This window comes from Lagenorhynchus albirostris, chromosome 17, assembly GCF_949774975.1.
Source record: "Lagenorhynchus albirostris chromosome 17, mLagAlb1.1, whole genome shotgun sequence".
NCBI classification, from domain to species: domain Eukaryota; kingdom Metazoa; phylum Chordata; class Mammalia; order Artiodactyla; family Delphinidae; genus Lagenorhynchus; species Lagenorhynchus albirostris.
Genome location: NC_083111.1, coordinates 40,844,188 through 41,132,545, shown reverse-complemented (window position 1 = coordinate 41,132,545; position 288,358 = coordinate 40,844,188). Strand labels below are relative to the sequence as shown.

The following is a 288,358-nucleotide window of genomic DNA, read 5'->3' as shown; positions in this document are numbered from 1 at the left end:
GAATGGGAGGAAAAGACTGGCCTTTCTGCTCAGTATCTTAGAATATAACGCTGGCACTTTATAGACTGGATTATTTGGGGCATCAAAGCCGACAAGAATAGTATATCTTAAAATAAATCTCTTATGATCTTCCAAGTAGTCCTAACTAGGTCACGTCAAATGGCGCTGAACCTTAAAACCTGAGGAATCTCAAGCATGAAGTAAAACGGCAGATTTACCAGAACATTTTGCTCGGAGGGTTGTTATCTGCCTTATGGAGGAAAGATTTCATACCCAAACCATGTTTTGCTGTTACACGGGTGTCCCAAGTGCTCTGAAAGGCTCTGTTCGAATGGCAGATAGGTTGAGGGCCTGGAAAGGTTCAGGGAGGGTGCCTGGTCAGTGATGTATTCCAAAACAAACTCACAGTCTGTGGCCTTCATTCAGAGACTATACTCAAGATCGCTCCCACCCACTAAAATAAAACCCATGGCCACGTTAATTAGCTCAAAGTCCAGCTAGTCCGTGATGCATGTTAGTGGAAGGTTTCCTATGGTAATAAAGTATTTGCAGGATGCTGGTACTGACTTAGTTCCCTTAGTACCTGTCAAGGGAACAGGTGAATTGTGGTTCGTGCTGTCATCCAAAAGGCCTCTTTTGGGATTGTCCAGCCTCCAACTCTACTAACTAGACCACTGTATATATCTTCTATTTCCTGTTTGCCAAATATAAACAAAAGCCCAGGCAGCTCCTTAATTTGTTAACTTTACCGGAGTTTGCTGCACTCTCAAGTCTCAATATTGTAGATGATCTTGAATGAGGATAAACATACACTTGTACCAAATTGAAAAACAATTTGCTTATATCGTTAACCCAGGCTTTATACTGGGTAAGATCTTTGATGGGAAATGTTACTTTAACTGGCACTGTATTCCACACTATAAATTTATCAAGAGGTTAATGTTTCAGGCATTCCAACAAAAGTTTAAAATATAATTTTTTGGAAGTGGTATTGATTTAATTGCTTTACAGTTGATGCAAATTAATTTCTTCAGTTCTTAGAAATTTTTTCCACCCTGATTTTGATCTCATCTTTGAGGAATTCCACTTGAGAATTTACCGTGATTAATAGCCCCTTTAAATTAGTAACATTTGTATATTTACGTTTCAGTATTTTGTTTTAATTGTGTGTGTATACATATATGTATTCAGCAGCTTTGTGGACAACTTATTATAGAAGCAGTACATAGGCACTACAGAAAATTAGAAAATGCAAAAAAATTTTAAATGACGTTCTCACTACCAAGAGATGAATACTGTTAAGACTCTAGGTCATATCCTTCCAGATTGTTTTTTCTGAATGTGCCCATGCACAGGTACATACACCATTTTAACCTAAGTGGCATCAAGCTGTATGTACTATTTTATAATCTGCTTCCTTAGGCAATGATCTCTACCTTTTTTTCCAGTAAAATTTTACTCCGTCAACTACACAGACCATTCTCAGATTTGCCCGCTAGAGTCCAGAATATTTCATCTAGTTTGTCCAAACCAGCATCCAGTTCAGGACCTTGCACTGCATCTGGTTATGTGTTTGCAGTTTTGATGCAGTGAGAATGTTCATTTTTTTATATCTTGTTTGTTACTGTATCTTGTTATATGTTTTGATATAATGTTGATATAACACATAGGGTAGTTAAACATAAAGGATCAAATGAACACAATTTTATATGAATTCTTTTTTTTTTTCAAAGTGTAAAGGGTTTTTTTTTATTATGTGTAACACAGACAAAGTTATTTAAGTCAATAAATTTTTAAGGAATTCCACACGTTCTGATTCTTTCCACTGCCAATCACCTTAGTTCCTCCAAACTCATAAATCTTCAAGATAAAATAGCCCTTTCAAAAAGAAGTTATCATATGAGTCAGCCCACAGTTCTTTTAGTTAGGCTTCTTTGATCTCCAATGAAATATGGACACACTTCAAAATTCCCCACCTGTAATCTTTGGGATCCAATTTCCTCAAGTGATTTACTTTAGGACCATGTTTAGGGTCAGGAGATGGAGCTGCCTGGTTCTGAATGTGACATCCTAGAAAAATAGTATTAGTTACTACTGAAGACTGTCAAACTGAACAGTATGAGGAACTATAGGAATACTGTATCAGTAGAAATACCAGGTCTAACATGCACAAAGCCAAGAAAACCAACGATGCCAAATACTGAATTTATATGAATTCTTTTTGAACATAAGAAAGTACTGCAAATTATTATAGTTTTATAATAATTAAAATTTTTTTAACATCTTTATATTTGGATTTGAAATTCTTATAAGAAAGGCCCACTAAATCAAGATAGAGATAAGATGTCACCAAAATTAGGAGGATGGCTCTGTGGTAAATATTTGTATTTTCTGAGCAAGAAATAAATCATATATCTTTCAAAAGTTAGATTGTTTCCATCCTGTCTATCCTTGAAGAGATTACCATAAAGCACATAAAAGTAAGGTGCTTCATAATTAAAGATGGGCTTCAGAGTATGTACTTCATTGCATTTTAGCCTTTATAAATATTGTTTGTGAAGGTTTATGTGCTATCATAATCTTGAATTAAGTAATACATGTGCCTTTAATGACCCATAGTAAACCAGTTATAATAAAGAAAAGTTGACCACATACTAATAGTAAAATTAAATAGCATTTTAAACCTTACTAGTGATTTAATAGTTCACCATTTAACATTTGTAGGGCCAGGAAAAGCTGCTTATAAGACTCACTGACACAGAGTAAGTATATTCCCTTTGAGACTGTGTGATATGTGTATCAGTCTGAGCAGGGAGGCGAAGGACTCGAGGCACCCACCTTTTAGAAACCACTGTCTTTATTTTCACTGCTCTCTATTAGTTTCTTAATGTGACCTGCTTTAATTCTACCATTTAATAAAAACAATATATTAAAAGATCATTGTGTTTTCCTCTAGTGGTTATAGGCAGAATATATAACTGCCTTTCCTGTGTAAAATAACCCTTAAAAATCTTGAAGTTCTTCATTATGTGTAAATATAGTTTAGATCTATTGATTAGCTTTTAATATAGAAAAATATAATAATTATGTGGTTTGTAGCCATATTTTAAGATTGTGTTCTCCCTAAGGGTTTTTATAACATTGCTATGCAAATGCCATTACAAAATGTGCCCAGTTGTGATATAAATTTAAAACTTAGAATTGTTTTCTGTAATAAGCAGGTAGCTTCTTACTGAGAATTTTAAATGAGTAGAATTTCCTTATGCATGTTTCTAGTAAATACAGATTTAAAGCTTGTTACCTAGAACATTTTACTTATAGACAGAAAACATCTGTGAAGGTGCTATTGGCGCAGTGCATCAGTATCAACCCTGCCTCATAACCATGGTCTTTGGAATGTGACCTATGTTGGAATATTGGTTGAGTCAGTTAGTAATTGTGACCTTAACGTCTCTGAGCCTGAGTTTTTTGATCAGTAAAATCTGGGAGTTAATACAGTTTCCTTTTAAGGTTGTAGTGAGAATTAAAACACATGTTAGTTCCCCTCCTAGGAAGCTTATATAAATGTGTTTGTGTATAACTGAAATTCACTCAAAGCGTAAAGCATTTTTTAAAAAATACAGCCCACTTAATTAACCACCTGTGGGTTCTATGGCGTATTTCGATTGAAAGTTGGCTTCTCCTTTCTACCATTATCAGTCAGTGTGGTCACTGACTGATATAAGCTTGTCTGTCAGCCATGAGACACTAAGCTCTCATTCAACCGTAAACAAATTAGTGTCACAAATTGAGTTGCCAGGTAGCTTTTGCAGTCTCATTAATAACATACTCTGTTGCTTAATACATCCCCATTTTTTTCTGTTTCAGAGTGGAAGCTCAGAATGAAATGGGGCAGCACATTCATTGCTATGTTGCAGCTCTCGCTGCTCATACAGCTTTTCTGGAGCAACCCAAGAGCTTTCGCCCTTCCCAGTGGATAAAAGAACACAGTGAAAGACAGTCTCTGAACAGAAATAGCCTTCGTCGCCAAAATCTTACCAGGGATTGCCACTCTCGGCAAATCAAGCACAATGGCTGGGCTGTCCATCAGCCCTGCCCACGTCAGTACAATTACTAAGAATTTCAAGTGTGTTTGGTTGCTTTCTCTTGGCTTGTGCATATGTGTGTGCATGTGTGTGTATGGACGATGAATATGCTGTCTCTTTACAGACAACTGATGACCAATCACACAGTGTTATCGGTATGTTTAGACACTATCTTGAAGACCAGATTTACATGCTGTGTATCACGTAATGCCTTGCTCTTAACATTTACTTTTTTGTAAATCTTTTCAGAATATTTTTGGAAACATATCAATACAGTTACAGTGTTTAGTGTTTGGGAATGTCTTTAAATCTATTACGGTGTACACAAGTTAGCAATTTAAAGAGATTTCTTCCCAAGTACGAGAATAGGCACCTTTCAATTTCATTTTATTTGGTATTAATCAATCTTTTGAGTAAGCAGAAATTTATTCTCAGGGTCAGCCGTACACTTTATTGACCAGTACTTGATAATCTTTTCTGTATATAGCGAATACATTTTTACACACTAACACGAGCATTAACAAGTGATGTGGTTGCCGCAGATACAATGGAATTATGGCTGAACTTTCTTTTGGAAGAAAACTTGATATATTTCCGTGTGTATGGGTTTTTTATTTCCCAGATTAGCCATACAGTTCATTTTGGAATTCAGGTACATTAAGTGTTAGCGAACAGTACATTCAGTGATTCCGATGTGACTGTGTGACATGGTACAGACATTACAGGCATCGTGGGACAACAGCACTCGTCTCACATGCAGAGGGATTAAATTAGACCTGTGAAATTATATTTGAAAAAATGTGTGTCCATAACTAACCCATTGGTCTACTGTTTAAGTTGTTTGGATTCTTTCCTGCCAGCTCTGGCTACTCGCCACCTCACATCAGCTGTAAATTCAGAAGTACTTGTCCTAGCACTTGAGTGACTTCCTATTTATATGTGCCCAAGGGAAGAGAGAGGCTTTATATTTCTGATGCAGTGATAGATCCTCTGCCACGGAGACTGTCCTGCCGAGTGGCAAGCAAGGGTGAAGGGGATCCCTGGTGACATCTCTTCATAGCATCTAAATGAAGGGTGACAGGTTGGCTTCCTTGAGTTTTCATATTTTTGTTTTAACTCGGGCTTCGGGCAAAATCTTTAACCACTTTGGCCTCTGTTTCCTCCACCAGTGGGGGAGCAGTGGTACGTTCCGCCCTCACAGTTGTTGGGAGGACTGTTGGGAGGACTGTATACTGACTTGAAGTGGGACTGCCGAGAACTGATCCTTGCGTGAAATTCCAGGGGCCTCTCTGCCGAGACTGGTGATGGGGGTGGGGCTGCGGCAACTCCTCTGCCACAGCTGCTCCTCAGAGGCGATGCTAATGAAGCCGGGGCGGGGCTTCTTTCACACAGAGGCCAGTTCACTCAGCGCAGAGGAAATCGATTTCCTTACCTCTAGCCACTCACTTTTATTTTTTAGCAGCTGTAATGGGTTTCGCTGAGCCATCTGCACTCTTCACCAGCTCCCTCTGAAATTAAGTTCAACGTATTTACAATCCAAAGCACATTCTACATAGAGCAGTACAATCACCTTCATAATCAAATAGCTTATTTTTCCATCTCCTCTGCAACCCTAATTAAATAAGTACACCGCTATACAGTGTTGTCAAGGGCAAAAGCAGCATATAGTTATATGAAGTATTAGTATATTCTTCAGTAACCCTGTAGCAGTTGGATGCAGGGAACCATGGGAGATTTTTTTTGAGCGAAGAGCTGTGCTCTTTTCTGACTAGACTGGGGTATGTGGAGTCGGGAGAGGTTCAAATAGCTTAGTTAGATGGTGGTGGTAGGTTGTTCGTCCACTGGCTGTGCTGAAGGGCCAGGAATGTCTCTTTAGAACAAGAGTCTAGATCCCCCTTCCCTCCTTAGTCCCCTTCCATTTCAGCTACCCCTTTATTTATTTGTTTTCTAATAAGAGGCCAAGTCTGTAAACTTTTGTCAAACTGAGCTAGAAGTTATTTTGTTACTACTTGTGTTTACCAGAGTTGGGAGATAAGGTAGAGTTTTCATGGAGGTGTGTATGTTTTCTACCGTGACTGTTAAAGGGCCGTATGTTGCTAACTTGAGCATAGATGTAAGCCTCTAAATACATGGGGGTCTCTTTTTTCATATATTAAATGCAAGTTGTTAGTACCTCACGAGTTAAAGAAGTTCAGCCATGAGAATTTGTTTGGCAGCATGAACAGATTTGTATATAAAACTGCAATAGTCTTTTTTTTACTATTATTTTTTCAGATTTCCTAATACCTTAAATACATTTACATCTCTATCAGTTACTGACTTTTTGTTTGCCTTATTTGGGCCAAATTTTTTTATGCTTTGTACCTGGAAAACAAATGATTTCAGTCTTTGCGATGTTTTTTCAGTGTAAGGGTTACCACACACCATCCGTGATATCATACTGTCGTTTCTGTATCAGTATCTAAGGTTTCTGTCTAAAATTGGCACATGTAAGCATTAAAGAAAGTGGTTATATAATGCAGTTGAAGTTCTTGGTCATTAGATGTTTGTTAGGGATCTACTATGTGCGAGACATTAAGACCAATAATAACAGAGAGTGATGTTGACTGTTTTCTTTGAAACATGGCTGAAATGCAGCTTATTATAAGTTTATTATTTTTGCTATTGTAAATATTAGTGGTTTACAATGTGCTTTAGTGCATATTCCTTAAACATTTAAGCAGTGAGAAATAAGACCCCTTTGAATTTAGTGCTCTGTTTCTAAACTGATAATATAGAATGTTACTTGGAAAAAGTCTGGAATATGTGGTGCACACAGCAGTGTTTCATGAACGAGTTTCTTAGTTTTTATAATGCACCATGTTTCTCAAAGTTTGTGTTTTTTGTTAATAAAACATTTTATAATGTATATCCTATGCTTATTACTTTTCCTTCTTCACTTAGTTTGATTACGTACTGCACCGTAAGTTGAAGATTAACCACCCGTTATTTATCTTCTGTGGCAATTTATAATATATGTTTGGGTGGGTGGGGAATTTTTGGCAGAAGGTGCAAAGTGATTGGATTTTTTACTTACTGTTCCAGGGAGCTTTTTTAACATTCATTTCCTGTGCATGTTTTCAGTTCCCATGCAAACTGCTCCTGTTTACATACCTTCCATGTTGTATCAGTACTTTGATTCTAGTGAGATGACAGTTTACTTAAAACTTGAGAGGGCCATTCAGCATTGCCTAATGTTTTTACTTCTCAGATCTGTGTAGTACACTGGTTTGTAATCTCTATGTCTTCCTTGAATCTGGGTGTCTTTGCTATTTCTCTTCCTCCTCAAGGAAATATATTGTCTTATATACTCTTTAAGAAAAGAGAGCAAAGAAGCGTATCTTTCTTATTCTCATTTTCTTTGAGTTGGAAACAAACAAACAAAAAAATTGAAGGACTCCAACTAGAAGATAGACATTTAAATTTAAATAGCTTAGTGGAGAAAGTTTAAGAGTTTCCAAGTATTAGTTTTTGTTTTTAGAATCAGTTAAGAGACTGCTCCTTGTACTGGAGATACTAGCATATGTTTGTAATGTTACCTTAAAATTATCTTTTTATTTTATAAGTCCCATACATACTGGTTAAATTCTTTAAAAAGTTGGGCTACTATCATGGATACGTTCACTGCCATCGGCCCTGTTGATTATTATAAATGGCATCCTTATCTACTTAATGCTTAAAGTTTTATATAAAATGCTTTATTTAGAAAACATATTGTGGTGTCAGCCTTGCCATGTACCAATTTCACTTGAAATGTGACACCAATTAGTGGTTTGGGGTGGAGAAAGAGGTCCTGGAAAGCATACAGATAAGGATATCTTTTCCTATTTGCAACAGTATCCTTTATGTGGGAGGAGAAGTTACTATTCCAAGGAAGGCAGCTTAAGTGGATATTCTTTTGTGTGTCACTGAGAATTTTCCTTAAAACATTGTTTTAAATTGTATCATTGTTAAATGCCCAATTTTGCTCAGTATTTGCCTGAAGTTTTAGTATTTGTTTTCTAGGAGGGCTTCTAAAAACCAAACCAGTACTTGGGGAGGTTGGATATGTGTGTTTCCAGGCTTGCTGTGTATGAGTGGTTTTGCTTGCTTTTTGGTTGTGTTTTCCTCCAGAGGTGTGGAACCTTAATCAGTAATTGTGTGTGTGTGTGTTTTTAAGTGGCTTTGGTTTTTTGTTTTTGATTGTTTGTTTTTTTCTCAAGTAAAATTGTGAACACATTTGCTTTTCAAGGGCAGGGCATCAGTTCTAGAGACTGAAGAGTATTTGTAGGTTGTACTATGTGCCTTCTTGATGTGTTTCTGGACACACTTTTTTTTCGACAACTTGAAAACTCAAAAGGGACATTTGATTAGGTTATATACTGTACATCAATCTATGCACAAATGGCAGCTTGTTTTCTTGAGCCACTGTCTAAATATCTTTTTTCTGTTTTTATAGAAGGTTTTTATACTGATTAGTTCATAGATTGTCAGTTTTCTACACAGACTAAACAATACAGCACTTTGCCAAAAATAAGTGTAGCATTGCTTAAACATTGTGTATTAACACCAGTTCTTTGTAATTGGGTTCAGTGGTGTATTTTGCACTACCTGGAGTTATGGATTTTAATCTGTCAGTAAATAAAATGTGCTTTAACTTCACATTTGTCAGATTCTCTTATTTTTGTCTTTATGGTCATTAGTCTTAAAACTACATACAACTTACTTAAACTACTTGCTTTTTAGTTTTACTTGTCCAAAAGATATATTTAATATGCACTTTAAATACTTTTTTTAAACTAATTTTTATTGGAGTATATTTGATTTACAATGTTGTGTTAGTTCCTGCTGTACAGCACTTAAAATATTTTTTTAACTTGCATAAATTAGCATATTAACATTTTTCATCTAAAATGAATAATCATTTACGTGAACATGAATTTGAGGATGACCCGCAGCCAGAACCTTTTCCCTCCAGCCAATCTGTATTAAAAAACAAATATAGAGGGGCTTCCCTGGTGGCGCAGTGGTTGAGAGTCTGCCTGCCGGTGCAGGGGACACGGGTTCGTGCCCCGGTCCGGGAAGATCCCATGTGCTGCGGAGCGGCTGGGCCCGTGAGCCATGGCCGCTGAGCCTGCGTGTCCGGAGCCTGTGCTCCGCAACGGGAGAGGCCGCAGCAGTGAGAGGCCCGCGTACCGCAAAAAAAAAAAAAAAAAAAAAAATATATATATATATATAGAATTTAATACACTGGTTCTTAGCCTTTTTAAAGCAAGCTTGGTGAATTCTTAATAGCTCCTCTCTCCTCTTCCAGATAAACGCAGACACAATCTTACATAAACATTTCAGGACAATATGGACATCCCTGAGGTCCACTGATACCCCCTATTGTGGCACTGTAGTGTTTTTTGGTTTTTTTGTTTGTTTGATTGTTTTTGCCACACCACTTGGCTTGTGGGATCTTAGTTCCTCGACTAGGGATTGAGCCTGGGCCGGGACAGTGAAAGCGCCGAGTCCTAACCACTGGACAGCCAGGGAATTCCTGTGGCACTGTAGTTTAAATAGGCCAGTAAACATTCAGAATACTTGAATAGGAAGCACAAAGAATAACTCCTATATTAATGGATCCTTGGGAAGATAAGCATTCTAGAACTATAGCTTATTATTTCAAGACATTTTTATCATCTCTTGAGACTCTCAGCTGAGATGAAAAGATTGGGGGCAGGGGTGAAGAAGAGGGGTCACTCCAAAGATGAAAATAAGGTCATGAAAGTTGTCTTGGGAAGGAGCAGCTTGAAATGAAAGAGCCTAACCTGGAGTGTCAGGTGAATGGTTGTTGCTGAGAAGAGTGTTTAAAAAGGTCCACTTACAAGGTGGCTGGAATGTCAGAGGAATCTATTAGCAGCTCCATCACATCTCAAGGGCAATAACTGCGTGGAATCTAACGTAGATGAGTCAGAAGCAACGGTGGCTTGTGGGGGATGGGTATGTCGGGGTTTCACAGTTTGACCTCTGGCCTAAGATTATCTGCTCCTTTGTTTGAATCTGTACTGACCAGAAGAATATTCACTGTCTGTACAATGTAAAATATTAGGAACCACCAAATGTTTACACACAGGAGAATAGTTGAAAATACTGTGGTTCATTGCACAATGGAGGTCAATGCACATCAATTAAAAAAAAAAAAAAAAGAACAAGATCTGTGAACTGATTTGGAGTGATTTCTGAGGCTCTGAAGTGTAAAAAAGCAAAGTGCAAATGAGTATCTAGAGTAAGATACCCTCCATGCAAGAAAGAAGAGGTAAGAAAACACGCATGTATCTGCTCATTTGTACAAAACATAGGAAGAATAAACCAGAAATGAAATCTTCAGAGGGCAGGTAAAACAGGTTCATGGGGGTGAGGAAGGAGGAATACTTGAGTATCACTTTTGTATAGCTTTGGCTTTTAGAACCATAGTAATGCTTCCAACACCTCCCAAAATAAAAAATGAAAATCAACCAGGGTGTGTGTGGGTGAAGGAGGAACCCCAAATAGGAACCAATTACAACTGGACCTATTACAAATGATAACATAACCACACTAAAGGGAACTGGGACGAAAAGAATTAAGTAACTGGAAATTAGTATTTTGACTGGGTACCATAAGGCTAAGATGAACTGTGCACAAATAATCTAGTAGTAATCTGTTGCTCACAGAGGTATGAGTTAATAATTCTGTCATTTTGTATAATGTCATTGTGTATATTAGGACTGAACACACCCCATGAGGCAGACACACCCTAAAGTGACCCCTAGTGAGTCACAGCTTCTGTAATGCCTTTTCCTTCAGTGAAGGCTGAACCAGTGCAGTGGTTGCTTCTAACCAGTAGAATATGGCAAAGGTGAAGGGACTTTGCAGATGTAATTACAGTCCCTAATCAGCTGATTTGAAGATGAAAATAGTCTCCTGGATGGGACTGACCAATCAGGCAAGCCCTTTGAAAGAGAGTCTAGAGGTCATGGACTTGAAGCTCTCTTTCCATTGCTGGGTTTGAAAAAGCAAGCTGCTAGGAATTCTATAGCCACAAAGAAATGAATCTGCCAGCAACCCAGGGGAGCATGGAGACAGATCCCTCCTCAGTCAAGCCTCCAGACGAGAAGGCAGCAGAGAACCTAGTACGCTGTGCCAGACTTCTGACCTACAGAAACTGAAATAATAAGCGGATGTTGTTCTTAGCCACTAACTTTGTGGTAACTTATTATGAAGCACAGAAAATGCATTAAACTGTTGGAGAAAGAAGTTACAACTAAGGAAATGGGGACGACTAGAATGGGCTTTAATGGTGTTAGAATGGAATGGAAGGTGTCAGGGTGAACTGATTTTTCATAGATGTACAGATAAATATAGAAATAAACACAGATGTGTATGTGTGCTCATGTACACACACACACACACACACGCACACACAAACACTTCCTTGAGAGGGCCCCTGAGAGTAGCTATGATAACACCTAGCACCCAGAACTTGGTTCCTATACTCTTTCTCCAATAAGAGAAATCAGAGCTCCTTGAAGAAGTGATTCATTCCAGGGCTGCACAAGGAATATTAAAGATGATCTTGGGGAGCCAGAAAATAAATCCTTGTAAAAGGATGAGGGTATGTAAAGAAGAATGGAGGAGCCAACTGAGGCAGCTCCTAATGGTGAAAAGCTGGAACAATTTGAACAAAAATGTTTTAATATTTAATTATTACTCATAGAATGAAATAAGTATCCATGACTCTATATTGATAAAAATAAATGGGGGAGAAGAGTGAGCTCTTCTATATGGAAGAATTCCAGTTCACAAACAGAGTAAGCAAAATACAAAATCATCTTTAGGCAAACACCGCAGTAATAACTGTCACAGGCAAATTACTGTGGGCAGAGATTTGAAGATTTGAAATGTGGCATCATAGTCTCAAAGTATCTCCCCCATTATATTTATCAATCATTGTACAAAGGTAAAAATAGTAACTCAATAGTGGAGATACCCAGTAGACAACACTTAGCCAAGTGATCAAGGTTAACATCACCAGTAATAGGACATATTAACATCAGGTACCCCCTTAATGTGATACACTGAGAAGGACACATCACTTCCATGGCAGTCTTGTCAAAAAGACCTAATCCTGATCCATGAGAAAACATCAGACAAACCCAAACTGAGAGACATTCTACAAAACACCTGACCAGTACTCATCTCAAGTGTCAAGGACATGAAAAATAAGGAAAGAATGAGGAACTGTCACAGATTGTCAGAGGATTAAGTAGACCCAACAACTAAATGCAATGTGGGGTCCTGGAATAGAAAAAGGACATTAAGTGAAATTCAAATAAAGTTGTAATCTTATTTAATACGATATTAGCATTTATGTCCTGATCATGATCATTGTACTGTGATTATATGTTTTTAACATTACGGGAAGCTAGATGAAGCGTATTATTTTTGCAGCTTTTCTGTAAGTCTGAAATTACTTCAAAATAAGAAATGCTCCAATGAGTGAAGAGAAAAGCCACAAAGTGGGAGAAGATTTTCAGAACACATAATCAACAAACAAATACATAAAGAAATCTGACAAAACAGTAAAAAACAAAAAAGTTCAAAAATGTAATAGAAGACTTCCCTGGTGGTCCAGTGGGTAAGGCTCCACGCTCCCAATGCAGGGGGCCCGTGTTCGATCCCTGGTGGGGGAACTAGATCCTGCATGCCGCAACTAAGAGCCCGCATGCCGCAGCAAAGATCCCGCGTGCTGCAACTAAGACCCGGAGCAGCCTAAATAAATAAAAGTAATTTCTTCTCGGAGTGTACTAGGTATAAAACTTAGTTTAAAACAATGTAATAGAAAAATGGTTAAAAGCCTTGAACAGGCACTTCAAAACAGAGGAAACTCAAATGGCCAACTAATATTTGAAAAGATGCTAATTAATTATGATGGGAATGCAAACTAAAAGCATAATGAAATACCATTATATATTCATTTGATTGGCAAAAATTCAACACTGACAATACCAAGTGTAGATGGTCTACTGTTGATATGCATACCCTGTGTCCTGGCAATTCCATTCCAGGTGTAGACCATACAGCAATGTGTGCTTCTGTGCATCAGGACTCATGTACCAGAACTTTCATTTCGGCATTTTTTTTTCCAACAGCCAGAAGCTTGAAACAACCCAAATGTCCACCAGTGGTGGACTGGATAAACTGTGGTGCACTCGTGCAATAGACTACTATATACTATATATATAAAAAACAGTGAAAGCAAACAACCTGTAGCCGTACACATCAGTATGGATGATTCTTAAAATGTGTGAAGAAGAAAATCACAGAAGAATGTCTGCAGTATGATTTCAACAATATAAAATACAAGAGTTAGGCTGAGCTAACAACACATCATTTGGGAGAGCATTCACAGCTGCACAGATATGAAGAGCAAGTGAATGATTACTACCCATATTAGGATGGTGGGAGTCACTTGGGAGGTGTGTGTCACTTGGGAGACCTTATTAAGAATGCAGATTCTGATCCAGTAGGTCTAGGGTGAGGCCAGACATTCTGCATTTCTAACAAGCTCACCTTAGAGAAGTTTGTAAAGCTGAAAAATGGATTAGTAGTTAAAGAGCTGACCAGGCTTTGTCTATGATAAACGAAGCCTCTAAAGTAACAGCGACAGAGTCTCAAGTGGTGGCTTCCCTGGACAGCTTTTTTCTCAACCAGCCTCCCAGGACCCACCCTGTCACTATTACCTCTGAAACCATGGGAGGCCCCGGCCAAGGTTCCCTGCTTCAAACCAAGCCTGGGCCGCAGGAGAGAGGAAGAGCACCCGGCTTTGTCTCCCTGATGAGCCCAGACTGTGTCAGTGGCACTGCCCAGGAAGGGAGTCAAACTGGTTAGTACATTGCACTTAGAAGTTCCTGAGTTTTACAAGTAGGCAGTAGTTTTTCTGGGGAAAAAAAAAATTACAAATATCTATCCAGAAATCCAGAGCAAGTTAGAAAGTCTTGGAACTAAGGAACAGCTTACAGTTGTTCCTTAGTTGATCAGCAAAAACAGTTTTGCTGATCCAAAAATATGTTGCATTTGGCAACACGGGCTGGAGGATGAATTTGCAGCCCCAGAGTTCTGCAGAAGTACCTGAGGGACTATTAGCATAACAAAACTTCCGTTAATACTCTTGCTCTTAAAAAGCAAACCTGACGAGACTTCCCTGGTGGCGCAGTGGTTAAGAATCCACCTGCCAGTGCAGGGGACACAGGTTTGAGCCCTGGTCTGGGAAGATCCCACATGCCGCGGAGCAACTAAGCCTGTGCGCCACAACTACTGAGCCTGCGCTGTAGAGCCCGTGAGCCACAACTACTAAGCCTGCGCCTAGAGCCCCTGCTCCACAACAAAGAGAAGCTTCAGCAAGGAGAAGCCACCGCAATGAGGAGTCCGCACACTGCAACGAAGAGTAGACCCCGCTCTCTGCAACTAGAGAAAGCCTGCGCACAGCAACAGAGACCCAACACAGCCCCCCAAAAATAAAATAAAATAAATAAATAAAATAAAATAAAAAGCAAACATGGAGAAATTGCCATATTTTATATTCTTAAAGCAATGTGAATAAACTTAAGAATGCTTCCTTGTATATCCTGTCATAAAATTGGATTGGTAAAACATTAATGCATGAGGCCATAACATTTAGGGGAGGACTTGACAAAGTGAGATGACATTAGTTTTAGGTTCCAACTAAAATTTTTGCCCCCCCCCTTTTTTTAATAGACTCTGTATACTTATTGACATCTTCTAAAATCTCTGTAGTGTTGTAGTTTTACAACCAGTTTTGGGGGGTGCCATTGCCATACATTTATTGGTAATTCAAATACCCGGTTATTACATAAAAATAACCCATTTCAGACCCAAAGTTTTACTGTCAATTTTGGCAGAACTTACTTTCACTTCTATCTTCCAATTGTTATATTGGGAGGAAATATCCTAGTCATACACTGGGAAACGTGGGTTCTGGTTGTATCGCACAGCAACACCTGTGTTGTAGTTGAAATTCCAGTAAGTATGTGAAACTACCACAAGGATGTAAGGCTAATTTGAAGATGTTAGTAAGTGCCTCCGTAGCTGTCACATGAGGATCCTTGGGAACAGGTAGAAACCAGAGGACTGCGATCCTTAGGTTACTGTAGTTTTTTGTTTTTTAAAAAAAATTTTTTTGTCTGCGCTTCACATCTCACAGGATCTTAGTTCCCCAACCAGGGATGAACCCATGCCCCCTGCAGTGGAAGCACAGAGTCCTAACGACTGGACCACCAGGGAAGTCCTGATTGTAGTATTTTTATTATAAGAACTTGTACACTGATACCACCCTTTTCAGTGGTTTGTCTTCTGTCTTTTGTGGCTGTTTGTTTTGTTTTGTTTTGAATAAGTAAAGTAAGCTAAAATTGGGCCTACTCTGTAGTAATTCCTTTACATGTAAATACTAAATACACTTAAGTGGCTGATAGGATGACAATGACGGCTGGGATGTAAAAGGAACCGGGCCATTGATGAGGTGTTAAAGGCAGAGCACTGGTCTTTCCCCCTCAGATGGATGGACCAGTGGACAGTGGCTCTATTAAGGAAGTTTCTTGCTGTTGCGTGGTACTGAACCCACAGGACAAGGATCTGGCTGGTCTCTGCATTACTTGCTGTGTTGATTCAGTGTTGAACCGCTATTGAGAAACAACAGAGGGAAAAGTATTGCATCAGGCTCTAAGAACTTGCACAAGGCTTTATTTCTTCTCTTTTCTACGCCATCTTGCTACTTCCCCAGCTACTCAATGACCTTCAAACTCACCACACGTTCGTGTCTCACTCCCTAAGTTGTATACACCATTTCTGCTTATGTGCCACTGGCTAAAATTCAGTCAGTGGCCTCTCCTAGCTGCAAGGGAGAATAGGAAGTTTAGCCTTTCCTTCAGCCAAATAAGATCTACTACTGATGAAGAGGGAGGGCACAGATATCAGGGTGGGGGATGTCTAGAAATCTCTCCCACTCATCCACTAAAGTCCACTCATTCTACAAAGTCGAGGATAGGCAACACTTAGCTCTGTTAGGTCTTCCTATTTCTTCCCTAACCTCCCGAGGCAGACTCCTAGTCACTCATTCCTCTGAAGTCCCACTTCTACTTGTGCTTGCTTTTTCACCTTGAGTACAAGATCTGTGAAACTTCCCAGCGCTCATTCTAAATTGTAAGTCCTGAGCCATGGAAACCTACGGCTCAGCTTCACATGGGGGGCTCCATGTTACTCACTTTGTACTTCTAAGAACTGTACGTTTACTTTTGTGTGCAGAACCTGGGACATATGTGGCAGTTAGCAGCCTGAGACCCTTGGACTTCGAAACTATGCTGTTTTCAACATATATTTAAACTACAATATATATTAAGCTAATAAATTTTACGCATAGCCTGAATTATTATACAAGTCAAAATATTTGTTGTTTCTATAAATGACATTTCAGTTTGGTTAAGCTGGTTATCCATACTGATCAGAACCTGTGTTTGGCAGTTGTATATATAGAGCTCCAAGGCTAATGGGGTCTCTGGTTAAAAACAAAAAAACTGGGAGTCAGGGCTTCCCTGGTGGCGCAGTGGTTGGGAGTCCGCCTGCCGATGCAGGGGACATGGGTTCGTGCCCCGGTCCGGGAAGATCCCACATGCCACGGAGCGGCTGGGCCCGTGAGCCATGGCCGCTGAGCCTGCGCGCCCGGAGCCTGTGCTCCGCAACGGGAGAGGCCACAACAGTGAGAGGCCCGCGTACCGCAAAAAAAAAAAAACTGGGAGTCACTGTCCTAGGTGCTCAGGAAACATTTTTTAATGAATGTATGAGGAAACTGTTATTTCTTTCACTACATAAAAAAATTTCGTCCAAAAACTTAGGCCCGTATTCCTTATTGGCAATTCTGAAGTCTGAAAGCTCTTAAAACCAAAAGTTGTTCCATAAGTTTGGCACAAAACTTATTTTGCAGCAAAACCTGGCTTGAACTGACCTAAGACTCAGTTGTGTCATAACATTCCTCCCAAAATACCTGCTGAGCGCTGGTGTTTTGTTGCTTTTTTTTTGTTCTTTGTAACCATGAAAACGTCAAACAGTCAAAGATACCCCTGTTGTAACAGTGAGAAGATAAACAGAAGAAAAGAAGCGTCTCTCATTAACAACAGCACAGACAGTGAAGTTATTACAGAAGCTTGATCCTGGTGTCTGTGAGGCATTTTACTGAAGATTATGGAGTAGAATAATTGTTAAATATGACTTAAAGAAACAGAAGTTGTTTAAGGTATATAGTGCTAATTAACAAAAATTAATAAAAACAAGAAAATGCTGCATAGGACAAAAATGTAAGATCTTGACCATGTTTTGGTTGAGTGGATTCCACAAAAGGGAACATATATCTAGACTATAGCTAGACTGTGCCATGAAGAAAAGAACCTGAAGGTATGTGTGAACATTTATTAGAATTGGCTACAGATATTAAAGAAGCATCATTGTGTAAAATAATCTGAAAATCAAGTGGAACAAGCTTCTAATGATCAGAAAACATCAGAAAATTATGTGGGTAAATTTGATAAAATCATACCTGGTAAAAACCTTATTCTTGAGCAAACTGAGAATGCTGATGAAACAGCTCTTTCCTGGAGATACATTCCTGGAAAGACATCAACAACTCTGAAGAGGGAGATCCACAGGTCTTGGGTGTGCCACAGCTGCTGCCCACGCTAGACAAAACTGGCAGTGACTGGAAAGAGCAGCCTCCAAGATGTCCAAAAGGTGTACATGCCTTACCTGGGCTGCACTATGCAACCAAAACATAGGTAGCCAGAGAAATACAGTAAGTACCCTACATGTGAACCTTCAAGTTTCGAACTTTCAAACCACGTTGTTAGTTCATGTGTCTGGCGTACATTGTCACGTGTGTGCATCCTCTACCTGTGGCTGTGCTTTTGTGTACTTTACTGTACAGTACTGTATAGAATACAGTAGTACAGTATCTATATTTCAAGCCCCGGATGTCCGGAAGCAAGTGTAAAAGCAGTGGTGATGTAGCTGGTACAGCTAAGAAGCGCCAAGTGATAACAATGGAAGCAAGAGTGAAAATAACTGAGAGAGTGGAGCGAGGCGAAAAGATGGTAGACATCGCTTGTTCTTATAACATGAATTGTTCAACCATCGGCACGATTCGAAAGAACACAGACAAGATCATGGAACCTGTGAAGTCTGCTGTGCCGATGATGTCAACAATAATATCGAAGCATGGAAAAGTGATGGAGGAGATGGAGAAACTTCTCGGTGTGGATACAGGATCAGCATCCGTGGTCGAGTCCCGCTTACCTTAATGCTGATTCAAGAGAAAGCTAAAAGCCTTTATGAAGACTTGAAGAAGAAACACAGTGAAGAATCAAAGGGCGCATCTTTTAATGCCAACCATGGCTAGTTTCACCTGTTCAAGGCTACAGCCAAACTTCACAATGTAAAAGTAAGTGGTGAGGCAGTAAGTGCAGATACGGTAGCTGCCCGGGAGTCTCCTGCAACACTTCTAGAAATTCTTGATGAAGGCATGTATTTACCCAAGCAGGTTTTTAATGTGGATGAGACAGGACTGTACTGGAAGAGGATGCCAGACCGAAGTTACATCAGGAAGGAGAAAATGTTGATGTCAGGGTATAACTCAGCAAAGGATAGGCTAACTCTGTTGTTTGGTGGCAATGCTTCTGGCAATATGAAGCTGAAGCCTCTCTTAGTTTATCATTCAGAGAACCCAAGAGCCCTAAAAGACATAGCCAAGGGCTCGCTTCCTGTTGTGTGGAAGAGTAACCCCAAAGCCTGGGTTACACAGGCCATTTTCCAGGACTGGTTTTTCCACCACTTTATCCCGGAGGTAGAGGAATATTGCTTGAAGAAGGACATCCTATTCAAATTCTTTTGCTGCTCGACAATGCTCTGGGCCACCCCCCATTCATGGATGACTTTCATCCCAATGTCAAAGTACTGCATCTACCACCGAATACTACGTCGCTCATCCAACCTATGGACCAAGGAGTTATAGAGGCTTTCAAGAAATATGATTCACATCACACTTTTCATCAGGCAGTAAAGGCAAGTGATGAATCAGGAACAACCTTGTGACAATTTTGGAAGGACTATAACATCTACAAGGCCATAAAAAACATTGACTTTGCTTGGCGTGAGTTTACAGCAGTCACCATGAATGAGGTTTGGAAGAAACTTTGCCTGCAGTTTGTTCACGATTTTTGTAGATTTGAGAAGGTGGATGAGGAGTCCAAAGAGGTCTTCAGCAACTGAGTGACCCTCAGCGAGAAGCTGGAACTAGATCAGCAAGAGGACAACTTCACTGAACGCCCTGCTGTGCAAGACGAGGAGCTTACTAATGAAGACCTGATGCAATTGGAGGCCCAGAGAAAGGATGAAGAGACAAGAGGAGAAGTAACTAAAGAACCAAAGAGATTCACAGCACAGGAAATGGCAAGGGGATTTTCCTTGAGGAGGTACTGTTAGTTTCTGAGGCACAGGACCCAAACGTAGAATGGTACACAAAGGTTGCAGCAGCCATTCAGTATGTAATCCAGTGCTACTGGGTCATTTGTGACGAGAAAAAAAGAGCTACCACCCAGACATCACTGTATCGTTTTTTGAAAAGGGTAGGTAGAATTGAATCCAGCAAGGAACCAGAACCTGTGCCATAATGTCAGGTGTGAGTGACATTGCAGCTTGCCCTCCGTCTCCTATTGCTGAGGAGCTCTACCATCTCCCACCTCCTCTCCCTCCTCCAGTCAGTAACTCTTCTTGCCTGTTCATTTGATGCCAGCCCCTGTATACCAGCTGTTGTACTGTACTACTGTACTTTTCAAGGTACCATACTGTAAGATTAAAAATGTTTCATTTTTTCCGTTTTTTACGTATTATTTGTGTGAAAAATATTATAAAACTATTACAGTACAGTACTATATAGCCAACTGTGTTAGTTGGGTACCTAGGCTAACTTTGCTGGACTTACAAATTGGACTTACGAATGGTGCTCTCTGAACGGAGACTTCGTAAGTAGGGGACTTACTGTACTGTGACGGGTCAAGAAGGATTTTACCATGGCAGTGGGCGTTCACTGCAGGCAGCCTGCTCAGGGAGGACTGTGAGGTTTTACTCTTCCTAAAGAAGTGCTCCACATGCCTACCCTGAACCTCCTGTGATGCCAATGTGAAATTTTACCCTCCGGGAAGAACAAGTAAAATCACTTAAGAAATAAGACAAAAATTGCCCTAGGTGCTTGCTTGCAGCAGTTAACGGGGGCCTCAGCATCAAAGACTTCCTGGAAAAGTTCAGTCCTCAGGATGCCATTAATACAGGTGCTAAGGCTTGGAATTACGGTGATAAATCAATATTAAAAGTGCTTGTCATTGATATGATACATAACCACACACTAATCATGAGAAAAATCAGACAAACTCAAATCGAGTGACATTTTACAAAATACCTGACCAGCACACCACAACAGTTCCAAGGTTATAAAAAGGAGTGACTGAGAAACTGCCACAGACTCAAGGAGACCAAGGAGACATGATGATTAAATGCAACGGGGTAACCTGGATTGGATCCTAGAACAGAAAAAAGGTCATTAATGGGAAAACTGGTGAAATCTGATAAAGTGTGGGCATTAAGGAATAGTATGATACCATTGTTAATTTCTTAGTTTTGGCAAATGTGCCATGGTTACTTAACATTAGGGGAAGATGGGTGCAGAGTATATGGGAACTCTGTAGTATCTTTGCAACTTTTCTGAAAATCTAAGATTATTTCAAAATTAAAAGTCTGTGCTTGGACTTTGGTTTACAGTAGTGTTTGAAGCTAAATCCACAGATGAATACTTTGAAGGATTTCCTATCACTAAGGAGAAGACCACCTTTTGCTAAAAGTTTATCAGCTAAAAGTATAAATTAAGTTGACATCAATGAAACATTCCACATTGACAATGATGCTTCCATTATACATGTCTTGAGTGGGGAAATTGCTGAAGTGTTTTTTTTTTTTTTAAGATTTTGTGTGGATGTATTTTTTTTTCTTGTGGTAAAATACACATCATAAAATTTCCCATCTTAACCATTTTTAAGTGTACAGTTCAGTGGTATTAAAATACAGTCACATTGTTGTACAACCATTGCCATCATCCATCCCCAAAACTCTTTTCATCCTGTGAAACTTAAACTCTTTTCCTTATATAAACAACTCCCCAGCCTGCCCCCGCCTCAGCCCCTGGCAACCACGATCGCAATTTCTGTCTTTATGATTTGGGCTATTCTAAGTACCTCAAATAAGTGGAATCATATAGTATTTGTCTTTTTTGTGACTGGCTTATTTCACTTAGCATAGTGTCCTCAAGGTTCACCCATCCTGTAGCATATTGAAGAATTTCCTTTTTTTTAAGGCTGTATATACTACATTTTGCTTATCCATTCATCAGTGACGGACACTTGAGTTGCTTCCATGTTTTAGCTAATGTGAATAGTGCTGCCATGAAAATGGATGTGCAAATTTCCCTTCGAGACCCAGTTTTAAATTCTTTTGAGTACTTAGCCAGTAGTGGAATTACTGAATTATCTAGTAATTCTATTTTTAACTTTTTGAGGAACTGCCACGTTCTTTTCCACAATGACTGTATCATTTTACATTCCCACCAACAGTGCACAAGTCTTCCAGTTTCTCTACATCCTTTCCAACACTTGATGTTTGGGCTTTTTTTTTTTTTAATCAATTTTATACACATCAGTGTATACATGTCAATCCCCATCGCCCAATTCATCACACTACCACCACCACCACCACCGCCGCTTTCCCCCCTTGGTGTCCATACGTTTGTTCTCTACATCTGTGTCTCAATTTCTGCCCTGCAAACCGGTTCATCTGTACCATTTTTCTAGGTTCCACATATATGCGTTAATATTCAATAGTTGTTTTTCTCTTTCTGACTTACTTCACTCTGTACGACAGTCTCTAGATCCATCCACATCTCAACAAATGACCCAATTTCGTTCCTTTTTATGGCTGAGTAATATTGCATTGTATATATGTACCACATCTTCTTTGTCCATTCGTCTGACGATGGGCATTTAGGTTGCTTCCATGACCTGGCTATTATAAACAGTGCTGCAATGAACATTGGGGTGCATGTGTCTTTTTGAATTATGGTTTTCTCTGGGTATATGCCCAGTAGTGGGATTGCTGGACCATATGGTAATTCTATTTTTAGTTCTCTAAGGAAGCTCCATACTGTCCTCCATATTGGCTGCATCAATTTACACTCCCACCAACAGTGCAAGAGGGTTCCCTTTTCTCCACACCCTCTCCAGCATTTGTTGTTTGTAGATTTTCTGATGATGCCCATTCTAACTGGTGTGAGGTGATACCTTATTGTAGTTTTGATTTGCATCTCTCTAATAATTAGTGATGTTCAGCAGCTTTTCATGTGCTTCTTGGCCATCTGTATGTCCTCTTTGGAGAAATGTCTATTTAGGTCTTCTGCCCATTTTTGGATTGGGTTGTTTGTTTTTTTAATATTGAGCTGCATGAGCTGTTTATAAATTTTGGAGATTAATCCTTTGTCCATTGATTCGTTTGTAAATATTTTCTCCCATTCTGAGGGCTGTCTTTTCATCTTGTTTATGGTTTCCTTTGCTGTGCAAAAGCTTTGAAGTTTCATTAGGTCTCATTTGCTTATTTTTCCTTTTATTTCCATTGCTCTAGGAGGTGAATCAAAAAAGATCTTGCTGAGATTTATGTCAAAGAGTGTTCTTCCTATGTTTTCCTCTAAGAGTTTTATAGTGTCCAGTCTTACATTTATGTCTCTAATCCATTTTAAGTTTATTTTTGTGTATGGTGTTAGGGAGCATTCTAATTTCGTTCTTTTACATGTAGCTGTCCAGTTTTCCCAGCACCACTTATTGAAGAGACCATCTTTTCTCCATTGTATATCCTTGAATCCTTTGTCATAGATTAGTTGACAATAGGTGTGTGGGTTTATCTATGGGCTTTCTATCTTGTTCCATTGACCTATGTTTCTGTTTTTGTGCCAGTAGTATATTGTCTTGATTACTGTAGCTTTGTAGTATAGTCTGAAGTCAGGGAGTCTGATTCCTCCAGCTCCGTTTTTTTCCCTCAAGACTGCTTTGGCTATTCGGGGTCTTTTGTGTCTCCATACAAATTTTAAGATTTTTTGTTCTAGTTCTGTAAAAAATGCCATTGGTAATTTGATAGGGATTGCACTGAATCTGTAGATTGCTTTGGGTAGTACAGTCATTTTCACAATATTGATTCTTCCAATCCAAGAACATGGTATATCTCTCCATCTGTTGGTATCATCTTTAATTTCTTTCATCAGTGTCTTACCGTTTTCTGCATACAGGTCTTTTGTCTCCCTAGGTAGGTTTATTCCTAGGTATTTTACTCTTTTTGTTGCAATGGTAAATGGGAGTGTTTCCTTAATTTCTCTTTCAGATTTTTCATCATTAGTGTGTAGGAATGCAAGAGATTTCTGTGCATTAATTTTGTAACCTGCAACTTTAGCAAATTCATTGATTAGCTCTAGTAGTTTTCTGGTGGCATCTTTAGGATTCTCTATGTATAGTGTCATGTCATCTGCAAACAGTGACAGTTTTACTTCTTCTTTTCCAGTTTGTATTCCTTTTATTTCTTTTTCTTCTCTGATTGCCGTGGCTAGGACTTGCAAAACTATGTTGAATAATAGTGGTGAGAGTGAGCAACCTTGTCTTGTTCCTGATCTTAGAGGAAATGCTTTCAATTTTTCACCATTGAGAATGATGTTTGCTGTGGGTTTGTCATATATGGCCTTTATTATGTTGAGGTAGGTTCCCTCTATGCCCACTTTCTGGAGAGTTTTTATCATAAATCGGTGTTGAATTTTGTCAAAAGCTTTTTCTGCATCTATTGAGAGGATCATATGGTTTTTATTCTTCAATTTGTTAATATGGTGTATCACATTGATTGATTTGCGTATATTGAAGAATCCTTGCATCCCTGGGATAAATCCCACTTGATCGTGGTGTATGATTCTTTTAATGTGTTGTTGGATTCTGTTTGCTAGTATTTTGTTGAGGATTTTTGCATCTATATTCATCAGTAATAGTGTTCTGTAATTTTCTTTTTTTGTAGTATCTTTGTCTGGTTTTGGTATCAGGGTGATGGTTGCCTCATAGAATGAGTCTGGGAGTGTTCCTTCCTCTGCAATATTTTGGAGTTTGAGAAGGATAGGTGTTAGCTCTTCTCTAAATGTTTGATAGAATTCACCTGTGAAGCCATCTGGTCCTGGACTTTTGTTTGTTGGAAGATTTTTAATCACAGTCTCAATTTCAGTGCTTGTGACTGGTCTGTTTATATTTTCTATTTCTTCCTGGTTCAGTCTCGGAAGGTTATACCTTTCTAAGAATTTGTCCATTTCTTCCAGGTTGTCCATTTTATTGGCATACAGCTGCTTGTAGTAGTCTCTTAGGATGCTTTGTATTTCTGCAGTGTCTGCTGTAACTTCTCCTTTTTCATTTCTAATTTTATTGATTTGAGTCCTCTCCCTCTTTTTCTTGATGAGTCTGGCTAATGGTTTATCAATTTTATTTACCTTCTCAAAGAATCAGCTTTTAGTTTTATTGATCTTTGCTATTGTTTTCTTTATTTCTATTTCATTTATTTCTGCTCTGATCTTTATGATTTCTTTCCTTCTGCTAACCTTGGGTTTTGTTTGTTCTTCTTTCTCTAGGTCCTTTAGGTGTAAGGTTAGATTGTTTATTTGAGATTTTTCTTGTTTCTTGACGTAGGCTTGTATAGCTATAAACTTCCCTCTTAGAACTGCTTTTGCTGCATCCCATAGGTTTTTTATTGTCACGTTTTCATTGTCATTTGTCTCTAGATATTTTTTAATTTCCTCTTTGATTTCTTCACCAATCTCTTGGTTATTTAGTAATGTATTGTTTAGCCTCCATGTGTTTGTGTTTACGTTTTCTTCCCCTGTTATCCATTTCTAATCTCACAGTGTTGTGGTCAGAAAAGATGCCTGATATGATTTCAATTTTCTTAAATTTACTGAGGCTTGATTTGTGACCCAAGATGTGATCTATCCTGGAGAATGTTCCATGCGCACTTGAGAAGAAAGTGTAATCTGCTGTTTTTGGATGGAATGTCCTGTAAATATCAATTAAATCTATCTGGTCTGTTGTGTCATTTAAAGCTTCTGTTTCCTTATTTATTTTCATTTTGTATGATCTGTCCATTGGTGTAAGTGAGGTGTTAAAGTCCCCCACTATTATTGTGTTACTGTCGATTTCCTGTTTTAAAGCTATTAGCAGTTGCCTTATGTATTGAGGTGTTCCTATGTTGGGTGCATATATATTTACAGTTGTTATATCTTCTTCTTGGATTGATCCCTTGATCATTATGTAGTGTCCTTCCTTGTCTCTTGTAACATTCTTTAATTTAAAGTCTATGCTTTCTGATATGAGTATTGCTACTCCAGCTTTTTGATTTCCATTTGCATGGAATATGTTTTTCCATCCCCTCACTTTCAGTCTGTATGTGCCCCTAGGTCTGAAGTGGGTCTCTTGTAGACAGCATATAGATGGGTCTTGTTTTTGTATCCATTCAGCAAGCCTGTGTCTTTTGGTTGGAGCATTTAATCCATTCATGTTTAAGGTAATTATCAATACGTATGTTCCTATGACCATTTTCTTAATTGTTTTGGGTTTGTCTTTGTAGGTCCTTTTCTTCTCTTGTGTTTCCCACTTAGAGAAGTTCCTTTAGCATTTGTTGTAAAGCTGGTTTGGTGGTGCTGAATTCTCTTAGCTTTTGCTTGTCTGCAAAGCTTTTGATTTCTCCATCGAATCTGAATAAGACCCTTGCTGGGTAGAGTAATCTTGGTTGTAGATTCTTCCCTTTCATCACTTCAAGTATATCATGCCACTCCCTTCTGGCTTGTAGAGTTTCTACTGAGAAATCAGCTGTTAAACTTATGGGAGTTCCCTTGTATGTTATCTGTCATTTTTCCCTTGCTGCTTTCAATAATTTTTCTTTGTCTTTAATTTTTGCCAGTTTGATTACTATGTGTCTCGGCGTGTTTCTCCTTGGGTTTATCCTGTATGGGACTCTCTGCACTTCCTGGACTTGTGTGGCTATTTCCTTTCCCATGTTAGGGAAGTGTTCGATTATAATCTCTTCAAATATTTTCTCTGGTCCTTCCTCTCTCTCTTCTCCTTCTGGGACCCCTATAATGTGAATGTTGTTGTGTTTAATGTTGTCCCAGAGGTCTCTTAGGCTGTCTTCATTTCTTTTCATTCTTTTTTCTTTATTCTGTTCTGCAGCAGTGAATTACACCATTCTGTCTTCCAGGTCACTTATCTGTTCTTCTGCCTCAGTTATTCTGCTATTGATTCATTCTAGTGTAGTTTTCATTTCAGTTATTGTATTGTTCATCTCTGTTTGTTCTTTAATTCTTCTAAGTCTTTGTTAAACATTTCTTGCATCTTCTCGATCTTTGCTTCCATTCTTTTTCCGAGGTCCTGGATCATCTTCACTATCATTATTCTGAATTCTTTTTCTGGAAGGTTGCCTATCTCCACTTCATCTAGTTGTTTTTCTGGGGTTTCATCTTGCTCCTTCATCTGGTACATAGCCCTCTGCCTTTTCATCTTGTCTATCGTTCTGTGCATGTCGTTGTTTGGGGGTTTTTTGATAGTAGTTATCCTAATGGGTGTGTGAAATGGTTTTAAATATAGTTAATCATGAGGATAACAGTGATGATGGAGACGCATTTGTAAACACAGGTGGTAAAAAAAAGTCCCTACGTGAGATGGTGAAAATGTGTGATCAGTCAGTGGCTAGCTTTGAACCATGAACATTTATCAATGAACATGAGCTTATGGTGGTTTTCATAATTTAAGAGGGACTGCTTAAATGGAAACCTAAATTAATGAAGCACTTGACCTGGGAAAAAGTGCTTAAAATGGTCCTTAGGGGCTGCCCTGGTGGCGCAGTGGTTGAGAGTCCACCTGCCGATGCAGGGGACACGGGTTCGTGCCCTGGTCCGGGAAGATCCCACGTGCCGCATAGTGGCTAGGCCTGTGAGCCATGGCCGCTGAGCCTGTGCATCCAGAGCCTGTGCTCCACAATGGGAGAGGCCACAACAGTGAGAAGCCCGCGTACCGCAAAAAAAAAAAAAAAAAAAAATGGCCCTTAGTCCTGCTCCTGCAATCAGAGGTGCCACTCCAGCTGCTGCTGGTGACAGGCACTGAGGTTCCTCTAAGATGCTCAAGCAACCAGAGGAGATGGATGTTCATGGTTTGTGTATGCACCAGCACATTTAGCTGAAATCGAACCTGCATACATTTAAAGATTTATAAAATGTTTTCTTAGAAATAAGGTTACTAGAGTATTTATATTCTATATTTATCCCACTATTTCATTTAGTGGTTTGTTATTTAAATAAACTATACACTATTTGTCCTAATAAATATTTCACTACAGAAATATTAATATGTTTGACTATCATGTGCTGCCTCAGATCCTGTTAGGGCTACTACATTACATTACATACTACTTCTCAAGAAATCTGAAAAATTCTGAATTCCAAAACTCACCAGGCCCCAGGGATTCTGGATTATAGATTGTGGACCTTCTTTTAGTCAAAAAGCAAATAACGCACTTGTGAGACATCATTCCACTGTTCCAGTTTAAAATCCTTTTTGAACAATTTCTAACATCTGCCACACTTGGCTGTCCAGATTTCTAACTATAGGCATCTACTCTATCTTTCCCTCATAGGATAAAGACCTCTGTTATATTCTGGCACTAATACAAAAACAAAACTTACTTTTTACACAATGAAACTGAAAAGTTTAATCATCTTTGGTGGTAATACTTCTAGACTGTATCATACTCTAATTAGGGGCCTTTATAAGATTATATGAAGCATGAATTAATTTCTCCCTAATAATCCAGCATCATCATTATGAAGATCAGTTATTAATTGTGAAAACAGGGCCTGGCCCCAGACCATCTGGCTTCCTGAGTACTGGTGTTTGCATTTTAGTCTTCCATGCACCCACGGGCTCAGACCCTCCTGGCTGCTCTCTGGGTAACTGCCATAGCATCATCACTGGAAAAGCTTGTTTGGGTTACCTAAAATAAGAATAAATGATCCAGCAGGAGCTTGAACTTCAGACATCTGTTTTGGCTATTCAGAGGCCCTCTTCCCTCCTCCCTACTTTGCAGCTGGATTACTAATAACTGAGGTACCATGTAAATAACGCTGGAGGGCCAAGGCACCATTGTACATTATTCTTCGTCTCTATAAGGATTAAGGGGGCAAATAGAGTCACTAAATCACCCCTTTGGTAGGCCAATGCCACACTTTGCACATCAGGATAACACACACTGGTAGCACAGCGAACACGTTTTGCATGTGTTTTAATATTCTACTCCAAATTGCCTGTGTAGAGGGGAAAAGAAACTAACATTTATAGATGGATTACAGTGTGCTACATGCTTTGTATACTTTACTTCCTTTAATCAAACACAGTGATAGAGATATTATTCCCCTTTTACAGATGAGGACTGAGGTTAAGTACTTTACCAAACCTCTCACAACTATTAAGTGACAGAAAATAGATTATAACCCATCTATGTCTCAAACCCTCCAAATTTTTTCACTTTATTAAAATTTTTTTTAATTTTAAAAATTTTTTTAAATTTGCAAATTTTTTCACTTTATTTAAAAAAAATCACAAAATCAATGCATGCTCGTTATAACAAGACAATCAACACAGATATGCTGATGTCTGTTTCCCAAACCTAATTCTACCCTCGAGGCATACATTTTATTAGCTGTGACCAGGGATCAAACCTGGGCCTCCACAGTGAAAGTGCTGAATCCCTAACCATTAGGCCACTAGGGAACTCCCCGACTCACTATTTTTTTTTTTTTTTTTTTGTGGTACGCTGGCCTCTCACTGCTGTGGCCTCTCCCGTTGCGGAGCACAGGCCCCGGACGCACAGGCTCAGCGGCCATGGCTCACGGGCCCAGCCGCTCCGCGGTACGTGGGATCTTCCCGGACCGGGACACGAACCCGTATCCCCTGCATCGGCAGGCGGACTCTCAACCACTGCGCCACCAGGGAAGCCCCCGACTCACTATTTTTTGACTTTACTATAGTTCAAAAGTGACACGCAGTCAGTGAAACTGTACTCGAATTTTGAATGTTGATCTCTTCCCAGGTTAGCAATATGTGGTCTGATACTCTCGAGATGCTGGGCAGTGGCAGCAAACCGCAGCTGCCAGTCAGCCACACCATCACAAGGGGAAACAGCCAATATTCTGACAACCATTCTGTACCCTGACAACTATTCTGATGCTCACTTTCAATAAAGTATTCAATAAATGACATGAGATATTCAACATTTTATTATAAAATAGGCTTTGTGTTCAAAGATTTTGCCCAACTCTAGGCTAATAGAGTGTTCCGAGCACGTTTAAGGTAGGCAAGGCTAAGCTATGAAGTTCGGAAGGTTAGGTGTATTAAATGCATTTTCAACTTACAATGGGTTTATTGGGATGTAACCCCATCATAAGTCCAGGAAGATCTGTAATCACGTATACACACATATGAAGATTTTCTTGCTTTTTCTAAAAGTAAGGTAATTCCATGAATGTTACTCTGTGACTTTATGACTATATGATATACTCTGTATTACAGATAAACCATAATTTATACAACATTTCCTGACAGAAATTCAAGGGGTTTTTAGGTTTTTGCAATTACAAACAGAGCTTTAATAAACTTTCTTGAACATATAACCTTACAAACTGGAACCTTGACTTCCACAGGCTAAATGAACAAAAATGACAGTACTGAATGTAATCTCTGTATTTTTTAATAGATAGCTGGCCTCATTCCCAAAAGGTACAGCAATTCATATTTACAGCAGCAACATACGAGCGCTCATTTTCTCACCCTCTTGCCAGCACAAAATATCAATCTCTCTACTTTTTGCCTATTTGATAGTCGAAAGGGTATTTCATTGCATTTCCTTGATTACTGGTAAAATTTAGATTTGTGCTCTTCTGTTGTCAGATTTGACTCATAAAAAAAAGTGTGACGTGCAAAGCCAAACAATGGAATCTATCTTCTCTAAGCCCTGGTAGTTATTCTTACAAGACAGGGGCAAGATTCTGTTGGATTCTGTGCAAAGTACACCCTCAGTTAGCCAGCAGGGTCTACACCCAGGGCATCATAGAAAGAAAGGAAAACAAAACTGGACTCTGAGGTGTAGACAGTTCAGAAACAATAAATAAATGAAGAGGTCAGTGGCATTATTTTTTATTAACTTTCAAACTTGGAAACCTTTATCAAAACCAGGTCTTACAGGGGAGGGAGTAGGGAACCTTGAAGACTGGATGGCTCTTTTACAACCCTCGCCCCTCACCTGCTAGGTAAATAAGAAAGAGGAAAAAGAAATGACCAAAAGGGGGAGAGAGAAGAACCCTGTTTCCTTCAGCGAGGGCCAGGCTCCTGTCAGAAAGGGCCGGGTGCCCGGGGCCTCTGATGCAGGAAAGCAGAGGGGAGCTTGGTCTCCCACAAGCTCAGTCCACAATCTCCAACTGAGAGTGAGATCTGAGGACAAGCCAGAAGCAGTCAGTGGAAGAGCCAGCTTCGGTGTAATGACTTCTCAAACCGGAGGTGTGCCTTTAGACACGTCATAGAAATTCTCCAAACCTTCTTTTCCTATTTTGAAAAATGAGAGAGGGGTTTGGAACTTGTGATGTGTAAGGCCACTTCCACCTCTAAGATTCTGTAATTCCAATGATACAATGTTGACAGTGTTCTAATAATTCCACCTCATCTTCAATTGGTATCCATGAAAAAGTTGAAAGATCATACAATTTGGAGTCAAGTCTAGGGTTCAAGTCCCAATCTGCCAACTATGTAACATTAGACAAGCCCTGTAATTCCTCTGAGCCTTTTTCCTCATCTATAAAACTGACAAAATAAATCTCATAGGGTTGTGGTAAGATTCAAGTGAGGGGATATTTGTGAGGGTACTTATAAACTGTAGAGGTTAGAACAAACATAGCAGAACATTCTTACTAAGTCTGATCCCCTTCTGCACTACCCAGACAGGGGTCCGTCCATACGGCGTTGTTCTGGATTCCCATTGTAACTTAAAGGGAAACTTTCACAATGTCCGGAGCCCTTGACTTCCTGCAAATGAAGGAGGAGGATGTACTCAAATTTCTTGCAGCAGGAACCCAGTTAGGTGGCACCAACCTAGACTTCCAAATGGAACAGTACATCCGCGTCTACAACATAAATCTGAAGAGAACCTGCGAGAAGCTTCTGCTGGCAGCTTGTGCCATTGTTGCCATTGAAAACCCAGCAGATGTCAGTGTCGTATCCTCTAGAAATACTGGCCAGCGAGTTGTGCTGAAGTTTGCTGCTGTCACTGGAGCCCCTCCTATTGCTGGCTGCTTCTCTCCTGGAATCTTCACTAACCAGATCCAGGAAGCCTTCCGGGAGCCAAGACTTCCAGTGGTTACTGATCCCAGGGCTGACCACTAGCCTCTCACAGAGGCCTCTTACGCTCACCTGCCTACCATTGCTCTGTGTAACACAGACTCTCGTCTGTGTTATGTGGACACTGCCATCCCATGCAACAACAAGGGAACTCACTCGGGGGGTCTGATGTAGTGGATGCTCGTCCGGGAAGTTCTGTGCATGCGTGGCACCATCTCCCGCGAACACCCATGGGAGGTCACACCTGATCTCTGCTTCTACAGAGATCCTGAAGAGATTGAAAAGGAAGAGCAGGCGGCAGCTGAGAAGGCTGTGACCATGGAGGAATTTCAGGGTGAATGGACCGCTCCAGCTCCTGAGTTCACTGCCCCTCAGCCTGAGGTGGTGGACTGGTCTGAAGGTGTGCAGGTGCCCTCTGTGCCTGTTCAGCAGTTCCCCACTGAAGACTGGTCAGTAGCTCCCACCGCTCAGGCCACTGAATGGGTAGGAACAACCACTGAGTGGTCTTAAGCTGTTCTTCCGCAAACTCGTAAAATGGAAGTAGGTTGACGGAAAATAAACAGTTTCCAAAAAAAACCCCCAAAAAGTCAGTTTCCAAAAAAAAAACCCCAAAAGTCTGAGCCAATCATTTCCATTTTTTAGCTCAATTTAAAATTCACTAATCAAATACTTAAATCATTCATTCCATAAGTACTGACAGAATGTCCCCTGTTTTAGGCACTAGAGATACTTTAGTGAATAAGACACTGGAGGTCATTGATATCATGGAACTTGAAGATGTTCTTTTAACATCTGCATCAGAAAAGGAAATCTGGACATATAAATAGTTTAGCAAGATACATAAAAGGTAAACAAGCTGTGTCCGGTATTGTAGAGATATGAATTCAACAAATATGTATGGAGCTCTTACTATGGTCCCAGACATAAGGACTAGGCACTGTTCTAGGTGTTGGGAGACTCAGCATTGAACAAGACAGACCAAGTCCCTGGCCTTTTGGAGCTTACATTCCACCAGAAGAACTGAATCAATCAGACTGTCACTAATTATATATGGAAGACACAGCCAAAAACAAGTATGAGGCCGATGTGAGAGGTACGAACATAGTTCTGGAGCCAGAGCTTCAGGCTTCTTGTCCTAGCCACACTCAGTTTCCCCTTATCGAAACGGAAGGCACAATAAACTCTAACTTGCCCTCCTCATGCCTCATTTCTCCTTCCAACTATTCACCTTGGACAAGTTAACAGCCTTTACCAAGTAATGAGACGTTTGGGCGTAGAAAATAACCACGACTATTTTTCAGCTGTGCTCAGTTGTTATGGCTTAATTAGGTTTTCAAACAGCATTCATGCACTCTGCAAATGTGTGATTCAGCTCGATCCTTTCCAGGTTCCTTTGAACCTACCCGTGACTCACTTAACGTAAGGACTCCCACAGCCAATAACAGACTACCAGTTTCCATTTAACCTCTAAAGTGTTGACCATTGTGCTGTATATTCAGCTGTATATTCAACAACTGTGGATTCTTTTATATGAGGCACTGTACTAGGTCCTTGCTTCTGGCATTTACAATCATATTTGAAAACTTACGTTAGTTATAAGTCATTTGCATTTCTCTTTTAAGACAGTATGAGTAGATGCCATTTGATTAAATGAGATATAGGAGCTCCCACGAGGGAGACATCACTTCTGACTCAAGCAACTAGGGACGAGGAGGTTGCAGCTCTGATGAGAGCCTGCTTTATCCTGGACATTTTATGTAGATTCTTCAACTTGATGTGGAATGCTTCACAAAGAACTTGGAATCTAAGACCTTGAGTGATGGGAAGAATTAGGAAAGGCAGAAATGAAGTTTCAACTGAATACTAAATGACGGCCCAGTGCTGGCCAGGCACAATGCAAGGTACCAGGAACCCAATGGTGAACAGTGTGGACCTTGTGGTAAAGGGCTTTCAGTGGGGGATACAAACAAATAAACAGGCAACTACAATCACTATATGGTGTGATGTGTGTTACACTAGGTAAAAACACCAAGCTGATGGGAGAACACAGTAAGGTGTATTTGTTAGGAGTCTTTCAGTTGCACTTAATCTAAACTGTGATCGACTGGCTTATGTCACCAGGAACCTCATGGTGGATCCAGGACTTAAACAAGGAAACTCTCTCTCTCTCTCTCTCTGTATCACCATATCCTTTAATTTTGCAGATGGTGTGTTCTTCCAGATGAATATTCTTTGACACAGTGACACCAGAGGCAAGAGGCAGGCTTCCCAGCTAGCTTTAGTGGAAGGAAGTCAGGGAGGGACTCTGGCCCTACTTGGACCATTCAGCTTTCCCTGAAACTGTTGCCCAGGGAAGGGGCACCATGATTAATAAGCTGGGTTTATGCATCTAACCCTGTTGATGGGTGGTAGAGAAAGGGAGAAATACATGCTGGGTCACCAAAAACAATGGCTACCATAAAGAAGCCCCTGAAGGGAACACTGCAATTGTGGAAAACAGCTAGAACACAGAGGAAGGAACGTGCATGGTGAGTTCCTGGGATGGTGGGAGATTAGTCTGGCTGGAGCCGTGGTCACACCTAAGAGCAGGGAGAAAAACCAAGGTCAGCCTGTGGAAGGCTTCGAATGCCTGGCTAAGGACTCTAGGTCAGCCTGATGGATACGTGGTGACAGCTTTGTTCAGAATCTTTCCAATTTTCCTGAAAATCACTCAGAGCAATGAGAACAAAGGTATGAAACGCCTACATGCTTACATCTTCAGTAAAACAAGGAAGTGAGAAATTTCACAAACTTCATAGGGTGTGTAGCATCACCCTCCCTCCCCGAAGCAGCACAGGAAACCATACGTGCGGTTTAGCAGGTGCCTCAGGGAAGACCAGAAATGGCACAAGAGTCCAGAGGGTGGAGGTACAGCGATTCTCAGCAAAAATTCAACTCAGGAGAGTGCTCAGTCTGGGTGGGAATAGATGTGAGCAGGATTAAGAAGGAAGAGGGCAGGAATACTGGGAGAGGAAGGAATTAATCCGTAAGTGCCTGGAGGACCCACGGGTGCAGCTTAGGAAAAAGAGGAGAGCAGGCTGGCAGGAAGGGGCAGAATGCCTGGAAACCAGTGGCTGGGGGAGCAACCAGGGGAGCTCCAGACTAGTTGTAGGAGCTCAGCTGAGCCAGGTTAGAATCCTAAACTGAGAGGAGGTCCCGTTACAGGTAGGTGCTATAAAGTAAAGTACACACCCCCATACCGACAGAAGGAAGCCTTGAGCTGAGAAATGAGGAAAGCTCCCTTGTTCCTATCATGGGATTCTCTTGCCAATAGTTGTTTTAGAAAAATCCAACTCATTCCAAAATGATAAAAACTTATAACTCGGGCTTCCCTGGTGGCGCAGTGGTCGAGAGTCTGCCTGACGATGGAGGGGACACGGGTTCGTGCCCCGGTCCGGGAAGATCCCACATGCCGCGAAGCGGCTGGGCCCGTGAGCCAAGCCCGCTGAGCCTGCGCGTCCGCAGCCTGTGCTCCGCAATGGGAGAGGCCACAACAGCGAGAGGCCCGCGTACAGCAAAAACAAAAACAAAAACAAAAACAAAAACAAAAACAAAAACTTATAACTCAACATCCAATCAAAGGTATTGTAAGAAAAACATCCATACAAATGTACCGTCAGAAGAAAATCTGAAAAGGGGTAACAAAACCTCCCTGCAGACTAAGAAAACTCATCAGAGAAATGTGGCCATAAAGCAGAAGAAAATTTTAACCCAACATCCTATTATGAATTTCGAAAATGTAACGAGGCAGTGGCAGCTATGCAGGGAGCTAACAAAGCAGAAATAACTCAAGGAAGGGACAGTCAGGTCAAGGAACGGAAGGTGACAGACAAGAAGAGGACAGGGAACAGAAATGGGTAGATTGACTAAATAAGGGTAAGAAAAATAAATACAAAACATTTCAGATACAAAAACCAAATTACAAGAAACACAAGAGAGAGGAGACACCACTCTAAGGGACACCATGGAAGATAAAAAGAATAGAAATAAAAGTGAAGAAGAAAAAATGGGAATGAATAAAAGTCATTAGAGAGGGAGTGATAGGGAAGACAGGCAAAGGAAATAACACAAATGTAAAGTCAGAGCTCCTGAAGAAAAAACCCCAAAACAATGGAACAGAACAGATATTTTAAAATAAACTCAATTTTAAGTAGGGTTTGGAACTGGGATTGGAGGGAGAGCTAGGTCCAGGTCACAGACCTAAATTTAGGAGCGAGGTGGGGAAGGCAGGTCTGGAAGTCATGTGCAAGGCTGCGGTAACCGGGAGCAGGTCAGGGTGCTGTCTGCCTGGCCGTCCTACCTGGGGTCTCTCGGGAGCTTCCCCTGAACCGTGGCAGCCGCGTGAGTGAGACAGAGTGGGAGTGAGCAGCTCTGCTCCCACAACCGGGCTCAGCCCAGTCTCCACCACCTGCAGAAGCAGAGGGCAGGGGCAGCACCTTAGATAAGGTGAACCAAAAACTACAGAGATTAATATAAGGAACATGTATCTAGCACCCAACTTTACAAAATCTTAACCTTTTACCATATTTCCTTCAGATGTTGTTTGTTTTTTTTTGCTTCAGATGTTTTTAAGGAAATACAACTTGACAGATATAGTTGAAGCCAATCATGAACCCCTCTGATCCCATTCATCTCTCCAACCCCCACCTGAGATACCACTATCCTGAAATTGATTATTTTTGCAAAGCTTGCTTTTATGCTTACTGCATAAGTATCCATAACTATATATAATATTTCTTTCACAAGCTTTCAAATTTTATATAAAGGTATCATACTGAATGTTTTGATCTAAAATAAGCCCCCCCAAAAAATTATGTTTTTGAAATTTATCCATGTTGATACATGTAGCTCTACTTGATTTTAACCATAGCACAGCATTCCATAATACGAATACACCACAATGTATTTATGCATTCTTTTGTTGATGGGCCTTTGGAAAAGGTCTGACAGTTATCTTATAAAACTAAAGCATATACCTACCCTAATGACCCAGCAATTCCTCTCTTAGGTATTAACCAAAAGAAATGAATATTCTTGTCCACAAAAAAGAAAGAAGCCAGACACAAAAGAGTGTATATGTGAGATTCCATTTATCCATATATATTTATATATATGTATATTTATAAATATTCCCTAGTACAGAACTAGTAAAACCAATCTATGGTGGAAAAAATCAGAATAGTGGCTGCCTCTAGGAAGATGGAAATGGGAATTAACAGGGAAAGGAAACTTTCTGGAAGTGACAGTAATGTTCTATAATTTGTCAGGAGTTTGGGTTACACAAGTATATCTGTTAAGAATGTATACTTAGTGAGAGGGAGGGAGACGCAAGAGGGAAGAGATATGGGAACATATGTATACATATAACTGATTCATTTTGTTGTAAAGCAGAAACTAACACACCATTGTAAAGCAATTATACTCCAATAAAGATGTTAAAAAAAAAGAATGTATACTTAATATTTGTACTTTTCATTGAAATTTTACCTCAAAGGAAAAAAAAACTAAACAAATACTGAACAATAGAGAAAAGACAGTCTCTTCAATAAATGGTGCTGGGAAAACTGAACAGCCACATGTAAAAGAATGAAATTAGAACATTTTCTCACACTGTATACAAAAATAAACTCAAAATGGACTAAAGACCTAAATGTAAGACCTGAAACCGTAAAACTCCTAGAACAGAACATAGGCAGAACACTCTTTAACAATAAACTGCAGCATTTTTTTTTTGACCTCTCTCTTAAGGCAAAAAAAAAAAAGCAAAAATATACAAAAGAGACCTAATTAAGCTTAAAAGCTTTTGCACAGCAAAGGAAACCATCAACAAAATGAAAAGACAACCTACTGAATGGGAGAAAATATTTGCAAATGATGTGACCGATAAGCAGTTAATATCCAAAATATATAAATAGCTCTTGCAACTCAATATCAAAAAAAAAATTTTAAAAATGGGCAGAAGACTGAAAAGACACTTTTCCAAAGAAGATAGGCAGATGGCCAACAGGCACATGAAAAGATGTTCAACATCGCTAATCATCAGAGAAATGCAAATCAAAATCACAATGAGATATCAACTCACACCTGTCAGAATAGCTGTCATCAAAAAGTCTACAAATAACAAATGTTGGTGAGGATGTGGAGAAAAGGGAACCCTCCTACACTGTTGGTGGGAATGTAAACTGGTGCAGCCACTATGGAAAACAGCGTGGAGTTTCCTTAAAAAACTGAAAATAGAACTACCATATGATCTGGCAATTCCACTGCTGGGTACATACCCAAAGAAAAAGAAAACACTAATTCAAAAAGGTACATGCAACCCAACGTTCATAGCAGCGTTATTTACAATAGCCAAGATATGGAAGCAACCTAAGTGCCCATCAACAGATGAATGGATGAAGAAGATGTGTATATATATATATACACAATGGAATACTACTCAGCCATAAAAATGAATGAAGTTGTGCCATTTGCAACAATGTGGATAGACCTAGAGAGTATTATGCTTAGTGAAATAAGTCAGAGAAAGACAAATACTGTATTTTATCATTTATATGTGGAATCTAAAAAATAAAACAATGAATATAACAAGATAGAAATGGACTCACAGATACAGAGAACAAATGAGTAGTTACCTGTGGGGAGAGGGAAGAGGAGAGGAAACTACTATGTATGAAATAAATAAATACAGGGATATATTTTACAGTACAGGGAATATAACCAAGACTTTATAATAACTTTAAATAAGCTATACAGATATTGAATCACTATGTTGTATACCTGAAACTAATATTAGAAATCAACTCTACTTCAATTAAAAAAAAACAAAACAAATATTGAAGTCTGTTAATGGGTAAGTGTATTGATAACCCCAACTTTTTTTTTTTTTGGAAATGCATCAAAAAATAAAATGGAATGATGGCTAGAAGAGGGATGGATAGATGGAGAGATCAAGCATAGCAAAATGTTGATGAAATTCAGGTAGTGAGTATATGGGTGCCCATGATAAAACCCTTTCAATTTTGCTGAACATTTAAAATTTTTATAATAAAAATTTCCCCCTACATTTTTACATTTAACTTGTCAAAAACCAACTCTTGACTTCATCCTGCCCTAAAGCCACTTTTCCCTTCATGTTCCCCGTTCCAATAAGTGACAAACGTTCATCTAGGTGCTCACCTTTGGGTTGTCTCCATCCCACACATCTAATCTATCACTACATCCTTTCAGCTCTACCTTCAACATATGTCCTGAATGCAACCCTGCAACCACGCCCTGTTCCAAGCTACCACAGTCTTCCACCTGGACCGACTGGTCTACTAAGTGGTCTCCGTGCTTCTACCATCCCCGTTAGAATTTATTCTCCGTACAGCAGTCACGCTGATCATTTTAAAACGCTTTCTCCTGCTACCTCTTCTCCCACTCTGTCCCTTGCACACTCCATTCCAGCCATCCTGACCTCCTTGTTGTCCATTAACTATGCCAAGCTTCCCCTGCTTGGAATGTTCTTCCTCCGCATCCGCACGGCTTGTTTTCTCACTGCACAGCCTCTCTGCTCAGCTGTCACACCAGAGAGGTCCCTGAACATCTATCTAATATAGTACTCCGCATCACTTCCCTTACGCTGCCTGTATTTTTCCTCTGAGTTCTTATTACTATCTGACATGTTTGTTTTCTATGCCCCGCCCCCCCATACTAGAATTAAGCTCCGAAGGGACAGGAATTTTTGTTTACCTTATTACATATTATGTCCTAGTGTTTGCTGAATTAATGAATGCACCAGGTAAAATAGCACCTCCTCTTCGAGTCCATCCCATATCCCTCCCTACCCCCTACAGCTTAAGTAGTCCCCTCTCTCCTGTTAGAATATTTTACCTTTTCCATAGTGCTCATTGATAGTTATTTGTTACACATCTGTTCTCCGTCCCCCACACCAACAGAATGTAAGCTCTTGTGGACTGTCCACGCCCTGCAGTTAACGACAACAGCGCCTGGCCCAGAGCAGGCCGAGCCAACCAGCGCCCCCCCTGCCTGTTTCAACCTCCACCCGGAGCTTCTGGATTTCCAACGCTGCCGTTTATCCCTGTTCTTTCTTCGCACGGTGGCCTGCCATGAACCCTGTGGGGGGGGCTGGACCAATCGTCTTTAGGGTGCCCTCTAGCTCTCACACCCTACGATGCCTTCCTTCTCAAGGGCCTCCCTCTGAGATGGCGGTCAAGGGCAGCTGCCGCAGAGCCAGCGCTCTCGGCCTAGTCTCCGTGGTGCTTCTGCAGCCTCCGAGGCCGGGAACAGTTCCGCCTCTAGAGGGCAGAGCTCAGCCGCGGCCCTGCTGGCCCGCCAAGGTGCCAACTGCAAAGCTCTTTCAAGGGAGCGGTTACTGGAGTCTAGTTAGGAGGGCCGCCCCCAGCGAGCACACCTCTACTGCCCCCGCCACTCATCCCACAAAGGGCGCTGTGGTCAGCCAGGCCCCAGGCCCGGCGTGCGGGCCCAGCGACGGAGGCGGCCCCCGCCCCCAGGAGCTCCCAGCAGCCTGGGAAGGGCAGTGGTGGCGGCAAGAACGAGAGGAGCGCGTTGGAAAGGGTGTAGAGAAGAGCCCTCCCTCGTGCAGGGCAGGACAGCTTCTACAGAAGGCATATTTGCGTATTAACAGATACCTGGGAGGTAGCTAGGGAAGACAGTGGAGGTGGGGAGGAGAGGTACAGGGGCAAAGGCCAGAAGTGAGAAGGCAGGGATGTGCAGAACAGCACCCAGGTGGACTTCCCGGGTTCGAGAGGCTCTGGGTGTCAAGTTAGGGTCTTTGGCCTTTAACCCAAAGTGATCCACAACAGGCCGGTGGCTGCGTGGGCAGATCTGTGCTTTAGAAAGAGAGCTTGGGAGATACACTGTAAGGCAGAACTGAAGGGGCAACACACGTCAGGAAAACCAGTTAGGAGATTACTGCACTAGTGGAGAGAACGGAGTCCTGAACTAAGGCAGAGGAAAAAAAGAGAATTTGGGAATGATGTGATGGTAACTGGGGGCAGCACAGCGAGGGGGGGGTGGGGGGCTGGAGCCAGACTCTACTATGGGACTCGGGCAAATTACGTTTGTGCCTTGGCTTCCTCATCTGTAGAGTGGGAGTGACAGTAACAGTACCTGGCTCACAGTGGTGGAGGATTACAGGAGTCAGTACAATGTAAAAGCTCAGAGTAGAGCTTCACAGCATCTTACTCAGGAAGTGCTAACTGCAGTTACGGAGCTCAGAAAAAAGAAGAAAGGAATGCCCAAGATGATTCCCAGCACTCTGGTTTGGAAACTAGGTCTGCAGTTCTCAAAGTGTGTTCCATGGATGTCTGGGGGTCTCAAAGACCCTTTCAGGGGGATCAAAAGGTCACAACTATTTTCACAATAAAATTAAGACATTTGTGTTTTTCACTGTGTTAATGTTTGCTCTGATGACGAAAGTGCAATGGTATTTAAAACTGTTGGTGCCCTAGCACAGATCAAGGCAGCGGCACCAAACTACACTGGGAGTCATTGTACCACCACTTGCCATGTAAATCATGAAGCCAGTTTACTGAAGAATGTCCTTGATGAGGCAATAAAAGGAACAGTCTGATGGGCAATCCAGTATTAAAATTTGGAAGGATTTTTCTCCTATAGCTGTGTTTTGGCTAATAGGGATAATAAGCAAGTCTAATCAAATGGGGGGGAAAGTTTTATTCCTCTCTTATTACGTGAGAAATGCTGATTATCATTTAGCCACGTTCATTTTTAACTTCAAATCAGCCCTATAACAACAAACAGGTATTACCCTGACCAAAGGTAGAACAACTTGAGCAACAAGATGAAGATATAAATAAATCATTGAATGACTTAATAAACGGGGGAGAAGAGACAAATCTCACACACAGAAGAATTCCAAATAAATTATGTAGATGTTTCACCCTAAAGGAGGGGGAGCATAACATTCCACTCATTAGGAGTGGGCTGCACACAGTGACTTCCTTCCAAAGAGTAGGTATAGTATGGAAAGGGTAGGGGATGGGGGGCAACTTTACAATGGAGAAACCTGACAAACACTACCAGGTGATCAAGGTCAACGTCAGCAGCCATAAACCATGATGATCGCATGGACTTTTGATATGATGTGATGCAAATGACACTTTACCTCTGTGATCTTCTTCCTCCAAACCCATAACCATCTAACCATGAGAAATACTTCGGATAAATTCCCCTAGAAAGGTATCCTACAAAATATTAATATTTGACCAGTACTCCTCAAAACCGTCAATATCATCAAAAACAAGGAGAGTCTGAGTGAGAAACTGTCACAGCCAAGAGGAACCTTAAGGAGACATGACTTCTAAATGTGGTATTGTATCCTGCCGCAGTAAAAAGACATTAGGGTAACACTAAGGAAATCTGAATGATATATGGACTTTAATAATTATTATTAGCTTTGCATTATAATAATAATATAATGCATCGACATTGGTTCATATGGTAACAAATGCACCCCACTGTCAATAATGGGGGAACTGTGCTCTGTTCTACCTGCTCAATTTTTCTGTAAACCTAAAACTTTTCTAAAAAACAGTTTATTAATTTAAAAAATCCTAACATTAATTGGGAATAATTTTCATCCATCACTCTAACCTTACAGAATTAAAGTTCTATAATGGGATATCCTATCCATAATTCAATTCAGTATTTACCAAGGTCCTATTATGTATGCATGCCTCTGAACTGGTGGGTACTGGCTATAAAAAAAAAATGAACAAAACAAGGTCCAAGGCCTAGTTGGAGATAAAACACATTTTATTTGGTAATTATTGTCCTGGGAGGTGAGCATGACTGAAAAGCACAGAGAAAGAGGTCTGGGAAGGCTTCACAGAGAAGGTATGGCACAGAAAAGGTGCAGAGACAAGAAATAACTGGGCTGGGCCTGATTTATTTTTTAAAAATCTGTCCTTCTAAGAATCTTTTTTTTTTTCTTTTTCCTGAAAATGAGAGCACTGTAGAGGCCAATACTTTATTTACCACGGTGTTTTAACTTTGCATCTTCAATGGAGAAAGTATACTTTAGAAAATGCCAAAGTTTCTAAAATTATTACAAGTATAAAGGGATTTCAAAGTAAGTGAATTTTAAAACTGGGATGAGTAGAAGAAGAGGGAGCTAAAAATGAACATATACAAATATGAAACAAAGACAACATATTGAAAGATGATACCTAAAATAGGTACCCAGAAGGACAACTACAAGAACAAAACTCTGGGAAACAGCAATTTCATAATTCAGCTTCCTGTTTTATTCAGGATCCTTAAAACTACTTCTTAATCTCTATGGGTATAAATTAATAAGGGGGGTGGATAAGAGAGTGAAGATAGCACTTGGCATCTGCTCTATGACAGGTACACATGCAAGAGAGGGTCTCTATACACACTATAAAATTTAATCTTTGAAACAACCTTTGAAACGAGTGTCTTATCTTTTCTAGAGGAAACGCATGCTCTGAGGGATCCAATAACTTACAGCCAGAGCAAGATGGGAAGTTCCCTCCATCTGAAAGGTAAGCACATGTTCTTTTTAGTCCCAGTTGACCAGTGACCAGGTACCTGTAATACGGCAGAATTCACTCTGTCCGTTTCCACACAAAGCAGTCTTAGAATTGTTTTTAATTTCTCCTTTACTAGGATTGCACCCTGTTCATTTCATAGTCAATGGCATTCTCCAAAGAACACTTCTAATCACGGTGTCTCAGTTACAAGTAATCTACTAGTCGGCCCAGTGATGGGCATCAACACTGTAAGCTTGGTTTTCGGTTTGACTACCAAATTCATTCATGGAGGCCACCAGTTTTGCTTATGTTCAGGTCACCCGCGCTTGCTGGAAAGCCTCCCATTTCTTATTATCACGGTGTTAGCTCTCTAAGTTTTACACCGGAACAGCACGGCGTTTTGAGGTGACTACAAAAAAGAGCCAATTCACCCCTCCGAGAAAGCCGTCAAAGCATCATAAATAGTATGACGTTTCTTGGGACTGACAAGATTCTGGGTCTTTTCTGATTCCATGTCACCTTGAGCAAGACTCTTATTTCCTCATGCGCAAATTTGGGAGAAAATTACTTTGCCGGTGCCTCGAGACTGTGGAGGGAAAATCTTGAAAGAGGACTTTGCCCAAAGAGCACTCGTTATTTCTAGGCTCTGAGCCCCGCACGGGCGGCGCGACACAAAAGCGCAGGGCGGGGACCCCGGGACGGTCCCCCCGCCGCCTCCTGGTGCATCTCGGGAAGGGCTCCCGCCTGGGCCGCAACGCCAGGTCGGCGCAGGCGGCCCGGTTTCCCCGGCCTCTCCCAGCGGCTCACTCGAGTCAGGGCAGAGAGACAAACACGGCCTGCCCGCTTCCGGCCCGAGCTGCCGCGGGTTCAAGGAAGCCTTCGCAAGGCTCCTCCGCCCCGGGGGTCTTTGTTCCCGCCGACGTCCCCCAGCCCCACTGCTCCCGCCGCAAACCCAGTTTGCGGAGTATCAACAGCATGGAGATGTCCAACCTTGGTGCGCACTGGAGCGGGGCGTTAGTAAAGACAGCGAGGGAACCCAAATTTTGGATACGGGGGAAGAGGAGGGAAACGCGTCGGACCGCCTCCTCCCATTACAGCTCGGAGGCGGTCGGCTCCCTCCCGCGCTGACGGCTCGCGCGGGCTCTGCAGGGCGCGCTGGCGGCGGCGGCGGCGGCGGGGCGGGATCCGAGCCTGCACGTGGTGGGACCGTTCTCTCCGCCCGGCGTGACCTCCGGAGAGCCACTGTTCTCTGGCGGAAGGGGCAGTGCCACCCTCGGCCCCGCTCCGGAGAGGTGTTTACCCTTGGGGGCCCCAGAATTGGAGGTTGAGAGGAGAGGGGGAGCGCGCGGCTTGGCGCGAGCGTTTCCTACGCTGGAACTGCTGAGTGGGAAGCCGCCAGGCAGTGGCAGGGCGGCGGGGTGCGGATGACCCACCCACGGGGAGGGTAACCGGCTCGGCGGAGAAGAGAGCGGGAAAACAGGGTTGATACGTACCTCGGTCGGCGGGATGGAGCAAAGTACACGACAGGCATCCCTGAGCATGGCTGCCCTGGGGTGCCACAGCCGGCTGCCGGTGGTCCCAGGGGACTAGGTGGCGCGCGGGAACACACGTGGCCAGCCGCGCGCTCGGCTGTGTTTACGTTCTGCAGCAGCTCCACGTTGTGCTGCAGTCCTCGCCTCCCATTGGCCAGCTCGCCAGCCAACGCTGCGCTCCTCCCGCAGGGGCGGTGGTCCCCGAGTCTCTTCAGAAAACCCGGGTTCTTGGAGGCCTAGGCGGGACAGCCAGGGTGCGCCAAGGCATGGCCACTTCCTAGCCACGCTATGCTCGCCCGAGCCGCCTCCACCTGGTCGTACGCCGGGGCCGGGCCGCGGCCTGACACCCCCGGCGTCCGAGAGTTGAAAGAGGGAGGGGACAGAAACGTACTGGCGGGAGATGAAGCCGAGCGGCGGGGAGCCGGGCTGCGGAGGAGGAGCCTCTGAGAGACTCCCTCCCGCCGCACAGGCAGGTGAAGTTCAGGTGACCGCGGACCGAGGGCTTAGGCGAGCCGGCTGTGCGGCCCCTCGAGGTGGGCGGATGCGGACTCACGGCAGGGCGCGCCGCGCGGGCCTGCGGACTGGCGCGCGGGGGAGGGGAGCGCACTGTCCGGAGGTGTCAGTCTGAGGCGCATGCGTGCGGGGCGGGCCTGGCCCGGCCTATATATTGGGTTGGCGCCGGCGCCAGCTGAGAGCCGAGCGGTAGCGGGTCTGGCGGTGAGGAGGTGCTTGGGCGTAGGGCGGGATGCGGGAGGAGAGAAAGCCCACCCCCCCCTCAGGGCCGATCCGTCCCGCGGGCGGGAGCCTAGGGGAGGAAAAGTGGGAGGGCTGAGAACTAGGCATCTGGGGGCGATGGGTCCCCGCGATCCGTCCCTGTCAGGACCCTTGGCAGGGGGCCTGGGAGGCGGCGGTGGATGGAGGGCTGCCCCTAAGTGGGAGGCCACGGAAAAGCCCCTCATTCTAGGGGCTTCTCTCTGCCATCCCCATTTGGGGAGCTATCCCGCAGGAGAGAGGATGGGGGTCTGGGTCTCCTTCACGGGGAGGAAAGTTCCCCCACAAGACCAGTTTTCCCCTTTATTAATTGAACTCCCTTTCCATCACTCCCATCCCCCATCTGTAGTCGGGGTCCCGGTGCCCCTCCAAGCGATGGGCAGGGTCCGGTGGGGCTGGGAAGGAGGGAAAGCAGACTGAAGGACGTGACACAAGTTCCCTCCGCCCCCTGCTTCCCCGCCACCGCCGCTCTCCAAATTGGCGCGGAACCGGCTTCTCCACAGTGTTTCGCCTCCACAACCCCCTCTCCCCGCGGCTCGGGCAGGATGGGAGGGGGTAAGTAGGGGCGCTGTCCGAGCCCCACTCGGGCTGTCCGGGGGAGAGACTGCAGGACGCAGAAGAGACCCATCTGCCTCCCTGCGCTTTCCGGGCGCTGAGGGTGGTTTGCAAATTTCTGAAGACGCTCTCATCCGGGCTGTTCATTTCGTTGAGGAAATGCAGGCATGTGTCCAAAAGCATGAGTCCGAAATCATGCACTAATATACTGCATAAGTCATCGTGGTAAGACGGCTCAGGTCATCTCCTGAGGGACTTAGTTATAACCTCTGAATGGCACTTGGAGAGTATGGATGACAATGTATTTGACTCTGGTTTTTCCTCTCGCCTCCAGAGGTTTCATACACCTGAAAGAAGAGAATGTCAAGACGCAGGTAACGTTATTTGTCTTGGAAATATGTTTCAGAGTTGGCTGCTGCCTTTGAAATGCGTCACTTACTAATTAAACTTCCTTTTTAAAAACTCTATAGTAGCCGTTTACAAGCTAAACAGCAGCCCCAGCCCAGTCAGACGGATTCCCCACAAGAAACCCAGATAATTCAGGCCAAGAAGAGAAAAACGGCCCAGGTGAGTTAAGGGGGGGAAGAGAGAGAGGAGAAAGAGAAAATTCCTTGCAGGGACTTTAGTTTAACAATGGCCTTTTCTATTTTCCAGGATGTCAAAAAAAGAAAAGAGGAGGTCATCAAGAAACATCAGTATGAGATTAGGGTAATGCAGAACTGGGCTAGGTTTGGGGGAAACAAATGTAGGACAAAAAAGAATAGAATTGTGTTATTGCTTTGTGATAGGAAGGTTCCTCTGACACTTTTAATGCCCCTCGAGGTCAGCAGGAAGGCGCTTGTCTTTGGGTGGTTTTTATGTTCCTGAATCCTACTACAGCTACAGAGTAAGCCTTGACGCAGCTGGTTCCTCTTTGTAAATCCCTCCCTCTAGGAGCTGCCTGGTGCACCAGGGCCCGCCTAATCTGTCCAATGGACTGCTCTTTGTTCCCTCTCTGACTATAGTGGAGAGTCCTGATGGTTGCTCCTAGGGCATAAATAGGATGTGAGGTCACTGACAGACTTGCACCCAGCCCTTTGCCACCTATTCTTCCTATGTGTTGTACAGAAGACACTTTGGAAACAGTGGTTCTCTTTGAAACCAGCATTGACTGGCGAAAGTGTCCTTTAAGTATTTAAGTAATTGTTTCCACTTTTAAGGTCTTGTCTTCCTGTATTTGAAAGTAGTGGAAAAGGCCTTAACGAGTGTGGGGCGGGGGTAGCTGTCTATAAAACAAGGTGCCCTGGCCACTATTGCTAAATACAGGGGAAAATTTTATAATCTTGAAAGCGATTAATATTTGACTACACACGTGTTTTGTTGTTTCTCCTCTCCCTCAGTACCTAACGTCTTGTATTTCCAGAATTGTATTTTGTATAAAACATCCTACCTGTTACTCTTTATGAAGATTGAAATGAGCTATATGGTTTATTTATAAAATATGTATGTCAGCTTAGTCAGCAATGTTAGCTAATGACGGTGTTTGGGGAAAAGTGTAGACTGTTTAGAAGTATTAGCTTTCATTTATAAAAGATCCAAGACAAAAGCTGGTTTGTCTATTTCACAAAGATATTCTTTTTATTTTTTTTAAATGACAGAATTGTTGGCCACCTGTATTATCTGGGGGGATCAGTCCTTGCATTATCATTGAAACACCCCACAAAGAAATAGGAACAAGCGACTTCTCCAGATTTACAAATTACAGATTTAAAAATCTTTTCATTAATCCTTCACCTTTGCCTGATTTAAGGTAAGAAAAATTTCAGTAATTTAATGTCAAAGATTAAAATTTACTGATGTAATATATGGTGCTATTTTGAGGTATTTTTTGCTTTATTAGAAAAACTGTTTTTTTTACTAGTCTTTAAGCATATATTATTTTATCTGACAGTAATGCTATTTGCAAATGACATGGGTATTTAAAACATTGATTCTATAACATTATTTTCACTTGCTTGCTGAAGACTGTAAGCCTTATCAGAAGAACTCAATCACCTTATTTATTTATTATTTATTTATTTATTTATTTTTGGCTGCGTTGGGTCTTCATTGCTGCGCGCGGGCTTTCTCTAGTTGCGGTGAGCGGGGGCTACTCTTCATTGCTGTGCACGGGCTTCTCATTGTGGTGGCTTCTCTTTGTTGCGGAGTATGGGCTCTAGGGCACACAGGCTCAGTAGTTGTGGCTCACGGGCTCTAGAGTGCAGGCTCAGTAATTGTGGCGCAGAGGCTTAGTTGCTCCACAGCATGTGGGATCTTCCCGGACCAGGGATCGAACCCGTGTCCCCTGCATTGGCAGGTGGATTCTTAACCACTGTGCCACCAGGGAAACCCTGAATCACATTTTTAATGGAGTTTAAATAATTTATCTAAATTGTTAACATGGAAGTATTTTAACATGTACAGCATTTTCATTTGATAGATCAGCTATTTTTCTTTCTTACCAAGCCTACTTACTAAGGTCTATACTTTTTCTAGTTAATGAATGACTAAGAGGTACAACTTATATAAAATGTGTAGTGTAATAATTTATATTTGGCTTTAATAAGCAAATTAATGGACTCATACATTTAAACTCACCAGTCTTCCTCTTCTCCATACTGTCCCACCTTAACCCCACTGTAATGTAGTGATGATCTATTTGGAGGTGATTGAGACTGTCTCTGCTGGGATCATGTGCTTTAAATATTTACTTTTTTAGTGTTGCTCTTGAGAAAACATCGTTATCTTAAACAGGTGCCTTTGTAAATTATAAATAGATGGGGACTAGAAAGCACTCTTGAAATCTGTCAGTTTAGATTCTCATAGTCCAAGTTCTTGCTGTATAATTTCATGCTCAAGAAATGGTTTCTAAAAGTAGCAATTTTTCCTGATTTACTTTAAGAGGTTGTCCTTTCAAATTCTAATTCAAAGTTGGATTTCAGTGTTTGAAAGTTGAGTCTACTCTATGTGAAACAGGTAGCTTGTATATTATGTAGGTCACACAATTATTTTGCCCCTTTCCATAGCTGGGGATGTTCACAGGATGTTTGGCTAAACATGTTAAAAAAAGAGACCAGATATGTTCATGACAAACATTTTGAAGTTCTGCATTCTGAATTGGAACCACAGATGAGGTCAATACTTCTCGACTGGCTTTTAGAGGTACGTTCCAACAATACAAATTTCCTTTTTTGTCTGTATGATGGAAAAACATTTAGACATAAATATGCTTTCCATGTGCCTTCATGGTGTATTACCTATTGCCAGGAGCCATTCTGGGGGGCTACTCACTGTAGTTGAGGATACCAAAATGGAAAATGACTGCTTGGTAAGAGTAAAATCATGAGGACACAGCCACTAGGTCCCATACAACCCAAACCCAATTCAGAAATTGTGGTATCTGAGTATCGCTGTGTACTAGGCACTGGGCCTGGTGCCAAGGATACTCAAGATGAACAGAATTTGACAAGGTTTTGAATTTTGCTATGCAATGTAAAGAACCAGGACTAGGCTTCAGGACCCTCAGAAGTCCTTTTCTTCATCACCAAAATGAAATTATGATTTGGAATCCTAATTTCTATATCCTAAATGATAAGGAGGCTTTGAATATCCAGTAGCCCTAAGCCCTCGAGGCTCCACGTAGCTTGCTTTTGTTATCCCTCTATTCCTTTCAGAAATGAGCTGTACCATTAATCTAAAGGAATAATAGTGATCCAGAAGTCCCTAAATGCCTGTGCCCTAAATATCTGTGCCCTCTCTTATTTAGGCCCATTCCCTTTCTCTGGATAATAATTCTGAAAGAATCTCTAAAATTATTGAAATGATTATTTATATTGATAACAAACTAATTTTACCCCAACCCCTGGATATTTGCTCTGTAGTTTCCCTGTCTTTAATATAGACAGAGACAATGAACTCCAAGGGGGAACTACCACAGGCTTTTTGGTGGAGAAACACACGGCAGAATAGATCTCAGAAGCTATCAGAAAAGTTCGTTAAGACTGCAAACTGTTGTCCTTTTGAGTCAGGTCATCTTATTCCTTATTCTGACTAGAAGGGAAGATTATGTTTCAATCGTGTGTACAAGAATGTAGTTGGATTTTGACTTTTCTGAATATCTAATGATCATAGATGCAACTTAAGCACAATTATGTTGATGTTATTTTATTTTGCCTTTTTATGTTACATTGATTTTTATTCAGTGGTTGTCTATCAAATTTATCCCTATTTTCCCTTAAATATATGATTATATATACAAAACCAAATATAATAAATTAAATCCAGCAGAGCATTAAACTCTACTTTGTCTTAGTATTTCTTTCAACCTAGGAATGCAAAAATGGTCCAACATTTGAAAATCTATTAATAGTTTAAGGGAGAAAAATCATAAGGTTATATATCATAGATGTAAAAGATATTCTTTGAAATTCAGTATACATTCCTGATTTTTTAATATGCAATAAACTAGGGATAGATTTCCTTAACACATTAAGTGTTTATTAGAAACTCACGTATGTCTGTCCCTCTGTTTCCTCCCTACTTCATGAAGTTATTTTGAGAATTAAAAGCTTTCCCTATATTAAGTGTGGAAATGACAGATACTACTTATTATTAATAACAATAGTGAAACATTAGGGGAATCCCATTATAGTCAGAAACAAGGAATAAGATAAAAATTTTGTCAATCACCATTGTTATTCATTCAGTTTTCTTCTATAATTCTTAAATGATGTAAGAACATTGAAAGGAACAGAGTTGTCATTTTGTAGTTAAATGTATATCTAGAATGATGAAGAGAATCAGTTGGAACTATTAGAGTATAAACTAAGCATAAAAACTTACCCATTTGGCATCAATAAAAATTAGATGACATATATACACTATTGACACTATGAATAAAATAGATAACTAATGAGAACCTACTGTATAGCCAAGGGAACTCTACTCAGTGCTCTGTGGTGACCTAAATGGGAAGAAAATCCAAAAAAGAGGGGATATATGTATACGTAAAGCTGATTCACTTTGCTGTACAGTAGAAACTAACACAACATTGTAAAGCAACTATACTCCAATAAAAATTAATTTAAAAAACATTAGAAGCTTCATAGGAAAAAAGTACTCAGCCATAGTCAGCAAGTGTAAATGTATCTGGGAATAAACACAGTAAGTCTATGTGAAAAAAACCTATAAAACTAAGAGGACTGTAATAGGTTTATTCTATTAGCACATGTTAATTTTTCCCCCATTTTAGCTTTGGTATCCTAAAAAGCAAGTTGGACTTCAGAAAGTGTTCTGAAATCTGGTATGCTAAGAGGTAACTTTCTAATTTGGAGAAATTAATGGAATAATATTTAAATGGATTCTTCTCTAGGTGTGTGAAGTATACACACTTCATAGGGAAACATTTTATCTTGCGCAAGACTTTTTTGATAGATTTATGTTGACACAAAAGGATATAAATAAAAATATGCTTCAACTCATTGGAATTACCTCACTATTCATTGCTTCCAAACTTGAGGTAAGTTCTCAAAGTTTATCCATGGATATATTTACCGCAAACTTTTTTTGTCTTAACCAATGCATTAATCCCAGAGAATACTATGTACCACTTTTGATATGTTAATCCTTAGGAAAGATGAGTGAGTTTTTTCCAATACATTTTCTGAACACTATGATTTGGGTGGAAGGATAATTATCATGGTTCCCTTCAAAGTATCTGAGCCTATTATAAGTCCCTGGTTTGATTCTAGAACTAGTATCTAGGTAAAATGTTCCATGGCTAACTGTGCCAAACAAAATGACCAACGCTGTCTCTCTATACCTAGTTATAGCACTTGGATTCAATAAAATGGTCTCTGAAACCTAATTAACCAATCAAATGCAATAAATGCTATGTTAGGTTAGAATAATGGTCTATATCCAGCCTAGTATTTTTATATCTGATGATGGTGCTAGGATAGAAGGAAACACCTTTCCTGCCTGAGATTTTCCTTCACACGATCTCAATCTACTTTTCTTAAATTCAACACATAAGGATATCGTTAGTACCTTTATCTGAAATTTTTGAAGCCTGTATTGTTTTGAGGGTAGAAGAGGGACTGTGAATCATGCATTAATTTCCTTAAGTGTATTTTTCTCCTCTTCCACATTTTTCTTTTGAGCCTTAAGGGCTATCCCCAAATTCTGCCAAATTTGACGAATAAGTTTGTATTCAGTATATCCTTACCTGAAATCACATGGTGTGTTTCAGATACCTTTCTAGACTGAAATCTTGATCTTTAGCCTGTTCTCATCTGTGGCAACATTTCTTCTACTCCTCTGGTCATTCTAGTTGTTATTCTCTGAACTGTTAAGACAGACCTGTCATCAACGAAACTGCACAAATTATTGTTTGAATAACCATACTTTTGTACTAGGATAAAGTTAATGTTTTCAATTTCTAGACCTTATTTGTTGAGTATCTTGTTTTAGTCTGATATACTAGGCAATCCTAAAACAAGTTTGGCTTTTCGTTTTAACCAGTCACTGAAATGACTGGTTAAAATAGTCTAATTGTTTATTAACTAAGATTCAAAATCAGTTCTATAAAAATGTTTCAATCAATATAGTTGGCTAATTTAGATACCCAGGTATGAAAAATATCTTTAAAGGTAAGGTTGCTTTGGCTATCGTAGAATTATTTTATTAAGATTTATAATCATTTTGTCCTTTAAAAATGAAGCCTAGATTGGTCTGTATATAATTCTTTTGTTTTAATCTCACTCTCAACTGTGCTTGATACTAATTAAATCTATTTTAAAGGAAATCTACGCTCCTAAGCTGCAAGAGTTTGCTTATGTCACTGATGGTGCTTGCAGTGAAGAGGATATCTTAAGGATGGAACTTATTATATTAAAGGTAATAATATATCTTTATTATTTCTAGTTGCAATTTAATAACTGTAATTTACTAAACTCAAAGACTACAATGTTAAGTAGTCAAAACTGAGATTTTAGTATTAGGAACCAGTTCTAAGATGGGAGGGGAATTTGCTTAACCTGTAAACTCTATTTTTCTGTATCTTTCAGTTCTCCTATATTGAGAATATTATTTCTTAATTTAAAAGTGTTTAACAACACTTTAGAAACTTATACATAGTTAGCATATCATGTGTATATAAATGAATTCCAACAGTGATTCTCAAATCTTAGTTCTGATTTTCCACTTCTTCCAGCAGGTGGAGAATGAGAATTATTTCACTGCCTTTTTTCTTTTCTATATGCATGGGAAAGGCTTTTAATAGAAGGGTAGAGGAAAGAAGCATTAAGATGTTTAATTGGAATTATACTCCAATAAAGATGTTAAAAAACAAACAAAAAAAGAAAGTAAAGAGCTAGTTGAAAAAAAAAAAAGATGTTTAATTGGGCCTTGAATTAGAGATTAAAGGGTGAATGTTAGCTACTAGAAAGTATGTTATGAAATTTGAGCATCCTGGTTTTATAAATAGGACACAAGAAAACACAATCAATATGACTTTCATTTACAAGATTATCTATAAACTATATACATTATAATATAAATTTGTTATGTTTATAAACATTCAGATTGATAGCTCTGTAAGAATGGGATCTTGTTGGCATGCTGATATTGTTCTTTTTAAAAGAAATTTTTTTATTGAAATATACTTGATTTTCAATGTTGTGTTAGTTTTAGGTGTACAGCAAAGTGATTCAGTTTTATATATATATATTTTTTCAGATTCTTTTCCATTATAGGGTATTATAAGACATTGAATATAGTTCTAATATGTTCTAGTAACAAAGTTATCCAGATTCAGACGTGAAGTATAGTATAAGGAAGATATATAATGGGAAGATGGAATCCTCTGGGTGGTCCTATAGGCGTTAAGACTCTGTTCTCTCCTAATTATTTTTGACTTCTTATAAATGGTAAAGTCCCAGGGCTTCATGGAGAGAATCATAAATTAGGATTTGTCTTTTTTTTAGCTTTTACATGTTGAACAGAAGCCATTATAGATCACATAAAGAAAAAGTGTAGAATCAGTTCTTCGGAGATCTGAATGGAATTAGCTGTGGAGTTATTGAATGAAATTAAAAGGGCAGTTTCAATAAAGAATACGTTTGGAAGATGAGGGGCTGCAAGAAATGAGAAAAGTAGGAATGAAAAATAGGTCCAAGGAACTTTGTCAATAAAGATAACTAGAGAATAATAAAGGGGTCTGTATCAATAATAGACTAAAACACAAGCAGCTTTAGATTGTGAGGTATCTATAAGTAGTTATGAAAATAGGAAGAAATATGCCCAAAGCAAAAAGTTTCTTAAATGACTATTTAAGGAAGTACCTATATAATGTGGTATATATACCTACATTTATTAACAGGCATTTTAATTTCATTAACAGGCTTTAAAATGGGAACTTTGTCCTGTAACAGTCATCTCCTGGCTAAATCTCTTCCTCCAAGTTGATGCTCTTAAAGATGCTCCTAAAGTTCTTCTACCTCAGTATTCTCAGGAAAAGTTCATTCAGATAGCTCAGGTATTGATATTTTTATTGAATATTTGCTAATGTTTTTAATTACAGGTTTTGTTTAGGGTATTTATAGTGCTAAATAGGCTACACAACAAAATGACAGCATACTGAATTAAATTCATTCCTTAACTGACTAGAACAAAACTTCTGATGCATAAAATTCTGTCCCCAATATTTACATTGCTTACTGAAAATTCTAGAAAACAAAGTTTTAAAACTTGCATTTAAATATATTTTGAGCACTTTTTACTCTTCAGGAGTATGAGGTAGAGAGTTAAATACCTCTTTTTTTTTTTTTTTTTTTTTTTTGCGGTACGCGGGCCTCTCACTGCTGTGGCCTCTCCCGTTGCGGAGCACAGGCTCCGGATGCGCAGGCTCAGCGGCCATGGCTCACGGGCCCAGCCGCTCCGCAGCACGTGGGATCTTCCCGGACCAGGGCACAAACCCGCGTCCCCTGCATCGGCAGGCGGACTCTCAACCACTGCGCCACCAGGGAAGCCCTAAATACCTCTTTTTGATGTAACATGGGGAAAGGTATTTTTCAGCCAGTTGTTTTAGGTTTTATAATAGTATGAAATTATTCTGTAAAATTATCTTACACTCATATTTGAATACACAGGGAACCTATTTTATGTGTTAAAATTAAAATCACCTTAGTTATTATTTAAAACTTTAAGTTTAAATTAAACTTTCCTAGGCCAGTGTATAACAAATATTCTAAGAAAGTAATTACAGGAGGAGGGTACCATTCTTTCCTGCCTGCTTCTCATAAGTAGGATCTTAAGGCTGCTGTACCTGCCATATATAAGTGAAGAACACCCAGATTCTTATTCTGTGTAGGATGTGAAAATCTTACACATGGAATTGAAGAAACTGTGGTACTCTGGGTGGGTTTAAGTAACCTACGTTGAAATTCAACTTGTGTTTTAGTAAACTCATTATGAACACTAAAACTGGAGAACCAGTAAATATATTAGAATTGGTTCATTTTGTAGAACTTTCTAATGAAGTCATATTAATTTTTTCCCTCAGATTTCCTAGCATCCCAGATTATCCTAGGCAGCTAAACGCTTTTGATAGGGCAAACCTTTGATAAGCTGATAAACAGTGTGGAAAGCTTCTAGAGGTATATACTAGTAATAATTCATTTCCAACTCGTCTACTCCTGTTTCTGTCTTCTGGACCCATGGGGACAAAAATAAGTTTTATTTCACTGGACAGGTATCACCTCAGGCCTCTGAAATCTAACCTTTTTACATAATTTCACTGATCGTTGTTCAGATCCCTTATTGCCTGGATTGTACTACCTCTCAACTCATCTGTTTAGAAACATGTTCCCTTCTTGTGTTTCTGCTTCACCACAGTCTAAGGGATTGTTCTTAAAATGTAATTTCCCTGATTTAAAATCTTCTAGTAACTTCAATAATCAGTCAGAACTTTAAAGTTCTGACTTCTTAAAGACCCTTTATGATCTAACCTAGGCCATGCCTCTCCAGCAACCCCCTTTTTTTAAAATAATGAAGGAAAGATATTCCTTATGTCATATTTTTTACCTTATGTGTTCTGACTTGAGTGCCAAAGAAAAGTAATTCTTTCTCATTTATCTTTGTAAATTCTGTTTCCTATATCTAGAACACTCTCTACCTCCCAGTCTTCCTGGCTACCTTGTATTTTAAGACTCATTTAAGCAGAAGTCTTCCCTGTCTTCCCCACTCTGGATCAGGTGCGCTTCCTAATAGTACACATCATGCTATATCGTAACAATCCTTTACTTGTTTATTAACAAGATTGAACTTCCTGCAGGGTGGCAGCTTATTTCTCTTTGGATCCCTGTAGTTTTAGCAATTCTTGGCATATGGTCCACATCATAAGCAATCTAAAATGTTAGCTGACTGATGTTTAGTAGTGACATGTAGTACTCATCCTTCTCCTAAATTCTTATACTTTTTCCTCTGTTAGCTTTTAGATCTGTGTATTCTTGCCATCGATTCATTAGAGTTCCAGTACAGAATACTCGCTGCTGCTGCCTTGTGCCATTTTACCTCTCGTGAAGTGGTTAAGAAAGCCTCAGGTAAGACAGTATATTTTGTTCTCTTCTTACCCATTCACAAATTTTAAAGGGACTATTTTGAACTTAGCATCCTGCTAAACAAGAATTTAAAATTTTAATGGAAAAAAGCAGTTTAGTGATTATCTTCCCTTCTATTAGAAGTACTTTCTAATCCTCAATATAGATCCACAAACAAAAAATAAGGTCAAATGGAACTTAAATCCAGTTGAAGTTAGTCAATATAATTACAGCTCCGCATTAAAGAGTTCTTTGGGTTTTGACAATTTCAATTTCCTATGTAGCAGGTACTGGCTAAGAAGCTCTAAGTCTTTTTCTCCCTCAAAATAGTCACATTATAAACATATTTGAGAGTGATAGTGTGTTTTGACTTGCTAAACTTGTTTTATTTTAATTTTTTTAAAGTATAGTTGATTTACAACGTTGTGCCAATCTCTGCTGTGCAGCAAAGTGACTCAGTTATACATATAGAGACAAGCTTTTTTTATATTCTTTTCCATTATGGTTTATCACAGGATATTGAATATAGTTCTCTGTGCTATACAGTAGGACCTTGTTTATCCATCCTATATACAGTAGTTTACAGCGCTAATCCCACATAAACTCGTTGATTTTGGTTTATATTATGTGCTTGTTTTGGTTTCCTTTTTTACATGAATTTTAAATTAACTATCTTTAAATTTTGAAGCACAAGCAAATAAGTAGGCATATGTTTCTGATGTAACCTTCACATTTTTCTAACTTTTCTTTATCTAGGTTTGGAATGGGACAACATTTCTGAATGTGTAGACTGGATGGTGCCTTTTGTCAGCATAGTAAAAAGTACTAGCCCAGTGAAGCTGAAGGTTTTTAAGAAGATTTCTATGGAAGACAGACACAATATACAGACACATACAAATTATCTGGCTATGCTGGTATGTTTCTTTCTTGTAGTTTTTTGGTCTTACTATTTGGTAAGTCACTGAAACTGATAGTAAGGATACTACGGAGTAATATTTCAAGCAGTTATATAAGATGGTAAGGGACAGAAAGTTCCAATGGGCACACTGATTTCAAAATGTAGAAAAGGTGGGCTTCCCTGGTGGTGCAGTGGTTGGGAGTCCACCTGCCGATGCAGGGGACACGGGTTCGTGCCCCGGTCCGCGGAGCCGCTGAGCCTGCAGGTCCGGAGCCTGTGCTCCGCAACGGTAGAGGCCACAACAGTGAGAGGCCCACATACCACAAAAAAAAAAAAAAAAGTAGAAAAGCTAATAAAATAACTTTGAAGTCAAAGCAAGATTTATGAAGTGTCTCAAGATTAATGCCAATAGTCCAGGTAAGAGTTTTTAAAAATACAAGTTGCAGGCAGTTGAACCTCTAAAATATGACTAATCACAGTTGCAAACACATAAAGAGAGGATTATATTAGGTCTACGTAGTCTCAAATTAGTACACAGAAGTCTTGTTTGACTTTGTTTTACCATATCAATGCTTTATCTTAGCTGTTAATCTCTGCATGATTTCTTCACATGTACAGGATGAAGTAAATTATATAAACACCTTCAGAAAGGGGGGACAGTTGTCACCAGTTTGCAATGGAGGCATTATGACACCACCGAAGAGCACTGAAAAACCACCAGGAAAACACTAAAGTTAACTGAGCAAACAAGTTGGAAGTGATGAAGTGCTGCGTAGCATTTCATAGAACTTAACTACTTAAGTCTTACAGGAAAATAGTGCTGTGGCTGTCCTGGCTGATTCAGAAGTTTCACTGGCATTCTCTGATTTAAAAAACCACTTAAAATTGGCACTAAGGAGGAAATTTAATTCCTATATTCGCTGTTTAAAGAAACAGCAGGACTTGTTTACAAAGATGACTTCATTCCCAACACTGACTGGATAGAAGCCAGCCATGATTCATGACAAGAATTTCTTTGATACGGTGTTACTATGTTTATCTTGATAAACTAGGAATTTCATCATTGGAGTTTTTGACTAGATAAGTGCTACCTTACAGGGTACATTAAGTGATACAGTACTTTGAATCTAGTTTTTAGATTCTCAAAATTTATAAACTCTTAACTAGTGCAATTTGGTTCTTGAAAATAAATTTTAAACTTGTTTACAAAGGTTTAGTTTTGTAATAAGGTGACTAATTTATCTATAGCTGCTGTAGCAAGCTATTATAAAACTTGAATTTTTAAAAATGGTGAACTTTAATCTGTTTGACTATGTTTATTTGCCTTGCCATAACATTTTTAACCAGTAAATCTTAGATGAACATGGTGTTTAAACTGTGCTCTAAACAGTGGGAATGCCAAAGAAATTATAAACAAGATAAATGCTGTGGCTCCTACGTGGGGCTTTGACGTATAAGTTGCTTTATAATAACTTTTTCGTACATCACAATTTGGGCGAAAAACTTAAGTACCCTTTCAAACTATTTATATGAGAAAGTCACTTTATTACTCTAAAAAAAAAATCTTTAGGGTTATCTCAATTTAGTGTGACTAAGGCTTTATTTATGTTTGCAAAACTGCTAAGGTCCTTTTTAAATTCCTACATTATGAGTTAAGGACAGTGTCAAAGTGATAAAGCTTAACACTTGACCTAAACTTGTATTTTCTTAAGGCAGAAAAGCAGTAAATGTATACGACTCCTAGAAATCTATTTATTTAAAAAAAAAAAACAAAACCTTGACATAAGAACTTGCTGTATATAGCTACTTCTACATAAATATTTTAGTTTTTTAAAAATGAAATTTCAGCCTCAAAAGTGGATTTGATTAGAAAAGTTATACTAGATTACTAGTTTATTCTATTACTGGACATGTGAATCTCTTCTTCCTTTGAAGAAATTATAAATTTAAGCTATTGTTATGGTGTGAAGTCTTCTGTAGAGTTTTTGTTTTTAAACTAATATGTTTCAGTATTTTGTCTGAAAAGAAAACGCCACTAAATATGTAAATATGTATTATATAAACTTAATCTTTTAATACTGTTTATTTTTAGCCCATTGTTTAAAAAATAAAAGTTAAAAAATTTTAACTAACTGCTTAAAAGTAAAGTTTTGCCATTGCTTGAAGAAACTTTTTTTTCCTTCTCTGCGCTGCCAGCTGTAACACTTCTTCTGGGTTGCTCGCGTTCAATTCTGTCTGGCCGATGGCTTTGATCTTCCAAAACAGAAAAGTGATGTTATCAGAGGTCTGGTCAAAAACAAAGTTTTGCTAGTATACAAAATATAAAACTACCTACTTGCTAACAATGATAAACTGAACCTCTAATTGTAGATGCTAAGAGGTGTAGAAGAAATTAACAAAGACTGACTGGAGCCACTCAAGGAAAAGATCAATTACTGAACCATAGTTTGTGGAATTATCTTCAGTAACATCAAGTAAATTCATGTAAATTTATTTGACTAAAAATACCAGTAAAGGGACTTCCCTGGTGGTCCAGTGGCTAAGACTCCATGCTCCCAGTGCAGGGGGCCTGGGTTCGATTCCCTGGTCAGGGAACTAGATCCCACATGCTGCACCTAAGACCTGGTGCAGCCAGATAAATAAATAAAGTATCTTAAAAAAAACAGTAAATAAACTCTACATGTAATCTGACACATTTTTACAATTAAGGCTCCTACAAAATAACCTGAAATATCAAAATTCATGTTTCAGGGCTTCACTTTTTTAATACATAAAATATATCTAGTTTGCTCAGCACTATAATATATAGTGACCCTTCTCTTTCATGATTAGAAATACTTGAGCCTGATAAAAATCCATAATAGTATTCTGCCATGGAGTGTTTTGTGAGAGCATGTTTTAGGACCTTAAAATTACCTTTTGTTTAAAGAAGTTCCTATATATATATATATATATATATATTTTAAACAACAAAAACTATTCTGATAGGTAGCTTGAAGGGAGCTAAGACCATCCAGAAATGATCATCAGTTAGGTTAGTGGGTAGGAGGAATTGCGGATGATGCCATTTCCACATGAAAGAATACATGTGGAAAAACCTAGTAGTGGGGTATAACTAAAGAGTTACTTCAGACAAAGTATCCTGAAGACGACTGGCTATAAAAGTTCAAAGTATAAGACAGAAATTGAAATAGGAGCCAGATATTTGAGAGAAATAACACATCCTAGGTGGGTAGTGGTCAAAACCATGAGGGGATGAGGTTACCTAGGGAGAATGTAGGGCTATCAGAAAATACCCAAGGACTAACTTCTTGGGAAAACCAAGTTTAAGAGGTAGACAAGTTTAAAGGGTAGACAGAGGGAAATACCCACAAAGAAGAAAAGGCAGAAGAGTCAGGGAGAAGAAATGAGTAAAAATGCCGGGGAAGCCAAAGGAATAAAGAATTTCAAGAAGGAAGGAGTGTAAACAACAGGATAAAGACTGAAAAGTATTCACTGGCTTCGGCATTTGGTGACCCTTGAGAACAGTTAGAGTGGGGACGGCAGAAGTCAAATTGTATTGGACCAAAGAGCTTTAAAAAACTAGGCAGAGGGCTTCCCTGGTGGTGCAGTGGTTGAGAGTCTGCCTGCCGATGGAGGGGACGCGGGTTCGTGCCCCGGTCTGGGAAGATCCCACATGCCGCGGAGCGGCTGGGCCCGTGATCCATGGCCGCTGAGCCTGCGCGTCCAGAGCCTGTGCTCCGCAACGGGAGAGGCCACAACAGTGAGAGGCCCGCGTACTGCAAAAAAAAAAAAAACTCGGCAGAGAAGGGGTGAGAGAGAGGTGGAGTACAGTCAAGAGAAGTTTCTATTAAAGATGAAATAGTTTATAGGTATGGGAGTGGTTGACAATATAGGAGAGGAGATAACTAACTGAAAGGGACAATCACTGAAAGGATAGAATCAAAAGCATAAAAACTTGTCTTCATCAAGGAGTAGCATAGCTTTTACTGACTAAAAGCGTGGACTTAACAATGAATACAGTTGTCAATTATTTTGAAGGTGGAAAGCAGGGACCTGAAACAGGAATGTGAAGCTGGCACTCAAGGGGCCACAACTCCCAAGACTATAACTTTCACAAGGACGGAGGCTGATCAGTCTTTTTTTCTGGTCTACTCCAAACAGACAAGGAAGTTACTGAAAATGGAAAAGGGAGAGAGGACAGGGGCTTAATAGGGTGAAAGTCTAAAATATTCCCTAAAAAAGAATGCAGACCACTGACCACTGGCAGGTAAACAAAAGAAATGAGCGGCCAGCTAAGGTTGGAGGCCATGGTTTGGTAGTGGCACAAGTTTATACAGTTGTAGGATTTTTTCCAACAGAACTCAGTGGCTCAGGGGGAAAAAAAGCATAAATTTTTGAACTGATTCAGGGCTGGGACTTTTCCAGATGAAGCAAAAGACAAAAAAGCAAAGATGCTGAAAATATTAATCAGAGTAGTCCCGACAGTCAACCATAGATAGAAGGGGTTCCCAAATCTGGTTTATAATCAGAACTACCTGGGAAAACTTAAAAATTGGATCCCAGGGTCTCATCTCAGATCAAATGAATCAGTATCTCTGAGAGTACACAGGCCAGTATTTGCTGTACTCAAGGTCAGTAGGGAAGGAACAGAAGTTGGAAAAGGGCTGACAGACTGGGGAAAACTTGGTCATGAACTTGAACATCTCACTGATGATGAGGAACATGGGAGCCCGGAAGTAAGAAAGGGATAGATTACTGGCACAGAGATCTTATGTAGAGCAATTCTGACAAAAAGGCCTGGCCATAGGTGGCTGATGAAGAGTAAAGGTGATAATGGAACCTGGAGTGCCAGGGGTGTTGGATAAGTTGATCACATGTCTTTTGATGCATGCACAGGAACATCCAGGTAGTTGTTTAGATGAGCTAGTAAGGAGGTAGGTGTAAGCTTCCAAGGAGAAAAGGCTTAAAAAATGATACAAGTAGAGATAGTCTAGAAATGCCATCAGGGAACTGGGAAATTTTCAGCATTGCCTTCCAGCCCTGGATAAGTTGGAAATGGGAGAATGAGGAGTCTCCAAGTAAGTGGAACTGGCACCATATTCTTTTTCCTCTTTTTTTTTGAAAGATGCTGCTGTTATTCTGTTTCCTCTAAATAATGGCCATACAATTTAGTCCAAGTACAAAGCTTTAAAGGACACTTAATAAACGGCATATACTTTTATTAATGAGTGAAAGAGCAAAGAGAAAACATATGGGTAATAGTGACACAGCAAATGTTAGGCTTGTAAAAATGACCATGAATTTGTAATGTTTTGGTTTATAAGTCAAATTTAAATAAATAATTCATCCATCAAGTAACTACTGAGCATCTATTATTTGCCAGGCACCATTCTAGGTATCAACTGTGACAAAACCAATTCCTACCTCATGGGGAAACAGCCAATAAATAAGTAAATATACAGTATGTCAGTTGTAGATAAGTGCTATGGAGAAAAGTTTTAAAAGGGAAATGAGAATAAGAGTATTGGAGGGAAAGGGGGAGAGACATTGCTATTTTATAAGATGGTCAGGAAAGGACAATTACTTCTTAAGAAGGTGACATTTGAGAAGAGACCTGAGGGAAGTTAAAAGAATGTTCCTGAAAGAGAAAATTTCACAGGCCATTCGGTAGTGAATGTTCTTGGCATGTTCAAAGAACAGTAGGGGTACTGGTGTAGAAGAAGTTGCAAGGGAGAGTCGAATGAATAGCTAGAAGTCAAGTCACATGCGGCCTTGCAGGCCACTGTAAGGATTTTGATGCTGTATGAGACAGGAAATAGTTTAGTATTAGGGAAATTAAGCACATCATTGAAGAATCAAGGCATAAAATAACTTACCGCAATTTGTCTTTTATCTGTTTCTCCTCTTTTGTGATGAAGATCTAAATGAATCAGTTAAGAATAATAAAATTGATACTATTAAATATCACGATATTCTCAACTGTTGTTTTTTATTTAGAAAATACAAAATATTAAATACTTCTTTAATTTACAGAAATGAATTGTTCTAACATCACACACATATGTTGATGAAGGATACAAGTCAAGTATTCCAAAATGGTAACATCCCATATGTAGTCATAGTAGGAGTCCATAGCATCATGACTGAAAAACAGAACTCAGTTACTTCCTCTTTCTTAAGCAGAAAAATTTCAGCTTCATTTTATTTCAAAAACCATTCATACCTGTTTTGTTCCTGCAGTGATTTAAAGGCTGTTTTGTAGTCAATCTCTCTGAGGAACTGACATAAAATTGCCACCTACATAAAAAAAGAATTGAAAATGGTTTCATGTAACTAGTATCAACAATGACTACTGGTTTTGGAGGGGTAATTTTTAATGATTTTCATGTCAAGAGTATATTACTTAATTTAAGAGGCCTCGCAGATCAGGCTGAGTGGATCAGCTGATATGTATGGAATCCATCCACTTTTAATTGTAAAAAACCCTTACACTAGGCTTCCCTGGTGGCACAGTGGTTGAGAGTCCGCCTGCCGATACAGGGGACACGGGTTCGTGCCCCGGTCTGGGAAGATCCCACATGCCATGGAGTGGCTGGGCCCGTGAGCCATGGCCGCTGAGCCTGTGCGTCCAGAGCCTGTGCTCCGCAACGGGAGAGGCCACAGCAGGGAGAGGCCCACGTACCGCAAAAAAAAACCCTTACACAAGTGTCTGTCTGCCCAATATTTTCTTCCCCTGTGACCTAAATCATAAATTTTTAGAGCTTTATCTGAATGAGAAGCTGGCAAAAAGCCAGTTTAGAAAACTGAAGGGAATGGAAAACTGCCAAACAAAAGTGTCAAACATTCAAGGACATATAGAACATCCAATTAAACCTTTCACAGCTGGCAAGTACAGAAGCTCATTTTGGGAAAATGTAGGCCAGTCTGCTTAACATTGAAAACAGATCCATTTCAGTCATGTATGTAGGTCATAATGCTGATCTCTTTTTTAAATATTTAAAGATTTTTAAATTGATTATTATTCACATATCATAATGTAAACCCTTTCAGAGTAAAAAATTCAGTGGTTTTTAGAATATTCAGAAAATTGTACAATCATCACCGCTTTTAAGTCTAAAACATTTCATTACCTGCCTCCCGCAAGAAAACAAAAAGCTCCATACCCATTAGTAGTCAGTCTCTATTCCTCCCCTAGCTCTCTACCCCACAGTCTCTGGCAACCACTGATCTACATTCTGACTCTATAGATTTCCCTATTCTGGACATTCCAAATGAATGAAATCATACAATACAAAGCCTTTTGTATCTGGCTTTTTTTTACTCAACATAAAACTTCCAGGATTCGTCCCTGTTGTAGCATGTATCAGTACTTCACTCCTTTTTATGGCTGACTAATATTCCACTGTGTGTGTATATATACACACACACACACACACACACACACACACACATATATACACACAACACACACACACACCAAATCTCGTTTATCTGTTCATCAGCTGATGAACACTTGGGTTGTTTCCACTTTTTGGCTATTATGAATAATGCTGCTATAAACATTTCACATACAAATTCTTCTGTGGACATACGTTTTCAGTTTTCTTGGTTATATACCCAGGAGTGAAACTGCTGGGTCATACGGTAGGTAACTCAATGTTTAACTTCTTGAGCAAGCACCAAATTGTTTTCCAAAGAGGTTGCCCCATTTCATATTCCTACCAGCAATATATGAGTGTTCTAATTTCTCCACATCTTCACCAATACTTTTTACTATCTTTCAGTTACAGCCTCCTTGTGAGTGTGAAGTGACATCTCATTGTGGTGCTTACATTTCCCTAATGATTAATGTACATATCTACTTTTAAATATAAGAAAACATACTTGAGAATGCTTTTTCCATTTATAAGGTTCAAAGACCAATGCCTTCTAACTCATACTTTCATTTTAGTTAAAATTCTGTAAACTATTTTTAAAAAATTTAAAGAACATGCAAATTCTTAAATACCATAAATTTAAGCAATTATGATACGGAAAATAAAAGCTACTTCCCAGTCCAATGCCTTATATTTATCATAAACTCTAATATTCATGGAAACAGACCAGCATCATAATATAAACTAACCTGTGTGTGGCAATTCAGCAAAGAACAGCACTTTATCATTCGTTTTATTACCTACAAAAACAAAATTCTGGTTATTTTCAAAAACTAGTTAATGTCAATTGTAACAAATGTACCACTCTGATGTGGGATGTCAATCATGAGGTAGGTTGTACATGTATGGGGACAGGAGGTACATGAAAACTCTGTATTTTTCACTCAATTTTGCTATGAATCTAAAACTGCTCCAAAAAATAGAACTTTTAAGTTAAAAAAATCTAGTTACTAAAAAATTTTAAATCTTATTTCAAAGCCATTATTGTAAATATTAAAAAATGCCATTTATTAAATTATGATATTGGTGGCCTAAACCAGAGGAAAGGGTAATGCATATTGAGAGAAAATTAACAAAATTTGAGATTTAGGAGGCAGAATCAATATGCCTTGAAGGCTGAATGGATGTTGGTGGGAGGGTTAGTAAAGAAAAGAGGATGAGAGGATTTATGCTTGGTCAACTCAAAGGGCTAAACAAAGCTGACTGCTATTTCGGTGGGGTCTTCTGTTTTTGTTTTTGTTTTGGTGTGGGAAGGTCATCAGGAGGAGAGACTGGTAGAGTAAGACGCTGAATCAGGGAACTTCCCTGGTGGTCCAGTGGGTAAGACTCTGCGCTCCCAATGCAGGGGGCCCGGGTTTGATCCCTGGTCAGGGAACTAGATCCCACACACATGCTGCCAACTAAGAAGGAGTTCGCATGCCGCAACCAAGAGCCGGAGCAGCCAAAATAAATAAATAAATACTAAAAAAAAAAAAAAAAAAAAAAAAAGTGCTGAATCAGTTTTGGACAGGTTGAGTTTCAGGTGTTTTTGGGAAATCAAAGCAGCAATAGCTGTGGGCACTGGAAATATGGAGAGCAATCTGGTCTAGAGCAATCAATTTGGGAGTTACCACCATATACATGGAAATGAATAAGCTCATGCAAAAAGAGGCCCAGGAAGAACATTTAAAGCCAGACAAGAAGCAAGCAAGCCCGCAAAAACAACCTACCTGGTCTGTATAAACATCTGGGGGCACAGCCTTATTAAAGAAATCAGAACACACCGCTCCTGCCTGGAGGTAATAGTGAAGAGCTGCCGAATACTGATTTGTTGCTTGAAGTAGAAAAGAGAGATAAAGAATTACCTGCCATTAAGTACACAGCTGGAAAAATAGGGCCTCTTTTGTGAAGAGTCAGGTATTATTACTTCATGTTTGACAAAAGCAGATTCAAACCACAGACCTAGGGATAACACTTAGCCAGGCCAACCATGAGAAAAACTGGCTTTATTTTTTCAACCACTTTAAAGTAGTTGTATAATAGAGTCTTTCCTTCTCAAACTGATTAGCCAAATATTCAGCTCAGATTCCTTGTCAAACGTACTGGTACAGAATCTAGTATTTGGAGGTACAGCCAGTATTTTGTAGTGACTATCAATGGAATATAACCTTTAAAAATTGTGAACCACTATGTTGTAAACCTGTAACTTATGTAATACTGCACATCAACTATACTTCAATTTAAAAAATGAAAAAAATAAAAATGATTTAAGGCTGCTTGCAATAAGTCACTTAAAAAAAAAAAGCTGGGTGGCAGACACAGGAGATACATGGGGATTCATTATACTATTCTCTCTACTCTTACATTTTGAACTTTCTCTTTAAAAAAATCAACTCCTAAAAAAGTGACCCAGAAATGACACCAGTCAGAACTGTAATTTGATCTGTATAGTAATAGAAATATTAGAAATTCCCTATCAAGTTGGAAAATCTATCACATACACCGGGGGGAAAAATTAGGAATCTATTTTCAAGAACACAAATAATTATCAAGAGTGCCTGGACATATTTTAGAACATTTAAAGAGCAATTTTGTAAACTAAACTTTAACCTCTTTCCTTAAGAATGTTTTACCAACTTTTTAGATGACCGTTTACTATTAAAAAAAAAACAACACAGAGAAAAAGCAGTCAACATAAAACTAAAAACATCTGAATCAAAGGCTCAGAAAAATGCATACATGTAACAATAATAGTTACTTTCAATTTCATCTAGGAAGAAGAGTTAGAGAATGTCAAAAACAAGACTTAAGTTTAATAAAGTATTGTAATAACAAGTGTAATATATTTATTTTCACTTCTAAAACTGCTACGAAAACAAAACACAAAGCAACCATACATCTCACTTACCAAAATAAATGTCTGCCTGAATAATTAACCAGGAATGGTTGTTTGGGTTTATACTGAGGGAATACCGAACTAGCTCTTTCACTGTGATAGCCACGGCTTCAAAGTCCACGGACTGGAGGCTATATGAAAGACAATAAACATAATCTCTATTTTAAGAGTCAACTTCAAATTCCATACACACATTTATTAAAAACAAAAAGGCTTCGTCAAAATTTAGGTGATCATAAATACAATGCTAAGTATTACTAGGAGTAAATATTTTAAAACTACCAAAACAACTAAATCTGAGGAAGTGTGATCAGCTAACTTTTTATAAGGGGCTGAAGACAATCTGATTTTTGTTTCCTTTATTTTCCCAAAATGCCAAAGAAGGCCACTCTAAAAAGTATCTTTAAATATTCGACAATATAGAGCACAAAAAAGGTCATAGGATAAAACCCTGTCTCCACCTTTTATGCACAATTTACAGGCAACAAAATTACAAAGAGACAGACTCATAAAATTTTTCCAAATGATTTTTAAGTTCTGTTATCTAGAGGAAGCTACAGAAAACAAGGGCTCAAACACTAACAATACTGCTACATGGCCTTAAATTCACCTTGTGGCTTCTTGTAAGGGTTAACTAACTCCTCTGGATTAGATGTTTCACCGGGTTGGGGCGAGCCATGGCAAGGGTATCACTGCAGCTCATTTGCAAGCAATGAAGAATCCAAAAAAGAGTACGGAAGGGGGCCAGCTGCTCTGAGCCTAGTTCAGCCTGGAAGTCCTGAGATGCAGAATTAGGAGGTGGAACTGTGAGGATAAAGCCAAGCAAACGCCCAAGAAACACGCTGACAGCCCCTACAGCGAGACCCAGCGGGGGAGAACAAGCTTCGGCTTCAGAAACACACCGAGGTTCAAGTCCTGGCGCTATCATCTAACAAGGTTGGACAAAGTACTCCTGTTGCCCTGAGGGGTCAGATTTTACCATAACTCACCACTGTTCCCAGTACAGTGGGAAAGTATTGTGGTGCCATTAGTAAATACCCAACTGTTGATTTACAACTAATTTATTTACAATTATTTAAATGAGTTACACTGGTTTATGTTTCCTAGAAATTATAAAATGTTAAGTCTAAGAATTCTATCTACATAACAAACAATCAATTTTAAAATAGTAACACTTAATCCATGCCATCCTCACACTATTCTTGGAGTCAATAAAGACTCCTCTGCTCAAGAGAAATATCTTTTCTGGTCAAACATTTAGTCACATTTTATTTTCTCTGGGTTAATTTACATTAAAGTAATTTTATCATGAAAACAATAGTTAAGCCTACTACGTGGCAGCCCTTATTCTAAACACCTAGCTTAGAAAGTTTATTATTTAATCCTCATAAGGTAGGTACTATTCTCATACCCGTTTTACAGATGAGGAAAATGGCACAGAAAGCAACTAACCCAAGGTCATATACCTGAGAAGTGGAGAGGCTGGGACTCAGTCTCTCTGAGTCTGGCTCAGAACCTCTATAATAAACCATTCTTTTGCCCCATTTATAAACACACACTGAAAAAAATCAATCATTAGTTTACAGTCTAAACTTAGGCCAAAGAAGTAACACCAAAGAGGTATTACAACCATCAATTAAAAAGGCAAAATGACCTCTACCTGATTCTTGGACTGCTATCTGATATACCAAATTTTATGTAAAAATCTGCAGTTATTTGCTTCAGGAAGCATAGTGCTTCTGTGGGAACTAAAGCTCATAAGCGGAGGGAAGGGTCACTCACCCACTTTAGACTCTCCGAATCCCTGTCAGAGACAGAACGGCTTCCAATCTCTAAGACTGAGACGGAAGCAAATTGCTCTCATTCTACTGCCTGCTTACCTACCTACTACAATCTTTTCTTCTTCAAAAATGCCACTAAAAGCAATAAAATAAGGTCTAGACCTGCCCTTCAGGCACAAAGAAGATGGCTGGCGGGGAAGGGAGAAAAGGAAAAGTAACTTTTGTGAGGAAACAAATGGACTCTCCTGAATGAGAAGTTGCTACGTGTGGGAAGAGAAAAATATAAATGGTTTCTTCTTCCAGAAAAGGAACCTTTTCTTCTTCCCCCCCACCAAATTCCCCCATCCTCTTACTGTGATTCTCAGGTGATGAAAGTTAAGAGAGAAGATTTCTTAAATTACTTAAAGAACTTCTTAAGGCAACTAAAAAGGGTTGGGAACCTCCGACAATCACTGTTAGAAAAACCTGATAGAAAGTCATTCTTTAATTAGCCTCAATTTTCTAATTCTACCACTGACAAGGAATCAGGACTACTGAGAGGCTGTCTAGGTTCTACTTAAGGCTACTATACCTTAGCTCTTAACTTAGTTATGCCTTATCCATAATTTTTAGGAAGATTATTACTGTTAATAGAGAAACATGAAGTTGGCTATAGAGTCCTAACAAATTGCAGCCTTTTGATCAAATTATTCAAGGTTATCTATATCAGTCAGGATGGTTTCTAAATATATAAAACAGTTTAATAAAATGTAAGCTGTAATACTTCTTACTTGGGGATGGAGGACGGCCAGATAGAAATGTGTTCAGCTGTAATATCATTCACAATGTCCTCCTTATTTAAAAAAAAAAAAAAAAGCATGATTTAAAAGGAAATTTCTTCCAAAGATTTTTTAGATGAAATTATAAAATACTTACCCGAACATTGTGAAGTTTCACAAAGAGTGATAAAATAATAGTCAAAACCAACGGTTCCTATGAGAAAGAAAACACAGAATCCTTAAATATTATATATATTTTAGTATCTCTCCCATCAACTTCAAGGATACCAAGTATTTTCCTTCAAAAGATTCTTACGGGTTTGAAAATTACCACCTGCTTTAGTTTACAGCACACTAAAGATCAACTTTATTTTTAATCTCATGAAAGAAATGACAACACACAATTTACACAGAAATGACCAAATTTAGGTGTCTGTCCTCACGTCTTTTGAAATTGAGTAAACAGACCTCTTTCCAACTAGTACTTCCAGCTACCTCTAGAAAAAATTGACTTTTTATTCCTTAAAATAATAAAGGATGGAATTTAAAGAGTGGAATCTATGTCCAATAAATAAATATGACGTTAATCCTATCAAGAAAAATTAAAGTTAGGCTTCACCTATCCAGCCCTATTATGAAGAATTCTTTACAGTTTAAAAAACACCTGTTCTATTCACTAAAACATGGTAAGGTAAATGCAAAACAAACTTCTCCATTCAGACTATCCCATCCTCAAAAAAATGATCACTGAAGCTAAAAAGCACATTAACAGATTACTTAAATAATCAGCATTTAAACACTCAATATTTTTTGTCATATTCTACAGGAATCAGCAATAGTAGTTAGATCAATTTTTATAAAGCTTACCCGTAATTTTTTGATAAAAGAAAGCAGTTCACTCCTACAAAAAACACAAATTGTGTATATGCATTTAATATTAGAAATTAAAAATAAAAACAAGAAAGTAAATTATACGTGAAGGTTTATTCCTAACTTTCCAGTCCTGCATGTATAAAAGAGTATAATATTCTACTGTTGTACTAACCTAATAAAATGTCTTTCCTGCTTTAATCACATGTGACATCTTCAGTACCATCCAACCAAAACTGTTGACTTTGAACTCAGGTTTGATTATATTAAATGATTAATAAGTAGTCTCTTAAAGTAACATATAAGCAAGGTATTTCCTAAGGTGGCCATATCAGACAAGTCCACTGGAGATCAGCACCACAGAATTCTTACATTGCCCATCTTTATGATACACAAGGATAATGGTAGGTGTTCTTACAACAGTACAAATAGTATAAATAAATAAAAAAACAAACTGATAGAACATACCGATACATTATACCTAACGTAGACTCCCTCTGCTTTATTAAACTAATTCTGCCATCATTTCCTCGTTTGTGTTGACTGGACACACTACAGATCTGAACAACAACTTCCCAAAGGTCTTTAGCAGTCCGCCTACTTTCTTTAGGGCCTGGAAGTTCTTTGCATGTAGCTGCTAAAAGCTGTCCAAGCTATAACATGAAAAACAGACAGAAAATACACAAAAGATAATCTGTAATGTCATACATGCTATTTCTATTATTGAGGAACATTTGAAGAAAGATAAATAACTGCCCACACATACGAAGCACAGGTATCTTATGCTGTGCCTTCTATCCAACCGCTGAAGAACTGAGAGCTCACTGTCTACCGACAGATCTGAATCCGATCTGGGAAGGGAATCCTCTGGTCCCATCACATTATAAACCTCCTTGTTTCTAAACAATTATAGTCTAATGAGAAGAAAATGAGACAATGCAAAGAGGTATGTGATCTATTCAGTGGGAAAAAACAAAACTGCTAAATACACATAGTATGATCCCACCTTAAAAAAAAAAAAAGCCCAAAATGGAACATATACACTACAATGTTAACTGTAAAAGCCCGGAGATGAGACTAAAATAGGGGTTAAATTTCACTCACACACACAATTTTTTTTTAATTTTAATGGAAAAAATGAGGAAAAAATATGGACATTGAAGTTGGCAGAATAAAGGAACAAGATCTAGAGCAACTTTTCTCTAAGAAAAATGATAGCAACTGGGGATGGACCTACTGCTGATGTGAGGAGGTAGAATTAGGAAGGACAGATTACTGAAAGGGACTGATCTGAATAAAGGCAGCCTTCAGGACCAAAGGTGTAGGAAGGACCCAGAAATAAAGAATGCAAGGGCTGAAAGCAAAAGGCACAGAAATGACAGGCCCAAAATGTAGAGAAAGAAATAGGTTTATGTGCCGAATCCAGTACGTCTTTCCCTCTATAATTTAAGCAAGAGAGAGCCCCTCTATCCTTTGTTTTTAGTAATTCTTATACATCATTTCTCTTTAGAGGGTAAAGTAGCCAAGGATAATTCACGTTCATCAGGAATCCCCAGTTCCCTGATTGGACCTAGAAAAGGTTCATAATGGGGTCCCACTGCTTAAAGAAAGAGGCAGGATTATGACAAAGGTGAAAATAGTGCTTTCCCCCCAAATTTCAAACACAGAAAAGTTGAAAGTACAGTTCAATAAATACCTGAACACTTGACTTAATTTACAAGAATTCTGGTGCTTCCTAAAGCTAGTGAAAATGGTGTTAAAAACCCTAGCTATGCTATGTGAATGGAAATCAAGGGTCCCTGATCCAGGAGAACATTTCATCCTGCGTGCCTACTGCACGTACTCTTCTCTAACAACTAGGATCACAATATACACAAGGTATTTACTGCAGTTCTCAATTTCATTTTCTGTTGTCAGAGATCACATGCTTGGCTGAAGGTTACTATATTAAGCAAGTAAATTCACTTAAAAGTAAGAATTTTCAGAGGTATTAGGCCCCAAGTCAATTGAATTCCACAAACATTCTTGAGCATCTCCTATGTGCTGGGTATCAGGCAAAGCACTGAAAATATGAAAATTAACTGTCCTCAAGAAGCTCACTGTTTTACAGGGAAGACAGGTGAACAAACAATTTACTATACAGTATAAGTGCAACAAAAGAAATATGTCCACAGTACAAGAGTACAGAAGTAACAAGAACAGCAAGTTTGCAAGGAAAAGAATTATGGAAAGCTTCAAAGAAACTACACAAAGCGGCAAAAGTGGGAAGAGCATCTCGGCCAAACGAACACACAGAAGTGCAGAAGTGCGGAAGCCTGAGAAAGCACTGTGTGTACAAGGGCCATGAGCACGCTGGCACCACAGACAGAGCTGGCATGACAGCGAGGGAGAAGGAGAAGCTCCCACACCTTAAAAGGCCTTGCAGGCCACGGCAAAAGCCATGGTCTTTGTCTTATACCATCATGACTGTTAGCGCCAACCTCTCCTCCTCCCACTAGCTAGTCTCTTATAATCCAAGCGCCCATAAATGCTATACATTTTCCAGTATACTACACTACCTCCCATACTGATCCAAGGGAGAGGCTGGACTGTTTTTCTTATTTCTAAAGGTCATATTTAGTCACATGCGTAAGACTTTTCCCTTTCCTTTTTCCATTCCTAAGAGAATGGAAAATAAAATTGATTAAAAATCACTTAAGGGCTTCCCTGGTGGCGCAGTGGTTAAGAGTCCGCCTGCCAATGCAGGGGACACAGGTTCGTGCCCCGGTCCGGGAAGATCCCACATGCCGCGGAGCGGCTGCGCCCGTGAGCCATGGCCGCTGAGCCTGCGCGTCCGGAGCCTGTGCTCCACAACGGGAGAGGCCACAACAGTGAGAGGCCCGCATATCACAGAAAAAAAAAAAAAAAAAAAATCACTTAATATTTCATTACCCAGGGATAATGACTATTAATATCCTTCCAGACTCTTCCTTATGCATCTGTATATATATTCCACATCAAATTCAAAGTTTGAAAGCTGCTCTAAATTGTCTAATTTTTAATACCTGATCCCTTACTCTAGACTTCTTAATCTGATTACTTTCTCCTCTACGTTAACAAGGGAACAAGGGGCCAACTAGGGAAGGAGACACACAAAACCCTAATCCAGATGAGACGATGAGATGCCTCAGTGGTCCTTGCAGCAAGGTCACCTCATACCCTTCCTCCTCTGTGGCCAGATCAAGGGGAAGTGCAGGAAGCAGTGAGCTAACCTAGCCCAAGGTTAGGCAACCTACAACACAATACCCCGTGCCCTTCCACACTGCAGGCCCTCAAACATGCGGCCAGCCTTCCTGGTGCACACAGCTCCACAGAATTCACAGCTAAGAGAAGCAAAGAGAAAAGCCACTGCACTGTCACAATACTAAGCAACAAGCTACCGTTCTAAGTGGAAATGATAATCTTGAAACAAAACGGTCGTCTCATCTGAGAGTTTACTAAAGACAGGAGACTGCTGGGCATAATCAGACAAATACCCTAGATATTAGGAACTCCTATCTCAGAAAGTTCACTAAAAAAACAGATACAATCCAATGTCTGAAATTCCAAAGAGAAGGATGACTTAAGTATGACAATAAATTTTTATGAACGACCATAAAGAAAACAAAAAGGAGGAAAAAACAGAAGAAATCAGTAAGTCTTCAAAGGGTTGAAGTGAAATGAGCTCAGTTTTTTAAAGGCCATACATGAAATAAGGAGGTAGAAACAAATAGGCAAAGGCAAACGTAAAAACTGGTTCAGTGTTGCAAGGTTTCCAGATAACCATCCATTTAAGGGGCTGTGTACTGAAGATGAGATGACGGCAGGTAAGAACAAAAGGTAACACAAGCATTAAGAAAAGAGTAAGGAAATCTGAAGGACCAAACATAGATTAAAAAAGTGGTAAATCATGAAATGTTTTGTTTTTTTTTTAACTACAAGACCAGAAAGGGAGAAAAGTTCACTGCTTATTCAGGGTAAACGTAATATTAACACATGAAAGAAAGAATCTTAGGGAAGACCTCCTGTCTCTCTTTATTTTTGATGTTTTCTCCACCCAGAAGCATTTCCAGTCGTGCAAGGTAGGTGTAATTAAGAAAGGAGAATAAACAAACAACATACCATCAATTCACTGAATGAACAGTTTCATATGGAAATAATCACTAATAACAAACATGTACCCTAATAAGAATCAGGTATCAACTTAGAGAGTTTAATAGGCTTTGAAGAAGGGTAAGGTGCTCAAATGGAAAATGGGTGCAGCTCATCCCTAGCGCCCCCCCCAGTTCAACCCAGCTAGACCCGGGTATTCCAGAGCTGAACCCGGGGTTTGACTATATCAATCAAAGCAAGAAAAGCTGACTAACTTCTCACTACTTTAGGATTATACCAAAATGTTGTCTATTAACGAAATAATTTTTGCTTGCATTCTCGTAACTATAGGGTAGAAGAAAAAAAATATTAGAGAGGGCAAACTCAAGTGCCTGAATTATCAAAAACTATACTTTTACCTACAAACCAACAAGCATTTGTCCAAACTTAGACTGAATCTTAGAAACTGGACAAGCTCCCTAAGTAGTACAGATCTAAAGAAACTGGTCCAATAATCCCACCCTAATAATCCTTTTATTTAGATAAACATGAATTACCTTTACATATGGATTACTCTGAAGCAGAAATGCAGGAACTTGCAGGGTAAGGTATTCATTTTCCCTCCAGTTTAACATAAAAGCAACACACTCCTCGGCAATAACTTGACGAAGAGGAATATCTAAAAAGCAAAGAAGAAAGTAGTTGGAGTTACCATCATAACATTAAAAGAACAAAGCATGGGACTTCCCTGGCAGTCCAGTGGTTATGATGCTGTGCTATCACTGCAGAGGGTGCAGGTTTGATCCCTGGTAAGGGAACTGAGACCCTGCAAGCCGTGCAGCGCGGTGTGGCAATCAATCAATCAATCAATAACAAAGCAAATAGTTGCTCAGATTCCAGCTGAACAAATTAAAAACAAGTTACAGATGAAAAAATAGAAAAACACTAATATTTTATACTTTTCTCTATAAAGTTAAAGGTTTCCCAATAATAGGTTGCCACAGTCCCCACTATTAATCAACAAAATTCTCTACTAAGAACACCTTAAGATGCCTAATACTCTACTGTGGAAGTCTAGGAGTTGGTACCCAGCCTCTACAAATTTATAATTTAAATGAGCAGAGAGGGACTTCCCTGGTGGTCCAGTTGTTAAGAATCCGCCTTCCAATGCAAGGGACGCAGGTTCGATCCCTGGTCAGGGAACTAAGGTCGCACATGCCATGGGGGCAACTAAGCCCACATGCCGCAACTACTACTGAGCACGCAGGCCACAACTAGAGAGCCCGCATGCTGCAACTACAGTGCCCACGAGCTCTGGAGCTCACACGCCACAACTAGAGAGAAGCCTATGGGCTACAACTAAGACCCGACGCAGCCAAAAATAAATAAATAAACAAGCAGAGAAGAACCACACAAACAAAACAAATATATAATGGTATGGTATAAACTTCTAGCTATTTAGAGCACAGAAATAGGTAAACCATGTTTAAAGCTGTAATAAATCCATGTTAATATGTTTTTCATTTTTTAAATAATTTTTCCTGATTAAAACATGATAAATATTCCTAAGAGACAAATCATTCACTCATTCAAAAAATACGTACTATACCTGTAACAATTTTAAATAAAAAGATATGAGGGAAAAAAATCACTCAGAATTGTTTGACCATTATTTCCTTTGAAATAAATAATTATTAAATATACCTTAATATTAAATACATTGCGAATTTTTGTAGCTCAAAGTATATAATACTCAGGTTTTAATGTACTTCAAGAAAGAAGAAAAGAAACCCAATGAATACTAAATAACAATGTTAAAACTTAAAATGGGGAGAGCTATTAAACTTCTTGAGTACCTATATTTTTCAGTCATTCTAAAAAGTCTTTGCCTGTGGCTGTTTATATCTCACTTTATCCCAAAAAGCGACTGGAGACGACAAAAAAGAGGCACAGGAACACACCAAAATTAAGTAAAAATACATTATTTGCATCATCTTCTTAAAGAAGGAGTGAAGATAGAAGTAAATTTAATATCCCAGTGTACAACATGTCACTGTGCACTGTGCACCATACACTTTGCCAAAGGAAGGCCAGACGGCATTTGGCTCCAGGGCGTCCTTTATTCACTGGGCATCTCTCATTAGTGAGTCCACAATGGTTCTTAAAGAAGAATCAGCATCTAGAGAGTGGGGTTCAAACGTTTTCTTTCTTGTTCTTCCTAAGAGTACATCCTTTCCTTCTCATTTCAAACACTGCTTATAACACAAACTATGGGACAAATAGATGAACATTCAGTAAGTTAGGGGAGAGAAGGAAGAATGGAGGGAGGGAGGGAGGGAGGAAAAAGTGAACTTCAAACTACTCAAATGCCAAAAAGGTAGTACAAAGAGACTATAATTACTTGAAGGCATTTCAAAGAGTAAAAGCACAGGCTTAAGTTGGCCTGATGAGTTCAAAACACAGTTCCGTCTCTTACTTCATGACTTCGGCCAAATTCTTTAAACTTAGTTTCTTGATTTACAAAATGGGGATAATTAAATAAGAAGCTACTTCATGAAGCTGCTGCGAGGACTAAATCAGTTATGCACCTAAGCTCTGAGAAGAATGCCTGACATGTAGTTAGCACTCAATAAATGTTAGGGTTTTTTAAATTCTTTTTGCTTTTCATTTTAGAGAACCAATCTTCAACCTTTAAAAAGAAAACACTCTGGGGAATTCCCTGGCAGTCCAATGGTTAGGACTCTGTGCTTTTGCTGCCGAGGGCCTGGGTTCAATCCCTGGTAGGGGAACTAAGATCCCACAAGCCGCGCAGCATGGCCCGAAAAGAAAAAGGAAAAAAAAAGAGCTTTAGAAAACACTCTGTTGACAGTTAGTATATATTAATTAGATCAATTTTTATTGTGATACTGAAGGGCAATGATGCATTAAAACTCAAAGCTATTCTATCTATAGAGTGCTAAAAAGTTGTAATTTTTTCAAGAAATCACAATGTTATAACAATTAAATTAATTCAAAAGACCTCAGAGGGCCAGCAGCCATTTGTTTGGGCACATTATTAGGACCTTGCTTTATACTTCAATTTTACTATTTATAGTATTAAATGTGTACAGTATGATTGAAATGCTCTAAATATTATTAAATCATGTAAAAGTAAGAAACTGCTTTAACTAAGCAAGATTATATGTAACAGATAATTCTTATGATAAAAAAACTTCTTATGATAAGCTTCTTTTCATAATAAGATCTTTACATTTAGAACTGGACAGTCAAAATCTGTTCCTAAAGTGACCACAGTGACTTCCTGACCCACAGGCAATCATGCTGAGGGCTGTCTATGGCAGCTATGAGGAAATAAACCTTCAACATGCAGCTTCAAAGATATTTTGAATCTTTTAACATAATATCTTAAAATTGCAATATGGTTTTTGTAGTGTGTTGAATGCTGTCCCCTTAAAATTCATGTACACCTGAAACCTCAGAAGGTGATCTTACTTGGAAACAGGGTCTTTGCAGATGTGGTTAGTTAAAATGAGGTCATACTGAATTAGGGTAGACCCTAAATCCAATGACTGGTGCCCTTACAAGAGGAGAAGACATGGACACATGGACACACACACACACACACACACACACACACACACACACACACACAGAAGGCCACATGAAACAGGTAAAGACTGGAGTGATGCAGCTGCAAGCCCAGGAACACCAAAGGCTGCTGGGAGCCACCAGAGGCTAGGGAGAAGCAAGGAAGGATCCTTCTCTAGAGCCTTCAAAGGGAGTGCAGGCCTGCAGACCCCTTGATTTCAGACATCTCATCTCCAAAACCATGAAAAAATTAATTTCTGCAGCAATAAAGACCCAAAGCAGCCAAAAATAAATAAATAAATTTTAAATAAACAAATAAATTTCTGTTACTTATTTATGGCAATCCTAGGAAATTAATAATTTCCTACATTTTCCCCAATGTTTTCAAGTGAACTCCACATCTGAATTGTTTTAAAAGACAAATAATTTTTTCATAGATGGTAAAAAGTGCAGTAAATATTCTTTTAGAATATTCCCCACAGTTACTTGAGTACTAAATTTCTGAAATTTGGCTTTGTGAAAAAGTCTTACCAGGAAGCCTCATTTCTAGATATCCTCGCACCCTACTAATAAGATCAGAAGGCGGTCTCTCTCCAGATTGCCCTGTTCCAGCTTCATGTGTATGAATATCCAAAAGCAGCATCTCATTCAGCATGACCTGACGAAGTTTTGGTGAGAATTCTGTCACCAACTCCAAACAAGCAGCAAATAGCTGTTTAGCATGGGTAAAGTCCTATAGAAAGAAACAGCAGAATAGCCTGGATCACCTTTCCTCTGGAGTCAAAAAATACGTCTTTAAAAGTACAGAACAAAGAGAAGAATTAATTTAAATGGTTAACACAGGTTATCTTGGGGAGTGAGGCTAGACTATCATCTTTTTATCATCTCTGCATTGTTGATTTATTCCAATAATTACTTAATTCTTTTGTAAATATTTTTTTTTTTGGCTGCACCACACGGCATGCAGGATCTTAGTTCCTCAACCAGGGATTGAACCCGTGCCCCCTGCAGTGGAAGCTCAGAGTCCTGACCACTGAACCGCCAGGGAATTACCTGTAATTTTTAAAAAACATCCAATAAACAATCAATATAATATACATGCTATATTACTAAACAAGTTTTACATAAATTATAAAATAACAAAACTAGGGGACTTCCTTGGCAATCCAGGGGTTAAGACCCCACGCTTCCACTGCAGGGGGCACAGATTCAATCCCTGGTCTGGGAACTAAGATCCTACATGCCACACAGCGTGGCCAAAAAATAAATAAATAAAATAACAAAACTAAAGTTTTATATAAATATTACATACATATATCATACAGGTATAAAATTCCATGATTAAACACCCTTCTCCCCCTAAGATAGTCAGAATTAGACCTTACCCCCTTCAACAAGGTTCCACATTCTAAAATTTTGCACACAACCCTATTAGCCTATATAACTGACTAATAAATAAATCAAATCAGCTATGATCCAAGCCCTTTCCTACACATCTCTTTCTAATTTTTCCAAAGAGTAGCCTTCGCTTACTCTCTCCACATGATTCTTTCACTCGTACAATGTGGCTTCTATCCCCCATATCATGAAAAAGAAATAGCTCTTACTAAACAAAGATCTTCTAATGGCACAATCTACTCAATACCTTTCAGTTACCTTACTGCACTTAGGGGCTGCAACCCAGTGCTGTCCATTCCCTTTTCTTGACAACCTCTATCCCCTTAGCTATTATGACCCCACAAGTCTGGTCTTCATACCAGACTCTTTCTCACGCCACTCTTTTTGGACCTGTGCTGGATACCCTAGGTTCTGAATATTCTCCCAGGGTGATCTTTGATGATTCCCAAATCTGTATTTCCATCCCAGACTACTTCACAAATAGATCCTTATGTAAAATCTACAAAAGTAATTTTAAGGATTTTTGTTTTTGTTTTCTTTAGCTTGGAATACAATCTTTACTAACTGAACCCTAAATACAAAAGAACTATTCATGCTCTCTAATTTTTTAAAAGACATAGAGTAGTAGCCATATGTCCAAGACCCTTTTCGTATAGCTATGAGAGTAAAAGGAAAAAGAATAAACCAAAATGCCTTTTCAAATATCCTCCTAGGCCTACAACTATGATTTTAAGATCAGGAAAACACAACTGATTCTGATTCCTGGCTTCACGCTAAATTTACAAAGCATATTCTTAACCAGACGTCAATGTATGCTTTTACTCACCTTAACAGTACTGCAGTGTAAACCTTTGGCCATTAGAATGTAAACCAAATCTCTTGTTAAATTGTCTTTGATTCCCAGGATAACACCACTATAGACAGAAGGTATTTCCCACTAGAAGAAATAAAAATCCACAAATACACACACATGAAGCCAAATCTAGATAAGAATCTTTCAGTAACAGTCAACCCCATTTAAAAATCATTCAAAAGTCATTTTTGAAAGAGAAAGGAAAATGACAGCTGTACTGAAATGCTAATCAAAATGAACATAATCACTATAATGAGCTAGTAATAAATAATTAAATGGATTGGAACTTTCTGAAGGATAGACTATAGAAATAAAGAAGGAAAAAAAAATTCTAGGAGTTTAATACGTATTAACTCATATGATCCTCCCAACAGTATTACGTAGGTACTATTATCTCCATTTCACAGATGGGAAAACAGAGACACACAGAAGTCAAATAACTTGCCGAAGACTATACAGCTAGTTAAGTAGAGAGCTGGCATTCAAACGCAGGCAGTTAGTACCAGAACTCCCGCTCTTAACTATTATGCTATATACTTCCTCTCTATATAAATGAACACAAATAACAATGTCAATGCTAAGAAGCCCAACTAAGGTTCAGACCAATTTTTCATTTCACTGCACTTTTACGTTCAAACCCCACAAAATATACAGCAATTTCTTGCTTCTTTTTATTACATATTCAGCAGAGGAGGAGTATGCAGTTAAATTAGAAGCACTACCACAGTACTTTAATTTCTCCTGTATCTGTGGACTGCTTCCCTTGTATTTCAAGCTACATTCAACTGAAATGTTTAAAAAGCTATTTTCATTTGCACTTTCCACACGGGAAAACTTAAATAGACAACTTCAGAAACATTAGCTTGGCATTTTAAAAAGAATATCTAAAGCCAAAAATGTTCTAAAAGAAGTTTTAATGAAGTGGTTCTAAACTGTAGGCTTTAGACTTCAAGAAGATAGGAAAAAACTAAACCAAAAATACTCTGTAAGCACACAGCAAGTATTAGCTCCAGACTGCATAAATATTATACCTTACACACATATTAACAGCTATACTGAAAATGCATGTAGGTGTTATGACAACAAATGAAATATAAACTCATTTTTTGTTGTTACTGATTTAATAGTGTCGATTTAATAACCTTTTTTGGATATTTCAAATTTTCTCTGTCAATGGATGTTCAAAGTGCAATTACTCTCATGTGCAGGTACTTCACATTGTTGATGAATTGTTGACAAATAAAGGGGGTTCTTATTCCCAAAAAGGTCAGGGAACAGCTCTTCTATGAAATTACATCAGAAAACAAGGGTAATTTTCTTATCTGTTCTTTTTTTTTTTCCTGGCTGCATTGGGTCTTCTTGCTGCACGCAGGCTTTCTCTAGTTGTGGTGAGCGAGGGCTACTCTTCGTTGCGGTTTGTGGGCTTCTCATTGTGGTGGTTTCTCTTGTTGCAGAGCACGGGCTCTAGGCACGCAGGCTTCAGTAGTTGTGGCACGCAGGCTCAGTAGTTGTAGCTTGCGGGCTCTAGAGCACAGGCTCAGTAGTTGTGGCGCACGGGCTTAGCTGCTCTGTGGCATGTGGGATCTTCCTGGACCAGGGATCAAACCCATGTCCCCTGAATTGGCGGGTGGATTCTTAACCACTGCACCACCAGGGAAGTCCCTTCTTATCTGCGCTTAGGAGAGGGTCTTCTTACCTTATTAGACACGGTCCAGAATTGGCGCTCTGAAGTCATACCATGTAATTCAATTAAAATCTGTCGAATCCTCCAGGGATCTACTGACAATATCAGCTGATGCTCCAACTGGCCAATGTTGACACTTGCTGAGGCTAAGAAAGGAAGGAGAGGTTTCCATTTAAATAATGATTTGATTCAAAGGTATACATAATCCTATAAATATGAGAATGGTAATTTACTGAGAGAAATTGTGCATGTTTATAAGTATTATAAGTTAAAAGCATCTCTCATCTTGAAAACTTATTTATTCAACTTAATGCAAATTATGTTTTAACTTCACTCTCATATAGAAAGCCTAACACAATTTTTATTACGTCTTCATTTAATAAATGAATGCATTTAACAAAGATAATGAAAATAAAAACATAAAAATCAGTAGCTGGTACATGGAAAGAATTATGTGGGATATATGGAAAAATTTAACTTATATAGACAGTCTCCTACTTTGGAACATACTGTGTTATTTAAAAGCACATATAAAATGTTTTGAGCAATAAACATAAAGAATGTGTTTTCTGAAGGGGAGAATGAGGAGGTGGAGGCACTGCCTTCCCCAGAAAACCAAGAATTGATCATTAAAATCCCTCACTACAACTCGGCTTTCAGATATAGTCTTCAATAATGCATTTCCAGCATTTTATCTGTGTTAATATTATTCTTTCCCTTTACACCTGCACTGTTAACGCAGTTTAAATCTAATGAGGGTCAAAGCAGCTAAAAGTTCGTTCAGCCAGCTGAATTCTGTCTCCCCTATATTAAGTGTTGAAGCTTGTATTTCTTATTAATGAGCAGCACTATATTTTCTAATTATATTTATAAAATAAGAGAAAAAAATGGAAGAAAATCATCAAATAAATAAGGCAAAAATGGCAATGGTGCCAAAGCTGAATGTTTAGCTAGAAGACAGTATCACGATGATATACAGGCTGAAACGCATGCAAGCCTGTACCTTTTATCGTTCTCAACCGCTCCCCTCCCCTCCTGTTTTTTACCTTCAAGAACACAGCAGCAGAGTTACGTGGGTCTACTCCCACAGCTAAAATCTTTTATGTATCTAGGCCTATATCTCCGTGAATCAGAGACTCAGCAGAGTCCCAAGACTTAACTGCTTAGACAGAAATATGACTACAAAAGACAGGTAAATGTCTATTAATTACCAGCATTCGTGTAATCTGAAACAAATTAAGAGGATATCCTAAATATACTGAGGGGCAGAATGTGCCAACATTTTAGCTAGCAGAGCTAACCTGGGATATCATAAAATGAAGTTACTGGTTTAATGCACAGATTTACTCTAGGGGATCTCTTCCTCATCTGATCAACCAGTAGCTTTCGTTCTTCATCTTTCAACAATGTAATGAAAAGCTCATGTGAAGAAATCATGAAAACATACTGCAGGTCTTCCAACCCCAGACACACATTCCTAGATCAGTAAGAAATATTATAAAACAAAAAAGTGTATAATTTTAGTTTGGGGAAAACAATCATATTAACCAATTTTTATTAATAAACTGTTTAAAAAACCACCATTCAATAACTGCACAACAATCATTTGAAACAGCTTTTAAAATTTCTTTTTGGTCCTTATTTAAAGTTTGTGATTTCAATGCTACAATATACAAAAGGAGTAACTGACAGAATCCTAAGTTTTATGTGGTTACACGAATCCAAACCATAACTGTTCTGACAAAATACCAATTATTGCCTGGTTATAAGATAGGCAGGGCAAATCCAAAACGATAAGGAATAAAAGATATTTTTCTCACAGGAATAAGTTCAAAATTAAGAAAAAGAAAAGAAAGGCACTTACTTTAGAAAAGCAGCCATGTTTCCTTTCAAAGAATCTGAAGCTTTTTCTAAATTTATTGATCTTGAACATACCTAGGAATTTGAGTAATTTTTATTTGAATATGGGTACTTTAAAATAATTATACTACAGTCTGAAAAGTTTAGATTTAAAAACAACTGAATTTTCCTTTCAAACATTATCAGTCAGAGATCTGGTTAAGAAATTTAAGAGATGAGACAAAAGAATATGCAGTAAAGAATAATCTATATAGCATACGAAGAAGTCCTGCCGAAATTTACAAAGTACGTTGCCAAATTAAATGGAGTGATAACTTTAAGAATCAGTAGTTCCTGTCAGAAAAGTGAGAAAACGGTCATCTTAGATAGTTGAAAAGAATGATCGATAATAGTTAAAGTATACAGAACCAATGGTTAAGAAGATAACCAAGGTTTAAAAACTAAACAATGAAAATAAAGAGTAACAGAAACCAAGTATGAAAATATTAGTTATCTAAAAATAATATCCTTATAATATTATTCTGAGTTTATTAGGTTTCCTCCCCACATATTATTTACAAGAAGTCAAAAAGAATATATTAGTGTAAAAGCTCCCTAACCTTAAGAAATTGTCAAATATTCTCTAATATGTTGACACAAAAATTAAATTATATAATGTTTATAGCAGCATTATTCGTAAGAGCTAAAAAGTGTGAACAACCCTAAAGCCCATCACCTGATGAATGAACACTCAAAACAGACACTGAAGAGCATATCCAGTCAATGGGATACTATTCAGCTATAAAAAACAATTAAGTACTGATACACACTCCAACATGGATCAGATTGTTCAGGTTTTCAACATTAAGTGAAAGAAGTCAGTTATTTATATGACATGTCCAGAACAGGCAAATCTACAGAGACAAAAACTAGATTAATAGTTGCCTAGGGTTGAAGAGATTGAGGGAAAATGGGAAATGACTGCTAATAGATAAGAAGTTTTGTTGCAGATGGGCAGAGAGGAATGAAATGTTGTCAAGCTGGCTGAGGTGATGGCTGCACAACTCCATGAACATACTAAAAACCACTGAACTGTACATTTTAAATGGGTGAATTGTATGGTGTGCAAATTACATCCCAATGAAGCTATTCAAAGAAAAAAAAGAATAATAGTATTTTTAATTACCATGCTCAGAAACAGTATCTTGAAAGTACTTTGCTCAGATGAACAGGTTACGCTATCAGTGTATAACACATCTGAGCATCTTGGAGTATGTACGATATATTTACATTCTAATAATTTTGCCCCACTGTATGCATAAATTAAGTTTGCTACCATATGTAAGATCTTATGATAAATAATATTTTAGTGTACTTTCATGAGACTGTTTATTCAAATATAGAGACGCATTGTATATGTGTCATCATGTGTTTGGGAATATGTGGTAACTCCTGATAAGCAACGTAACAAAGATGTTATGTGAATTCACCTCAACTTTTTAAAACTGAAAAATATGAAATAGGTGACATCTCTACAGATGCTATAAACACTGAAAAGATAACTAAAAACATTAATATTAATCAACTTAAAAATTTAGATAAAGTGGACAAATTCTTAGAAAAGAACTTCTCAAAACTAATCAAGAAAAAAGAACAGCAGATGAAATCACTGAAATTGAATCAATGCCAAAGATCTTCCCCCCAAAAAAATCTCCAGGCCCAAATACATCATTGGTAAATTTTACCAAACACTGAAAAAAAGCAATGAGTCCATTTTCTTTTCCAGGCAAAAAGAAATGATCCACACCTCAATTTATTTATGAGGCACACATGACCTCAGTAACAAAATCAAAGACAGGACAAGAAAGAAAAAAAACTGATGCATCAATCTCACACACGAATGTAAAAAAATCTTAAAGTATTAGTAAGCCAAATCCAGCAATATATATTAAAAACAATCATAACATGACCTAAAACTAATACAATGTTCCATGTCAATTATATCTCAGTTTAAAAAAAAGATCACAACCTAGTTGGGTTTATCCAGACAAGGTACTTCAACACTTAAAAATTAATATACTTCACTACATTAACCAATTAGAAGAGAAAAATTACGTGCTTATCATAATAGACATAGAAAAAGCATTTAATAAAATCTAAAAATAATTCATGATTTTTTTAAAATAAGAGCCTTCAGTGAATTAAGGATAAACAGAAACTTCCTTAATCAGATACGGAGTAACGATAAGAAAAACCTATAATAAACATCATTCTAAACGGTAAAAGAGTACAAGCTTTTGAGACTAAGAATGAGACCAGGAAGCCCATCAGAGCCCTTTCTACCAAACATTGTACTGGAGATCATTGTCAGCACAGTAAGAACAAGTACACAGAAATAAAAATGAAAAGGCTAGAAAATGAAGAAAACAAAATGCATTATTTACAGATAAAGACTATTTAGAAAAACAAATGAACCTACAGATAAACAGAATTTTTAAGAGTTTAGCAAAGTAGCTGGAAACAAAATCATATACAGAGTTCAACTATACCTCTATACCAATGCATAAACTATTTTCAAGTTCATAAAAAAATAAAATAAAAAGACTTCTATGGAAAAATTATAAAGCTTTAAAGGGCATTAAAGAACGTCTAAATAAATCAAAACCTATACCAGTTCACAGATTAGAACACTCAATATTGTAAAGATACTAATTTTTCACAAATTGACTTTTAAAGGTAACGTAGTTCCAAACAAAAATCCAACAGGCTTATTTGAGAAACTTGACAATGAGTCAACTGTCTACAAGAAAACGCAAAAAGACAAGCATAACCAGCACAACTTTGAAAAACAAGGTATGTACTTCAGATGATATCAAGACAGGGATACTGATGTATGGGTAAACAAACAGAAAAGTGGTACAGAACACAGCCCAGAGACAGGCCCACACACGTATGGATACTTGGCATTCAAGAGAGGTAGCACTGGAGATTGGCAGAAAAAAGATGGAACTTACAATAAATGGTACTGGAACAAGTGAGGAAAAAAATGACATCAGACCCCCTACTTCATGTTAATACACAAAAATCAATCATAGGTGGATTAAAGACCTAAATGTGAAAAGAAGGCTAAGCTCTAGAGCTTTTAGAAGGTAAAATATAGGACAATTTTCACGACTAAAGGATATGAAAAGCTTTCTTGAACAAGACACAGAAATCCACTAATCTTTTCCTTTATGGAAAAGATTGATAAATTTTATTATATTAAAATTAAGAACTTTTAAAATAATAAAAAGTTAAAAGAGAAGTGAAACGCAGAAAAGATACCTGCAGTATTTAAAACTAGTAAAGGACAGAATATATAAAAAATTCCTGCAAAAGAAAAAAAAAAAGACAATTCAACAGAAAAATGAGGCATACCACTTGGAATGGGTACCTCAAAAGACAAAATCTAGGGCTTCCCTGGTGGCGCAGTGGTTGAGAGTCCGCCTGCTGATGCAGGGGACACGGGTTCGTGCCCCAGTCCGGGAAGATCCTACATGCCACAGAGCGGCTGGGCCCGTGAGCCATGGCCACTGAGCCTGGATGTCCGGAGCCTGTGCTCCGCAACGGGAGAGGCCACAACAGTGAGAGGCCCGCGTACCGCAAAAAAAAAAAAAAAAAAAAAAAAAGACAAAATCTATATGTGCAAAAAATAAATGAAAAGCTGCTAAATTCCTCAGTAATAAAGGAAATGGATGTTAAAACCTCAATGAGATACCATTATACCATGAACCTGGCAGGAAATCTGACAATACCAAGTGCTGACAAAGATCCTGACCAACAAGAACCCTCATGCATGCTAGTGGCAAAAACACTTGGAAATTATATAGTAATATTGCAGATAAACCTTCTCCAGGAATGTAACAGATAATCGTATGTGGGTGCACCAGGATATGTATACAGTATTTTCCAAGAAGCACAATAGCCACAAATTGTAAATAACACAAATGTCCATCATCTTAAGAATAAATAAATTGTGACATGGTCATATAATGTTGTAACACCTTACAGCAATGGAAAAAAAAAAACTGTACTTGCATACAACTTGAAAAAACATCTCAAGTATGTTCACTGAGAGACAAAGAATTTATTTTGTATGATTTCATTTATGTAAAGTTCGAAACAGGCAAATTAAAGAATATTCTTTAAGGGTACATACAAAGGTGATACAACTGTAATGAAAAGCAAGGAAATGATTATCACAAAACACAGGACAGTGGTTTCCTCAAGGAGAGGCAGAGAGGGTTTGGTAAGGAGCATAAGAAGGACTTCTAAAGCATTGGCAGTGTTGTATGTTTAGAACTAAAAGGTACTAATTGTACTCTATGTACTCCTCTCAAGGTTTATTACATTAAGACTATTAAAGAAAGAGAAAGATCCAGTAGAAACACAGATTCTGGAGCTCACATGAGAGGCAAGAAGTATGATCCAAGGGTTTTTAGTGAGCAGGTGATTGAGGTTTTGGATGAGAATAAAAAGTGATATGAGAAGTTGAGTGAGCCAAGGACAAAACTTTTGTAAATAAAAACATTAAAGGGAGAGCAAAAGAGAAGTCAATGGAGGACTATGGAAAACCCAGTGATGGAGAACAGGGTTGGAGACCGTGGTCTATCAGTAGAGACAACTATCAGCCAGAGAGGCAAGTCAGACAAAGACAGAAAAGAGGGCACTGGCTTTGGTAGCTAAGAGATCATTGGTAAACTTAAAGCAAAATTATAAATCAAAAGGGGAAAAAACGTCTTACCTCAAGAAGAAAGTCTATTTTCTCTTTATTAGGTCTAAGAAATAGCTGGTTAAATTGAACACCAATCGCTCTACCTTCCAATATATCACGGACTGTGTTACAGGCACAGACTTTAAAACAGATTTCATCTAGAGCTTCATTTCTGTAGAATACAAAAGAAGATACACTAATTTTTTTTTAATAAAAAGGAATATATTGCAAAACTAAAATCACAAGAATAAGCCATTTACTCTTGAGAGGTAAGATCTTATGATATTCCGGCACGTTAGTAAATACCTAAGTCATGGGAAGGTCTTGAATTTGTAAAGGGACAATTTAGCTATAAAGATTAGGTAACAGAATCAAATTCTGCTATGCAAATTTTTTTCCCCAAGCACTTTTAAAATGGATCAGATGAACATTAAAGTGGCTCCTCTGGCCATGTTAACTTCCCATATACTAAAAAAAAGTGAAAGTATTGTGTCAGACATACAGGTAGTTTGGAGGGATGTTTTTGGTAAATCTGAAATGCACTTACCCTTTTATTCAAAAATCAAAAAGTAATTCACTTCCTTACCCCTGTTGAGCTTTCTGAAAGAGCTCTCTTAGGACTGACTGCCGGAACTGCACAGGTAAACTGAAGGTTAAATTGTCTTCAGCGAAAATCTTTGTTACCTCCTAGAACACAGACACAAAATTGCATCCATTTCAAAAATCATGAAAGAATCTTTCCAAAAAAAAATTTTTTTAATAAAATTTTAAAAGTCTTTCTATAATAGAAATTACACAGTGAAGAAAATCATTAAAACATCTTGCTAGGAAAAAAAAAATCTTGCTAGGAAAATCTTCTCTTTCTAAAATTTTAAAATTACGTTACAAATAGCACCCCCATCACCCTTTTTCAAAATTGAAGATCAAAAGTGAGAGGTGAGAGAAGAATCAATGAATAAGAAGTAATTCAGTTATGTTATTAGAGAGAAAGTTTTTAAATTCTTCTCATCCACTTTAAATATGGGTTCAGGGACTTCCCTGGTGGTCCAGCGGTTAAGACTTTGGGCTTCCACTGCAGGGGGACTAAAATCCCACAGGCCGCGCAGTGCAGCCGAAAAAAAAGGGGAGGGGTTCATACAACAAACTTTTTAAAACACTAAAATAATTAATTAAAAATAATTCATCTAAATATAACATGTTAAGAAACTATTCTAATCAATTTAAATGGTTTAAAATATATTATTTAGTGAATTACAGAAACACCCACATTATTAGAGTCTTTTTCTGTTCTTTATCAACTCTTTATCTCGATAGTGTGGGGATTTCTTGAAACAGCTAAAGCTACTCAGCTCTACCACAAAAGCACTGACAAAAATGGCTTCAAAACTATAAAGCAACCACTGTTTCATAGCAAAACACAGGCTACACAGGGGAAAGTAAGCCACTTCCTAAATGTGAGAAGACATATTTGTTACAACTGTTCAATAACTACTTCATCAGCACAAAACAAAAATATATAGTTAATACAAACAGAATCTTATTCCAAAAAAAACACAAAAAGGTAAACATGATTTCTAAGATACTCCTGCATACATAACTGAAGTGATAAATTTCAGAGGTGCAACAAAATTGCTCTTTCCCCTTTCCTAGCTACCCATTACACTACTTTCTGAGTGACACATTTTGGCACTTTGTTGTATTCACGGTAATATGTGCCTATTTATGACTAATATTTCCAAGGTCTTCTTTGCACAGGTCTTACCATTCCAGGGACCGTTTTAAAGATTCTATATCTTATAATTGATCCCCACCCTCCATAAGCCTGTACTAGGAATACGTAACTGAAAGATCTCTAGTGTTTAATAACTTCATCTGTATCTGAAATCTATCTTCAATAAAGTTTAATTTTCTTCCCTAGGGCAAAGCAGAATTTGCAAAAAAGAGGCCAGAGGGAGGGAGAGGAAGTACGTATCCCCTCTCTTTTATTTTCTCTGAAAAAAAATAAACTCTAGTTGAGAAGACTGAACTAAAAACCTAGGCTAAAAGTCCGTTTGGAGACACAAAACTGAAGGTATGCTATAGCTTTGTCATTTCATAATTTCTGTTTTGAATTAAATAACATGAAGGCACTGTTCACTTCCTAGAATGAAGGCTTTCCAAAAAAGATTTTAAAAGTACAAATTCTAATTCCCAGTGATTTTCATTACAAAACTAAAGATATATACACAGAGGGTGCAATAAAAATCTCAACAGACTAATTTAAGCCCTTTTCATGATTAAAACTGAGATGATGACCAGACTCCCTGGCAAAATGGGCTATGTAATACACTACCCAAACCTACCAAAACCACTCTGTTCACTTTCTCCTTCAGTCTTAATGTTTGCAGTGGCTAATAAGGCAGGGTTACAAGGCCATACTTTCAGATCAGACACAAGACTTTAGGCTCCATAAAACTAAAAGTTCTCTACCTGTAATTTTAAAAGTTCTACCTACATAGTTTCTTACAGAATGCACTTAAAATGGGCAAATTCTATACCTTCAAGAAAGGAGAATATCAATGAGTCAACATCTGTCCAGTGCTTTGCCTTAGAGTTTATAAACTATAACTTCTCATTTGATTCTCATAAGAAGCTTAATTATTAAAACTATTTTATAGGCCAATCTGACAGTCTGGCTTGCCCTAAACGGCACAACTGTAAATGGTGTGTCAGGATATGAACTCAGCTGTCTGGATTCCAGTGCTTTTCAATTACACTATTGTATCCCATCACACATCTTACCTGATAGTTGCCAGATCTCAAACAAATATGGACTTGACTATATGGAGTCAATTGCTGAGATGCACTATCAGAAGAAGGTACAAGAACACCACACGCTTGACAATAGCCAGCTAACCGCTTCTCATCTATGGTACAATGAAGAGATAATGAACCTATCTGTAAAGTAAGAGGTATATATCATTATTCATCAGTGTAATAGAAACAATAGTCTAGCACCCATTTAGTACATTTTAACAGTACCAGAAAATGCTAATGGAAAATTCAGGGCTGGAGGAACCATAAAAAATTAAAAGGTTTAGAGCAGGGGTCAGCAAAATATTGCTCACAGGCCAAATCCAGCCCATGGCTTGTTTTTATAGATTTCTTGACCTAAGAACAATTCTTAGGGTTGTAAAGGGGCGGGGGGGGGGGGAACCATAACAACAAATTAGACTATACCACAGAAACTGTATATGGCCCACAAAGCCTAAAATATCTATAATTTAGCCCTTTACAAAAAAGTTTGCTGACTCCTGGTTTAGAGTTTTCAGGCCAACATAAAGGTAGACATTATTATTACTCTATTTAAGTATGAAAATTAAGATACTAACAGAGAGTGAACACTGTTAAAAACGAGCTTAAAATATTTTAAAATACATATACTTGCAGAGATTTAAAGGGGGCAGCAAAGAAAACTCAATCTTCACTCAAGTGGAATAAACAGAAATGCTTCCACCAAAACAGAAAAAAATTTTTAAAAGACACACTTTTTTAAAAAATTAAAGTTTTAAACTACTATACCTGAAATGCCATAAAATTAGAAATCTGATGAGTGCCCCAGGTAAAGTAAAATGGGGATTCCCAATAAAGTAAATCTCTAGTACATTTAATCAATGTCTCTGGTGAAGAAAGGAAAGATTGAAGTGGCAATTTTTCTGGGCACCAGGCATACAAAAACCTAGTTTAAAATTTAGTTTTCTGAATCACAAAAAGAAAAATGCAAACAACAAACACATGAATATGTTTACCCTACTAGGAACCAAGGAAATGCAAATTTTTAAAAGATATTCTAGATCACATCAAATTAGCAGTTTAAAAAAATTCACTGCTGATTGGAGTGCCTTCAGAGAAATGTACCTAGCAAGCAATTTGGCTTTACATATTACATCCTTTAAAAAAATAATGACCATTGACATGGTAATTTTACTTGCAGGAATTTAACTTGAAAGTATCTAAAGTCCAAACAAAAATTTATGCTTGGAGATATAAATTTTGCAACTTTATAATAAATAAAAACAGTAAACAATCCAAATGCCCAAACATTAGGAAAATGAAATCACAGCACAACTATATAACAGAATACATTTAAAATATCTATTCAAATATTTAAGCAAGATACAAAATAGTATATTACAGCATGAGCTTAACTGTATAAAAACATAAAGAATAAAAACTGGAAAAAAATAAGCTAAAACCACAAAAGGGGTATTACAGATTTTTTTTGATGTTTTCACTACTTTTTTGAACTACCAAATTTACAACAATGAACACTTACTGGGTTTTTTTATCATCAGAAAAATTCAAGCCAAAAAACATATAGATGTTTTAAAGGACTGAAAATCATATGCCTGTTATGACTGTATTTACCTCTGCAATTAGTTCTTTGGTTCTAAAAAATTTTTCTCTGGCATTTTCATAGACAGCTGGATTTGTAGAGCCTTGCTGGAAGTATGCTGCACCCAAATCATAACACACCTAAAATGGTAATGAATACCAATTTGCTCAGTAATTTTTCATGAACTTAAGAGCTGACAAAACTCAAAGGCAAAACACAGGTACACATACAGCAAAAAAGAAAAAACCATTTCAATGAGCAGTGAAACAATCAATGTTCTTAGTCACGAGCAGTTCTTAGTCACGAGCAACAGAAGTCAACTCTGACTGAATTAAGCAGAAAACAGATTTCCCCTCAGGATGTCAGGTGGCCTACAGAGTTATTGGGAAAGCCAAAGAATCAGGCTTGGAAAACAAACAGGGGAAGGGAAGCAAGCAGCCAGAACAAGAGCCAAAACTGATGCAGTGAAACACCACTGCAGCCACCTCAACACTAGACTCCACAGATCATGTCACCTGCAGCCACCAGCACTAGACACTGAGAGCAGCAGCTCCACTTCTGCCAGGGCTGCCCCTGGAAACTAGATTCTACTGTCACTGTTGCTCTTGGCCCACCATCACAACGGATTATCTACCCTCTCCACTTCACTGACTTACTAGCTAGCTCCTAATTCAGTCTAAACTAAATGTATTTGTCTGTCACACCTATGTGACACACTTGCCCTGGAGCAGGATAAGGGCTAGAGAACGCTAGTGTCTGGAGTTTTCAGTTTTATTATAGGAAACAGGCTCTGCCTCCCATCAAGTCTCAGAAGCTACGGGGTTCTTCTAACATAGAATAGGGGGACAGCCACCGGGGTGTCTCTCCAAAAGGGACAGAAGGGGCAAATGTCTACTATCACAGAACTGGCCAGAATAAAATATTGAGAAGTTTGAATTAATGACTATAAAACGATAGTGCATTTCCAGTTGTATTTTTCTAATAAAACTTGTATATTTTTCCAAGAACGTTCATAAATTGATACCTAGATTTACTGAATGCAGAACTCAAAGACTGAGTTCAACTTGGCCATTTTATGAACAAGAACACTAAGGCCCAAAAAGTAACATCTCTGCTAAAGAGCATATAACCAAACACTGGCAGAGCCCAGACTTGAAGCCAGATATCTAGGTTCCTAATACTCTATCTCAAATTCACTCTACACAAGGCTGACTGATCTGTCTTCTCAATATGACTTTCTTAAAAAGCCTTCAAATTATTCCCCCAGGTAAGAGAAAGTTCAAACCCCAAGGCCTGATCTTCACGGGCCTCAGAATCTGGAATAATTTCTCTCTCCAAACCTCTCTATTCTCCTCTGTTTCAATCACACCAGTTTTCTCAATTCCCCATTCACATCAGATCTACAAATGAACTTCATTCCACACCCCGTATTTCCATTTACACCAAACCAACCTTAGCCAACAGATACTCATTCCCCCTCTGAACTCCTAAACTGTAATAGTCTCTGGTATTCATGACTGATCTACTCTTTACTGATATGCATTACAGATACTATTCTGCCCTGTTCAACAAATCCAGATTAATTCTTCTCAGCCTCTAGAATACTGCTTTGCACTATTTAATCCACATTTAACGTTGGGCTGATTTTCATTCTAGAGCGCTTCCTTCCATCTAGGGTAAAAGAGTGCTAAAGCAATTTTTAAAAATAGTATGTGTGTGTATACATAATAGAGAAAGATTTAAACACACATAAACACACATACATATGCATACATATTATAGTTACATATAATTTCCCTTTCCAGGCAGAGTACAAGATACCAAAAAGATACTTTCAAGTATAATTATACTGACTAGCCATTGAAACGAGTTTAAATTCTACACTTAAGATGTGGTCAATAGATGAAAACAAAACAAAAAAAAACAAATCTGCTAATGAAGCTGCCCTGAAGGACAGCAATACTTATGGTTTAACTAAGGAAAAACTGAAGATTTTTCTTTTGAGTCAGGTAAATTTTAGTAACGTAAAGACTGCAAATGCACTTTAAACATTAACATGCCAGGAAATGAGTATTAGTACTAATTTGCTATTCAAAAAAACAGAAATTATGGCTCAGCTATATAATTAAAAGAATATTTGATAGGGTTTACCTAGCACATTTATGTAAGAGTTCTGTTTTTTCAGGTCATATCATCCACTACATTGTGAAAATCAGACATGTTACCAAGACTTTTAAACAGACTCAGTGAGTATAAGATATGACAGTACCAGAAACCTCCTCCATGGAAGTTTAATTGACCATTTAAAGTGGTTGGCAACTGACAATGCCTCTTGACTCCTCCTCCTACTGTACAAGACTCCATCTTAACAAGTCTTGAAAAGGGATTATTTTCACCTCCAGAACCAGCTAATCTGAAAAGGTACCTCCCAAACCCTTTAAAGTCAGAGCTATTTCTGCCATTTCAGGATTGGGAAATAGTGATTAAAGAAGTCATGCCAACTCACACAATGAACAATAAAATGTAAAAAGAACACAGAATGTAAAAGGCTAGTGGCCCTCTCTAGGCAATCATCAAATATTTTAAAATTTTTATTATACTCAAGATTATGTGCTGGAAAGTGAGAAAGAGGCAAATATATTAAAAAAAAGAGACCTCAAAGAGTTTACAATCCAGCAGGGAAAAAGAAGACATCAATACAAAAAATATCTAACAACAAACAACAACTGAAAGCAACAAAGGAACTACAGCACAGAGTTACAGAAAGCAGGCAACCTTAAGATCTTTGAAAAACTAGGTGTTTCTCTAGTAGCCCACATTTTTCAAAGTCTAGTACAATACTAGTTTTGTTTTGTTTTTTTGGTATGATTAGATTTCTAATAATATGAATGAACTGTAAATTAGTTACATACTCATGCATTGTCAGTCTCCTAAATACAACTGGGAAACCAGTTGAGAGACAAAAGATCAAATGAAATTTTCCTTGCATTTCTTTTAGAAAAATTTCAAGTGAGGTCTTATAAAATTCACAAATTAAATGCAATGCAAAGTCTTAATAGCATCTGAAGTCAAAATCAAAGGGACAAGGGCAGAAATAAATTCTAATTAAAAATAAGATTTTCCAAAAATTTGCCATGCATTGATTAAATACTGAAATAAATACCTGGCACTGCATCTCCTCGGTTTTGATTTTCAATCCAACAGTGGAACTCTCAGTCTCTCCATTTACCACGCCTGGCTCCATGGCCAATAAATCTAGCGTTCTCATCGTGTGGACATAAAGATCCTTGTTTAATTTAAGGGCTGCCTCTAGTACCAAGATAGAATCAGAAGCTTGTTCTTTTAGCTACAAAAGTTCAATAAACAAATTATTAAAATACAAAAATGGCAGCACTGGACTATATTAACCAAAAAATATTTACAGGATACTTAGTAGCTTAGTGTATTAATCTATTTTAAAAATGTTTCTAACATAGCAGGAGTGCAATTATATTTGTTAAAATTACCTTAAAAAAAAAAAAGAGGGACTTCCCTGGTGGTCCAGTGGCTAAGACTCCACGCTCCCAGTGCAGGGGGCCTGGGTTCGATCCCTGGTCAGGGAACTACATCCCACATGCCGCAACTAAGAGTTTGCAGGCTGCAACTAAAGATCCTGCATGCCACAACTAAAAGATCCTGCACACAGGGGCCATCCCTGGTGGCGCAGTGGTTAGAATCCGCCTGCCAATGCAGGGGACACGGGTTTGAGCCCTGGTCCAGGAAGATCCCACATGCCGCAGAGCAACTAAGCCCATGCGCCACAACTACTGAGCCTGCACCCTAGAGCCCATGAGCCACCACTACTGAAGCCCGTGCGCCTAGAGCCCGTGCTCTGCAACAAAGAGAAGCCACCACAATAAGAAGCCCGCACACCACAATGAAGAGAAGCCGCTGCTCACTGCAACTAGAGAAAGCCCGGGCACAGCAACAAAGACCCAGCACAGCCAAAATTAATTAATTTTTTTTTAATGTACTATTTAGAATATTACCAAACTATGTTCTAACAAGTAAAAATGTAAATGCCACTGCAACCACACCTTGCCAACTCTTATATCCCTAAGATTAGAAGAAGCACCTACACATGCTCTAAATATGTCCCAGAAAGGTTAGAGTATAACTGATGCCAATACTCACCACTTTCAAAATATTTTCTGTTAGCTCTTTCTCCTGTTGCATCTGATTCATACTAAAAGAGAAATGATTGAAGAGTATCAAACATTACCTGAAAGACTGAAAATTCAAAACTTAAATTCTTGAAAGTGAGGTTGAATTTAAATAAAAATGTTTTTAATGCTACTTCTTTTCATGCTTAAAAAACAAACAAAAACTCAATGCTGATGCTCCTTTACCATTATTTCCTCACTTGCTTTGTATTAAAAAAAAACCTCTCAATTTTTTTTTTTTTTTTACTTCTTCATTTATTCATTTCCTCAGTTTTTTGGTGTTTAAAAAGCAACAAAAGATAAGCATCTGCATGGTTATACAGACATGCAAACAAACAAAAATATAACACAAATGCTAAGCATCAAAACATTACCCAGAAAATGATTTTCTAATAATGATATATATATACTTTAATTTATTTTTATTTTTGGCTGCACTGGGTCTTCGTTGCTGCATGTGGGCTTTTCATTGCAGTGGCTTCTCTTGTTGCGGAGCACAGGCTTCTAGGCCCACGGACTTCACTAGTTGTGGCTTGCAGGCTCTAGAGTGCAGCCTCAGTAGTTGCTCAGGCTCAGGCTCAGTAGTGGCGCATGGGTTTAGCTGCTCCACGAGATGTGGGATCTTCCTGGACCAGAGCTCAAACCCATGTCCCCAGCACTGGCAGGCAGATTCTTAACCACTGCGCCACCAGGGTCCCTCTACTCATGATATTTTTAGATGACATTTGTAGGTAGCATTACAAAATAATGTTGCCTGGAAATAATGATTTCTTCCATTTATTCATTTACTTATCAGATATTTCTTAGGCATTTAAACTGTGCTAGGGAGACAGGGGAAAGATGGCAGAGGAGTAAGACCCAGAGATCACCTTCCTCCCCACAGATACACCAGAAATACATCTACACGTGGAACAACTCCTACAGAACACCTACTGAACGCTGGCAGAAGACCTCAGACCTCCCAAAAGGCAAGAAACTCCCCACACACCTGGGTAGGGCAAAAGAAAAAAGGAAAAACAGAGACAAAAGAATAGGGATGGGACCTGCACCAGTGGGAGGGAGCTGTGAAGGAGGAAAGGTTTCCACACACTAGGAAGCCCCTTCGCGGGCGGAGACTGCAGGTGGCGGAGGGGTGAAGCTTCGGAGCAGCGGAGGAGAGCGCAGCCACAGGGGTGCGGAGGGCAAAGCAGAGAGATTCCCGCACAGAGGATCGGTGCCGACCAACACTCACCAGGCCGAGAGGCTTGTCTGCTCACCCGCCGGGGCGGGCGGGGACTGGGAGCTGAGGATGGGGCTTCGGTCGGAGCGCAAGGAGAGGACTGGGGTTGGCGGCGTGAACACAGCCTGAAGGGGGTTAGTGCACCACAGCTAGCCGGGAGGGAGTCGGGGGAAAAGTCTGGACCTGCCGAAGAGGCAAGAGACTTTTTCTTCCCTTTTTGTTTCCTGGTGCACGAGGAGAGGGGATTAAGAGCACTGCTTTAAGGAACTCCAGAGACGGGCGCAATCCGCGGCTAACAGCGCGGACCCCAGAGACGGGCACGAGACGATAAGGTTGCTGCTGCCGCCACCAAGAAGCCCGTGTGCGAGCACAGGTCACTATCCACACCCTGCTTCCGGGGAGCCTGTGCAGCCCGCCACTGCCAGGTTCCCGGGATCCAGGGACAACTTCCCTGGGAGAACACGGCACGCCTCAGGCTGGTGCAACGTCCCGCCGGCCTCTGCCACCGCAGGCTCACCCCGCATCCGCACCCCTCCCTCCCCCCAGCCCGAGTGAGCCAGAGCCCCCGAGTCAGCGGCTCCTTTAACCCCGTCCTGTCTGAGCGAAGAACAGATGCCCTCCGGTGACCTACACGCAGAGGTGGGGCCAAATCCAAAGCTGAGCCCCGGGACCTGTGTGAACAAAGAAGAGAAAGGGATATCTCTCCCAGCAGACTCAGAAGCAGTGGATTAAAGCTCCACAATCAACTTGATGTACCCTGCATCTGTGGAATACATGAATAGACAACAAATCATCCCAAATTGAGGAGGTGGACTTCGAGAGCAAGATTTATGATTTTTTCCCGTTTTCCTCTTTTTGTGTGTATGTGTATGCTTCTGTGTGAGATTTTGTCTGTATAGCTTTGCTTTCACCATTTGTCCTAGGGTTCTATCCGTCCTTTTTGTTTTTTATTTTAATTTTTTTCTTAATAATTATTTTTTATTTTAATTATTTTATCTTACTTCATTTTATCTTATTTTATTCTCTTTCTTTCTTTCTTCCTTTCTACTTTTTCTCCCTTTTATTCTGAGCCATGTGGATGAAAGGCTCTTGGTGCTGCAGCCAGGAGTCAGTGCTGTGCCTCTGAGGTGGGAGAGCCAACTTCAGGACACTGGTCCACAAGAGACCTCCCAGCTCCACGTAATATCAAACAGCGAAAATCTCCCAGAGATCTCCATCTCAACACCAGAACCCAGCTTAACTCAAAAACCAGCAAGCTACAGTGCTGGACACCCTATGCCAAACAATTAGCAAAACAGGAACACAACCCCACCCATTAACAGAGAGGCTGCCTAAAATCATAAGAACTCCACAGACACCCCAAAACACACCACCAGAAAGACAAGATCCAGCCTCATCCACCAGAACACAGGCACTAGTCCCCTCCACCACGAAGCCTACACAACCCACTGAACCAACCTTAGCCACTGGGGAGAGACACCAAAAACAACAGGAACTACGAACCTGCAGCCTGCAAAAAGGAGACCCCAAACACAGTAAGATAAGCAAAATGAGAAGACAGAAAAACACACAGCAGATGAAGGAGCAAGATAAAAACCCACCAGACCTAAAAAATGAAGAGGAAATACGCAGTCTACCTAAAAAAGAATTCAGAATAATGACAGTAAAGATGATCCAAAATCTTGGAAATAGAGAAAATGCAAGAAACATTTAACAAGGACCTAGAAGAACTAAAGATGAAACAAGCAACGATGAACAACACAATAAATGAAATTAAAAATACTCTAGATGGGATCAATAGCAGAATAACTGAGGCAGAAGAACGGATAAGTGACCTGGAAGTAAAATAGTGGAAATAACTACTGCAGAGCAGAATAAAGAAAAAAGAATGAAAAGAGTGGAGGACGGTCTCAGAGACCTCTGGGACAACATTAAACGCACCAACATTCGAATTATAGGGGTTCCAGAAGAAGAGAAAAAGAAAAGGACTGAGAAAATATTTGAAGAGGTTATAGTTGAAAATTTCCCTAATATGGGAAAGGAAATAGTTAATCAAGTCCAGGAAGAACAGAGAGTCCCATACAGGATAAATCCAAGGAGAAACACGCCAAGACACATATTAATCAAACTGTCAAAAATTAAATACAAAGAAAACATATTAAAAGCAGCAAGGGAAACAGAACAAATAACACACAAGGGAATCCCCATAAGGTTAACAGCTGATCCTTCAGCAGAAACTCTGCAAGTCAGGAGGGACTGGCAGGACACATTTAAAGTGATGAAGGAGAAAAGCCTACAACCAAGATTACTCTACCCAGCAAGGATCTCATTCAGATTTGATGGAAAAATTAAAACCTTTACAGACAAGCAAAAGCTGAGAGAGTTCAGCACCACCAAACCAGCTTTACAACAAATGCTAAAGGAACTTCTCTAGGCAAGAAACACAAGAGAAGGAAAAGACCTACAATAACAAACACAAAACAATTAAGAAAATGGGAATAGGAACATACATATCGATAATTACCTTAAATGTAAATGGATTAAATGCTCCCACCAAAAGACACAGACTGGCTGAATGGATACAAAAACAAGACCCATATATATGCTGTCTACAAGAGACCCACTTCAGACCTAGAGACACATACAGACCGAAAGTAAGGCGATGGAAAAAGATATTCCATGCAAATGGAAACCAAAAGAAAGCTGGAGTAGAAATTCTCATATCAGACAAAACAGACTTTAAAATAAAGATTGTTAGAAAAGACAAAGAGGGACACTACATAATGATCAAGGGATCGATCCAAGAAGAAGATATAACAATTGTAAATATTTATGCACCCAACATAGGAGCACCTCAATACATAAGGCAAATACTAACAGTCATAAAAGGGGAAATCGACAGTAACACATTCATCGTAGGGGACTTTAACACCCCACGTTCACCAATGGACAGAAAATGAAAATAAATAAGGAAACACAAGCTTTAAATGATACATTAAACAAGATGGACTTAATTTATATAGGACATTCCATCCAAAAACAACAGAATACACATTTTCCTCAAGTGCTCATGGAACATTCTCCAGGATAGATCATATCTTGGGTCACAAAGCAAGCCTTGGTAAATTTAAGAAAATTGAAATTGTATCAAGTATCTTTTCCGACCACAACGCTATGAGACTACATATCAGTTACAGGAAAAGATCTGTAAAAATTATAAACATGTGGAGGCTAAACAATACACTATTCAATAACGAAGTGATCACTGAAGAAATCAAAGAGGAAATCAAAAAATACCTAGAAACAAATGACAATGGAGACACAACGACCCAAAACCTATGGGATGCAGCAAAAGCAGTTCTAAGAGGGAAGTTTATAGCAATACAATCCCACCTTAAGAAACAGGAAACATCTCGAATAAACAACCTAACCTTGCACCTAAAGCAATTAGAGAAAGAAGAACAAAAAAAACCCAAAGTTAGCAGAAGGAAAGAAATCATAAAAATCAGATCAGAAATAACTGAAAAAGAAATGAAGGAAATGACAGCAAAGATCAATAAAACTAAAAGCTGGTTCTTTGAGAAGATAAACAAAATTGATAAACCATTAGCCAGACTCATCAAGAAAAAAAGGGAGAAGACTCAAATCAATAGAATTAGAAATGAAAAAGGAGAAGTAACAACTGACACTGCAGAAATACAAAAGATCATGAGAGATTACTACAAGCAACTCTATACCAATAAAATGGACAACCTGGAAGAAATGGACAAATTCTTAGAAATGCACAACCTGCCAAGACTGAATCAGGAAGAAATAGAACATATGAACAGACCAATCACAAGCACTGAAATTGAAACTGTGATTAAAAATCTTCCAACAAACAAAAGCCCAGGACCAGATGGCTTCACAGGCAAATTCTATCAAACATTTAGAGAAGAGCTAACACCTATCCTTCTCAAACTCTTCGAGAACATAACAGAGGGAGGAACACTCCCAAACTCATTCTACGAGGCCACCATCACCCTGATACCAAAACCAGACAAGGATGCCACAAAGAAAGAAAATTACAAGCCAATATCACTGATGAACATAGATGCAAAAATCCTCAACAAAATACTAGCAAACAGAATCCAACAGCACATTAAAAGGATCATACACCATGATCAAGTGGGGTTTATTCCGGGAATGCAAGGATTCTTCAATATACGCCAATCAATCAACGTGATACACCATATTAACAAATTGAAAGAGAAAAACCATATGATCATCTCAATAGATGCAGAGAAAGCTTTCAACAGAATTCAACACCCATTTATGATAAAAACCCTTTAGAAAGTAGGCATAGAGGGAACTTTCCTCAACATAATAAAGGCCATATATGACAAACCCACAGCCAACATTGTCCTCAATGGTGAAAAACTGAAAGCTTTTCCACTAAGATCAGTAACAAGACAAGGTTGCCCACTCTCACCACTCTTATTCAACAGTTTTGGAAGATTTAGCCACAGCAATCAGAGAAGAAAAGGAAATAAAAGGAATCCAAATTGGAAAGGAAGAAGTAAAGCTGTCACTGTTTGCAGATGACATGATACTATACACAGAGAATCCTAAAGATGCTACCAGAAAACTACTAGAGCTAATCAATGAATTGGTAAAGTAGCAGGATACAAAATTAATGCACACAAATCTCTGGCATTCCTATACACTAATGATGAAAAATCTGAAAGTGAAATCAAGAAAACATTCCCATTTACCACTGCAACAAAAAGAATAAAATATCTAGGAATAAACCTACCTAAGGAGACAAAAGACCTGTATGCAGAAAATTATAATACACTGACGAAAGAAAGTAAAGATAATACAAATAGATGGAGAGATATACCATGTTCTTGGATTGGAAGAATCAACATTGTGAAAATGACTATACTACCCAAAGCAATCTACAGATTCAATGCAATCCCTATGAAACTACCACTGGCATTTTTCACAGAACTAGAACAAAAAATTTCAGTTTGTATGGAAACACAAAAGACTCCGAATAGCCAACGCAATCCTGAGAACGAAACACGGAGCTGGAGGAATCAGGTTCCCTGACTTCAGACTATACTACAAAGCTACAGTAATCAAGACAGTATGGTACTGGCACAAAAGCAGAAGACAGACCAATGGAACAGGATAGAAAGCCCAGAGATAAACCCACGTACATATGGTCACCTTATCTTTGATAAAGGAGGCAGGAATGTACAGTGGAGAAAGGACAGCCTCTTCAATAAGTGGTGCTGGGAAAACTGGACAGCTACATGTAAAAGAATGAGATTAGAACACTCCCTAACACCATACACAAAAATAAGCTCAAAATGGATTAAAGACCTAAACGGTAAGGCCAGAAACTATCAAACTCTTAGAGGAAAACATAGGCAGAACACTCTATGACATAAATCACAGCAAGATCCTTTTTGACCCACCTCCTAGAGAAATGGAAATAAAAACAAAAATAAACAAATGGGACCTAATGAAAATTCAAAGCTTTTGCACAAAAAAGGAAACCATAAACAAGACAAAAAGACAACCCTCAGAATGAGAGAAAATATTTGCAAATGAAGCAACTGACAAAGGATTAATCTCCAAAATTTATAAGCAGCTCATGCAGCTCAATAACAAAAAAACAAACAACCCAATCCAAACATGGGCAGAAGACCCTAATAGACATTTCTCCAAAGAAGATATACAGATTGCCAACAAACACATGAAAGAATGCTCAACATCATTAATCATTAGAGAAATCAAAACTACAATGAGATATCTCACACTGGTCAGAATGGCCATCATCAAAAAATCTAGAAACAATAAATGCTGGAGAGGGTGTGGAGAAAAGGGAACACTCTTGCACTGCTGGTGGGAATGTGAATTGGTACAGCCACTATGGAGAACAGTATGGAGGTTCCTTAAAAAACTACAAATAGAACTACCAAATGACCCAGCAATCCCACTACTGGGCATATATCCTGAAAAAACCATAATTCAAAGAGTCATGTACCAAAATGTTCATTGCAGCTCTATTTACAATAGCCAGGAGATGGAAACAACTTAAGTGTCCATCATCAGATGAAGGGATAAAGAAGATGTGGCACATATATACAATGGAATATTACTCAGCCATAAAAAGAAACGAAATAGAGTTATTTGTAGTGAGGTGGATGGACCTAGAGTCTGTCATACAGAGTGAAGTAAGTCAGAAAGAGAAAGACAAATACCGTATGCTAACACATATATATGGAATTTAAGAAAAAAAAAAATTGGCCAACTTACACACTTAACTGAGGAGGTCCAGGTTTTGGTTGTTTGACAGGAAAACTACTTTGAACAATTGTCCTAATTGCCCTGTAAAAAAGACCAAAAAAACAAAATTTAACACACTGTAAATATCACTTCAAGTATTTTTTCAAGTGCTCCTTAGAAAACTTAAAAACTCCCTGAAATTCTAATTGATATATAATAAAAACTTTGTAAGTCATCCATATCTTTATCAGAATTCTTTTCAACTATGCAGTCATAAATTTTCTCCACCAACAGATTCACTGTTCCCAAGATCCTCTGAGAGATCCCTAGAGTAGGAGTAACTTAAAAGCATATCCCTGGAAGTCAGAGTGCAATTAAAGAGAGGCTGCCCAACACATTTCAGGTTTATGAAAACATTTACCATCTATTGTAGAGAAGTATAGCCATGGCAGTGGTTGGAGGTAAAGTGGCCAGATCCATGTCTACGTGCTTTGTTCCGGGAGGAACTTTACTGATGCACAGCAGTTCATTTAGTAACATATTCAATACTGGAACAGACAAACTTAAAAAGGAAGAATCAAAAGATATATAAGCTGTGTAACCACAAAATACACAATTCAGTATTTTCACTCAAAGTAATTATACTGTTAAAGGATTAAATCTACAGACCATTTTATTAACCTGTTTCAACAACTTATATGAAAATATACCTATCAAATTCAAAAAGATTTTTTAAGCTTTCATTATGAAAACAATTTAAACATATACAAAAGTAGACAGAATAATATAATATAGCCCAATGTGCCCATCATCCAGCTTCAACAATTATCAACTGATGGCCAATCTTGTTTTATCTCCACTCCACCCACTTCCCTCCTTCCCATATTATTGTGAAGCAAATTCCCAATATTAAATCATTTTTTCCACAGTATTTCAGAATATATCTCCAAAAAATTACCTCCTAACATAATGACAGTATAAATTTCACATCTAAAAAAATTTTAATTGCTTACCATCAAATAGCCAATCAATATCAATGCTCAATTTTCCAAGTGTAACACATACATCATACTTTTTGTACACATTGCTACCTGTTGATATGCCTCAAATCTATTAATGGATTAGTTTCCCCTTAGATTAAAGAATAAAACTTTTTTTTTAATTCTAATTTTAACGCTATAGAAGATATGGTGAAAAAACAATGTTTAAATACTACTAGTGTGAGTATAAACTAATACAGCTCTCTTGGAATGCAATCTGGTAACATGCATAATGTGCTTTAAAAATGTTTATACCACTTGACCAAGCAATTTAACAATCTATACTAAGGCTGTAACTCGAAATTCAGATAAAGTTTACGGACATAGACATTTAACGCTCTGTCATTTATAAAAGTGAAAAACTAGGGCTTCCCTAGTGGCACAGTGGTTGAGAGTTCGCCTGCCGATGCAGGGGACACAGGTTCGTGCCCCAGTCCGGGAAGATCCCACATGCCGCGGAGCGGCTGGGCCCACGAGCCATGGCTGCTGAGCCTGTGCTCCGCAACGGGAGAGGCCACAACAGTGAGAGGCCCGTGTACCGGGGGAAAAAAAAAAAAAGTGAAAAACTAGAGAAAACTGTCAATGGAGGAACAGTTAATAAATTATCTATACAATGGAATAAACTCCAAAAAACAAAATGGGAAAATGTTCATGATATCCTGCTATATGAAATAAAACAAATCAAAACAGTATATAAGATATGTTCACAACTTTGTTTAAAAATAAATCACACAAAAATGTTAAAAATACTTCTCTCCCCTCCTCTATTATTTCCTATTTTCTGAATTTTCCCAAATGTTCTATAAGGTATTTCTTTTTCAATTGTGAGAAGGGAATGAAAACAAATCATTTTATAACTACGCCTTTGAAATTATTTATTTGTAAACAAATAACCACTGATTCTAATAAGACAGCTTAATAGTTTGGGAGACAGTGATTGATTTATGCCCAGTAAAATAAACTGAATTATTCAATAAGGAATCATCCATACATTATGTACCATGCATCATTAATTTTTATTCATTTTCTTCAGATATGTAAAAGAAAACTGAACATTTAAAACTGTTTAGGCGTGGACTTTCCTACTTAGCACATCAAAAAAAAGAACAATAATAAAATGGCTCATTATTGATAACACCAAGTTTATACTTTAAAAGGTTATTTAAATTCATCTAATAGTCGAATATTTTCTTACACCTTTTGAAAACTACTTGCATATTTTACCAAGAATGCAGAGAAAAATAATTTTCATTTTAAGGGCCAATATTATCAAAACACATATTGAAATAAACCAAGATATCTAACAGTACTAAAAATAAATTCATTTAAATCTTGTATACCTTTTCTCTAATATGTCTAAGTCCCACTTCAAATGTGCAGCAACTTTAAGAGCAAGAAGCTTTAAAATACGATTTCTCTTGTTATCAGGTGGAGGTTGAACTTGGTTCTGTTCATTAACTGAAGGTTTAGAAGCCTGTTCCAAAAACTGGACTATAAGTTGAACTGGTGCAGGATCTAGGATTTAAAAGAAAATAATTCTTGAACTTAAGTTCTAATTATGAAGATCCAAAGGATTCACTGTATTAGTTTTTGACCACAAAGGAATCCAAACAGGCCAACAGGCATGTGAAAAGATGCTCCATATCGCCATTAGAGAAATGCAAATCAAAACTACAATGAGGTATCACCGCACACCAGTCAGAATGGCCATCACCAAGATGTCTACAAATAATAAATGCTGGAGAGGGTGTGGAAAGAAGGGAACCCTCCTACATGATTGACGGGAATGTAAACTGGTGCAGCCGCTATGGAAAACAGTATGGAGGTTCCTTAAAAAATTAAAAATAAAGTTACTATATGATCCAGCAATCCCACTCCTGGGCATATATCTGGAAAAGATGAAAACTCTAATTTGAAAAGATTCATGCACCCATAAGTTCACAGCAGCACTATTCACAATAGCCAAGACATGGAAACAACCCAAGTGTCCGCTGACAGATGAATGGATAAAGATGTGGTACATATATACATTGGAATATTACTCAGCCATAAAAAAGAATGAAATTATGCCACTGCAGCAACATGGATGGACCTAGAGATTATCATACTAAGAAAAGTACGTCAGACAGAGAAAGACAAATGTCGTATGACATCATTTTCTGTGAAATCTAAAAGTGATACAAATGAACCTATTTACAAAACAGAAATAGACTCACAAAGAAAACAAATTTATGGTTACCAAATGGGAAAGGGGGGAGGGATAAATTAGGAATTTGGGATTGACAGATACATATAAAATAAACAAGGACCTACCGTATAGCACAGGGAACTACATTCAATATCTTATAATAACCTATAATGGAAAAGTATCTGAAAAGGAATATATATATATATACATATATATATATATATCGTAATCACTTTGCTGTACACCTGAAACATTGTACATCAACTATACTTCAATTAAAAAGAAAGTTAAAAAAAAATCCAAACAGTTGTGTAGGTAGAATAACTAAGGATTATGATTTATAAGAAGTGTGCCTGGGGATTAAAAGGAAAGATCAGGAAGGGTGTAAAGAAGAAAGGATAACAGATTCCTGCAGAAGAAAGCACTTTACAGGGAAGAACATAATGGTTATAGATTTCCAGTTCAGCAAACAACGAATGTCAATTAGAGGAAAGAGATGTCATCTTTAGAATCACTGTTTTAACGCTTAATTAGTGGGGCCTGCATAAAGTTACCTCTGCACCTGTTTGTCATGCAAAATAGAGGATAATGCCACCTACCTCACAGGATTACTATGAAGACTGATTAAATGAGATAACAGATATGAAGCATTAAGCACAGTGACTGGCACGCAGAAAGACTCAACAAACGTTAGTCAAAATCAATTAATTAAGAGAACATAATATAATATAGGTGGTAAAACTGCCCAAGTTAAGTACACTAACTTCTCGCACAGCAGTCTCCATCAGGAGACTAAAGCCAGTCTATTAGACTGAACAAGCCACAACTGGATTCGAACTTTATCAGCAAAATATCATCCAAGGAACTTACTTTTTCATGCCACTACCTCTTTCCAGAAATGCCTGGGGTTTTCCACCTTCCCTGAGAGCACTCATTAACTGGGATATTAATCATGATCATCATTATACAAGAACCATCTTGCAACTGTAGTTTTTTTCTGCTTTCAAAGATTTCATTTTGATTTACAGCTTAACTTCGAAATATATAATTAAGAGTCGGTAAAGTCTCCTCGTTGAGGAATAAAACAGTTAAATAGGAACCTAAGATAGTTAACTAATTAGTGTCAGGATCAGCCCCCGAATCGTTGATTTCTCCCCATCTCCCCAAACTGTGCGGGGTTCTGTCAAGAGGAGGGTTCGAGCCAGCCTCCCCAACCCAAATACTCTCACAAGGCCATCTCGCAGGTGTTAAAATCCCGAACAGTAAAAGGGGGTGGATGCGGAAGCTCCTTTGTTTTGCGCCTTTCTTTGGCCTCCCACAGCAGTGCCCCCGCACTGGTGTATTTAATACTTAGCCGGGGGCCTAGCCAGAGCTCGGCTCCGGTCCCCGCCTCCCGAGCCGCAGGTTCGTGGCCGAGAAGGCGCGGGATGGTGAGAGACGGGAGGGCAGCGCCGGTGACCGGGTCCCGTTCCGCTCGAGCTGCAGGCGCCGCGCTTACCCGGGCAGGGCTTGCGCAGATGTTTCTCCAACAGCGACTCCTCCAGCAGGAACTCGAACCAGCAGGTCTGCGGCGGGGTGCAGGGCCGGCTGGAGGTGGCCGCCTCCCGGTCCGCCGCCTCCGCGCTCATCCTGCCCCCGCCGCCGCTACCCCCTGGGACGTTTCCCGGCTCCAACCTGACACTCGGACGCGGGCCCTGGGCCTGTGATCTGCGAAACCCCCGAGACCTAGGACGCACTCGGAGCGTCCCGGAAACCGACACAGTCCAAAATGGCTGCGCGGCCCAGCCAGAGCTGGGGATCCTGGATCCGCCTCCCGGCGCCACCGCCGCGCCTCCAAGCCAATCGTTATTTGAGTTGGAGAAAGAGGGCGGGACCTATCCTCAGACCACGCCTCCTCCCAGTTGCCTTGGGAGACGGCTTGCGGGTAAGATGGGTCGCAGGTTGGTTTCCCCGGTTCCCTGGGAGTTTCTCAGCGAGCAAATGAAATAGCCTCATCAATAGGCCTCATTGTCTTCGTAAAAGGCAGTGAACGCTACAGGTTCAAACTGTGATCTAGGCAAAGTTTGGTTTCGGTGCTTTAAATTTTCCCACTTCATTTCTGAGATTTCCTACTACCTAGGTCCTCTCGGCTGATGTGCCCTCGTGTCTTGGGCGCCAGCGTCCCCGCCCCCTTTCCGAGACAGCTGACGGCCCACGTGAGACTAGCTTTTCTGCTGCTTCTCAGGACTAGCTCTCAGTGTTTAGCGCCTAATTAACTCTCTTGATATCCCGGCTAGCGTTATTAAGCCCATTTTACATTTACCTTCATTCTGTAATGTTCTGGTGGTTTTTTTTTAACGAAGTTGAAAAAAGTGTATTCATAGATGGTGCACACGATCTATACTGAGTGCAAACTAACCTCTCTGAACCTTAGTTTTCATATTTGTAAATCAGGAATTATAATAGTGCCTAATCTTAGGGTTGATAAGAGAATTAAAGGCAGAACTTGATAATACAGGTAAGCTTTTTAAACAAGGCCTGACATCTAGAAACATGGGCAAATGTTAGCAAATATCATATAGTGCTTTCTTCATATACATGATTCTAGTTTTCTCCTATAAACGACCCTGTTACACATGTTTTAACCAATGAAAACACTGAAGTTTCAGAGTTATCATTTGTCCAAGGTTTCCCAACAATCGAGGGGTGGGGCCAGAGCTTTAGTGAGCTTTCCACTGTACTCAGGCTGCTTCCAACATTCGATAGAGAGGATAAGACTGATGGCTTATGGTCTTTTCCAGAATGAAATGGTAGAGCTTTGAAAAGTTTTAGGAAAAATAAATGGAAGTAGCTCCTCCATACGTGAAAGTAAATCAGTGCTTCAGTGGCAACCATTGCCTTGTTGTCTTCCGGTGCAATCCTCTTTCTGGATTCTGCCATGCCTCTCTCCTGCTCTTTCATTCTGGTCCTTCCTGGGGTCCTGGCCTTAGTCCTCTTCTCACTGTAAAAACCATCCCTGCATCACTCCCCCCACTCCTGAAACTCTATCCTAGGCTCTAAAGAACACAGGTTGGAAATCATGTATTAGAGTAATAAAATCATGCGGACCTAAATTAATAAAATTTAGGTCCTCATAATTTGTGGCTATTGATAGTATTTGTGGCTAATGATAAATTTTGAGTTTTCAAGTAAAAATTAGAATTCTGGACTATAAACTTGACAGTTTTCCAATGCTTACAGACTTTTCTAATGAAATAGGTGGTGATATAATTAGGGTTTTTTTTGATATTAGAATAAAATGTGTCAAATTTTGGGTGGTCATATAATTCAGAAAACCAATATTTTTGTAATGGGTACAAGATCCATTCTTATTACAAGACAGAGCAATGGATTTTAATAGAACAGATTTCGAAAAGTCAACTGATACAATTGCAGATTCCAAATTGCAACTAACCTTTAAAAAACCACCACTGGGCTTCCCTGATGGCGCAGTGGTTAAGAATCCACCTGCCAGTGCAGGGGACACGGGTTCGAGCCCTGGTCCGGGAAGATCCCACGTACCGTGGAACAACTAAGCCCGTGCACCACAACAACTGAGCCTGCACTCTAGAGCCTGCGAGCCACAACTACTGAGCCCGCGTGCTGCAACTACTGAAGCCCACATGCCTAGAGCCCATGCTCCACAACAAGAGAACCACTGCAATGAGAAGCCCGCGCACCACAACGAAAAGTAATCCCCACTCACCACAACTAAAGAAAACCTGCGTGCAGCAACAAAGACCCAACACAGCCAACAAATAAATAAATTCATATATATATATATATATATATATATATTTAAAAAAACACCACTTTCTCGAGTTTTGGTATAGTATCAAAGAAGAAAATCCACAATTATCTGAAAAGGCTCATAAAATTCTCCTTTTTCAACTACATAGCTATATGATCATCTCAATAGATGCACAAAAAGCTTTTGACAAAATTCAACACCCATTTATGATAAAAACTCTCCAGAAAGTGGGCATAGAGGGAAGCTTCCTCAACATAATAAAGGCCATGTATGACAAATCCACAGCAAACATCATTCTTAATGGTGAAAAACTGAAAGCATTTCCTCAAGATCAGGAATAAGACAAGGATGTCCACTCTCACCACTCTTACTCAACATAGTATTGGAAGTCCTAGCCATGGCAATCAGAGAAGAAAAAGAAATAAAAGAAACACAAATTGGAAAAGAAGAAGTAAAACTGTCACTGTTTGCAGATGACATGATGCTATACACAGAAAATCCTAAAGATGCCACCAGAAAACTACTAGAACTAATCAATGAATTTGGTAAGTTTGCAGGATACGAAATTAATGCACAGAAATCTCTTGAATTCCTATACACTAACAATGAAATATCAGGAAGAGAAATTAAGGAAACAGTCCCATTTACCATCACAAAAAAAAGAATAAAATACCTAGGAATAAACCTACCTAAGGAGACAAAAGACCTGTACTCAGAAAACTATAATACACTGATGAAAGAAATCAAAGATGACATAAACAGATGGAAAGATATACCATGCTCCTGGATTGGAAGAATCAATATTGTGAAAATGACTATACTACCCAAAGCAGTCTACAGGTTCAATGCAACCCCTATCAAATTACCAGTGGCATTTTTCACATAATTAGAACAAAAAATTATACAATTTGTATGGAAACACAAAAGACCCTGAAAAGCCAAAGCAATCTTGAGAAAGAAAAACTGAGCTGGAGGAACCAGGCTTCCTGACTCCAGACTATACTACAAAGCTACAGTAATCCAGACACTATGGTACTGGCACAAAAACAGAAATATAGATCAATGGAACAGGATAGAAAGCCCAGAGATAAACCCACGCACATATGGACACCTAATCTATGACAAAGGAGGCAAGAATACAGTGTAGACAAGACAGCCTCTTCAATAAATGGTGCTGGGGAAACTGGACAGCTACATGTAAAAGAATGAAAGTAGAACACTACCTAACACCATACACAAAAATAAACTCAAAATGGATTAAAGACCTAAATGTAAGACTGGACACTATAAAACTCTTAGAGGAAAACATAGGAAAAACACTCTGACATAAATCAAAGCAAGATCTTTTATGACTCACCTCCTAGAATAATGAAAATAAAACCAAAAATAAGTGAATGGAGCCTAATTAAACTTAAAAGCGTTTGCACAGCAAAGGAAACCATAAAAAAAATGAAAAGACAACCCTCAGAATGGGACAAAATATTTGAAAATGAAGAAACAAACAAACGATTAATCTCCAAAATATACAAGCAGCTCATGCAGCTCAATATCAAAATAACAAACAACCCAATCCAAAAATGGGCAGAAGACCTAAATAGACATTTCTCCGAAGAAGATATACAGATTGCCAACAAACACATGACAGGATGCTCAACATCGTTAATCATTAGAGAAATGCAAATCAAAACTACAATGAGGTATTACCTCACACCAGTTACAATGGGCAGCATCAGAAAATCTACAAATAAATGCTGGAGAGAGTGCAGAGAAAAGAGAACTCTCTTGCACTGTTGGTGGGAATGTAAATTAATACAGCCACTATGGAGAACAGTACGGAGGTTCCTTAAAAAACTAAAAATAGAACTACTATATGACCCAGCAATCCAACTACTGGGCATATACCCTACGAAAACCATAATTCAAAAAGACACATGTACCACAATGTTCATTGCAGCACTATTTACAATAGCCAGGACATGGAAACAACCTAAATGTCCATTGACAGATGAAGGGATAAAGATATGGTACATATATATAATGGAATATTATTCAGCCATAAAAAGAAATGAAATTGGGTCATTTGTAGAGATGTGGCTGGACCTAGAGTCTGTCATACAGAGTGAAGTTAAGTCAGAAAGAGAAAAACAAATATCGTATATTAACGCATATATGTGGAATCTAGAAAAATGGTACAGATGAACCTATTTGCAGGGCAGGAATAGAAAGGCAGACGTAGAGAATGGACATTTGGACATGGGGGGAAAGGGGAGGGTGGGATGAACGGGGGGATTAGGTTCAACATAAATATACTGCCATGTGTAAAATAGATAGCTAGTGGGAACCTGCTATATAGCACAGGGTGCTCAGCTTGGTGCTCTGTGATGGCCTAGTTGGGTGGCATGGGGGGAGGGAGGTCCAAGAGGGAGGGGATATATGTATTCATATGGCTGATTCACTTCACTGTGCAGCAGAAACTAACACAACATTGTAAAGCATTTATACTCCAATAAAACAAAACAAAACAAACCAAAAAACCCACCACTTTCTCGAGTTTTGGTATAGTATCAAAGAAGAGAATCTACAACTATCTGAAAATGCTCATAACATTCTCCTTTTTCAACTACATAGCTATATAAGGCTGGTTTTTCATTGAAGATGAAAAGAAATTTTGATATTTCTACCAAAAGAACATATTGTAACAGTTTGAATGCTGAAGCAGATATGAGAATCCATTGTCTTCTATTAGTCATACATGAAAGAGATTTGGAAAAATATAAAACAATGCTGTTCTTCTCACTACATTTTTTAATGAAAATAAAGGGTTTTTGCATAAAAATTATATGTTAACACATAATAGGCCTGTTATTTTTCAATGAATTACATATTTAAGTTTTTCTCAGTTTTAATTTTTAATATGGTAAATATCAATAGCTATAACTTACATAAACAAAGGCTCTTAGGAGTGTTTAATAATTTTTAAGAGTGTAATGGGGTCCTGAGACTAAAAAGTTTGAAAAACTACTTTACTGAGTAAAGTAGTTTTCTCATTCAATCCTTACAACATCCTACAAGGTAGGTATTATGACCCCATCTTACAGCTGAAGAAAGTGAGGATCAGAGAAGTTAAATAACTTTCCCAAAGTCTCCCAGCAAACAATCCTGGTGAAACCAGAATTTGAGCCCTTATTTGGGCTTCAGTATAATGGACCGCCTTCTACCTGATAACTCTGAATGATAATTAGGCCGTATGCTGTATTTAAATTGATTTAAATGTTCCAACTGAAACTTTTCTTGGAAATACTTCACCATGTTAAAAAACAGAAAGAGAAGCAATGTTCTGCAAGTACCAAAAAATGACAGTCTTTCTGTCATGGCTCACTGCCTGATGACATTTTCAGTATCTATATGTGCTGTGTTTTTTGTTTCTAAAGATGAGCTGTTTTACATTAGAATCTTATTCCTCACAAATAAAATTACATGCCAGAGGAATTATACTTAAGCATAAATTCCTTCACTGCAATTCATAAGCACTAATGATAATTTTTAAAAGTGGGCTAAGTCATTGTTCTAGGTTTCTGAAATCATAGTTCATCTTCATGGGCTATTTCTATTTTCTTTCTTAACATCTGTTTAACTAACCTACTCCTTTAAACTTTGACAATTCTACCCATGTAGAATCATTTGCTGCTCCTAAATGTGGCAGAAGGAAATATAACCCATTTCTGCATTAAAAATAATAGTTCATATACACTTGTACACTGGTGGTGAGACTGAAAATTGGGTTTTCCACAGTGGTGGAAAACAGTATGGAGATTTCTCAAAAAATTAAGAATAGAACTACCAAGGACTTCCCTGGTGGTCCAGTGGTTAAGCCTCTGAGCTCCCAATGCAGGGGGCATGGGTTCGATCCCTGGTTGAGGAACTAAGATCCTGCATGTCACACAGCGTGGACCAAAAAAAAAAAAGAGAGTAGAACTACTATATGATCCAGCTACTCTACTTCTGGGTATTTATCCAAAGAACATGAAAATACTAACTCAAAAAGATATATGCACCCTTATGTTCATTGCAGCATTATTTACAATAGCCAAGACATGGAAACAACCTGCAAGTATCCATTGATAAATGAATGGATGAATAAGATTATATATATAATGGAATACTACTCATCCATAAAAAAGAATGAAATCCTACCATTTGCAACAACATGAATGGACTTGCAGGATATTATGCTAAATGAAATAAGTCAGAGATAGACAAATGCCATACACTCAAATGTGAAATCTAAGACAAAATGAACAAACAAAATTAAACAAAAACATAAGTACTGAGAACAGATTAGTGGTTACCAAAGGGGAAGGTGGTTGAGAGGTGGGCAAAATGGGTGAAGGGGGGGAATTCCCTGCTGGCGCAGTGGTTAAGAATCCACCTGCCAATGCAGGGGACACTGGTTCGATCCCTGGTCGGGGAAGATCCCACATGCCGTGAAGCAACCAAGCCCATGCGCCACAACTACTAAGCCTGCGTTGTAGAGCCCACAAGCCACAACTGCTGAGCCTGCGTGCCACAACTACTGAAGCCCGTGAGCTCTAGGGCCTGCATGCTGCAACTACTGAGCCCACACGCTGCAACTACGGAAGCCTGAGCGCCTAAAGCCCGTGCTCCGCAACAAGAGAAGCCACCGCAATGAGAAGCCGCGCACCGCAATGAAGAGTAGCCCACACTCGCAGCAACTAGAGAAAGCCCGCATGCAGCAACGAAGACCCAACGCAGCCCCCCCCCAAAAAAAAGGGTGAAGGGGGTCAACTGTATGGTGATGGATGGTAGCTAGACTTGTGGTGGTGGTCACTCTGTAGTATATACAAATGATGAATAATAATTCTGTACACCTGAAATATATAATAAAAAATAATAGCTAATATAGTATTTATCATTTATGAACAAGGCACTGTGCCAAGTATTTTACATATACCATCTCATTTAAGCCTCATTACAGTCCTACAATAGGTAGGTACTATTAATTGTGCCCATTTTATAGATGAGGAAATTGAGAATCAAAGGAATTAAGTGATTACCCAGTATCACACACCTAGTTAGTAGTAAAATAGGGATTTGAGTCTCCATTTTATTGAATACCAGAAGCCAAACTCACCATTCTACTTCATCAGGAAGATGCCTTGCGGCACTTCCCTGGCAGTCCAGTGGTTAAGGCTCAGCGCTTTCACTGCTGGGGGCTCAGTGTTCAATCCCTGGTCAGGGAACTAAGATCCCACAGCCACACAGCGTGCCCAAAAAGAAGATACTTTGCTGTTTGTTTATTTGTTTGTTTTTTAAATAGTTGTAAACCTGCAGAAAAGTTGCAAGAACTCTCACAACCCTTTCGCCCATATGTCTCAGTTGTTAATATTTTACTACACTTCCTCCATCATCTCTCCACAACATCTTCTCAGACCACCCTGCTTCCTTAGACACCAGTAGGGTGACCAGCTCATCCTGGTTTGGCCAGGACTGTCCCAGCTTTAAAAGTGAAAGTCCTACAACCCAATGACCCTGGCTGCCTTCAGGACAAGCCCTAACGCTAGGCAAGTCGCCGTGCAACAACAACTCCTCACTTTGCCCCAACTGCTTGGATGTTGGGTGCTGACATCTCGCCTTGGAGGAGGAATACAGGAAGGAAAAGGAAGACGGGAAGGGAAGCTTGTAGTAATTATTAATGGCCTGAAGGCTGACACAGGACCTGAAAGGCAATGGAGTGTGTAACTTTAGGTCAAGGAAAACTTCACAAAAGAGATGGTACCAGATTTAGTAATATCATAAGAATAAGTGGAATTCTAGCAAACACTTTTACAATGTTGGTTATGTGTCACGGAGTATCTTGCAAGGTCCATATTCTGTATATGCTCAACAATTATTCAAGTAGGAGTTTCTGTTTTATGCTCATAATAAACAGCAGTAGCTGGTCATAGTCCCCTCATGACGCCTTCATGTTATAAGAAGACTTCATGAGAGTTTAAAATATTTTCTCTTATATCCTCTCAGCATTCTTGTTCTTCCAGTAAGTCATAAATTCTTGCCTTCTGAAATCTGGCCTCCCCCACTGACTACTATAGGAAAATAGTTATAATGAAAAAAAAAATGAATAGAGATATTATTACTATTGTGTACCCTAAAGATTCTTTTCATAAAGGGCCTCTGAGAATCACATAAATATAAATAAATTTAAATGCAGTTCATTTATTTGAATTTTTTTTAAAAAGCCAATGGAATACAATTCAATTATGAATGTGTAAACTATTCAAGTATTTTGCTAATAGTTACACTGCCATCTTGTGGCCTTTTGGGAGTGGTATTCTTACCTAGCTCACCTCTGATACTTTGCAGTGTGGAAGAAGGAATATAACATGAGGCTGGTGATTGGAGGTAATCTAGTCTTTTTTTTTTTAATAAATTTATTTATTTTTGGCTGCATTGGGTCTTCGTTGCCGCATGCAGGCTTTCTCTAGTTGTGGAGAGCGGAGACTACTCTTCGTTGCAGCGCACGGGCTTCTCATTGCGGTGGCTTCTCTTGTCGCGGAGCACGGGCTCTAGGTGCGCGGGCTTCAGTAGTTGTGGCGCGCAGGCTCAATAGTTGTGGCTCACTGGCTCTAGAGCGCAGGCTCAGTAGTTGTGGTGCACGGGCTTAGTTGCTCTGCGGCATGTGGGATCTTCCTGGACCAGGGCTCGAACCCGTGCCCCCTGCATTGGCAGGCGGATTCTTAACCACTGCGCCAGCAGGGAAGTCTCGGAGGTAATCTAGCTTTCCTGCTGCACCTAACTGAATCACATCTTCATAGAGACTTCCAAAAATAGATCTTTGGAGAGATATAATAAGTGAGTCCTATAGCTATCAAACATAAATTCCTTACTCTTACTTTAACTTTCTCTGCAGCCTTCTCTGAGTCCTGTTCCGTGCTGCCACAGCACTGCACATCCACATCCTGGCATTCATCTCACCTCCTTGCAATTGCTTAACAGTCCAATGTCCCTGCTAGACTCTAAGCTCTCAAGGGTAGAGTGGGAAGGAGCAGGTTAGCGGTTGCATTGTTTACCTAGTACAGTTCCTGGTACATAACAGGCACCCAATAGATATTTGCCAACTAAATAAGACATGTTATTGAACATGTAGCACCTACATTTCACATACAGGCAAATGCGTCCCTATAAACCAGAGCTGCGAACCTTTATCTCCTCTCTCTGACCTATAGCATTACTAAACTGCTCCTAAAACTTGTGATTCACTGCTATGTTCTAGGCTTTACAACCAAGCAACGTATTTAAAGCTCTTACAAGGCAGCATTCACATTGCAAACATCTGTCTTTGTATTACCCATAAATAATTCCCAGCTGAATGGGTAACTGAACGTAGATCTTCTTTACCTAATACAAGGAACAGGCACATGCTGATCGCCACGATGGAGTCAAAGCTGCGTCCTCGGGCTTCCCTGGTGGCGCGGTGGTTGGGAGTCCGCCTGCCGATGCAGGGGGCACGGGTTCGTGTCCCGGTCTGGGAAGATCCCACATGCCGCGGAGTGGCTGGGCCCGTGAGCCATGGCCGCTGGGCCTGCGCGTGCGGAGCCTGTGCTCTGCAGCGGGGGAGGCCACAACAGTGAGAGGCCCGCGCACTGCAAAAAAAAAAAAAAAAAAAGCTGCGTCCTCGAGATCTTTCTGCTCCGACCTGGCAGCCTCACCCCACCTTCCTGTATAACCCTGTCTACAGTGTTAGACAACCTTAGTCAGGGTCTGGGCCAGACAGATGCCTCCACTTCTGCATTTCCAGGTTTCACAGGAAAAGGCACAGCCCCCCTGACTAGCTGCTAGTCTGTCACATCCGGTCTATCAGCAGGGCATCTGGAGACAAGAAGTCATGGGAACTTTCATTTTAATCTCCCTTTCTGTTTTTTTTTTTTTTTTTTTTGCGGTACGCGGGCCTCTCACTGTTGTGGCCTCTCCCGTTGCGGAGCACAGGCTCCGGACACGCAGGCTCAGCAGCCATGGGTCACGGGCCTAGCTGCTCTGCGGCATGCGGGATCCTCCCAGACCGGGGCACGAACCCACGTCCCCTGCATCGACAGGCAGACTCTCAACCACTGCGCCACCAGGGAAGCCCTCCCTTTCTGTTTTACTTCCAAGTACTATATACCTCTACACTAAAGGCTTGAAAACATAAACATTTCTCTGCATACAGATAGACAGGACAAAAATTCAAGGTGTGCTTTCAGAATTGGACCCCAGAACTTTACTGACATTCTCAGTAGCTAGAAGAATCTTGTTACATTAACATATCACCCTGGGTACCACAGGCCATATTTACTCTCAATTTCCTCATGCTGTGGAAGAATCATAAGTGACCAAGGCAGATACTCAGCTCTTAGCAAGCTCTTGACTTCATTCAATCTCATGGCATAAGCTAAATTTCCAAAGTGTTATCCAGACAAGCTCAGAATTAGCACAGATGAGAATATGGTGGCCAACGATGTGACTGCTTCAGATCACCTGATTTCAGAACCCATACACACAAAGTCAGAGAACAGCGATGTTGAAAGCGTGGTCCACAGACTGGTGTCAGCCCGCAAACTGCTGGTTACTGGTCCGCGTCGAGCTAAGTACTGGGATTGAAAGTATGAGTTTGGAAATGTTCACAGTAAGTGGACATCATCCTGGCCTTCGAGCACATTCAGCAGAGTTTGGAGGCTGGGGACCTGCATGGCAGCTCAACATGCAGTGTGAACTGGAAAACCACACGTCAGTCCGTAACAGATTGAAACTAAAACACAAAACAAAACTCGTTCTTCACCACGGGTGGTTCGAGAAGCACTGTTCTAGAACATACATGAAAGGAATTCTCAGCCACGTTTCATAAGCCTGAAGTTCACTGTACACAACAAACAACAGAACCCTGGAAGGACCTTTATGAACGAAAAGTAATTCAGTTTGTCATTTAAGCCAAATGAAAACTGACCCCATTCCTTCACGTATTTCTCTGGGAGCCGCACCCCCTTGGTCTGGAGGCAAGGTCAGCAGCGAGACAGGAAAGGAGGATGCTCTGCACACGTGCACTCACGCTTTCCCCACAGGTCCACGCAGCAAGCAGGACTGCCAGGGCTTGGTGTGACAGCCTATGGAGAGGCACCCGGCACAATGCCTGATCCGCCCATGGCCACCGCACACCCCACACTTGTACTGTCCAGAGGTAAAGGTCTTCCGTTCAGCTGCCTGTCACGTATCCAAACTACATTGTGAGAGAACAACACAGGACTTGAGATGAAGAGCCATGACACTGTCACGGGCAACGAGAAACCTAGATGCTGGAATGACTCTGACCCAGCAGCACTGACTGTCACCAAGAGCCACATGCCTTTTGCAAACGTGTGGGGAACTCAGCTCTCGGCTCTAACTAGCTGCAAAGCACTTGCGCTTTTGGTGACCTCAGCTGTGCTGATAATAGAAGCAGGTCATTTCTGATACCCTGCCCTGCTCTACTCTGACAGTTCAGGTGGTGCTGCCTCCCATGAGCTCCTGGGAGAGCCAGGGACAGTCACTTACCCAAAGGCAGGCAGCCCCCTGGCTGGTCAGCAGTCTGTGACCTCTGCCACATGCCTTCGACGGATGAACTAAGGGGCCCAGAGACTAACGCTGCCTGTGGCAGGCTCTGGACCTGGACAATCACGAGGCCTAGGAGCTGGAAGCAGTCGTTCGTAAGCAGAGCAGGCGGGTCTACAAAGGGATGAGAATGGAGCAGACATACAAGGAGAAGCAGAGATGCGAAACCAGGTTTAGCTCCAAGGAGAGAGGGAGTAACTAAACGCCTAAAGATTTTTTTAGTATCCATTTCAGGCCAGTTGCTGCAGATAGAATTAAAGAGACTTTAAGCAGTATTGCGTGTTCCCTGAGTTTCCTGTCCTCAGATTCCTTGAGATTTGTTTCTTTCCATGACCATGATGGTGTCTGTTCTTTGTAATCCCTAAAATCTCAGTATACCTCGTCGTTGCCAGTTCCCAGTTTGGGACACTGCATCACGTGAATGATTTGTCCCTGCGATATCTTAATGATCCATTGTCACGAGGCAACCGTTGTACGATGCTGCATTTCACAGCGCACCCCTGGACAAGGTGTCTCGACCAATAGAATGGCGTTGCCTCTAAGCACTCGCTCTTAAGAAGAGTCTGCTTTCTTACTGAAGGTAAGACTCATTGCCACAACATGATTTCAGCTTCTAAATGCTGATACAATGAACGCAGCGAGCTGGTGTTAGCAACTCCAACGATGAAATTCCCATAGAAATGTCCTAGAACAAAGAATTAGAGTGCTTAACTTTGGACCAAGAAAAATTCACAGTAGAATTTGTAATTCTACCATAGATAGAGAAAGATGTCTTTCCTTGTTGGTCCGTGAAGGTGTCCATGGCCAAGGCTGATGTGTGTCTCATAATCTGTCTCTCAAAAGAAATTACGGGATTTTAAAGTGTGTTACCTAGGGTGTGCAGTATGATCCAGTGGGATTGCCCAGTGGGTGCTTGAGTGTCACCAATATACCAGCAGTGATCACCTTCTCCCCCAAATCCACAAGGCGAAAAAGACTGGCTCTCTAGACCATGCCTTCTCTAAGGGAGCGATATTAGGCCCAAAGAGGAGAAAACTCGTTCTTGGAGGAGTGAAAAATTCTCTTTTTATGGATAAAGCACAACATACATTCAGGTACATAAACAGATATATACAGTATGTCTGTGGCATTAAATTTTCATGGGGGAAACCATTGCAAAAAGAATACCTGAAAAGGCTCCCTGGGAGGCCATAAGAAAAAAGAAGAAATTGAGAAACATTTGTCTAGACTCACGCTAAATCCTGCGATTTCCACATGGAATGGTATAGAGTAGAGAACATCAGACAGAAGCCAGAAATTCAATTCTGGATTCAGTTCTGGTACAGCTGTGGGAACTTGGGGAAATCAATCCCTCTGAACCCGTTTTGTCTCTTCTAAAATGAGGATAACAATGACCCTTATAGCGTTGTCATCAGGCTCAAATAAAATGATGGATATGACTGTGTCCTGCCCTCATTCTTAAGCCCTTATCTCTACTTTTCTGACTCTTCAGGTCAAGTCCCCCTTTTTGTTTCCTGCTGCAATTTTATGTAACATGTCGCTGCTGTCAAGACCCATAGCATGGACAGTAGCTACTAAGGTATTAGGACCAGCACCTTCTGAGAGAAATATTTTAAACCAAAGTACAGAAAAATGTTCGAATACCATCATGAGTTTTGTTACGAGGACAGGAATCATTCAATCTTAACCATGAAACAAGCTAACTTACTATTTGTTAAGGGTAGATTCCTTGGGGCCTTTGTGATTTTTGGAAAAATTATTCTGGCTGGAATTTTACAATTTTATAAAAACGTAATCATCTTGTTTGATTACAGATGCATACAGTTTCCAATGTCCATTCATTCTTTCCTCCACTTTGTTCTTAAAAGGATTTCAGGTGGCCTTATTCTCCAATGTATATCACATAAGGGCTGCTCATTAAGTATCCTCTCGTTCATGGGTTACTCAGAGTACTAATCCTTTCCACGTATTTGTGGATAAGATTCTATACCACCCAAGGATTTCTTGGGCTTGGAGAGGGGCATTCACTACTATTTGGACTTCGTTTATTGCTCACATAGTTAAATCCAATAAACACATTTTTGAGAACCAATGTTTCTTAAATATTTAAATATTAATTAAAATTTAATCTCTCAAACAATGGAACTACAATGAACAAATTTAGCCTGGCTGATTCTGATTCAAATACTTTAAAAAGCAGTCAAAACCTAAAACAGTTACAAAATGTATTACTCTTTATACCTAAATCTATTCTAAAGTATTAACACTGTTGGTCTAATTAAATTATGGTGAATCCAATAATTACTGCTGCTGCTGTTAGAACACTTTAGGTAGTAACTAAACTGCATAATCAGTTCTCATTGATTTTCCAATTAAAATATTAGGTTGCTGATTCTACTTTTCTTAGAGAATGAGATTTAATCAATCATGAAATGTTTTCATTATTACTGATAATATTTAACCACAAGAGATCTGTGTTAGTTCCTCAGAGCTTCCCCCAACCCCCGCCAAAAAAAGACATAATGGACACTTTCAAATAGTTATATCTGCACAAAACTGTGTCGTTTTTATTCTTCTAAAATTTTTATAATTTTTTGCCACTTTTTAAATTACAAGATCAATACATGTTTATGGAATTAGAACTAGAAAATACAGATAAGCAAAAGGAAGAAATTAAAAATTGCCAATAATCCTATCACCATACCATTATCAACATTTTGATATATAGGCAGTCCTTGCTTTGCACAGTAGGGCTGAACCATAAAAATGACCATGCAAGCTGAAATGATGCAAAAATGATTTCAATAATCAATGGAAAACATTGCTATTGTTTCATAACCTTTAAAAAGTTTTGTCAGAACATTAAAAGCTCTCTGATGGTTATAAATGAACAGGGAATTGAAAAAATAGAAAAACTAATGTTTATGTAGTACAATGTAATTTAAACATTAGAATATTAGAAATTAAAATATTTTATTGCCTCATAAAAAATTTATTAGAAGTAGTGTCAACAGAGCTTGCCTTCTTCTCATAATATAACTCATGAGCTGGAGTGAGCATCTTTTCCACACCTTGGCAAATTCCCATACTTTTTTCTAAATTTGGATCAGCTTCCAAAATTTTATCTTTTGTGCTTTCAATGTCACGAAATATCTCTGAGAGGTCCTTTAATGTTAAGTTTTTTTTGCTGACGTGACTTCCTCTGGGACATCTTCGTCTTTCTTCATTTATAGCAATACATTCACGAAATTCCTCTGGCCGCATATCTAGTCTCTGAACAGTGACAACACTGATATACCCATGGTCAGGTATTTATTCCACAACTCCACTTACATTTGGTTCCAGTTTCATTCAAACATTATCACTTGTTCTTTCTTTCTTCCCTGTAGTTTTATTTTGGTTGGTCAACTCCCTCTTTCAATGATCCATTTCTGTAAAATGTCACTTGGGGTTCTCTCTGGGAGTCAAGGAATCAACAAGCTTTGCTGTCTGTGTGTGAACTGACTAAGAGATGTGCAGTTACCAATCACAGACTTTGAAAGAAGTGACCTAATGGGTCATCGATCATGACTCATCATGTATCTGTTATTTCCATAGTGACTCAGACTGAAGGCCTGGCAGCGAAGTTTATACTTCATTTGATTCCTTACAGTTAATAGACCATGGTAACTGAAATTTGAACTGTATTGTTGAGGGACTGGTGTTTTTTAACTAAACCAAGGAAAATGACATCAGTGTATACTGGAACCATGCAAAGCAAGGAAAGCCCATATACCCTTCCCAGTCCTTTTCCTACTCATCTGTATGCACAATTCTTTTTAAAAATTGCATCATCCTTGTGGCATATATGATAAACTGGCTCAGCATCACTCATCCCAATGACCCTCTAGTGGCTTCTTTTCTGTAAGGAAAGCTAAAAATCAACATTTCCCAGAATCCCATCCAGAGCTCTGCATGTGACCTAAGGTCCAAGCAGAGGCGGTAGGGATTGTTCTAGAGCAGTTCCATGGTGTGGTTGTTGTTTCTTCTGCCTATCAGTCTTCCTGAAAATTCCTTAAGGCTATAAAGCTACAGTAATCAAGACGGTTTGGTGCTGATGAAATAATAGACAAATAGATCAATGGGACAGAATAGAGACCTACATAAATAGAGTCAACTGGTCTTCTACAAAGGAGCAAATACAGTTCAGTGGAACAAAGACAGTCTCTTCAACAAATGATGCTGGAACAATTGGACATCCATATGCAAAAAAAAAAAAAAAAAAGAATCTAGACACAAGCTTTACATTCTTCACAAAAATTAGCCCAAAATGGATCATAGGCCTAAAATGAAAAATTATAAAATGTCTAGAAGATAACACAAAGAATCTCTACATGACTTTGGGTATGGTGATGACTTTTTAGATAAAATACCAAAGGGCATAATCCATGAAAGAAATAGTTGATAAGCTAGACTACTAAAATTAAAAACTTCAGCTCTGTGTAAGGCAATGTCAAGAGAATGAGAAGACAAGCCACAAACTGGGAGGAAATATTTGCAAAAGATATATCTGATAAAGGACTGTTATCCAGAATTGTACAAAGAACTTTGCCCTCAGGAAAAACTATTTAACCACAGCTTAACAGCTGGGGCTTTATCAGAGCCTACGTGTCCTGGGAGAAGGGAAATACCCAACCCCAGACCACTCTAGCCATCCTTTCCCACCTAAGTGGGGGAAAGTGAGAAGCACTTGTGAAGTTCACATTCCAGAGGCACAGACTCACTAAAAGACCAAGACCTAATCATAGGACTAGAGACTGCTTCCCCTTCCTCTGCGCCTTCCCCCACATATGCTAAAGGCATAAGTACTGCACTTCCTTTTACCCAGTAGATTATGCCTACTTATCAAGAAAAAATTACAAGAGACACTAAAAGGCAAGCAGCATAGTTTGAAGAGACATAGCAGGCATCGGAACCAGACATAGCAGGGATGTTGGAATTATCTGACCAGGAATTTAAAAAAACTGTGATGAATATGCTAAGGGCTCTAATGAATAAAGTAGACAGCAAGCAACAACAGATGGAAAATGTAAGCTGAGTGGTGAAAATCCTACGAAAGAACCAAAAAGAATGCTAGAGATCAAAAGCGCTGTAATAGAAATGAAGGGTGACTTTGAGTGCTTATTAGTGGACTGGATGTGGCTAAGGAAGGAATCTCTGAGCTTGAGAATATATTAATAGAAAACCCCAAAATATACAAAGAACTCTTAAAACTCAGCAGTAAGAAAACAACCTCGTTGTTCTTACAAAATGGGCCAAAGACCTTAACAGATACTTCACCAAGAAGATATACAGGTGGCAAATATATGCTCCATATCACATGTCATCGGGGAAATGCAAATGAAAACAGTGACATACCACTACATACCTATCAGAAAGGCCAAAATCTGAAACACAGACAACACCAGATTTTGGGAGGATGTGGAGCAATAAGAACTCTCATTCATCGCTGGTGGGAATGCAAAATAGGACGGCCACTTTGGAGGACAGCTTGGTAGTTTCTTACAAAACAAAATCTACTTTTACCAGGCAATCCAGCAGTTGTGCTCCTTGGCATTTACCCAAGGAGCTGAAAACTTACAAAAACCTGCACATGGATGTTTACAGCAGCTTGATTCATAACTGTCAAAACTTGGAAGCAACCAAGCTGTCCTTCAGTAAGTGAGTGGATGGAATATTATTCAGTGTTATAAAGAAATGAGCTGTCAAGCCATGAAAAGACATGGAGGAACCTTAAGTGCATATTACTAAGTGCAACAAGCCCATCTGAAAAAGCTACATACTGAATGATTCCAACTATATGACATCCTGGAAAAGGCAAAATTATGGAGACAGTAAAAAAATCAGTGGTTGCCATGTCTTTGGGGTAAGGAAGGGAGGTGGATGAATACGCAGAGCACAGAGGATTTTTAGGGCAGTGAAACTACTCTGTATGATACTATAATGATGGATACATGTCATTATACAATTGTCCAAACACACAGAACGTTGATTTCTTCTCCAAAATCCTCAATCCACTTAAATTTTTGCACCTTTTCTTCATGGGTATCTCAATTTTCCTAATTTTTTTTACACTGAACATGGATTGCTTTCAGTCTATACTATCTAATTACAGAGAGAACTAGAAGACAGAGGCAGCTCCGCCATTAGGTGATGTAGGTAATCAACCAGGGCCTCCCAAAGGCCAGTGCGTTGCTAAGCCACAGACTTCAGACTTCAACCAGGGCATTCTAGCCTAACAAGAAAATGTGAAATAATCTACCTGTTCTTGCTTCTCATCAATATTTTCCTGCTTCTCCCATAAAGTGAACCTTGTATAAAGCATACAATATAAAAGTCTCCTAATTTTCAACTATTTACGAAGGAGAGACATAGAATCTTGGAGCAGTTCATTGGCACAATTTGTTGAACTACACACTGTCAAGTATTCCCTAGAATAAATAAAACTATCATTTAAATATATATAGAAGATAAAAGATTACATTACACTTCGTTGCAAGTGCAATTATTCCAACAGTATTCTCGGTGACCTGGGTTAGGATTAAGGGAACGTCAAGTCATTCAACCCACCAAACTCAACAATAACCATCGCGAGCTGGTCAGGGAATCATTTACAACAGCTGTCAGGGCTCTCCTGGTAACACATGGCAGAAGTGGATTAGCATTTCATTCGCAGCAAAAAAACAAAACCAAAACTGAAAAATAAAATCACCAGTGCTCAGTGGCTACAGGACATTAAATAAATATTAGATAATAGAATTATGCACAAGGCAAACATGTCTAAAAATGGGACAGAGAACATGACAAGGGCAGAAAATTTGAATCGGGTTGCAGAAAAAAGACTGAAATGGGGCACCATAGATAAACACAACTTACCTGCCTCTCGTTGACTCTGCCCAACCCCTCGGTGACTCCAGAGGTGCCTGTGCTCACAGGAATCCCCCATCCCATGACCACCACCACGATACCACCTTGAGGACCCCTTGTGTTCAACGGGCACTGACAACCAGGGTCTGAGAGATAATCAACAATACTGAGCTCATTGATGGCATTTCCCAGGCCAACATCCCTTTCCAAAGGGGTGCTGTAAATTTCATTGACTCCTCATAGGAACCGAGTGGATTTTCTTAGGGAAGTTAGCAGGTTGCCTAGCAACAGCACACTGTCGGGAACTCACACTGCCTGAGAAAATGTGGCACTTCGTCATCCACCCTGGCCTCACAGAACTGGGTGGAGGTGGTACCCATCTGTGCGGGGTGCCCCTTGTCCATCGCTAAGACAACAAACTAAGTGCAAAGGGGCTGATCTCTGTGGCCTATAGGCCTGGGTCCCCTTGTCTTTGGCTTCCAGTTGGATTCACCCAATGGGAGGCACTGGCAGGAGAGGAGAGAAGGAGCGGGGGAGAGGTCAGGTATGCACTTCCGGCCCACCCCCACTGCCCTCCCTCGCTGTGGTACCTCACTTTGGGCAATGGCTCCTATCCGGTGGCCCCTCTTCAAGGCTACAGTTCTCCCCTGATTCTAATAACACCCCTGCCTCCTTTGCCTCTTCAGGGCTGACAGTGGCAGCCCTGGGTAATTTTCCATCCTTTGTGGGCCCCTTATGGCCGCCCATACCTCTCTTCAATTAACTGTTTGAGTGTGCTGCTCATCTGTTTCCTGCTGGGATCTTGACTGCTACACTTACGACTCCTTTGCTGGTGTATTTTCTGGAATAAGAACACTGTGAATCACATTCATAAACTGGGGAGGCCTGGAACCCACCAAGATGCAGATGGATGCAATTAGGCCTCTGCAGCCATTCTTGTCAGTGGCCTGGACGCCGACCACACAATCCAGGTTCCAGGAAAGCAGCAGCCGGAGAGTTATGACAACGGCCCTTGAGGAGCCAGTCACCTTAAATCATACTTTCCCCCTCAAGAGGAAGTCAGATCCCGGGTTAAACTACCTCCACAGACTTAACAAGGATGAGTTTAGTTGTGGAATCATAGCTGTTAATTTTAACTTTCCTATTCTTCAGCAGTTTTCACAGAGTTTTTTTAAAGACAAAAACATTTAATTAATATTTAGAGACAGTGCAATAGAAGAGTCTCAGGAATGCAAAATACATATATGTTTATTTTCTGTGGGCTCTTCTCAGTTACATCATGCTGATTTTTTTCCTCCAGCTTTGAGATATAATTGACAAATAAAATTGTATAAATTTAAAGTGTATATGATGATTTGATACACATATTTGTGAAATGATTACCACAGTAAAGTTAGTTAACACATCCATTAACTCACATAGTTACCTTTTCTGTGTGTGGGGTTTTAAGACTTCCTCTCTTCGCAAATTTCAGGGACGTATATAATTCAGCATTGTTAGCTACAGTCACCATGCTGTACATTAGATCCTCAGAACTCATTCATCTTCTGACTGAAAGTTTGTAACCTTTGACCAATGGTTCCTCATTTCTTTCACCCCCTACCCCTGGCAACCACAATTCTACTGTTTCTATGAGTGACTTTTTTAGATTCCACATATAAGTGAGATCATGCAGTATTTGTCTTTCTCTGCCTGTCTTATTTCATTCAGCCTCATGCCCTCAAGGTTGATCCATGTTGTCAAAAATGGCAGGATTTCCTTCTTTTTATGGTTGAATAGTATTCTATTGTATATATATATGTACTACATGATGGACACTTAGGTGGTTTACATGTCTTGGCTTTTGTGAATAAGGCTGCAATGAATGTAGGGGTGCAGATATCTCTTCCAGATAGTGATTTCTTTCACATTAGCTATACTGACCATGTGCTGGGCACTATATTAAGCATTTTACATCAAACACTTGTTAAAAATCAACAATGAAAAGCAAAAGAGGTTTCATAAGAAAACCCTCTCAAATATTTTAAAACAGCAAGTTTGTCTCTATTTAGAATGGTTTGAAGTTTTGTCTAAAGACAGGAAGTCAGAATGGATAAATGACATGAGTCCTTCCCAAGTTTATTCATTAGGAGTAAGTTCAGCTGTGAGTGACAGAAAATCCAAAACAACAAGAATCAATGAAGACAGAAGTTCAGGGAATTCCCTGGTGGTCTAGTGGTTAGGGCTCAGCACTTTCACTCCTGGTGCCCTGGTTCAATCTCTGGTTGGGGAACTAGGATCCCACAAGCCACGAGGCATGGCCAAAAATTAAAAATAAAAATAAGAGGTTTTTAAAAAAATAAAAAGACAAAGTTCATTTAGCTCTTGTAGGAAAGAGACCCAGAGGTAATATGTCAGAAGCCCAGGCTCCTTTTGTCTTTGTAGCTCTGCTGTCCTCAAAGTGAGGTATTCACCTCATGGTGAGGGATGGCTGCTCCACCTCCAACCATCCTGTTCACATTCTAGCTGGCAGAAAGGGGTGGGGGATTGGACATAGCAGAGGACACTCCACTTCATTTAAGGACACACTAAGAAGTTGCACACACCACTTCTGCTCACATCCCATTGGCCAGCACTTAGTCACATGGCTGCTGTGCCTAGCTGCAAGGGAGGCTGGGAAATGTAGTCATGGTTCTGGGTAACCATGTGCCCAGCGAAAGTACTTGGAGGTGTAGTACTATCCTACTCTAAAGGAAGAAGGGGAGAATGGGTGTTGGGAGACAATTAGCAGTATCTGCCACATCAAACTGGAAAGAGTTTCTTCTCTACTCTTCCTCTACTCTCGTCCCTTGTCTCCATCCTCTTTGCTGCTATCTCTGCCTCAGTTAAAGCCCTTATCATATGTGACCTAATTGCTCCAGTGACCAGCTCACTGGTCCCCCTGTCTTCATCTACACACATCCCCTGCTCTCCTTAAATCCAGCCAGCATTCTGCTGCCATCGGATCTTTCTCTGACATTAATCAGATCGTTTTGAATCTCCCTAAGGATAAAACCCAAAGTCCCCAGCAGGGCATGCAAGGCCTGCCAGACCTCGTCCATCTCTTTGATCTCTGGTCTTGCCATGGTCTCAACTCCTTACACCTTGATTCAGTCACACAGACTGATCTACAGCTTCCCAACGGTGCCACATACTCTCCTCTTCGCAGTCTCTCTGCTGGAGCTCATGTAGCCTAATGCAAGGCTGACTTAGAGACTCTGCTCAGACATGGCCTCTTCTGGTCCTCTCCCACCACTGGCCTGTCTGTGCCCCATCCTGTGCTTCCATGGCCCCCATCAGAACATTTACCACACTGCACTTAAAATGTATGTTTACTTGTCATCGCCAAATTTTGTCTCCCTAAAAGCAGGACTTATATTTAGTTCAAGAAAGTTTTCCTGGATGTCTACTACATGTTATCTGCTATGCTAAATAAGCAGCCTGCCGCACAAAGAGAAAGACTGGCATAAGCATTTGCTGTTTTTCATGTCCAGAATACACTGAACTTTCTTACACCATTGCACCCAACTCTCCTCTGGAGAACCAGGGACTCAGACTTCACCCCCAGATTCAGAGCTGGGCATGTACTAGTGGAGGACACTCAAGAAGTCTTTGGAAAAGTCTCACATGGTGAGGAACTGAGGCCTCCTGCCAATAGCCATGTGTGTGAGCCATTTAGGAAGAAGATTCTCCAGCCCAATCATGCCTTAGATGACTATAGTCCCTGCCAACATCCTGATCGAAACTTCATGAGACACCCTGAGCCAGAAACACCCAGCCAAGCCACTATCAAATTCCCAATCTAGGGCTTCCCTGGTGGCGCAGTGGTTGAGAGTCCACCTGCCGATGCAGGGGACATGGGTTCATGCCCCGGTCCGGGAAGATCCCACATGCCACAGAGCGGCTGGGCCCGTGGGCCATGGCTGCTGGGCCTGCGCGTCTGGAGCCTGTGCTCCGCAACGGGAGAGGCCACAACAGTGAGAGGCCCGCGTACCGCAAAAAAAAACAGTCAATGATTTTGAAGCGCTTCAGGTAAAAGTCCTGGCCAGTCTCTTCTGCTCTTCATTACCTCCTCTCTGAGGCCGGCCTTCACCCTCAGAAAGGAGTCCATTCTTTGATGCAGGTTATAGGTTGAGTTATTTTCCAGACTTTATTTACCAGACTTTGAACATCCTTGGAGAATACAAGCACACCTTCTTTTACTGAGCTTCACTTCACGGTGCTTCACACATAATGCTTTCTTTATACAAATTAGTTTGAGGCAACCGTGCATTGAGCAAGTCTATTGGCACCATTTTCCACAGCATTTGCTCACTTCGTGTCTCTCACATTTTGGTAATTCTCACAACATTTCAAACTTTTCCATTATTATATTTGTTATTGAGGATCAGTTACCTTTGGTGTTACTACTGTTGTTGTTTTGGGGTACCACAAAGCGTGGCCATAATCAGACAGTGAACTGAATTAAAAAAAAAAAAAAAAAAAAAAAAAACTAGGCTTCTTGCACCAAACAGTTAGCCAGCTTGTGAATGTAAAGGAAAAGTTCTTGAAGGAAATTAAAAGTGATGCTTCAGTGAACACTCGAATGATAAGAAAGTAAACAGCCTTATTGCTGACACGGAGAAAGTTTTACTGGTGTGAATAAAAGATCAAACCAGCCACAACATTTCCTTAAGCCAAAACCTAATTCAGAGCAAGGCCCTAGCTCTCTTCAATTCTATGAAGGCCGAGAGACGTGAAGAAGCTGCAGAACAAAAGTCTGAAGCTGGTTGGTTCACGAGGTTCAAGGAAAGATGCCAGCTCCAAAACATAAAAGTACAAGGTGAAGCGGCAAGTGCTGGTGTAGAAGCTGCAGCAAGTTACCCAGAAGATCTAACCGAGATAATTCATGAAGGTGGCTACACTAAACAACAGATTTTCAATGCAGATGAAAGAGCCGTCTATTGGAAGAAGATGCCATCTAGGACTCGCATAGCTCGACAGGAGAAGTCAATGCCTCGCTTAAAACTTCAAACGGCAGGCTGACTCTCTTATTAGGGGCAAAAACAGCTGGTGGCCTGAAGTTCAAGCCAATGCTCACTTACCACTGAGAAGTCCTGGGGCCCTTAATAATTATGCTAAATCTATTCTGCCTGTGCTCTATAAATGGAATAACAAAGCCTGGATGACAGCACATCTGTTTACAACAAGATTTACTGAATATTTTAAGCCCACTGTTGAGAATTACAGCTTAGGAAAAAAGATTCTCTTCCAAATATTACTGCTCATTAATGCACCTGGTCACCCAAGAGGTCTGATGGAGATGTACGGTGAGATTCAAGTTGTTTTCATGCCTGCAAACACAACATCCATTCTGTAGCCCATCAAGGATCATCTGATCAAGGAGTCATTTTTAATTTCCAGTCTTACTATTTAAGAAACACATTTTGTAAGGCTACAGCTGCCATAGACTGTGATTCCTCTGATTGATATGGGAAAAGTAAATTGAAAATCTTTTGGAAAGGATTCACCATTCTAGATGTCATTAAGAACATTCATTCATGGGAAGAGGTCAAAATATCAACATTAACAGGAGTTTGGAAGAAGTTGATTCCAACCCTCATGGATGACTTTGAGGGGTTGAAGACCTAACTGCAGATGTGGTGGAAACAGCAGCAGAACTAGTATTAGAAGTGGAGTCTGGGGGGGGACTTCCCTGGTGGTCCAGTGGTTAAGAATCCGTCTTGCAATGCAGGGGACACCGGTTCCATCCCTGGTCAGGGAACTAAGATCCCACATGACTCGGGGCAACTAAGCCTGCGTGCCATAACTACTGAGCACATGAGCCATAACTACTGAGCACATGAGCCACAACTAGAAATACCTCATGCCACAACTACAGAGCCCACACGCTCTAGAGCCCACACACCACAACGAGAGAGAAGCCCGCACACCGCTACGAAGAGCCCGCGTGCCGCAGCTAAGACCTGACACAGCCAAGAAATAAAATAAATAAATAAAATAAATATTTTTTAAAAGAAGAAGTGGAGTCTGAAGATGCAACTGAATTGCTGCAATCTCATGATAAAACTTTCACGGATGAGGAGTTGTTTCTTATGGATGAGCAAAGAAAGTGGTTTCTTGAGATGGAATCTACTCTTGGTGAAGACGGTATGAAGATAGCTGAAATAACAAAGGATTCAGGATATTACATAAACTTAGTCGATAAAGCAGCACCAGGGTTTGAAAGGACTGACTCCAATTTTGAAAGCAGTTCTGCCGTTGGTAAAATAGTATCAAACAGCATCGCACGTTACAGAGAAATCATTCGTGAAAGGAACAGTCAATCAATGCAGCACACTTCATTACTGTCTTATTTTAAGAAATCGCCACAGCCAACCCAGCCTTCAGCAACCACCATCCTGACCAGTCAGCTGCCGTCAACATCCAGGCAAGAGCCGCCACCTGCAGAAAGATTACAACCCTCTGAAGGCTCAGATGATGGTTAACATTTTTTACCATTAAAGTTTTTTTTTTGTTTGTTTTTGTTTTTTGCGGTACGCGGGCCTCTCACTGTTGTGGCCTCTCCCGTTGCAGAGCACAGGCTCCAGACGCGCAGGCTCAGCAGCCATGGCTCACGGGCCCAGCCGCTCTGTGGCATGTGGGATCTTCCCGGACCGGGGCACGAACCTGTGTCCCCTGCATCGGCAGGCGGACTCTCAACCACTGCGCCACCAGGAAAGCCCAGCATTAAAGTATTTTTAAATTAAGGTATGTATATTGATTTTTTTAAGACATGCTATTGCATATGAACTTAATAGACTACAGTACCACATAAACATAATTTTATTTGCACTAGGAAACCAAAAAACTCATGTGACACTTTACTGTGGTGGTCTGGAACTGAATACCTTCGAGGTATGCCTGTAATCTAATGAATTGAACCCAACCTTCCTTTCAAGAACAAACACCTCTCCTTTTGCTTCAGGCTGGATGGTTCAGCTTTGGCTATTTCACAGAGAGTAGAGTAGGACTTCTAAAAGGAGTTTGATATCATCCACATATTATACAAAAGTCTACCCACATAACTGGTATGAATCTCATTCAGTGTTACAGCTGACTCCAGACTCCAACCCGCCGGGCTGGCAGAAAATGTAACGCAGGTCATTCCTGGGGCTCTCACTCACCTTCCTCTCACTCACCTTCCTAGGGGAGTATCAAGCTTTGGGTCTTAACACGATGCCAAAGTTTCTCTCATTCCAGCCCACATGAGCTCTTGGATCTGTGGCTTCCATGCCAAGCATGGTGTCCCCACCAGTATTCCACTCAGCCAGGCCCTGAGGGGCTCTGCCCTCCTCCACACCTGGCACAAGCAGGGGTCTCCCCGACTGGAAGAATCTGCCAGTGCCCTTCCTACCCGACCAAAGAATGCATCCCGCATCCCACCACGTGCTTGAATGGGAGACTATAAAGGGGAAAATAAGGGGTGAAAAGCAAATTTCCCAAGAATCAGTCTTTCCCCCACAAAGTTTTTCCTAAAACTTACCCAAATAGAAGCATGAGAATACCAGGAAGTGAGAACCTCTAATTGCACACTTAAACAACCACCTTTAATATTCTAATAAAAATATTGGTTGTCGCTCCCTTCAAAAAAGGTTTTTTTTTTCTTTCTTTCTTTTATTAATCAAGGTTTGACAAGTTAAACTCCTTGGAAACCATTTTATTACAAGAGAAGCTAAAGAGAAAGAGAAAACGTCGAAATAAAAGTGTTTGCGCTGGAGAGGAAGGCGTTTGTGCGCCTGGGAAACCATTTCCCCTCTCCTAAAACCATCCGCCTCATAGGACTGTTGCGAGGGTTCAAGGAGAGTAAGACCATAAAACAGACAGTTCAGGCTGCACAGAACTTGATAAATCTCGTGTATGTTAATGTTGTTGTTATTACTGCATGTGGCTGGCAACTAGAAACCATCGACACCTAACACAATTTTCCTTTCACTGTAAATGCACGCAGATTTAGAAGCAGCCTGACCATTTTGGCCAAAATTTTAAAAAGCCCTTTCCTGAGATTTTTAAAGGAACACCTAAACCCACAATCTGACCCCAAAGGCCAGAGCGAAGGGCACATCATTTGACTTCCTCCCTTCAACACAGTGGATAATCCAGGTTGTGACCTCAAATTCGGGGGCTGACAGCACTGGACGCAGAGCTCCCTAAACCACAAAACCATTTCTTCTGGCCACAGTCCATGTGGAGAGGTAGGGCCGTGCATTAAGGTTAGACGTGCAGCTATAAATCTCATGCATATTCAGCATTTGGAAACTAAAAATCTGAAAAAGAACAAACAGTGAAAGTCAGACTAGGGGCGGTCCAGTGGTTAGGACTCCGCGCTTTCACTGCCGAGGGCCCGCATTCAATCCCTGGTGGGGAACTAAGATCCCACAAGCCACGGGGCACGGCCAAAAAAAAAAAAAAAGGCAGACTAGCATGTCCCCTCCCCAGAAAGAAACACAACCCTACCCTGTGCCTTCCCCAAATGGGCAACTGAGAAATTAAGCTTTCTTTTTTTTTTGCCACAATACTTATATTTTATTCTCTCTTCTTCCTAATCGTGTGACTCCCCCCAAATATGCTGAGTTACATCCCCTATCCACCTCCTTATCTTATCAGTAGGAAAAAGATCTGATATGAAAGCGTTGAAATTAAGCTTCCTAAAGAACCAAACTATCAAGAAAGCTACACTTGAAAACTGATACTTGGCTCACGGTGTCACACTATGCCACGATACCTCTCAAGTACAGCCAAAACGACAAGCTGAGTGTAATTCTGTTAAAGTCAGGCAAGTTTAGAAAGTTTAAAATAACAGTTGAAATAGCAACAGCTATACAAACAAGTACAACTGCTTCAATGAAACGCGACTTGCTGATCTCTTCACTTTTTGGTTTACACCAACTGGCAGCTTACTAACTGTATGCCTGGGGGGTAAAGTAATAGCTGTAGGCACGATTCTCTTCACACACCCAGACAGGGGCTCAGGGCACATCTTGAATAACGGTCTCAGGTCCAAAGGGCATTAGTCAATAGGCACCATGTGAGTTCTCAAAAGAGTTTATGGAAAAACAGAAGCTGAGAAAACAGAAGCAGGGGGGTGCAGTAAGAGCAGAGGGGGTAGGGAAAAGAGGAGTTCTGAAAAAAGCCATCTTTGAATGGCATACACGATAACTGAACAGTGCATATTATACTTAAGCTAACAGTACCAACTGGTAGAGCTGGAGGCAAGTAAAATTATACCAATTTTTATTTCAAGGTAGTCATATTTATTGTAGTAATTATAAATTTTGCAATCACTTAACATGTGTAAAGCTGTGTTACTGGTTTTATCTCTTTCTTTAAAGAAGTGTCACTGATGAAGTTTTTGAGGATAGTGCCAACCCTACTTATTCCATAAGCCCTATAGTTTTTCTAAATAAAACTTTTTATGTTGAAATAACTTACAGAAAGTTGCAAAAATAACATAAAGATTCCCCTATATCCTTCACCCAGCTTCTCCCAATGGTGACATCTCATATAGCTGTAGTACAATATCAAAACAGGAAATGGACCTTAGTAGGTTATTGTTAACTATAGGCCTTCTATACATTTTCAGCATTAAAAAAAAACTGCATTCATTCGTGTGTGTGTGTGTTAAGTGACCCCTTTTGGTGTCATACACACTCTCTCACCTCTCCTCACTACTCCTCCCTTTTCCATTCTACAAGCCAAACTAACCACTTACCTAACCTAACTTGTCCTTATTTCCCTATTCTGAACTCCTCCCCCAGTTATTTTCAATTTATCTTGTGCTACTGTATTGATGTAAACTATTTTAAAACCTTTTGGAATAAGCAGGGGAAATTATATATATATATATATACATATATATATATATATATATACACACACATATATTAAAGCCCTTTATCTGGTTTATGCCTCAACACCTTTACAAAGAAGTCATTCCTTCTTGAGAGCTTCAAGGCTGGTGACCAAGTGGAGATTCAGGGAGAGCTGCGAGCTCAGAGAGGACACGGAAGCTCTGCACTGTTTCATTGCGCCTTGACCTGTGCATCTCTTCCATCTGGCTGTTCCTCAGTTATATCCTTTCATAATAAACTGATCATCTCAAGGAGTATTGGGGCTCAGGGCAGGCTGCCGCCAAATATGCCTAAGTGGCATATTAATTATTTTGCATTAAAGTTACTTAAGAAATAGCTGATACAAGAGGGACACTGACCCTCCTCCCTGTCCTCCTGAGGGCAGGAACTGAGTCTCCCATGTGAAAGGTTTCCTCCCTGCCTCTGGAGGTAAAAGGACACCCTTATCACCAGAGACACCCACTGCCTGGGCCGCAGGGAGAGCGCGGCCCAGGCTGAGGCCCCAGACCTTCCTGGAGCAGGGGCGCCCTCCATCCACACTCGACTGCTGCACTTTGCTTTGACTAGGTTTGCTCCTTCTTCCCATCAAGGTGCCTTGAACTCTTCACCAGGTCATTCCCAGCTCCCAAGTAGGCGCCAAATCTTTCCCATGACCACACTTCGAAAACTTCAGAACAATAAGGGAATCAAAGCCTCACCACTTCCCGACCACCCCGCCCCCAACCTGCAGTTCTAAGTAGCTGTAGTGGAATTAGTCTCAGAGAAGGTCAACTCTACCAGTAGCGTCCGGGAGAGGGTAGCAGTAAGTGAGCGCACCCAAGAGCCAGAGTCCCCACCGCTCCGGCGGCGCTTCACTCCATTTGTGTTTGCAGCTGCGCCCCAAACTGCTGGCTACTTGCATCCGCCCCATAAAATCAAAACCAACGCTTGCGAACATTAGTGCCTCTGGGAGGACCCAAGAAAGGGCGCGAGCATCACCCACAGGACTCCAGAACTCTCGGGCCCCCGACTGGCCGCGGACCCCGATGTCCCAGGCTCTCCCTTTCCGCTTCCCCGGTGTCCCGACGTCGCGCGGCAATCGGCCACCTCCATTCCCCCGGCGGCGGCGATGCAGGCGCAGCCTGGGGAATGGACCCGGGGGCCGCGGAGCTGGGACGGCGCCTCGCCGCCCGGCGCCCGCCGGTATCCACGCGGGGAGCGGCGCACCCGCTGCTCCGCCCGCCGGCGGGATTACAGTGTCTACTGGGCAGCTGCACCTCGACGCGCACCTGGGCACGCCCCCGCCGAGGCCCGCGCGAGTCGCAGCCGGGCAGCCGCTGGCCGCCTCCGAGCAGTTCAAACCGGCCGCGCCCCGGACAAGCGCGGACCTGGGTCGCTAGGCTGTGCTCCCGAGGCCACCGGCACGAGGTGTGACGCCCTCCGGGGGTCCCGCGGAGGCGACAAGGAGGGGCGGGGCCCGCGACCCTGTGAAGCCGTCTGGGGGAGCGCGGGGCTCTCTGAAGCCCAGCAGGAAAGGAAGAAGCAACGGCAGACGCGGAAACCTGAGACCCAGACGCTCCGGGATGCAGGCAGGAAAGCTGCGGTCTGCGACGGGGATGCCGGAGCTCCCAGACACTAGGACGTGACTCCGCTCCCCGATCCTCAGCAACCAATCCGCTCCCCTCGATTGGCGGCGGGCCCCGCCCCCTGTCCATTCGCTTCCTGGGCAATTGGCCACCGAGCCTTTGCAGTTGTTTGCTGCGGGAGGGTTAGGCTTCCCTTCACTTTGTCAACTCGGTTTCCATTAATTAGTGCCAAGCAGTATTCTCTAAATACTCGTCGATTTCAGGATGCCTCGCAGCGTTAACCAACCCGAGACTTGGTCTCAACACAGACCACCCACCAGGGGCGCTTCCCGGGGTGCCCATCCTTGCTGCAGTTGCCTAGATTCCAGGCAGAGGGCCCTTTGTGCACTGTGCAGCTGCACTCAGACGGCTCTAGCTAGAACTGCTACACTGAGATCTCACGTTAGCCTCTATCACATGGTCTCTTGGCTTCTGTTTCCTTGAATAAAGCTTACGCACCTGAGAATAATCTGGGACTGATATTGAACAGGGCTCTTGGCCTTCCCCAGTCAATAGAAATTGATCAGAGGCCAGTCAAGAAATTCAGACAACGCTTTATTGGGGACCCTGCTGCACCAAGGAGAAGCAATAACAAGTAAGGTTCTCTTGCTCACTCCCTGATGGCGGCGAGCTGCTTCCTTATATGGGGTGATGGTAGGGGTGTGTGCAGGGGTCGGGCCAGAGCGATGACTTAAGTGTTTTGCCCACCCCTTTGGTGGTGGTGTGTGCAGGGGGCATGTGCAGTAGTACCCTGCTTTTGCTCCGGGTCTTCATAAGTGGCAGTTAGTTTGGGTTTTTTTTTTTTGTCTTTTTGTATTTTTTGCTCATAATTCGTCCCAACTGTGCATGCACATAGTTATTTTTAGTCCCTTATAGTTTCTTTGTATCAATATTTTGTAGCTGGAGGAGACGTTTGTCCAGGTACAGGCACTGTAGCAGTGCAGCAAAGGGTCCCAGGTCCCAGCCTGTGTCAACCTCTTCGGCAGAGGTTGCTGCTCAGTTCTTTCTGCCAAAGAGGTCCCCATCTCCTAGATCTCCTATTCCCGTAAATCTGAGATAAATGCCAGAAGCCAGCCAAGAGAGCAAATCTAGCTTTAAATCCCAGTTACAACATTTACTTGCTGTATGAACATTATCTATAAAATGGACATAATAATACTAATTATTCTATAGAGTTGTTAAAGAATTAAATGAAAGAATTATGTCAAAGCATATAGTATAGTGACTAGTACAAAGTAAATGCTCAATAAGTGTTCATTGTTACTAAATATGGCCAGTGGCCTAGTCCAAAAATTCAAGCTATGCCAGATTCCCTCTCTCAGAAACTTGAAATGAATCTAATAGATCAATGCAATTAAAAAATTGGAGTTGAAGCTGAAATGATGCCATGACCCAGATTTAGGAACGGGCCAAGCCAAAGGAATAAAAAAGCAGGAAATGAGTAAGCATAGGTAACTAACTGTTAAGAGAACAGAGGAGATGCAGTGAGATGCAGATGTCTGGTGAGGGACCATGCAGCAAATGAGAGACACTGGTTAACTAACTGTTAAGAGAACAGAGGAGAGGCAGTGAGATGCAGATGTCTGGTGAGGAACCATGCAGCAAATGAGAGACACTGGTTAACTAACTGTTAAGAGAACAGAGGAGAGGCAGTGAGATGCAGATGTCTGGTGAGGGACCATGCAGCAAATGAGAGACACTGGTTAACTAACTGTTAAGAGAACAGAGGAGAGGCAGTGAGATGCAGATGTCTGGTGAGGGACCATGCAGCAAATGAGAGACACTGGTTCACTAACTGTTAAGAGAACAGAGGAGATGCAGTGAGATGCAGATGTCTGGTGAGGGACCATGCAGCAAATGAGAGACACTGGTTAACTAACTGTTAAGAGAACAGAGGAGATGCAGTGAGATGCAGATGTCTGGTGAGGGACCATGCAGCAAATGAGAGACACTGGTTAACTAACTGTTAAGAGAACAGAGGAGAGGCAGTGAGATGCAGATGTCTGGTGAGGGACCATGCAGCAAATGAGAGACACTGGTTACTTAAGAGGTCTTGGCTCCTGATATTTATTTCCACAATGAAACTCCTCCCTCCTTAACATTTTTTTTTTTTTTCCGGTACCCGGGCCTCTCACTGTTGTGGCCTCTCCCGTTGCGGAGCACAGGCTCCAGAAGCGCAGGCTCAGCTGCCATGGCTCACGGGCCTAGCCGCTCCATGGCATGTGAGATCTTCCCGGACCGGGGCACGAACCCGTGTCCCCTGCATCGGCAGGCGGACTCTCAACCACTGCACCACCAGGGAAGACCCCTCCTTAACTTTTAAGGTACGTTAACTTCTGCTCTTTGCAAGTGGAAGCGTTTAACTAGAGGATTCCCCAGTTGTGATTGGAACAAAATGACATGACATCACTGTTTCTCTGCTTCCATCTGTATTAAGTTAGCAACTGTAAAACAGGAGTTTCCAGCTGGTTCTCTGCTCCAGGGAAGCAGGTAGTGATGAAAAGAAACCAGACCCTAACTCTGGTCATATATACATGTTTCATGTGACTAAAGCAGGATTAATTTCAGAGCTCGTCCTATAAATAAAGTATGACCATGAAAATTCTTTGCATTTCACCATTAAAGATGACTCAAAATTCAAATCCAATCATATAAGGTAATAATAGAATGGCTGAGATTTGTTTATATTAATGCTCACTGAGTAGGGGTAAAAAAGGATCTCAAATTTTTAAAATATTATATATATCACTTTTTTTGCTTATAAAAATTATAAGTCCTTAGAATCATGTAAATATATATTGCTAGTTACTTGGTCCAATATACTTATATTTTATTTAATAAGCTCATCCTGAGGGCTGTTTTTTTCTCCCCCTTAGGGCTAACTCTTGAAGAATTAATTTCTAATGCAACACTTAATGCTTTTTAAAAGACAATACTGTATAGGAGCTGTGAAAGTGCTTACATTGCTATGTATTAGGAACTGGACAAAAACTTAATGTGAGAAAATAATAGTAAATAATAATAAATTACATTTACAAAACACTAGCTATGTAGCAAGAACTTAAAATGCTTTACTTAAAATCTGATTTTTATTTCTCACCACTTACCCTACAGGGTAAACATTATCCTCATTTCATTGTACTTTGTCACTGTGGTTATGAAATCCACTAAATAGTATTATAACTGAATATTTGCATCAATTACTTGAGCCTATTTTTTCATTTATATAGGACATTTATCAGACTGAAAAATAGCCATTCCCGCATTCAATAGCTCTAGCCCCAAGTTCTCAGCTAAGCAATAGTTCTATTAATTCTATTTCTTTAACAATGATACTATCAAGAGAGAAAGTTGATTAGTAGCTACTGTAAATGACCTGCTACATTTTTCTCCAGTCCTTAATAGCCTTAAAGTTTACATATACACTCCCACAGTTGGAATGGCAGCGTGAGGAGCCCCCATGAAAAAACCTAACTGGTGACAATGATTTTTTAAAAAAACAACCACTTAAAAATCTCTGGAGGGCTTTCCCTGATGGCGCAGTGGTTGAGAGTCCGCCTGCCGATGCAGGGAACACGGATTCGTGCCCCGGTCCGGGAAGATCCCACATGCCGCGGAGCGGCTAGGCCCATGAGCCATGGCCGCTGAGCCTGCGCGTCCGGAGCCTGTGCTCCGCAACGGGAGAGGCCACAACAGTGAGAGGCCCGCATACCGCAAAAAAAAAAAAAAAAAAAAAAAAAAAAAATATATATATATATATATATATATATACACACACACATTGCTGTAGATGTGATTCAAACGTCAACATACATAAAATCAGTTGTATTCATCTTTGTTAAACAGCTGTACAAAGCTATTAATTTAAAATATGAAAGGGTTGTTTATGAGATATCTCACACTATAAGTATGGAATGCATATTTCTTTTTGATGCTATTATTCCACTAAATACAGTGGTCAGGTGCTCAGTGTATCTCTTATAAAACTGCACATAAGGGGCTTCCCTGGTGGCGCAGTGGTTAAGAGTTTGCCTGCTAAAGCAGGGGACACGGGTTTGATCCCTGGTCCAGGAAGATCCCACATGCCACAGAGCAACTAAGCCTGTGCACCACAACTACTGAGCCTGCGCTCTAGAGCCCGTGAGTCACAACTACTGAGCCCGCGTGCCACTACTGAAGCCCACGCACCTAGAGCCTGTGCTCTGCAGCAGGAGAAGCCACTTCAATGAGAAGCCCGCGCACCGCAACAAAGAGTAGCCCCCGCTCGCCGCAACTAGAGAAAAGCCCGCGCACAGCCACAAAGACCCAGTGCAGCCAAAAAAAAACCCAAAAAACTGCACATAAGATTATACATACCAAAATTAGAATGTTGCAAATTCTAAGAGACTTCTAAATAGAAATGATTCAGAGATGCTTTTATGTTAAATTCAGCAAATATGGTTCTAAAATGCTCCCCCTTTTTTTTATTACGGAAAACAAATATAATGCTTAGAAACCTTAATGGATGGAAAATGGCTGAATCAAATACATTCCTTTGCAATTTTCACAACTAACTTTATTTAAAGTATTAATTTTACACATTCCAAAACTAATGAGCTATTATTTCAATAAGAAATTGTTCAATTTTACTTGCAACTTTTCAGAGGTGTAATTTTAATACATATTGGGATCTAAAACTATTAGCAAATAGCAACAATAGAGAATGTATATTTTAAAAACTGGACAAATGAGATAATATATTGAGATGTAAATCAGGAAGTAGTTATTTGCTTTACAATAGGTTCATGAATACACAGAATAGTTCATAATATATGCCCTTTAAATATTCATGCATTTAAAATAAATTTACCAAGAAATTGATTTACATACAACTTTTAGAAACCCCAACAATTTTATAAAGAGAGACACTACTTTTACCCACAAAAGACAACAAAATGTTTTAACAGTTCAAAAATAGAAAGGGCCAAAAACCAATTGATTTCCCCAAAACAACAAAGTTTAATAAGATGGCTATTCACTGTTCCTTTCAAGAAATTAACAGCCTATTTTTTTAAAGCATATTTTTCAGCCCCAACTTGTAACCCACTTTGACCTCCATTTCTACTTTTCCTTGAATCAATCTAGACTGTACGGAAGTGTCATAACATTAGGCTTTTAGCAATTTGGGTTATTGAAAAAACATGCTGTGTATATACTCAGAAAGTAATGAAGAAAAAAATTTAGAAGTGCAATGCATACTCCATAGGCTGTAAAACCCTACCAGTCTAACAAAAAGCACCGAGACACAGATGCCAAAGTTAGAGAAAATGTAAACCAGCAGAGTCAATATCATACACCTTATCGAGTTTTACTTATTCTATTGTTTGGCATTTGAGAAGATAAATAAATTAATTTAGCAGGCTAGAAATCCCATCACTACCCTTAACAAAGATTTGCTTACCAATGAATTAAAGTTAATAGTGAAAACAGCATAGTGAGGATTCTTTCTCTGTGCTTAATGATGAGGAAAAAGTTACCAAACTTTTCTTATGAAAAAGTAAGAAATGGATAATTTTTTTTTGAAAATAAAAAGTAAACTTTTATTTACTTTTAACCTTCTTATTTTAACCTCCTTATTAAGGCACTTATTTCAATAGTTTTGCAACATCAAGGGCAAAGTATTTATGTTTTGTATTTCTTTGAGAAATTCCTTCTACCCCAAACCCATAAACTTTGCCCCTTTCACAGTAGATCTTTATTGTCATACCTAACAACGGTAAGTTACCCAAATGGAATTACTTGCAGAATTCTTAATCATTTGTTACTCTACAAATAAGGAAATTAATTAAATGCTCCTGAAAGTTTTCTAGCACTATTGTTTTAACTACAGCTAAAATAGAAGCAAATAAGCTTATCTTTCATACCCAGTATTATTATTTCTATAATAAAGTTCACATTTTTCTTTTCAACTGATGCTGAGTGAAAACTTCATTATTTAAAAAATTCAATTAAAAACGGATCCAAATCTATTTAAGAAATAAGTTGACAGAAGCAAAAGCAACTTACTAATACGTCAAAAACAAAAAACATACAACAATCAAAACTAATTCAGCATATGTGATCATAAAGTAAATCAATAAAAATTCAATTAAATATCTCATGCTACATAGAAAGTAGGTTGTTCTATTTCCCTTTCAAAATATGCGAGCTGGGCTTCCCTGGTGGCGCAGTGGTTGAGAGTCCGCCTGCCGATGCAGGGGACACGGGTTCGTGCCCCGGTCCGGGAAGATCCCACATGCCGCAGAGCGGCTGGGCCCGTGAGCCATGGCCGCTGAGCCTGCGCATCTGGAGCCTGTGCTCCGCAACGGGAGAGACCACAACAGTGAGAGGCCCGCGTACCGCAAAAAAAAAAAAATATGCAAGCTGACTTTTAAATTACATTGTTTTACATGCTCCCTCTAATTGTAAGTACTACCATGTGACTATTCACTGTGTACTTAGGTAACTATGGTAATATTTTCGTAAGGCTTGAAGCTAAATACTAGTGACTCACTATTAAGATGTACAGAGAACCTGAAATAACCTGCCTGTAGCTATCTTAATATAATTGTTAAAAGTTATATAAAAACGTGAAATGAGAACCAATAAAACTAACGCACCAGACATATGACACTGCCATCAAACAATTCTTAAGCTCCAAAAGAACAAAACACCTTAGAGCTAATCTAAGAATGCATGTGCTTTTGTACTTTTAAAATATATATTACAGAAAATAAAGAAAATGGAAAGATGTTCCTTTCTAACGTAGTAATTCAGAGTAATGAAATTGCAATTTTTACAGCACTCTAACAAGTGAAAAAATTTTAAATCTGTTCACTTAACAGGTGTATAAGGTAAAACTGAATATGTATCCCATCTTATTAAAATGATACATCCATCCTGAATCTCTTTATAAGGCCAAATTAATCATTTAGAATTTCTTTTAATTAATAATTAAAAATATGAAAACATTTAACTTAAAGGAACATAACAGATTGTGGAACTGTGCTCTGAATTTTATTATAATTGTCATTTTGTTTTTAATGTTTAAGATTGTATCATCATTTCATAAATAATAGCACTTGTGTTTTATCATAAATACACCTCTATGCAGAGGTATGTTAAACAGCATCTGCACATATCTCCAGAAATTGTTGCTCACTTTAGTTGCTCATATTCTCATTCTGATAAAGATTTAATTTTTTACTTAATACTTCAATAGAAAACATGTGAATAGATTATATACTCCATATCCATATTTTTTAAAAACCTAAACAACATGCTTTTATTTTTTTCTTATTTTTAAATTTTGAACAATCTTTTAAATGTCTGTTTTAAAAAATACATAGGTGGGCTTCCCTGGTGGCGCAGTGGTTGAGAGTCCGCCTGCCGATGCAGGGGACACGGGTTCATGCCCCAGTCCAGGAAGATCCCACACGCTGCAGAGTGGCTGGGCCCGTGAGCCATGGCCGCTGAGCCTGCACGTCCGGAGCCTGTGCTCCACAACGGGAGAGGCCACAACAGTGAGAGGCCCGCGTACCGCAAAAAAAACCAACCAACCAACCAAAAAAAAAAACCATAGGTAACAAGAGTTACTGTTTTATCATGATTAAATTGGTATCAAATTTATGGGCATAAGTGAAAAAACTAACCACTTAATAGTCATAAAGTGATGAAATGCAATATCATACACTGTATATTACTAAGAAAGTGCTCATTTACATAAGCAGCAGATGAGGAGAGCAGTATCATGGAAAATCTGGATATATCTTTATGTATATCCTTAAAAATCACTTTCCTTTATATAATTTCCGTCTTAATTTAAATGCCACAAATTTTCAGTGAACATTTAAATTAGTTTTTTATTGTAATATTTCAGTTCTATTATACACCATGAAATACCTTCAGAAACTTCCTTGAGGGAAAGAATAATTCTTTCCTTCTATAATTATATCACATTAATTATTTATTAAATGTTATATTTGAGATATATACTCTGACCTTGAAAATATTCAAATTCAAGACTAATGTTATGATGGAATGAAGATTTATGAGGAAAATTTTACAATAGTTTAGAAGGTAAAATCTTTAAAGACCATGTAGCAGTGAGGAAGACACCTGGCTGGAATGATGCAGAGTGGCAGATTTGACATTTTACCAAAGGACAGTAATGTTTGATCTTCTTTCCCCCACAGAATTCTAGATCCAGTTAACAGCAGGAGGGGAAAAGCAGCAGCAACATTTCAAATGTCCATACTCTGATTTCCAAAAGACACCACGTAGGTAGAAGAAAATTGCATTTTACTTCAGGTGGTATAAGTCTTTGAAATGAAGGCTCTGCTGTTTTTCAAGACTGAAAGGATATCACAGTGTTGATTTTATACACAAAGTAGGATCTGTTCCAGTATACTCTAGTGAAATAATTCACATAAGGAGAATAGTTAATTTTGACCTCATGACAAAATCTTCCATGTTTTGAGTAGGTTATCTTGTCACCTTCTTCACAAACCACCTATCAAACGATATGAAACAAAATATTAAAAAGCTTATTAAGCTTACAGGAGAAATGCAATCAACGTACAAGTGATGATATTTATATGAAGAAATATATTATTGCTAAACATGGACTATCTCACATTGGTTAGCAAACATCTCATATTGTTCAGCAAATAAAAGCCTCTTCATAAGAGTTACCATGTCCACTAAATTCTTGAGCTTCCCATTGAGATTGAGAAATCAGTATAAAGTGTTTTCCAACTTTTAAAAGATTTAATCCTAAAATTTAGAAGGCTATGTCTCCATAGTCTACTATCATTCCTCTGAAGAACCTTATCATGGAGCCTGCCAAGGCTGAGAAATGGACATATACTCTAATGTATATTCATACTCTTCTCCTTGTGCAGGACTGACTCACATTAGTAAGCAAGTTTCTGTGACTTATCCAGTACAATCCTTTACATTTTCACCTTAATGAGGTTCACTAAGAGAGCTTAACTAGCTTGAAGAGTTTTCTATAATAAAATACTAAATATTATTCTAATGCCTAGGAAAGATGTCAGAGAGTCAACTTTAAGAATAAAAGGATGGATTCACTTTAAGTCCATGCCTGGCATTACACGAAAGAAGAAGTAACCTGATCTTCAAAATGGAGCAAGAGGGTAGCCAAGAGCAGAGGATAAGGCTCTAGACAGCAGATAGCAATACAGTAGAAATTACTGAATACCTGATGTTTAATAAAATTCCATTTTGTCACCAATTAAGCCAAAGACCACAGATATCAAGTGCCAACAGAGAAAATTCAAAATACATACAGCAGAAAACAGAATAAGTTTATATTATAAGATTAAGGGGTCATGAAGAGAGGGAAAGGTGGAAATCATAAAAACTAATTTCTCGGGACTTCCCTGGAGGTCCAGTGGTTAAGACTCTGTGCTTCCACTGCAGGGGGCGTGGGTTCAATCCCTAGTTGGGGAACTAAGATCCCACATGCTGCAGAGCGTGGCCCCCCCAAAAATACCCAACAAACTAATTTCTCACCTCCAAACTGGTCTGGGATGATTACGACAAAGAGCTAATTAATTAGGAAGGGACAGAAAAGGTCTTGGCTGCAACCTGAATAGAATATGCACTCCAAACAAGAATGACCTACTGGACTATGCCTAAGACCCTTCACCCCCAACTTTCCCAGGAGTCAAGGCACCCTTTCCAGTGCCTAATTATCAGATACACAAACACTAATTACCAGATATGCAAACTCCCCTGTCAGTCTTAGTTGCCAGGTATACAGTATACACTGTAGGCTGAGAAGTAAGAAAGCTTGGTAAAATAGCTAAAATCAATGAAAACTTAAGATACAGTTAAATCCTAACAACTAAAGTAGCTCTGAATACACTAATTTTTGTGGATAATAGGGACCCAATATATAGGACTGTGTCAATTTAGTAAGCAATTTTTCTAGATATGTATCAAATTACAAGAAATTTCTCAACATAAGAATATAACAAAACAAACGGCTACTCTTTATAATATGTTAAAATAAAATCATCATTCAAAACAAACTATCTTTTGTTTATAAATGTTGAACATGCACAAGTACAGGCAACAAATAAGGAATCGAGATATTGGTAAACTTTTTTTTGCAAAATTGCCCAACTTTTCTTTTGTACATTGAAAAAATAATTCAAACTACTTTTAATAAGCTCCCCCCCACTGTTATATAACTTTTAATTATATTCTTAGTTAAGTTCCAAAAATAAAGTTTGAAGATACTTTTATAAGTTTAAATAAAGTCATTTTTCTCAAAAAAATTTAATTTTCCAAATGGTTACTTACGTGGCCATTTGCAATGTCTAATAAATCTTTAACCCTACAGCCTCTCACGGTTCCCACCTCATTGCAGATAGCATCTTCTACAATTAGGTAATTAGCCTTGTAGGATGTCAGTATTTTATAAATATCCTCAGCAGATCGCTTTGAATAGATTTGATAGATCTGAAAGAATATAATTAAAACAACAACTTTAAACGACATTTAAAACTTCTGTTTATCAAAATTATACATTAAGCCTCTACTACGTTCTTAGTACTATCTGTGGAAAATAAAGATATTTACTAAGACTTGATTCCTTCCCTCAGGATGCTTATATTCATCTGCTATTGGCCACTTGTGTATCTTCTTTTGAGAAATGTCCATTCAAGTCCTTTGCCCATTTTTCCCCAGTTTTACTGAGATATAATCGACATATAACATTGTGTAAGTTTAAGGTGTACAACATGTTTATTTGATATGCTCATATGTTGCAAAATGATTAGCACCATAGCTTTAGCTAACACCTGCATCATGTTACATAATCGCCATTTCTTTTTTGGGGGAAAACATCTAAGATCTACTCTCAGCAACTTTCGAATGTACAATACGGTGTTATTAACTATAATCATCATGCTGTACATTAGATCCCTAGAGTTTATTCATCTTATAACTAGAAGTTTGTACTCTTTGACCAACATCTCATTTCTCCAACCCTCCCAACCCCTGGCAACCACAACTCTTCTGTTTCTATGAGTTCAGCCTTTTTAGATTCCATATATAAGGGATATCACAGAATATTTGTCTTTTTCTATCTGACTTACTTCACTTAGCGTAATGCCCTCAACATTCATCCATGTTGTTGCAAATGGCCTTTGTCCATTTTTTAAATTGGGTTGTCTTTTTATTATTGAGTTGTAATCGTTCCATTACTTTTTTTTATTACCATGTATCATAGTATTTTATACTCATTTTATATATGAGATAAAGTCAGTGAAGTTAAAATAATTTGACCCTTGTCACAAATACTGAAAGAACAGGGATGCATGCTTAAAACTCATGTCTTGATTACGTGGTGTTTTTCATTACAATTTTGCTGACCTTATTAGATAATAAGCTTTGGATCTTCTAATACGTTTTTCAGGTTTTCTGAAATGTTAACCTTGGATAACCACAAAAGTTAGGCCAAAAGTATCATATACTGTTTGTTGTGGAAATACTGAGATTTGCAACCTAGATTGGACAAGATTCCAGTCTATCTGCAGAATACTCAGCAGCTGCTTACTACATGTTATGGCTGCTGTCTATCTAGCAACTTTAGGTCCAATGTCCATTGAGATGCTAGAGATACTCATTCTGTGGAACACAGAATGTTAATAAATCAAGAGGAAGTTTCTCACTCATTTCACTTTGTTAAATAAGTTCATGTGAATGGTTCTATTTTATCCAGATTATACTTATTTATAGTTTTTTATATATTTTTTTACTTATTTTTAAGTTTGGGGAAACTGTAACATACTACTGGGGCCTATAAAAAACACCTCTATGCAATGGCAATAACATTACTGTTAGACTAGAGTGAGGTTTCTCAACCTCAACGCTATTGACATTTTGGGCCAGATAATTCTTTGTCAGGGGAGAATGGAGGCTGCTCTGTACATTGGAGGATGTTTAAGAGTATCCCTGGTCTCTACCCACTAGGTGTCTGTAGAACCCCTCCCCTAGCTGTGACAACCAAAACTGTCTCCAGACATTGCTAAATGTCCCCTGGGAGCACCATCTTCCCAGGTTTGAAAATCACTGGCCTATAATCACAGATTATAAAGATCAGTCCCATGTTATGAATTATAGACAGTGTCTAATTCAAATGGTATGGTCTCACTTATGGAGTTCAATTTGAATTTTATTTTAACAACAAATTTATTCAGTACTTGCTATGTACTAGACACCATATAGAAAGACCAAGATTTGAAAAAAAAAATGGTTCCTATTCTCACAGCCAAGTCACATAAAACTAAAAACTCTAAAATGTTTAAATTTAATTAGAACCTAATTAGAACTCTGACCTAATTATAAGTGATTCTGAAATTCTATATTAGAACAAAGACCAATCAAAAGACAACAAAGAAAACAAAGCCATGTCAGAGTCTGTTGGTTTAAATCCACAAAAAGTAAAGTTTAGGAATATGCAGTAGTATATCTTCTAAGCAACACTACCTTTTCAACTGCAGCAAATACTAATCAGAGGCAGCTGTTGTCTCTCAGGTAAATCACTTCAAGGTAGATCTCCCCCGTCTCTGACCTCTCCCCTGCTTCAACTGTTCCCTGACCTCAATTAACTCTAAAACAGATCTAAGGTTCCACTCCTGGGCTTATGAAAGGTCTCTGATGACTCCCAAATGCCTCTAGGGTAAGTCTAAATTCTTAAGCATGACCTTCCAGGTCCTCCAGAATTTGGCCTTATTTATTTTCCAGTTTCATGGCCAAACAAATTTCAAGGCTCATGTGACTTTTTTAACCTGGAATCACTGTATTCTTTTTCCAAACAAGCTTCTAGTCATCCTTCAAAGCCCAGATCAAGAAAATGCCCTTTATGAAGACTTGGATTTTTGTAGGCAGAACTGACTGCTCCTGCTTTTGAACTCCTCTCTACTTTCTGTGGTTATATGTGAATGTGTGTGCGCACATACAATTATAACTTAATAGTACATATTAATACTAGCTAACACTTAAATTTTACTGTTTCAGGCATAGTGCATTATCTTATTTAATTCTCACAACTAGGAGGTAAGAATTATTATTACTTCCAGATTCAGAAACTTGCTCAAGGTCACAAAGCTTAGAGTCTAACCTTTGTATTAGAGTCTAACTTCTATATTGCTATACTTCCTCCTTAGCTTAGAGTATACTTAAAAACTATATGAAATTCTCTCCAACTGAAAAACAGAATATTTAGAACTCAGGTTCAGTTGGTCATTACCTTCAGATATGAAGTTACTATTTAAATCCATACCAAACATGCAAAATAATATATTCTCTGAAGAAGAAGCAATTAGATACCATACTAATATTATACTAAGTTATTAATAATAGCCCATAATGAAAAATCAATCAGTGTTTTATAAGCAATAATAGAATTTTGGCTTGGAAATACAAAGTGTATAAAGACATTAACTGAAAGCCTTCCTTCAATAATTTCATTGAGAACAATGATATTCTCAAAAGAATGCTTCCTTTTATAAAATATTACACATCAGTCCCTTGAAACCTTATGGGAAATGAAATGTTTCTCCTAGAAATATATCCATACTTTCCATAAAACAAAGAACTTCATATTCTAATGTTGGCCTCTCCTGATTAAATGTATTATACAGCTTTTTTTTAAAACTAAAGCTAATTAACTCTTCTAAAATTGTCTGGATTTTCCTAGCTAACCAGGAACATATGCATCGTTACAGAACTATACTAAGGAGTCAAATAAAAATGATCCAAATGTAGACTCTAAAATGCCTTACATTTTCATTTCTCTTGAGAAGATCATCATCATTGTAAAGAGGCAAGCTTGTCACCATCCATCCAGTGCATAATTTAATCACACCCATTAACTGTGGACTTCCTGCAAAAACAGCTGCGACTGGAGCTTGCCTTCTGCAAAGAACCATAAAGATTCACACACTGAAAAGGTAAGTATACTATTTAGATCACTGATTTATATCAATTCTGAAATACCAAGCAACTTAAAATGTATTGCACACTTAAGTTTCAGTGTCAGTTTTCATTTCATTTTTGGATTTATTAAAAAAAAACTGAGCACCTATTATGTGCCAGAAACTGTTCAGACTGCTAAAGATAAATAAATATTTTAAAAAGAGAGGCGGGAGGACAAGGTCCCTGCTTTCAAGAGGGAGCAGGGGGAGAGGATAAGCATACAGGTCAGGTGGTAATAATGCTATTAAAAAATAATGCAGGGTAATGGGAGTGACAATTCAATGCTGATACTGTGAATTCTCAAATTCGTCTTTGGCAAATATTAACCACCAGAACCCAACTCCTTCCAGATCCATCTATCCTCCTGCTCCTTCCCTACCTTTACCCATATGTCTATCTCCAGATAACACATGAAGGACTTCTCTACTCTAAATCATAATCCAAAGTCCCAGACAGATGCCACTCACAAGACAGGTCCCAAAGGGCTGCTCTTATGTCCTGACCTATTTATTACCTCCCTGTATTCAACATTCAGCATCTACCTACTATGTGCTAGTGATATTGTCAAGCTCTGAAAATAGAGAGACAGCACACAGCCACTGTCCTCAAGGAGCCCTCAGTAATGGGGAAACAAAAATGAAACAGAAAAATCACAACACAGTGACATAAATGTCCAATCATTTGATGTAAAAGGTCAAATGTTCAGGCCTTTGCTGTTTTTTAAAATATTGAGGTAAATCACACACATAGATGTGACTTTCTCTTTTGTTAATGACAACACAAGGCTATATAGTCAGTGTTCCACAAAGGTAAATACAATTCACAAAAAAGTATTAATAGGCAGTAGTTAAGGATGATCTAAAAAAATAATAATTTTTATACATACAAGAGGTGTCATTATAATAATGAGACGTTATAATAAGACCTATTATTCTCATTTCTATATACCTATTCTATAAACCTATTCCTCATTTCTAGAAACATTTTTTGCCTTTTTTCCCCTATTATCCTGGCCTTTTCTGAGAGTGTTTCATTCCTTTTTCAAGTTTTAGTTTCTTCTTCTATGTGTTTAAAAATTTTCATACTATTTCATAGTCTCTATCCATAGGGTAGACTGTTTGGAAAAACGGTTACAATGATTCTTTTCTATAGGTATGCTCTTGGAGGAAATGCTGGTCTTCGTCATGTGACTTGTTTTGGCCAACAGGACAACAGCAAACATAATTTGAGCAGACACTTAAAACACGCTTGACCTTGCGACTTGTCCTCTCTTGCTGCTCTTGGGAACTCTACAACCACCACCTTATGAATGAGCCCAGTCTCACCTGGGCTGGATAATGAGAAGCATGTGGCTAAGTCAACTCCATGACCTCAGTGACACCTACCCAGTCTAGACATGTGAGAAAGGCCATGCCAGACTATCCAGTCCCAGATGAGCTGGCCCAGACCAGAAGAATCCTACCAATTGCTTCTACTCAGCTGACCACTGAAATGGTGAAAAATAACAAATGTTTATTGTTTGTATGCCACTAAGTTTTGTGGTAGTCCACTGTGCAGCAAAAACTGACACAAGCAAATTTTATTACCAGAAATTGCTAGAAGTCTACTTCTATTGCTTATCACAACCAACAACTGATTGTTGCTGTGTTGAACTGTTTCTTCATGTGTTTTGTAACTTTAGAGTTTATCTTCATGAAGCTTTATTTGTGAAATCCTGGGTAGCCTGGGTTGAGGATTATATCAGGCACTCCAGACCATCCCAGAACCACTTTTTATGCTAATCTCTTGATATAGGGTTTCCTGGATTAGACAAGTATAATTTCAAACTACAAACATGTGAATTCAGATGCATTGCTACAAATTCAGAGGAGACATTTTATTTCTGACCAAGAGCTGAAACCGAGGAAGATGTGCTTTCTTATCTTTCTCTACCACTTGATGGCTATTTTGTGATAGTCCATCCTTTCACTGATGGTGTAGCCCTTTGAGGGTCCCTTAGTTATACATGTATGTTAGGGGAGGGAACGAGGTGTTTCAATTAAAATTCCCAGCTTCTATAGGCCCAAGAGCACATCTCCTGTCGTATTAAAATCTGCATGAGTGTTAAAATTTAAAATCTTGTTAACCTTGGTGATCAAGACTAGAAATCCACCGCTCATTCACCTCCAACTCCGGTTAAAAGAAGCATCTCTTGACTATCTAAATAAAAGAACATTGGGTCCTTTTTATTCCACATTTCTAGATGTTTAACAGCTAGAGTTTCATATCTAAAACTTATCAATACTATATTTTGTTGGAAATGAGTTCAATTAGAAAATTAGAATTATATGTCTAAATGAAAACTAAATATCCCTAAAAATACAGGGTAAAATCCCTGAGATATATGAGAAGAACTTGGAAAAGGATTAATTTATTATTTCCCCTGAATCCATTAAATAGCATTCAATGATTAATTAATAGCTTAACAACAGTCTTGGGCAGTTCAGTTCTTACTTTATCCAGGTCATAAGTTCCACCGTATCTGGGTCATAAAATTCTTGTAGTTCCATTAATTCTGTCATTAATCTTGGAAAAAACTAAAATACAAAACAAAATCCCCAAAACCTGTGTGTAAGTAATTGGAAAGTTTAAAACTGTTTCAGAGTACTTCCAAAGACTAAGAGGCCAACTTATGACAAACAATATTACAACACTGTTCTCACAGAAAAAATGGCATGAATTGCTTTACTCTCCTTCAGTTTCTTGCTAGTTCTTCTCAGCCCAAATAATCTACTGTATGGTTAATTCACTGCCTACGCTCAATACATAATTTTATCAACCAAACAATTAATCATCAGTTGTATCTTTCATGCACATGCACACTGAATAAATAAGTAAGCAAACAAATAAATTTCAGATCAAGTCAAATAATTCACAGGTTTACTGGCAATTAATTTCATGTTACATTATGATAAGCCAAAGAGTTTACATTATTTTATAAATATTTAAATTTGGGATTGCCAAAATACTTTTTACTATTTACTAATAAATACCATTTATTCAGCCATTTCCTTTGTCAATTATAAACTGAATTAATACCAGTATTAGACTACAGAAAATTGCATCAGAGTAAAAATGTCTTACCTCTTCTATCATGCTCCTATTGGTAGAAAATTACGTATTATTAAGTATATCACGCTTTATTTTGTTAGAATACTGTTCCAATATAAGTATCCTACATACATATATAAATTTATCACTACCTTATAGATAACATATATTTTCATCTTATGAAAAATCTAATTTTCTTACCTCTTTCCATAAGCTGAGACCTATTATGGTAGGGACAGCCATGCTCAGAATGAGAGCCTAAAATGTTAAAGCAAAAAGCGTTATGGATAAATATATTTCAGAATGTACTAGAGAGGTACTAGACACTGACTCTATGACCAATCAAATATTCTTACAGTTATAACAATTTCAGTCCGAGAAACTGGAGTCAGCATGGAACCTAGTTCACAGAGTGAGATGGGTGAAGAATAATAAATTTTATATCAAGCTGGAGACAAAGTGAGAAATACATATTTGCAATATAAATTTAAGGCAGAACATAAAAAGGGTAATGCACATCGCAATATTTCAAATAGTAAGTCAATATTTGACAATTTTTCCAGGAATTTAACTTAAGAAGCGCTTACAAAAAACATTGAACTGCTATGAAGACAGCTAACAACAACAAAAAGACAATGAATTAACACAGAAAAAATAGCCAATATACATCAATATACTACTATGCTACGATAAGAATGCATAAATTCCTCTGGAAAAAGACTGGCAAAATACAACATGACTATTATTAGAGATAATTTATCATCTTCCTACCAAAACCTGTTCTCTTCCTATTGTCCCATGTCTGTTGGTGACCCCACAATCCAGTCACACAAACCCAAAACCTAAGAAACATCTATGATTTCTCCCTATTCTTCCTTCTCCCATACTTACTGAGGCACCAAATCTTATTACTCTTCTAACTATTTTTTCCACTTCAGTGTAGTACAGTATTAATTAAATGGGCTTTGGAGCTAGAAGAACCCGGGAGTGAATCACGGTTCTTACACTTACAAGTTATGTGATCTTGGGTGAGTTATTTAACCACTTTATGCCTTAGTTTCTTTGCCTATAAAATACAGATAATAAAACTTAACTAACAAGATCTTTGTAAGCTTTGAATAGCATGTGAAATGCTTCAAACAGTACCTGACACATAGTGAGCTCTCAAAACAATTGAAGTTTTTATCGTTTCCATTCTCCATGGCCTGTACCTGGGTGACAGCCTCCTTCCTGATTCCAGTCTCTCACCCTTAAGCCCATCCTTCACAGAACTATAAGGGTGAGCTGAGAGAAAATGTAAGGCTGACTCTCTTCTGCCCTTGCATAAACATGTCAATGTCTTCCTACTGCCTGTGGGATAGCACCAAGCATGACAGGACACTCAAAGACCTCGATGACCTTACCCTCCTAGACTTCTCCAGTCTCACTTCTTGACCACTATTACCTCACATTTTATGTGCCAACAAAACTAAATATATCGTACTTTTTCTTTACCTCTGTTTTTATTCCCTTTGAATACATCAAAGGGAATCCCTAAAAAAACTGAATTACTTAGCCCTTCTCTGTTCCAACAGCACCCTATCAATGCTTCTTATCTGTTTTTATGACTGGGAGACTATAATCCTGCAGTGGAAGTGTGGAGTCCCAACCACTGGGCTGCCAAGGAATTCCCCTAATTATGTTTTATTTATCTTTTTACTGCAAGCACATTACACATAGCAGGCACAGTGTAAATGTTGCATTCTCACTGAAAACATTCCATAGTTCTAAATCAAACTGAGAAAAATATTATCAAAATTAATTTTTGAAAGCCTCTCACATTGATTCACTTATATTTTTACCTTCTATTTTTAAGTAGTCTGCATTGAAAACACCCTACTTTTATAATCAGAAATTATTAAAAAATGTTTGCCATAATCTTTTTCTTTTTTTCTACCTATAAATCATAATGCGATTTACTCATGCTATTATTTTTTATAAATTTATTTATTTTATTTATTTATTTTTGGCTGTGTTGGGTCTTCATTGGTGCACGCGGGCTTTCTCTTTCTCTCATGTGGGCGAGTGGGGGCTACTCTTCGTTGCGGTGTGCGAGCTTCTCATTGCAGTGGCTTCTCCAGTTGCGGAGCATGGGCTCTAGGCGCGCAGGCTTCAGTAGTTGCAGCAGGCAGGCTCAGTAGTTGTGGCTTGTGTGCTTCAGTAGTTGTGGCATGCGGGCTCAGTAGTTGTGGCTCATGGGCTCTAGAGTACAGGCTCAACAGTTGTGATGCACGGGCTTAGTTGCTCCACAGCACATGGGATCTTCTTGGACCAGGGCTCGAACCCATGTCCCCTGCATTGGCAGGAGAATTCTTAACCACTGCACCACCAGGGAAGCCATACTCATGCTATTTTAATTGTATTCATGTGGTTCCCATTTATATAACTGAAAGAGAAACAAGAACTTAACACAAAATAACAATGACTCACCAACAATACTGGGTGTACAGTTCGTAATCGAAGCCACTTGAAAAGTGTCATCCAAAGTTCAGGAGAACATACACCAAATGCTGCTAACATGCACACATAAGGAGTCCAGAGGTATTTCAAGCTGGAAAAGACAAACAGAGTCATACATGAGCTAGCCTATAAACATCATTATTATGTGATTTCTCTTTTCTGAGTTCTTTCCTAATACTCATAAAAATACCACAATGTTGAAGGACAATGAAAAAGCTTAGCCTCTAATTTTCAGCAACATATTGTTACTCACTTCTTAAATAATCAAGAGACATGTGGGTTACTAAAATGAGGATGAAATAAGACATTAATATAGATGAGGTATAGTAAAATTGTACTCTTGGAGAGAACATAAACTGTTATACTTTTTCAGAAGGCAATTTGGCAGAACCTGTAAAAATTCTAAATACAAGACAATCCCATTTCTAGTAAACTAGCCTACAGATATATTAGCATAAATGTATAAAGATATACATGTGGGGTTTTAACTGCAGTATGTTGTTTTAATTGCAAAAAAAAAAAAAGAAACCTAACTATCCTTCAACAGGTACTGATTAAATAATAAATCCTTATGAAAAACAAAAAAGCAAACTGCAAAATTTTATGTATACTGTTACCCTAGTTTTTTGGTGATTTTTTTTCTAATGTACAAATATACAGTATAGCCAAAAAAAAAAACATCTGAAAAGATATTGCTGACAGTTGTGACCTCTGAGGACTGGGATGGAAGGATTTTCATTTTTCACTTCATACATATCTATATTATTTGGGTTTGTTAAACAATCTGCATTATTACTTTTGAGATTAATTTTTTAAAAACAGGATTGAAAAATTAGGGCCCTTAACTTAAAAAGATTAAAAATCCAGGTGTACAGAAAAATGAACTTGTGCAAATAAAAGGCAGTACCTTACTTTAAGTTGTAACTTGTACAGGAAACAAAAGAAACCCATCACCCTAGGTGATGTTAAAGCTGAAGACAGAAGAGGAAGAGTTCAGAAAACTCTGTGGATGTCATTGCTTCACACAGATTATCAAGGAAAAATAACATCTCAGAAGATAACTTTTGTAGCTAAGACTAAGGAAACAATAAGATCCTTCTAAGATATATTCTTTGATGACAAACTCAAAAGAGACTAGAAGAATATGAGGCCAAAGTATAAATGTGAACTATTTTGGTTTTATAAAACAGCAAAGCTATGAAATGGGGAAAACAAAGTAACATTCATCTAATAAAAATTTATTGATCATACACTTCAGGGTGACCAAAGTACTAGAGAGAAAAAAAGAAAAACAAGACATGGCTACAGCCCTCAAGGAGGGCTTTATTAAGATGGAATAAAACTGAACACATGGGAAACAATTAGAAAATAAGTATAAAAAATTTATATAAGGTCTAGGGTGATATGAAAGCAAAAGGACCAATTTGAGAATGTACTTAAGGTTTAAAACAATGAATACTGAATCAGGCTTTGAGAGAAGTAGCTGGATGTATATAGAATACATGTTGCTAAGACAGAGGAATTGCATTCGTTTCCTCTGGTTAACCAGTAACTCCTCCAACCAATAACTTCCCCATTTCAGAAAATACCAAACCTATTTTTCCAGTCAGCCAGAATCAATACTAGAGTCTGGTTTATAACTCCAGGAGAGACTACTCACATTGAATTACATGTATATGACATTCCTTGGAACACAAACTCTCTGCTCTAGACACTGGACCATTGTGCCAATCCACTGATTTCTTGGTATACAACCTCTCCTTACCATTTTATGTCAGTAGCCAGCTAATTAACATCTCAACTTTTAAATTCTCTTCCAATTCAACCAAATGCCAGATGAATCCTCTTCAAACATAACTATGAGAAGACATGTTCTGTTCAAAAATCTTTAGTTTCCCAATACCTACAGAAATAAATGAAAACTCACCCAAATGGTTTTCAGGGCCCTCTAAAATATGGTCCCGACATACCTTTTCGGTTTTTTCCACTACTTCCCTAAATGATTAGAGTTCCAGCCAGAGTTTGCAGAACAATCTCAGTGTTTCCATCCCATAATGCACACAAGTTTCTCCCTCCTGGTAAAACTGCACCCCTCTCTAGTTGCTGCCTTAGCCTCTGATTCCCTTTATAGCCAGACTTCTTGAAGTCTACACTCATCTCTCTTTCCTCACCTTCTTTTCTCTCTGATCATATCCTTTAAAAACTCTTCTTTTGGCTTCTGAATTGCAACTCTTCCTAGGATCCCTCCACCACAGTCCCTGTAACTCCTTATTTAGTTTCCAATTCCCAAATATCTTAGTTTTGGCCCCTTTACTCCATCTCCATTGCTACTCACTTCTAGATTCTACTATGATACCTTCTTAACTGGTTTATCTTCCTCTAATCTTGTTTTCCTCAAATCTTTCTCAATCATTGCTGCCCGAGAGATTTTCCATAAAAGAGTAAAGTTGATCATATCAAACTTCTGCTTAAAACATTTGATCTGTTCCCTGCTTATTTTTCCGGACATATCTCGCTATTTCCCTCACATTCGTCCCATAGTATTGGTTCCCAAAGAATACTTCTTTTTCCCAGATTATTATACACACACGCACGCGCGCGCGCGCGCGCACACACACACACACACACACACACACACACACACACACGAGAAAACTGACAGCCTGGCCAATCTCTATCTCTCAAGACTGTGGCCCTGTTTAGAAAATCTCCCTTAAGCTGATTTCCCCTACCTACCTTCCACAAGTGAGTTAGTACCTCTCCTCTGGATGCCCAGAGCACCCTCTGTATACCTTTCTCATAGTATTTTACTTTGTTCTAGCTCTTGGTTTACTTATCTAGAATAGGAACTCTGAAAAGATTCAAAAAGACTAGATTTCATCTCTCTCTAATCCCTACTGCCTACCTGGTGGAGTGCCTGGCACCTCCTAGGGGACCATGCAAGTTATCTGCATGAATAGATGATCGTGTCTTAGAGGTCTAGTGAGTAAATTAGAGAATCAAGGACCAATGATAGAATAATGCAGATTACATGTTCAAAAAAGGGATCTTGAACTTAAAATGACAGATCCAACAAGGAAGAATGGTGGGAATAACAAAAAGTTCTTTTTCAGAGAGAAATAAAACTGAGGAAGGAGGGGAAGGAGGGGAAAAAGGTAAACCATGCTCCAAATTCTAGTACTACTAGGCAACAAGATGAGAATCAAACCCTGAATCACTTAAAATATTCATGGATTAATACACTTCTTCATCCTGTTTAGGTACTATGGATTGCTAATTATTAGAGTGAAACTTATTCTCACTTCAAGTTTCCATAGAGATACCCCCTTGTCATGGGTTTGGCAGTCTGATAAAGTCTGTGGACCCCTTATAAGAAAACATTTCTAAATGCATAAAATACATAGGCTTACAAAGGAAACCAATTATACTGAAATACTGATATTAAATAATAAAATTTGTATTTGTAATACAGCAATATTTGTACTTGTTTATTAATACATTAAATGCAGGTCTAATAGTTACTATAATTTTGAAGTAGTGATGTATATAAACAATATTCAAGATACCTGTAAAAAACCAGTACAATGAGAAAATAACTATGCTTTCTGTTGGTGAAAGCACCACGGGTACTGCTAAAATGACTGTGATTCTGTATCTGTATTCATAATTAAAGGAAACTTAAATCTTATACTGTATCAATATTCTTCACCTCTCCCTGCTTTTATTCCCCTCCCTATACTTCAGAACCCTAACTGTTCCTCCTTGTGGCAGCAATTTATCTGATTTGTGAGTGTGAGGTGACAATACTCAACAAACACTTATAGGCTTTTACATTTTGGATCTTCCTTTTGCAGCATGGGTGTATATAGGTGCAGCAGGCTTACCAAGGCTCTGGCCATTCAAGAGGGAAGGCCTGAAATTTAAGGACTAAACTCAGTTTGGGGTGGAAGATATTCAAAGGCCTTTTGGTCACACATGAAAAAGAGTTCTCCAATGCAACTTTTATCAGAATCAGAATCATTCAGATGACCAAAATATATTCCTTATATTTGGTTTTTGACCACGGGTTTCTGGCTCACAACTCCCCAAACCCTTGGAATTTCCTAAGCGCTGAGAGCTTAAATGTATCTTTTATTATGTTAATGAGGCGACTTTTGGAAAGCAGCTAAGGATGGGGACTGGTTGCCAGTGGAGCCAACCAGGTGATGAGAGCGTTGGAAGTTTCAGTCCTACCCCCAGACCTCTGGGGAGGGGAGAGGCTGGAGGCTGAGTTCAATCACCAATGGCCAATGATTTAATCAATCGTGCCTATGTAATAAAGCCTCCATAAAAAACCAAAAGTACAGGGTTCAGGAGCTTCCCGGTTGGTGAACATGTAGGGATTTCTCTCTCCTGGAGAGAGCATGGGAGCTCCAGCCCTTTCCCCATACCTTGCCCTATGAACCTCTTCCATGTGGCTGTTCCTGATTTATATCCTTTGATAATAAACCAGTAAGTAAAATGTTTCTCTGAGTTCTGTGAGCTGCTCTACCAAATTAATCAAACCTGAGGAGGGGGTCTTGGGAACCTCTGATCTATAGCCAGTTCACCAGAAACACAGGTGACAACCTGGACTTGTAACTGGTGTCTGAAGAGGTAGCAGAGGAGTCTTGTTGGACTGAACCCAAGCCTGTAGATTCTGATGGTACTTCTGGCAGATAGTCAAAATTGAGTTGAATTGTAGGATACCCAGCTGGTGTCCAGAGAATTGTTTGTTGGTATGAAGAAACCTCCTCCCCACTTTGAAATTGGGTGCTCGGAACCATTTCATACTCCTATGTCTTATTTCTCATCTGAGTCAAACTTCAAAGAAAAGGGTATATTGAACCCTCACCCTCACCCTCATAACACCATTTACCTCTCCTTCGCTTATCAAAGTTATAATTTTATTTTTGTGTGGTTAGCATCTGTCACCTTCAATAGACCGTGAGTCACATAAGGTTAGAGAATCTTGTCCACCACTGTACCCCCAGCACCTAGCACAATGCCTGGCCCTTGGAAAACATTCAATAGTTTTTGAACAAATAAATTACTAAGTAAATATCGGTTCACTGTACTATAAACACCTCTCTAAACTCCAGTTAGATTAAGGTTTTTTTGAGTTTTTATAGTGTTTTTATAAATGTGTTCTTCAAAGTATCCATTAACTACCATTAGAAAGGACAATTCTTTGTAAAAACAAATGGCTCAAATATACACTTACCCTTCTATAATCATTGCAAGAGAGCCCAATAAAATAGTGTGAATCACGTGATAAATTATTTCTGGCCTTTCTCCAATTTGTCCATCTTCAAGCGTAATAGTTTCTTTCAGGGACTTACCACTACTGAAAGAAATGTTTTTTTACTACTTTGAAAATATTTATTTGAAAAATCAAAGATCTTTAATATCTTCATTAAAAAAATATAGGTAGTTCTTAAAATTTGAAAGTATATTCTGCTGGTCAAATACCTAACTTAGGTATCTCCAAGTCTTTGAAAATGGCTATTGAAGCTTGAAGACAACTGCCTCAATAAAGACTAAACATGAAAGTTCAGGAAATATAATAAAAAAGATACATAGGTTCCTTTTCCAAGATGAATTATCACTAAACTAATGATTGTTAAATCAATACAGTTAAATAATAATTTGAATTACTAAGTTCTCAAAATTAAGTTACTACACACAGCCTCCTTTCAAGTTTGATAAAAATATTTTTAAATAGTCAAACTTTATAATTTGAAATCACTTATACTACTAGTTTCAAGTAATTAGAAAAAATTATGCTTACAGTAAATAAAAAATCTGAGTAAATTAGTCTGTAAAAGTTTAACTGATTATTTAAATATTATTCCTGTATTAAAAATGGACATTACAGGGACTTCCCTGGTGGTCCAGTGGGTAAGACTCCACACTCCCAATGCTGGAGGGCTGGGTTCGATCCCTGCTCGGGGAACTAGATCCCGCATGCATGCTGCAACTAAAGATTCCATGTGCCGCAACTAAAACCCGGCACTGCCTAAATAAATAAATATGAATCTTACATATTTAGATGTATAAGCTTAAATTTGAATTTCATCTACTTAACTTATAATGATATTTTATACACTGATAAAGAGAATTCAATTAGAAACTCTAAAACACACAAATATTGGAAGGATATTAAAAATAAGTTTTCTATATTTCCATAATTTATTAGTTAGTAATATGATTGGTTCTCCTAGGTACTTACTTAATTCTCCTAAAAATAACTTGAATCATAGAAAGAAAACAAGTAATTAACACTAAAATATAGAAAGGTAATAAAGAAGACTGTGTCAATCGCAAAAAAAATTCTTGAGATGGTGCTTGAAGGGATTCTTGACATAGGAGCCAATTCATTGTAAAATTCCTACAGAAAACAAAAGCATGATATTAAAATCACAGATGTTTTAAAGTACTGAACTTAAAATTATTTTTTCCATCTCAGTAAAAAGTAAAAACTTCCTAAATCCGTTAACTTACAACAGAAAGGTCATACCCTTTATAAATGAAAATAATAGCATTAGTAACCCTCCTCAACAAACTGCCCTAATAAATTTAAAACTACATTTTTATGATCCAGCAATGTGACCATCTCTAGAACCCAATACAGTTTTAGGGGAGTTTTACTTTCTATTTTTACCTGGAAGATAACAAAAAAATTCAACTGTCTAACCTCTAACAGCACTGTCCAGTATGATAGCCACTAGCTATACGTAGCTAATAGCACATGAAATGTGGCCAGTGCAAATGGAGATAGTCTTTAAGCACAAAATACACCCTGGACTTCAAAGATAAAAAAATCAAGAAGAAAGGAATTTAAAAAATACAAAATATATCTCAATAATTTTATATTGTTTACACATTAAAATAACATTTTTAATATATTGGATTAAATAAAGTACGTTATTGAAATTAAATTCACTTGTTTCTTTTTACTTTTTTTTAATGCAACTACTAGAAAATTATGTATGCAACTAATGTCATATTGTTATTGGACAGCCCTGTTTTATATTGATAAATGTAACTTGACTAGGACCCATTTTAAAAAGAGGTATCTAATTATTAAGACAGAAATCATAAAATGTGAAATGTAAGTTTTTTGAGCTATAACAGTCAGGATAAACTTTTTTCTTTTTAACCCACACTAAATATAATCAACAAGCCTCCTAGTTATACGTAGATTTATCTGCATTCTCACTCCCAATCCATCTTCAACCTCCATTTAATTCTCAAATTCCTAGCCCTGGGGGAAGAGGTGAGCGATGGAATGATGTTCAGGAGTGGTCACGGATGGATTGAGAATGCTTCACAAATCACTGGGTTTAAACTAAAAGGTTAAAGTTTCACAATGTGGCAAACAGCTATTCAACTGTATCAAAGAGGCTGCCATCAAAATATTTTGTACCTAGGACGAAAGCACGTCTTAAAAATCTGCCTACTAAAGTAACTGATTCTATAAGGTCTAATTCAAATTCCAATTTAATGATATTCTTTCCATAACCCCCGTCTCAATCCTTCCTTCCCCATATTCCCATGGCACTTTAATTATCCCTTTATTATAGTGCTTAATGCAATCTGCTATGCGTTAGATCGTAGTCATTTTTGTATCCCCCAGAGTACCTGGCCCAGTATCTTGCACATTAAATAAATATTTATTAACACTTCTTTACTGATTCTTTTCTTTTCTTTTCTTTATTTATTTATGGCTGCGTTGGGTCTTCGTTGCTGTGCGCAGGTTCTCATTGCGGTGGCTTCTGTTGTTGCGGAGCGGGGGCTCTAGGCGCGCGGGCTTCAGTAGCTGCAGCTCGCAGGCTCTAGGGCACAGGCTCAGTAGTTGTGGCGCACGGGCTTAGCTGCTCTGCGGCATGTGGGGTCTTCCCGGGCCAGGGCTCGAACCAGTGTCTCCTGCATTGGCAGGCGGATTCTTAACCACTGCGCCACCAGGGAAGCCCCTTTTTTAACATCTTTTTATTTTATTTATTTTTTTTGTGTGTGTGGTACGCGGGCCTCTCACTGTTGTGGGCTCTCCCGTTGCGGAGTACAGGCTCCAGACGCGCAGGCCCAGCGGCCATGGCTCACGGGCCTAGCCGCTCTGCGGCATGTGGGATCTTCCCGGACTGGGGCACGAACCCGTGTCCCCTGCATCAGGAGGTGGACTCTCAACCACTGCGCCACCAGGGAAGCCCTCTTTACTGATTCTTAAAATTCCGTCTCAACAGAAATGTCTCCTGAAATTCTGGTGAATTACAAATCCTGATATCCAATTGGCACATTTGCACACAAGGCACTTATTATTTACACCACCCATGCCATTAATTGTATAAAAACTATCTAATGAGCCAGCAATATTCTTAAGGACAAGATTAATAAGTCTTAATCTTAAAATACCCAGTATATTACCTTGTGAAGCCTAGTACCTGACATGAGGAACAAAGGCGCACTATAGAACATCAACTAAGAAACACTGGACAAAAGCAGAGCTTAATGCTAGGCTCATTCTAGAGTCTTCCAAGGTTAAAGAGAAAATCAGTGAAAAGGCCAGTCAATTATGGAGGTCTGCAACCAACTTTTACTAGCTGCCTGCTGAGTGTCAGGCCTACAAATACACCTGAAAAAGACATGGTCCCTACCTTTATGAAGCACATGGCCTCTTAAAGGATCCTTTTATCTTACTAGATAGCCATATACGATTTACACTTCAGAAGGTTTCTCCAGTGTCTAAGCAATGTCAAACACTTGGTTAACTGATATATCACAACATAAAATTTCATTCACAGTATCTAAAATCCCATGTAATCCCAGCAAACGATTATAAGATTCTACGGTCTACTATATGAACTTGAGATATGTATAGGTAAATATATATTTTCTGTTATGCAAATGGACTCTATCAGTACATAAAATCATTTATTTTATTTTAGATTTAAAAAATGCATTTAAACAACAAAAGGTACAACACTATTTTTGAATTTAAAAAGTCAGCTTCTGGTCCAATCCACTATTATGACCAAAGATAAGATTCTTTGCTATGAAATAAATATCTTACTGACCACCCCATTTTTAATGCCTATGCCCTTTTTTTTTTTAAAGTATAGATTTGGAGTATATCATGAACTTTTTTTTTTTTAATTGAACTATAGTTGATCTACACCCATACTCTTTGTAATATAACATTTTGCAGTTAGTGGTTAAAATTTCCTTGGTTCTTTATTCATTTTAAATCTTTAATTTATTCTGACCTTAGATTGTATCATCACTCCTCATCAAGGAAAGTAGCCTCAACATACTGTGATGCTATTGAGGTTTAAGTATATCTAATTTTAAAAGACCTAAATGAGATTTTTTTTTAAATGAGAAAAGTATTGATGTCTTATTTCTTCTAGATATTGTAATATCCCAAATTATTTTCTAAGTGGTATGTAATTAGGTGTGTACTCCCTCCTTTGATTATTTTTGCTCTTTATCTTCTAAGTGCTATAGAGTTAGGTAAACTTACATAATCTAAAACTTACTTAGTCATATTTAGTCCAAATTTTACTTCAAGGAATTTCAGCATATGTCCATTTTCTTTGTGGGGGACAAACATCTGAAGGAGAAAAACACTAGTTACAACAAAGAACTATTAGCTAAGTTTATAGCAATATGCTTTAGTCCAATACTAGAACTAGAAAATACAGCAAGACCACAAAACAAAAAATATGAATTAAAAATACATGATCTAACTATGAAGCAAGGAGATTTATTGGCATAGTCAATCACATTGCCTTATAGTTAAGCATAAAACTATAATGGGGTAGTAAGAAGATTTTAACCTTATCCCACCTGGCTTAAATAACTTACCCACTCTTTTGAATGTCTTTGACTCATCTGAATTTATTCCATATATTACTTAGTGTTAATTGGGTAATGATGACATTTTAAATTAAATGAAAAATAAAGTGTAATTTTTAAAAAGTATTTCTATAGGAAAGACTCAGAATCCTATTTTCGCACCTAATATACTAGGTATGATTATTGTTCAACTAAACATGTTACTGTACAAACTCTTACTTTGCTATCCCATTATTCTCGTTAAAATTTAGCCCAGTATATTTCATTATTCAATTTGCTCTACCACATGAATCTCAAACACAGAGTTACTTACTTTCATTATAATATTCAATGTCACTGTCAGAGTACACACCAAGTAAAAATTAATCACTTTCATTATTTTAGCCACGAAAGTTCCTTTCTTCACATTCAGCTATGCAGGGAGGAAAATTATATGAACAAAGAAGTGAGGTTTAAAAAAATTAACAATTTAAAAATTCCCCCCAAGAATGATAAAAAGGCAATTCTAATTACCTGAAGGCACTTAGCAAGCATTAAGGCTATTACAAAACTTAATAAAGGAGATACCAATAAAGCCGAATTCTCAAACTGCAGTAAATATCCCAGAAAGAGAGAAAATATATAGATTTTATAAACTTCATGAACCTGTTGGGACAAAAATAAAATGAATGAGAATTAAATGAATTTTATTGTACATATTTTCATTACGTAAGATTTGACTACAATTATAAAGTAAATGCTCTACTATAATTTTGGACAGTATTATATTTACAACCATTCAATTCGTAGTTTTAATGCCATGGGATGTAACTAATTTATCACTTCCTTTTTAGAAAGAACTCTCCGCAAAGTAAAAAGCTTTGAAACCATGGATGTCTAAATCAGACTGGAAGAACCTTCTTTAATCCCAGGCTCTGACTTAATTTCACTTGGTTTGTCTTGTCCATCTATGCAACATCAAGCTGCATAAATCAAAAATCATAACCATTAGCAGCAGTTCCCAAAACCTATCCGGTGAAAATATACTCCCATGAAATGTAGCACCAGAGAAAAGGATTTCGCACTTGGTCCATTTAACAGTGACAATAAGAAAGTTAAATTCAATTTCCTAATAGAAGATCTCCCAGGAAAGTTATGTCTTACTATATTTCTTTTCTAAAATTCTATAGTATAATAATTTAATCTGCCGTAAAATAAATTCCTTTTAGAAAGGGGAGAACTAAGACAAAATATAGACACTAGTTGGGGGGAGGGGGAGGAATCAAAAGGCAGAGTGTTAAAAGTTAAAAAAAGAAAAAAAAACCAAAAGAAAAAAAATCCCAAAAAGGCCAGAGCCATTTTTTAAAAAGATACCTCACTGTCGGGAGGCTGAAGCAATGACAAGAGAGGGCATTATGGGATCTTCTGGGTGCTGGTAATGTTCTATTTTTTCATCTTGGCTGCTGGTTCTCTTAGCTCCAAACCTATCCCTCTATCCCGGCCTCATAATGCTGGGGCCGGCTTCTTCAGTCTACATTTCTGCTTTTTCATTTGGCTCCCTATTAATCTCTGCCAATCCATGTTAGCGAGAGATAATAAGAGTTGGAGGAGAGAGCAGGGGCGTGTTCCTTACTGCAGCCTGCAGCTCCTGGGAGGATCACCTCAGCAATGCTTCTTCACTCCAACAGAGTTAATTCCTTCCTGTTAAGGCAGCTGGATGCAGCTGCAGTTTCTCTAACACTTGAAGAACGAGCTGTATCACATCTTCTTACCCCAGAGATGGCAGAATCAGCTGGCCAGAGTACCATTCTCAGAAGTCTGGGTCCCATTTCCACAGAGCCCTTCTCCCCAGTTCAGAGATACCAGCAAAGCTGAGCAGTGGCCCTTCCTCAGAAGTCTGTTTCAGCTCCACGGGGTTCCCTCCTCTAAGCTTCTACGTTTTAATAATTCCAAATTCTTCCTTTCAGCCCTCAGCTCTAGGGGAGGTAGCTGCTTCCTGAAGTTGCTACCTCTATAATACTTTCAGGTACTTATTACCTTTTCATTTAACAAGTTAACAACTTTATACTTGGTTAATGATTGTTTATATTAAATTCTCTCTATTGAAATAACCTAAATGTTGGTACTCATCAGAATTCTGGACCATCTGAAGAAAAGGAAGAGAAGAGCGAGAAGATTCCCAAATTTCTGGCTTAGACAACATATTAAATACTTAATACATGTTTATAAATAAAAAAAAAAGATGAGAGGGCAAAAGAGAAAAAGATAAAGGAACAAAATGTTTATGGGAACCTTTACTGCTGACAAGTATAAATTGATATAACCATTCTGGGGAAAGGCTTGGTATCTTTAGTTAGATTGAATATGTACACATCCTTTGACTTGTAATTCCACTATGAATTTGACTTGTAATTCCACTATATATTCTAGAAAAATCTTGCACTTCTGTGCCAGGTGACATGTATAAAAATGTTACAGCAGCATTGGTCATATGAACAATAAACTGGAAAAAACCTGAAATGTTCATCAGCAATAGAATACATCAGTAAATAAAAATGAATGAAATATAGCTCTGTACATCACCAGGGATGAATCTCAGAAGCAAATCAGGCAAAAGTAAACAATACATTATTTGACAACATAGTTTTAGGAATACACAGATAGGTGGTAAAAAAACATAAAGAAAAAGAAGGAAAGGATTAACAAAATTCAGGACAGTTAGCCTCTGATGGGGAGGGAGCAGGATGTGACTAAGAAAAAGGGGCTTCTAGTGTTCATATGCTCCATATCTTGGCCTGGGTGTTCAAATACTCATATTTTTTCTATACATTGTATATACAGCATGCATATACTCTTTTGTACATTCCTATATTTCACCTTTTTCTTTTTTTAAAGAAACAGAAAGGGAAGATGGAGAAGTAGCTAGAAATAGAGAGGAAGCACAGGGGTGACTCTGGTTAAGCAGACCATGTTTAAGGGAATTTCAAAGTGCTTCTAAAAGGACTAGGGGAGAATAAGTTTAGCAACCTTTTGAGTAGAAGTATAAATCAGAGCCTATTAAAACATTTCAAATTAAGCTTAAAAGCTAAGTGGTTTTATACAATCCTATAAAGACATTTATTCTCTAGATTTAAAATCATAATTTTGAAATGCCATAATACCTTTTCACTTTGCTCCAGTGAAAAACTATCTAGCAAGAAGAGAGATATTGCTTGAAGAAACAAGAGGTAGTGGCTGTACTCCCACATCATCATAAATGTGTAAGTTGAAGCACTCATCAACAAGTAGCAAAACCTCTAGGGAAAACAAAGAAAGAAACTAAATATCAACAGCTTCATTACTATAAAAATCTATGAGGTTGTTACCTCAAATATTGCAGCTCTGTTACTGCTTCCACTTTAAGGCTACACAATTTTTGAAATTTTGTTTTTAAATCACATAATTATTAAATCCTTACATAAACAATAAGATCTTAAATCAAGCACTCTAAAGAGAAATCAACCACTTGCCCTTCAATGTTCAACATTATACTGAGAACTTCAGGAAGACAAAGAAAAAAAGAAAATTTAGTACAATTTTCTTTCACCCCAAAAGAGATAAAGGAATAAAAAATATTTTTAAATGGTGGCTTTTACTAGACTTGACTGCTCGGCTTTAGTTACAGTGGAAGTAACTCCTTTCACTCTATAATATTTTCACTTCCCTGGTGCTTCATATTTTCCTAAGAGCTTCCATGTGATTAGTCTATTTATGTCTCAGCCCATTCCACACCCCATGGAAAAAAGTCCATTTCTTTTTTCATTTCCATTCAGCACAGTGTGGCCTTACCTTTTCCCAAAGTTTATACTGTCAACCATATAAAACTCTCAGCTGTTTTCATCTGCTAAAGTACTAAACACAAGGATTTCACTGCCCTTGCCTGAAATATGCCTGGCTAAAGTCTATTCTGTCCCTCCAAATGTCATCTCCCAAGTGATCCCTTAGTGAGAAACCAAGTCTTAGCATATTTCTAGCAACAGTCTCAACTTCTTCTAGGGACCTACCTTTTTATTCCTAATTCCTCCATCAGCCATAGTGTCAAAACAATTGGTTCTGATAAGAACAATGAAAGGACAATAAGAGTCAAGTCAAGAAACCTAAGATAAGAACTGTGTTCTCTAAAACTAAATCTTTCAGACTCAGCTGACTATACTCAATGATAAATTCCAGAGTCAGAGATACCTCAGACCATCAGCAGATGTAAGAATTTTTCAGCATCCTGAATAAGATTAAGACCAGATAACAAAATGAAAGAGATGGAAAAATTCCACCAGTTGATCACATATCAAGGGCAAGGCCCAGAAGGGCTCAGCACTAATAGAATAACATAAGCTTCTGCTCTATCTATCACCAGAGCTGTAAGAGAAAGTGTTCTGGAAATCTTCTCATGTGGAACAACAGAACTGTAATAACCAGGCCTAAAACCATTATCCTCAGAAAAACCAGCTCCAGAAATCAATGAAGGGTCAGATCTAGATTCAGCTTAAGTAACCTACTGGCCACTTAGAGATTACTTTGGGGATGCTAGCGAAAAGCTACAGTATAATGAAACAAATTGCCAATTCCAAAGGTTTATTCTCAAACTACTCTAAGAACATGCGGTGAAAATATGATAGAGGGAATTCCCTGGTGGTCCAGTGGTTAGGACTCGGCGCTTTCACTGGCAGGGCCCAGGCTGGACCCCTGGTCAGGGAACTAAGATCCCGCATGCCGTGCGGTGCCGCCAAATTAAAAATAATAATAGTAATAGGAACACATGTCAAACACAATCTGGAGAATGACCTAAGTTTCTCCTTTCTCTGGACATTTTCAAAATTCTATGCACTCTTGTCTACCCCTTACCTTTCTCACTTCATTTTCAACTATGCCTTTATTGTCAGCTTTTTTATATATATTACTTAAGTAACAGTAAATGGGTTTCAGTAATCAACCACAGATATCTCTGGATGGCTCCAGGTAACTGCACAAAAGATCTGAGCTTGGATATCCTGATGCAACTGGGACCATGAGATCTAGTCTGAAGAGTGGAAAGCAAAGTACAAAATATATGATTAAAATATCCATGTTCCTATACTACTACTCAGTAACAAAAAGGAGCAAATTACTGGTACATGCAACATCACTTGGATAGGTGTTTATGGCATTAGGCTTTATGAAAAAAGTCAATCTTGAAGGATAACATACTACAGAATTCCATTTACATAACCCTTCAAAGTGATAAAATTACAGTGACAGAGAACAAATCTATGGTTGCCAGAGGTTAGGGCTGAGGGAAAGATATGACTATTAAGGGGTAACATAAGTGACGTATAGTGTGTGTGTATATATACATACACATCTTGATTATGGTAATGATTACTTGAAACTACACATGATAAAAATTCATACAATTATACACCCTTCCCCCCAGAAAAGGAATGCATGTAAAAAAGTTATAATAAAAAATACATATATATATTTAGTTTTAATTAGTTCACATGAAGTTACAAAAACAGTACAAAGAATTCCCATGGGACTTCCCTGGTGGTGTGGTAGTTAAGAATCCACCTGCCAATGCAGGAGACACAAATTCAATCCCTGGTCTGGGAAGATCCCACATGCCACGGAGCAACTAAGCCCATGTGCCACAACTACTGAGCCTGAGCTCTAGAGCCTGCGAGCCACAACTACTGAGCCAGCGTGCCACAACTACTGAAGCCCGCACGCCTTGAGCCCGTGCTCCATAACAAGAGAAGCCACCGCAATGAGAAGCCGGCACACCGCAATCAAGAGTAGCCCCCTCTCGCCTCAACTAGAGAAAGCCTGTGCACAGCAACAAAGACCCAACACAGCCATAAAAGAAAAAGAATTCCCATGGACTGCCTCACCCAGCTTCCCTCAATGACAATATCTTACACGACCATTATACACTGTCAAAACCAGGAAATTGGGCTTCCCTGGTGGCGCAGTGGTTGAGAGTCCGCCTGCCGATGCAGGGGACACGGGTTCGGCCCCGGTCTGGGAAGATCCCATATGCCGCGGAGCGGCTGGGCCCGTGAGCCATGGCCGCTAAGCCTGCGTGTCCGGAGCCTGTGCCCCGCAACAGGAGAGGTCACAACAGTGAGAGGCCCGAGTACCGCAAAAAAAAAAAAAAAAAAAAACCAGTAAATTGTCACTGATACAATACTATTAACTCAGGTACAAACCTTCTTTAGATTTCAACACACACACACACACACACACACAAAGGCATGTGTGTATAGGGTAAGTTCAAGGGGAAGCAAACATAATTGAAGGATTGGACAGTTTTGCTTTTTATATAGATATATTTTTTGGTTCCTAAGTTTTATTCAAGAACTCATACAAAATATACCAGATAACTGAGTTTTATTCCTCGTCTTCCTCCTCTTCTTCATCTTGATTAATCTGGAAGTAACGCAATTCATAACTTTCTTTGTTGTTAGCAACTACGCATAACCAGTCACAGATTATTCTTCTTCAAATATTTTTTGGTGAGATATTTCGAATACCTTTTGGAAAAAGGCACCTCAGAAGTTACAGTAATCTTGCTTTTGCTTCTTTCAATTGTTACACCTCCACCAAGATTCCTAGCTTTTCCATTCACTTTCTCCCCTGAAGAAACTGCTCAAAGTTGGCAGCATCCGTGACTTCATCTTCTACAGAATGGGTATAGTCAAGAGTAAACTTTAGGACCTACTTCTTTTCTTTGCCCACCCTGTGCCATGAGATTTTTAACGGGCACCATCATAGGCAGAAAGAGCAGTTTTGCTTTTTAAAAAATTGAGTTTTAAGCTGAAGGGTTAAGAATACAGTAAACTTGCTTTTTTTTACTACCATGTTTTTATAGAATCCTTAATATTGTTACTCCTTTAATATTTTCATAGATATTTTGCTCTTGCTGTGTACTCTTGAATACCAGATGAGTGGTTAGTTATAAATAATCAAATAACTGTTAAGGACAATTTTCCTCCTTTACCTTAATATGAAGAGAGGAAAAAAGAGAAAGAGGAAGGGGAGGGAAGAAGGGAGAATATTATGGAATACTTTCAAAACAGAGAAAAATAATTGTGGTTAAATAAAAAAGGAGAAACGAAATGTAAACTGAAATAGGAGTATAAGCTATTCTTGGATCCCTTCAAAAAGCACCAAGTCCTTGGTAAACAACAGTAAACTGAATGGAAATATACTTTTCACTGTATATCTATCCATTTGCAATGACTGAATTTTTTTTTTTACCATCTGTACAATGTAGATGTATTACTTTAAAAAAAATTTATTTATTTTTATATATATTTTTTGGCTACATTGGGTCTTCGTTGTTGCACACAGGCTTTTTCTCTAGTTGCAGCGAGTGGGGGCTACTCTTTGTTGTGTTGCACAGGCTTCTCATTGTGGATGCTTCTCTTGTTGCGGAGCACGGGCTCTAGGTGTGCAGGCTCCAGTAGTTGCGGTGTGTGGGCTCAGTAGTTGTGGTGCATGGGCTTAGTTGCTCCACGGCATGTGGGATCTTCCCAGACCAGGGATCAAACCCGTGTCTCCTGCATTGGCAGGCGGATTCTTAACCACTGCACCACCAGGGAATCCCCTGTATTACTTTTTTAATTTAAAAAAGTTAGAATTTAAAAAAATACTAGAAAGAATACATAACATGGCAATAAAAATAAGTTATTCAGAAAAATATAAAATATAGTATAGAAGGGAAAAAATAAGTTTACATTTCATTCTACCTTTTCCAAACTCAAAATAAATAAGAATAATAGTTTTATTAAAAAGATATTTAAAAAAAAGAAAAAAAAGATATTTGAAAGAGAATTCCCTGGCGGTCCAGTGGTTAGAACTCCATGCTTCCACTGCAGGGGGCACGGGTTCAATCCCTGGTCGGGGAACTGAGATCCCACGTGCTGGGCGGTATGGCCAAAAGTAAAATAAAATAAAAGAGCCTGTGCTCCGCAACGGGAGAGGCTGCTACGGGAGAGGCCACAACAGTGAGAGGTCCGCGAACCACAAAAAAACAAAACAAAACAAAACAAAAAACTTGAAGAACTATTCTTTCCTAAGAGACAGCTACACAATCTAACAGGAAAACACTCAAATACTCCCTATTATAGAAAATATTCTTTCTCAGAAAGCTGTTTATACAAAACCAACAAAAGGAAAATTACAAATCTGAAATGTGTTCTTATTATTTTAGATAAGAAAGGAAATACTAGTGTTATAAAAAATGAAATAAAGTTTGCTATGCTCAGGACATCTGACATCACTGAAAGGAGGAAAGAACATTTTTCAGAGATTTCAAAAAGGAACCATAAGTAAATACAATTTCCTGGCCAACCAGGTCCCTACAGTCCCTTTTTCTAGCCAGGAATTCTTAACCTAAGACAGGCAGACAGACTGTCAAAGGATTGCTACATTTAAGTCAATTTCAGTGTAATTGGTTGCCTTTTATAATCACATTTATTTTATTTTATGCATTTAAAATCGTTATTCTGATAGAGTCTCTAAGCTTCACTTGACTGCTGAAAGGGCTTATGGCAACAACAACAAGAGCACAACACTAAGAATCTAAACTATCCAGGATAGTCTCCTGAAGCTCACTAGCTTACCTACACCTCAGTCACAGAAAACATACGGGCAAACAAAATATGCAGTGCTACATTGTTGTCCCTTGTAGTCACTCTTTATATCTTCATTAATATTCTTCAACTTGTGATGATTAAAGGCCATCAATGTTCCAGAAGTGAGAGAAATGGTAAAATAACGAGACAGATTAATTTTCAAAATAAGATATTCTTCATATATTTGTCAAGTAACTGCACTAAAACAATATAACATCTCCTTTCTCATAAATATAATTTACTGTCAATCAGATTACAGAATAACAGTTATAACAAGACTACCTAACTATATCCTTTATGGTGTAGTTCAGGTTTCACTGAGTATAATTTAACTCTTAATATGAATAGCTTTAAAATAATGTACCACATTTGCAATACATCAGAATTGTGACAAATAAATTTGTATCTTACCTCTCCATAAGAATTTAAGTTGCTTTTTAAATAGCCTGTAAGTGCAGCGACTTGGCATGCAAAATATGGTAGTGCCCAGTTTTCTCTTAAAGGAATGGAGTATTCAATTCTTGTCGTATCTACCCTAAAATAAACCACAGATGAACAGCAAAATAGCAAGATATTATATTTGTGTTAACACTATACTTTTCAAGGCACTTTCACACACTGTTGTTCTCCATATCCTGTGAGGTAGGTATGGACAAAGCCACCATTACCTATACAGCATCTTTGAACAAATTAATAGTGTTTCACCCTTACCTTACCTCCCACCCAGGAAGACTTAGTGCTGCTGTGTCTGCTTGATGAATAGATGGGCCTCTGTGAGAAGTTGAAAAAGGCATCCCTGCTCTGGGCAGATACAGCCTCATGCTACAACACACAGCTTGCTGCAGAGTACACTGGAGTTCAGCCCCCCACCCTCCCTTCCCTTAACAAGATGGCTATCCCTCTCTAGAGCACAATGTGCACTACATAACTAGCAGGCCTGGCAGATCCACAGTTCTTATACTAATCCTTATATAACAGGAATATGAAGTTCAGGGAGGTGATGACGTAATGAAGTCATATAGCTAGTAGGTGACACAACTAGGATTACAATGCATATCTTCTGATATCTAGTTTAATACTTTTTTCAATCAGCAGGTTACCCAGAATTAACATTACAGTAGTCCTTTATGTGACAGATCCAGAGAGCTTTGAAAATCTCCAGAATCAAACACAATGTCTTTGCAGGCTCCTCCTAAGTTTCTCCTCTATCAGTTTTCATTGAGAGCCTGTTGTCTCCCATGCATATCCTCACACCACAATGGACTCCCTTCCCAACAATAATTAAATCTGGATCTCATAAACCCAATGGCTATTTCCCACACAAAAAACAAAGGTGCTATTGCTTAAAAAACTTCATGAAAATTGCTGCATAATTCTCCTAATGGAGACAAAATTCTTGTGTGTAATTTAGTTCAGTCAAATTGTGGTACAGGGAATTCCCTGGTGGTCCCGTGGTTTGGGACTCCATGCTTTCATTGCCAAGGGTGCGGGTTCAATCCCTGGCTGGGGAACTAGAGTCCCACAAGCCACGCGGCATGGCCAAAAAAATTAATTAAATAAATTAAAAAAATTTTTTTTGAATGTGGTATAGCCATACAATAGGATACTACTCAGCAATAAAAAGAAATGAACTATTGATACACCCAACATATATGAATCTCAAAATAATTATGCTGAGTGGAGGAAAAAAATAACCGAAAAAGTATATGCTATATGACTCCATTTATATAAAATTCTAGAAAATGAAAACTAATTTATAGTGACAGAAAGCAGATCACTGGTTTCCTGATCTTTCCTGATTTTCTACAGCAGTAGAGGTGGGGTAAGAAGAGGAAAAAGGGAGAGGTTACCAAGGAGCACAATGAAACTTTTGGATATGATACTGTGTATTATACTGATTTTGTTGATGGTTTCACAAGTGTGTCTAAATGTCTAAAATTATCAACTTCTACATTTTAAATATGTACAAGTTTATTCTATGCCAATTACATCTCAATAAAACTTCTAAAACGTATTAGAAAATAACCTGTGTTCTATGAATGTATATGTAATTGAATATATATACATAAATTAAAAACATGAAGATAAAATGAAATAAAAGCTGGAAAAAACTTAGTACAGTGTCCAGAACCTAGTAAACAGTATTCGATCTTATCTCTTTTGCAACTCTGTAATGAACTAGTTTTACTTAACAATATATTATGAGCATCTTTCCATAGTATATATGTCAATATACTTCAAGAATATTGAATGGTCATGGCACATAACTGTACAGGTTTATCATAATCTAACCAGTTCCTATTGTTATACACTTACATTGTTTCTGGCTTTATCTATTAAAAACGTTTTTTAAAAACAGGAACCAGGGCTTCCCTGGTGGCGCAGTGGTTGAGAGTCCACCTGCCGATGCAGGGGACACGGGTTTGTGCCCCGGTCCGGGAAGATCCCACATGCCGCGGAGGGGCTAGGCCCGTGAGCCATGGCCGCTGAGCCTGCGCCTCTGGAGCCTGTGCTCCGCAATGGGAGAGGCCACAACAGTGAGAGGCCCGGGTACCGCAAAAACAACAACAACAACAACAAAAACCCAGGAACCAATGTTTTTTGTATAGTGATCATTGGTTTCACTGTTAACTTTTAATTCTTTAATTCAACTGGAATTTATTTTACTGTGTGCAATAAGTATTTCTTTTCCAGATTTGATTGCTGCAATACCATTTAGTGAACATCATGTATTCTAAAGGCCACCTACTTTCATGCAATATTATTTATGAAAAATTGTTGTGAAAGTTAGCTTTCTAAAAGACAAAACAAGATATTCACATAAGTCAGGAAGTACGAAGGAGAAGATGTCTATTCTCAAGTCAGGACTCTGCCAACCACTCTATCAGCCTAGAATTGGGAAGGTGAACCTGGCAATCCTCATTCCAAAGACTCACTCACTACCCCTACCCAACACACAGCTTAGTGCAGTGAAACCTATAAAACTCTGCACCAGAAGCACTGTCTGGAGAAGGGATGAAGGAAACCTCTAGTCATTGCAGCAAAAACTGAGTAGGGTCTCTGCCAGTTATTCTCTACACGTGAACAAGCATCCTCACGGCCACAGTCCTGAACACTTGTGCTACTCTTGCTCTTCCCCACACCATCCATGCCTGGTGGTAGTGAGAACCTGAAGGCTACTAGTGGGATGTGACAAAATCCAATGAGACTCACTTTTTCCTCCCCCGCAGCAGAGTCTAGCAGACAGCAGCACAAACCAGCAATTCAAATAACAACTACTTTTACCAATTTCATCTATGGATGCATTCCCAGAGATCAGCTAACTCTGAGTTTTTGTGTTTTCATTTTAAACACATCATAGTATAAACATAACCTGAATCACTTGGATGACCACTTTGTAACTCACTACTGCCAAAAAGATTTCAGGACTCACTTCCATGTTTGTGTTAACAATCCAGTTGGTAACACAGTATTACTTCAATTAGCTTGGGCTAATCAGAAAAAAAATACTAAATGATGTATTGCTAAGTAAAAACAGAATGATGTACTGATCACTGTGCTAAAAGAAAAAAAAAGAGATTTCATAATGGACTGAACAGAGCAACATGATGAGAAATGAGTCATCTCACGGTACCTAACTGTGTAGGTTTGTCATACACAGAGAGTAAAAATTTGGTGTTAGCAAAATGTAATTTTTCACATTAAAGTTTTTAGTTAATATTTTACTGGTTTGTTACTTCATTAGTAAATTGGTTTCAATACATAAGGAGCTTAAAAACATAGTTTAATGCTTTATATTTAAGTAGCATTATCATTCAAATTATTTAAATCAACACAGAATCCATGATTATTAAGTTTTAAATATATATAACTGAAGTTTGAGAAACATTGATTTAGATTAGATGTGAAAAACAGCTTGGCATGTCAATCCAATGTATAATGTGTGAAAGTTGAAAAACACCTATGCAATATCAGTATAACTTCTAATGGCTATATGTTCCCTTGCATTGACATATTACAATTTACCTAACCATTCCCTTAAATTTAGGTTGTTTTCTAATTTTTCATATTATTACAAATAATACTATAATAAATAAATTGAAGCAGTGAACTCTTTCCTTCTTTTTTGAATTACTTCCTTGGAATACAATGAAATTCCTGGGAAAAACTGGCATCTAAAATTGAAAAACTTTATACTTCCACAAGCATCCAGAGTATACCAATATCATTATTACAGACCCAGCACCATGTGTTACCATTATTTTTTGTTAACTCTGGGACATGTGCATTCCTTGCATCTTACCCTTTTATGAATCACCGATGTGCAGTTACCCTTTTTAGGCCAAAGATTAAACTTAGTATAGACTTTTAATCAGATATATTTTCTTTGCTCTTCAAATATAAACATGTGTCCACTGAAAGTGATTCTCAAGGATATATTTGTAGATGAGAAGATCAGTGGGGACCAAGAGCAATTTCTATATTGTTTATACATGAAGATTGGACTCAGGTTAGCCCATTTTGGTGATAGTCTGATCAAAGGGAGTCATCTGCCTCTGATTTCCCCCCACTACTATATGCACAGTGCTATTTCCTGAAATTTTCTTGAATTTTCTAATATACCTACATCCTTTAGTTTGAACAAACAGGAGCTATTTTATAATCCTGCTTTCTACTTCTAATATTAAGGAACGAGTATCACAAAACGTCATTAAGAACACAACTAATAATCATAATATAATGGAATGACTAATATCTTTTTGCACTTTTCTAGGCAATCATATATAAACCAAAGCTGATAAATAAAAAAGACAGCATACTCTTTCATGGCATTCAAATATATTTTGCAGTATAAAATATATACCAATATGGGACTTCCTTAAGGTCCAGTGGTTAAGACTCAGTGCTTCCACTGCAGGGGGCACGGGTTCAATCCCTGGTGGGCAACTAAGATCCCACATGCCGCACACACACGGCCAAAAAAAAAAAAAAAAAAGGAAAATATATACCAATAAACAATGCAAAACAAACACATAAAGAAAAAGCTACTTGCTTAGATGTTTCAATTGTTAAAAGATACACTTTAACAGAATATATCAGATTAATATTTCTACCTAACTCCTGCTCCAGCTACCCAGGATATATTGTAGCATTAAACAAGGCAAGTTAATAAGGCAACTGAATTATAATTAAATAAGGCAATTTCCTTACAATTCTCACTAAGATTTTTAAAATAATTTATTTGACAGGGAGTCTTATTATTCTTTAATTGCTGTTATTTTTACATGATAAAGTTGCCTAGTCTTTCTCTTTGAACTTCTGATGGAGAAAGATCAAGGGATTAAATGAAATGAATATTAAAGTTCATTGTAGGTGACAGCCAGCCTCCAAGATGGTTCATAACGGTCTCTGCCTCCTGGTATTAACACCCTGTGTAGCCACTTCCCATGTTGTGCCACGATTAGTCTGCATGACCAACAGAATATGGCAGAGTGATGTCCTATATCATTTCAGATATTAGGTTATTAAAAGATAGCTGGCTTCCACTATGACACATTCACTCCAGTCTCTCTTGGATCATTCACTCTAAAGGAAGCCAGCAACCAAGCTGTGAGCAGCCCTCTGCAGAAGTCCATGTGATGAGAAACTAAGGCCTTCTAGGCCAACAGCCAGCAAGGAACTGAGGCTTCTTGCAAAAGCCACATGAAGTGAACTAAGTAAAAATGATCCAGGCCAGTCAAGCCTTCAGATGACTGCAGCCCCAACCAACTACTGACTCAACCTCACAAGAAACCCTTAGCTAGAAGCACACAGATAAGCCACTCTGGATTCCTGACCCTCAGAAATTGTGAGAGATAATGTTTGTTGTTTTAAGCTATTAAGTTTTGGGTTGATCTGTTATACAGCAATGACTAATGCATCACATAGTCAAGAAAGCAATCCTTTTAGAAGGTCTCTATTTTAAATAATGCTGTATACGAAACACACTTTCACTCTAGAAAGCAAGAAATTTCTAGACCTAGTCTATTAGCACTGAAATAAATTCTGTGAGTGTGCTATTAAATTTCTAACAATGAATCCTAATGAAATTTTAGAAGAGTACATGGCAACTTAAAATATTCTCTAACGGGCACTTCCTGACTTAACAAGAAGTCATCTATACCCCTGGCATCCACACCAGATTCTCTAATACTATTTTATACTAAAGGGAATCAAAGCTCCAGAGAGAAAAGGCTAATTGCAAATCTTTCATTGGAATATACAAGGTGAGCCTGCTCTTCCTGTTGAGCCAGAAAACAAAACACTTTCAAAGATTAATGAAGATGTGTCAAAAGAACTCGGGAGCCAGTCTGAAAGCACTATCGACCAATGCTGTAAAAATTTAAGCAAGAAAAAGAATAATGATGGTAATGTATTTTAGCCCTATTGAATCAATGAAAATCTCGAAGTACAGAAAGATGCTTAAAAAGGAGAACACCAGAAAATGCTTTTTATCACTGTGTGAGACAGCTATTAAAACAATCTCTTAAAAGAAATTGGTAATTAAAGTGAAATTAAGCATTTGTCCTAACTTTCTAATAGTAACTGAATTTAAAGGTAACCAAAGAACCTGGTTAATAAAGAAAGATTTTACTTTTGAAGAATGAAGCTAATGAAAATAGAAAACCCTAATTTTATAAACCCTAAATTAGGCAAAGGCTGTCAACTAGAGTTATAACCCTTGGGTATATTGTTAATGGTGAAAAGGACGTTCATTTGATGCCCCAGAACACCGCACAGATCGTTTTATAGTCATAAGAGGCAAACATAATTATTCAGTGGAGAGATCAGACTGTCATCCTTCAAACCAGCAATTTCAGCTTCACTAGGGTTAGGCCAACTAAATACCCTGTAACTTGTAAAGTCACAGAACATGAAAACTACATCATCAACAATATATTCTAACCAAAATTGTTTATCTTGAATCCATCAAGCCTTTAGAGGTATCTTCCAGATTACATAAACACAGAAGACAGAGAGAAAAGTTAAATAACACCACAGGGGAGCAACAGGAGAAATCCAGACGTTGGGACATTCTGTAGGACGACTGACTTGGTCCCTTCAACAAGCCAACTGTCATTAAAAAAAAGGGACTGGGCTTCCCTGGTGGCGCAGTGGTTGAGAGTCTGCCTGCCGATGCAGGGGACATGGGTTCGTGCCCCGGTCCGGGAAGATCCCACATGCCACGGAGTAGCTAGGCACGTGAGCCATGGCCGCTGAGCCTGCGCGTCCGGAGCCTGTGCTCCGCAATGGGAGAGGCCGCAACAGTGAGAGGACCACTTACCGCAAAAAAAAAAAAAAAAAAAAAAGGGACTATGTTAGATTTAAAGAGAGTTAAGGAATGTAACAACCAGATGCAATATGTAGTCCTGGATTAAATACTGGTTTGGATAAACCAGTTATAGAGGGTATTTTGGGGTCAACACAGGAAATTCTAATATGGGCTGGGTATTAGAAAAGATAAAAAAGTTACTGAAATAGAAAGGCAGAGGCTTCTAAATAAGGAAAGCAGCATATAAAACAGTATGTGCAATATATCTCATCTTGCTTAAAAAATATATACATATATATACATACATATACCACAAATACATACATGTATACACACACATATTCACAACAGAAAAAGGTCCAAAAGAATATGCACCAAGATATAAACAATGCTGAGTGATTTCCAGGTGGTGGGAATGTGAACTTATTATTTTATTTTTGCTGGTTTCAAGTTTTTTATGATGTACATATGTTGCTTTTATAATAATAAAGTTTGGTTCATCCCTGTACTCCCTTTATGAGTCAAGAAGAAATATACTGATAACTCATAAAGCTGGACAGCCATACTTTAAAACTTCTAAGGAAGATTTTTAAAATCGTTTACTTCAAACTGGTGCCAGCATGTGACCCTAAACAAAGCCCAGTAAGAGATATAGCCCTAAATCTGAAACTCAGTGTCTTTGAAGTACCATATTTTTCATTTGGCAGTTGCAAAAGAAAATGTATAACAGAAGAAAGGTCTCATTTTCTAAAATTTAATCACGTTAAGTGTTATGAGGGGAAAGTGCTATGGAGAGGAAGCACTTTCAAAAGCCAAAAAAGGATCATTCAAAAAATAAATTTTTGACACTGACCAATGCCAAGAAAATTTTAGCTCTCCATTTCAAAGAAGTCCCATCCCCTACTCTTTTTGTACTCACTATTAAAGAACTGAGGCTCCTTTAATCACCAAAAGGAATGGATTTATTATTCAAAGCACACTGTCATAGATTAATATAGTGGTTAACTTAAAACTGATATATCTGATGCCTCTTCCTTCTTTTCATGAAGCTATGTCATCAATTTTAAATAAATGAGGAAAGACATGTATGCCAATGTTGCTATGGTTGAAAATAGAGAGATAGAGGTGGGTGTATTATTTTTCAACTGTTGCATGACAAATGACCACAAATGTAGTGGCTTAAAATAACACAGATTCATTGGCTCACAAACCCAGCACAGTATGGCTGGATTCTCTGTTCAGGGTCTCCTTAAGCTAAAATCAAAGCATCAACTGGGGCTGTAGTTCTTATACAGGGCTTGTAGAGTTTTTACAAGCTCACTGGTTGTTGGCAGAATTCATTTCCTCCTAACTTCAATCCAGCAACAAGGCACCAAAGCCTTCTCATGCTTCAAATATCTCTGACTTCCCTTCTGTACCAGCTGCAGAAAGCTGCTCACTTTTAGGGGCTCATGCGATTAGATCAGGCCCACCAGCTAACCTTCCTACCTTAAGGTCAACTATGCCGTATAACCGGGGTCCCCGACCCCCGGGCCACGGACCAGTACTGGTCCACGGCCTGTTAGGAACTGGGCTGCACAGCAAGAGTTGAGCGGCGGGCGAGCGAGCGATGCTTCATCTGCCCCTCGCATTACTGCCTGACCCATCCACCCCACTTCCGTGGAAAAACTGTCTTCAAGGAAACCTGTCCCTGGTGTCAAAAAGGTTGGGGACTGCTGCCGTACAACACAACATAATCACAGGGATGAAATCTCATCATATTCACAGGCAGGAATCAGGGCATGGAAGGTTTGGAGGGGGGAGCCATTTTTAGAACTCTACCACAGTCACAAAAAATTGTAAAACTTAATTAAAAACACCTTTCTTACCTGTTAATAATGAACCACGCAACAGTTAGCATTCCTGCTAGCCAAGTTCCACTCATAAGCCAACTTGTAACAAATAAAGCAGTGACATATATTCCTTGCAATCCAAAAACAATGCCAATATAGAAATATACTGGCTCAATAATCTCCTAATTGGGAAAAAAAAGAGAGAAGGAGATAATAGGATGACAATATATAATTTTGAGAATTCATAAATATGTGAGAAAATAAATATTAAAGTCAAAAGAAACACATACATTGCTACCAGTTGCTTGATATAAAACGCTGGCAATAAGTTCTGGATATAGAGACATTTGCTGCACTGCATTTATAGTCTTCAGAGATACAGTTTTGTTATTGTGTGTCAGTTCGTATACACCTAAAGCCAGAAAAATTTTTCTCCAGATTATTTATTCTGCTTTTACAAGAATTGAACATGTTATTCAGAGGTCATTAAATACTTTATTACCAAGAAGGATCTCAAAATATAATACTCTGTGCCTCATTTTTCCAATTTTTAAATTAACTACAAGAAAGATCAATACCTATATTCTGAGACAAATCTCCACATTCAAGTGCTCCCACATATAAGAACAATGTTTTATTTTAGGAAAATATTGTTACTAAATATACAAATGTAGTTATCATACCTCTTTCAAATGAAGGTGCCTTTAACATATCCTTATAATAAGAATAATAAATGGCACTATCACCCTGAAATGTAATTTCCCGTTCAAGCTCCTAAAAGAAAATGAAATGATTATTTAAATACCAGTGTCTTAAATTTCAACTGCAATCTTTTTCTCTCCTCATATTCCAAATTAATGCTATTTATTTATCCTTTTATTCAAAGACATGTTTGAATTTTCCTTTAAGCACTAGTGGCCACATTAATAAGATTAAACTTTTCAATAATCTGACAATCACTTTAATGCAATACTTAAGGTTTAAACTAAATGGTAACTCGTAAGTTATTTGCCTATTATATATAAGAAAAATCTGGGAGGAAAACCCAAAATAGTACCATAAGGAGAACAAGAACAGTATAGCAGGAAGTAAAAAATGATGGTTGAGGTGTCAGAAGTCCATAATAAAAATGTAAGTTTGAAAAGAAAGTATTATTTTTCTATTGCTATTCCACTTCCCTAGGTATCCAGAACAGCAAGCCCTTAATTAGGGCTTTCCAAGAGCAGCAGATAACTAACCAGTGCTTTTCAAATGAACTCCCAGAAATTAAGTAAATCTTAAAATTCCTAAAATTAGGCTGTACAGAACCAAGAATATAGGTAGTCAAAAACACTGAAACCTGTGCTTTTTATACTGAATCAAACTTTCATAAATCTATAATCTTTTAAAATGAAACATGTTTATTTTCATGCATAATTTTATCAATTAATACAAAAGATATCAGAGCAGTTTCCCCAAAGTTTGATCAACAGAACTTCCTAAGGTATTAATGGGTGTTACCTAAAAAGAGTTAAATAAGCTATGTAAAGGCTGGATTCGAGAAAATTAAATGAGTTTTTTCATTGCAACTTTTCAGTTTCACTATTCATTATGCACTGAGAATCTCTATGAAGTCTTTCCTAGATTTATTTGACCAGTGAACCCTTTTTTTCTTCTCATCTAGAGCTTATTAGTCTAAATAAATTTCTTCAAAATTATTTTTTATGAATGGGTACTGATTTTTCTTTCTAAAATTTCAAAGACGTGAACTCTTAATCAGTGCTTCTCAAAGTTAATGTTCATATAAAACTTCTAGAGATCTTATTCAAACATAGGTTCTGATTCTAAAGTGTGGCCTGAGAATCTGCAATTCTGAACAAGCTCCCAGATGATGCCAATGCTCCTGGCTCATCACAATGCTCTTCATGAATGTCTTCTAGATTTTTAAACCTTATTGTTCTCAATTCTGCCTACATAACAGAATCACATGGAAAGATTTTGTGCAATATTGACCCCAGACACTCGCCCCACCCCACCTAAGAATCTGTGAGGGAAGTTATTTTTTAAATCATCCCAGATTTTTCTATTGTACATCCAGTGTTGAGAACAACTAATACTTAATCTTCATAACATTTTCAAGGAAATAGGCTATACAAAATCCTTGGTCAAATCAATACAGGTGAGTAATTATTCAGTTAAATATTTTGGTGGTGTTAGATAAATCAATGGCTTAAAAACATTTAGTCAGCTTGACTACTCGCTCAAAACTAAGAACAACAACAAAAAAGAGTTTGGGCTAAAACAAAAATAAAAAAACTTTAGAGTCAAGTGGTAACACCACGAACTTTGCCAATGTATATTACAGGTATACCTGATTGCGAAGGTAAGTCTGAAAACAAACTTATTCAAAGGCCAAACGAATTATGTATATAACTATAGTGAGTAGAGTCTGTGACTAACACATGATTTAAAACCAAACATTAAACATACTAATGTAAGGCAACATTTTAATAAATACTGTTATGTCTGCTAATCATTTTCAGCACTTCAAAACATTCTAATCTAAAAATTAAAATATTTTGATGCTGAAACTGCCAGACTGTTTCTTAAATGTAAGCTACCAAAACTACGAAAAAGCTGACTAAACTTCATAACATTTCACTGTCATCAAAAGTCCTGATAAATCAATTGCATGAAGGAAAGCCCCCTCATAATTTCTGTTCTACCACCTTGAAATACAAGCTATTAAATTTTTCAAGGTTGATACTGTGACTCAAGACAGCTTCTATACCATTTTGTTCCTACTGGCTTACAGCATAACATTAAGCACTTCCCGGGCTTCCCTGGTGGCACAGTGGTTGAGAGACCGCCTGCCGATGCAGGGGACACGGGTTCATGCCCCGGTCCGGAAGGATCCCACATGCCGCGCAGCGGCTGGGCCCGTGAACCATGGCTGCTGAGCCTGAGCCTGTGCGTCCGGAGCCTGTGCTCCAAAACGAGAGAGGCCACGGCAATGAGAGGCCTGCGCACCAACCAAAAAAAAAAAAAAAAAAAAAAAGCACGTGTCATACTTATCATGCATGTTTTGGCTCCCTGGAAAACACATTATTTAAATTAACATTAAATATTAAAACAAACGTTCATAATGCTCAAAATTCTTTCTTCTTACCTGCCTGTTGGAAAACCAGAATTTCCGTTCATGGTACGCTGATAAATAGAGAGCATACATCATACCACTAGTAACTGCTGCAAGACAGCCAATGAATATCTTTGCAAAGCGCTGAAATAATATATCTGAAAAAACATATTAAAAGTAATCAGTTGTGGATGATATTTATATTTATGGACTTCTATTAAAAAGAAAAAAGTAATCAAAGGTTGTATGTATCCTTGATATGATGTGACAAAAATGGCATTCTAACTGTGGTCTTCCTCCCCAAAACCCATAATCCCAGTCTAATCATTAGAAAAACAGCAGACAAATTCCAAGGGAGGGGCATCCTACAATATATCTGACCAGTACTCCTCAAAACTGTCAAGGTCATCAAAAACAAGGAAAGTCTGAGAAACTGTCACAGCCAACAGAAGTCTAAGGAGACATGATAACTCTATGTAATGTGGTATCCTGGATGTGATCCTGGAACAGAAAAGGACATTAGATAAACACTAAGGAAATATGAATAAAGTATGGACTTTAGTTAAAAATAATGTATCAATATTAGTTCATTAATTGTAACAAATGTACCATACTAATATAAAATGTCAATAATAGAGAAAATTCTGTGGGGGGGGCATGTAAAATGGGAACTCTGTACTATACTGTCTGCTCAATTCTTCTATAAATTTAAAAGTAACGTCTATTAATTTAAAAAAGGAATAAAAGGAACAAACTACCGAATATCTAGAGAAAAAAAAACAGGTTCATTCAGAATTACTATTGTTATTTTTTTCCTTATCAAGAAATGTTTTTATTGAGGAATAATTTACATACTATAAATTACATACAGCTCTTTAAATTGTACAATTCAATGACTTTTCACGATTATGTATTTAAAACATCATATACAACATCATATACAAAGTATTCACATTATATATATGTAAATAATTTTTTTTAATTATTTATTTATTTTTTGGTTGTGTTGGGTCTTCGTTGCAGCATGCAGGCTTTCTCTAATTGCGGCGAGCAGGGGCTACTCTTTGTTGCAGTGTGCGGGCTTCTCACTGCGGTGGCTTCTCTTGTTGTGGAGCATGGGCTCTAGGCGCGTGGGCTTCAGTAGTTGTGGCACACGGGCTCTAGAGTGCAGGGTCAGTAGTTGTGGCGCACAGGCTTAGTTGCTCCGCAGCATGTGGGATCTTCCCAGACCAGGACTTGAACCCGTGTCCCCTGCATTGGCGGGCGGATTCTTAACCACTGCGCCCCCAGGGAAGCCCCTATGTAAATACTTTTTGATGAAAACATAAAACACATTTGAATTTTGAACACACAGGATGGTTTAGTCCTGTTATAGCTATTTACTATAATTCAGTATAATAATAACAAATACTATATGATTTCACTTATATGTGGAATCTAAAAAACAAAACAAATGAACAAACATAACAAAACAGAAACAGTGTCATAGATACAGAGAACAAACAGGTGGTTGCCAAAGAGCAGAGAGGTGGGGGGAGGAGAGAAATAGGTGAGGGAGATTAAGAGGTACAAACTTCCAGTTGCAAAATAAATGAATCACAGGTATGAAATGTACAGTGTGAGGAATATAGTCAATAATTATAGTGACAGATGACAACCTGACTTACGGTGGTGATCATTTTGAAATCTACAGAAATAGCAAATCACTATGTTGTGTAACAGGAACTAACATAGTATTGTAGCTCAATTATACCTCAAAATCAAACAAACTCATAGAGAAAAAGATCAGACTTGTGGTTACCAGAGGTGAGAGGTGGGGGAGAGGGAACTGAATGAAGGCAGTCAAAATGTACAAACTTCCAGCTGTAAGATAAATAAGTACTAAGGATATAATATACAACATGATAAATATAATTAACACTGCTATATGTTACCTATGAAAATTGTTAAGAAAGTAAAATCTTAAGAGTTCTCATCACAAGGAAAAAAATGTTTTTCTATTTCTTTAATTTTGCATCTATACAAGGTGTTCACTAAACTTTTGTGATAATCATTTCATGATGTATGCAAGTCAAATCATTATGCTTATACAGTACTGTATGTCAATTATATCTCAATAAAACTATAGGGGAAAAAAAAGATTCAGTAAATTAAGCCCAGGCTTAAAGGCCCAAAGCCCAGTGTTACGTTATTAAATGACTGAGAGGTTTATAAAAACAAACTGGTTGACTTATTAACTTAGCTATTTTCAAAACATTATTCAATAAATATTAATTTGTATAGTATACTAGAGACATTAAATAGAATAACTAGCTAGATATCACTAAATTAATAAGAATTATATTCAAAGTGCTTGAAAGACACTACCCAATAAATCAAACATTAGAATCAGGGAATTCCCTGGAAGTCCAGTGGTTAGGACGCTGCGCTTTCACTGCCAAGGGTGCGGATTCAATCCCTGGTCAGGGAACTAAGATCCCACAAGCCTTCGGTGCAGCCAAAATATAAAAATAAATAAATAAACAAAATAAAAATTTAAAAAAATAATCAGCATGACACAACTGCTTTAAAATTACTGCTTTCCAACTGAAAAAGGATTAATCTCCAAAATATACAAGCAGCTCATGCAGCTCAATATCAAAAAAACAAACAACCCAATCCAAAAATGGGCAGAAGACCTAAATAGACATTTCTCCAAAGAAAATATACAGATTGCCAACAAACACATTAAAGGATGCTCAACATCACCAATCATTAGAGAAATGAAAATCAAAACTACAATGAGGTATCACCTCACATGGGTCACAATGGCCATCATCAAAAAAAATCTACAAACAGTAAATGCTGGAGAGGGTGTGGAGAAAAGGGAACCCTCCTGCACTGCTGGTGGGAATGTAAATTGATACAATCACTATGGAAAACAGTTGGAGGTTCCTTAAAAAACTAAAAATAGAACTACCATATGACCCAGCAATCCCACTACTGGGCATATACCCTGAGAAAACCATAATTCAAAAGAGACATGTACCACAATGTTCATTGCAGCTCCATTTACAATAGCCAAGACATGGGAGCAACCTAAGTGTCCACTGACAGATGAATGGATAAAGAAGATGTGGCACATATATACAGTGGAATATTACTCAGCCATAAAAAAAATGAAATTGAGTTATTTGTAGTGAGGTGGATGGACCTAGAAACTCTCATACAGAGTGAAGTAAGTCACAAAGAGTAAATCAAATACCGTATGCTAACACATATATATGGAATCTAAAAAAAAAAAAATGGTTCTGAAGAACCCAGGGGCAGGACAGGAATAAAGATGCAGATGTAGAGAATGGACTTGAGGACATGGGGAGGGGGAAAGGTAAGCTAGGATGCAGTGAGAGAGTGGCATGGACATATATACACTACCAAGTGTAAAATAGATAACTAGTGGGAAGCAGCCGCATAGCACAGGGAGATCAGCTCAGTGCTTTGTGACCACCTAGAGGGGTGGGATAGGGCGAGTGGGAGGGAGACGCAAGAGAGAGGGGATATGGGGATATATGTGTACATATAACTGATTCACTTTGTTATACAGCGGAAACTAACACAACATTGTAAAGCAATTATACTCCAATAAAGATGTTAAATAAATACATAAATAAAATAAAATCACTGCTTCCAATAGTACGTGTAAAGCATTTGGCCTGGCACATAGTAAGAGATCAGTAAATACTATCAATAGGTATTATTATTGGGCTACAGAAGCATACTTGCAAAAATATATGACAGATGGACTTCCCTGGTGGCGCAGTGGTTGAGAGTCCGCCTGCCGATGTAGGGGACACGGGTTCGTGCCCCGGTGCAGGAAGATCCCACATGCGGCGGAGCGGCTGGGCCCGTGAGCCATGGCCGCTGAGCCTGCGCGTCCGGAGCCTGTGCTCCGCAACAGAAGAGGCCACAACAGTGAGAGGCCCGCGTACCGCAAAAAAAAAAAAAAAAAAAAAAAAAAAAAAAAGACAGTTAATTAAAGCAATGTTGACACAATGTAAACTATAAACAGACTAATAAAAAAACTTACCTACCATGGCAATTTGGTAAAAGTGCTACAAAGTTTCTAAATATGTTTCTTTTTCTGTTTTTTTTAAAATTAAGTCTTCGACAATGACAAATTAATCCTAATTATCAAGGGCTATTACAAAAAATATATTCAACCAAATCTTATATATAAATGCCTTACCTTAGTGCTATTTTGTTTATGAAAGATTCTGTAAAGAGTCAAAGCTGGAATCAAGCTATCAGTGTTTGGTATAAGTGTATATATTTTAGAGAAAATAAAGAGCTCTGGGCCCTGGAAATTATTTATTAAAACATTATCACGGGGGCTTCCCTGGTGGCGCAGTGGTTGAGAGTCCGCCTGCCGATGCAGGGGACACGGGTTCGTGCCCCGGTCCGGGAAGATCCCACATGCCGCGAAGCGGCTGAGCCTGCGTGTCCGGAGCCTGTGCTCCGTAACGCGAGAGGCCACAGCAGTGAGAGGCCCACATACCGCAAAAAAAAAAAAATTATCATGGGGGACTTCCCTGGTGGCACAGTGGTTAAGAACCCGTCTGCCAATGCAGGGGACATGGGTTCGATCCCTGGTCTGGGAAGATCCCACACGCCGCGGAGCAACTAAGCCTGCATGCCACGACTACTGAGCCCGCGAACCGCAACTACTAAAGCCCGCGCACCTAGAGCCCATGCTCCTCAACAAGAGAAGCCACCACAATGAGAGGCTCATGCACCACAACGAAGTATAGCCCCCATTCGCCGCAACTAGAGAAAGCCCGCGTGTAGCAACGAAGATCCAATGCAGCCAAAAATAAATAAATAAATAATAAGTAAATTTATATAAAAAAATTATCATGGGCCTGGTGGCCTAGTGGTTAGGATCCCAGGCTTTCACTGCCGTGGCTCAACCAGCATTCAATCCCCGGTCGGGGAACTGAGATCCGGCAAGCCACACGGCCAAAAGAAAAAAAAAATTGTAGGATTCAATTTCACAAAAAGTAAAAACAAGAAAGGAAAAAGTATAAATACATTGAAAAAAATATAAGCAGTACTTGCCAAAATTTTAAGAATAGTTATTATCTACTGGAATTATGCATATATTTTTATTATACTTATCTCTATTTTCACATTTTCTACCCTAAAAATACATTTTTGTAATCAGGGGAAAATACTATTTTATAGGAGCTATCTCTAAATTGTTTAAATACCTTCCTTATACTGTATTTTCCAAAACGTTTTAAATGATCACTCTTATTAGTCAGCTTTGCTGTAGTAAAAAAGTGACCCCCAGTGGCTTACAGAACATATATTTAATTCTCATTCATGTTACTGTGGTTTTGGGGTCAGCAGTCACTCTCCACTCAATTCCAGACTTCAGATTAGCTGTGGTTCTTCTTGTATCTTCAGAATTCCAGAATGGAATCAGTCCCTATTTGGGACATGCTGTTCTCATTACAAAGGAAAAGAGCAGCAGAACAGACAAAAACATACAATGCCTCTTATAATTTCTGGTCAGAACTAGTACACTGCTACTTCCACTCACATTCCATTGGCCCAGAAAAGTCACATGGATAAACCTGACAACGGGGTAGGGAAGTATACTCCACTTCAGAGAGGCAATCCAAATCACATGGTAATGAGAAGGAATGTATAATCCACTTTCAGGGCAGGGAGAAAACATTTGGGAACAATAGAAGGATCCACCAGGATTTGCCCCATTAGTCACAAATGTCTACTTCCCTCCCAAAGGCAAAACACACTCACTCCTTCTCAAGAAAGATACCCTTAGAGCAGCTTACTCAGCCTGCTTTCTGCATGTAGAAAGTTAGGGACTCATACATCATTTTAAGACATGAATAGTTGTGTCCTTAATCTAGGCTGGCAGTTCTTTTGACAGTATGTCTCTCTCAAAGCTTAGCCAGCAATTCTCCTAGGTTTTTACCTAAGAGAAATAAAAATAGGTGTCCACAAAAAGATTCGTCCAAGTATTCACAGCAGCCTTATTCATAATAGCAGAATACTGGAAATTACTCAAATGTCCAATAGGAAAAGCAAGAACACTTACAGCAAGAAGAATGAATCTCAAAATGATTATATTTTTAAAGGATAACATATTGAGCTAAATGAAAGAATCCAGGCACAAGGACATATATGTTGTATGACTCCATTTATATGAAATTCTAGAACATGCAAAGTTAATCAATATTGAAAAATATCAGAAGAGTGGTTGTTTTGGGGGGTACAGGGAAAATCTCCTGGAAAGGGACACTAAAGAACTTTCTGGGATAAGGGAATGTTATGTATCTTAGTTGTAGTCAAGTACCCAAACTCATTTAATTAAATACAGATGATTCTGTGCATTTTTTTTTAAGCAGGGCTTTCTTTTCTATTTATTTATTTATGGCTGCGTTGGGTCTTCATTGCTGCACACAAGCTTTCTCTAGTGGTGGCAAGCAGGGGCTACTCTTTGTTGTGGTGCACGGGCTTCTCATTGCGGTGGCTTCTCTTGTTGTGAAGCACAGGCTCTAGGCGTGCAGGGTTCAGTAGTTGTGGCACACGGGCTCAGTAGTTGTGACTCATGGGCTCTAGAGCACAGGCTCAGTAGCTGTGGCGCATGGGCTTGGCTGCTCCGCAGCATGTGGTATCTTCCCGGACCAGGGCTTGAACCCGTGTCCCCGTGTTGGCAGGCTGATTCTTAACCACTGCGCCACCAGGGAAGCCCTGATTCTGTGCATTTTATGATATGTTAGTTATACCTTAATTTTTAAAAATTAAATCATTCATTTTTGCAAAGAAAAGACAATTTTGTTGGCTTTTTACCTACTTGATTCCAGTCAACTCCATACTCCAATAACTATACCCACAATTCTTCTAGATCAGCCTCTCTCAAAGATTTAACTACAAGTATTTTGAGCTTATGAAGCTTTGTTTATTTGTCACATAAAGCCACACCCTTTGTTCTTTTTCCCTGAGTGCTTTATTCAACTGAAAGGAGTTAGTAGGAGCTACTTTAATCCATTCATACATTTTAACAAACTATGTGACAGTCATGCCCTTGATTTGGGCGTTGCCCTAAGGATTCATCTTAATCAGCCTTTGTTACTTGAAGTATTTCTCAATTTTATTGAATATTTTTTCCTAGTTAAAAAGACAAACAATACTAATTTCAACACTACAAGCCCCAGAAATTTTGGATTCCTATTTTCCTCTTCTTTCCTGACTGCAAATGGGCCAATTCTGTTCTCATGTGTCTCTTTCCTGTAATCAAAAGTAGCTGATAGCTTCTGCTCCTCCCACCGCCGCCCTGAGTCATTGCCTGCACACCTCTGGCCGCCTGGCTCCCCCTGCTAGCTACTGATATTTGGCATTCATACAACATGGCAGACATCGACAACTTGTCTAGGGTAGTTAAAAGATGTGTGAATGCTCTCAAAAACCTTCAAGTTAAATGTGCACAGACAGAAGCCAAGTTCTATGAGGAAGTTCATGATCTTGAAAGAAGGTATGCTGTTCCCTATCAGCCTCTATTTGATAAGTGATTTGAGATCATTATGCCATTTATGAACCTATAGAAGAAGAATGTGAATGGAAACCAGATGAGGAAGATAAAATTTCGGAGGAGTTAAAATAAAAGGCCAAGATTGTAGATGAGAAAAAGGATGAAGAAAAAGAAGACCCCAAGGGAATTCCTGAATTTTGGCTGACCATGTTTAAGAATGTTGGTCAGTGATATGGTTCAGGAACGGGATGAACCTATTCTGAAGCACTTGAAAGATATTGAAGTGAAGTTCTCAGATGCTGGTCAGCCTATGAGTTTTGTCTTAGAATTTCACTTTGAACCCAATGAATATTTGACAAATGAAGGGCTGACAAAGACATATAGGATGAGGTCAGAACCAGATGATTCTGATCCTTTTTCTTTTGATGGACTAGAAATTATGGGTTGTACAGTGTGCCAGATAGATTGGAAAAAAGGGAAGAATGTCACTTTGAAAACCATTACGAAGAAACAGAAACACAAGGGATGTGGGACAATTCATACTGTGACCAAAAAAGTTTCTAATGACTCTTTCTTTAATGTTTTTGCCCCTCCTGAAGTTCCTGAGAGTGGAGATCTGGATGATGGCTGAAGCTATCCTTGCTGTGGACTTTGAAATTGGTCACTTTTTACGTGAGCATATAATCCCAAGATCAGTGTTATGCTTTACTGGAGAAGCTATTGAAGATGATGATGATTATGATGAAGAGGGTGAAGAAGCAGATGAGGAAGGGGAAGAGGAAGGAGATGAGGAAAATAATCCAGACTATGACCCAAAGAAGGATCAAAACCCAGCAGAGTGCAAGCAGCAGTGAAGCAGGATATATGTGGCCTTGAGGATAACCTGCACTGGTCTATCTTCTGCTTCCCTGGAAAGGATGAATTTACATCATTTGACAAGCCTATTTCAAGTTTTTTGTTGTCTGTTTGTTTGCTCGTTTTTGTTTTTTGCAGTCTAAAATTAAAATGTCAAAAAAAAAAAGCTGCTGATAATCAAGGTACTCTAGTAATATTCTGTTTGTGATCTTGTTACCTAAAATAATTTAAAAATTAGTATTAAAATTGCAACTATTCACAGGAAACAGTTTTATAAAATGTTTTGTCACGCAGATGGATTATTATTTTCCAGCTCCCAAAAAGTTTTCTTGCTGCTAACCTTTGAACTAGATCTGTAGGTGACTCACTGCCTTTATTTTATGTGAGCAAATTTATACAAATGGCCCCTGAACTCCCTATGGGAAAGAATCTATTTACGAAAGCTGTTCAGCTCCTAAGGATGGCATATTCTCCAAAGCCACTTTCAGATATGGTTCAGAAGGATAACAGAAACGGAAGGACCTCCAGAGGATGAAGCCAAGGATGACAAAGAACAATGAACTGGGAAACTACTTCCAAGGAAAACAACTAGGGCCTAATCAAGAAACATTCCCCAGAGGAGGAAGACCTCATATTTACCTAGTAGGATTTCAAAATTGCTATGGACCAGTGGTTAATGGGTCTCTCACTCTTCCTCTTTCTGAATGGAAGCATTTATTTTGATATCATATCCTCATCCAAAAGTGTATAATGGGAGAGGGGGCATGTGCTTTGCTAAGAAAAGCCTGCTTACAAGGCAGGCTCTTGGCAGGCATCTGGGAACCTGGATTTCAAAAGGGTTCCCACCATTTTCTAATGAGTGGTTTACTGTGCCTAACTTATTTGTGCAAACAGTGTGGTTCATACCTACTGCTTTCCTTCTGGGAATCTAGAATTTTCCTATGCATTAAGCAGAGGCTACATGACCAGCCACCAGTAAAAACCCTGAGCAGAGTTGCTAATAAGCTTCCCAGATAGACAAACCTACAAATGTCACAATTTGATGCTGAAGGAATTATGTATGTCCTATGTGACTTGGAAGCTTCTGCCTAGTTTCTTGCAGTCTTTAGCCCATAGGTCCTTTCTCTTTGCTGATTTTCTTTTGTATTGTTCACTGTAATAAATTACAGCTGTGAATATGCATAAATTCTGAGACCTGTGACTCCTCCTAATCTCTGAACATGGTGGTGTTCTTGGGGACCCCTGACACAGAGCAGATAACTTGTCTTCTTAATTCATAGGTCTCTGGATTGAATGAGTCATAGCTGACCCTGATGAAGATAACAAGACCTTGGGCTTCAAGACTGATGCCCTGACTGGATAACACTGGGTGTCTTCCTTGGGGTCGGGGAGGTACCAAGTATATTTTGTCTGAGGGAGACAAGTAAATATTTATGACCAAAAGGCCAGAATGTGGTAGACTTATTCTTATTCCCAACTATTTTGTCCTTTCCTATAAAAAGATTTTTCATCCCTGCCTATTACCATGTGACTTGCCATGCTTCCCTGCAGTCAACTAAACTTCTCCATCCCACTGTCTAGATTGATTATATGACTTGGTTGGGCCAACAGAATGTGAGTACAAGTGACAGTGTGCCAGTTCGGCAGAAATTTTAAGAGGTACTGCATGACTCTGCCTGTTCTCCTGCTCTTTTTCTCTGCCACAAGAAAAACATATCCCAAATAGGGATTATGCCTTCATGACATGAAGCTACATCAGCCAACCTACAGCCACAACATGTAATGTTGATCAGAAATAAATGTTTTTTGTAAGCCAGTGAGACTTAGGAATTGTTCTACAGCAAAACCTAATGCAAGTTGACCAATATCACCACATACTTAAGATAAAATATGTTTATACTTTGAAATATTAATGTAAAATATATTACCTAACGTAACTATTTTTGTAATAGCATAAAAACTCCAAATCTCTCTAACTTACGTTTTGGAACTCTTTCAGGAATTGCGGTATTGTTGATTTTCTCTTCTTTGGCAGATTCTTTATTTTCTGAAGACTTTGGCTTTTTTCTTTGGCGCAGTTCTATAGTTGGTCCTTAAAATATTTGAAAAGTTATTGCAATGTATGTATCAAATTATTCTGTCTATATCTCAAACTGATTTACTTTTATTATACTTAGGTAAAAGTCCCATGAAGAACTATTTGTACCAAAGATAACTTTCTTCATAAGTATTTTAGCACTTCCCGCAAAACTTTCCTTTCCTACATACAAAAAGACAGTATAAGTTCTGCCTCCAACTCGTGCTTTCATAGTCCTACTGATAAACTGAGCTCTTCTCCTGAGATGATGCTATTTTCAAAATATCCCAAAATAAGTAAACTCTTTTCCAGAATGACTGGAGAACAAAGTGTTATTTAATAAATTAGCTTATTATTCTAGTTACCTGAGAGTATAACATGCATCACTCATGAGTTAACAATTTTTTTAAATAAAAATAAAATACATTGATCATAAAACTATACTTCATTTTTTTAAAATAAATTTTATTTACTTATTTATTTTTGTCTGCATTGGGTCTGCATTGCTGCACGTGGGTTTTCTCTAGTTGCGGTGAGCAGGGGCTACTCTCATTGCGATGGCTTCTTTTGTTGCAGAGCACAGGCTCTAGGTACGAGGGCTTCAGTAGTTGTAGCACACGGGCTCAGTAGTTGTGGCTCATGGGCTCTAGAGCGCAGCCTCAGCAGTTGTGGCTCACAGGCTTACTGCTCCGCAGCATGTGGGATCTTCCCGGACCAGGGCTCGAACCCATGTCCCCTGTATTGGCAGGCGGATTCTTAACAACTGCACCACCAGGGAAGTCCTATACTTCATTTTTTTTAAATAATCCTGAAGGTTCTGGAGAATTTCACAGTATCATTCAACAGTCTTAGAGATTTAGGTATTGGAAAACAGGCTGAACCTATAAAAATCCCTATATTTGGGAAACTCTCAGAAATTTTCCCAAAATTAGAGTATCTACTCTTTCTATACCCAATTAAAAAAATGTAATGCAGAAAGTACCTTGAAATCAGTAAACTAAATTCTAAATTAAACAGGAATTTACGATATTCAACTTAACTACTTTTCCTCCCTAGAGTTAATTATGAGGTAGACTATGTCATGTAGATATAGGATACTATGATGGGCTGTCAAGGTTTCAGGTGGTACAAGAACTTATCTCCTTCTAATAGAAGCAGAGAAGAGTTTTTTCTTTTTTCTTAGTAATGGCTTAAGGCTAGGAAAAATGAGCCTAAAAAGAGGAGTTAAAAAAGGAGAAATGAATCAGCTACTGTTGCTGATGATCAGATGGCTGATTCTCTAACTTTACTGTGGAAAATGAGTAAAATGGATTTTAAAGTAGCTTCAAAGCAAATTCACGTTTGCTAAAATATCTTTAAACACTGACACACTGAGGGAAAAACTACTGTATATTTAGTGGATTCTGTCTGACTAGTTAATTTTTAACCATTTCTATACTATTTATCATTTATTTTATAATCATGTTAAGTAGTAAAGTCAGTGAATACATTACAAAATGACATTATTAGAAAAGCCATACCATGGATATTGAGTATTTTTGCATACAAATCTGGGACAACTAATAAATATTATTATATTCCTTCTTCATGATTTCCGTTTAATTTTCCCCCGCTATGGGTTAAAGCAAAAGTTAGAAGCATTCAACAAGAATGAAAATTTATGTAAAGCCAAATGAAGTCTTCAAATGCAAGTTATTATTTTAAATTTTATTAAAAAAGAATACATGGAAAAAATATAACCACAGGACATATACTTAGTAGATACACGTGCATGATTAAACACATTAACAGTACTGGATTAAAAAATTTTAATTGGGTAATTTCAGAAATCAAGTTAACAAATCTACTGAGGAAGTTAACAAATTATGTGACCAATGGGTTAGATAGGGCTTTTTTTATTACAGTCTAAAAGCACACATTTAAGATAAAGATAATTTGGGAAGGAAGGGGATATTCACATAAAGTGTTCTTTACAAAAAGCTATTATTTTTCTTTTTAAAAAAATTCTCTATAAAATCAATCACTTTACAAGGATTTTAATAAAGTGTTCTCTGTGCACATAAATGGTTTTTTCGTTTGGTTTGGTTTTTGGTTTTGGCCGCACTGCACAGCATGCAGGATCTTAGTCCCCTGACCAGGCATGGAACCTGTGCCCCCTGCAGTGGAAGCACAGAGTCTTAACCATTGGACCACCACGGAATTTAACAAAAATTTTGCACAGAACCCCATTATTTATGAAGTATATAAATCTTAATCAGTCATCTCTCAGGAATCTATATTAGCAATGTTTGTCATACAAATAAATAATCTGTAAAGGATCTATAATACTGTATTTTCTTTATTATTTTTTTGGCCGTGCTGCACAGCTTGTGGGATCTTAGTTCCCTGACCAGGGACTGAACCCGCAGAGTGAAAGCGTAGAGTCCTAACCACTGGACTGCCAGGGAATTCCAATACTATATTTTCTTGATTCTAAGAAGCCTGTATTTTAAGATATTATTTGATGTTTTTCAAGGGGAAAATTGGCACTACCATGTTAAATATGTGCATTGGTTTTAAGACATGGCTATTTCAGTGGCATTAACCTGTGGGAGCAAAAAGTACTACTTGGGAAATACAGTAAACTTTTTAACCAATCTCTTCAATCTTGTCCCTAAATGTTTTGCCTGTGACCATAAATCAAAACTGACTGGATGCAAACTTTACCTCATTTCCTTTATATTGATCTTTTAACTTCATAATAGATAAACAAAGCCCAGAATCTTTAGGTGGGTAAGTAACAAAGGCCAAAGCTGTGGACAAACTAGATTATTAATCCTAATAGGAAAGCTCTGGGATAGAATTCAGGTTTCCTTTTCACTATCTTATACTTTTAGCATTGTAAAGAAAAAGTCAAAGTAGTAAATCAACTATATTTCAATTAAAAAAAAAAAAAAGAGTGACTTCCCTGGTGGTACAGTGGTAAAGAATCCACCTTCCAACGCAGGGGAAGCAGGTTCCATCCCTGATCGGGAAACTAGGATCCCACATGCCATGGGCAACTAAACCTGTGCGCCACAACTACTGAGCCCACGCACCCTGGAGCCTGTGCGACAACTAGAGAGAAAACCCACACGCCACAACTAGATAGAAGCCCGCACACTACAAAGATCCCACATGCCTCAACGAAGACCCCACGTGCCGCAATTAAGACCCAACAGCCAAAATAAAGGAAGAAAAAACAAAAGAATCTAACCATATCAAAAATAAAGAATAAAAGAAAAAGTCAAATAAATAAAAATGATAACATAGCCACAAAAATAACCTGCTATTTCAGTCTCTGGCTCAGTGATCTTCACATAAGATAGTTAACAGGGCTACAAATAGGCTTGCAAATGTCCATCTAGACTATACATAGCAACTTCCAAGTGAATTATGAACATTACTCTGCTCAAGGCTATCACTTCTTTCTTTGCTCTAACATATCTTCCAGGAAACATAAATATAAATACCATGACCCTCTACAGCATCAAGAGAAGATGAGATTTCCCAAAGAGTATTTACTTAGAGAAAAGTGGGACAATGAAGAGGATCCAAGTGAATGTGAATGATAAGCAAAAAGCGATATAGAGAACATCTGGATACAAGTAAAATAGACTATTTAGTCTAATTTTAACACAGTGAATACAAATAACATGCATTTTATTTATTTATTTATTTATTTATTTATTTATTGCGGTACGCAGGCCTCTCACTGTTGTGGCCTCTCCCATTGCGGAGCACAGGCTCCGGACGCGCAGGCTCAGCGGCCATGGCTCACGGGACCAGCCGCTCCGCGGCATGTGGGATCTTCCCGGACCGAGGCACGAACCCGTGTCCTCTGCATCGGCAGGCGGACTCTCAACCACTGCGCCACCAGGGAAGCCCAATAACATGCATTTTGAAAAACAGTATAGAGTGCCTAATAAATGAAAAGTAATCAGAAAAATGCGTAGGACATAGACATGTTTACTATAAATATCATTACTAGATTACAATAAATGAGAATTACTCACTCATTGTTGACTATTATATCCCAGTACCTAACACATTAGACAGTCAAATATTTATGGAATTAAAAACTCTGTTGAATAAACTTTAACAAAACTGCAAGCCATTAATTGTTCCAAGATGTATTTCATTGCTTTGGATTATCTGTAATTCTACAAACAAAAATCATTTTTCATTTTATATCACAGAATTAAATTTCACAAACGTGTATAGTTTGTGAAACCACAACTGGTTCTACATCATACCTACTTGGTTAGGTGTAACTATAACCTCTTAAAACAATTTCTCATTTGCATGATATATAATATTAAAGACTTTTAGTACTGCAGTATTAATTTTTTTATGCTTTAACTTAAGTGCTCATGGAAACATATAAGCTAGCTCATCAACCTACCCCTAGAGATTTGCAGTTAATCAGAAAAGGAAAAAATATCAAAAAATGTATTACATATACTGCAACCAAAGATAAAACCAAGGCAACAAACAGAATTACCTTCTTCCTTACCAACTACAAAGAGTTTTGGTTTTGAAGCTGTTTTTAGGTAGAGTGTCTTAAATTTAGATCAGTTTTAACACAGAAAACTTAAGGAAGATGAGGCAAATATGAAGCAAGAGGGAGCACAGGGACAGAACAGCAAGACACAGAACAGCAAACAATTCTTACAATTAATTTTTTTAAATTGCTTTCCACTGAATTCTTGAAACTCCCTTCTTCCACTCTTGGTTCAGTAAGGCTTCAATCTAAACAGATCACATTCACAACTCCCCTCAATAAGGTAAAAAGTCATGTTTTCCAAAAGGATGAAAAATCTAACTGCTCAGTCAAGAGACACCATTATACCTATGCCTGAAAGTAGCATGCCTATCATGAAGATATCATGACACGAATGTTTCCTATAACATCTCTCACTAGCTAAGTTCCTCCCAACTCCGCATTTTTATCTCATACCTATCGATTTCTATGAATAATTTTCTTGGCATTGGCCCTGAAGGGGCATGAAAAGCTTTCTCCAGCCCACCCACTTTCACCCAGAAGTACTCCTGGCTTCCAGATGCCCCCAAAACCACTTACATCCCTTCTCCCTTTGCCATCTCGCCCTAACCTGTAACTGAACTTGACCTTCTTCAGTTTCTGCTTGCTCATCCCCTCCCAATCCACCTTACCACGTCTACCCCAAACCCTTGCCTCTGTTTGTCCCCTTGGCCTGCGGCTCCTCTCACGGGTGATGACTTTGTATTTGTCAGAATCCACAAACCTCTAAAAAGCGCACTCACACTGAGGGGCATTTGGTTAAACAACTATCCCTCTCGAAAATGCATTCAGTACCTAAACCTACATCTTCTAAACCAAAGTATGTCCCCCACCCCCATCAGTCATCTGCTCACAGCCCTCCCTCTCCATCACTCCCCACACAGGTTTCTCTCTTCCTACACGATTCCCAACTTCAAGCTCCACTTTCGCTTCCCACTAGAGCCGACACAACTTCGGGCTATTTACTCCGCTCCTTCTGAATTTCTCCACACACCTCCCCCCGCCGCCCCGCTCTTTCCCGCCGGACCGCCGCGGCCGCCCGCAGCCCCGGCCTCCGGGGCCCTCGAGCCCCCGCCCCCTTTCCCGAGACCTCGGGCGACAGTAGGCGCGCTGGACCCCAGGGAGGTCACCTTCTTCCTCCGCCATCGTCCCCGCGGAGGCCGGGGCACCCCTCCGGCTCCCGCGCGGCTCAGAGTCTCCCGCCCTCCGTCTTGCGGAACCCCTCGGCCTCCCCAGGCCCGCTCCCGGCCGCCGCGCCCCCACTTCCTGACCCGCCCCCCTCCGGTGTCGCGGCCAACCGCGTCCCCCCGGGCGGCCCTGGAACCAGAGTGCCGGGAGCGGAGGGCGGCCGGAGCGTTTGGCGGGCGCGCGTGGTCCTGCGCAGGCCGGAAGGCGGCTCTACGCGAAGTGGCACCGCCCACTGCTGGTGCTCCGGGACCGCTCCCCCGGCTCCCCGCCCCGCACGGGAGGTGAGTGCGGGCGTCCAGCTGCCTCCCCTTTCCTCGCCCGTCCTCACAGTAAAGGTGGGCGCCCGAGCGGGCTTTCTGGGGCCTTTGTGGGTGGACTCAGGTAGTCAAGAGAATATCCAGATCCAGCCCGCATACCCGCCCCATTTTACAGAGAGGAAACTGAGGTGCAGCGAGTGTAAGTCACAAAACTAGTCGAAGCCAGAACTGGAACCCAGGGCTCCTGCGTCCTCCTGGTGCTTTCAGAGCGAGGCAAAACCCTCTGGGTTGACGCGTTGGTTTAGTAAGCCGCTAGACATCTACAGGAAAGAAGCTTGTACTTGGAACTTAGTGTTTTTAACCACCCAAACTGGTTAAACAAATGTATTTGCATGATATTATTTTGAAAACAGTAATACTTATGGTCAGTGCGGGGGAGAGGTGCGTTTAGATATTCCACAACAATGGAACATAGTTTTAACTTGTTATACTGTTTGTCTTCACTTTTATTATATCTGGCATTCTCCAAATATACCAGGATCTATCTCCCTCAACAGTACTAAGAAGTAATTTAGGAACTGACAAAATGCCCATTATAGAACGAGAGGAAAAAGGCGTTCTTAGCAGGCAGCAAGAGTCTCCTTCCTTTATCAAGTTAGGATATTTGGGGAGAAGCTATCAGTTTTCAGTGCTGTGCAAAAACAGTTCCAGGAACTCTTTTTATGCCTTTGGTTGCATGTAAATATGTCTTGCCTGTCAAACAGCACTGGACCAGGAGTTAGAAACATGGATGGAAGATACCAGTTGCCCAGAAAAGGCCTGGGTCAAAGCAGAGAGAACAAAACTGTTGGTCTTTGAAAACCACAAGAGCCCACGTACACAGCAGCAGATTTCAGCGTCCAGCTTATCAGATGATAAGCAGGCAGAGCTCCACCTCATGCGAGAACAATACAGTGGCCACTGAGGGCCACTGTTTTCCAAGTCTAGGGTCTTGAGGTGATGACCATTCCTCCCATAGTTCCTTCATGATCACCTCAAGGACTTAATTGTAAATTTAAGTATAATTTAAATTATACTGCATGCTCTATACAGTAGTGGAGACAGAGAAAAAAATAGCTTCTCAAAATCAAATGGAAACATGAAAGAAGAGAGATAAATATTCAGTCTTTAGATACTAATCAGTGGAATCGTGATTGTGTTCCCTAGTAGAAACATTCTTCCCTTGAACCCTAAACTTCCACATAAGAATAATGAGAATGGGTCATTTTATCCCTGAACCAGTGTAATTTTGCTATGAGAAAAATAAGACATTTTTTGTTCAAAATATCAACTCATCCAAAAAGATGTACCCCTAACTGCTCAAGATGTTGCCTTGCAGCTGGCCGTATAGCTGAGCGTTCAGTAAGTCATTCCATAAGTCGATAAGACCAGCTGCTTCCAGATAATAATGCACATAGCTAGTGGACACATGGTCCTAAGATAACTTCCGATTCGAATTTGATTGACCATTTTACGACTGCAAACCATGGGCTGCTAGTTTCCCATCCAGAATTTGAAGGGTCATTTCATTATCCTTTGCCTCATCTTGACCAATCCTAAACACCTCAAATTTTCTCAAATGGTCTTTTATTTACAGTCCACTCTCAAAGAACAATATGATTTTCGGCCTCCTCTCTAGAAGTTTGAGGACCCCTTTAGTATGCAGTAGATATTTTTAGGGATTGATGTGAAATGCTTTGTTGTAAGTCTTTTAAGAAAATGTAGATTAGGAAGCTATTGTAGTAAACTGGGTTAAAAAAGTAAAGTCTTGAAATAAGGCAATGGAAATAAAAATGTTCAAAGAGAAGGGATTCAAAAGATGCTGGAGGTAAATTTACAGGGCCTAGTGACAAATTGGATGTGATAAATGATGAGTTGAAATGATTCCTAAGGTTTCTATCTTAAAATTAAATATGTGCCTTCTGTGTGCCAAGTAGTTTGTTACCAGGATATGAGACAAATATAAAACAAAAGCCCCTGAAGAATTACCTACTTGAAACCAAAAAAGTACAGGCGAAGTCTATTTCAAAAACATTCTTCTATCCAATGCGTCACCTTATTACTAGTAACAGAATAATTAGTGTGAAATCTTTGCATTAGTTCAGCTCTTCTTCTGTTAAAGATATGGAACTCTGATTCATCTTTATTATGTCATAAATTTGTAATTATCCATTGATGAACATATTTAAATTATTTTCAAACACCATCTCCTTTGTGAAGTCTGAACCAAATATGATCAATTCATCTTTGAAAACACATAACACTCTTACCACTATTATATCCTGGCTTGTATTTTGGTCATGTTTTATACCGTTGTTTCAACTCTTTGAAACACATTGTAGACAAGTATTTTGGTAATTGACTTAAAAGTTGTTGACAATAGTATCAGCTGTGGGTGTCTTAGAAGACCAACGTGATAAGCTGTATATTTTGCACTATCAACGAGAACTATGATTTGAAGCCGTTTTGTCTTAGCTTGTCACTAGTTCTACTTGTGACTGTGGATTAATTTTTTTTTTTTTTTTTGCTGTACGCGGGCCTCTCACTGTTGTGGCCTCTCCCGTTGCGGAGCAGAGGCTCCGGACGCGCAGGCTCAGCGGCCATGGCTCACGGGCCCAGCCACTCCACAGCATGTGGGATCTTCCCGGACCGGGGCACGAACCCGTGTCCCCTGCATCGGCAGGCGGACTCCCAACCACTGCGCCACCAGGGAAGCCCGGATTAATTTTTTTCTCTGCCTTTTCTGTAAAAAGGGGGATAAGGGGCTGCACTTACCAGTTGCTCCTGCAGTTATTTCTCAAGCAGGCCTCACTTCTTCCTCATTGTTTGAAGCTATGCGTCAGTGCCTCCTGAGTATATTTGCTCTATTATCACTCCTAAGGATCTGCTGTCTTCCTTTTCCACTGACTGGGAGAACTACAATCATACAAACCAACAGAGTCAAACTGGGAACCATATAATCCTCCCTAGTGGGACACATTGAACAATGTGTGTTCTATTTAGATATTTTTGAATTAACATATTAAGCATCTTAGGACATTTTCTAAAGTAGGTTTTTTTCCTACAGTTAAAACTCCTCCAGGAAGAGACTTTTTTTTTTTTACCAAATTGATCATATGAAATAATATTCATAAATAAAGAAAAACATTGTTGGTACTAAGCGGCCTATTATCAAGATTTTCCCAGGCAAAGCTATTTTAGTAGACAAAGGTTGCTGACTTTGGACCAAGTTTCCATTCTCTCTTCTTTCAGATAAGTAAGCCCTCCAAATATTTTTGGGAAATTTAGTTGAATTGACTATTAGAATTGCCAGGTAATATAGGACACTTTAGTACATGTTCCATGCAATATTTGGGCCAGACTTAAGCTAAAAATTATTTGTTATGTATTTGAAATTTCCATTTAATTGAGTATCCTGCTTTTGGTTTGATTTTTTGTTCCTCTGTTGACCCTATTTATGGATTGAGACTGCCCCCTCAGTGCTAGGAGCTCCCTAGCATTGACTACTCTTAGGCCTTCTGGGCACATGTAAATAACAGATTGAATTCTTTCGCACGATAGAGGAAAGGTAGTTAGATAGCAGATGGATTCTGAGTACCTCAATTATTAATTCAGGAAAGAATCTGCCATTCCTAATGCCCTGATACATGAAATTGCTTCTGCTGTCTTCCCACCCTACAAAGGGCTCCAGCTAGAACTGGATGGGTCTAGTGCAGTCCTGGAGCTGCCATTGAACCACTTCTTAGTCAACCAGCCAGTGCAGATGATTGACTGGGCATATCTAGACCTGCTGTTTGGAGGACTAATCACACTTCCAAAGTAAAGGTATCTTAAAACCAAAAGCATACAGTGATTGTGGGGGGGGAAATATTTCCCACCAATTATGACTTATCACCATAACAATTTGTGTGTAACAGAGTAATGGCCATGATATTTTTTTAATACAGTAAAAAAACAAAAACCTGTTCATCGATTATGACATGATTTAAATATAGATATATTTTTTAAATCTTGTTGGAATCCTAGATAGGCACTCTGGTTGAGAATTGGAGATGGCAGAAGCAGCTGAAATCATGTTTAGGTAAATTTCACACCAAACTCTCTCTTTGGATGTGTATATCAATGTGAAAGGCAACTCTCTGAATTTGTACCTCAGTGTAAAAAGCATACTGTTAATAACTAGATTAATACTAACATTTTAAACATTTTTAAACGGTGCTAAAGAAAAACAATTTTTGATTTTTAACATTTAAATTTGTAAACAACTCTAAAAGAAAACTGTACAAAGCACATTAGTTTTCACCAGCAGGAATGAACATACATTAATTCATTCAATAGATATTTATTGTATATATCCCAAGGGCTGGCTAGTCACTAAGGATACAGGGGGAAAGAAGACACATTTTACCTTGATGGAAGTTACAACATGGGGAGCAGATTATAGGGAGATCTTACAGAGTCTAGTGAGTCAGGAAAGGCCTTCCTCAGAAAAGTAAGATTTCTGCATAGCAGTCAGTGAAGAGAGGAATAACAGGAAAAAAATGTGTTTCAGGCAGAGGAAACAAAAAGTGCATCAGTCCTGCGAAGAACTGGAAAAGGTACAACAAAGTGTAGAGCGTGAGAGGAAGAATGCCTTGAAAAAAGCTCAAGAGGTAGGCAAGAGTCAGCTCATGCAATAGCATGCGGTCATACATTTGGGTATTTTTTCCTACAGCAAATGGAAACCTTTAATAAAAAGATTTTAAGGGCACATAATCACTTTGTTGTCTTCTTATCACACACGCACACAAAAAATAAAGAGGGTGGGAGGAAACTTTTGGAGGTAATAGATATTGGTGGCATTGATTGTGGTGATGGTTTCACTAGTATAGCCTTATCTCCAAGGACTCACCAAGTTGTGTATGCTAAATAAGTACAGCTTTTTATATCTCAATAATACCTCAGTAAAGTGGTTTAAAAAACATGTAATCAGATCTGTGTTTTTAATTTAAAAGATTGTTCTTTTAAAAAAACATACTGGCAAGAGAGGAAAGCAGAATTTGATATAAAGAATCCAATACTGAGGCAAAGAACCGGTGAGAGTTACTGATGACTAGGATGGTGAGGGAAGGAAGTTAAGAATGGCTTTCTTGGGCTTCCCTGGTGGCGCAGTGGTTGAGAGTCCGCCTGCCGATGCAGGGGACATGGGTTCGTGCCCCGGTCCGGGAGGATCCCACATGCCGCGGAGCGGCTGGGCCCGTGAGCCATGGCCGCTGAGCCTGCGCGTCCGGAGCCTCTGCTCCGCAACGGGAGAGGCCATAACAGTGAGAGACCCGCGTACCGCAAAAAAAAAAAAAAAAAAAAAAAAATGGCTTTCTTACCTTTAATACCTGGTGGTATGCAGTGCTGGTTCCTGAAGTAAAGAGAACACAAGGACCAGCAGGTTTTTGGACACAGAAAGATATGTTCTTTTTTAACATGTTGAAATTGAAACGCCCAGGGAGACTTCCAAATGGAAATATCTATTGCATTGTTGGGTTTAGAAGCCGGTAGCTCCAAAGAAGCGTGTGGAAGTAAATTAGTGAGTTTGCCCAGGGAATAGATAGAGAAAGTGGCTCAGGAAGAAATCATGAGAAACACCATCAGGTAAGGAAGGATGAATCCCCCCCCCCCCTCTCTCTCTCTCTCTCTCTCTCTCTCTCTCTCCCTCTCTCTCTCTCTCTCTCTCTCTCTCTCTCTCCCTCTTTCTCTCTCTCTCTCTCTCTCTCTCTCTCACACACACACACACACACACACACACACACAGGCTGAGAACCGTCCAGAACCAGCTGAGAATTCCACATTGGTTTTTTTAAAAAAAATGTTTCTGGTGTTTACTATCATATTGGTTTTATATGCATTATAAAACACTGGCTCAAATTCGAGTCTGTAATAAGCAGCTTTGTTACCCATTTATCAACATTCACTTTTAGTACAGCAACAATACATAGCTGTTGAATAATTCAGCAGCTGAATTAATGGCATACTGGCAATAAAGTAAAAAGGCAGACCAAAGGAACACTATGAAGCACTACTCTGTGACTCTGTAACGATGGACTGTATTTGTGCAATGCTAGGAAAAGAGGAGCAGCTAAGCAATTAGGAGAGCATTAATCGCCTCAACCTGTCTCCAGATCTTTATATTCTAGATCCTTTCCTGTACTTTCTGTGCAACCATGATATGTTTTACTTAACCTACCCTTCATTTCCTGGTCTATAAAAATAATAATAGTGGTACCTACTGTAATAGGTTGTTGTGAAGATTCATTTAACCAATACAGTGCTTTTTATTGTTGATCACACATATTCTCAGTGGTTTTTTTGGTTGTAGCTCATAGTATACTCTGCCAAGGTAATGATTACCAGCTTGGGTTTTGGCCCCAAATATCCCTCCACCTTCCACATAAAGGAATTGAGGGGAAGTACATTGAAATAAGGACATTTGCCCTTTAACTTAGGTCTAAGCTAGGGGCAAGTCAAGCTGTTTGTTTCTGAACCTTTTATCCCTCCGGCCACCCTTTGGGATCTTGGCCTTCAAGATCTCACATAACACAAAGGAGGCAGCAAAAACGTAGAAAAACAATTTCTCCCTGTGGCACCCACTCAGTGCTCTCTTACTCCTGAATTTCATCCTGGTGGCCTTCCAGTCCTCAAAGTTTACATCACCTCCTGTCTAGTCTGTGTCTCTTATTAGCACATGGGCTAGGGAATGGAGTACTGAGCACAACTGTAGAGATTCAACCTTAAACAGAAGACATCTGGAAACTGAATTACTTCCATCAGTTCAGTCCTATTTATCCTTTTCCTCTTCTCAATAAGAGCACTTCCTACCGTGGCCCAGTTTTAAACCTGGAACTCCATTTTACTCATGACCCAAAGAATTTGCTTCAAAATAATACAGCAGTGGGGAAAGTGGAAAGGAATATGGATAATCTATATAATTACATATAATCCTATATGTAATAGATTAGACAATTGATTACATAATCTATAGGAATGATTGGCTTTGAGTTCATAATTGTTGAAGCTGGAAAGACACATGGTGGTCATTATTCTATTTTTGTATATGTTAAAAACTTTTTCCCCAAAGAGCTAGGGGAAGCAGAGAGGAAGAGAAGTTGTGAAATCAACTATAAACCTACAAGGTGGACCTTTAAGGTTTTTTAATATACTCAAGTCCTCTCTATTCTCAGTCTCTTCCTTCCCCACCAGCTTTACTCGATTCCATACCCTCCTGACTGCCCGTGTTCCTTTTCTGCCATGAGGAGGGCAGCTACATGAGGTGCTATTTCAAGGAGGTAAATAGGAAATTCCCTTAGCCCACGCAACCTGTTTTTCTTGAAGGCAAGGAATAGCCTGGACAATGTTAAATGCCTGCCAGAGACATCAAAGCGCAAAGGAACGTGCAGAACGTCAGCTTGCCTAGAGAGCTCTGTTGCCTCCTCGCAGATAACAGAGACCCAAAGCTGAAGCACAAAATTGAAAGAAATTGCTTCATTTTTATAAATGACATTGGCAAGGACTGAGACTGAAAAACTGTCTAGGTGAACTAAACTTCATTTGGTGAATGCTTAACAAGAACATGTATGTAGAAATGTACTAGACATTGAGGGGAAATACAGGTACTTCCTGCCCTTGAGGTTATAACCTAAATCTGGAATTGAACTCTATAAAATAGAGTATATACATCAAATAAGTGATACTGACAATATATGTAACTCTAAAGTGGTGTAAGTTACACAAGACTTAACCAGGGTCCTAAATAAATTTGGCTTAGAGAGAATATTGGAGAACTCAGCTTTAGCAAAGAGTGATTGGAATAAAGGAGGGGCATGTGGAATTCAGAAACACTAAAGTTCTAGCTCTTATTATATGGCTTTTAAGAAATGGCTTGGACTTCCCTGGTGGCGCAGACGTTAAGAATCCACCTGTCAATGCAGGGGACACGAGTTTGAGCCCTGGTCCGAGAAGATTCCACATGCCACGGAGCAACTAACTCCGTACGCCACAACTACGGAGCCCGCGTGCTACAACTACTGAAGCCCGGGCGACTAGAGCCCGTGCTCCGCAACGAGAAGACACTGCAATAAGCCTGCACACCGCAACGAAGAGCAGCCCCGGCTCGCTGCAACTAGAGAAAGCCCGGGCACAGCAACGAAGACTCAATGCAGCCAAAAATTAATTTTTTTTAAAAATCCTTAAAAAAGAAAAAGGCTTATGTGGCTTGAATAGGTTTTCAAATTGTCAAGCAAATAGAGCCCTAGTAATAAGATGCAAGGGCCACATATTAGTATCTATCACTACCATAACTTAAGAATTTCAAAATCAAAGTCTCAGTGATTTATGTTCTAAGGATAGTTGTTTGATCTGTATCTGAAGTGCATTAATCATTGATAGCTTTTACAAATACTTATAGTAACTTAGGTAAATATCCTACCACCTCAGGAAAAAAAGGCTTTACCCACCACACCCTTCCACCATTACCCTTAACTCTTCTAATAACAAAACAGAATGCAAACATTGAGATTAAACAGGCAAGTTTTATTATCAAATGTAACAATTCTACAAAAACTCAGTAGTATTGTAGTATTACTGCCTATCTTAAAGTCTTTCAGAGCTTTGGGCAGACAGCATCTTAAGGTAGCCAAGTATAAAGAACTATTTTTCTGATCTTAAGTGCCAGTTATCACCAATTTTCACACAAAATGGTTTTTCTTTTTTCTTTTTACTTCTCCTACTGCAGTTAAAGGGCCATTGCTGGTCAGTGAAGAGGGAATGTTTGGCTCTCCATTCAAGGTGTTAAAGTAATGCAAAGTAAATAAAAATAGCAGCCACATAAATCTGCATGGCATTGCATCCAAGCTAAGGACAATATGAGTAAATTAAAGAAATGTGCACTCAATTAATCAAATCCTGTTTCCTCTTTGGAGTTACACGAGGCAGCAGTACTATCTAGCTAGTGTCTAATATTGCACTTTTGGAGCATAAACACAGCTAAACACATAGTGCTAAACACTGACAGCATCAGTACCTGTTCTCACCACATCAGTGTTTACCTCTCAGTCTAGCATGCTGACTATAACCCTATGCTTTTAAAAGTTTTAATTATTTGACAGTTAAGGCATTAGAGAAAAAGTTTTAAGGCTATCTTAATATATACAAGCATTCACTTTAGTTAGTATATTGCTTTCTAGAATACACTGTTCAAATATCTCATTTTTGTGATATTAAAAACTATGGAATTCCTTATTAAAGTCCAAACCATCAATAATGAGAATAGTACAATATAAAATAATACATACGAAGCCATAATATTCAATTACAATTCAAACTAGAAATTACTAACTACACGTAGCTGCTTCATTTTTGGTTTTACATTTTGGCCCCTAGTTCATTCTTATTTACAATTGATACCTACTGAGAAAAAATCCAACTTTTGAACTATGTATGTTTTGTGGTGGGTGTACCATTTCATCTCACTTCTTCCAAGGTGTTTTAAAAATAGTTTCGGTGGCTTTTAACTGTAAGACACTGTGATGGCCAAGAGACTGGGAAAATATTAGTTTTATTTCTTTTTTGTAAGTTTGTGACTTTATTCCAGGACCTTATTCTTGAGTTACTTAGGAAGAGCACGTGATTGTGCAGAACATGGGGAGAAAAGAGTGGGAACACACAAAAATGAAGCTTTCATAACAGAGTTCCTGATGGAGATAGTAGACACTAGTGGAGTATTTTTTTCCCCCAAGACTTAAAACTTAGGAAACACCTATGATGCCACGTTAGCTGGTAGTAATGGAGACACCCGATTTCAAATTCGCATTTTAAATGCCTATTTGCAATCAGCAAGGAGCCAAGCATGCTGCTTGCAATAAGAATTTGGCTTCACTGGCTCAAATTTTTCACTCCATCAAAAGATAGGGCACAGGCCCACTGTCCAATCATGTTTGCTGAAAATACTGCAGCCTGAGTGTAGACAAACTTCTCCTGAAGTTGCTAGAAGTTGTCCTATGTCTGAAGGATTCAGGATCACCATACATCTTTCAAACACTGAAAAAAATGAACAAAGGAAAAATTATAGTCTCTAAATTTTACAATTCTTAGTAGCCATAAAAAAAGAGATTCTGAATTCTAAACGGTCTGAAAAAGCCTTTAGGTAGTCCAAATTTTTATTTTACACAGACAGAATTGGGATTTACCCAGCAAATTCTCAGGGAATACAGTGCTGACAAGTGAAATTTATGTGATAATTGGCATTTCCACAATACCCTACCCTTTGTATTACCATGCATGGGATGACGTGTGTGTTTTCACCTCCCCACTTAATTCTTCTGTGAAGAGACTATTCTCCTCATTCCTTATTCTGGGTTCCCAAGTTATCAGAACATTTTACTGATACTAGAGGTTTAATACCATTTTAAAAATAAATTAAACCATTAAGACAAAAATTTTAAATTAAATTCTAGTATAAGAAATTTTTAAAAATTTCAAGAATATTTGTATCAGTAAGAAGCACTGAAAGGGGACTTCCCTGGCGGTCCAGTCAATAGGATTCCTCACTTCCAATGCAGGGGGTGCAAGTCCGATCCCTGGTCTGAGCACTAAGTTCCCACATGCCGTGTGGGGCGGCCAAAAAAAAAAAAAAAGCAGCACTGAGGAATGACACTGACACTGTAGCAAACATGAGCTCTACATGTCAGTGACTAATCGATTAAAGCCACCTTTATTGTGGATTATTTCATCCTTACAACAACCACCTTATTATATTACCATGTTATCCCCACTTTACAGATGGGGAAACTGAGGCACAGAGCAATTAAGCCAATAATTGGAAGATCTAGAATTTGAATGTAAATTAGTTCCACTGTGCTATTTTTCTTATACACCACACAAAATCTTTAAAATGAAAACTGTAACTAGGCATGTGTATACTCTGACATGTAAATGAGAAACAGAAATGAAGATAGAAATAAAGATAGCTGTTCAGAGTTCAGCCTTATTCATATGGCCAGTTTGTAACTGTGGTTAAGACTAGATTTGCTTTTAGAACAGATTCCAAAATTGGTAGAGATTTAGATCCAGGTACTTTAAGAACAGAGAAACATTTATTTGTTAGAACTCGCTTTTAAAATGTGGTTTACAAAGTGACCATAGTTAACATTTAGCTTTAAACATTATGCATTGAAACCTCCTCCTTCGTACAGACAAGAAAATCTCTATCAATGACCCAACAACATTATTGTCCAATAACTATTTTGTCCTTCTTTTGGCAATAGCAACAGATTTTCCTTAAATGACTGCCCCTCACCCAATCTCAAGGCCATAAAGAGGCAACTTTACTGCTGAGCCCAACACGTGACTCAGATATAGCCAATAAGAGCCCTGCATATCCTTGGCCACAGTGGTTTCAGAGATGGACTTAAAGTGGGGCCAGTGACACTGAATTCCTGGCTTCCTCTGGACTTGCAATGGAAGGGTGGGAAGGCAAGAGTTGCTGGGGGTACGTCATGGAGAGAGTTTGGTTGAGAGTGAGCCCTTGGATCCAGCCAAGTCAGTCAACTCTGGACCTGTCTGTTATCGAGTCAATGAATTCTACCTTCCTCATTCTCAGCCCATACTATTAGTATTCTAGTAGGAAACCATTGTAGATGCTGAAAATTATACCTTCATATTTTGTCAAAATGTGGAAGAGTTCAGAAGAAATTAAAAGTTTAACCTTCTCAGACCTGCCTTTTAATCCCAGTGGTATCCAATGGAATTTTAGCATTTAGCAAAGAGCACATTCCTAGCTGCCAGCAAAAAATAGAAGATCTCAGACAAATAAGGAGAAAATGTTTCCTATTCCCCTTTAGCTGCAGGAAAGCAAACGCTATTATGCAAAGACAATTTTGAAGCTACAACTGCAAGTATCCACAAATCAGTCTTTCCTTTCTAGTAAGGTCTGTGTTAAAACATACAATGTTGTATTTTGCATTAAACTGTCATTAAAAGTACTATGTACCAAGAATTCTTTTAAGATATCTGGATTTCACCAACTGGTGTTATGCCCTATGGAATGAACCTAAACCCCTTAAAAAAAAAGCTTGCAATTCTGATTAGTTGTAATATTTTATTTCCTCCCAGTAATTCTGACATCTCTTTTCTGAAAGTATAATTCATAGGTGAGATTTTTTTGTTAGGACAGAAGAACAGCTTCTTCTTCCTTATATTAAAGATAAAATAAAACCCATAACTCAGATTCTTTAATCAAAGAAAGCCTGTTTGTCATTTAAATCAATAGAATCAGCATTTATCTGTTATTCTTGCCCATTTTTATAATACTAGTTGGAGGAGGAAGACAGAAGTTTTGTCTAATTTTGAAAGCTACATTTTTTATCCAAAAGATACCTTGAGGGACTTCCCTGGTGGTCCAGGGGCTAAGACTCCATGCTCCCAATGCAGGGAGACCAGGTTCAATCCCTGATTAGGGAACTAGATCCCACATGCCGCAACTAAGAGTTTGCATGTCGCAACTAAAGATCCCACATGCTGCAACGAAGACCCTGGGTGCCCAAGACCCGGGTGCAGCTAGCTAGCTAGCTAGCTAAATAAATAAATAATTTAAAAACAAAACAAAACTGAAATCTCTAAAATCAAGCAAACAAAAACAAACAAAAGATACCTTGAATTTTTGGGCCAAAAACTAAAATATTGATCCAAAAAAAAGAAACAAAAAATGATTTTTCAATCCACAAAGTAATCTAAACTATACACTTAAGAGACCAAGTATAAAAAACACTCTTCAAATGAGTTACATGGAGATGTTTTGTTTTGTTTTTTTGCATAAAATTTAGCTGTTGTGAGAATACCAGGCTTAATATATTGCAAGAATCTCCAAAAATAACTAGTATACAGACAAAAGTTTTCACAAAAAAGCAAAGAAAACTATAAGCACTTTGTCTTGACTTCCCAGCTTTCAGAACTATGAGAAAGTAAATATTTGTTGTTTATAAGCCACCCAAGTCCATCGAATTGCGTTAGGACAGCCTGAATGGATGAAGCCATTTACCAAATGATCAAATTGATACCACCAGGGAGGTCATGTGGGTATAGTACAACAGATATTACGTATCATGAGATCTCATGAGAGGGGCTCTTCACCTCTATGTATTCTTTCCTAACACCCATTACCCCAGCCTAATCACAAGAAAAACATTAAACAAATTCAAACTAAAGGACAGCCCATAAGACTTCAAAAGCAGCATAACTCAGAATTGTCAAGGTCTAGAAAATAAGCAAAGACTGAGAAACTAACACAGGCCAGAGGACACTAAGGAGACAGGCCAACTAAATGTGAAATCCTAGACTGGATCCTGGAATAGAAAAAGGACATTAATGGAAATACTGGTGAAATCTGAAAAATGTCTGAAATGTAGATAGTAGTCAAAAACATTGCCCGTGTAATGATTATTGTGATCATAGCAACAAAATAGTTATTTGTATACATAAAGAACTTTAGTTTGTATAACTTTATACTTATTAATCCACCTAATTCTCACCCCCCAAAAATGTTACATATGTAGAAGAGATTTTTTCCCAATTTTTACAGAGAAGGGAAATGTCACCTCTAAAGAATTATCGTCTCCATATGTATGCAAAATATAGTTGTAAATATAGTTAAGAAGCACTTGTTGACAGATTTAAATTTATGAGCTGACCCTGCCCCTTTGAAATCCTAGGAGTATGAGACTTGGAACTCACAGTGAAAGTGGGGGGTACCAGAACCCTGGCCATCTGAGAAGGCATTCTTTCCAGCCCGCCATCACAATCTCCTTCTCTGGAGGGAAACTTGGGCATCTTTAATAGACTGTGAGCTGTCCTTGGGGGTCTTTTATGACCAAAAAAAAGAGGCATATCTACAGTACTTCTTGGGGCAGTCAACAAATATTGGCTGGTTTGAGAGGACTAGGCTACATGAGAAGACAGACAGTGTGACTTTTTTCTTTTATTGATTGACTGATTGATTGATTGACTGATGGCTGTGTTGGGTCTTCTAGATTTAGTTTAAAAGAGAAGAAAGACATGCAACAAAAGCCTCACAGTCATTTTGGAATGGAGCATATTCAAAAGTATACCCAGATGAAGCTTAAAACCATTATGCTAAGTGAAATAAGCCAGTTATGAAAGGACAAATATTGTGTTATACCATTTATAAGGTACCTAGAATAGTCAAATGCATAGAAACAGAAAAGAGAATAATGGTTCCCAAGGTGCTGGGGAAAGAGGGAAAGGAGATTGTTTAATGTACTTAGAGTTTCAGTATGAGAAGGTGAAAAAGTTGATGGTGGTAATGTTTGCATAACAATGTGAATGTACTTAATGCCACTGAACTATACACTTAAAAATGATTAAAATGGTATTATATTATGTATTACTTTACCACAACATTAAAAAAAATGAAACTAGGAAAAAAAAGTGTAACCAACTCGATAGAATTATCATATGACTCAGTGATTCTACTCCTAGATATATACCCAAAATAATTTAAAATACTCAAATATTTGTACATAATTGTCAATATCAGCACTATTTACAATATCCAGAAGGTAGAAATAGCCCACATGCCCATCAACAGATAAATGAAAGAAACAAAATGTGGTATAGCTATACAATGGAATATTATTCAGTCACAAAAAGGAGTGAAGTACTGATACACACTACAACGTGGATAAACCTCAAAAACGTGAAATGAAGCAGATTGGTTGCCTGGGTCTATGGGGAGGGGAAATTGGGAGCTACTGCTTAATGGGTATAGGATTTTCTTTCAGAGTTGATAAAAATCACTTAATTGTATACTTTAAAATGATTTGTTTTATGTTATGCGATTCTTACCTCAATTAAAAAGAAAAACAAAAGAAAGAAAGCATACCCAACCTGTATTCCACATGATATGAATAAATTTCCAAATGGAAAAGTCTTTCCATATATGTTGCTTAGATACTATCTACTTAGATGACAACCTTAATTCCAGTCTCCATTCCTTCTAAGATTTCTGACATTCTTACATCACATGAAGGGAAGATGGCAACTGCCACCTGACTTCTAAAAAACACTTTGAGATTCTTGACCTCTATTTGTTTGGCCCTTTATAATTTAACTTTCACATCATAGAGCCTTACCTTCTTTTCTGAGGATGGTCTAACTGCTGGGGCCCTTAAATACAAACCCATTCTTTGGATAGAGTCCTGGCCTGGTCATTTGTGTGTACAAGTCCATCCTCGGTTGCATACTAAAATGCAAGTTAAAACAAACAGGATCAAAAGATGGACAAATTGTCACTATGGATGGTTAGTATTTCAACTGAATAGATCTACCAACTGAATTATAGGACATTTAGACCATAGGAAACAAGTTAACACTGATACAAGCCATATATGTAACTGCTAATCCCAAGTCGTCATTTCTTACTTAACTCGTCTAAATACCATAAAAATCCCTACTAGGAGGGAAGTTAGATTGAACACGTGGATAGAAAAAGAACATCGTACTGCAACGCCACCAAACACTTCAGATCTTGATAATAGTACAGTTTCCATCACACCACAAGTGTGACTAGATATCAAATATTTGAGCACCAACTATTTTCAAGGTATTCTACAATAAGCCCAATATCTCTATATAACTTGGTGAACTTTAAATAGCAGTAGATATATTTGTAATAGCAAACTAATTCTCTCAGCAGTGCAGCAAGTAAAAAGCAGTGAGAGGCCCAAGGAGATAATGAATAAAGTCAGTACTTCGAGGAAAAACAAAAACTAGCACTACTGAAAACGCAAAGCCATTGACGGTAGAGGTTAATGCAAAGAGCAAGTGAAAAAGTTAAAGGACTTATATAAGGATACCTAACAGCCCATTTCAGAATAAGAGGCCCATCAACTAAAATACAGACACAGATTTATTTCCATGACCAGAATGACATCCTCATCACCAAATATTTTTACAGTTGTCTTTTTGCCTTCGTAAATTCAATCCTCATTCTATTAATCTCATTTATCAAAATGGGCCTAACTCGGGTACTTTTACAAGAATGCAGATTTGATAGCAGAACCCATGTCCTGCATCTTGCTTTAGCATCAGAATTCTTCCCTTTTTGTAAATCCTTGCCCTCTCCAACTTTACAGCCTCCTCGACCCCAAATGAAGTATGGAAAAATTAAGTTGGAGTAGTTTTATAGAAAGAATTTGCTGAAGATAGAGGAAACATACATCCAAAAATTAAAAATAACATTTATAAAGATGACATATGCCATTTTATATATAATATATATATTTTATATATAATAACATATGCCATTTTATATATTATATATATATATTTTTAAAAGACAGAAACAGAAACCATTAAGAGATTTCATTCATTCAACCAATTATTACCAAGGATTTGCTTAATTACATAAGTAAATTATATAATTATGTAGGATGAATCATAAATAACCAACAATCAAATGAAAACTTCCCATGAAATCAGCAATAAATGCACCATAGGTAAAGACAGACACAGATTACACTTGAGAACAATTTTTTTTAAAAGCCATCCATTGATTTTTGTCTTGTGACAAAGCCATATCTGAAAGAATCTAGACTCTCATGGTTAGCGGCTATTACTAAAATAACTGAGAACAGGCAAAAATAAATAAGAAGGCAAGAAAGGACTCTTAAACGCAGTAGAAAATATCAGCTTTTATGTAAGCGTGATATGAAATCAGGTTATACACAAAAGATTTTGAAAGTATGCATTGTGACTACCTTAAAGCTCAAACTACTGAAGAATAATATGATATACTGAATTAGATAATTCAGGTTCCTATGTAATCCTACTTTATTGATCCAGTTCATAAATTCCAAGCACTTCAGAAATGAAGGCAAATGCCTTGAGACAAAATAATTTCACAGAATCTTTGTGCTTCTGATTATACTAGGTCTGCTCCAACCTTCAATGATTCCTTAGAAGCTACTAGGAGATAAAATAACTTCAGGGACTTCCCTGGCCATCTGGTGGTTAAGACTTCCAATGCAGGGTGTACGGGTTCGATCCCTGGTCGGGGAGCTAAGTTCCCACATGGCTCGCAGACGAAAAAGCGAAACATAAAACAGAAGCAATATTGTAACAAATTCAATAAAGACTTTAAAAATGGTCCACATCAAAAAAATCTTTTAAAGAAGTAAATAAAATTTTTAAATAAAATAACTTCAGTCTGTAGCAGTTTATCTTAATTTTGAAGCATGTCAACCTTTTAGCCATAAATCTAGACATAGCTGCTATTACGTGTTTGTGGTATAATAAACACTCACAAAAGCCAGCCATGGCACTCTTCATAGTAAGAGCAATTTTGCTTACTCTCATAATCAATATATGTGTACGACCACTTAATTCTATTCAGTGTGAATGTAATAAAAGTTAATTAGTCAAAACAAAAGAAATTAATTCAACTGACTACTAAAACCTGAAACTTTGCTTATACTTTCTAGAACTGGAAAACCATGGGAGAAAATACAAAACTCAAATGTATTCCCCATGAGATTAAATAATCTTTTCAATAGCCCTCAGTAAAATTCTCTACTCTTTTCATAATCTAGTGAATCAGATACGAAGTTCGGAAAGTAACATTTTTATTCCTGCAAGGGTTTCCAACAGGCAGCGTCATTGTTTAGGGAAGAAGTAAAGTATCTACTGATCTCTGAAAAATAGCTCACTTCTGGAAAGAATGTGCTAGGCCAAGCAGTAACAAAAGATAACTTTTGTCCACCTTCATTCAGTCTTCACTATCAGACACAGCTTTTTTCTCCATTTGTCAAAAAATATTCCATCATGGTAACTTGGTAGGTTCGGGGCATCCCCACTGACATCATTTTAGCTGAGCTCCACAATCCTCCATGATTCATGGATACCAAGAGCTTGTAAACCTGTTCTAAGAGTGAAATGGCACCTACAGGCACAGCCCTTATCATGCTGTACTGTAAATGCTCAAGGGCTATTTTAGGATTTGATGATTAGGCCTACAAGTGCTTCTCAATTCTGAAGACTCAAGCACAACTCAGCTCCAGGAGGAAAGACCATTTTTGCTTTTAGTGCAATTAAAAGGCTGCAAGATACTGATTTTCAGAGGTTGCAGGAAAGGAAGGAGTTCGGGTTCTAACCATGTGATTTAAGGAAGGAAAGGTGTCCGCTCAGGTGAGATGACAATGAGAAGATTTTGCTTGCTGTTAAGGAGCTCTTACCAAGCTGTTCTTAAGTCAAAGAACAGCTGATGGACACAGACAGTCGTAGAAAAACTGACGAGAGTAAATATCAGTTTCACAAGAATTAATAGATCATAAAAGACTCACTGAATATCTTATAGCTCATTTTAAGGAGTTACCATCTAAAGATTCACTGAGTCACCCTTATTTTTCCAGATTAGGCAGAGAGGCCTCGGACTACTTTTTAAATACTCCAATTCCACGTCTGAGGAAAACTCCTTCTTAGCCAATCTTACTATAGATGGAAACACCCACATCACTGTGTGCCCTAAAGAGCTTTCTCAAAGCAGCCCAACTGGGAAAAAAAAAAGCATCAATAGATTAAGCTGAAGTAATTAAAACAGCATGGAAAAGCCCCAATCCTATTAAAGGGATGAGTTTGAAGTTAGCACTCAGACAACTAGTCCCCCTGACTTTGACTCTGGTTCTTCATAAAGAAAATCTATTTATTAACACGTACACACGAGGTTCAGAGAATTTGCTTCTTTCCTGGCTGCATTCTTTAGGCACATCAACTTAAGTAATAAGGGCACTGAGTATTTTTCTTCTTCAAGGTACTGACCTGGTAACCTTGGAAGAAGTTAAGAATTTCCTTAACTCCAGTATTGTAGGCCAGGCCCTGCATTCTGACCACCGTGCCAGGCTGTGGAGGGACACCGCTAAGATTAGCAGCTGTAGGGAAGTAGCCAAGACTATTGGGCGAACCTGGGGGGCTAAAGGGAGAGAAAGCACAGTGAACCAATAGAAATAGACAATGTCTAATATTTACTCTAAAAACATTAGTTACTTCAGGAAACAGACTTTCTCAAGGTGATCTTTCTTAGAATTCTGAGAGTTATCTCTCCCAAGACAAGTGCACCATAGCTATTCTGTCCCACAGCTCCACAAAAGCCGAAAGTTGAAAGACAGAAGGGTTAATGCAGAGTTAAATACAGGGTTTCCCCAAAGATCCAGTTCTGTCTGAGAGTCCTAAATGAAGGAAGGAGAGGAGGAGACTTCTGCAGCCACTCAACCACAAAGCACCGCTTCCAAAGCCGAGCTCATTGATGATTAGCTGGCTAGTTATCAGGAATACTAAGGCATGAAAAGGCATGAACGCAAAGGAATAATAGAAACCATAGCCACAGAGACCAAAAAGTATACAAAAGGATTGCTCCAAAGAACAGACTGTTTTACTCCTATACACAAATGTACAACACAGTAAGTAGAGCATAATACGACCGCAGAGTACTATAGCACCCATGAGTTATTGTTTCCAACCTGACTGAAAAAAAAACGTGTGGGGGGTGGAAAGGAACAAGTAAATTGGAAGGGATGCATAACAAACTACATCAACCACCATTAACACGAGGGGAAATTGATGATGGGTCCTCTTTGTGTATCTGGGGCAATTACCTCCAAGGAACAAAAGCCACATGAATACCTAATCATTCTTCTTCTTTTTTTAAAAAATGTTTATTTATTTATTTGGCCACACCGGGTCTTAGTTGTGGCACTCAGGATCTTCGTTGCCACGTGCAGGATCTTTAGTTGTGGTAGGCGGGACCTAGTTCCCTGACCAGGGATCGAACCCGGGCCCCCTGCATTGGGAGCACAGACTCTTGCGGGCCTCTCACTATTGTGGTCTCTCCCGTTGCGGAGCACAGGCTCCGGACGCACAGGCTCATAGGCCATGGCTCACGGGCCCAGCTGCTCCGCGGCACGTGGGATCTTCCCGGACCGGGACACGAACACGTGTCCCCTGCATCGGCAGGCGGACTCAACCACTGCGCCACCGGGGAAGCCCGGGAGCACAGAGTCTTAACCACTGGACCACTAGGGAAATCCCCCTAAGCATTCTTTATGTGGTAACTCAACTAATTACTGTATTATGAAATTAGTTTCACCCTGTCCCTTACCCAATCTGTTTGCCACCACAGTTAGTTGCTAGATACCCATATTTAAAAATATGGGCTTCCCTGGTGGCGCAGTGGTTGAGAGTCTGCCTGCCGATGCAGGGGGACACAGGTTCGTGCCCCTGTCCGGGAAGATCCCACGTGCTGCGGAGCAGCTGGGCCCGTGAGCCATGGCCGGTGAGCCTGTGCTCCACAACAGGAGAGGCCACAACAGTGAGAGACCCGCATACCGCAAAAAAAAAAAAAAAAAAAAAAAAAAATATATATATACACACACACACACACACACACACACAGGGAAAAAAATTTTTTTAAGTAGTCATTAGCTTAAAGAGCAATAAAGACCCACAGCTTTAGATTATTAACTCTTATAAATCATTCTAAGTAAGTAATTATCCCATTTCAAAGACAAGTAAACACATAATGGAAGGGACTAAAAATCTTTGAGATTATCTATCCTACATAATCCTAACTGATGGGTTAATAGGAATGATACCAGATGGTGAATCCAGTCCCAGACTCCATTTTACGCAAATTTTTTTTTTTTTTTTTTTTTGCGGTACGCGGGCCTCTGTTGTGGCCTCTCCCGTTGCGGAGCACAGGCTTCAGACGCGCAGGCCCAGCGACCATGGCTCACGGGCCCAGCCGCTCCACAGCACGTGGGATCTTCCCGGACCGGGGCACGAACACGTGTCCCCTGCATCGGCAGGCGGACTCTCAACCACTGCGCCACCAGGGAGGCCCCTCAGACTCCATTTTAGTAGCACAGTAACCTTGAGCAAGTCACTTAATGTCTCTGAATTCCAATTTTATCATTTGTTAAATGGGGATTACACTTCCTAGTTTCACATAATTGTTCTTCAGCTTCAATGATTTAACATATCAAATTACTCCACAAACCATAAAATACAGTAATTTCTTGTTCTATTATTATTCTCACTCTTGCTATTTCCATAATCATTCTTCCATTTCATTTCTAAAATATGGGAGCCTGAAAAAATATTACTTGACATCAAGCTGCCCATAACTTAAGTCTCTAAAACAGTGATTCTCAACTTGTCTGCATATTAGAGTCACTTAGCGAGATTTTTACAACTCTCCGAGGAGAGTCTCTTTAGAGATCAAGAGTCAATCTGTGTGTAACTGTCAGAGCAAAGAGAGGGAATGCTGAACTTTAGGCCTGAGAAGGACTTTAGCCATCATTTAGCCACACCTCCTCATTTTTACAGAGATGGAAATGGAAACTAAGAGTTAAATAATTTCCCAAAGGTCACACAACCAGTTAGCTCTTCACAAAACTGAAGAACTACCCAGATTTCTCAACTTCTAGTTCAGTATCTCCCTATACAAGCACCATTCATTCAAAGACCATATTTGCTTATGTCAAATGCCTGATAGATACTAACACTAATACTCAAAGACTATCAAGACTTCTGTGTATTTTGCTGAGTTACTCAGACTTTCCACACTGGATATGAAAATCAGATCATTTCCATAGTATACAACTTACTTCTATGACTCTGACCTGGCATATTCTATGCCTCTGGTTAAAGATCTCTTATAAATTAAATCTATGTATCTCGTATTGGGTTGGCCAAAGAGTTCACTTGGTTTTTTCCGTAAGATGGCCCTAGTAGCACTTAGTTGTCTTAACTTCATTTGAAACAATTTTGTTAGATTGCATTGTGACAGCTGTCATATCAGCGTGCATAAAAAAAAAAACTTATCAGAATTGGTGATTTTTGTGTAGCTATTTTAATATTGAAGATGGGAGAAAAAAAGCAACATTTCCGGCATATTATGCTTTCTCATTTCAAGAAAGGTAAAACGCAACTGAAATGCAAAAAACCATTTGTGCAGTGTACGGAGAAGGTGCTGTGACTGATCAAACGTGTCAAAAGTGGTTTGTGAAGTTTCGTGCTGGAGATTTCGAGCTGGGTGATGCTCCAAGGTCGGGTAAGACCAGTTGAAGTTGATAGTGATCAAATCGAGACATTAATGGAGAAAAATCAATGTTACACCACGCAGGAGACAGCCGACATACTCAAAATATCCAAATCAACTGCTGAAAATCATTTGCACCAGCTTGGTTATGTTAATTGCTTTAATGTTTGGGTTCCACATTAAGTTAAGCGATAAAAACTTTCTTGACCATATTTGTGCATGCAATTCTCTACTGAAACGTTCCTTTTTTTTTTTTTTTTTTTTTGCGGTACGCAGGCCTCTCACTGCTCTGGCCCCTCCCGCCGCAGAGAACAGGCTCCGGACGCGCAGGCTCAGCGGCCATGGCTCACCGGCCCAGCCGCTCCGCAGCATGTGGGATCTTCCCGGACCGGGGCACGAACCCGTGTCCCCTGCATCGGCAGGCAGACTCTCAGCCACTGCGCCACCAGGGAAGCCCGAAAACGTTCCATTTTTAAAACAAATTTGTGACAGGTGATAAAAAGTGGATACTGTACAATAATGTGGAATGGAAGCAATCGTGGGGCAACCACACCAAAGGCCAGTCTTCAACCAAAGGTGGTGATGTGTGTATATGGTGGGATTGGAAGGGAGTCCTCTATTATGAGCTCCTTCTGGAAGACCAAATGATTAATTCCAATAAGTACTGCTCCCAATTAGACCAACTGAAAGCAGCACCCAACGAAAAGTGTCCGGAATTAGTCAACAGAAAATGCATAATTTTTCATCAGGATAACACAAGACCGCATGTTTCTTTGATGACCAGGCAAAAATTGTTACAGCTTGGCTGGAAGGCTCTGATTCATCTGCTGTATTCACCAGACATTGCACCTTCAGATTTCCATTTATTTCGGTCTTTACAAAACTCTCTTAATGGAAAGAATTTCAATTCCCTGGAAGACTGTAAAAGGCACCCGGAACAGTTCTTTGCTCAAAAAGATAAAAACTTTTGGGAAGATGGAATTATGAAGTTGCCTGAAAAATGGCAGAAGGTAGTGGAACAAAATGGTGAATACGTTGTTCAATAAAGGTCTTGGTGAAAATGAAAAATATGTCTTTTATTTTCACTTAAAAACCAAAGGAACTTTTTGGCCAACCCAATACCTTCAAAATACAACCAAGATAAAATAAAAGTTATCTAACTAGAAATTTAAGGCTATAAATGACAATTATGTTCAGCACCTGTAGGGTAGCACCTATTCCAATGAAGCCAAAACACAATACAATTGGGATTCACATCTTTATTCTTTGCACTAGCATTATCTGCTGTAGACAACATATCTTAAGAAAAATTAAATAATCTGTATCTACCTGACAGGGCATGAGAATAAGAATTTTCTTTCAACCTAAATTCCAGGTCTTTCAGATTATTGAAATAAAAAACAGCAAGAAATAAAGTAACTTATGGAGTAAAAATGGTAGTATAGAGAGAAGGCAAACTTATACGTAGAAAATCGAATACAGTTTGCTGAATTATTACTAGAATAAGCCAGTTTGGCAAGGTTAAAAGATATAAGATCAATGCATAAAATAAATTAACTACATTTTTATACACTACAATGAACAATCCAAAATGGAAATTAGGAAATCAATTCCATTCACAATAGCATCAAAAAGAACAAAATATTTAGGAAAAAAATTTGACAAAGGAAGAGCAAGACTTGTACACTAAAAACTATGAAACACTGTTAGAAAATAAAAGATCTAAATAAATGGAAAGACAGCCCATGTTCATAAACAGAAGATTTAATTTTGTTAGAATGGCAATACTATCTCTAAATTGTACAGATTTGATGCAATAGCTATCAAAATTCCAACTGGCTTTTTTGCAGAAAATGACAAACTGAAGCTAAAACATATATGGAAATACAAATGACCCAGAATAGCCAAACTTTCTTAAAAAAGAACGAAGTAGGAAGACTTACATTTCCTAAATGCAAAACTTACTCTAAAGCTACAGTAGTCAAGATGGTGTGGTACTCCCATAAGGGTAGGCAATGATCAATAGAATAGAATTTGAGAGGTGAGAAATAAACCCTTACATTTATGGTCAATTGATTTTTTTTTTTTTTGGCCACGCTGCACAGCCCATGTGATCCCAGTTCCCCGACCAGGGATCAAACTCAGGCCCGTGGCAGTGAAAACGTGGTGTCCCAATCACTGGACAGCCAGGGAATTCCCTGGTCAATTGATTTCTGATGAGGGTTCCAGGATAATTTGATGAGGAAAGAAGTCTTTTCAGTAAATGTTGCTGGAACAATGAAATATCCACATGCAAAAGGATGAATTTAGACCTCTACCTCACTCCATATAAAAAATTAATTCAAAATGATAATATACCTAAGTGTAAGAGCTAACACTACACAACTCTTAAAAGAATATGTAGTGGGCTTCCCTGGTGGCGCAGTGGTTGAGAGTCCACCTGCCGATGCGGGGGACACGGGTTCGTGCCCTGGTCTGGGAAAATCCCACGTGCCACGAAGCGGCTGGGCCCGTGAGCCATGGCCGCTGAGCCTGCGCTCCCCAACGGGAGAGGCCACAACAGTGAGAGGCCCGCGTACCGCAAAAAAAAAAAAAAAAAAAAAAAAGAATATGTAGTAATACATTTTCATGACCTTGCATTATATCTGACAACAAAAGTATAAGTGAGAAAAGAAGAAATAGATAAGCTGGACTGCATCAAAACTTAAAACTTTTGTGCTTTAAAGGACTCCAAGAAAATGAAAAGACAACCCACAGATGGGGAGAAAATATTTGTAAGTCATATAAGCTCTCCTACCTAGAATATATACAGAAATGTTACAACTAAAAAAGAGTAAGAAAAATAACTCAATTTAAAAATGTGCAGGGACTTCCCTGGTGGTCCAGTGGCTAAAACTCTGCTCTCCCAATGCAGGGGGTCCAGGTTCAATCCCTGGTCAGGAAACTAGATCCCACATGCTGCAACTAAGAGTTCACATGTCGGACTTCCCTGGTGGTGCCGTGGTTAAGGATCCGCCTGCCAATGCAGGGGACACGGGTTTGAGCGCTGGTCCGAGAAGATCCCACATGCCGCGGAGCAACTAAGCCCGTGCATCATAACTACTGAGCCTGCGCTCTAGAGCCCGCGAGCCACAACTACTGGGCCTGCGTGCCACAACTACTGAAGCCCGTGCACCTACAGCCTGTGCTCTGCAAAAAGAAAAAACACCGCAATGAGAAGCCTGCGCACCCCAACAAAGAGTGGCCCCCGCTCGCTACAACTAGAGAAAGCCCGCGTGTATCAATGAAGACCCAATGCCACCAAAAAAAAAAGCCAGTCACAGAAGACCACATATGGTATGATTCCATTTATATGAAATATCTGAACAAGCAAATCCATAGAAACAGAAAATAGATTGATAGTTATTTAGGGATGGGGGAGGGGCAAGTAAAGTGGGTAGAAAGGAAGTGAACGGGAGTTTCTACTAATGGACACCAGGTTTCCTTTGGGGGTAATGGGTTACTCTAAAATTAGATTGTTACATTATCTAAAAATTAGTTTACACAATTGTTCTAAAATTAGCCGTGCAATTCTGTAAATACACTAAAAACCACTGAATTGTATACTTAAAATAGGTTAATTTTATGATATGTAAACTACCTTAATAAAGCTGTTTTTAGGACTTCCCTGGTGGTGCAGTGGTTAGGAATCCTCCTGTCAATGCAGAGGACATGGGTTCGAGCCCTGGTCCAGGAAGAGCCCACATGCTGCGGAGCAACTAAGCCCATGCACCACAACTACTGAGCCTGTGCTCTAGAGCCCAGGAGCTACAGCTACTGAGCCCACACACCACAACTACTGAAGCCCACATGCCTAGAGCCCGTGCTCCACAACAAGAGAAGCCACCGCAATGAGAAGCTTGCACACAGCAACAAAGAGTAGCCCCTGCTCACCGCAACTAGAGAAAGCCCGTGTGCAGCAACGAAGACACAATGCAGCAAAAAATAAATAAATTTATTTATTTAAAAAAATAAGTAAATAAATTAACTTTTCAACCAATCCAATTCAGTTAAGTACAATTTACCGTCAATGTTTGAGATATTTAATGCTTTCCATGGAAAGTTACTCAGTTATCAGAAAGTCTTAGCCTTTTTCAAATCCCATGTAATTTAAGGAATGGTAGGGAGTGCTGTATGTTATAAGGGAAACATTAAACAAAAGAATAGCTTCAAAGTATAAAGTATAAATGGATTAGGCCATCACCACAGAATAAATGGATTATGCCATCGCCACAGAATAAGGATAACATAAAAATTATGTGCATTTGCTGGTGGTTTAGAGAAAGATAAGGAATTTTTTAACCACACCCTAAATAACGGCAAAAAGAGAGCTGTCCATCAAAACAAGACTATGCCAGTAGCTCATCCTAACATTCATTTTAAGTCATTGTTTTGGGTTTTTACCTCCATTTTATCTTTACTTAGGTTTCAGATTCTCAAGTGTCAGTATTTATCAGTCTCAGGTGTACATGGTAACAATAATGTAACTGCTACTCAAAAGCTACAGAGGATCAAAAATTGATAAAACTACAAAGGAACCCAACGGGTTAGGGGCCAAATGAGTGAGTCAATGTAACCCTGAACTCCGAGGTCCTACAGTGCATGGAGGGACTGTACCGCATCACATAAACTAACAAGGAGACTGCACTTGAGCTGGGTAAGAAACCCTGTTGGAGTTGCCTGAATGGGCAAAGAACTGGAGGGAGCTGAGAGGAAATGAAGGGAAAAAGTAAATAGCACAAGAGGGGTCTCCCCAAAGGTTTATATTCAGAAAACTGCTAGAGCATCACAGTTATGAAGACATTACTGCTGAGACTCATTCAGCAAGTCACACTGAGATTGCATTAAGAAATTACTGAGGACTTCCCTGGTGGCGCAGTGGTTAAGAATCCGCCTGCCATTGCAGGGGACACGGGTTTGATCCCTGGTTCGGGAAGATCCCACATGCTGCAGAGCAACTAAGCCCGTGCGCCACAACTACGGAGCCCACGCACCACAACTACTGAAGCCTGCACGCCTAGAGCCCGTGCTCTGCAACAAAGAGAAGCCACTGCAATGAGAAGCCCACGCACAGCAACGAAGAGTAGCCCCCCTCACCACGGCTAGATAAAGCCTGCGTGCAGCAACGAAGACCCAATGCAGCCAAAAATAAAAAAAATATTATAAAAAAAAAAGAAAAAGAAACTACTGAATGAACACACCAGTGACTACATTATAAAGGTGGTGAAGATTTCCTCCATGGCAGTACTCCATGTTCTCTCTATGTATTTGGGTAAAAACTTTCAAACCCAATGTAGAGAAAAACTATATTTCCCTGAGAATTAATGACTTTCTTTCCTTTGAAATTATGAGTTTTGTAATTCAAGTTTCCTCCTGCTCAGAGCCTATGATTGTTATGCCAATATTAATTTAATTGCCTAAGATTCTGTTGTCAGACTATCAAATATTTCTTCCTATCTTATATTTTTTCAAATCCTAATTTACATAATCTAATTTTATAATATTCTATGTATCCTAATAACTCATAGAAAATTCTTTGTAGAGCAGGGAAAGATATGAAAATACTGAAGGCCAGGGTGTCTAACAACACAATATATACTCTATCGGAAATAATTCTCATAATACCCTTTCATCTAATAATTACAAATTACTAAACATTGGTAACACTGATGTTATCAGGTAGCATTCCAAAATAGAAGTAGTCATAGCACGATAATATTCATATTTTGAGGACCTGCCATATTTCTCTAGAGGAGAGAGAATCAAAGCATTATCTGTCCTATTAGAAAAAGAGGTTAAGGGAAAAGAATAGAAGACTATATTCTCTCCTCTGGATGAGAGGACATTAACATAGAAAACTAAAACACATTAATTAAAAAACACATAAAAAACATAGAAAATTAAAACACATACAACACAGTTACATAGAAAACATGCTGAGAAGTCTTGCAAAAAGAAATCTGGTTTCTACTTCTTGCAAAATTACTGCACCGAGCCTTTGTATTAAGGTTATTAACACCCCTAGTGTTACAAAGACCATATATTTTTGGAAGGTGACTGGAGAAACAATGTTTTAATCCTAGCAAGTGCAAAAGATGGAGTCACTTTTCACGTAGGAAATTTCTGAACTAACTTGTTCATCTGAAATGAACAATCTCAAGAAGGATGACTTTTCAACATTCTTTTTGAGTTTAAAACTGAGGCAGAGGGACTGATGACCACATCCGGATTCTCAATGTCTGTTAGCTCTTCCTAAAGGCTGTACAAGCTGCTCTGTGCATGTGCATCTACCCCTTGGAGAAAGTTTAAGTAACCAACAAATATAAAAACACTTCGGAAGGAATAAAGAAATCTTCTAAGAATCTATTTCACTGAAATCGTAAGCAAATTTAGGTACTGTCAACATAGTTTGGTAACTAAACTTAACTTACCCTAATTATGTCAAAGATTACCAAAAACAAACAAAAAACCCCCCTACTACAGTTATCATAATATGCTCCAAATACATAGTAAAGTTACAGACTGCTTACTCAAAACAAGAATTGGCCTCACAAGTAGAAATTATTTTATAAGTAATCTTTTTGCTTGATTTAAAGTATAAAATGATAACAACTGATCTTCTTACACGCTTAGAAAACAGTGACATTTTTAAAAGTAATATCTTGATGAAAAATCTAGATGAAGAAGGAAGCAAAACACACTGTTAACCGTGGACATTTGTAACAGAAGTAACAGAAGACAACAATTTCCAGAGAGGCACATTTACAGAAGTTATTATTTTGTAAACTATTTTGGCGTTCTGTTTTTTAAATGAGCTTCTGTCTTGTTTTGGAAGAGGAATAGCATACAACATTGAAAGGTACAAATACAGAGCCAGCAGTATGACTCCATCACACCCCTCCCCCTCCAGATCAGACCCTCTCCAGAAGCAATCCCATTCTAGCTTCGTGGTTATTATGATTTGATTATTTTGAACTTAAATGGAAAATGTTTGCTAATAAAGCCATTTTGCTTTTGGTTTAAAAAAAGGCAGCTTAGGGACTTCCCTGGTGGCACAGTGGTTAAGAATCTGCCTGCCAATGCAGGGGACACGGCTTCCAGCCCTGGTCCGGGAAGATCCCACATGCCACGGAGCAACTAAGCCCATGCGCCACAACTAATGAGCCTGCGCTTTAGAGCCTGTGAGCCACAACTACTGAGCCCACGCTCTAGAGCCAGCAAGCCACAACTACTGAAGCCCGTGAGCCTAGAGCCCAAGCTCCACAAGAGAAAACACCGCAATGAGGAGCCCGCACACCACAACAAAGAGTAGCCCCTGTGCAGAAACAAAGACCCAAAGCAGCCGAAAGAAAAAGAAAAACAAGGTGGCTTAAAAGACCACATAACACACAGTGAAGAAAATCAAAAGTCATTACTCTATATTATTAGATAAAATTCATAGACAAATGTCAATTTTTCCTTTTAGCCTACTTCAAGGTAATGTCTTAAAGATATACCAAGGAAATGCTTAAATAGGGCAATGGAGGCAAAATAGGTTTATCAACATTGACATATGTGTTTTAGTTAAGTTCTGCTTTAACTAAAGTCATTAATGCTTAAGAATAAGGTGCTTAATTTAAAGATATATTGGGCACATAAATAGCAACAAGTGAAAGAAATGATCTCTAGGTTTTTGTGCTTTAAAATGTTCTGCGGGTAAGGGTATAGCAGGGTACGCATGGAAACAGATGATACAAGATTGGAAATATTGATATTGTTGAAATTGGGTAATAGATGTTCTCCCAAATTATGTTAGTTTGAAAATTTCTGTAATAGATTCTTCTAAAGTTATGCTTGAAAATAACATGTATAATACCATCCCCATTTTGTAAGAAAAAAAAATCCATAGGGAAAAAAAACCTTACACATTGAAATCAATCAAGTGTTTTGGGTAATGAAAATTTTTTTCCTTGAAATTCACTGCACTTGATAATTTTCTACAACGCTGAAAAGAATTTTAAGCATATTTTAAATTCCCTGAACTGCTCATCATATGAATAAGGTCTTTAGACTAACAAATGACTATTCCATGAAACTACACTGAATTCTCAGGGACTGATAGTATAGACTGAATTGCCCACAGCAGTTCCTGCTTACATCATTTAGCCATGTTATTCAAACTAAAAAAAAAAAGTTGTTCCCACCAACAAACATTATCTGGTGCTTCTCCGTTATAACAACATTGCCTGATATTGCATTAATATTGCATTGTTACAATGTTCTAGTATAATTTCACTGCATGCTGAGTTCCAGTTTGCATTTGTGGCACTAAATGTTTAAGTTATAAACAGAATTTTTTTAAAACAAGAACTTTTTCTTAGTCCTATCAGAAAGCTTTTGGGACTTCCCTGGTGGTCCAGTGGTAAAGAATCCGCCTTTCAATGCAGGGGATGCAAGTTTGATCCCTGGTCAGGGAACTAAGATCCCACATGCGGTGGGGCAGCTAAGCCCGCATGCCACAACTACTGGGCTCCCGCGCCTCAAAGAGAGAGCCTGCATGCCACAAACTACAGAGCCCATGTGCTCTGGAGCCTGTCCTGTAACGAAAGATCCCACATGCATCAAGGAAGACCCCGCGTTCTGCAACTAAGATCTGATGCAGCCAAAAATAAATAAATAAAATATATACTAAAAAAAAGAAAGCTTTCAATGAGTAAATTAGAAAGTAAATTTAACTTTACATTTGGTTGTCAAATGTTACCACTGTGAGAAACTAGTTAAAGTGTATATGGGATGCCTCTGTACTGTTTGTTACAACCTTGTGAACCTATACTTATCTCAATAACAAAAGGAAACTGGAATAAGAAAGCCAAGTGTTCAAAATAGGAAATGCATGCATCTCTCAGAGGCTTGGTATTCTTTTTGGCTCAGGTGCAAAGAATTTCAGAATAGAATACAAGAACACCACACAACAAACCAAGCATTGCAGAATGCCTCAATATTACTAAATATACGTATTCATTGCTTGGGTAGAAAGAATGATTTTACAAGTAATGGTTATCTGAAAAAATAAAAGTCCCCTCCCACACCTCCCAAACCTTTCTCATGGGTATGCAAATAAAGCATCACTCATTAAAAAGGTCAAACATCCCTTGCCCTCTCTTTTGGTTCAAGGTGATATGTTATTATTTATAACATATAAAAGACATTAACATAAATGTCTTTTGTATATCCATTGCCTCACCTACAAAAGGTGAGGCAACGGATATACAAAAGACATTTATGTTGATCCATCTTTCTTTAAATCACATGACATTTCTTTGAAGACTCAGCATGTTTCTTACGTGTGCTACAGCTTTGATGCAAAAGAGAATATTCTTTTCTAAGAAAAATGAGAGGTCAGAACAGAAAGTAGGACTTTATGTAATGGGAGAGACAAGGTGTGAAAACAGAGTTCTGAGTAATAAGCAAGGTGGGCATGAACAGATAGTCCCTTCTAATTCTTTTGTACCCTGGGCTAAGCTCTGGGATACTGGGTAACCGAAATCTTCTTCCAAGGGGTGAAAGGAAAAACCAATGTTCATAATCAGAAAATAGAACCACTTGCTTTAATTTCACTTGCTCTTCAAGATGCTGTTGTTACAGCCACACATTTAGACTGCTAAAAACTCATTTAACAATAAACAAAAAGAAAGCAATTCACTGGTTCACTGTTTTCTCCTTAAATGTTCCTCAAGTAACCCAAATCCTTATGATGAAATACCCATCATAGGTTCTATCTCCAAATATACCAAGTTAGAGGAAATAAAATAAGAACAAATGCCTGCTAGCTGAAGGAGCCCTTTGAAGTCACTGACTTTGCACAGGGATGAACTGTCAGCTACTCTACACCAGAAAGGGTCCATTATTTTATTAACCCTAATATTCCCAGTATGTCGCACACAGAGGTACTAAATTATAGTTTGCCCAGATAAATTCAAAGTTAAAAACAGTAAAACCAGTTACTTTTTTTGAGGGGCATACTTTTAAAAGTCTGCAAAATGTTAGCATATTGATGTTTTAAAGTAATGAACATGTTGCATAATCTGAAGTCAAACGGACATATTTCATTTAAAAAGTGGATAACACACTTTAAATCAACTATACTCCAATAAATTTTTTTTTTTTTTTGCGGTACTCTGGCCTCTCACTGCTGTGGCCTCTCCCGTTGCGGAGCACAGGCTCCGGACGCGCAGGCTCAGCGGCCATGGCTCACGGGCCCAGCCGTTCCGCGTCACGCGGGATCTTCCCGGACCGGGGCACGAACCCGTGTCCCCTGCATCAGCAGGCGGACTCTCAACCACTGCACCACCAGGGAAGCCCAATAAAAATTTTTTAAAAATTAAAAAAAAAAAGTGGAGGGACAATATTGTGTAATAAACCATAATGGAAAAGAATATATAACTGAATCACTTTGCTGTACAGCAGAAATTAACACAATACTGTAAATCAATATACTTCAATGAAATATAAAAAAAAATGGAGGGAATTTATTTTTTTTTTATTTAAAAAGAGACAAACTCCAGAGCTTCTGATTTAATATCTTGTTTTAGCCTAAGTATGCTATCTCACACTTTCCTACGTATCAGAGAATAGGCCAAAATATACTTAAACATTTACATCACAGAGCCTCAAATGCCTTACAGTCATGTGATGTTAGAAATTAATGGCTTTCTCCCAAAACTGTAAAATATTTTATCGTTTTTGGAATTTGCTTTTTAAATTATTACATATTTTAAGTATGGTTAACAGCACATCCCCATGTTTGAACACTTTGTGTCAGTAATTTCACTAGAATTAGGGAAATGTAAATTGAAAGTGAACCACACTAGGAGTTATTTGGAAATATTAATTTAAATATAACATACATGACTTTTGATTTAAAAATCCCACTCCTGTGAAACTGTTCTACAGAAATAGAAGTATGTAAAGATCAATACGAGTTTGTTTAACAGAAAAATAAAATTAAATGTCTATAAAAATAAAGGAATTGTTAAATTATGATATATTTTCATTCTTGGGATATCATATGGAAGTTACAAGAGTGAGGAAAATATACAGATATTCCTTAGGGAAGAAGTCAATGACATACTGGCAAGTTAAAACAAACAAACAGACAAAACAAAACAGTGGGCAGTATGTTAGTACGCCACATTATTTACAAGCACACAGATACGTGTATGTTATCAAACTGATAGCAGTGGTTACTTTTGGACTTGGTGTTGTGTAGAATGGGAGTCTACTTTTACTCACTACTTCTATCCTCCTAGACTTAATAATGAGGACATTACAAACTTTAAAACCACTAGTAGAAAAAAAAAAAAAAAACCACTAGTAGAAAAAAATTAACATATAAGCAGGGGCCCAAAATTACAGGAGCTATTAAGCCATAAATGTCAGTTCTGCTTGCCTTTGGGGCTTCAATTCAAGACTCAAGTTCCCATCTCACTATGATGGAAAACTCTTTCTAAGAGATTCCTTCTTTTAACAGTGTCCAGATAGCAAGGCAATGGTGGAATTGGATACTTTGCAAGTGTATTATAGGCACAAGAAATTGCACCAGGCATCCAGTGGCACAACGCATTCCACTCCTGACATTCGGATGGTGTCAGACAAGAAGACAGAGATCTTTCTTATAACCAGAGCCACTACCAGCAAGTGACTGTCACAGGGTCTAGAGAAGGTGACAGATTGGGATTGGGCTGGGTGTCTGACACAGTACTCAACCATGAACAATTAACAATTACTCATGCTTCTGAGACCTTTTTCAAGCTTTCAAAAGATGGCCAGCTGATGATTATCATGGCTTTCTCCCTATTCTTCTTCCCCAGGAGAATAAAGAACATTTTCAAAAAACAAAACAAAACAAACAAAAAGAATATTTTCAATAGCATTAATGAATGTTTTTAAAATTTCTAAAAAAATTAAACAAATTTAATTAATAGTGGCTACCAGCTTCACTGCTACCAAGATTCCAAAGTTCTTGCTCACTATTGGGAAACTGCAGATGGAGAGAGAATAAAATATACAGTGTGACAGGGAATCCCCTGGAGGTCTAGTGGTTAGGACCCCGCACCTCCACTGCAGGGAGCCTGGGTTCGATCCCTGGTCGGGGAAGTAAGATCCTGCAAGTCACGAAGCAAGGCCAAAAAAACAAATAAACAACAAAAAAAAAACACACACAGAGATCAGATAGGTAAGTTCCAGGCCACTTACCAAAAACCTCACATACACATTGGTGGATGTACTCAAAACATTTATTTTAAATAGCTTGAGAAGGAAAAAACAAGGCCTGGTATACTTTAAAAAGTTTTTGAGCAATATTGCTTGTGCCAAAGTAAAATTTTATTTTAATAAAGTGAACTGGTTAGTAGCTAAACAAAGACTTTTTTTTTGGCTTTGCAGCATGTGGGATCTTCCCCAACCAGGGATGGAACCTGGGCCCCCTCCAGTGGAGGTGCGGAGTCCTAATCAACGGACCGCCAGGGAAGTCCAAACAAAGACTTTAAAAAAAATTTTTTTTTTTTTGAGAAGAAAATTGAGAACGAGAGGTTATTATATATACAAGTTAGAATCACAGGCAATCAGACCTGGGAGGGACTCCAAAAGCATGGTTGATCTCATCATTTTGTAACAACCAGAAAGGTCAAGTGAATTGCCTCAGGTAGAAGAACAGATGAGACCAAAACTCGGGTCTCCCAATTTCCAGACTGACAAATTTCTCTCCATTATATCCTGTTGCCTCCAAGAAATTGAGGACAACTAAAAATAATCAGATTTAAAATATGTTAATTCTAATAAAGTACTGAATAATCTCATTCTGGACTTGTTAGTAAAGATTTAGAGAGGAAAGAATACAAGCCCTATAAAATTTAAAACAACAGTTTTTATTTATTTTGGGTTGACATGAATTCATGGTACTTAAAAATATAATTGTCATCATCATGGATTTTCCCGTTTTGTAATTCATTCACATGATACTGCCACCTTATTAGAATGATTACTGTGCTACCCCACTAACAACCCTAAAATAGAAGGAAAAATGGAAAGTTGTATACACACGTAACCTAAAATATCATGCTGTCAATAGATGGTTAAAAAATAAACATTTTGGTTTGTCTTGAAACAACCTTCTTGGTCAGAGATATGACCAGAAACCATTGCCGGTCATGCTAACCTTCAACGTGGCAGACAACATTCTTTTGTGAACTCAGGCAGCGGCTATTAAAGGAGTCCTTTGTTTCTGTCCCTCATTTCCACTTCCATCAGAGCCTTACCTGGGATAGTATGCTGTGTAGTTCATGAAGAGCTGGGTGCCTGCTGGGTAGTATGCTGTGGAGGGCTGCAGTGCTCGTGGATTCAAGAGCACAGAGGGCTGATAAATGGCAGCTTCAGGAGGAATAACTGCTGCAGGAGCTGGAAATGTGTAGGAGGGAGGAGACAGGCCTAAATAAGCAAAGAGAGAGACCTTGAGATATATGTGTAGTAGTTGACACACCTGCTAGCACTAAAGCTACAAGGTCACTGTTCCATATATACATTCGAACGAAAGAGACCAGTTCTGTATACTATCCCAAGCATCTTCCTTTTGGTTATATAGATAACACCTAGAAGCAATCTCAAATCTCACACACTCCGTCAACCTAAAGAACGGTTCTTATCCTGAAATTTGGAAAAACCAGTATCAAGTGGACTTTCAAGTCTTCACAACCATTTCATGACACATGATTTTTTTTCCCCCACTCCTAAGTGCCAGTTACCACAAAGTAACTCTTTGAGGAAAGAAACATGGGACAGACTGACATTTAGTGTAACTTCAGACCAAAAGCTGGGTGTTTTCCCCCTTTGAGCACTAGGCTGCTAGTTCATATTGTTATCTACTCTATAGGACAACATGAAGACAGTTATGACAAAACACTATTCACCAGGACCATGTATTATGCCAAAGCATAGACTGTGCTAGAGTAAACTGACCTAAAAGGAGTAGATTAACTCTGGATCATGTACACTTCAAGGCAACCCGGAAGATGGGTTTTTGACGCTAATCTACATCTTCAGACCAGTCTAAAAAATAAAAAAATCCAATCTGGGAGATAACCCTGAAGAAATATATGTGCAAGTCTTCCTGAGAGTCAGTTGATTCAGATTAAATAGAAAGTAGAAAGGATGGAATTCCTTTGTCTTCTGGTTGTGCAACATCTTCAAGGCCCAGTAACTCACTTAAGTCAGACCACTTGCTGGTCACTAGCTTTAATGTGTAGGATGAACACAACTCTCCAAGCCATCTGCACCCAACAGAAGAGATAACTGAGAGGTTGACTGAATTTGGAATTCCTGACTTAATTTTCAAACCTAGAACCACCTAATAGATGTTGCAAATAGCTGAAGCCCACTGGATAATTTTCACAGGAAAATCTCTACTGTCTTTTGCTCTTCTTACGAGCTTCTATATGTCTATGGAGATGAGTGAGTCAGCTGAATATGGGTACATAAACCCAAGACCTGGGAATTCCCTGGTGGCCTGGTGGTTAGGATTCCAGGGCTTTCACTGCTATGGCCCAGGTTCAACGCCTGTCAGGGAACTGAGGTCCTGAAAGCTGTGCGGCACGGCCAAAAAAACCCAAAAACAGACAAATAAACAAAAAAACCCAAGACCAACATATTGATTTCATATTCAATTTTTGGGTACCTCCTTCATACCCATCAAAAATTGCTACATGGTAGATACCTAATGTAGATAATTTTAAAATTATGATCCCTGGCCTAAAAGAGTCCACAAAAAGGACAAACAGAACAAACCGAGGCACCTAAGTCATAAAGAGATTGTCACCTAAAGCGAGTTGGCAGGAAAAAAAAAGTCCAGTAGAACAAGCATATTAGCATGTATAAATTAGAATTCTGATTTTTTTTTTTTTTTTTTTTTTTTGCGGTATGCGGGCCTCTCACTGTTGTGGCCTCTCCCGCCGCGGAGCACAGGCTCCGGACGCGTAGGCTCAGCGGCCATGGCTCACGGGCCCAGCCGCTCCGCGGCATGTGGGATCTTCCCAAACTGGGGCACGAACCCGCATCCCCTGCATTGGCAGGCGGACTCTCAACCACTGTGCCACCAGGGAAGCCCCAGAATTCTGATTTTTTAATGAGTGAACTCTTCCACTAAATTGACAAATGGCCAAATTTTAAATAAAATTTTTAGAAAGTATTAAAAGATATGGAAATATATTTTATGTAAAAATGCATTTAGATTAAAAAAAAATTTTTTTTTTTTTTGGCCACGCACTGTGCAGCATGCGGGATCTTACTTCCCCAAAGAGGGGCTGAAACCGTGCCCCCTGCAGTGGAAGTGCAGAGTCTTAACCACTGGACTGCCAGGGAAATTATTATTATTTTAGGGCTTGTGAGGGGGAAAAGGGAAGAAGTAAAAATCTTACGAAGTCTGTAATGACGACTTTTCCACCAGGAAGAGAGGAGTGAAAGGATATCACAGCAAAAGAATTTGGGTTATACATGATGGAGAAATTCCCTTATCTCATAATGCATGACAGATTATCAGTACAGGAAACTGTAAAAGTTACTGATATTATCAGTGGTTTATGGACAGGAAACCTACAACTAAGATTACATTAAGATATCCACTTAAGCCCAATCATGAATTTTTAAACCTTGATACTCATTAATGATCAACTCTTAGATATCCACCAATAGCAAGCAGCAGATAAATGGAACATTAACAGTTAGGCATTCCAAGGGAAATAAAGGATTAAGCCCTACTGAATGTCCTAGGAATACTACTTTATCAAATAGGTTTATTGGTGTAGATCCCTCTTTACTAGAAAGTGATGTCTTAACGCTCCCCACTTTATTGGAATCAAGCACATAATCCAGTTTACTTTCTCGGTTATCTCTGGACTGTATTCCAAGTGCTACTTTCTTTAAACATACCCAGCATGCTCCCTAACAAGGTATGTCTTACTCAAAAGTGAAAACTTGGTCAGAAAATTCAAGTTTTAAACATCAGATCCCCAAATGTTCCTTAGTCACAAACCAGAACTTGGTCTCCCGACTAAAGGGCTTATTCCTCTCAAACAGGATTCCAGATGGCGTGCACCCAGGTGCCAATGAGCAACAGCATGGCTTGATATTAAGCACTGATCCTGCGATCCAATGGTAACTTTGGCTAATTTATTTACGCATTTGTTTTTTTTTTTTTTTTTTTTACTAACTTGCTCATTCCAGATATCCTGGAGAGCAAGAGGGATGCTCTTCAGGTTATCCTTCCCCCAAAATACTTACTGCTCAAAAAAATTAAAAATGCAAAATGGGCATCAACTCGCCCTTCTTTAAAAAACACAAAACAAAAAAGCTTAATGTGTTGCAGGAAAAAAAAAAGGATCTGTCCATACTTATTTTACCTTTAAATGTTATGTATTTAATATGTAATATTTATTACGTATTAAAATATCTACATAGCCAGGTTGTCTCCCAGAGTCAGTGCTTATCTTGAGCACACTAAGCTTCAGAAATCAAGTGCTTATCACTGGAAAAGCAAGAATATAATTTGAAAGGAAGTATTTGTAGAATCTCTAATTATGGGTGTCCACAACCAAGGTCTTAAATGATTACCAGATACTACCGATTTCAGATGGGAAAGACTTATGTAACCACCTCACCTGCCTTAGAAAGAACCAGGGGCACAGAAAGTTATGAAAGCAGCTTAAGCACCTACCAGCATATAGCGTAGAATAGCGCCAAGACCCAAGAAAAACTTACATGGTAACTTACATGGCGGTGGGGATAAGCCATTTCGATTTAAAGTGCCCCCCATTAACACAAAGTTCATCTCCTCAGCTGAACACTGAAAGACTTCAACATATCTGTCCTTCATGGTTTTTTTATGACACTTCTGTGCAGCCATAAATGCTCTGTCCGCAGACTTCATCTGGATAAAGGCATCTCCTGATGGGCGTCCCTGAGCACGTGGGGGAAGAATAAAAACAAAAGGAGACTGTCTCCTTCAACAAGGAAGTGGTTGCTTACAAAACATGCACAGTGACAATCACCCATAGTACAGACATTTTAGCCATAACATCTGGGTGACAGTATGATCTACTGAAATCAGACTTATGTTTCATCACCTAATCAACAGAATTGCCCACAAAACCTTGAAGAAATAGTTTTGAGAGCTCATAGCTGAATGTGATCCTTTTTGATTTTTATCGATTAGAATTAGATTTATGGACTTTTGAAAACGTCTCCTTGTGACTGCAGTTTCAAAGTAGAGGCTTGTATACTGGGTTTTTCCTTTCTGAAAAGTCCGATTAAATCTTACTCAATTGAGAAAAGCTAGTAACAGAACCAGTATTAGAGCTTTATGCATGCTCCTACATGAAACTGAACAAACCACTGCTCTCTTTTGTCTTTCAAGTCTGTCTCTCACTGACCTGCAACATCCCTTCCCCTTCTCCCTGAAGCCTAGATTGGAATGTGGCTTGTGGATAGGGAAGGAGGAGAGGAATTGGGAGTTGCAAAGCACAGTGAAGGGTGGTGAGAGCTGTTATCATCAGCATTGCTTGGGAGCCCTTCTCTCACCTCTTCCCTTGCATCTCTGTTTTAAACCTTGGCCGACAGATGTTTATAGACATTTCCTCTGTTACTAATAGCTTGCTAAAAATCCTATTTAAAACAAAGCTGGTAGATGTCTGCTCCACAGAACCAGAATGCCTTAGTTTTCTTTAGCATAGACATTTTATGGGAGAGAAAAAAGGCACAACCAGCTTATAAGACTCCTTTTTTATTTTATGGATTTCTTTAAAGTCTCTAAGGGACTAGTTATTGCAAATTATTACCATGCAAGTTACCATAAGAGTTACCATACCAGGGAAGTTAAGGACACCAGGGAAACCCAGTCCAAGATGGAAAACTAACATCTTCGAGGCAGCTAAGAGCTTGTCCATCATCAAAGAAGCATTTCTCCCAAGTGTAGTCAAACAGGTCCCAGGGTCAATGAGAGGCAAATCTGTCTACTGTTGTTAATCATAGAGTAATAGTAGCCCCTAGGTTATTAGAAGTGGTGACTCAGAGAGAACCCAAACAATTCCCTGGTGATGCTGAACTGCGGGGAATTTTATCCAAAACGAATCCCATCAGTGAAGCATGCCGAGAGGACTCCTAGTCAGATAAAATGCTGCAAAGCTTCATATTGACGTGAGAGTTAGAATGAGCATGTGCTGGTGTGGAACACCAAACAGAGGCTCAGTGTTTTCTGATTCCTTGTACCCAGTGGCATGCACTTTCCAGTGAGACAGGATTATGGTTATGAATGCGACCAAATCATCACATGAAAAGAGAAAGTGCAGTTTAGAAAATATTGGTGTTTTTAATACAAACCTATATTCAGACTATGATGCACAGAAAACATCTTATTTTCAAAAATTGATACAACTTCGCTTTTAATAAAGAGTTCCAACATTTTAATTAGAACTACGTGCTTTATGGGTTTTTAAAGTTCTGTCCTGCTTATGATGGCACAAAATACTGGCAAACTGCCCAGCAACTGATATAATTAATTTTATTTAAAAAATGAGAAATACCAAGCCAGGAACTACTTTTAATATGCTTAGAATATATATTGCATACTATAAGAAGCTGATCAGATTTTGATAGAGGATTCTCAACAATTAATTCACTAACACATCTGAGCGCCTTTTAAGATCACATAGTGTTCTAGGTGGTAAAAATACAAGTTATTTTGGAGTTTGTACTCTACTGAATGTAATTTGGTATCTACTATATATATGTGAAATAAAATAAGTCATTTCTAAACAGTCTATGGATACAAAATACTTGGGAGCGCAGACATGCTCATTGGTTTATATATTGTCTATGATTGCTTTCACACTACAGCAGCAGAGCTGCAGACTTCAGTAACTGCAACAGTAAAATGTTGTATTAGACTGGTAATGTATTTGCCTCCTACCCGATGCTATTGATAATTCGATGGATATATGTGATGATGGAATCAGAGCTGAATTTGAATTACCATACCAATGATAGCATTCTTTCCGGAGTTCATCTTAAAGACCCCTTGCATTTATAGTTAAATCTTTCCTTTAAGACTTACTATACAACTGATGAACATTTGTTACCTTTTTATTGGAAGGGTGTATTTAATAAGAATAAGCAAATCAGTTTTCCAGTAAGTGACTTTCTTACCTGGTGATTCAATACCATGTGGACCCCATGAGTCCGAATATCGGTGGAAAATTCCCCCAGAAAGTCCAGGATATCCTCAATTGTGGCTGCATAGGGAAGACCTCGAAGGCGTATACAGTCTCTAATGTTTGTAGGGGGCACAAATTGCTGAGGTAGTACTGGAATAATGGGAGGGGTTGGAAGTGGAATGAGAGGGGCCGAGGAGAATCGATTCAGCACCTGTACTCAAAGCAAAATAGAAGTGGTTTAGAGCCCTGCTACTCCAATGTTGTCTGCAGACCAGTGCTGACATCCCTGGAGAACTGCTAGAAATGCATAATCTCAGCTCCACCCTGACCTAGTCTATATGAATCTGCAGTTTAACAAGATCCCCAGGTGATCCACAAGCATGTTAAAGTTTGAGAAGCACTCGTGGAGAAAGTAGTTCATGCTTTTCAGCTGGGAAAGCATGATACCAACTTTTGTGAGATGCCTGCTGAGGTATACACCACACACAACACAATGCACTTAGATTAAGGACTTATCCACCTGGACAAATGTCTCACTATCTGCCTTGAGACAATCTGTTGCTTTTATAAGAATCGGGACATACTGTTAAAATGTGGACTTATGTACAACCTATTAGATTTCATTTCACTAGGGTTTCTCTCAATATTGTCTTCACATTCCACCTCCAAACCCAAGAAATATACAGAAAATGACCCAGCAAAGTAACGACAGTCAAACAGTGACTGTATTATATTAAAATATGTCACATTTATAATGATGTATAAAGCAGAAGGCAGAATGGCTGGGTAATGTAAACCTGAAAAAAATCAATTAGTGAAAATAAAAATAATCATGTGAATTTGAGACAGTGGCAAAACAGCGGATCTTGAATATACATATATATATATTTTTAAATTTTTTGGCCACACTGCACAGCATGTGGGATCTTAATTCCCCAACCCGTGCCTCCCTGCACTGGAAGGCGGAGTCTTAACCACTGGACAGCCGGGGAAGTCCCTTTGACTACCTTTTAAATTCACGGAATCCTGCTATCTTGAGAATGGATGCCAGGTCAGGCACATTTTGGAGAAAGAACTGCTCCCAGGCAAAACTCATGTTACAAGGCTGTTGTCTACTTTTGTCTTAGTTTAGAATATGCCTACTAGTTGATAATACGAGGAGGTCCTTGTGCAAATGCCGTGTGTGGAATCCCCAGGATTTCTGAACCATTTACCACTGCAGCCTTTATCAGCTCATAACTAAAAATATAAGACAATCAATGAACTCCCCCCAAATTGCCCTAATTTCCTCACTCACAGCCTGTCCAGTTGCTATCTGAATAAGAGGTGACAACAATCAAAGCGTAAACACAACACAGCCAAAGAGAAAGCGAGACTTTAAGAAACTATGCGAACAATTCAGACACAGTACAAACATTAGGGGGGAGAACACGAATAGAAAATAAATGTTATAAACAAACTTGGGACAGGAAATGGTCTAGCACCTACAGTGCCTGCCAAATAGGAGATCAGTAAAATGTTATTGAATGAAGTGATTATTATTAATGAAAAGAAGACAGTGCAAAGTCTATGACTACTTCAACACTTATTAAATAAATTATTAGAGATGGGAGGCTGGAAAGCGAAAGTTCACCCACGCTCAAAACCACCTATGGCTGAGTCAAACAGAGAAAGCATACTCTACAACCAAACCAATTAAGGTACAGTAGCCAAGGCTCTGTATGATTCTAGGGCATGATTTCCATGAAACTGTTCTTCGAATTAAAGATCTAAAATAAAAATCTCATTTTTCCCCTTTAGTTTGGGGTGTTTGAAGTCTAAAGCATGCTCAGCATACTTTAGAGATTCAGAATTTATGATACTCATTTTCAACAAAGTACAGAATTGTTTAAACTACAAGAATGCTCATAGCTTAGGGTTCAAGAATACCAGTACAGGGACTTCCCTGGTGGTCCAGTGGTAAAGAATCCGCCTTCCAATGCAGGAGACATGGGTTCGATCCCTGGTCAGGGAACTAAGATCCCACATGCCGCAGGGCAACTAAGCTTGTGCGCCGCAACTACTGAGCCCGTGTGCCACAAAATACAGAGCCCACACACTCTGGAGCCTGCACGCCATAACTAGAGAGAGAAAACCTGCAAGCCACAACTACAGAGAAGCCTAAGCACTGCAACGAAGAACCGGCGAGCCACAACGAAGATCCCGCAAGCCGCAATGAAGGCCCGACGCAGCCAAAAAAAAAAGAAAAGAAAAAGAAATAAGAGTCAGTGTCTGAACTGCTTGCAAAAAAGACCAAAGGAATCATTGAAATGACTATGTTCTACCATGGAGCCAAGTACAATAAGTTGAAGAGCCATGTGAAACAGTCTATAGGATCTCAGGTGCAAAGGTAATACTAACTGACCCTTGAAGAGAAATGTTCAGCTGGTAAGTCAAGAAGAATAGCTGAAAGGCTTGAGACCCTACAGATGGTTTTATGCTTGGATCTTAGTGTGTTTTCAGGAGCTGACTGTCCCATCTGTGCCTCAAAAACAGCGCTGAATTCTGAAAGGTAGTAACAGGACAAAAGGACAATTTGCACTGTCACCAGCAATATGGAACTGATCAAGTCTTTTGGGAAATAAATTTGGCAAGACATTAAAGCCTTAAAAGCTCACACCCTAGATCCAGTTCTAAAGAAATCAATGAGAAATTGACAGATAGGGACTTCCCTGGTGGCATAGTGGTTAAGAATCCGCCTGCTAATGCAGGGGACACGGTTTGATCCCTGGTCTGGGAAGATCCCACATGCCGCGGAGCAACTAAGCCCGTGCACCACAACTACTGAGCCTGCTCTCTAGAGCCTGCGAGCCACAACTAATGAAGTCTGCGCACCTAGAGCCCGTGCTCCGCAATAAGAAAATCCACTCCAATGAGAGGCCCCGCGCACTGCAATGAAGAGTAGCCCCCACTCGCCGGAACTAGAGAAAGCCCGCGCACAGCAACGAAGACCAACACAGCCAAAAATAAAAATCAATTAATTAAAAAAAGAAGAAATTGACAGATAAGCATGTTTACCTAGAAATTTCTTCTGATAGAAAAAAACCCAACCCAAATGTACAATAGAATTAATAATTATATGCCCCTGTGAAACACAGTATTAACTTAAAGATTAAAATTTTCAGACATGAGTAAACTTTTGAAACCGAATACAAAAGTACATCTACAGCAATATTCCAGTTATATAAAAACACAGTATTTTTGTGTGTATATTAACATAACAGTGGCTATCATTTGGTTACAGAATAGATATTTTTCATGCATTTATACTTTCTGTAATTTCCAAGTTTTATTTTAACACAATGAATAATGTATTATTTTCAGAAATAAAGAATAGGAACTATATTCAATACCTTGTAATAACTTATAATGGAAAAGAATCTGAAAAAGAATATATATATGTGTGTATAACTGAATCATTGCTGTATACCTGAAACATTGTAAATCAACTATACTTCAATTAAAGAATAAATTAATTTTTAAAAAAAGAAAGAATAGAAATAACGCAAAGCCACCAACATGCTCTTAAAAACCAACCTGCTGAACTTCAGCTGCTGTGCTCCTGAAGAGTTCAATGTATCTTTTACCCAACAAGTCCTTATGCTTCCTCAATGCGTTCTGTGCATATTCCTCACAAGCAAAGAGGACAAAAGCGTCCCCTGTTGGCCTACCATCTGGGTACGTAACAAAGAGGATGCCTTCCTTCCCCCCAGTGATGGGGCAATGCTGTCCAAAGAAGGCCACCACTTCATCAGCTGTGGCCGTGAACGGGAGCCCCCGCATGCGGACAATGACTTGGTTTTCCTTGGAGAGAAACTGGGCGACCTCATTGGATGTACCTAGGGAACACAAATATCAGGAAGCACAGGGAGAAGTGGTTAAGACATCAACTTTACCAAATTTAAAAAAGTAAAATTTTTGGCAATGTCTTTAATTCATAAGTCCCACACTCCCATATGAATTAATAACATCCCAGGAATCAGAATCCTCTTCCCATAAATTTAAAACTTTCCCCCTACCATTTTCATAAAACACCCCTGTTCATATAGGAAGGTAGCCATACAGTTACATCATGGACCAACCACCACATTCTTCTCAAGGAGAGGCAACTAGTCATGGTGGTTAAGGGCACAGGCCCTGGAACTAGAAATGTCTGGGTGCAACTGTGGCTTTACCATTTACCAAGCTATGACCTCAGCCAAGTTTAACCTCTGTATCTCAGTTTCCTCATCTGTAAAATGGGAGTAAAATTACCTACCTCATAAATTATGAGAATAAGTTATTACATAGAAAGCTCTTTAGTGATTTTTGGTATTATTTTCCTGATTACTTTTTATGAAGAAAGGTCCAAACGTACTCAAGTAGAGAGAATAATGAATATACTTAGCAGCCAGTTTCAACATTTATCAACACTCTGCCAGACATAAAGCATTTTGTACAGTGCTGCAGCAAATACTCAAATATACATCCTTTACTAGTAACATTTTCCCTAAGCACAAATTCTTATCGTACTGCGCATATACCATGAAGTCCCAGGCACTGATGTGGACGTTAACTCTGCCATCTGCAATGTTATCTGCCATGGAACCGCAGGACCACAGCACCTCCAAATATACTTTATCCCCAACCAATATCAAACAATGGAAACACTATTAACCTTGAAGCTCTGAATTGGGAAGCCTTGGTTTATCTCAAGAAAAAAGTGCAAGAAATATACCAGCACATTGTATAAACAGCATATTGTTACTACAAGTTTTACAGTTGCAAAGATTTTTAACAGGACTATATAATGAAGGGATATAAATGTTCTCTGTATTTAAGTGAAAATCACCTTAGTATATTTCGGCAATAGGTGTCAAAAGCCCCTTAAAAGGTCCACCCACATTCTCTGAATTAGCTATCCTATTTTTAGAGATTTATCCTAATGAGCGGCACATACAGAGATACAAAAATATTCACTGCAACATAGAGTGAAATGGAGGTAAGCTCTAAATGCCCAATAGGATTGTTTTTTAAAAAAATTATGGGACATATAATACTGTACAGCATTTAACATTTAAGAAATTTGGGTAGCATAAGAAGATATTCATAATATACTAAAAGGAGAAAGGAAGTTAAAACAATATGAGCAGAAAAATAGGAACTTACAGAGTAGGTACACATATAGAAAAACATCTGTTGGACCAACCACAGTTAACATTTTTTATGCATCTGTTATTTTTAGGTTTTAAAGTTATGAATCACTCAAGAATTAGAAAATGACTTTATCTGTTCCCACTTCTTTCTGACCGTGTTACTACAAACACCATATATTCTAAAATACTAGAAGCCAGAATGCTACCATGTTCCCGGCCACTGATGAGTAAAGGAAGTTAAGAGAAAAACTAGAAGCAGATATGCAACAATTCCAGATATTCTGATATGGCCGTTTGAAAGTAGTTTTCAGACCATTTAATTTCTTTCATGAACTACTCTTTCCCTTTGTACATGACTTTATATGACCCTTTGACCTTTGTATAGCACTATTTTTAATGGCTATTTAACTACAGTTGGTTGATTCAAGCCTTAGGGCAAGCATTACACATTACACTGACACTACTGGATATTTCTTCCTCCTATTAAAAAAAAAGTCAACTTTTATGTTTCGTTGGGAATAAATGACCCTATTTATCTACCATTCATGACCCTATTTATCTACCTTTGCTATATAAGTAAAATTTTAGATTCTTCTTATTATAGCCACATTATATAAAAGGTACTCACCGCCAGCAATTTTAAGAAAATCTTCACCTGTTGCTTTGTAAACCTAAGAAAAGAAAGGGAAATTAAATACAGTTTCTGAGCCTTCTGATATGAACACTCATTCAAGATGCCAGGGTGGTCAGGGGGTCACATGTCAGGTTGTGAGCACATACCTCAATGTACCGGGTCCCCATGTGATGTTTGTGCCTCTGGAGTGCTAGGTCTCTGTGCTCCTCACTCACAAACCTAACCAGAGCTTCTCCGTTCCTTCGACCCTGGGCATTCAGACAAAGTGCTGCACCTCCCCTTTGAAATTAACAGAACAGAAAGCAATAGGAAAAAAAACAAACAGTGAGGAGAAAATGACAGAAAATCTATTATCCCTTTGGGATTGTTAAATAAAATAGAGATTAAGGAAAACCAACTTGGCAATATTGAGTCCTTTGAAGAATCTTGCAATATCTTGATCCGAAGACTGCCATGGCAAACCTCGTGCCCTGACTACTGTGTTGTCATCAATAAGTTCCATCTTGCTGCTGCGGATTCAAGCAAAACGTCAGGCTGCATGATTAATGCTAGGCAGTCTGACCTATGACCCCCAGAAGACAACTGGCCTATTGACACTTGAGGTATTATTTCTTTGGAGTTCAGACAGACTTGTAGTACTGCCCAACTTACTTCATAACCTCAAAAATTATCTGGGCACAGTTCAAAGTATTCTTTAGGTGGTTTACTATACAGAGGCAACTGCCCACGCCAGTTCAGCACAGCTTGCTCACCCAGCAAACCACCTATCAGCTGAGTTGCTACTTCCTTGTTCTCAAAAGAACGCAGCAACAATCCATAGGAAGTAAAGTTCTCCCAATACTCTCATGGCCGGTAAGTTCCTACAGCCGAGAAGGATGGGTTTAAATTCCTTCTCTGATCTGGCTAGTACACCAGTGGGGTTTAAATCCAGTTTGACAGCAAAACTTAAGATCCACCTAAAGCTGGTAATTAACCCACATGGGTCATGTGTGCACATGGTAAGAAGTCTGCCATTACACTATCTCCCCTATCAAACGGAGGCATCACAGAGAGCCTTTATGGAAATGCTTGGGAGTTCCCACACCTTAATGAGTCATTTGTAAATCATCTATTCTATATTTTGACACCTTCTGATGTTCTATTCCTCTCATATTTATATTTTCAGTACTCCTAGGACATTTCCTAATGAGTCACTTTCTCCACAACTAAATAGGCCTCAACATCTCTCTTATGGGCAAACATGTCAGAAGTTTCTGTTCACTTCAGGCACCAAGCAATCTCATGAAATTCACTGCAGTGATTTACAAACTTAAATAGGTCAACTTGTGATCACAGAGATACCACCATTTCATACTTCTCCCCAGTTATTTCCTTTGCTTTAAAGTAGGAGCTGATAGAACGTACTTAAAATTATCTCAGTAAAAACCTTGTGAACTCTTTTAAAGCCTATGATTTTTTCCTTTGGAAGTTTTCCAGTGAGGATGGACAGTTCAGAGAGGCTAAAATCAGAATCGCAGACACAAACAACACAAACTTATGATGGACCTAAAGTCATAGTGATTAGGATACAAATATTTCATTAAATGTTAATCCCAACATCCAAGCTTACTTTAAAATACAATCTTCTGTAACAAATGACCTGTTATTTAAAAATGGATACCCAAAAGGTTTAGTAAAGTTACTAAAATATAACAGGAGTTAAATATCACGATATGAATAAAAACACATTAAAAGGCTCAAATGGAATAGTATTCAAGTACTTACCAAGTGCCACTTTCAAATTTGTAATTTACTCTTTCTGGATCTGAAAACCTGTGATCTAGAATGAGAACATACAAGTCATCATTTTAGCTATCAGGGAGACAAAGCCGAGGGGGAGGGTGGTGGCGATTCAGAAGTGTAGGAGAGGGAAAGTAGATGGGATCAGATACTAGGCCCGCATTGTTACAACACCAATACTTACTATAAGGGTCTGAAATCATTGCTAAAATTATATTTCCCATATCTTCAACTTGACAGGCTCCATACCGGGAGGCTGAACTATTCTTCTCGAAATTTAAACCTGGGAGATTAAGTTAAGGCAACATTTTGGGGAGGTAAAATGAGGTTGCTTTTACCCAAAATTAAACTCTCATGGAGCCAAGAAGCCAAGTAAAACGCATCTTGATTGACAATTCTTTGAAATCTCAGAATAGCTGCTTCCCATCAGTCTGGACTTCACCCAGGCTTCCTGAAGTGTCCAATTGCCCTATTGGGCTAAGATGGCCAAATCAATCCTGTCCTGAGGATTACCAGGAATAATAATACCGGGAATAAAATGTTTATTGAGTGGTAGCAAATGCATGAATATTGAGCACTTTAGCGTCAAACCATGAAGCGTACAACAAAGTTAACAGAATTCCTACCCTGTCTTTACAACACACACAAGGCAATGACCATGCTGACTTAAAGATACAGTTACATCCTTCAAGACCACAAGGTATTAAATGACTTTTTTAAGCCCAATGTTCAAAACACTTCAGATTACTGAAAACATGTCTGACTCCATTTTTATCCAGAACTCCCTTCTAGAAGATTTCTGGAACCCCGTAACACACCCATCTTGGATGACAGCAAATGCTTGTCCTTTTAGAGTAGATGTGTAGAAACGGTTCAAGCACTCAGAGACAACAATGGCTAATGTAGCTTTTGATTAAGTGAGTACACTGTTTGGGTAAGCCAGGAAACATGGCTTTTAAAGAAATGCATGGCTCAAGTTGGGTTTGAGGGTGCAACCAGAAAAGATTTCCATCAAGTTCTGCCTAAGTTTTATAATGTAGTACAATGCACATAACAAATAATACTATGGAACTCTATCTTTTCTCGAGTTTAAAATGAAAACAGCCATCTGAGTGGTGGTTATTAAGACGTTTGCCTTATTTTATAAAAATGTTTCCTGACTGGTATTTTGTAAGAAGGGTAAAATGTGAAGACAAATATTAAGAAAAAGTCGGTAGGTACTATTTTACTGCAAACAAAAAGGATACAATGTAAAAACAACTCAGGGATTTCTCCCCACCAAGAATTATAGCCAGTCTTCTGAATGAGTAATATTCTATTCTCAATTCAAAATTCCTTTCTATTTCATCCCCACAGCTTCCTCTTGTCTTTCTCCAGTAAAGAGACATGCTAAGCAAATTCATTTGTGTGTCATCTCTCAACCGGTTACATTTCTCTGTCATTAAATATGCTGCATGTAGAAAGGCAGCCATATGTTTCTTGGCAAATTACTTAACCCCACTAAACTTCAGCTTACCTGTAAAGCCAAAGCTGTGATAATCTTTACCTCCCTGGGCTCTTGTGAAGATTAAATGAGATAAAACAAGCCCAGGACACAACGCATACGTGATGCTCTCCCTGCTCTTCCTAGAACCCTCAGGTGATCAACTTCCATAACTTATGATAATCACACTTTAAGAGGGTCACATTTATGACTAAAAAATCTGAACTCACCAGATGCCTATTTGTAGGCTCACAGGATAATCATCAAGCTAAAATGGTGGATGATTTCTGCATTTCCCCCTGCAGTCCCGCCCTTTACATCAATCATCTAGTGATAAAATAAATGTGCTCCCCACTGAGGGATCAGAAAATCAATCCCAAGAGATGTTCAAGCAACAGAGCAATGACCACTGACTGGGGTCATTAAAATGATTTTCCTTGGGAAGCTGTACTATGAAGTATTTATTAATTCAGCGCCATTTTCAAAGAACATAATGATAGGACAGAAAAACTGGAGCCAAAGGATGAAGATGCTTTAGGGAGACAACTGCCCTAAGTTTTCTGGGGAGATGGGAGGGACTTTATGGATCCTTACAGAACTAAGAAAGAAGAGCTGTGACTAGCTATAGTTTATCATGTAAACTCTGCCACCAAATGTCTGGAACCCTGCATTCTAATAACACTTTCAGCCTTATAAGGGCGTACAATGAAGTAAAGAGAAACATATCCAAGGAATGGAGACCAATGCCATTGTATAAGCCAGTGTTTCTCAACCTCAGCATTAGTGGCACATAGGGCAGATAATTTTTTGTTGGGGGGTGGGGCAGTGTCCTGTGTACTATAGGATTTTTAGTAGCATGTTGACCTCTACCTACCTCCAGTAATAACAATTAAAAATGTCTCCAGGGCTTCCCTAGTGGTGCAGTGGTTCAGAGTCCGCCTGCTGATGCAGGGGACACGGGTTCGTGCCCCGGTCCGGGAAGATCCCACATGCCGCGGAGTGGCTGGGCCCGTGAGCCATGGCCGCTGAGCCTGCGCGTCTGGAGCCTGTGCTCCGCAACAGGAGAGGCCACAACAGTGAGAGGCCCACATACAGCAAAAAACAAACAAAAACAAAACAAAACAAAAAATATGTCTCCAGACATTGTCAAATGTCCCCAGGTGGGTAAAACCCAGCCCAGGTTGAGAACCGCAGGTATAAGCCAACATCTCCCAAGAGTGGCAACTTAACCCCTTGCCATCTATTGATTCAGAGGCAACTTTTACATGTAGGAGACCATTACCAGATAGAAATTTTGAAGAAATCTGACCAAGGAAACACTGCATAAGGACCAACCTGATGCTGTGGCAAAACCCCTATCAGCAGAGACAAACACACACACACACACACACACACTCACGCAAGCACGCATACCCTACACCGTAAGGAACATGGATGAAAACACAGCAAGAGTCAACCCTTGATCCTCACCCTATTTTTGTGCAGCCCAGAGAAAAGTACGGCTTTTACATTTTTTAAAAGATTGTAAAGAAAGAATGAGCAGAGACTGTACGTGGCCTGCAAAAAAACTAAAACATTGACGCTTTAGCCCTTTACTGAAAAAGTTTGCTCACTTCTGACCTAGAGGAATGAAAATTGCCGAAAACAGAGAATGCAACAGGAACGTTTGCCACATCGTAACTTTCTATCCCAAAACAGAATCTTGGGGAAAAATTAAGCTTTGAAGGAACTGGAAACTATATTCAATTCAAACAAGTTTTTTCTCCTCTATCAATGACAAGAGACATAAACTTTCTCACCTTTGCTCAGGTAACTCCCCTATAAAATCCTCTTATCCTCTTAATCCCTTAACCAAATTAGACCATGGATCACTCCCACTCAGCACCAAAGTCTTCCCTAACTGCTCTAGGTCACAACCATCAAGTTAAGAGTTGATTAGATACTATTCCTATAAAATATTACTCTCTTCAACTGTATTATGCATTTCCTGAGCACAGGTCCGCTTTCCTCTGATCTCTTTCCATCTACCACAGCACCTATTACTTCTAAGACTCTACTGACGTAATGATGGCATTTACTACACACCATTTTGTGCTAAACACTGTCTATTTCCTCCTATTTTTACAGTAGCCCTGCCAGGTAGATAACAGTAAAACCAAACAGATGAAACTAGGATTGAGAGAAGTTCTGTAACTCATTCAAGTTTCCCAGCTCTGATTTGACAATGTGTCTGTAATTCCCTGCACCAAGATAAGAAGTTTTGCTTAATTTGTTTTGTTTTGAGCAATAGTTTGTGAGAAGCTTTCTAAATGTATGATATGAAAGCCAAGTGAAAAAGCAACAACGTAAAGTATCCTGTCTCTGTAGAATAGATTTGTAGCTGAAGATTTTACTGGTCTACTTTTTAAATTAAGAATACGTTCTAGACATTGGGCTAACTTGGTCCCACGTAACACGTCCCAACATGTTTCCCTTCAAGTCATCACACACCAGGAAGATCAGCAGCTCTAAGCTCCCAGCAACTTTTAAAAGTCACCCAACCTCCTGCATGCCCAAACCACCCACCCACTCACACCACTGTCTTCAGAAGGTTCATTCAGTTTTTCATAATTCTTACCAGAATGTAGCATGAACAATAAATAAACGGGAGTGAGAAAAAACTTTTAGTACCAATTCTTTCTCCTATCAATTTATAATTATATATTGAATTACTTGCTGCACGTCTGATCTTGAGAGAAGGAAAGATGAGTCTGTGCCTCCTGATTTATGGTTGTCATGCAACTTAGTCATTCTGCCCTTGAGGCAGCCACAACAGCACCAACAGGCTTAGCCAGCTTTGCAATGAGAAACGCCATGAGGAAACGAGGAAGAGTAAAGCCAGATATGGTGGGAACAAAATGAGCATGTCAGGATACAACTGAGCAAATGGCTGCATTTACACAGAACTTAGACAAGTCCTGAGACTTCGCCTATAGTTGAACAGAAGGAACGTTTCCTCAGTGCCACAAAGTCCATCAATATTAACTTATCCATTCAAAAGAAGTTACCTTTTCTGACTGCGGAAAATGGACACATTTGGTTTCAGAACACTCAGTTTTCCCAGGTAAATAACCTCTCTTTAAAAGTAAGTTCTTAGTTTCTATCTAAAAGAAGCATACATAGGGGGCTTCCCTGGTGGTCCAGTGGTTAAGAATCCACCTTCCAGTGCAGAGGATGCAGGTTCAATCCCTCGTTGGGGGACTAAGATCCCACATAGGGCATCTGAGCCCACACGCCGCAGGGCAACAGGGCACAGGGCAACTGAGCCCACAAGCCACAGGGCAACTGAGCCCACACGCCGCAACGACTGAGCCCTCAAGCCACAACTAGGGAGCCCGTGTGCCACAACTACTGAGCCCGCACACTCTGGAGCCCACACACCATACCTAGAGAGAAGCCTGTACACCGCAACTAGAGAAGATCCCATGTGCCACAACTAAGACCCAACGCAGCCAAAATAAATAAAAATTTTAAAATAAATAGAAATAGGGCTTCCCTGGTGGCGCAGTGGTTGAGAGTCCGCCTGCCGATGCAGGGGACACGGGTTCGTGCCCCGGTCCGGGAAGATCCCACATGCCGCGGAACGGCTGGGCCCGTGAGGCATGGCGGCTGGGCCTGCGCGTCTAGAGCCTGTGCTCCGCAACGGGAGAGGCCACAACAGTGAGAGGCCCGCGTACAGCAAAAAAAAAAAAAAAAAAACAGGTTCTAGGGACTTTTGCAGCGGTCCAGTGGTTAGGACTCCATGCTTCCACTGCAGGGGGAAGGGTTTGACCCCTAGCAGGGGAACTAAGATCCGTCAAACCTGCCGCATGGCCAAATAAATTAATTAATTAATTAATTAAATAAAAAACAGGTTCTATAAATAACCTGCTATATTTTAAAATGAGCTTTGAAAGAAGCAAATCAAGAATGCCAGTGTAGGGACTTCCCCGGTGGTGCAGTGGTTGGGAGTCCGCCTGCCAATGCAGGGTACGCGGGTTCAATCCCTGGTGCGGGAGGAGCCCACATGCCGCGGAGCAACGAAGCCCGTGTGCCACAACTGCTGAGCCTGCGCTCTAAAGCCCATGAGCCACAACCACAGCTCCTGAAGCCCACATGCCTAGAGCCTGTGCTCTGCAACAAGAGAAGCCACGGCAATGAGAAGCCCACGCACAGCAACGAAGAGTAGACCCCGCTCGCCATGGCTAGAGAAAGCCTGCATGGAGCAACGAAGACCTAACGCAGCCAAAAATAAATAAATAAATAAATATTTTTTTTAAAAAAAGAAAAAAGAATGCCAGTGTAAAAGAATGCAACTAAGAGCCAAAGCAACAAAAACTTTCTTTATACCAGTAATAAATGCTGGGGAATCTAAAACCATAGTTTTAACTCTATTCCTCAGAAGCTTACTCTTTCCAACAGGGGGAAAAACAAACCAAAAAAGCGAGATCCATCCTACCAAATATTACTTCAGGAGGTATTATTGTTAACAAAGCGCAAAACTGACAAGTCAATTATACCTTCGAAGAAATAAGGTAGAAGTAGGAACTAATGCAAAAAAAAAAAGATAAAAATTTCTACTTTAGAAAAAGACATTTATATGGCATAAATAAATTAGGAAAGGGAGACTCCATGATAATGTCTTCCAAAGTCTTCTAAAACAAAAAAACTATCCTGAAATTCCGAAACTCACATTTTAAAAGTAAATTATTTTATAATCAAAATAAACCACACAAAATTAACATAACAACTCTGAGTGCTGGCCGAGAATATACAGTATTTCTAGTCACCTAACGTATTACAGACCACATACCAGAGTATTCGCCAGTTTGGCTCACATCATACCGATGTGGTGCCAAAGATCATTTCTTCCCCCCTCTAGCCAACAAGGTCAACTACTAACCCAACTTAACCATACACTTGGTGATACTTAAAATCCCTTTCATACGCAAAAAGGTGCCAAGGAGGATTCAGCATCTGCGTCCACTTTCTAAGAGCAATGAAGGTTTTGCGACTGCAAAGGCCCAGTTCAACTAGTCATAACAAATAAGCACATAAGTGCAGAATGAACCACACTCGCACACACTATTTTTACTTATGGAGAAGCTAAACCCTGAAGCTTACCTGTACTAACATGTAGCTGATGTTTTAAAAGATCTATAACCAGTCTCACGAAAGATTAGGAAAAAATTCTTTAGGCGTAAGATAGTTTAGATAAGGTCTTAAATTAATAAGGAAGTCCTTTCAGAGTCTTTGGCAGATGGCTTTCTTCTTTGGAGACATGCTACAACCCAGTCGACACTGGAGAGCACACAGTAGGGCAGGCAGTGGCTGAGTGGTTTCATGTACTAGCTCATTATTCCTTGCAGTAGTTATGCCCATTTTAAGATGGGAAAACTGGGGCTGAGAGGTACAGTAAATTCATCCCCAGTAAATCTGACTCCAGAGCTCGTGTTCTTAACCACTCTGCTAGTAAGGCTATTATCTCCATCTTTAATATATGGGAAAAACCTGCCCTCGTCACTGTGTCAGTAGCACGCCCACAGAAACACATATCGTATACCCCCAACAAGAAGTGGTGAAACACAAACACAGGGAAAGACACACACACCCCTACTAACACTTGGATGGGTAGACAAGAGTGGTTTAGTGATTTTTTTTTTGCCTTGTTAATGGAAAGCTGCACTAGTGAAACGGCATATGCTTATAATATCAAACAGCACATATGGATGCAATACCCTACAACTAGATTGAAATTTTACAAAATTAACTTCCCTTTTCTCCTGAATAGTTTAGTCTCAGGAAACATAGACTATAAATTTATAAGGGAGATAATCTATTTAAACAGCCAACCCCACCCTCAGATAATCTTTATAAATTCTAGAATATTATCCCCTAGTTAACAAGCAGACTGTTTGCAGTCAGACTCAGGTTCAAATGCTGACACTTCTAACTTAAGATAAAATCTCTAAGCCTCAGTTTCCCTAGCTATGAAAAGGGGACAATACCTCCTCCACTGGGCTCTTGGGAGGCTACTGATGGGATAAATAGTGAGCACCCAGTTGATAGACAGTTCTCTTCTTTCACCTGCTCTCTGGACAAGGCCATACTTCATTTAAAATGAGTTCTTAGTAAAGGCTTGGCAAAATGAAATAAACACAACGGCAGAGGTCTTGATCAAGGAGAATAAATCAGCTCATGAGTTACAAAGCTAACAAAAAATAGGTTAAGAAACCAGGAGGAAGTAATTCCATCCAATACCGTTGGGGGAAATAGGTTTGTTTTTTTTTAAAAAAACAGATAAGTCATTATACAAATAGCTTCATAATCAAAATGTACTTTCAGCAGGGGACAACTAGCATTAATTTCCCCAAGGGACCTATGATAAATTTCCTTTAAAAAAAAAAATCACATGGGCCCCAATTCCTATCATCACACCCTCACCACCTCACATGATTAAGTAAAAAGCTTACAAAATGCCACCCACATTTCACCTGCTAAATGAGGTCTTCTTTCCAGCTAGGACTGCATAACTCAAAGCAGGTAACAAAACTGCAGCTGGAATAACTCAGAGAGGATCAACTCTAACACCAGAAATGTTTTAGAACCAACACAAGGACAAAAGAGGAACATATGTGCTAAAATAAGAACGAAGACTGCATTCAAGAAATGCCTAAACCTTTTCTTTTATCAAAGTGGTCATACTACTTCATTTACATAGCACCCACGGTTCACAAAGCTTTCACTGGGGACTACCTGAGATGAAAGTGAGGCTTGGAGAAGGCCAGTAACTTTCCCAAGGAAGCAAAGCTGCAAATTCTTACTTGTTCCTTTCTGAGGGTTGGCAAGAGCCTCTCTCCCTCCCCCGCTGGTTACCTGGTGGAACAGGTAATCCCTCTGGAGCAAATGACTCTCCAGCTACTTGGCAAAACCATCAAGGATGCGTAATGAGTACCTTTATGTTTCCAAATCCAGTGCCATTTCCATATTAGAAAGGAAAATGTTTAGTGGTCTGAGAGAATTGGACAGCTCTTTAGTTCAGACGTTGTAGAAATCCTCTGCACAGTCAAATCTGGTATGATTGTCTTTGACCTGAGGAACTAGTTTGATGGCCAGGTCAGGGAAATAATGAATCCTCTGACTAAGAGTCATAAAGTAACTGATCACAGCAGCAACATAAAACTAAAACCACAGATAGAAAGGCTTAACAACATTTCTTACCTGTTAAATGGGAAAGAAGTATGCAAATAAAACACTAATAAAAACATTTAAGATTAAGATCCACTTTGGGGGGAATTCCCTGGCAGTCTAGTGGTTAGGACTCCACTCTTGCACTGCAGGGGCCATGGGATCCTTCCCTGGTCGGGGAACTAAGATCCCCACATTCCATGCGGTGCGGCCAAAAACAAAACAAAAAACAAAAATCCACTTTTTGATTGGCAATAAGACTAAAAAAGCTAAGACTTCCAATGTAAGTCCAAAGAAACTAGGCTAAAATTAGGCTGTTTTAAAATAAACAGAAAAATTCCCTAATTTTTCAATGAATGCATTACTTAATGGTCATGAGATCCTTCCTCAAATGTCAGGTGTTATATGGCTGAAATGAAGGCCAGCTTAGCTTTATTCACAATTCACCTGTTTACTGTAGTCAAATATTTCTGATTTTCCTCTCCATGGTACTTGAAAAATAAAACTGCCAACAAACAGTTACAGAGCTAAGATAAAAAGGAATGACAGAAAAAATAATCAGCATAGCTTACCCATTCACCTTAGGTCACCTTTAAGGGCAGACAATGCAAAAACTATATAAAAGTATATAGTACTTTTAAAAAGTACGTATACATTGTGCAGGTAAGACAGCATAGAGCAAGTAAAAAGCCCAGGTTACCATACTGAAGATGTTTACTAACAACCCCAAATCGTTTATACGTGAAGCTCTTAAGAAGAAACCAAGGAGAAAAAAAATAGGTAACCTTTTAACAAGCTCTCTGAACTGTGAACACATTGAGAAAAGCGAAATACCTAAATATAAGAACCTCTTATTTGTAGCTATGGAAATTTTTACTAATATCTGACCTACGATTACTAGGGAAAGATTTTCTTTGCTAAAAGAGAAAACAGAGCAGTCAGGGATAAACGGTTCTTAATATACTGTCTTTCCTACTCAAGTTGTCTTTTTCTAAATTAACTTATTACACTTTCCCTTCAATATCTACTAACACTTTGCCAGAATTTTTCATTCTCTATTTTGTACCAGCACATTAAATGGTTTCGCATTTGCTATAGATGGGATTGCGTCCCTCCCCAAAATTCATGTGTTTAAGCCCCAACCCCCAATGTGACTGTATCTGGGGATAGAGTATTTAGGAGGCAATTAAAGTTAAATGAGGCCATAAGGAAGGAGCCCTAATCTGTTAGGCCTGTGGCCTTATAAAGAGAGGAAAAGAAAGATACCTCTCCCAACACTCCTGGCCATGCCACTCCCCCTACCCGCCATGTGAGACACAGGGAAGAGGCAGCTATCTGAAAGCCAGAAAGAGCCCTCACCAGAAGTCAACCATGCTGCCACCCTGATCTTGGACTTCCCATACTCCAGAACTGTGAGAAAATAAATATCTGTTGCTAATAAACCACCCAGTCTATGGTATTTGTTATGGCAGCCTGAGCTAATTCATACAGCATTTAAACCAACAAAACACATAGCAAGTTTTTCTACTGTCCCAACCTTCTAATGAAACTTGTAAGAATTCACTCAAATGCGCTTATTCTACCCTTCTCCCGGCACTGCTGGGAGCTAAACCAGTAATTAACTAGTAGCTAAATCAGCTACACCAAAATTCTAGCTACCTACTTCCAAGAAGGCAAACAAAATGGGTTTGATCTGTTTACAAATGGTTAGGAAAAATATCCAAACAACCTTTTATAGCAAGAAATTTTGAAATAAAACAAAAATCAAGCTTTAGCACCTGAAAATGGATGAGAAATTTTTAGAATAAACATCTATACCCCCACGTTCATGAAAATAACTTGAATCTGACTTCATGATGATTCTCATAGTGGCTTTGGGCGAGTCCCCACACTTCTATTACTCAGTGTTACATCTGATATGTTAGCACATGACTCTTATTAGTTAGCACTTTAAAGACTTACTGGATGAAAGATGATGGGTCATTCATGACAAGATTTGTGATTATAAAATTCACTTTTACAATACATAATGCATCAGATATATTTTCTTGGTTATGAAAGAATTTGGGGTAAAATCTCAGCTTCATTTTATCATCTCAAAAGATGGCTTGTAATAATTACCACAATCTACATGTACTTGACAAATCCAGAGAAGGTTAAAAGGGGTGCCAATGAACAGCTGTTTGTCAAGAGTATACATCCAAACTTTAAAAAATTTTTATCCATTCAAAAGAAGATGAAATAAACCCTAAAACCAAGATAATCAAGAACAAGTGGCCTTAGAATTGGCAAAGAATGTGGTCTTCACCACATTCTTTTATCAATTTTATCATTTATCAATTCATCAACTGAAAAAACAAAACCACTCCCATAATCCAAAATTGAATTCTATTTTAGATGTGTTCACCTAACAAAAATCCATGTCTAAATCCATCTAAATCACTATTCAGATTCAGTAAATTATAACTACTTTGAAAGACGCCAGTAATTGCACCATTTTTCCTAGCACAGTAGACAAATTTTGGACAAGTCAATTTTCATACACTGTCAAAGTTAAAAATGTTTTAAAGTTTCTTGAATTGCCATTGTTTTCTGGAGCTGTCTTTTCAAATGATTCCTGGGTCATCACTTAAAGGATACACTCTGTCATTGCTGCAACATCCAGTTTATCAATATCAGGTGAACCAGGGCAACACTTCTTAAACTCTTTCCGAAGATCAAAAAAGGAATAGAAGCATTCAGGCAATAATACATTCTGAGGAGGGACAAGGTAGACACTGTTAACTAGATAAATTTAGTTCAGTGATTCCCTAATGATTGGGAACCTAAGAATTGAATGTAAGTATATTTTACCACCATTTAAAAAAATATTTTTAAGTTAAACATTAGAGTGTCTTCATTTTCTGTTACAGTATTACATCCTACATAAAAGTCTCATGGAAGAAAAATTCATCTTATTTTAAGGCAATAGATTATACGTTTGTGCTCCATGATGTATTCCATTCAAAACAGTTCTGAAGCTATAAAACATTTGGGCTATTATATTTTCTGTTTGATAACATTATATACTTTGTCTAGCCATAATTATTTTAGACCATCTGTATTTTCACCCTGTATTTAGCCCTCTCAGTTTTCATACAGATGCGTATGTTTACAATACATATCTAGACATAGGATTCTATGTGTTTTATCAAAATTTAGTTTTCTATTAAAACCTAGTAGTTTAAAATACTGGGTTCTAATAATACATATTCTGTGTATTAAAATTAGATTAAGACAGTAAATTCCTGATTACCTGAAGAGGATTATTTTTGTGCCAAATTATAGTCCCACATTAGTTTTCCTGACCATTATTATTTTGGCTAAACCTGAGAACTCAAAATACACTTAAAAAAATATATATATCACAAATCTCAACGGCAAAGAAGTTGCTACCAGTCATTCTTAGCTATTAGCATCACTCTTGTGGTAATTAAACAAAGCTCAACTGTCAGAGCAAATATTATACTATTGTGTCACTTTTTTTTCCTGAAAAAAAAAAATCCTCATTGAATAATTTTCAAAATTTAGTTTTGTTACACTGAATTTAGATTTTTTTTTTTAAATTTCAAGATAATTTGTATTCACTTATGGGGAATTTGTACATTATAAAGTCAAGGAAATAAATACTTTTTAATGTTTGTGACCCATAATATTTAAGTAATAATGTCTCTATATAACTTTCCTTTATTGGATTCTATTAGATGTGACCTGCTCACGCTATATTTGAAATAGGTATCACTACCTCATGGTGACATTTTCCAAAACAGTCACCAAAAGAACTGTGAATCTTCAAGATTACCTACAAGAATGCTTATGTAAAAGCTGTTTATAATGACAATAACTCAAATGTCCAACAATGTTTGGTTTCAATAGGTATATCCGTTTAAAATACTAAATATTTTATTTACTGCTTACGAAGGATACAAATGTTATATTAAATTTAAAGTAGGCTAAAATGTTTGTGTAGTATGAATGCTCCTTGTAAAAGTAAGGCTTTTCTACAACTCTGAAAGAATACATTCAACTATGTTCACATTCAAGAAACCACTTTAATGTTTTCTGACTGGAAGGATTATTTTCTTTTATGTTTTACCATTTCCTTATTTTTCTGTAATGAATAGAATTATTTTCATAATGATACTAAATTAATTGTTTTAGTTTTCTTTATCAAAATCCTAATAGAAGTGGCTCAGGAAAATGTCTCAATTTTTCTCTGGAGGTTTTCCCACATCCAAAGCAGTGTACCTAAAATAACAAAAACAGCTGTTTTCCTCCAGCCCAATAGGGAAGGATTAAGTTTTATCCCTTATATGAGTTTGAGGGGAAAAAAAATTCTCATATATATCTATTTCTGGATTAAGGGTATAGCAATTTATCTAGCATTTAATTAATAAAATATACTCCCCCCTTTTAATCAAATAATTACTAAGGTTAATGTAAAAAGGAGTGTTTTCTTCAAGCCTCCAGATAAAGGAACTTGAGTTTCTCCTTCAGACTTTTAAAATTGTCATTATACATTTAGTTCATGTCTTCCCTTTTCCCTATTGGAGTAAAAAGAAAGAAAATGTGCACTGACTACTCACTTATGACATCAAACGCCAGTTTAAACCTTTCTTTGCAAGTCTAACCTCACAAAGTTTCCTTAAAAATATTTTACTTCCATCTTTTCAAGTTCAGTATCTGCCTACCACAATAAAAAGTTACAGCTCTAATTAATTAAGTTGATAAGATCAACTATATTAGCAATGATTGATTACACTGGGTCTGCTGTCTGCGCTCACCATTTTTTCTCAGCCCCTCAGTATTCTTCCCAGAGAGAGAAATCACATCTACAGTAAGGTAGTATTTTTCTCGTTTCATACTCTTTTCCATACCAGAAAGATAAGTAAAGGTAAAAGATGGGGGTGACCCTATTGTTTTGATACAAAATTCAATCAGTTTTGAACATTTACTTTAAGTCACACAAAGTACAGCATGCTATAATTAACATCTCACTAGTTATATGGTGAAGTCAGAGTACAAAACTTTTTAATGAAATTATTAGAATTGCAATTTAAAAGTTTTAATTGGATTTTTCTTTGCTCTTTCCTTTCTAGGATAAGGCACACAGACGGGAATATTACAATGTATTAAAATGCAGTTCTACCTGCTTGTAGTTATTTTAAATGTCAAAAATTCAGCTAATATGCTTTGGAAAAGAGAGAATGTCAAGCATCTCAAAAACTTGACATAAACAAAAAGGAAACTTTTATTCAGTCACCAAAGGGTATCTATAAAATTACTGTAACCTCAAACATCTCTATGAAAGCGTTGTGACCTTTTTATTGTGGTAAAATATACATAACACAATATTTACCATTTTAACCATTTGTAAGTGTACAATTCAGTGGCATTAAGTACATCCACACTGTTGTGCAACAATCCCCACCATCCCTTTGTCATCTTCTCAAACTGAAATTCTGTACCCATAAAATACTAACTCCTCATATGCATATTTTTAAAATGGAGAAACTTGGATAAACCATTTTTTAAGCGTCCAGTCACCCGTAAGGTCCAATCGTTTTTTCGAGAAGCCAGCACTCTTACCTTCTTGGAAGCCTCAGGATGCAGGATTTGCCTGACATGAAGCTGCCCATCAGTACAGAGACAGAAGGAGGTTCCTACCCCAATATTCAGCTCATTGCTCACTGACTGGTTAAACTGAAAAGAACAAAACACACCCAGGGATGCAATGGATGCAGGATTTACAAACTCTGAAGAGTGGCCCCACTTGGTTATAACCTGAGAAAACCGCGCTAACTGCTGTGAAGAACACCGCTGCTGGGGGCAACATTAGAAAGACTCCGTTCCTACAAACTGTGTAGCTTCCTTTATATAGGTAGCTTTTCAGTCAATCCTCAGTTTACGTACAGGAGAATTTAGTAAATGCATTCTTCCTCCCGTTCAACACCCACCGCCTTCTATTCTTGTGATAAATCCATTCGAGACTTTTAAGTCAGAGGTCTCATTTCATCAGCAAGTTGCCTTCTGATTACGTCATTCTCTGGTGCTACTTTTTTTTATGTTAGGATGTTCTAGACTTAAGAAAGATGTCAGTTTCTGATTCGAATGTGGGTAATGTGTATATAGACCTCTGGAAAATCTAGTAATACGTTTCCTGTAACACACCACAGAAATGATCACTTTCCCCTATAATTCGCAACTCCTGTGCTAGGGCAGAAGCCGTGAGAGCTCCGGACACGCACCTGTGCACAGGTGTTTAGCGCCCCGCCCTATCCGCAATCCAGTACCCGTCGGCACCCTGGAGCAGCCGGTTTTTAGGTCACCTCAATCCCAGTCAGGGGATTCCACTACTTTCACGGTGACCCAAGGAGCAGCCTCACATGTCCGGGTCTGCAAACCCTCCCGGCGCTAGGACCAAGGCCACTAAAGAAGCGGAACCGGAACCGGGCCTTTGGGAGTTCAGGAGCCTAAACCCAAGCAGGCACCTTCAGGTTCCCACCCAGCTGGGGCCGCCTCCAGCACGCCACAGCTCGTCTACACCACAGCGCCCCCTGTCCCAGGGCTGAGCTGCAGACCCAAACCCGGCAGAGGGCTGGCGTGTCTGGGGTCTGGGGTCTGGGGTCTGGGGTCTGGAGCGCTAGGATTCAAACTCCGCTCATCACTCGACTGGTAAAACTCGGCAGATTCTCTGGCCCCAGGAATAATTCAGGAAGCAATTCGAAAGCTAGCAAGTTTTGGCCCAAAGACCCTGGGGGCTGGGAGGCGAAAAGGAGCAGCGACCTCCTCGCAGAAGGTCCACCAGGGGCTGCAAGCCCGGGTCTTGTCCCCTCGCTCCGGGGACACGCGTGGACCGCCCGGCGAGGGCGTGGGACCTGATAGAGTTGGGCTGGCTTGGAGGGACGCCCGGGTGGCTAAGATGGGGTGGGCGGCGCGGCCCAGGGCTGTCACCTGTCGGAGGGCTTGGTCCAGCTGCGGCGCCGAGGACAGGCTCTCGGCGTCGATCTTAGTTTCTTCTTTACAATCCTCCGTCAGCTCCAACTGATCCGGTCTAACTAGTACTTCGTGCAACTGTCCCACCTCCGGGGGAGAAAATTAGGGTTCAGTTTTCCCTTCCTCAGTTTGGGAACCTCTACCTTCGCTCTCCTTCCTTGCGCCCCTTCTGGGGCGGCCCACACCTCTCGACGGGTCTGGCCTCAGAATCAAAGCTCACTTGTCGCCAGCGGCTCCAGCGGCCAAGAGGTCGTCGCAGCCCAGCCCCCAGCCCCACCCCCACCCGGATCAGGTCCGAAAGGCCCTGGAAGTGAGCACTTGGGCCCCCAGGGATCCCACCCCGCCTTCCCGGGGCGTCCCCCGTCCGGTAGAGAGCATGGCTTGGCGGCCCCCGGCCTCCCCACCTGGGCCAGATTTTGGAGGACTGAAACGGTTCCAAGGCGGTTGGCCAAGAGGTTTGGTTTTATCCTGGATTCTCTAGGCCCCGGGTCCAGCCTCCCAAGTGGGCAAACAAGAGCACTTGTTTACCGACTCCCCAAACTTTTACAAGCTCTTGCCCCACTCCTATCATTTGGACAGAAACGTGGATAAATACCTTCTTGTTGGCCAGATCCACGACTTTCCACAACAGCAGGATCAGCTCCTTCTCATCCGAGCCCAGCTTGGCCCCGGTGGCCCCAGCAGTGATTCCAAAAAGCACCACCAAGTAATCCGGAGACGCCGTCATGACGATAGGTGGGGAGGGGGAGAAGGGGGGTCGGGAGGCGGTGAGGTGAGGTGGAAGTGAGAACGAGGAAACCTGTGCTAAAACCTCTTCTAAGAGAAAAAGAAAGAGCGACCACCCCCCCCTCCTCGCCGCCGCTGGTGCAAAAGGCGGTAACCAACCACCCAAGCCCACACCTGGCCCGAGCTCCACACCCAGGGCAGGAAGGGGGGTGAGAAGGAGGGCGGAGGAGGCCTGCCCTTTTTGTATTCAATTGCCCGTGCGTCTATGCAAAAAGCCTGGAGCAGGGCTGCACCCGCGGGAGGCGCGCGCAATGGCTGAAAGCTTTTCTGTTTTGGGATGTGGCTCTACCTGCCCGCCCCTTCCCCCTCCCCCACGTGGTGCAGGTAGGAGACACCTGGCGGCGCCTGCCCATTGGCTCCTTCAAACCACGACGTGGCAGCGGTGGGGGAGGAGGCCGCCCGGGGGAAAGGGGAGGAGGGGGCGGGAGACAATGGCTGGATGATTGGAGAGGGGAGGGCAAGAAGGGAGGAGGGGGAGACGCGAGGGGCGGGGAAGAGGCGGTTGCCACCCAGAGGGTAGCCGAGGCCGCACGGGAAAAGGGTGAGGGGTAAAGGGCGCGCAGGGACGGGTTACCCATTTGGAAGTAGCCGAACTGTGGGGGTCTTGGGGAAATGCCGGCTGTGGGGAGCGAAGCCGGAGGTCCTAAAGGGTCAAGAGAAAAGGCCTGGCGCGGAGAGGCGAAAGGAGGCCAGAGGTGTGGCTCGGGTGCGGAGCTACCCAGGGCGCGGCGCCCCGAGAGGGCGAACCACGGAGGGAGGGACCGGCCAACGGCAGCCGGGAGGTGGCGGGAGCATTTGCCAAGCACCGGAAAAGCCTCTCCCGAGCCCAACACACCTTGAAGTGCAAACAGCAGGCGAAACCCTTGGGGCCCTCCCCCTCTCCGGGCGCCCGCTTCTCCAAACCCCGAGGTACTGTCCACCTTGGGAAGTGAAAACCCCCGCGCGCGGCTGAGCGGAACTCGCGGGACTGGACGCCCAGCCACCAAGGGACGCCCAAGGACTCAGCTGCGGCGCGCAAAGCAGCAGGGGGTCGCCCGTGAGGAAGTTCAGGCACAATGGAACCCACGCCCTTTTCTCTCAACTACTCCCTTAATTGCTACTCCTTGTTTGGTCCTGGCTTCTAGCTCGAGACTGGAGCCTCCTCCGGGGCAGGGGCCCACTTCCTTTGATTTGCCCTGGGCCCTAAGTGAAATGTATCTACAGTACCTAATGTTTTCCTAAATCAGGCCAAAGCCAGATTTTTCCACAGGTCCCCGCTCTGATCTCCTGCCCTCTACCTCATACCTTCTTCTTTGTACTTCTGTGTCGATTTGGCCAAGTTCCCGAGCGGTCTCCCTACCTAGCGCAGTTAGATCTGCCCAGGGGCCTGAGCGCCCACCTCCGCCACCCACCCACCGCCCCCATCGCCTTGCCACCAAGTCGGACGGCAGTGTGGTGGGTCCTGTTGACATTTTCGAGAGAAAAGCGCTAGAGATGAAGTTTCTTCGGCGTTTATATTTGAAAGTGATCTCTTCTTGGGAACACAATTCCGTCTGAAGTATTACTAATTCGGCTCCAGGTGTCCAGCCCTTTATTCCTGAGGTGAAAACGGGCAACCAGACACCTATCACGCCAGTAACCCACTCCAGGTGCAAATCTGAGAACCTTTCAGGACGCATGTCAGGGGAAGCTGGAGATGCGGCTTTCCTGACGCGGAGGAAGCGCGGACTGCGTGGGGAGGTGGCGGAAGGGTTTTAGGAGTCTGAGGCCGACGGCGCCGCGCTTCCTGGCTGGAGAGGATGCTGGCGACGACGGTCGCGGCACAGGTAGCGCAGCTCGCGTCCCCAGAGAGCGGGAGAAGGCCGGGCTCTACCAGGGCCAGGAAGCTTTGCAAGGGCCCACGAGGGTGCTGGGTACCACCCTTCCTCGTCCGCAGCTGGAGTTCCAGCGTCGCGTGCTTTCGCCTCCTGGACTTCAGGGTGCGGGGGCCGGAAAGAGCCCCCCGCCGACCCTCAGCTAGCTCGCAGCTGCAGCCCCGCCTAGTCCTCGTGTCTCCCAGCCACCCTCCCGGGCCCGCAGGCGCCGCGGGGGCAGGGGCTGGGCGCGGAACGAGGCAGGGAGGGACCTGGAAAAACCACCCAGATTGCATTGCAGTGGGCGAGGCCGCCGGAGGAGCCGTTTCCCCAGAGCCATCTCCCCGCGGGGCTTTCTCGGTGCGCGACTGATTCCCAGGTGCTCGGCTCTGCCGGGCGCCGGAGGTACCGCCGCGCAGGGGCGCGAGACCAGGTGCGTGGTCCCCGCGGGGCGGTGAGGCCCCGCACCGGGCGGGAGACTGTTGCTGAAAAAGTGGTTAGAACAGCTCAGGAAGTCCTGCCCCGCCGGTCCTTTCAGGTCTTTGGTGTTCGGATTAATCATTTGAGTAGCGCGTCTGGATAAACTGAGAACTTGATTACCAGCCAGGGGTTCAGCGGCGTTACCCACGTTAGAATCGAACCGCAGGGCTGTCCCTTTTCTCAGAGACTTGTTTTCTTCCTCTTTAAGAAGTCGGATTCCTGGTGTGCGATTTTTTAAATTTAAATTTGTCCAACTAGATTACAAGGACAGGGGTTTTTGTTTTATTTTGTTCTCGAATGTATTCCGAGGGTTTGGAACAGAGCTTGACATACACCAGGTACTCAAATATTTGTTGAATGATTTTAATGAGTAACACCCACCCATTTTTGCAGCTCTTTGTCTCCTGAGCTAGGGCATAGTTCATCACTGCAACGGTGAGATTATGGAAATGGGAGTCTACAGGTAATTTAAGTCTCAAATGTTTTTTAAAAGAATAGGTGCTAATTATACAATTATTATTATTGTCTGTTTTGCTAACAGACGAAACTACTTCTGTTAAAGAAATTAAACTCTTGTAAAAGGCAGGGATGCTGAGAAAACTGTGTAATACAAAAAGGTCAGTTCCTAATACAAAGACGTTTTATTGTCCATCCCACCAGCTACAAACAGTTCTAATATAGCAGGAATAGTCTGTACGAGAGAGGAACCTCGCACCTCCTTTTACCGATGGTCGTCACTTAAGACCACACCTAAATCAGCTCGGTGCTTTGTGACCGCCTGGAGAGTTGGGATAGGGAGGGTGGGAGGGAGGGAGACGCAAGAGGGAAGAGATATGGGAACATATGTATATGTATAACTGATTCACTTTGTTATAAAGCAGAAACTAACATACCACTGTAAAGCAATTATACTCCAATAAAGATGTTAAAAAAAAAAAAAGGACCACACCTAAAACTCTCAGAACAGAAGCGAATCTTTGTTAAAAGCAGCAGAGACCCAAGTTGAAGGACAGGCAGCAAAATAACTGGCCTGTATTCTTAAAATTCTTAAAGTCATGAAAGACCTTGAAATTATTTTCTGAAGAACTATTCCAGATTAAAGGAATTTACCAGACATGAGAACTCAATGCAATACAGATCCTGGGCCAGAAACTTTTTATTTTTTCCTTTAAAAAACAAACTTTTTTTTTTCTTTAAAGGACATTATTGGGACAATAGGAAAAAATCGAATAAGGTCTGAACATTAAATAATAATATTGTATCACTGTTAATTTCCTAATTTTTGTAATATTACTGTAGTTCAGCAGAGAATGTCCTTTCCTTTAAGAAGTACCCAGTATTTAGTGATAACGGGAAATCATTGTCTACAACTTATTCTCAAACGATTCTGAAAAAATATATACATACATATATATATATACATACATGGAGAGAGAATGATACAGCAAATGTGTAAAATGTTAATGTAGAATCTGAGTGAAGGAATTCTTTATACTATTCTTTGCAGCTTAAAAAATAATTTTTTTAAAAGCATCAGAGGACTTTTTGCTGCCACTGTCATTTGGTGTTTAACAAGGGTCTGTCTCATGAGTTTCTAGGTTAACCTAATCATACTATAGAATGAACCCATTTTCTTTGTCTTTTCCTTAGTGAAAGAAGGAGAAAGAAAAGGTCACTATTTTCTGTATAAAAATCATTTCATATCCTTGAAGGTTTTCTTTTTTCTTTTTTTTTTTTCCTTGAAGGTTTTCTTAAATAACTAGACGAAATTACTGCAAGCTCTTTAAAGTTTTCATCATGAATCTTACTACCCTGCTCTTTAATTATCTTCATTACGCTCCTCGGACCCTTCTCCTCTTACCACTTTTAGAGAGCAGCCCTTGAACTAGACAGAAGACAAACGTGCCCACCGTGGCCTGACTATTGACAGAGTGGTACCTCGATATCATATTCTTACTACTTGCAATGCAGTTCCCTTTTAAAGACTACAGTAGCAGCACTGCATTTGCTGGCTCCAGTTTTGTTTTGAGGTCTCTAGATCTTTCTTGGAGTTCTCACTTGGCACGTACTCAGTTGTTCTCTCATACCTGTAAGAAAACAGCCTTCAAAAAGGAATCAATGTATGAAAACGTTCTCGAATTAGTTAGTGGTGGTGCTTGTACAAACGTGTGAATATACTAAAAACCACTGAATTGTACAGTTTAAAAAGTGAATATTATGGTATGTAAATTATATCTCAGTTTTTAAAAGAGGAAATCAAAGTAAAAGCTTCTATTCTGAGGCTACCACAAGCCATTGGTGTTTCCTAGTTATTTGTATTGGGTGAAGTTGTAAAACAGATCACATTTTATACTCCCTAGACTCATTCAATCTCTCTGAAGTGGAGAGGTAGGGGGAAATGATGGTCAGGGTAACTAAATACATTATATATAATTTTCTGTGAATTACTCAGTGCATTACACATTTAAGCAAATTACTGGTCTGAACCTTTATTATAGCAATTATTCTAGGTGATCTGTGTGGACAAAGTATGGGTTTAATAATCGGCCCTGCCACGTGCTACCTCGTGGCTGTGGGCATGTTCCCTAGCCTTACAAGGACTCAGTTTCTCACCTGTAAAAACGGGGATTATGATAATGTACACTTCATAGGTTTTCAGGGGAGAGGAAATGTATAAAGAAGTGTCTTCTTTAAGGAAAAAAACTTGAGAACCAGGAAGGTTACTACAAAATAGGAATCTCCCCATGGGGAGGGGTCTCTCCAGACAACAGCCACAAAGGCTCTGCCCTTAGATTGGACTAAAGACACCATCAAGTGAGGATGAAACATTAAATAAGATTTTACTGACTGTCGGTGGTAGGAAAATGCACAGAAAAACTACGCATAGGGAAATGTGCCATGAATCTGGGCAAGACATGTCTTCTCCTTGGGGACTACAGAGCTGATCCATTTAAACTGGGCATCCAGGGAGAAGATGCCACCTAAGGAATTCCTCCCTCCTCACTCCGGGCCTCAAGTCCTTTGCCCAGGAGTACAGTGAGACCTCCGTATCTGTGGTTATGCATCCACAGGCAGATTCAACCAACCGAGGACTGAAAATACTAGGGACAAAAAATTCCAAAAAGTGCAACTATTTACACAGCATTTACATGGTGTTAGGTATTATAAGTAGTCTAAAGGTGGTTTAAAATAAATGGGGGCTTTTCCTAGGTTATATACAAATACTATCGTCATTTTATGTAAGGTACTTGAGCATCTTCAGATTTTGGTATGTGGAGGGGCGGGGGTGGAACCAATTACCCGCAGATACCAAGGGATGACTGTACCTCCCTGCCTCTCTCAAAATCCAGTCAGAGAGCAGCAGCAGACCTTATATTTTAAGTCAAGGTGGGTTGACGGGAGTGTTTAAAGATTTTTAGGAAGGAAAGAAGTTCTGTTACTCTTATTTCCTAAGTTCCTCTGCTTCCCCTGTACTTTGCCTACTCATCCAACTATTTGACTGATAAAGGGCCAGTTTTGTTATTCTGGTAAAATGTAACCCAGAGACCAAGAAATCACTGTTGCCCTGCTGTGTGTCTGTTTGAAGTATTTAAAGTGCTGTTGAGATAGTTTACTTGGTGGACATCGCCGTTTGAAGACAATTAGGATCATTTTTATGAGAGGCCTATATCTCATTTCCATGTCAGTGCATTCTCACCTAGAGATTCCTAAATGACTATAAAAGCCTATACAAAGTGTCAGTCATGCACCTGATGCATACATTAAGTCATTTGTTTAACAGTTATGTACTGGCACCATACTATGCACGAGGCAAGAAAGGTATTAGGCACTGGAAACACAATAAATAGGGAATAAACACAAACAGGGTCCTTGCCCTTATTAAGTGGGGGCACAAATAATCACAAAAGCAAATGTATTACTGCAAACAGTGCTTAGTGTCCTTAAGGTACACAGTGCTCTGGGATTGCACAAGGGGACATAAACACTATCAGGGAGACCAGAAAGAGGCCAATGAGCAGCAGTATTTGAATTAAAATCCACAAGTAGTGAAATAAGCAGAGGTAGGAGCGGGTAAGGAAGAGGGAAAGCGCTGTCTCAGCAGCACAGCGTGCAGAGGCCTATGATGGGAGGCTGCTGGCTATGGAAATAAAGACTGAAGGTGCTTGAGGAGAAGGCAAGACCTTGGGCATCACCCTTGACTCCCCCTCATCCCTCCATCCCCCTGTCTATGTTTTCCCCAAGTCCCTTGGAGTCTCCCCACTCACTCCCGCTCCAGTCCTCATGTGACCTTTCTGGGCCAAAACTACAGAATCTTTCCAATGGATGCAACCGTCCACTGTGTGCTCTAACCTTTCCCACACATCCAGTGGTTTCTAGGAATACTGGATTTCACAGACCTTTAAAATTAAACCAAAAAGGAGGGAACAGTGACTGCCATAGAAAGAATTTCAATTTTTTAAAAAATTTATTTTATTTTATTTTTGGCTGCATTGGGTCTTCGTTGCCGCTGCATGCGGGCTTTCTCTAGTTGCAGCGAGCGAGGGCTGCTCTTTGTTGCAGTGCGCAGTCTTCTCATTGTGGTGGCTTCTCTTGTTGCGGAGCATGGGCTCTAGGTGCGTGGGCTTCAGTAGTTGTGGCAAGCAGGCTCAGTAGTTGCGGCTCACGGGCTCTAGAACGCAGGCTCAGTAGTTGTGGCGCACGGGCGTAGTTGCTCCGCAGCATGTGGGATCTTCCCAGACCAGGGCTCGAACCTGTGTCCCCTGCATTGGCAAGTGGATTCTTAACCTCTGCGCCACCAGGGAAGTCCCTCAATTTTTAATTTTGCTAAGAAGGATTTTTTTTTTTTTTTTTTAGCCGTGCTGTGCAGCTTGTGGGATCTTAGTTCCCCGATCAAATGCCAGCCCAAGGCAGTAAAAGCACCAAGTCTTAACCACTGGACCGCCAGAGAATTCCCAAGAAGGATATTTTAAAACAAAACAAAACCAATTACCATTTACTGTCCCCTTTATTTCATAAAAGAGAGGCTATTTTAACACCAAAAATAAAGACTCATCTCAGAAAAAAGGACAGTGTTTTTTTTTTTTCTTTTTTTTGCGGTACGTGGGCCTCTCACTGTTGTGGCCTCTCCCGTTGCGGAGCACAGGCTCCGGACGTGCAGGCTCAGCGGCCATGGCTCACGGGCCCAGCCGCTCCGCGGCACGTGGGATCCTTCTGAACCGGGGCACGAACCCGTGTCCCCTGCATCGGCAGGCGGACTCTCAACCACTGCACCACCAGGGAAGCCCCAGGACACTTTTTATATTAGTTATATGAATCAGCTTTATGAAAAGTTTGCCACATTGTCCTTTTTTGACTCATTCAGCCTCACATTGGGAAAATTATATGCCAGGGTTTCGGAGCCAGTGCCTTGATCCCTTCTGAAAATTATCAACAAATGGATTTTCCTAAAACTCACTTGTTTTAAAATTAATATATATTTATTTAAGTCAAAGTAATATAAATCATCGTTTTATAAATCTAGTACTTGCACATGGTTTATAATAAAGAACTGCATTCCCCCTGCACTCTGATTCCTGCTTCCCAGAGGCAGCTACTATCCCCATTAAGCTGGTTTTCTGTTTTGGTAGTTACCTCCTCGTTTGTAAATAACATGTACTTACTAATCCTAAACACCATTTTTTAAAGTCTAAAAGCCAGCTTCAGTCGTGTTGCTCCCCTTTTCAAACTGAACTGGAGCTATGGAATAAAATATATACTCTTTGTATATCTGTAAACTCTCAAATCCATCTATGATGCTTCCCAGATAGCGAAGCCCTTAGTGGTTACCACTATAGACTATATACTTAAAATACTGCCCTGTATTATCTATTTCACGTGGACAGTGACTTTCTTTTATTGAAATTCTAGACTCTCAATTATTGGTCACTGTCCTTATGGCTGGTTTCATTCCCATTGTTAATTTCTCTTTATATGCACTTTAACAACCAGCAGAACTTGCTCATGCTTAGAACTTGGGAAAGAAATTTGGTGAGGTTATCTATCAGTTTTGCTAAACTTAGACAGAAGAATAAACACTTCTGAAATAGAAGAACTGCTCCTTTCTTGTCCAAATCGGTATCCCTGCTTTAGCTAGTAGGGGAAATATCTGATTTAAATCGGAATTTATTTCTGCAAACAATATTTTGAATCACATCTTCATTCTGGAAGGCAACACAAAAAATCATTTGGGGACTTCCCTGGTGGCACAGTGGTTAAGAATCTGCCTGCTAATGCAGGGGACACGGGTTCGAGCCCTGGTCTGGGAAGATCCCACATGCCGCGGAGGAACTAAGCCCATGCGCCACAACTACTGAGCCTGTGCTCTAGAGCCCACGAGCCACAACTACTGAGCCCGAGTGCCACAACTACTGAAGCCCACATGCCTAGAGCCCGTGCTCCGCAGCAAAGAGAAGCCACTGCAATGAGAAGCCTGTGCACTGCAAGAAAGAGTAGCCCCCGCTCACTGCAACTAGAGAGAGCCTGTGTGCAGCAATGAAGACCCAATGCAGCCAAAAATTAATTAATTAATTAATTATTTTAAAAAAGAGGTAAGACATCTTAAAAAAAAAAAATCATTTGGACTTACTCCCTGGGAGGAAGTTGATGGGAGAGAGAAGAGAAAGGAGATCTTTCTCCTTACATATATAAATAACAACCATAAAATAGCTTTTATTTATTGAATCATCACTACATACCAAACGCCATTACAAGCATTATCTCATTTAATTCTCACAGGTAGTTAAAAGTACTGTGTTTTAACCCCCACTTTACAACTGAGGAAACCAGAGTTTAAGAATAACTTGGTGAGGGACTTCCTTGGTGGTCCAGTGGTAAAGAATCCACCTTATAATGCAGGGGACATGGGTTTGATCCCTGGTCAGGGAACTAAGATCCCACATGTGGCGGGACAGCTAAGCCCACGTGCCACAACTACTGAGCTCACGTGCAGCAAACTACAGAGCCCATGTGCCCTGGAGCCTGCACACCACAACTACAGAAGAGAAAACCTGCACGCCACAACAAAAGATCCCACATGCCTCAGCGAAGATCCCTCGTGCAGCAACTGAGACCCAACGCAGCCAAAAATAAATAAATAATAAATCTTAAAAAAAAGAAAATAATAATAAGTTGGTGAAAATGACAAGTGGCACTGACAGAGTTGGGACTTATACCTAGGGATTCTGACTCCAGAAACTGTGTTTAGCCACTATACTATACTCAACGTGAACCACTTTTATACTTTAGAAATCTTTTTTAAAAAATGGAATAGGCAAGCTGTCACAAAGTAAAATCTATCTCCTGATGAGAGTTGAGCTTCAACACATACACACGACCAATAATAAGCCACAAAAGCAAAGCTACAGTAAACTGACTTAACAGTTTAGTAATATCACACGTTAAATTTTATAAAGTAATCTGCATTTTATACTTCAGCTTGTTTACAAGATAATCGTGAATTATAAAGTATCCTTGAGACCCATTAGAAGAAGTAACATTCTAGAATAGTTATAAATAGCATGGTAGTTAAAATAAGTATCAAATGTGTCATCAAAGTTTACTGTTTTCATATTTGAAAGAGATTTTTGAAAATTTTATTCCTACATCCTTGTTTCACAAGAGGCCAAAGAAGTTAAGTGACTTGCCCAACCAAGGTGACACAGCTAATTAGCATCAGGACTGTACTTGGAGCACAGGTCTCCTGGCTCCCAACCCAATGCTCTTTCCCTGTTGTGTCCACGACTACCCAGATAGCATGGGTACACGCTGAGAATACAACAGGATTTCTAGATGGGACTCAGAGATGTCTGTGTAGCTGGTTTTGGTTACAATTATCTCTTTTGGTAGGGAAAAGACATTTTGGTTGAGCGCTCTTCATTGCAGCCTAGGGGATGGAAATAAGACTTGGGAGTCCACCTCTGATGCTGACACAGTTCTTACTCTCCTGGAGTCTGATTCTGGAGCTAGTGCCTGACACACTGAGAATTCAGAAGAGTTTTGGTGGTGGGGCAGGAGGTAGGAGGTGAACTTTAGATGAGCCATTCTCTTTTTTTAAAGTGTCCCAATTTTTTTTAATTTAATTTAATTTTTTTACTTATTTATTTTTGGCTGCGTTGGGTCTTCGTTGCTGCACACGGGCTTTCTCTAGTTGTGGTGAGTGGGGGCTACTCTCTGTTGCAGTGCACAGGCTTCTCATTGTAGTGGCTTCTCTTGTTGCCGAACACGGGCTCTAGGCACGCAGGCTTCAGTGGTTGTAGCACGCGGGCTCAGTAGTTGTGGCTCGCTGGCTCTAGAGCGCAGGTTCAGTAGTTGTGGCGCATGGGCTTAGTTGCCCCACGGCATGTGGGATCTTCCCGGACCAGGGCTCGAACCCATGTCCCCTGAGCTGGCAGACGGATTCTTAACCACTGCACCACCAGGGAAGCCCCAAAGAAATTTTAATGGATGCATTCTTTTGATTTTAGTAAATCTCTCTGTAGAAGATACAGACACACAGGACATGATCTCTGCTGTTAAGGAGACTGAAATCTGATAAAAACAGGCAAAGTTCAAAGAGCTTGGTGAGGTGTGGACCCCTTAAGAACATGGCCCTAGCCCAGAGAAAGCATAAGCATAAGGATGTTGCAGCAGATGATCTGCACAGGAATGCTTTTCTGAACCCCTAGGTCACCGGTGTGGCTAACCCATTTTCTATTCTCACTTCGTTACCTCCGCCAACTTGTACCTACTCTAGCAGCTCTCCATCTTCCTTATTGGACACTCAGGCTTCAACTACATTCTTCCACTTGAAGTGTGATCTTTACTGACTGATAGTTTGCTAGCTAAATTTCCACCATCCTTTGGTCAGTGGCTCTGTTCTTTAGTTAAAAAACCCTCAACTAACCTCCCTTACCTCCCCTGCTCTCAAAACAATGGCAGGAACAACCACATAGGAGAAGTAGCAGATTATCTCTGGTGAGGATCTGGATCACACATTCAGTGTCCTGCTTCATTGTCTCCAGCCTGTCTTTCCAGCCCCTTTCCTCTCATTCTCCTTACCCTGAACATATCAGCTATATAAATAAAACTCTTATTGTTTCCTCTTTTTCCAGTTTCCTTTCTTCTAGGCAGAGTTGGTCACTTGTTCATCCAACCTCCCACAACTGCTCAAACTTCCTATCACATAGTATTTAAAGAACCTATCCACCCAGATGGCTCACAGGTAGTTCTACCAAATATTTAAAGAAGTGACTAATCCTTCACAAACTCTCCCGAAAAATGGAAGAGGAGGGAACACTTGCCCAACTCATTCTGTGAAGCCAGTATTACCCTAATACCAAAACCAGATAAAGAGATCACAAGAAAACAAAACTACACACCAATATCTCTTATGAATATAGAAAATAAAGCAAATTGAATCCCAGCAACATATTAAACAGATTATACACCATGATCAAGTGGAATTTATCCCAGGAATGCAAGATTGGCTCAATATACAAAAAAATCAATGTAATACACCATACTCATAGAATAAAGGACAAGAATCACATGATCATCTCAGTTAACACAGAAGAAGCATTTGAAAGAATCCAACACCCTTTTATGATAAAAACACTCAACAAACTAGGAATAGAAGAAAACTTCCTCAACCTGATAAAGAGCATCTATGAAAAAGCCACAGCTAACCTCATACTTAATGGTGAAAGACAGGATGCTTGCTCCCTAAGTTTAGGAAAAAAACTAGAATGTCTGCTCTTGCCATTTCTATTCAACAGTATACTGGAAAGTTCTAGCCCAAGAAATTAGGAAAGAAAATAAAAGGCATCCAGATAGGAAAAGGAGAAATAAAACTATTCACAGATGACATGATATTGTAATAGAAAATCCTAAGGAATCGACATAAAAATTGAACTAAAAAACTGTCAACAAGGACTCCCCTGGTGGTGCAGTGGTTAAGAATCTGCCTGCCAATTCAGGGGACACAGGTTCAAGCCCTGGCCGGGGAAAATCCCACATGCCGCGGAGCAACTAAGCCCATGCGCCACAACTACTGAGCCTGCGCTCTAGAGCCCGCGAGCCACAACTACTGAAGCCTGTGCCTAGACCCCGCAACAAGAGATGCCATCACAATGAAAAGCCTGAACACCAGAAAGACCCAATGCAGCCAAAAAAACAACAACCCCGCCCCACAACATTGTAAATCAACTATATTTCAATAAGTTATTTAAAAAAAAATTTAAAAACTGTCAACTAGGTTATAGCATATAAGATTAATATATAAAAATCAGTTGCATTTTTATAACAGTAGCCCTGAATGACCCAAAACTGAAATTAAAAACAATTCCGTTCACAATCTCATCACAAGGAATAAAATAATTAGAAATTAGTTTAGCAAAAGTGTAAGATGAGTACACTGAAGACTATAAAACATTGCTGAAAGAAATTAAAGAAGACCTAAATAAATGGAAAGACATCCCATGTTTATAGACTGGAAGTCTGAATGTTATTAAGATAGCAGTACTTTTCAAATTGATTTATGGATTCAATCCCTATCAAAACCCCAGTGGCCTTTTTTGCAGAAAATGACAGGCTGATCCTATCATTCATATGGAAGGCCAAGGAACCAGAATAGTTAAAACAATCTTGAAAAGGAAGAAAATAGTTTGAGTACTCTCACTTCCTAACTTCAAAACTTACTACAAAGCTATAGTAATTAAGACAATGTGGTATATGGATAGACATATAGATCAATAGAATAGAATTGAGAATCAAAAAAGAAACTCTTAGTTTCCATATGATCCTGTAATCCCACTCCTGGGCATACATCTGGAGAAAATGATAATTTGAAAAGATGCATGCACCCCTATGTTCATAGCAGCACTATTTACAATAGCCGAGACATGGAAACAACCTAAATGTCCGTCAACAGATGAATGGATAAAGAAGATGTGGTACATATATGTGATGGAACGCTACTCAGCCATTAAAAAGAATGATATAATGCCATTTGCAGCAACATGGATGGACCTAGAGCTTATCATACTAAGTGAAGTAGACCAGAGAAAGACAAATATCATGTGATATCGCTTATATATGGAATCTAAAATATGACACAGGGCTTCGCTGGTGGCACAGTGGTTAAGAATCCGCCTGCCAATGCAGGGGACACGAGTTCAAGCCCTGGTCTGGGAAGATCTCACATGCCACGGTGCAATGAAGCCCGTGCACCACAGCTACTGAGCCTGCACTCTAGAGCCTGCGAGCCACAACTTCGGAGCCCATGCGCCACAACTACTGAAGCCCACATGCCTAGAGCTCGTGCTCCACAACGAGAGAAGCCACTACAATAAGAAGCCCACGCACCGCAACAAAGAATAGCCCCCGCTCACCACAACTAGAGAAAGCCTGCGTGCAGCAACGAAGACCCAATGCAGCCAAAAATAAATAAATAAATAAAGATAAAATAAAATACGACACAAATGAACTTATCTACAAAACAGAAACAGACTCACAAACACAGAGAACAGACTTGTGGTTGCCAAGGTGGGGAGGTGGGGGAGGGATGGATTGGGAGTTTGGGATTAGCACATGCAACTCATATACAGAATGGGTGAACAACAAGGTCCTACTGTGTAGCACAGGGAACTATATTCAATATCCTGTGATAAACCATAATGGAAAATAATATGAAAAAGAATATACATATGTATAACTGAATCCTTTTGCTATACAGTAGAATTTAACGCAACATTGTAAACTATACTTCAATAAAATAAAAAAAAATTTTAAATTTATGGTCAGCTGATCTTCTACAAGGGTGTCAAGACCATTTAATAGGGAAAGAATAGTGTTTTTAAAAGTGGTTCTGAGACAGTGGGATAGCCATATGCAAAAGAATGAAGTTAGACCTCCTCCATTATACTGTACCCAAAACTAACTCAAAATGGATCATAGACCCCTAACTGTAAGAAATGTGGTATATTTATACCATGGAATATTATTCAGCTGTAAAAAGGAATGAAGTACTGATACTTGCTACAACCTGGGTGAAACTTGAAAACATTATGCTGAGTGAAAGAAGCCAGTCACAAAAGGCCATATATTGTATAATTCTATTTGCATGAAATGTCCAGGACAGGCAAATGCATAGAGACATAAAGTAGTTAGTGGTTGCCAGGGGCTGGGAGGGAGAGGAGAATGGGGAATTTCTGCTAATGAACCTGGAGTTTCTTTTGGGGGTGATGAAATGTTCTAAATTTAGATAGTGATGTTGGTTTCACAACTCTGTGATATACTGAAAACCACGGAACTGTACACTGTAAAAGGATGAATTTTATGGTGTGTGAATTATATGTCAATAAAGCTGGTGTATTAAAAAGTACCTGTCATATAGCATTAAAATTGTGTGTTCATATGTATTTCTTCCCCTACTAGAATTAGACTATGAACTTACTTCATCCTTACACATTGGAGGTACTCAATGAACACAATAAATACTTGTTGATCCAGTAATTAATTCTTTGAAATCTTTGAAAGAAGTTTAAGACTTTAGCAGGAAGTTGGAAGGAAAGATTATTGGTGGCAGAGCAGAGGCATAAAGAAGGAAAAGCACCGGCTTGGAGCAGCCAGCAATTCCCTAGGCTAGGAGACACAGGAGAGGAAGCAGTCTAGATACGGGTGGTAAGGGCGGTACTATCTGCTAAGTGTGTTCCTTTTTTTTTTTTCTTTTTTTTTGGGGGGTACGCGGGCCTCTTACTGTTGTGGCCTCTCCCGTTGCGGAGCACACGCTCCGGACGCGCAGGCTCAGCTCAGCGGCCGTGGCTCACAGGGCCAGCCGCTCTGCGGCACATGGGATCCTCCCGAACCGG

General features: G+C 39.2%; 5 protein-coding genes, 1 long non-coding RNA gene, 1 other non-coding gene and 4 pseudogenes across 12 annotated transcripts in view; 5 read left to right on the top strand and 6 right to left on the bottom strand.

Annotated features, from left to right (window-relative positions):
- TP53INP1 (tumor protein p53 inducible nuclear protein 1) overlaps positions 1–8,765 on the top strand; it is a 16,930-nt gene extending 8,165 nt beyond the window's left edge. For 2 of the 3 annotated variants that reach the window (XM_060127753.1, XM_060127755.1), the window contains one exon: positions 2,725–2,917. In XM_060127753.1, coding sequence (XP_059983736.1) covers positions 2,725–2,746 — 22 coding nt within the window. In that variant the 3' untranslated portion in view covers positions 2,747–2,917. Of the gene's footprint in view, positions 1–2,724; positions 2,918–3,867 lie in introns of those variants that run through there. The other variant, XM_060127756.1, reaches the window with a different exon arrangement.
- Positions 2,136–2,248, bottom strand: LOC132508471 (small nucleolar RNA SNORA8). The gene has a single exon (XR_009536606.1). It is a non-coding gene; the product is annotated as a small nucleolar RNA SNORA8 (small nucleolar RNA).
- Positions 8,766–30,178: 21,413 nt separating the features above from the next.
- LOC132508350 (uncharacterized) lies at positions 30,179–45,411 on the bottom strand. The gene is made up of 3 exons (XR_009536544.1): positions 44,805–45,411; positions 43,287–43,316; positions 30,179–30,943 (listed from the first exon to the last, which is right to left on the bottom strand). It is a non-coding gene; the product is annotated as an uncharacterized LOC132508350 (long non-coding RNA).
- LOC132508347 (small ribosomal subunit protein uS2-like) lies at positions 31,400–32,242 on the top strand (annotated as a pseudogene).
- Positions 45,255–59,537, top strand: CCNE2 (cyclin E2). The gene is made up of 12 exons (XM_060128480.1): positions 45,255–45,316; positions 46,506–46,543; positions 46,640–46,736; positions 46,824–46,877; positions 47,807–47,958; positions 49,214–49,349; positions 51,559–51,705; positions 52,989–53,084; positions 54,589–54,723; positions 56,677–56,788; positions 57,542–57,699; positions 58,302–59,537. The coding sequence occupies exons 2-12, from the start codon at positions 46,530–46,532 to the stop codon at positions 58,413–58,415; spliced, it is 1,215 nt and encodes a 404-aa protein (XP_059984463.1). The 5' UTR covers positions 45,255–45,316; positions 46,506–46,529; the 3' UTR covers positions 58,416–59,537.
- A 196-nt stretch (positions 59,538–59,733) lies between these two features.
- On the bottom strand, positions 59,734–110,686 carry INTS8 (integrator complex subunit 8). Its single transcript, XM_060128479.1, has 27 exons — positions 110,433–110,686; positions 108,087–108,261; positions 106,128–106,268; positions 105,737–105,808; positions 98,180–98,231; positions 97,170–97,352; positions 94,039–94,146; positions 92,413–92,568; positions 90,218–90,318; positions 89,662–89,803; positions 84,904–84,974; positions 84,341–84,516; positions 83,052–83,185; positions 81,329–81,439; positions 79,636–79,837; positions 76,074–76,195; positions 71,875–72,059; positions 71,404–71,437; positions 70,694–70,750; positions 70,549–70,610; positions 68,010–68,128; positions 66,832–66,935; positions 65,812–65,862; positions 63,910–63,983; positions 63,765–63,829; positions 63,563–63,606; positions 59,734–59,936 (listed from the first exon to the last, which is right to left on the bottom strand). Exons 1-27 carry the CDS (start codon positions 110,560–110,562, stop codon positions 59,820–59,822), a joined length of 2,988 nt encoding a protein of 995 aa, XP_059984462.1. The 5' UTR covers positions 110,563–110,686; the 3' UTR covers positions 59,734–59,819.
- Positions 110,687–133,758: 23,072 nt separating this feature from the next.
- Positions 133,759–135,754, top strand: LOC132507968 (tigger transposable element-derived protein 1-like; annotated as a pseudogene).
- A 10,993-nt stretch (positions 135,755–146,747) lies between these two features.
- On the bottom strand, positions 146,748–207,412 carry DPY19L4 (dpy-19 like 4). Its single transcript, XM_060127995.1, has 19 exons — positions 207,306–207,412; positions 201,519–201,629; positions 191,179–191,303; positions 188,714–188,804; positions 188,321–188,442; positions 188,067–188,212; positions 179,298–179,421; positions 173,394–173,528; positions 170,767–170,898; positions 170,567–170,665; positions 169,935–170,008; positions 166,631–166,789; positions 165,623–165,742; positions 160,351–160,471; positions 158,083–158,139; positions 157,285–157,367; positions 154,599–154,731; positions 151,111–151,269; positions 146,748–149,290 (listed from the first exon to the last, which is right to left on the bottom strand). Exons 1-19 carry the CDS (start codon positions 207,319–207,321, stop codon positions 149,126–149,128), a joined length of 2,172 nt encoding a protein of 723 aa, XP_059983978.1. The 5' UTR covers positions 207,322–207,412; the 3' UTR covers positions 146,748–149,125.
- On the bottom strand, positions 176,638–177,016 carry LOC132508160 (large ribosomal subunit protein eL22-like; annotated as a pseudogene).
- On the top strand, positions 198,471–199,662 carry LOC132507879 (nucleosome assembly protein 1-like 1; annotated as a pseudogene).
- An 8,785-nt stretch (positions 207,413–216,197) lies between the features above and the next one.
- Positions 216,198–273,235, bottom strand: ESRP1 (epithelial splicing regulatory protein 1). Of its 4 annotated transcripts, none has more exons than XM_060127464.1 (16): positions 272,972–273,235; positions 272,335–272,463; positions 270,970–271,083; positions 267,982–268,096; positions 256,837–256,935; positions 256,638–256,692; positions 255,272–255,382; positions 255,020–255,152; positions 254,868–254,910; positions 252,642–252,943; positions 249,058–249,276; positions 246,616–246,814; positions 243,126–243,294; positions 226,515–226,665; positions 222,833–222,942; positions 216,198–217,724 (listed from the first exon to the last, which is right to left on the bottom strand). In XM_060127464.1, exons 1-15 carry the CDS (start codon positions 273,101–273,103, stop codon positions 222,868–222,870), a joined length of 2,046 nt encoding a protein of 681 aa, XP_059983447.1. In that variant the 5' UTR covers positions 273,104–273,235; the 3' UTR covers positions 216,198–217,724; positions 222,833–222,867. The 4 variants fall into 4 exon arrangements, with proteins under 4 accessions (XP_059983447.1, XP_059983448.1, XP_059983449.1 ...); XM_060127465.1 differs by having other exon boundaries at positions 246,628–246,814; XM_060127466.1 differs by lacking the exon at positions 226,515–226,665.
- Between the last annotated feature and the right edge of the window lie 15,123 nt (positions 273,236–288,358).

What these genes read in the sequence shown, in the direction of transcription:
- ESRP1 (XM_060127464.1), bottom strand. Translation starts at nt 273,103, where the DNA reads ATGACGGCGTCTCCGGATTACTTGGTGGTGCTTTTTGGAATCACTGCT. An exon ending in AATGATTTCAGACCCTTATA is followed by an intron (nt 256,693 to 256,836) that starts GTAAGTATTGGT and finishes TTCTCATTCTAG; the next exon opens with ATCACAGGTTTTCAGATCCA. An exon ending in TGGGGACCCGGTACATTGAG is followed by an intron (nt 254,911 to 255,019) that starts GTATGTGCTCAC and finishes TTCTTTTCTTAG; the next exon opens with GTTTACAAAGCAACAGGTGA.
- CCNE2 (XM_060128480.1), top strand. An exon ending in TCACCTTTGCCTGATTTAAG is followed by an intron (nt 47,959 to 49,213) that starts GTAAGAAAAATT and finishes CCCTTTCCATAG; the next exon opens with CTGGGGATGTTCACAGGATG. An exon ending in AGTTCATTCAGATAGCTCAG is followed by an intron (nt 54,724 to 56,676) that starts GTATTGATATTT and finishes TTCCTCTGTTAG; the next exon opens with CTTTTAGATCTGTGTATTCT.
- INTS8 (XM_060128479.1), bottom strand. Translation starts at nt 110,562, where the DNA reads ATGAGCGCGGAGGCGGCGGACCGGGAGGCGGCCACCTCCAGCCGGCCC. An exon ending in ATACTTCTCTACAATAGATG is followed by an intron (nt 105,809 to 106,127) that starts GTAAATGTTTTC and finishes TCTTTTTTACAG; the next exon opens with GGCAATTAGGACAATTGTTC. An exon ending in CAGAAAATATTTTGAAAGTG is followed by an intron (nt 97,353 to 98,179) that starts GTGAGTATTGGC and finishes GAACTTTTGTAG; the next exon opens with CTAAAAGAACAAGCTTCTGA.
- DPY19L4 (XM_060127995.1), bottom strand. An exon ending in CACTGGAGCAAAGTGAAAAG is followed by an intron (nt 170,899 to 173,393) that starts GTATTATGGCAT and finishes TTGTCCCAACAG; the next exon opens with GTTCATGAAGTTTATAAAAT. An exon ending in GAACTTATGACCTGGATAAA is followed by an intron (nt 154,732 to 157,284) that starts GTAAGAACTGAA and finishes GGTTCTTTGCAG; the next exon opens with AAGGCAAGCTCCAGTCGCAG.